At 38.4% G+C, this 288,358-nt stretch overlaps 14 protein-coding genes and 2 long non-coding RNA genes across 21 annotated transcripts; 5 read left to right on the top strand and 11 right to left on the bottom strand.

Moving 5' to 3' along the window:
• Positions 1-6,129: 6,129 nt before the first annotated feature.
• Positions 6,130-7,509, bottom strand: LOC139130444 (histone H2A-like). Its single transcript, XM_070696239.1, has 2 exons — positions 7,298-7,509; positions 6,130-6,744 (listed from the first exon to the last, which is right to left on the bottom strand). Exons 1-2 carry the CDS (start codon positions 7,410-7,412, stop codon positions 6,452-6,454), a joined length of 408 nt encoding a protein of 135 aa, XP_070552340.1. The 5' UTR covers positions 7,413-7,509; the 3' UTR covers positions 6,130-6,451.
• Positions 7,510-18,689: 11,180 nt separating this feature from the next.
• LOC139130420 (ultra-long-chain fatty acid omega-hydroxylase-like) lies at positions 18,690-35,371 on the top strand. 3 transcript variants are annotated; one of them, XM_070696221.1, is made up of 10 exons: positions 18,691-19,137; positions 23,750-23,900; positions 24,723-24,895; positions 25,463-25,599; positions 26,042-26,300; positions 26,931-27,127; positions 29,628-29,761; positions 30,051-30,198; positions 30,790-33,502; positions 34,363-35,371. In XM_070696221.1, exons 1-9 carry the CDS (start codon positions 18,931-18,933, stop codon positions 30,959-30,961), a joined length of 1,578 nt encoding a protein of 525 aa, XP_070552322.1. In that variant the 5' UTR covers positions 18,691-18,930; the 3' UTR covers positions 30,962-33,502; positions 34,363-35,371. The 3 variants fall into 3 exon arrangements, with proteins under 3 accessions (XP_070552330.1, XP_070552322.1, XP_070552315.1); XM_070696214.1 differs by having other exon boundaries at positions 30,790-34,046; XM_070696229.1 differs by lacking the exon at positions 30,790-33,502 and having other exon boundaries at positions 18,690-19,137.
• A 2,116-nt stretch (positions 35,372-37,487) lies between these two features.
• On the bottom strand, positions 37,488-51,409 carry LOC139131663 (uncharacterized). Its single transcript, XM_070697859.1, has 6 exons — positions 51,296-51,409; positions 43,596-43,694; positions 42,884-43,108; positions 42,392-42,604; positions 37,987-38,214; positions 37,488-37,761 (listed from the first exon to the last, which is right to left on the bottom strand). Exons 2-6 carry the CDS (start codon positions 43,651-43,653, stop codon positions 37,538-37,540), a joined length of 948 nt encoding a protein of 315 aa, XP_070553960.1. The 5' UTR covers positions 43,654-43,694; positions 51,296-51,409; the 3' UTR covers positions 37,488-37,537.
• Positions 51,410-68,236: 16,827 nt separating this feature from the next.
• On the top strand, positions 68,237-91,833 carry LOC139130406 (leukotriene-B4 omega-hydroxylase 3-like). Its single transcript, XM_070696208.1, has 9 exons — positions 68,237-68,537; positions 78,609-78,759; positions 79,524-79,696; positions 80,240-80,376; positions 81,085-81,343; positions 88,653-88,849; positions 90,059-90,192; positions 90,946-91,093; positions 91,381-91,833. The coding sequence occupies exons 1-9, from the start codon at positions 68,331-68,333 to the stop codon at positions 91,547-91,549; spliced, it is 1,575 nt and encodes a 524-aa protein (XP_070552309.1). The 5' UTR covers positions 68,237-68,330; the 3' UTR covers positions 91,550-91,833.
• Positions 91,834-95,446: 3,613 nt separating this feature from the next.
• On the bottom strand, positions 95,447-109,892 carry LOC139130394 (cytochrome P450 4F12-like). The gene is made up of 9 exons (XM_070696201.1): positions 109,611-109,892; positions 102,285-102,435; positions 101,578-101,750; positions 101,074-101,210; positions 99,910-100,174; positions 98,883-99,079; positions 98,454-98,587; positions 98,067-98,214; positions 95,447-96,856 (listed from the first exon to the last, which is right to left on the bottom strand). The coding sequence occupies exons 1-9, from the start codon at positions 109,797-109,799 to the stop codon at positions 96,679-96,681; spliced, it is 1,572 nt and encodes a 523-aa protein (XP_070552302.1). The 5' UTR covers positions 109,800-109,892; the 3' UTR covers positions 95,447-96,678.
• A 1,119-nt stretch (positions 109,893-111,011) lies between these two features.
• Positions 111,012-119,666, bottom strand: LOC139130386 (uncharacterized). Its single transcript, XR_011551839.1, has 4 exons — positions 119,533-119,666; positions 114,662-114,765; positions 113,594-113,746; positions 111,012-113,175 (listed from the first exon to the last, which is right to left on the bottom strand). It is a non-coding gene; the product is annotated as an uncharacterized lncRNA (long non-coding RNA).
• Positions 119,667-123,680: 4,014 nt separating this feature from the next.
• LOC139130379 (low affinity immunoglobulin epsilon Fc receptor-like) lies at positions 123,681-126,209 on the bottom strand. The gene is made up of 6 exons (XM_070696182.1): positions 126,104-126,209; positions 125,838-125,901; positions 125,570-125,602; positions 124,526-124,900; positions 124,001-124,080; positions 123,681-123,861 (listed from the first exon to the last, which is right to left on the bottom strand). The coding sequence occupies exons 4-6, from the start codon at positions 124,801-124,803 to the stop codon at positions 123,842-123,844; spliced, it is 378 nt and encodes a 125-aa protein (XP_070552283.1). The 5' UTR covers positions 124,804-124,900; positions 125,570-125,602; positions 125,838-125,901; positions 126,104-126,209; the 3' UTR covers positions 123,681-123,841.
• A 6,240-nt stretch (positions 126,210-132,449) lies between these two features.
• On the bottom strand, positions 132,450-134,747 carry LOC139131589 (uncharacterized). 2 transcript variants are annotated; one of them, XR_011552171.1, is made up of 5 exons: positions 134,680-134,708; positions 134,332-134,398; positions 134,060-134,081; positions 133,006-133,380; positions 132,450-132,558 (listed from the first exon to the last, which is right to left on the bottom strand). It is a non-coding gene; the product is annotated as an uncharacterized lncRNA (long non-coding RNA). The 2 variants fall into 2 exon arrangements; XR_011552165.1 differs by lacking the exon at positions 134,332-134,398 and having other exon boundaries at positions 134,680-134,747.
• A 9,035-nt stretch (positions 134,748-143,782) lies between these two features.
• On the bottom strand, positions 143,783-146,407 carry LOC139130357 (perlucin-like protein). The gene is made up of 6 exons (XM_070696146.1): positions 146,282-146,407; positions 145,939-146,002; positions 145,669-145,699; positions 144,615-144,990; positions 144,092-144,170; positions 143,783-143,952 (listed from the first exon to the last, which is right to left on the bottom strand). Exons 2-6 carry the CDS (start codon positions 145,993-145,995, stop codon positions 143,794-143,796), a joined length of 702 nt encoding a protein of 233 aa, XP_070552247.1. The 5' UTR covers positions 145,996-146,002; positions 146,282-146,407; the 3' UTR covers positions 143,783-143,793.
• Positions 146,408-152,147: 5,740 nt separating this feature from the next.
• Positions 152,148-154,646, bottom strand: LOC139130370 (perlucin-like protein). Its single transcript, XM_070696172.1, has 6 exons — positions 154,630-154,646; positions 154,287-154,350; positions 154,013-154,046; positions 152,969-153,344; positions 152,447-152,526; positions 152,148-152,307 (listed from the first exon to the last, which is right to left on the bottom strand). Exons 2-6 carry the CDS (start codon positions 154,341-154,343, stop codon positions 152,279-152,281), a joined length of 576 nt encoding a protein of 191 aa, XP_070552273.1. The 5' UTR covers positions 154,344-154,350; positions 154,630-154,646; the 3' UTR covers positions 152,148-152,278.
• A 6,143-nt stretch (positions 154,647-160,789) lies between these two features.
• LOC139130363 (perlucin-like protein) lies at positions 160,790-163,329 on the bottom strand. Its single transcript, XM_070696159.1, has 6 exons — positions 163,249-163,329; positions 162,908-162,971; positions 162,636-162,669; positions 161,635-162,010; positions 161,110-161,189; positions 160,790-160,970 (listed from the first exon to the last, which is right to left on the bottom strand). Exons 2-6 carry the CDS (start codon positions 162,962-162,964, stop codon positions 160,942-160,944), a joined length of 576 nt encoding a protein of 191 aa, XP_070552260.1. The 5' UTR covers positions 162,965-162,971; positions 163,249-163,329; the 3' UTR covers positions 160,790-160,941.
• Positions 163,330-166,678: 3,349 nt separating this feature from the next.
• Positions 166,679-181,852, top strand: LOC139130353 (cytochrome P450 4F1-like). Its single transcript, XM_070696132.1, has 9 exons — positions 166,679-167,045; positions 172,909-173,059; positions 174,432-174,604; positions 175,042-175,178; positions 176,386-176,644; positions 178,133-178,329; positions 179,515-179,648; positions 180,023-180,170; positions 181,014-181,852. Exons 1-9 carry the CDS (start codon positions 166,824-166,826, stop codon positions 181,177-181,179), a joined length of 1,587 nt encoding a protein of 528 aa, XP_070552233.1. The 5' UTR covers positions 166,679-166,823; the 3' UTR covers positions 181,180-181,852.
• A 1,498-nt stretch (positions 181,853-183,350) lies between these two features.
• Positions 183,351-195,443, top strand: LOC139130340 (leukotriene-B4 omega-hydroxylase 3-like). Its single transcript, XM_070696107.1, has 9 exons — positions 183,351-183,663; positions 185,409-185,559; positions 188,338-188,510; positions 189,550-189,686; positions 190,698-190,956; positions 191,706-191,902; positions 192,774-192,907; positions 193,400-193,547; positions 193,837-195,443. Exons 1-9 carry the CDS (start codon positions 183,445-183,447, stop codon positions 194,009-194,011), a joined length of 1,593 nt encoding a protein of 530 aa, XP_070552208.1. The 5' UTR covers positions 183,351-183,444; the 3' UTR covers positions 194,012-195,443.
• Positions 195,444-197,681: 2,238 nt separating this feature from the next.
• Positions 197,682-206,737, top strand: LOC139130348 (leukotriene-B4 omega-hydroxylase 3-like). The gene is made up of 9 exons (XM_070696117.1): positions 197,682-198,017; positions 198,425-198,575; positions 199,716-199,888; positions 200,777-200,913; positions 202,072-202,330; positions 202,923-203,119; positions 204,241-204,374; positions 204,945-205,092; positions 205,384-206,737. The coding sequence occupies exons 1-9, from the start codon at positions 197,799-197,801 to the stop codon at positions 205,556-205,558; spliced, it is 1,593 nt and encodes a 530-aa protein (XP_070552218.1). The 5' UTR covers positions 197,682-197,798; the 3' UTR covers positions 205,559-206,737.
• Positions 206,738-207,358: 621 nt separating this feature from the next.
• Positions 207,359-223,911, bottom strand: LOC139130332 (C-type mannose receptor 2-like). 2 transcript variants are annotated; one of them, XM_070696085.1, is made up of 13 exons: positions 223,611-223,899; positions 221,902-222,084; positions 219,451-219,750; positions 218,488-218,645; positions 217,866-218,043; positions 217,198-217,281; positions 216,473-216,624; positions 214,129-214,315; positions 213,062-213,136; positions 212,195-212,224; positions 211,159-211,243; positions 210,580-210,674; positions 207,359-208,892 (listed from the first exon to the last, which is right to left on the bottom strand). In XM_070696085.1, the coding sequence occupies exons 1-13, from the start codon at positions 223,663-223,665 to the stop codon at positions 208,693-208,695; spliced, it is 1,782 nt and encodes a 593-aa protein (XP_070552186.1). In that variant the 5' UTR covers positions 223,666-223,899; the 3' UTR covers positions 207,359-208,692. The 2 variants fall into 2 exon arrangements, with proteins under 2 accessions (XP_070552186.1, XP_070552196.1); XM_070696095.1 differs by lacking the exon at positions 221,902-222,084 and having other exon boundaries at positions 207,360-208,892; positions 223,611-223,911.
• Positions 223,912-228,058: 4,147 nt separating this feature from the next.
• LOC139130313 (cell surface hyaluronidase-like) lies at positions 228,059-288,156 on the bottom strand. Of its 2 annotated transcripts, none has more exons than XM_070696071.1 (37): positions 287,668-288,156; positions 284,663-284,835; positions 283,332-283,479; positions 282,408-282,584; positions 280,669-280,893; positions 274,306-274,410; positions 273,783-273,952; positions 272,724-272,796; positions 271,765-271,886; positions 270,768-270,970; positions 267,852-267,921; positions 266,808-266,939; positions 265,765-265,916; positions 265,180-265,251; positions 264,046-264,216; positions 261,834-262,041; positions 259,944-260,156; positions 259,402-259,480; positions 259,045-259,156; positions 257,592-257,741; positions 255,911-256,073; positions 254,712-254,735; positions 253,817-253,873; positions 252,638-252,695; positions 252,154-252,180; positions 249,937-250,335; positions 241,702-242,028; positions 241,223-241,380; positions 240,075-240,252; positions 238,424-238,507; positions 238,076-238,233; positions 237,084-237,255; positions 235,471-235,545; positions 234,437-234,466; positions 231,612-231,696; positions 230,913-231,004; positions 228,059-229,054 (listed from the first exon to the last, which is right to left on the bottom strand). In XM_070696071.1, exons 1-37 carry the CDS (start codon positions 288,017-288,019, stop codon positions 228,858-228,860), a joined length of 5,391 nt encoding a protein of 1,796 aa, XP_070552172.1. In that variant the 5' UTR covers positions 288,020-288,156; the 3' UTR covers positions 228,059-228,857. The 2 variants fall into 2 exon arrangements, with proteins under 2 accessions (XP_070552172.1, XP_070552180.1); XM_070696079.1 differs by having other exon boundaries at positions 249,994-250,335; positions 287,668-288,153.
• Between the last annotated feature and the right edge of the window lie 202 nt (positions 288,157-288,358).

Here is a 288,358-nt window from a genome sequence, read left to right as displayed (position 1 = left end):
AGTTATTTTTGACGGTACATGATGTATACCCGTACAAGTATTATGACACTATGTAAATTGATCGTATATTTAAGGCACTTATTTGAGATCACAGCTCATCAGCGTTAGGTCCACCCATAGACTGCACATACCACAAGCGTGTGGAATCGGCATGTTACAAAAATCGTAAAAGAAAATTGTTTATTTGGTTAACGGGAATGAGGTTAACCGTTCCGTGCATAGAATTTGTATAACCAGCCTGAGCTGGTAGCAATGCGTCATTTGACTAAAAATGTAACTGAGTTGGATGTCTCTAAGCGATGCAGCATCGAACTAATGTCATTTCACCTTACCATGATACAACTCAAATGTATGTATACACATGTGTATGTATATATATATATATATATATATATATATATATATATATATATATATATATATATATATATATATATATATATATATATATATCATATTACTTAGCTATGAAAGCTATAGGGCCCTGCCCGTTTATTACCCCGAGTAGCCGTGCAATACCAGAAACCCGTCGCTATTCAACAAGGTCGTAGGCCGAGACCTAGGATTGCAGCCATGTGTCTCTGGTATCACGCTGTGACGGTAATGAACAGGTGCTATAGCCTGAACAAAGAGCAGGTTATAGGTATTTTATAACACACCACAAGCTCATGTTGTTTTATGTTATTGTTTTGAATGTGCTGTGACGTATATATGCACGGCAACAATACGTTTTGAGAAGATTACGGGATGATTTTCAATAGTGACACGGATTGAGCATGTGTCGTTCTCTCTCTCTCTCTCTCTCTCTCTCTCTCTCTCTCTCTCTCTCTCTCTCTCTCTCTCTCTCTCTCTCTCTCTCTCTCTCTCTCTCTCTCTCTCGCATAACTACCTTCTCCAAATATCTCTAGGCTGTTTTCAGATATTAGGTGAAGATGATCATCTTTACATCAAGCGCAAACATTCTCCATGACAACCTTGTTGCCGGGATACTGGCAGTGAACCAAATCAATTTCACGCTTCGCGAGTCTCAGACTCTGTTGCATCTCTGCTGACGTCATCGCAGGCACTTCCTGTCGCGATAAGTGGGACTGCAATACCCTTGAAGATTGAATCCCCAGGAGAGCTATACAGTAGCGAGCGTGCCTTGAAACAAAGCAATCCATCTTGTTCGTGTCGCGATTTCTTGATAACATTGCTCACTTTCCCGGGTAACCTGCCTAATTGTTTATATAGAGTGTAAATTTCTCCAGCTTTTGTCACAAAGAAAAAAATATAAGGCGCTTTAAATAAAATTCTTTGTTTGCCGTCCACTTGCTGGTAGGTTTTCAGAGAAAATTAAGAAAATATATAAAATGCTCACGCTATTACAAATAAATATATTATTTTCCCAAAGGAAATAAAAATTGAGCTTATGTTAATACACGTGTGTTATTTTATTTGTGTTTGTTTTTTTTAACTGACTGGTTGGTAGGTTTTCCAAAAATCCAAGGACGGCAAACAAAGAATTTTGCTTAAATGGCCTAACCAACAAATCAATAAAGTTTACGGTAAACAAACACCATGTTCCGATAATAAAATCTGCAAAACCGTTATGCTCGCCCATTGTCACGTTGCAATTCACGTTGTACGCACGACTAGAAACATAACAATATCCCTGGGGTTTCCATCAACACCTACGGTTTCACCCTTTCTCTAAAACAAGCCTACAGGTCGAGATATGAATAGGAATTCAATTTCTTTTGCTCAATATTGTACGGGTGCCTTCGTATTTTGGTCTTCATGATGCCTTGCGCACAATTTCTTAGTTTCACAACCAGATCATCGAATTTGCATTGCTTTGACAGCAATACTTTAATGGATACAGGGAAAACTACACGAATTTTGTCAGATTTTTGGGCATGTTCACATCAGGGAAATCATTTTGTAGCGCCCTATGTGGATACATGTTGGTTTGCAAGTGGCTGGAAGTTGAAAGCTCGAGGGCGCAAGACATGGGAAATGCCAATAATTCTGATGGCTTTCAGGGACGGGGATGCAGCTGTATGCTGAGCAGGGAGATTCGACGAGAGTTGTTTTCCAGGAAAAGCATTTTTTCCTTTAGCTCTGTGCTGAGCACTGAGTTCGGAATTTAAACTTTTGCCATTTTAATCAGTTTTATGACTCAAGTACATTTCGCTATTGTTCTCCTTAAATATTTTAAATTCAAAATACAAGCCTTATTAACACAACGCGCAGAGTATCACGTGCGATGTTATCCTTCATTAATGCATGCATGCAAGTGAAGACAAAACTTCATTTGTCAGAAATAATCCCCGACATTGCAAGCATGTATATTATAGGGATGACTCAAACTGGACGACACATTTTTGGTAAGCCCGGCGTCGATACATTTTACGTAAGCCGACTTTATGAATTCGAACAGATATATGTTAATTGGAAACAGTGATAAAACAATAACCAGTTGATGGTAAATTAACACCTGACGTCATCATAAACACGCACCAAGTTTAAGGGTAGACATTTCTAAAAATATCTGTTGTTTTCTATTGCTTACGAGAGTGTTTGGAAGTGGAGCTGAATTAATAATATCATTTATTAAGATATGTAAATTATTGCCCGCAAAACATTTGTAGAGTTATTTCTGTATGGTTTAAAGGCACTGTTCGCGATCCTTGGGATTGCCTTTGTTCTAGTCTGTATATGGCGGTGTGATAGCCTTTTGTTTTCCATTGAAATTGTAATGTGGTGGGTAAATTTTCTGATGAGACAATCTGGTGCGAACACAGGCCTTTAAGTTTCATCTTATATTATAATGGGTTAAATCGAATATACAATAATAACTGAGCTGTGAGAGTATAAACTGGGGTGGTGGTTTTGGTATAGGAGCTAGCAGCCTCTTCTGTAAACATTGCTGTCGATATTTAACTTCTACGCCTAAGAATAAAACGGTGTTAACTTTGAAGACGGAGGGTCCCTACTCTGTTCATGTATCTCGACAACCTTTCGCATGGCAATATCCAAAATGGCAGACTCGGTGAACAGTCATACTTACATATCAACTGGAGTTGAACACGATTCATGATTGCTTGAATTTCGGATTTAAGCACCGAGTTTCAATTCAGAGACAGCATAAACAAAGTAGCGAAAAAATGTCGAAAATTAACAGTCAATGGCGAATGCGTATTTGATTTGAGTATTCAATTAGCAAAGAGGCATACAGTGCCCGTATGTTTACTAAAAGTTCTCATCTTGAATTGACATCCACTTCTGTGGCTGGCATAAGGAAAACGCCCAAATTTATGCTGAAAATGTACGATAATCGTGTTAAAATATTGGGGCAGTGTTGATTATAATCTTCGAATTTACGGCCGACAACGCTACCCGGCGTCTACCGATTCCATCCGAGGTGACAAATCCTCGTTATCGGCAAAATTTATGGATATTGATGTCATCAATAATTCCTGGTCGAATTTGAAGAGTTTCTGTCGCCATGACAGCTCTGATCCATTACCGGCCTAGAATTTAATCTCGGTGGTCCAAACGTTGCATTCTCTTTAAAGAGATATATGGTTGTGGATTGATGTCAATTTTACGGAGCTATTCGTGCGCAATAGCTGAGGTCAACTGTGTAGTGCCCTCTTTTTGGACAAAAATGACGCGCTCCTGTTTAATGGCAGATCTTTCATGTTTACGACGTGAATTTAGAGTTCGTGAAATACAGTCTCTGATTTTCCCTCGCTCGTACATTAAGTAACGCTTGAATAAAGCTCTCAGCTTGTTTCATTTTGTCGAGCAAACATCATGAACGGGCTCGACGCACAGTGAACCCATTACATGGCACCCATATGGTGTAATGGTAATTCACGACAGGGGCGCTATACCGCCTGTCAACTAACGGCGATTGCAAGCAGTAAAATGCACCAATACGATAAAAAAACACACTTTACAGGTGTAGCTCTGGACAAAATGAGGTTCGCTCAAATAAACACACCAGAAAGATCACATGCGAAGAGCATTTTGCAATGCTAGAGTTGCTAGTTTTGCGAAGAGCAATGCCATTATCGACTCAAAAACTATAACACATCAATGTATGCAAACCACTTTCATGTAGATAATAGCTACGCGATAGATTAGAAGCAATAGTATGCATGCGACAAATTACGTAACATTTGGGCATATGATATCATGGGAAGCATGATTTTGAATTTCAATTCCATAAATTGGGGCATTTACTTGTGTAATTAGCCAAGGGTAATTAGTCTAATTGGACTCTAATTTTGCATGGTTCTGCCAAAGCGATATTCTTGAATAAGAATGTGAAAAGTACGAAGTTCGTTGGAACAGTGAGAAAACGTTTGAAATTTCCCTGTGTAAGGTACCAGAAACGTCAAAGTATATTAAACACCAATAAAATGTAATTGAAAACTACAATAGTTTATGAAGACACGGCCCATGGATGGTAATATTTGATATTCCTACGGTATTTAAGAGCACACGGAAGCTTAATTACTGACGTTGTGTTCCAACAATATTAAGTAAATACTTCAGTATTTAAAAATACCCTGTACAGGGATTTTGTCAAGCTTTGAACGAGGCAGCATGCACACAAATGGCGAATTGTAGGTCATCCGTCACACACAAGTCGTATTCACAGTTGGATACGGGGATTCTGTTATTTTACTCATCTATGATGTTAACAACAAAGCTGTTGATATTTCTGTAAAGTCTTTTGTCGTTATACGTATTCTCTCAACTCCATTAGACTTAATTGACACTTTCTTTTCTAAAACAACGTAACATACGACAACCTGATGATGAATGAGAAAAACAACAACCGACGAGGGGGCTTGATTAATATATTGTATTACACGAGTCATTTCATTTCAAATTCATAGTCTCTTTCAAGTGCCTCCACGGGGTGGCGATTCCGGGTGTTTGTCTTACTAATGATATTCATCGTGATGTCCCAAGGCGGCGTCCCAAGCTTTTATCAATTGGAGAGTTGAGACTCCGATGTGAAATTCCCTCAAGAACATTACACGGAAAGCGAAAGACTGTTTCGGCCTTATCATACGGAATGCTGGCAACTTTGTCTGCGCTGAAATGGCCCGCAGCTGCAGCTCGTCTTCAGATATAGCACACGTGCCTGTGGGATTTACACACCTAATATAGACAAATTTACGTCTTTGTCAAACAAGCAAATATAAAGAAATGGATCGGCCACACAAAATTTGAAGACCTGCGGGCGGCGCTATATTTTTCAAGGAAAACTGATATAATTTGGGGCTGCCTGCAGCTGTCGAGCATTGTCGCTGTGGTTTGCTCGCTTCTTCGCGTATTTGAAGTCCCGTCACTGGGGATATTGCACTGTAATCTATCTTAGTAATTATGACGAGAATAAATGAATTTTGTATCTGCCATTTTGATGAGAAGGGGATGCTTGGGCTGCATTGACAGAAGTAGTTGTCATTCGCTCCCTCTAACGTTCGTGGATGTCGCCTTTGCGATCGATGTTATACGAATCTTGCATATTCAAAAAGATTCGGTTGCTGAAAGTTGTTAAAAGGTCCTTTAAGTCTGTCAACTTTCCGCTATCCAAATAAAGGATAAAAACCACGCATATTCCAGCTTGCCTATTTCTTTCGATTAAAGGTTTGCTGTCCTTAGAGGGTCTATGCATTCCCCGACCATTTTGAGTCTAAAATAGTAAATCGGCCTCCCTAAGTAGAGGGCGCTGTACAAGTATCGAAGCAGCCCCACACATCAATTGATAGAAAGTAGTCGTTATTTCGGTTTTCGCCTTTGGGTCGGGGGTTGGGGTCACTCAAGAAATCAAACGCTAGGAAAGAGGAAACTAAAATATACGCATTGATTTGGCCTAAAAACAACATTATTTACAAAGAACACGCTCACAGTGATTGGGTCAAACGCTGGTGGTGAAGCCAATATTGCGATTAATTCACAATATACCATCAGTCAGCGAGAATAACCTAGAGGTTGATATCAATTTACAGATTTAAAGTCTCCGTTAGGGGCCCGCTGGCATATAGACAATATCGTGAGATATTATGAGATCCAGCGGTTTCGAATTAAAAATTCATAAGTACATAATATATTGCAATGTATATATGAAATTATACTCAAAATTTTATTACGATGTCAACACGAAACGCAAGTACAAAAATATATCAGAAATTCTCAAGATGGTATACCAAGTACAAAAATATATCAAAAGTTCGCAAGCTGACATAAATATATAATATCAATGTTCAAAATTTACTTTCTAGGCGAACAAGCAATGTTTTTGGACCACATGCTAACTGTGGAGTCAATATTTAGAAGTCTTTCAAATCTAAAGTAAGTAACGCTGAATGAATTTAGAATCACATATTTCTTTGTTAAGAAGCCAGAGGGAGGGTCTTTTCAAAAGTATCAATAATCTTCAAAGCGTTCATAGCTCTTGGCTTTGCCCATCAAGTTTCCTGGTCTTGCCAGATTTCTTGGGTAGGAGCTGCGTGTGTATGTTTGGCAGCACACCGCCTTGCGAAATCGTCACACCCTGTAGAAGGTTATTCAGCTCTTCATCGTTGCGCACGGCTAGCTGGATGTGGCGAGGCATGATGCGAAACTTCTTGTTGTCGCGGGCGGCGTTTCCCGCCAATTCCAGAATCTCGGCCGTCAGGTATTCGAGGACAGCCGCGAGGTAGATGGGGGCGCCAGAGCCGACCCGCTCGGCATAGTGTCCTGTTGAAGAGTTAAAAATTCGATGACATGAAAGTGAGAAAGTTTGAACTGTGACACCATAGAAAAGCATGTTAAACCATCAAAGATGAAGAAAAAGAGTTTTCGTGTAGACACAACATCATCAGAGGCAGCTACTTTGTCTGACGTTGAAGTTGGAAGCGTTACTTAGTTACCAGCTACGAGTAAATTAAATCAGCAGTTGCATGCGACGCTATGTTCAAAATTTTCAAGATTGCAGAGAAAGTAGAGGAGCAAATTTGTATTCTCAGCTTGCCATTTGATGTGACCACACAATCTGGGACCAAGGGATTACATGCAGAGCACGGGTCAATATTGCATGCCGTTTACACATGGCACGAAAAATGTGCATATTGTGCGATTGTTTGTTGTCGCAGTGCATGCAGCGCGGAGACAAACCCAGAAACCAATATCTCAATCACAGTTTTCCTCATCGTCAACAAAACTGCCTACGCAATAGCATTTGGTCAGCTGTACCTTGCATTGCGAAGTACACAGACGTTGGACGACGCATGGCAATTTGAACTGGTCTTACCTTTTCGAAGGTATCTGTGGACACGACCTACGGGAAACTGGAGACCGGAGCGCTCGCTCCTTGATTTCGACTTCCCCGCTCCAGGTTTTCTACCAGTTTTACCACGTCCGGACATTCTTGAAAGTACTGAGCTGAGAATAAAAAGGTAAGATGAATATCCGAAGAAGTACTCGTAACAAAGATAGCACTTCACAACGCATTTTTTTATGTGCGTACGCAATTTATACCTGGTTGTCAGCTGTCCTCGAACAGCTCAGTGACGTCACTGCTGTCAACCAATCAGAACACGAGTTGGCTATTATTTTGCTGTTTGACAACCAATCGAGTGATCGCATTCCAATAATCGTTTCAACTCGCCAACTCAGTGAAAGCTATTGAAGCATGCAAGGTGCATTCCCTCAGAATGTACACTACAATGAATCGACGACATCGACAAAATGCCAGATTGTAGCTTCTGGTTCTTCGATTATGTCAGTGCGTCAACTTCAAAACATCAGAAATAGATCAAGTTTCCGGTTCGTTTTCTACAGTTTTAGGAGGTCTTCTTCCAGAGATATTTACGTCACTGACTGCAAGGCTGGCTTTGATAGCTCAGGGACTGGACACAAATTACAGGGGGGGTGGGCCGGTGTTTTTTGGGGGTGGGTCGCCATTTTTCGCGCAAGCATTTTTGAAGGGTCATAAAATTTTGTGCAAGCCTATGGGGGAGGGTCACCTTTTTTTATGCATCAAAGCTGAAATTGCATGTGCACGTATTAAAGAATATGGAATACTGAAAAAAGAAAAAATGCCTCCTGGCACTTTCATTTTCTGTCATTTCCATTTTCGGCGCGCCCTTCGGGCGCAAGTTTAAGAGTATAATAAACAATGTATTGATGATCCAAGCAGCCACATTGATTTAAGTTGTCATGATTTCTACTCCTCTATAGTACATATAAACTGTCCCCTATAATGACGCTTTCAATAACAATTTGGGAGATCACTTATTTGATATCATTCTCCCATTGACAATACATTGGGTATAGGTCGGTGTCAAATGTTCATGAAGCTGTATGTACATTTTTCATTTTTTGAGGACATTGACAGAATACAAACTATTCAGAATACTGCAAAATGTCATCAATAACAACTGGAAGCTTCAGGTCGAACAACTTTTGAATAACAATTTACGATAAGATAACCTATGGTTATTTGTAGTTTCCTCATAGCCTACGTACAAAAGTGAATCAACATTCATTGAAATTCCAAAATCAAATTTCTTGCACAACCATGGACTTGAAACCACTCTAGTCTAATCATGAACATTAAAGCCCCAGTATTTGTAACTTTTAACCTTTTTTTATGTCGAAATTACATATTATTCTCTTACATCCATCGTGAAATGTGTTCAGTAAAGAAATAAGCCAAATTTGTGCTCCTGTAGTGACATACAAACGCTAAATATTGCCCGATCGAGTTGGATTGCCGCGCGGGTTTGTTGACAATTTGTAGGCTGTGCACGTGATCGAGAACGCCGATACTGATGACATCATCGAGCCTGCAACATTCCTGGGGCCTTGCCATGCCACGCCACACGGCCCGGGTAATCGTCCATGGTCGCCGGCTGAATGACCTGCGAAGGGTTTTATTCTGTTCTTCTCCGCTCAAATACGTAGTGCTACTGTGTTTCAGAGGATACAGAACTTTGGCAGAGGAGGCTATCATTATATTCTGGTACCGTGTGCGTTATATACGGATTATTCAAACTGCAGTCGGCAGTGCACCGATGCGCACCCTGCAGTTGGTCAATTAGAACTCCGGGTACCGATGTAAAATCAAGACGACACTATATACACTTGGCTTTCTTCTTAGGCAAATAGCTATCAAAATTGAGTAACTTGAAGTAATAAATTTCAGCTGATTGTTGCTTTAGCGGCAAGGTGATTGTGAAATCGAAGCAACATAGTTTGGCAATGTATGGTACGCTGTCGAATGCAGTGAACGCGATGGCCTTTGGCAGCAAGTAAGGGAACGTCAGTATTTACGACCTGGGGGTCATTCAAAAATTGAAAGTTTATAAGGGGGTGCTCAAAATGTTTTTATTGTCTTACTATTGTTATGTAGGTCATTTCCCCCACACTCATCATGACCTGAGTTCAATTAGTCTAGAACATTCCCAAGGTCACTGCCCTTGATGACCTCACAACCTTGAATTCAATTAGTCATGTTTGGAATGTTCTGGAAAGTTGATTAGTTGTGTAAGGGAGATAATTTTAGAACAGTAATTAGCATGTCAATAAAAGTTCTAGATTGTTCTTACATGCCTTTATAAAAGGGACGTGCACAGCTTCCAGTCAGACTTTTGGGATCGTGTCTCTTGTGTGTTACTAAACTCCAGCAGTAGTCATTCTCAAGACTTTTCAAGACCTTCACTGTCAACGCTGGATTTATACTGTGGACTTTGTGCAGCTTCAAGCCTGTAAGCCAAAGGACTGTTCATTCATCCGACTGACTGTTACAACTCTGAGACTGGAGCTTTGCCGTCCCAGCTGAGATAAGTAGTCTGTACACTTTTAAAGCTTGTACTCTGTCCCTAACTTAGCAATTAGTTTTGTTTTCGTAATAAATTTTGTTTAAACGTTAACTGCTGAGTTCACCCTTTTGTTCGTTTTCTCTGCACGTAACAAATTGGGGGCTTGTCCGGGATACGAATATTTTGAGCCGTTTGACAACATTTTGCCAGCCTTTTCAAAACTACTGTATACTGTGAACTCAGCGAAATTAATCATGGCGGAATTTAAACCAGACGAATTTATGGATGACCTTGATCAGGACACATTTAATTCCCTCAGAAAAGACAACCTCATAACACTGGCCAATTTCCTTAAAGTAGAAGTCAAAAGATCTATGCGCAAGAGGGAAATACAGTACCGTATTGCCAAACATCTAGTTGATTTAGGCCAATTTGAGGAATCCACCCTGAAAGATTATGAGCCCGAGTCTACCTCTGAACTCAGAAAATTAGAATTAGAAATGCAGACAAATTTGGAGATCAAGAAACTAGAATTACAAATGAGAGAGAAAGAATTACAAATGGAAGAAAGACAGAGAGAAAAGGAGAGAGAATTGGAAGAACATCGACTACAGTTAGAAATGAGACGTTTAGAGCTTAGAAAGTCAGGAAATTCTTCCCTTCAGACAGTTTTGACATCACTAAGCATTTCAGGTTAGTTCCCCCTTTCCAAGAAAAGGATGTTGATAAATATTTCCTCCATTTTGAGAAAATTGCTCAGAGTCTGAATTGGCCTAAGGAGTCCTGGTCTATGCTTTTGCAGAGTGCTTTGGTGGGTAAAGCCAGAGAAATTTACATTCAGTTGTCAGTAGAGCAGGCTTCAGATTATGATTCTGTGAAGGAATTAATTCTCAAGGGCTATGAGTTGGTGCCTGAAGCTTACCGTCAGAAATTTAGGGATTGTGAGAAGGTGAAGGATCAAACTTATGTTGAATTTGCTCGAACAAAAGAACAACTGTTTGATCGTTGGTGTTCTTCTGAAAAGGTCAGTCAGAATTATGACAAATTACGACAGCTCGTTTTGATTGAGGAATTTAAAAGGTGCATCCGGAGTGACATCAAGACATTTATCAATGAACAAAAGGCAGATACATTGGAGGTCGCTGCACGTTTGGCCGATGATTATTCATTGACCCACAAATCTTCATTTCTCAGCAAACCATCCCAGTCCTTTTCCTACAGAAACAATGCAGGTAAATTTAACTCCTCCTTTTCATCCAAGAATTTCTCAAAGGAAAGTAGGAAATCAAATGACAACAGTTCACAAAATTTAAGTAACACTCACACATCATCAGATCCCAAGTCTCAATCTCCTTCTGACAAACAGTTCGGTACACTTTCTTGTAATTATTGTAAGAAAGCCGGCCATTTAATGTCAGATTGTTTCAAATTGAAAAGAAAACGTGAAGGTCAAAGTGGTCAAAGTGGATCTAAGCCCACCGGCTTTATTTCTTCATCAACTCAATTAGAGTCTAATAATGTGTGTAACACATTTTCTGAGGTTAAACCCCTCTTATCCCCAATTAATGAGGTCAAGGTCAATTCTTCTCAAGATAGCATTATGGGTATTTTCGAACCATTTATTCATAATGGTTTTATATCACTTTCTAGTGATTTTTCTTCCGCTACCCCTGTCAAAATTTTAAGAGATACCGGGGCTTCCCAGTCTCTTTTGTTGGCAGATACCCTGCCGTTTTCTGAAAAGTCATTTTCAGGTTCTAAAGTTCTTATTAAGGGGGTAGATTGTAATGACTACATTCCTGTTCCTCTCCATAATGTCTATTTGTCTTCGGACTTTGTTTCTGGACCTGTGGCTTTAGGTATTAGGCCTTTTTTGCCTTTTGAAGGGATTCACCTTCTTCTTGGAAACGACCTTGCTGGGGACAAGGTCATTACTAATCCACTTGTGACTGATAATCCTAGTTTAGATCAGGATCCAGAGCCAATTGAACAAGAGATACCCGATTTATTTCCTTCATGTGCCATTACTCGAGCCATGTCAAAGAAAACTTCTGAGAATCAAAATACTCTCAAAATAATGTCACAGACGTTGACTTAAATGACACCTTTCTCAGTCAGGTGTTTGACACGGATCATTCCGTTATCCCTCGTGGATTTGAAACTTCCAGTAAAACTTCTGCTGACCAAAGTCAGACATTTTCTAGATCAAATCTCATTGCAGAACAACACAAAGACCCAGATATTTTGTCTTTGTTTGACAGGGTAGATGATGAAGGTAAAACTTCAGATAGCTCTGTTTCCTACTATACAAAATCTGGTATTCTCATGCGTAAATGGAGACCTCCAGATGTTTTGGTTGATGACGATTGGGCTATAAAACATCAATTGTGGTTCCAAAGCCCTATCGTGCGAAATATTGCGCCTGGCCCATGAAACCCCTGGGCTGGTCACTTAGGAGTCAGGAAAACTTATCATAAAATTCTCAGTCACTTTTATTGGCCTAATCTCAGGCAGGATGTAGCACATTTCTGTAAAACTTGTCACACATGTCAAATGGTAGGAAAGCCAAATCAGACCATTCCAAAGGCCCCTTTACAGCCAATTCCTGCATTTCAAGAACCATTTAGTAGGATTCTAATAGACTGTGTTGGGCCCCTACCAAAAACAAGATCAGGAAATGAGTACATGCTGACAATTATGTGTACATCAACTCGGTTCCCAGAAGCCATACCACTGAGAAATATAAAGACAAAGACTATAGTGAAAGCTTTAGTCAAATTTTTCACTTTATTTGGCCTCCCTAAATGTGCCAGTCCGATCAAGGCTCCAACTTTATGTCTGGTATTTTTCAACAAGTAATGGATCAGCTAGGCATTAAACAGTATAGGTCCTCCGCCTATCATCCAGAAAGTCAGGGTGCTCTTGAGCGATTTCATCAAACTTTGAAAAACATGATTACGACCTACTGTTTTGACACAGAGAAGCAGTGGGATGAAGGAATTCATTTTCTGCTCTTTGCTGTTAGAGAGTCAATTCAGGAGTCTCTTGGTTGTAGCCCATTTGAGCTTGTATTTGGACATACAGTCCGTGGCCCACTTAAGCTCGTTAAAGAGAAATTCCTATCAGACGATGATGATTGTCTGAATATTTTGCAATATGTGTCAGATTTTCGTACAAAACTCTCTAAAGCATGTGAATTAGCCAGAGAAAATATTGAGTCATCTCAGCAGTCAATGAAAACCAAATATGATAAAAACACCTCAAAACGGAAGTTTGAACCAGGTCAAAAGGTTCTTGTTCTACTTCCGGTTCCTGGAAAACCACTCCATGCTCGTTACTTTGGGCCATATCTAATTGATAAGAAATTGAGTGATTTAAATTACATCATAATAACACCTGACAGGCGTAAACAAAAACAGCTATGTCACATAATATGCTTAAGCCATATTCGGATAGGGATAATCCTACTATAACTCAGCCTGTCAGTGCAGTCAGTTCTAGCCATTATGAAGATAGTGATACTGAAACTGACTTGAGTGAAAATACTCTAAACTCAAAGCTGGGCTCGGTCAAGCTTCAGAACTCAGAAATCCTGGAGAAGCTGGAGTCTACAAAGTTGGCACACCTCCAGCCAGAACAACAACAACAGCTGAAAGAACCAATCCATGAACATTTGTTCCAAGATATTTCAACGAGGACAAACATCATCTATCACACCGAAGATGTCTGCGACAGTAATCCAGTGGCAACATCCAGACGGACTGAATCCTGCGAAAGCGGAATATCTCCAGGAGGAAGCCAAGTATTTGCCGAACAATGACTTTATCGAACTCAATAAAAATAACCGGACTTTGCCATGCATACTTTATGCCAAATTCAGTGCCATTTCGAGTTTTCCAATACCAAATTGCAAGAGGATAGTCATGGGACAGATCATCTTGTTTGCTATTTTTAACAAATTTTGCAAATTTAGCAAATCTCAGAGAAACTACTCTACAATCGAAAAGAGTGTTTATCTTTGATATTAGCTTTACAGCATTTTGAAGTTTATGTTACTTCTTCAAATCAGCCAATAGTGGTTTATATTGATCACAACCCTCTTGTTTTTCTGCAGAAATTTAAAGGCAAAAATCAGAGATTGCTAAGATGGAGTTTAATGTTACAGGAGTTTAATCTTGACATTAGACATATCAAAGGCAGAGACAATTTAATTGCAGACTGTCTCTCTCGTATTTAGAAATTATTGTTGTTCACTTTCAAGAAATTTTATTGTTGTTCACTTTCAAGAAATTTTACTTTAGAGTAAAACAAAATTTGAGTACTTAAATCCTTTTCAAGATTACATTTGTAAAAGAAAGATTTTTCTTTGAAAAATTTTCTTTTTTTGAAGAGGGGGTGTGTTATGTAGGTCATTTCCCCCACACTCATCATGACCTGAGTTCAATTAGTCTAGAACATTCCCAAGGTCACTGCCCTTGATGACCTCACAACCTTGAATTCAATTAGTCATGTTTGGAATGTTCTGGAAAGTTGATTAGTTGTGTAAGGGAGATAATTTTAGAACAGTAATTAGCATGTCAATAAAAGTTCTAGATTGTTCTTACATGCCTTTATAAAAGGGACGTGCACAGCTTCCAGTCAGACTTTTGGGATCGTGTCTCTTGTGTGTTACTAAACTCCAGCAGTAGTCATTCTCAAGACTTTTCAAGACCTTCACTGTCAACGCTGGATTTATACTGTGGACTTTGTGCAGCTTCAAGCCTGTAAGCCAAGGACTGTTCATTCATCCGACTGACTGTTACAACTCTGAGACTGGAGCTTTGCCGTCCCAGCTGAGATAAGTAGTCTGTACACTTTTAAAGCTTGTACTCTGTCCCTAACTTAGCAATTAGTTTTGTTTTCGTAATAAATTTTGTTTAAACGTTAACTGCTGAGTTCACCCTTTTGTTCGTTTTCTCTGCACGTAACACTATGTCCTCAATGACATAATGATTAGTTGATTATATATATTTTACTCTGATACATATTAAATAAAAAGAAAATAAATACTCTAACAGTACAAATAAATATCAACTAGATGAAGCAAGGCAAAAAACTACAAGTAGGTGCTACTACTAGCAATACTTATTATGAAAGAGAAGATAGTGACGATGAGAATGATATCGTTGTTCATGTACGCAATGGCACCAGCGACATTAAAGATGAGGATCAACAGTGGTGATGATGATGTCACACAGTAGTTTTCTGCAGTCGTTACCAGGGTTGGAAGGAGAGGCTGGGTCATGGAGAAATGTTCTCGACAGATATCACTATAAGTGCACAGGATCTAGGACAAAACTGAACTGTTGTGAATTCATCCTTTACATTATCATAGAAATATATATTTTATTTTACTTGAGTTCAACAACCATTTGGACATTTAACCATACCATAATGACATGCTACCCATCCAAATTTAACAATACTATATGGTCGGAGACTGCTTATTAGGTGAGCTTTTATATCTACATATTATTAAATGGGCTCAGGTAAGCCAAACTTTCTGTTAGAGAGGGGGTTACTCAAAGTCATCATGGTTGGCTGGGGTGCGACTCAAAATTTCGGAGTTTCTAATGTAATTCCTCCGACCCCCAGATCGTAAATAATGACGGCTCCCTAAACAGCTGTGAACGCCTGAGTCAGAACGATCGGGACCAGTATACGCACTGCTGTATCTCAGCGAAAATTTAGAAAAAACAATGGAGCTACTGCTAAGAAATTTACAGACTCGTGGCTCTTGATGCATCAGTTACTGAACTTTATACTGGTAAAAAGGCATTCTGAATACAGCGGTAAATTTCCTCCAAAACGACAAAGGATAAACACGCGGGCATTCTGCAATGGACGCTGTCAATTTACCTTGCTGCAGGCCCCACACCAATCTCGGCCCGGCCCCGCTGCACTTGTACAGTCTACTACCTCCATGTAGTACAGCCTTTACAGGTCTAGTATCATGCCAAACACACAAAAAACAACGTCGCAGTGTAAATTCCGCAGGTCAGAACCGTTGATCATAAATTTTCAGAACCAGTGCTGTTTAAAAGTTTTGTATTGATCACTTCATTTAGGTTTATGTGAATGACTTTCTCATCGAGCTGCGTCCATAATTGTCCCGGGCATTGTCCATGTAAATTTAGGGCCTGCCTTAGCTCCCTCCGATCGTCTGTAGACTACAGCCTGAGCATATTGTATACAAAAATATAAACAACAGAATCAAACCAAGAGGTTAGTTTGCTGTCGGGCCGGGTGCGCAGGGGACGACTTTGCAGTGAGGCCGGGATCTCTCTTGTGTTCGAACTTCCATCGCATCGCAGCTAGCCGATACTTGTTGTACTACTGTAGTCCTTGTGAGGATTAGATACCCGTTACGTTCGATATTATTTTGAAATACTTTTAAATTTAATAAGTAAGACTTTTGTACTGCATTCAAGATATAATTTTCCTTTCTGAGCGTTTTCAATTACGGCAACGATATGCGAAGTTGATAGGCTGTGTTGCCTACAGCGTAGCCTGGCCGTACACAAAACTTCGTTTGAGTAGACGGAGCAGAATCAGTCCCGTCATTTATTTTCAACGAAATTTTCATTATACTCCATAATGGAAGAAACGACTAGTTCAATGATTACAATGGTGAAGTGTTGAATTTTTATTCATATATGTTTTTCTCTCTCAATTCATTCAGCAAACTTGATCTCCGTACCATCGGTCACAACGTGCAGTGCCTTGCATGAAGCTTACAATCGACTGCCTCCGTCGTTAGTTTAGCTGTTCAAGACGTTTGTTTGCACGGCTCATTATAGTCGGAACAATCTGTAAACCCTACATATTTATATCTTTTCGAACCTTTCGAAGAGCGTATGGTTTCTACGGACGCCACAGTAAAACTTGCGTAGATGTGGTTGAGCATGCGCGGTGGTGTGATTACGTTTCGTTTCGTGTGTCAACAAAGCTGACTTCTGGTCCGGACAAGAAGTCATTTTTCACTCCTTTTACTGTTAATCGTGAGGCGGGCTGGGCATGCAAACCATGCGATTCAGTATTAATTATGGTCTACTTTCACATACTGAGGATGTCATTTTAATCAAAAATATGAAAAAATTGTAAAGTTACAAATACTGGGGCTTTAATACTAATAATTAGATGTACATAAATGCACAGATTTACCTAGTTTTGTATTGGAAAAAAAATATTCATAGTTTCATCATAGGCTGCCATGCATAGTGAATGGACATTTCAGTGAAATTCCAAAATCAGATTTCTTGCACAACCATGGACTTGAAACCACTCTAGTCTAGTCATGAACATTAATACTAATAATTAGGTGTACATAAATGCACAGATTTACCTAGTTTTGTATGGGAAAAAAAATATTCATAGTTTCATCATAGGCTGCCATGCATAGTGAATGGACATTTCAGTGAAATTCCAAAATCAAATTTCTTGCACAACCATAGACTTGAAACCACTGTAGTCTAGTCATGAACATTAATACTTATAATTAGGTGCACATAAATGCACAGATTTACCTAGTTTTGTATTGGGAAAAAATATTCATAGTTTCATCATAGGCTGCCATGCATAGTGAATCGACATTATAAATGAAATCTAAAAATTACATTTTTTGTACATGCATGCACTTTTTACCTGCCTCTTCAAGCAAAGTACATTTACATGAATTATCACACACATATGATTTGATATTTTTTGGACAAAGCGTTATATCGGCTGCATTTTGCCTTCCTTTCGGGAGGGGACTTCAAAAGTATAGCAAGTCAGAAGGAGGTCTTGAACACATTGCGGGTTTGTTGGGGGGTATTGAGTAACAGGGGAGGGTCACTTATTTTCATGCACGGATAAGGGGGAGGGTCACTAATATTTGTGCATGAACTTTTGAAGGGTCACTATTTTTGATGCAGTGGTGTTTCGAAAAACACCGCCCCCCCCCTGTAATTTATGTCCAGTCCCTCAGTACTTGCAGGAATTGGGTTAATTTATGTGTTATGATTTTATTTTCTTTTGTTGTGTTTTTTCCGAGTCTTTTTTGTCGACTTAAAGATTTTTTATGTCTTTTATTTACTGTAATGTACAGCATGTAATTGTCTTTGATACATGTGATATGTCTCGTCCTTCATGAAAACATGGTTTCGAAACCTAAGGAGTTATCGAGATCAATAAATACAGATCAATAATAGTATGGCCACCAACTAATAATCAAGGAGCAAAGGACAAGAAATCGAAAAGCTACCATGCTCTTTCTTGAGACACTTTCAATTGGACACCTAAGTATGAAGCGTGAATTGTCAACACCAGTAAGTCACATTTATGGTCCTCTAACCACCAAAAATTTCTCAGATCATAAAATCTGCCCACGCCCTTTCCCAACTTGTACTGAAGACCTATACAATTATTGACGATTTCCCTCGCCATCTGAACGAGAAAAAAAATTGCCCCCTCTGCGACAAGAAACAGTTTGCGAACTCCATTTTAGCAGAGTTATGAAGAATAACGAGCGGAAAAGTGAAAGAATAAAAGGGTTGCCTGAACTCATGAAATGAGCAGCGACCCCTAGCGTCCGAGTCCCGTAATCAAGATTAAGATCAATCATACTTTTAAACGCGTAAAGATAATATTTTATGATTATGGTGCATTGCATTGTTTGGAATTTTTTTCTTCCTAGCCTAAAAATTATTCACTCCCTTGCCCAAGCCACACCTGAACGACGTAAAGACTTTAATAACAAGCTTTACGTCACGGAGTTCACGCTCTTCAATATAAAGGTTGCCCTGTAACTCGACGCAATCGGCAACATGCATGAAATACGAACTTGTTAAACGTGTTGAAACACGCCTCTCGTTGCAATCAGGGCAATAAAACGGCCGAATACTATATGGGGTCATATTAGAGAGACGGACACTCAGAGATTTTCACAATATGTAGTGTACATTGGAAGGGCAAATCTACAGAGGTCAAAGGTCATGATGGACTTTGCGTTATGAGGGCAATGTATCTGTTGTTGCACTACAGAAATATCGCACAGTCAGCAAGTTGAATCGGGAGTGTTTTACGCCGTATTTCGACCGAGATGTGGGAGTTCGGCAGTGCTCGACTGGCGAACGACTCCGTTTTCCCTCCGTACGTCCGGATAACCTTTGTCACAGTCTGTGTGTTGCTGGCCGTCAAGCTGTGCTTGGGCTTCGTCCGTCTGCTACAGAAAAGATGGCGGGCCGAGAGAGATCTGGCAGAATTCCCGTCGCCGAGGCGACACTGGTTTTTCGGACACATATTGACGGTAAGTACACTTGGCATCTGATATTCTGTGTCGGGAAGACAAGGCAAGCAGAAGTGATATACCGTTTCTACTTCGATGGGAAGAGTGAGAGATAGGGGTCAGCAAACTTCCGGGTGTGTTTGGTTGGCATTGCGTCACTCCATAGAACGGTGTTTGGCAATGTTATTGTCCGCAATACTGGCAATAGCCTATCAGCTAGACTTGGTTAAAGTCTGTGATTTGTGAATGTTTGAGTGGAGTGAACGCAATGATTTGGATTTTGTTTTCATGTGAAACGCGCGGCAATGGAGTGGACACGATGAGTGGGGTGAACGCTATACAGGGGAGTTTCACCCGGAATGGTAAATCCGGCAGAAACTAACTCACTGCTGCGCAGACTCAAAGGTAACGCATTCAATCGCTGGGGAAATCTGGCCTGGGCTGCCAAAGTCCGAATAGGTTTGTACGAAATTGGAGAGACACAAAAAAAAACCTATTATAAATGAGTTTATTTTTTAAAAATTCACCGACTTGAACCAAGTCTACTTATCAGCCTATGTCTACCAGAAGACCGTTGAGAAAACTCAAGGGTCTATCATCAACCCAACCTGTTCGTCGATCGTTAGCTGGTGTGTTTGTATGGAAATTATCATGTTTTCGAAACGGATTTCACCGCCCATACGTTAAAGTAGAGGAGGATCATTGAATCCATTACGGACGACGGCTCTTTACGCGTTGCAACCTGCAGATCACAAAGCCCTAACATGATAGGGCTCACAACTGTTCATCAGGTCGAATTTTGCAAGGGATGATGGATCCAATGTAGCTATCAAGTAGGCCTCTAAAGGATAAGAATGAATGTAATAACACTTTGATCTGAAATTATTTTTAAATTTTAATGGATCGGTGTTTTGTCGCTTTTGTCATTCCGTTTGAAAACCTCAATGTCCATATATACCCTCAATGTACATACATACATACATACATACATACATATATATACATATATATAATATACACAACTGAGTTGATCAGGATAATCTAAAATATTACATTTCCACTACATATATCCATGATTTTGCCCATCTTGTGTTACGGGGCAGAAATATGGGGTTTCCAGTATTATGAGGTCATTGAAAAAGTACAGAGAAAGTGGTGCAGACGTTTACTTGGTCTTCCATGTCATGCCACTAATGAAGCAGTGTTAGGAGAATATATATATATATATATATATATATATATATATATAATATATATATATATATATATATATATATATATATATATGTGTGTGTGTGTGTGTGTGTGTGTGTGTGTGTGTGTGTGTGTGTGTGTGTGTTCTTTCTGTCTGAGGATCAAGTACACATATTTATTTTGTACTTGAAGTATTGTTGCTCTGCTTTTTCGGCATCTAGCATTGTAATTGTTTTCCTATCTACATACATGTACGTCACGGTACATCATATCAACCATTCCTCTTCTCGAATTTCTCAGTTCGGATCAAATGATGAAAAATCGTTCCAATTACTGGAAGTAAGTAATGTTTATTGCGTTTCAAGGCCTCCGGCCCATATGCAAGGGAAGTATAAATATTTACATAACAAGAGAAATAAATAAACGTACAGGAACAATGCATGTGTTGTAATCAAATGAAAAATAAATTAATAAAATAAATAATAACAGTCACTCAATCATCGAGTTCCTAATCTCCATTGCTTTATGAATAAATTTACATAACTTCAATAACACAGACTCGTCTGGTGTACTCATCAGCTTTTGAAATTTGTGGTAGTTTGGGGCAGTATAAGTTTCATCGGGTAAGTATTCGGACCTCAGAATGGCATATTTAGGACATATCAACAGAAAATGATACTCATCTTCAATACTCCTCTATTACAAATTTTACAGAAACGTAAATGTGACGGAATCCCATGATGCCTTCCTTCTTCCACGCTAAAGGAAGAGATGAGCATCTGAATCGTGCAAGGGAGTGAATATATTTCCTATTACATGTACAATTCAGGTGCAAATATTTTTCTGGATCTAATAAGCTTTTAAATGTTTTGTAAGTTCGTAACTTTGGTTTGTCAATTAATTTGGATGCCCAGGTCTGTTTACATATATCAACAGCCCTTGAAATAAAAGTTGAAACAAACGCTCGTTTATCTCCAACTCTTGTGAAATCCACACATGGCCAAATCCATATGAAAATAGGATATGCTTATTGATGTGGCCCAGGTATGCCTACCCATATCGTCTAATTTATATAGCATGATATACGCATGATAAAGCAATCTATCAGGTGACATTTCCAGCAGTTTTAGCCAGTAACTTATGCAACGTTTGAGCGTAGGTATAAAAACAGGAAGACGGCCACATTCTCCTAACACTGCTTCATTAGTGGCATGACATGGAAGACCAAGTAAACGTCTGCACCACTTTCTCTGTACTTTTTCAATGACCTCATAATACTGGAAACCCCATATTTCTGCCCCGTAACACAAAATGGGCAAAATCATGGAGTCAAATATTTTGAAATGGCAGCTATATGGGATATGACCTAATTTGTGGTGTACACTGAATAAAGCACTTAACGCTTTACTTGCTTGTCCCGCAAGTGTTGAGACAGCTTTGGACCAAATATTTCTGGATGATAAAACCAAACCTAAATATTTATAGTACGACACAACTTCAATAGCTGTGTTACCAAAAAGCCATTTCTCATTACGTGCACAATGACCACCTTTCCGAAACACAACAATTTTTGTTTTGTCTAAGTTTACAGTCATTCGCCATTTGTTACAAAATTCTTTCAGTATGTTGATTAGTTGCTGTAAATTACCAATGGAATCAGCAAAGATAGCAATGTCATCTGCATATAAAAGAATAAAGAGGTCGTACATTTCTTGTGTAAGTTGAATTCCCATATCAGTATTAGAGATCATCAAATTCAATTCTTCTATGAAGAATGAGAATAACAAAGGACTTAAAATACATCCTTGTCTGACTCCATTTGGGCACTTAAAGAAACCCGAAGTATCATTTCCAGCTCTAACACAAGCCTTGATATTACTATACATTGATTGCAAGATACTGTACATTTTGCCATTTACACCCAATGATTTCAGTTTAAACAAAAGAAGAGAATGGTTCACCCTGTCAAAGCTATTGAAAAGTCGACAAACAAACAATAAATTTTCCACGTCTGGAACTAAGATATTTTTGAATCATGGCATGTAAGACAAATACATTGTCTATGGTACTGTGACCTGTTTTAAAGCCAGCCTGACAATCTGACACTACATTATTTAAATCAGACCAGTTTGAAATGCGGCGGTTTAAAATGGAGGTAAAAATCTTTCCCAAAACATTCAGGAGAGAGATACCTCTATAATTATTGGCGTCATTTCTGGAACCCTTTTTAAAAAGAGGTATTATAATGGCAGTCGTCCAATCACGTGGGAAAACCCCAGAATCTAAAATACAATTAAATAGCTCTGATAATACTGGAAGAATAATATCGGCAGAAAATTTATAAAATTCACCAGGAATTCCATCTGGTCCCGAGGCCTTCCCAAACTTTAGATTAGCAAGAACTTGAATAATTTCCTCTTCTGTGATCTTGGAGTTAAGGATTTCATCACTATCTTCATCAAAGTCAATGACATTCTCTGATGCAACACTAGATAAATTAATTGCATCCTCTACTGAAATAAGAAACTCATTATCAACATCGTCCTTGTATGATTCATTAAATAGAGAAGAAAAATAATCATACCATGATTGTATATCAATTTCACTTGATGTTACACAACTCTTATGCATCATGCATTTTAAGATTGCCCAGAAATCTTTTGGATTGTTACATGCTTCACTTAATTCACTTCTAATTTTGTTCTGATATTCTTTCTTACTGCCTTTACAACACTGTTTAAAAATTTTCTTCGCTGCAAGATATTCTCGAGCTGAATCATTTGACCCAGTTCTACGAAAAAGTTTGAGTTTTTCATACATGCACCTCTTCATTTCTTTGCAAGTGTTGCCAAACCAGGGTGATTGAGACACCTTTTTGTTGGGATTAATTTTACACCGCCCCTCCCCACCTGCTAATTTTAGAGCCGAGTTAAGGATAGAAATGGACATCTCAGTATTTGGGAGGGCGTCTTTTGCCTTATGCATTGACTCTTGGAAAGTTGAGGAGAGCAAGTTTTGTTTAAAAGTTGCAGAACTGAAATTATTTTTAAATTTTAATGGATCGGTGTTTTCTCGCTTTTGTCATTCCGTTGAAAACCTCAATGTCCATATATACCCTCAATGTACATACATACATACATATCATACATACATACATACATACATACATACATACATATATATATATATATATATATATATATATATATATATATATATATAATATATATAATATATATATGTGTGTGTGTGTGTGTGTTGTGTGTGTGTGTTCTTTCTGTCCGAGGATCAAGTACACATATTTATTTTGTACTTGAAGTAATTGTTGCTATCTACAACGCTCTGCTTTTTCGGCATCTAGCATTGTAATTGTTTTCCTATCAACATACATGTACGTCACGGTACACCATATCAACCATTTCTCTTCTCGAATTCTCAGTTCGGATCAAATGATGAAAAATCGTTCCAATTACTGGAGGGGGAATTCAACGCACCATACAGCCCAGCACGTGTATCTTGGACCGGACCTTTCAACGAAAACGTTATGCTCTTCCACCCGTCAGCCGTGCAAGCACTTCTCAAAACCACTGGTTTGTACCAAGTTTTCAGATTTACACACAGTCACCCATCTTTATGATGGTATAGCCTTAAAATGATAACTGGGTAGTTTCTTCCGGTCATCATCAGACGACCGTATGCTGATTTGTGACTGGCTGACGCAAACAGTCAGACCAGGTGAACACAAATAAACATTTTACCAGGTGTGGGTATATTCATTGCGTGCAAAAATCCACCCAAAGGTCAGTTATTTTAATTTAAGCTAGGCCATCGAAACACCACAGTCTAACATCGCATTGTCGTCTGAATTTTACAGTTTGTGAACTCGACTTTTCAACTCTCTCGGTCTAATTTTGTATGAAGGTCGACCACAAAACGTTCGTGGCCCAAATGTTCTCCCAATCACTTGCAGAATTAGTGTCGTCGATCATACTCTATCGATGTACTGCTTCCAAATTCAAGAAACAGGAGATACAAACCATCGTCCACTCTATGAAAGCGTCCGAGTCACCTTTGGCCACCTTGGCGATTCCATCCAGGAATTTATTAACCGCAAGTGCCACATCTTGTGGCCGACTCTTCATACAAAATTATACAGAGGGGAGTAACCATTGAGGGTCAAGTTCACAAACTGTAGTATTCGGACGATAAAGCGCGATGAGATCTTGTGTTTGGATGATTAATCGAATTTCACACTCTGTGAAGTTATATACCTGCATTCCTCAGCAAGACCAAGAATCGAATGCTTTCACAAATATCATGATTAAGATGGACAACATTTTCTAACGTGTCTGCTACTATTTCTGCAGTTATTTTTAATGATTGCTTTTCGGATTCAATCTCCGTTGTATCAGAACCCAAGGATGAGTTGTTCTACGGGTTTCTTCGGCCATGGCTGGGTGATGGCTTACTTCTCAGCAAGGCAAAGAAGTGGCAGCGTAACAGACGTCTACTGACGCCGGGATTTCATTTTGATATTCTGAAACCCTACGTGAAAATATTCAACGACTGTGCACTCACTTTAGTGGTAAAGAATTCACCTTTACATTAGTACTTTTTGGTGGGGTGGTCGGTGTGTTGGAAACATATGCAAAATTAATTGTAAACATCACGATTGATTTTTCCGATAAATATGCTAAAAAACAACAAACCCCCGCCAAACCCCTCCCCCCCTAAAAAACAAAACGAGAAAACGTGAAAAGTATTCAAGGTCTGCACAAGTTGCTCTAATTATAAGATACAGGGCGGCAATACACCGCGTGTGCCAACATTACAACCTACACCAACATCTAATGGCCTATCTTGATGATTTATATTCTGCAATACTGTACATAAGGTTTCCGTGCCATGCACATAGTATGTTCCTCGGAACTTTGTTTGTATTGCGCTGGTTGTTATTAAGTCTTATACAGAAGCGCAATCTTCGAACTCTTATCGATAACATAATTTTACATTTTTAACAGTCGTTCTTCCCCACTGACAACATACCACTATACTGACGCGATTTTCTGCACACATGCCAATTCCGATTTGGGTGGGGGCGAATCGGCATCACACACTTATCACATGATGTTTGTGTGATATTTTTGACCAGGATAAGTGGTCCAACTTATGCAAATCGTCAGAGTCGGGCACGGCAACTTTGGAAATGTTTGAACACATCAGCCTGATGACGTTGGACAGTCTGATGAAGTGTATCTTCAGTCAGGACAGTGGCTGCCAGACCGTGGCGTACGTAATCACATTAATCTGTTTTGAACACTGAATGATGCGACACAACTCGGCAGCACAAAGTCTGATTTGTTAGAGTCCAGAATTATTTTCAACAATATATTTGAGTCAGATATAAGTAAACTATTTTCGCATCTCGCTGTGAACTCTTCATGTTGAACAGCTGGTGCATAGTACCTTAGGGTGACATTCGTTTGAAAGATCATGATTCAGTTTACATGAAGTTCGCAGTTTATTGAGGCGATTTATCGATATACTGAATGTCCCAAAATGTGACGTCAAACAAGTAACACCCCACAGCTTGTTGCCTTTTAATGACACCGTGACGTGACATTAAGCATATTTCGCATTAAAAGTGACGAATTTCTCACTTATTTCATCATGACACTATGAACACGTACAGATATGAACATCACGAATCCTACGAATCTTGCTCTTACAGTAAACACCCGTACATACAGGCCGTGTATCAAATCGCGGACCTGGTCACCAAGAGGGGCCGCTTCCCACCATACCAAAATGACTTCATCTACTATCTGTCACCGAGCGGTTTCAGGATGCGGAAAGCTTTGAACATCGTACATGGGCATGCGTGGAAGGTGATGCGTGAAAGGAAAGAGGCGCTCGCGCAGGAAGAGAGACAAGGAAAGAACAGAGAGGGAAAATATGTAGATTTCTTGGATATTTTACTCACAGCAAGGGTAAATACAGTTTGCAAAACCTATAGTTGCTAAATGATTTTTTTTATTGTATAATCATAAATGTGTGTAGGAACATAGATACCATTTGTGAAGTTGCTATCTGAACTCTGTAGCAAGCCTTGTAAATATTTCACCGTTCAATTCTCGGTACCTCAAATACGATTTTGCCACCCACCTAAGTGAGTCATAAAAGACTCCGGCGGTCGATCATACCTAGTACCTGCAATATGGTGGATTTCTACATGTGAAACACATAAGGTTAAACAACGAAAAGTAACGTCTGAGATTACTACAGGAATTTTATGGCAGAATGCCAAGAAGATGAAAAAATGAATTGGTTTAGATAGTTTCACAAACTATCAAATTTTTGCCATGACAGTCATTACATTTGTGTTTAAAGTATTTATGAGATCTCTGTTGATCTCAAGTACTTGCTGTGGCGAGAAATCGACTTTTTACCCTCCATGCATTTCAATATCTCGTAGTTTGCCCCTTCCCCGAATAAGGTTAAGTTTCTGAACTCTTGTAGCATCAAGTGAGTGTCTTTGAAATTCCTTGTCATTCCATGCCTTAACGCATTTCCACATCCTAAACCATTCCCATTCCTTAACCTATCACCTTTGAACTTAGGATGATGACGGCAATGGACTAACAGACCAGGAGATCCGGGACGAGGTTGACACATTCATGTTTGAAGGTCACGACACGACAGCCAGCGGAATATCGTGGTGTTTGTACAACCTAGCGAAGAACCCAGAACATCAACAGAGGTGCCGAGATGAAGTCAACGAACTTTTTGCCAAGAAAGATAACGGGGAATTAGAGTGGTACAATTATAATTCTATATTTTGATGCTATTTAATTTAGAAATACCTTGACATTGACTTTTTCTTACACAGTATGTATATAGCCTGGAACGCTTGAAACGCCGATAAGAAACATCAACGTCAATGTCAAATTGTTATCCTTTGTCCAGTCCAGTCGTGCAATGTTGTTTATGTCACGCAATATTATATATACATACTGAACCGTACTCTCTGTGCCCAAGTTCAGAGGTTGCCATAAAGCCATTATGGTGATAACCGGGAGGGCACATTTTATACATTCTGTATATATATATATATATATATATATATATATATATATATATATATTTATATATAATCCCATGGTATTTTTCTCTGTTTGACGTCATCGTATACGAGTGTTTTTCGCGGAGCTGTACAACTTCGAGCCGAAGGCGAGAAGTTGTGCGGCTCCGCGAAAAACACGAGTATACGATGACGTCAAACAGAGAAAAATTCCATGGGATTATATATTTATCACATGACACATGAACAGTCTTCTTATTTTTCTTTGATGTGGATGGATCAAAATTACTGTAACAAATTGCATGATTTTTATTGCGATTTTGTGTTTTATTTACGCGGCTTACTTACATTTTATGAGTAAAGCAGCCCGTCAGCCAGGAGATGTGCAAATGATTACAGGTACAATTTCATTCATAAATCCCATTAAGCTAAAAATTGATACATGGAATGGTATCTCCACCAATCAGACATATCGTTACGGATTCGGTCACTTGCGCCTGTCAATTATTGTCTCGCGCTGGACCGATGCTAAGAAGGCAAGTCTGCCATCGGCGGACATGTCTTTCACCGCGCTAGCGACGGATAACCACAGTATTTTGAGTTATTTAGAATATTTACAATTATATTTATGAAACTAATGCAACGACACGATCGAAACAGTAGTTATCATTCTTAGAAATGCTGTGGCTTTTAAAATATCACAAGTTTACGACCTTGGCGAGTCCGAAAGTTTCAGATCGATGACACGCACAGTGTACGTTTGTAGTGGGCACTGCCGTCACCGATCTTCACCGGTGGCCACCTCATCAGTCGTCAATGTTTTCGTCTTACGGACTTTGATGTTTGCTCTAACACATGCATGTATCGCCCGTAGGTACATCCCAATTTTGTTACTTTGGCGGGAACTCTGTTCTGTTGTGAGTGTTGTCCGAGTCAACTTTCGAAATACATCGGATTCTACGGCGCTGCACTGTAAGCTTACCGGTCGACAGCTTATGTCTTCACTACAGCCTTACGCTGCAGGTTTGATTCCGATCGAGAAACAACGGAATAATTTGTGTGATGAAGGAAATTTATCGTTGTTCGTCGAATGACTTTATGCTTATGCCTTCTATGTCGCTTTCCCGAAGATCATACGGTACTCGTTTATTAAGTTGAACTTTCGTTGAGGTGTATCTTTCGGGTTTATCGCCAACCGGGATCGCCAGGTACGACGTCGCTAGGCGATCGATCGCCAGGTATGACGACGTCCACATTGAGCCTTACGACTGGTGCCGTGACGTTACTGAGCCATTAAAACGATCGACAGTATCCTCATTCGATTCTTGGGAATAGCTAAAGCTTTAGCGACTCGAAATTTCGTTGGACATGCCTTCTCTGTTTCCATATCTGGATTTATCGGAGAGCATCGATCACGAAAATCGGTCTATGTCGCGACGTGCATACGTGCATGTGCGAACGGTACCATTGCAGGAAAAAAGTTCCGGTTGATGACGTACAACAGGGGTAATACGGACTTCTTATCTGTGCTGGTGTATGTCACACAGGTGGAGATACGGGCCAGTTCATGTGATAAATATATATATATATATATATATATATATATATATATATATATATATATATATATATATATATATATATATATATATATATATGAAACTTAAGTAATATATTTCATTACTTTGTACTTGAAGAAATTTGTTTATGTATATATATATATATATATATATATATATATATATATATATGGATATATATATTTTGTGTATAGATATATATAGATATATACATATATGTGTGTCTGTGTGTGTCTGTGTGTGTCTGTGTCTGTGTATTACAGTAAACGTTTTCTCGTCGCGAAGACTGTGCAATAGTTTTGAAAATGCTGGGTTTTACAAACCAAATTTGTCAGTAGTCACATTTTTTCTTATCTTACTTCTGACCCTTTCATGACCTTTCATTCATACAGGAGATGACTCGATGCGGCGATTTCACAAATTGAGCCCCTTACATTTACTCCTGACTTTATGCGAACATGACGTTTCGATATGAAAATCCGTGTAAAATGAAATGAGAACAGTTTTCGTTTTCAAGAAATGAAATACTGTTTATGGCTGTCTTCTATCTCTACTAAAATAAAAAAGTGCTTAATAACAGGTCACATTATCCGCAGAACTCTATACAGAACATTTCCACCAGAAAGTCACTTTATCGATCTCACTCTCGCTTCCAGGGAAGACCTCGCGGGTCTCAACTACCTAACATACTGCATCAAAGAGAGTCTGCGTCTGAATCCCCCCGTGCCTTTCATAGGCAGGAAGTTGACGTCACCCCTGAATTTACCAGACGGCAGAACCATACCGGCGGGTAAGCAAGGAGTTGGGATCTGTCCGCTAATTTACATTTCGAAATGTAGTGCACACATTTACGTATGCGTGATGAGATTATTGTAATACTTTGAAAAAATTGCACGTTTGCAGAACGAGATCGAATACTTTGGCGCTTGTTTTAGTCAATTTTTTGTATGGTTAGCTTGTTGATACAATTACGCTAGTCTAATCATTTGAACACATTGCACGCTTCACATATTTTCAAACTATTTCAATGATTATAGCGAATAAGTCAACCACTCATTATCAAAATTCATATCTGACAGGATACAGGGCCGCTGTCAACATCAACAGCCTCCACCGTAATCAACTGATTTGGGACAGACCCAGCGTCTTTGATCCGGAGAGATTCACGCCAGAGAACAGTAAAGACAGGTCGCCGTATGCCTATGTGCCATTCGCTGCCGGACCGAGGTAATTAAAGTAAAAGTAGTATGCGCCTCGAAAGTGAAAGACTTATAACTTTTGCTCAAACTTTCCCTAATGAAACTTTCAACCGTTCTCTGACTAGATCAAAAATAAAAATCAGGACGCGCGGCGCTAAGTTTGGCAGTAGAGAAACACATTAACTGACATACACCGCCTTTTGAAATTCAAAATGGCTGCACCCCTGTGTTAACTCTATGGATAAAAGTAATTTTCGATTTTTGAAAAACTCAGACGATGGAATTTTTTTTCACTCCAAGAGCTTCAAAATGAGTCCCCACAACTTGAAGTGATAGATCAGCGAAGTGTTGTAAAAATGAGCGTATGAGTATCTGTCACCAACGGGCACTCCGAGTCTCCCTAAATATTAATGTATGCACTCACTGACCGTCCAATCCTACTGCTGTGTGCGCCATGCTACCAAATACCGTTCTTCTGTTCGCTAGCGCAGCCAACGATTGAATGTGGAAGGGAACAGGTCTGACAGTGAGGGCGTTGTGTTAGATGTTTATTCCTCGCATTGTCACTGTTACAGAGTGGTTGCATTTTACGCCATCCTTTACTTGTTTAACATTTCAGGAATTGCATCGGACAGAACTTTGCCATGAACGAAATCAAGGTCACACTCGCAAATCTCCTCCACAGCTTTGAGTTCAACGTCGACGAATGTCAGCCACCAAATAGAACCATGTTGCTGGTACTGAAGTCTCGCACCGGTATCCACCTCCGCGTTAAACGGTGCACTGAGTAGCATCGACAGTGTCCAGCAAGTCTCGCGTTATTCCGCGCGATTGCTATTGTTAAGGACCTTTCGGGCAATACCGTTGTGAATTCCACATTTGTAAATTCATATAGGACACGAGATTCATGAATGGTCAAATCAGACAACATAATACCGTATGCAGCACCTACACTTTTCTGCCATATACTATCTGCAATCAAAAATTCGACGACCCAACATAAAACGCGATATTTGTCTGCATATCCAAGTGAAGAATTAAATTATACGTGACCGTTAGTAACTTTAACTGTATGAAAATGTCTATGGAATGCTGTATATGGAGTAGTTAAAACGAAATTCAAATTTTTCATGAGTACATCCGGGTACTTCACGCCATTTCCGTGAATGCGATACTTTCGCTGCAACCATAAATTCCAAAACGTATTTAACCACCCATGTTGTGTTATGATGCACATGCTTTTTGCTATTTTTTCTCGGCGACTAGTTACTCCTTTTCAAGTTCGTTTACATTCAAGACACCCGCGGAAACCATCGCAGTACTCCGCTAGCAAAACGCGGTGTGTATATTGAAGATGGTGCTAATAATTTAGAATTGCATATCAATGAAGCCGAGTTTTTCTTCATTCTATCAGTCTAGCGTCTGTCTGAAGAAAAGTAGAACACCAATTGTGACAATTCAGACTCTTCCATGGACAAGTATACATTTATTGGCGAATAGCAGAGACAATATTGCCTATTTTCAGGCGCGAAATACGACGACCGCTATCGGACGCTGCTTAGCTCAATAACTTACGCACCCCGTGTCCCCTGCATGGTTACGTTTAGCAAGTTTTGTTAAATTTGATTTTGGTCATGTCAAAGATCGATATCAACGTATGCTATGAACGCACCTGAAAACAAGCATTACCTTAACTGCAAAATGATGCCAATTTTGGCATCCGCTTCATTTGGTACGTGACAGTGTAAACGAAATGTTATTATTATATGCCGTTGTTTTCTAGAAGCAAGTTAAAAGATTTGTGATCAAATAAATGTATAACGAGTTGAATATGAATCCGGTGACATTATGTGATATACAATTTTCACGTGAAATCAAAGATTTCTGTTGAATTAGCAATAAATAAAATATCAGTTTACTACAAGTGGGAGTTTAAGGTCATGCACACACAAATACAAACAGGTAGCCAAGTGCTCCAAAAGAAAGATATTATTAAAGTAGAACCTCTTGTACTGTGTGGTTTTGAAAGAGCAAGACCCAGTTTGTTGCAAATACGCGAAATTAAAATCAAATCATGTCTTGTCATTTCTCCAATGATAATGAATCAACTATTGCTGTCGTTTCTCATGCCAACACATTGACAGTCCAGGCAAGTACTCAGCCCTAGCACTAATTATAACACGCCACATGCTCATTCCGTGTCGCGATTCGCCAGAATACGTCACGTGACGAAAAAATAGATACGTCTAGTCCCCACCAAATCGACAAAAGTGACGTCAGAGGGTATTTTTTGAAAAGCTATTTCCCTAGGGAAATAGTCCTGACCAAATTTGGAAAAGTGCCCAGTCACGTGACCGTAGTGTCGTTTGCAGCTTTGCAACAATGGCGGGTGACTAGAACGTGATGTGCGTCCGGGATAGGTGACGACACATTCTCTAAAACAGATTTTCCAACATTCCAACAGCGTAGGAACTTGAATAGCTCATCGACGGAAAAGATTAAGGTGCAACTAAGGATGTCGCTAGGTATGCTTAGAATATTTTCTGAAAGAAAGTTCTACCACGTACAACTGAAAGCGCTGTGGAAACATTGCCCAGTAAACTTGTCACAATAGATTGTTGCGGTGCAAAATATCAAAACACATTAAAAACTATATAACAATACAACATGAGCATGTGGTGTGTTATAAAACACCTATAGCCTGGTCTTTATTCGGGCTATAGCGCTCGCCTATTTCCCCTCGTGGCCGTGTGTTACCAGAAACACATCGCTATACCCCTCGGCCTACGGCCTCGGGGAATAGCGATGTGTTTCTGGTAACACACGGCCCCTCGGGGTAATAGACGGTCGCTATAGCCCTCATGACCAGGCAATAGGTGTTTACTATGGTCAGTGAGAATAGTGGCCAGTTTAGACATTTAGTAATGCTCTATTATTCAAAACAGCTAGTGTAGTTTGGGTTTCGCTCTATTAGTTTTTGCCGAGTCATCATAGTTTAATCTCAAAATTTTCAAAGATAATGTTAAATAACGTTTTAACTGTATATTTGCTTGACTTATTTGTAGATGTACCAATATATTTTACTCTTTTCCTCTAACTATCGAACTTTGACTGTGATGACAGAGCAAAAACTGCGAAATGCGAATGAGCGAAACCTAAAATACATTGGCGCGTGTTTATTGTGCAATTATGATATTTATTTATTTACATACTTTTCATTAAATAAGCCGAGAAAGTTAAAAAGCTGTTTTATGTCCCCAGGGGATATCTTTGGTTGACAGAACTTAGGGGAAGATTAAAGCGCCTAACTTTGAGGGGAGCAATGTTCAAAGGTTAAAATGATAACATTTTTGCTTGCACATTTTTTGCGTTGATCTTGGTATGTATGTGAATATTGTATCCATGCTCTGAACGAACACACACATGTGATAGATTAAATGGTTGCCTATTAAATGAAATGTATGTGTACATCTAGTGGGCAATGGGAACTATTAGTGGTAGAGAGAGGGCAATGGGGAGCCTGAACTGTTGTTGGGAGCGGGGAGCAGGCAGACCACAGATACGGGAGGGCAGTAGGCATGATATTTTGCAGTGGGAGAGCATATTTCCGCACATGCCAGTGGGAGGGCAGTAACGAACAGCTCTATTTTCCCCTCCAAATTTTAGGTCAAGGTCAAAAACGTGTAAAATCAGTATATCAGCCTCCGGAACACGTTTAGTGACGGATGATTTTGTAAAATTGAAGAAATTTACCGGTTGGCGGCACCTGGGAAAGGTTGAACCATAGGCAGTATAGAAGGGGAAGATGGTTGAACACTGATCAAAGTTGCTCACTTTTTACCGTATTAAATTAAAGACCAGGCACTATTTTCTCTTGTGAGTAATTCTATAAAACACATTGACCCCTATCTGAAAAACAAACAGAATAATCCCGTATAATTACCAAAAACGGTAATTCAATCAAACAACAATCTTTGCACAGCAGCACATATCTTCGGGATGTGGATTATTATATATATATATATATATATATATATATATATATATATATATATATATATATATATATATATATATATATATATATTTATATATATATATATATATATATATATATATATATATATATATATATATATATATATATATATATATAGCTATTAGTTTCTGTTTAAATGGATTGTGTTTCTAGGTGAGAATACACAGTCTACCCAGTGGCCAGACTGAAACCGATACAGTGAAAGCCCATCAGGACATCGGAGAGAAGGGGACATAGTTCCATGATGAAATAGTCACGTGAGAAACATCCATCCACGTTGTTAGCCGTTCAGCTGTAAGTGGGGGATTGTAACATGTACTGTACCGTTTGGGAAGCGATCGAGAGGTTCGCGATAATTGGATTCAATTACGTCATAGCAATTCAACCTCAGATGGGGCATCAGCCAATCGGCGATTCTACCGCTTGCAGGGCACTGGCCCAAAGAGAGCAGATGACACGGTGTACTGTACAGAAAACCCATACCAAGATGATAACAGGAAGATTATTTCTTCTCTGACACCCCACATCTCGTGAACACAACAAGAAACTGTTGGTCAAATTCAAGTTGTCATTCAAACAAGAATATGCTCTGGATAAGTTAGCAGTGTTACAATATCGAGTGCTTGGAATAGCAAAACCATGATTTTGTACACGCATGGCAACATAGATGAATTTAGAATCTTTTAGTCAGTTGAACCATAGACCCTCGAGAGTCTATGGTTGAACATGATAGAAATTGCTCCATATCAGCTGTGTATCGTAAAATTTAAATTATTTCCTGTTTTATGGTTTTGTTTTTTATTTCATTTATGCCACCCAATATATGCTTACGGTGATTCAACATGTAATAAAGACTATAATATTCTTATAAAATTTAAACTGAAAATATCCAACCAGCATATCAAATCGCTAATTTTCTATTATATTTCCCTTTTTTCGTGCTTTCACAAATAAATGGTAGCCCAATAAGCTGGAAACCATTAATATTTACCCACTTATCTGGAGAGATCAAAGGAGACTCTGGTTGTTTGTTTATTTCTTTGTCTGTTTGTTTATGCGTGTTTGTTTATTGCTTATGTATGATTATTTATTTCCATATACAATAAAGAATCAATAAGTTTTGTATTCATGTTTGTCAATAAAGAATGGCCTTTTTGTGTTTGCTTTTGTCTGTTTGTTTATTTACTTGTCTAGTCAATAAATGATACTTTAAAAAGTTTCTAATACAAACAAGGGTTAAATAATGCACTCAAGTACTTTCAGGTCACAGCAAACAGCAGAGATGAGAAGAAACAATAGAGCGGAGAGCAAACAGTAGAGCGGAGAACATATTGTAGCCGAGAAATTGTAAACAGAACCACAGTCCTTCCACCCACCGGTCTGGAAACAGTTCCTGTTTCTTTGTTCCGAGCAGCGTTGCGGGAAGACATATCAATTACAAAAACTGCGATAATCCCTGACACCTTAAAGGTGACAAATACTTGAATATGCATGAAAAATATGCTAATTTTAACCTAATGACCAGAATGCACTGCGATATTCACTACAGCGATTGCGCAGAATAAACTTGTCGAGACCCAAACAAACCCTCCACACAGGTACATCCATAGATAAGCATGGCTTTCCTCCTTGTTGTAGTGTACATATCATGTCGACCGACGATCTCGTCAAGCTGGACAAGAAAGTTGATTAGGACTTTGTTTTAGAAGATCTCGATGCGGATCAGGATGACACTTTGGTCACTCCTCACATATCCGAAATGACGCAAACATATTGTAACACAAACTTTTCGATATTGAGGTGGGAGTCTCAAGGCTCTTTCACATTTTTGTACATAATAATTCATTTATTTTCAAAGCTGTTGCGTACCCTTTTGGCCTCCAAAACAGATTGAGCTTGCAAGGAATCCGCGCTGCTGTGCGACTGTGAGTGTGTAACACTAGCACCTCAACTACAGGGCTTTCACGGAAGTGTACTCCGAGTCTCAAAACGGGTAAACGAAGACACAAACAAAATCACTATCCCAAAAATCATTGTTTCGGAAGAAAAAAAAATCAAAATAAGAGTCTAACCAATGGTAAAATATCGTAAATTTAATGTTCAGTGAGTGAAATATGCTGAGTTGGATTAGATTCAAACAGGGAAGAGAGGGAAAAACTTCGTGACCGAAGAACCAACCTGTGCGATCAAAGTTTCAAAATGTCGTCGCGACAAACTCAACAGTATTCCGAAACTACGAAAGAATTAATTTCGAGTAATGTTAAAAAAAAGAGTCTAGAAAATAAACTTTTAGGAAGGTATACACCTCGTACTAAGCCATATTTTACGGGAAATTTTATGGGTTGATTGGCAATTTTCGTTGTTCAAAAAAACGCATGGCCGTTCTATGGTGGCCGCCATTTTGATTTTTAACAACAAATGCATCCTCGAAAACTCGGATGTTTTCTAAAACAGAACAGATTAAACGACAAAAAAATAGGATACTACCATTTTTTAAAACCTCATGGCTGATCGATCACGCCAAAGTTATTTCGATTTCTGCTTATTTCTGAATATGAAAGGGGAGAACGTTTCGTACCACAAGGTGCCTCTTCCTACAAAGCGAGGCCAAACTCGATGGGTGAAAATTCGACGGAAAAACAAGGAAAATCATAGACGAAAATCTTAAAAGAAAATACTCTTCATAAACACAGTTACTTAGTTGTATCAGAAATCCTGGCTATGGCAACAATGTTATCTGAGGAGCGAAGAAATTTACAATAAATAAAAATACTCCGCACCGCAAGATGTTGCCAAATGCTACTGATGGCGTCCCCAAGCAAGCGTTCAGAGCGGTAGAGCAACTAACACCTTTAAACAATAGCGCACGTGTTAAGTTTCCAGACCGGTGGGTGGAGGGACTGACAAAACGGAGCATTGTCACTATCGCCCACCGTACTTTTTCAATAATTTGATTTGTATTGACTGAGACGCGGTATATTAAGTATCCTGCCTATGTTTGATAATCAGCAACTACGTTGTGACAGCTTTGCGTAAAAAGATCGACCACGCCAGCATGTTTGATAACAACAGTACATTTCCTCAAATGTCTCACGTTTGCGATAAGCAAAGCATGCAGCCTTCATTTAGTCAAGAATACCATGATATATTTGAACCCTTTCACACCACAATTTTGCCCGAACTCATTCTTGTGGACCACTTTAGAGGAATCTTGGGCAAACAGGTTATTAAAGGTGATGTCAAACAAACCAACCTGGTCCGACACATGGAAATTGCTTGAAATCAACAGTCATTTATTGTGTGACTGATCCACGTTTTATTAACGCTTTCAACGAAGTTTCCCAAAAACTTCCAATTCACACAATAATATAGCCCTAGTTGTTCCCTTCTTTGTGATTGTGACAAATCTACCAGTCACAGAATCCGAGGAACAATCGCGCGCGTATTCTCCTCCACTTTTGAAAACATCTTTGGCGGTGTAGCCGAAGCAGTCCGAATAACTGTCATACGAGTTTCCATTCCCGACACTAACCTTTGTATTTTTATACTTGCCTGAAATATAAATAAAAGACATTTGATTTAATACATTTCAAACTCGGAAGGCAGTACTCATGGCCTGTCAACACATTAGTACATCCTAATTCTCTAATGTGACTTAGTATGATGTAATTTAACGAGGTGCTTAGCCGCCAGCAAGACATTGAGACATCTAAACCAAGGATAGAAGCAACGATGAGTTGAATGAATGTAATTGAATGATTAATGAATAGAACTTACAGCCGCTCGTACTGATCGACTCACTACATTCGGACTTCGGCGAGAACACAAGTCGTACACTTTCAACACGGTATTTTTGCTCTAAATCAATCTTGAAAATCGGGTTCTCAGTGAAGTCACCAGAGTCGGCACACGTGTTCGGATCACCATCGACTAGGAATTGGAAAGTATCTTCTCCTCCAGTTGGTAATCCTACGCCGCTGACGAGTCGATTGAGGGCGATGTTGTCTAAAGTGTGTTCAAAATTGATTATGAAATTACATTGGCGATATAAAACAAAGGCGGTATCCGTCATCACTGATATAAGGCAAATCAGCAGTGCGACTCTTCAGATATTACGGGTCCAGTAACGAAATTATCATCTTTAATGATATCGTCCTTGAAGGTAGTATGCGCCTCGAAAATGAAAGACTTAAACTTTTGCTCAAACTATCCTCAACCATTCTCTTTCAAAATCAAGAATAAAAATTGGGGGTCACCGTGCAAATTTGAGCACTAGAGAAATAAATTTTCTAAGATTTACCGATATTTGAAATAATTCAAAATGGCCGCCATCCTTGTGTTAACTCTATTGGGAGAAAAAAAAATTCGATTTTTGAAAAACTAAGACGGTGAAAAGTTTTGTTTTGTTTTGGTTTTTTTGCATCAAGAGCTTGAAAATGAACACCCACAGTTGGTAGATCAGAAAAGAATGGCAAAAGATTGAGAGTCTGGATAGCTGTCGTCGAGGCACATTCTACCTCAAAGAAAATGCAAACTGTGTTCCCTTCGGTAGAAAATATTCAATGATTCACATGAAATATCACCTTTCCCGATATAGTAAATGTTTAAGTCACACTATGTATGATCATTAAAGGTAGTTCGTGCCTCGAAATGAATGATTTAAACTTTTGCTCAAACTTTCCCCCGAGCAAACTTTCAACCATTCTTTTTCAAATCAAGAATGAAAATTAGGGCCACTTTACAAATTTCTGTTCAAGATAAAAAAGAAAACATTATCCAATATTTACCGATATTTGTAAATGGCCACCATCTCTGTGTTATCTTTAGGGGGGGGGGAATTAAAATTCCTGAGTGTCACAAAACTAAGCCAGTGAAAACATGTGCTAAATAAGCTTTAAAATACACCCCTCAAATGGTAGACCAAAAGAATATTGCTAAATTTTGAGAGTCAGAATACATATCGTCGAGTCCATTTCGCCTCACAGTTGCCACACGACAATTGTACGAACTGATTATACAGTAGTGTGGTCAAGTGATCATGGATTACAATTAAAGTTTTAAGTAAGGGGAGACCGTTGATAGGGAATACATGTCTTTATTGAAAATACGATAGATTGAAGAGGGAGATCAGAGCTCATTCAGGGCCAAGGATAATTTTAATGAAGCTTTTAGTGACAGTTTTTATTTTAAGCAAGGCTCGATCCTCTTACTCAGTAAAAGGGCAACGTTATGATCGGTCAAGATTCAGCGTGGGTCTGCCAAGAGAGGGTTCTATACAATATACTGGGCCAAAACAACGTCTAGCTTTGCGTCTCATCTCAACATATAATTATCGACAAAGATGTGATCACGTACAACTAGTGAGGGCAATCGACCAACAGAGAAAACATTACAGACATGGCGACGTTTCCACCTTTGCTTCTTTACTGTTGTTGTCGCTAGCAGATAGTCGCCTCGTTACGTCTGACCCACAACTATCGCGTGCAAATCTCATTTAGAAACACAACCTGATTGGCCCCTGCAAGCCAATCAGGTTGTGTTTTTAAATACGATGCTGCAATCCATGACAAGTGGGAGTTGTAAACCACCTTCTGATTGGTCTGCTGTTATGGCTTGTACGCAAAATTTGAATGCGATCTTCTATGGCCGCGGCTCAGATGTGGAGATGAAAATCAGCTATCGAGAACAGCAAAGAACAAACAACGTTAAACGTCGCCATCTATACATCTGATTAAAATCAAACTGCAGACCACGCTTCCTTAAATTTGCAAAAAGTATTGCTATGACTAGGGGATTAAAAAAGAGGGGAAGAGTTACACTCTTTCTACCAAAAATAGACCTCCCTTGTAGATTATCTAGTGGTGTATCCTTAATCTGAGGCACGTCACATCAGGCATGACAAGATTTAGGCAGATATAATCGGTACCGCTCGTCTGTGGCACTGTCTCATGTTACACCACATGACAATCTCAGAAGTAATAGTGACGCCGTCAAACAATTACGTGTGAAAGATACTGCAGAAATTAATGTCATTGTGATAATGGTCGATATTACGTCTTAAAGGACGACTGACGTGGTAAAAAACATTCGAAGGGCATAACTTTTGAAAGAATTTTTGTCCTTATTGCTTTTGCAAAGAATATTTACGTGATTAAACCCCAAGTTCGCAATGCGGGAGAGGGGCATTCGTTCTCCGCCATCTCAGCGACAAATCTTAGGAACGAAACATTCCTCTTTTGACCATCCCTCTGTATAATCAAGACGGCCCTTTGTTTTGAAATCATGTCATTGCAAACTTGCAAGGGTGAAAGTTACATTTTGGCTTACGACATACCAGAACTGCAGGACAGGTTGAACATATGTTTTCCCATAACGCGGCATTCGCAAACACCTAGAGGGATCCCCAAAAAAGGTTTTCGGATTTTTCAACTGCCCCTAACAAATTCAAAACGCATTCAAATACCCCCTTCTGACTCTCTATGCTTTTGAAATTCCCCTCAAAAAACACAAAACTGGGCTGATTTTCGAATAGACAGGTTTTTTATTGTATGTATCTGTGTGTGTATATGTGTGTGGTCTTTTCAAGGGAAGGAGGGCGCTGTTTTGACATATTTTTACTTCATCGCGTGAAGCAGAAAAACTGCAATCACATAAAAAAGCCTGGAAACGGGATGAAATCCCTCACCTGTCAGAGAAACTAAACACAATTGACATACTTGCATATTACATATTAGCTGTACGTTTTGACCAATTCCCAGAACCTTTTGCTCTGTGTATCAACTGCAGATTCTTGTTCTACGCCCCACAGCATGCTACAATACCAAATACTCCGATGTGTGTAAAGATCGAAATCATTGTTATTGAATTAATTCTAATGCGGACTTGAATTCAATTATAAACAATAACAATGCTGACTGTACACATTATGGCATCGTCGATAAGCTAAAAACTGGACTTTCTTTTCATCCTGCTTCAGGGAGAAGAACAATACACTGCTGAGTAAGTACTGTTATCAACAGATTGCATTTAGTCTTACAACTTTAAACTCAAACTTCTGGTTCCTATCCCTACTAGAGAATGCTGCAAAGTTGTGGATGCGCTATTTCATGATTTCTTAATGTTGTGATTTGAAGAAGCGGCTCACTATAATCTTTGTAGTGCTCTATAGCGACACAATTTATGTTTCTATTGACACAATAGAACAAAGAGGACGGAGCTATTCCATGAGGTCTGGTTTAATGTCTCAGCCTATGACTGTGAGAAAGTACCTGCATCTTTGTGTATGTGTTCTTAACAGTATATACACTTTAGAGAATGTGTTTTTTTTCATACAATTTATATTCAGTGACTTTTTATTTAAATGACAACCTAACAAATATTCAATATCAATCAGAGACAGTTTCGTTTCGATTCCCCCTTTCCCCTGATCTCTTCAACGTTACTCTTTATATTTTTAAATCCCCAATCAATCCCCTCTCGAGAGGAGTTTGTGAATGCGTAATGTTTGTTGTTACAGTTTTAGAGTTGTGTGGTAACAGTAAAATGATGTCATTGTCGATACACAGGGGTTTTGACTTATTGTCTCGAGTTCGGGTATCCATTTATGGTAGAACTCGCCTCGGGGACAGAAATTCGAGCTTTCAAATTTAATCAAAATTCTTCTGATCTACAACTTGTTGGGGCTCATTTTGAAGCTGTTTCGAAAGAAAAGTTTTTACCGTCTTAGCTTTCGAAAATCGAAAATTTAGTTTTTTCCCATTTAGTTAACACAGGAATGGCGGCCATTTTGAATTTTGAATATCGGGAAGTCTAAGTAATTTGTCTCTCTAGTACAAAATTTTGCAAGATGACCCCTGATTTTTATTCTTGCTTTGGTAAGAGAATGGTCGAAAGGTTCATTGAGGAAAGTTTGAGCAAAAGTTTAAGTCTTTCACTTTCGAGGCGCATACTACCTTAACTAAGATAAAAGGAGTCCGCGGTGATCTTTCTTTCAAGTGAATGGCTGCATGCCATGCCGTACAGTCTCAGTTGGAATCCAGTCGAGAATTTACCGGATATCAAAGTCAAGATCGGGGGCGCGTGCAAATCGATCAATTGATGACAAAACCTGTGAAAAAGGATGCAGAATAAGCTTTTTGGAGTAGGATATTCGAAGAGTCACAGCTTGTTGAGGTGTGCTTACCTTCACGTAGTTCTCCGAAAACTTGCAAATCACACAAATATATTGCCCGGTCTGTTCCGTGCTTTATGATTGTAACATATCTACCAACCGCAGCATCCGATGTGCATTTGCTTGTGATTTTTCCTCCCTCGTCGTACACATTGGTAGCAAAATGAACACATATCGTATCACTTTCACCGTTGCCAACGAGAATATCTGCATTTTGGTAGTTACCTTCAACGGTCAAGAAAACGTCAATGTAAACAATTTGCCGATAAAAATTCGAAGCATTTGAATTCACTGTTTGCATACAAACGACATTTTGCAAAGCTCAACATTAACCGGCACCACTTTCACTTCAAACATATAACTTTTGTGTCGGAATGTCGTGTAATTAAAACATGTAATATCTGCCATATGAGAGTAAACCCGACACGGCTGGCCAATAAATATACACCAACACGACCGGACATCCTATAACAAGCTTGAATGTAATGATAAAAATACACTTACACCCAGTCCCACTGATTGAGTTCTTGCGACATCCTGGCGGAAAGATTAGTTTTACTTTGTTAACCAGGTAATTTCGACCAAGATCAACCTGGAAGGCTGGATCTTCTACAGTTGGACCCGAATCGGCACATGTACTTTCATCCTCATCCACAAGGAAAGGATAAGTGTCCCTGCCTTGTTTTCCTAGTCCTATTCCCTTTACAGGTCGATTTAAGGCAATGTTATCTGAAACATAATGATAATAATTCTTTCACAATTACATTAAGGAGCTGAAAAATATCATCTTACGACTTGTAACCAGGTCGATAATATTGACAAGTGATTCAAAAAACGGACATTCCATTTACAAAATGTTATTTCATATCATTGTATAGTGGAAGTGTCCCACTTTGTTTCGAATTGGACTCGGAAAGGACTGATGTAAGAAAATTAACAGCGTGTACCTGTTAGCCACAGTAGCAGCAACTTTTACATGTACACACGAAGAGCTAGGTACATTTTCTTGTGCTAAATTCTTCCCAGTATGAGAACCTTTGAAAAGGGGCCCGAGAACAGTAAGTATATATGGTCGACACTTGAATGTAACATTTATGAATGCGTGCAAAGTTGTTACATAAGGATTATGTATTTCACGTTTTAGAATACAAAGCCGTAAGGATTACTATTGATCGGGTGCAATCGAAACATGAACATACAAACGATCATTACTTACCAGATGATGAAACACCCGTCAAAATGACTGACGCAAAGATTAATAGTAACTCCTTCATTTTGTCGGTTTTCGGATGTTTAGGTAAGCGTTTTACAAGCCCTAGGAAAAGAGAGAGTGAGATATGACACTGAGTTTATCAGACTGAGTCCTGATCTACGTCACAATGTTGGCGATTCTGGCCATCATGTGATCACTAGAAACAATCGCGGATAAGGCATACGTTGATCAGATGATATGTAGTGTATGTATACTATTTGGAGTGTGACATACATTGTGCCTTAGTATACAACAGTACACTGAACACTGGTGGTATTGGCTAGTCTCAAACCGGAGTCATCATTTAACGGTGTCATTTAGTATGCCGCACTCCCGCACGTATCCGTCATATTGGACAGCCACTACTGATATAAGACAAGATCATACATTTCTTGCATATTACACCTCGTAAAATGTAACTGCATCACATGTTAGGGACTGGACACAAATTACAGGGGGGGGCGGTGTTTTTTGGGGGTGGGTCGCCATTTTTCGCGCAAGCATTTTTGAAGGGTCATAAAATTTTGTGCAAGCCTATGGGGGAGGGTCACCTTTTTTCATGCATCAAAGCTGAAATTGCATGTGCACGTTATGGAATACTGAAAAAAGAAAAATACCTTCTGGCACTTTCATTTTCTGCCATTACCATTTTCGGCGCGCCCTTCGGGCGCAAATTTTAGGTATAATAAACAATGTGTGATGATCCAAGCAGCCACATTGATTTAAGTTGTCATGATTTCTACTTATTCAACACTATTGTGCATAACTGTCCCCTATAATGACTCTTTCAATAACAATTTGGGAGATTACTATTTGACATCATTCTCCATTGACAATACATTGGGTATAGGTCGGTGTCAAACGTTCATGTCGCTGTATGTACATTTTTTAATTTTTTGAGGACATTGACAGAATACAAACTGTTCAGAATAGTGCATAGTGTCATCAATAACAACTGGAAGCTTCAGGTCGAACAACTTTTGAATAACAATTTAGGATCAGATAACCTAGGAGTTATTTGTAGTTTCCTCATAGCCTACAATGTATAGTGAATCAACATTTTGGTGAAATTCCAAAATCAAATTTCTTGCACAACCATTGACTTGAAACCACTCTAGTCTAATCATGAATATTAATACTAATGATTAGGTGTACATAAATGCACAGGTTTACCAAGTTTTGTATTGGAAAAAAATTATTCATTGTTTCATCATAGACTGCCATGTATAGTGAATGGACATTTCAGTGAAATTTCAAGTGAATGGACATTTCAGTGAAATTCCAAAATCAAATTTCTTGCACACCCATTGACTTGAAACTACTCTAGTCTAATCATGAACATTAATACCAATAATCAAGTGTACATAAATGCACAGATTTTCCTATTTTTGTATTGGAAAAAAATTATTCATAGTTTCATCATAGACTGCCATGTATAGTGAATCGACATTTAAGTGATATGCCAAAATCAAATTTCTTTCACAACCATTGACTTGAAACCACTCTAGTCTAATCATGAACATTAGTACCAATAATTGAGTGTACGTAAATGCACAGATTTACCTATTTTTGTATTGGAAAAAAAATTATTCATAGGGTTTCACCATAGACTGCCATGTATAGTGAATCAACATTTCGGTGAAATTCCAAAACCAAATTTCTTGCACACACATGGACTTGTAACCACTCTAGTCTAATCACGAAATAAATATCAATAATCAAGCATACATAAATACACAGATTTGCCAAGTTTGTATTTAAAAAAATTATTCATAGTTTCTTCATAGACTACAATGTATAATGGATCCACATTTCATGCGAAATTCCAAAACAAAGTTATTGTACACAGATGCACGTGTTACCACCCTCTTCTAATCAAGCACAATTATGTCAATTATTCAGGGTCATATATACACAAATAGTGCATATTTTTAATTCTGAAAATTTTTTTTTACAGTTTTGTCATAGACTCCCATGTATAGTGGATCAACATTTTATGCGAAATTCCAAAAACAAAGTTATTGTACACAGATGCACATTTTACCACCCTCTTCTAATCAAGCACAATTATGTCAATTATTCAGGGTCCATATATGCACAAATAGTACAAATTTTTAATTCTGAAATTTTTTTGACAGTTTTGTCTTAGACTCCCATGTATAGTTTTGTCATAGACTCCCATGTATAGTGGATCAACATTTTGAGAGAAATTCCAAAATCAAATATCTTGTTCACATGTGCACTTGTAAACAACCCATGCTAATTAAGTATATCTATATTAGTTATTAAACATCTGTATATGAACAGATATAGCTAGTTTTATACTGGAAAATACGCGTTCGTAGTTTTCTTATAGTCGACTACATGTATAGTGAATCAACATTATCGATAAAATCTAAAAATTACATTTTTTGTACAGGCATGCACTTTTTACCTGCCACTTCAAGCAAAGTACATTTACATGAATTATCACACACATATGATTTGATATTTTTTGGACAACGCGTTATATCGGCCACATTTTGCCTTCCTTTCGGGAGGGCGACTTAAAAAGTATAGCAAGTCAGAAGCGGGTCTTTAACACATTGCGGTTTTTTTGGGGGGTATTGAGTAACAGGGGAGGGTCACTTATTTTCATGCACGGATAAGGGGGAGGGTCACTAATTTTTGTGCATGAACTTTTGAAGGGTCACTATTTTTTACGCAGCGGTTTTTCGAAAAACACCGGCCCACCCCCCTGTAATTTATGTCCAGTCCCTTAAATTGAAATAGTAATTTAACAGTGATCATTGAATTAAATAGTAATCTATTCCTCTATTCTACGGTAGGTTTTGGACAGTCAATCAAACAAGCTTGCGGCATAAATGTTTGAACAGCAGGTTGGGTCAGGTGCAGCCAACGGAGCTATTCATCGAAAAAGCTATTCTGGAAGCATTTTTTGAGGGCAGGGGAAATTTTAATTTTACTAGGGCAGGGGACATATTTTTAGGTGGCAGGGGAGCAAATATTAGGTTTTTTGTCGGGCAGGGCAGATATTGGATTATTGTCCTGGGGACAGGGCTTGGCGAAAAACGAGGAGAGGGGAAGCTACTTCTAAAACGGGGACAGGGGAATTTCAGCCATGGTGTTTCCGGGGATGGGGCAAGTACTTATACCTTTTAAAGGTTACCCGGACTACTAGGTTACCCAGACTACTTAGCCTATCGATTGACCCAACACCTCAATCTATGTACTGCGAGATGGAAACCAAATAGAAGGCCACTGCAGTATGTTTCTGCATGGGAATGTTAATTTTCAGGGGAATTTTTTTTCTCAGGGCAGGGGAAAATCGACAGTTTTTTTTTTCATCACAGGGTAGGGTACTAAGCTTCATGTCTGCAGGGGAAATGGAATGACAAAATTTCGAGGGGAATTTTTTCCAGGGCAGGGGAAACCGGCAAGTTTTTTTTCGCCACAGGGTAGGGGAGCTTCAAACATTCACAGTGGGGAGGGGAAACAGGCAAAAATATGTGGGAGCGGGTAAAAATGAAGTTTGAGTGCGGCAGGGTAAGTCGAAAAATTTTCAGTGGGAGGGCAAATTATGAACAGCTAATTAATTACCCTCTTGACTTAAAATTAGTCAGTTCACATTACTTGTCATGTACAATATATCTTATCATAGTAAGGACCCTTTAAAAGTGCATTGTTCATTGGCTGCACCTCAGGTTGGGTGAGTGGTACGGTCAGTGACACTCTTTTGTGGATATATTTTCGACAATAAAGGCGAAGCAGTTGAAGTAAAGTCTGACTGGAAAACGTATCGTTATGATTTCATCATTGCTGAATAACTGTCGTTAAAGAGACCTCGTATCATAACACTGACACTGCTTCATTGTTGCGAATATGAAAAAATACAGTGGCGAAGTGATGAGTACATTCTTAAATTTAACGATGCGACTCAGGTTCAAAGGTCAAGTTTTTTTATTTCAAATTTCGAACCCCTGACACGTGGCCTTTCTTTTGGCGAAAAGTGTTGGGTCACACCGTACCGGGAAATTCCTTAAATGTTACTAAAATGGTAAACTATCAGCTACACTGCGTGCCATTACCGAATTACCGACCACCATATCTTTGATAACACGCAGAGATTATGTATAGTCTTCGCGGTATAGTGCGCATGCGCTATCTTCAACGCGATTCTCAGCGTTTTCAACTCTGCCGGTATTGGTACGGCAACACGTCCAGCACACCAAAGCCGGTGCTCAGTTCAACAACGATGAAAGTATTTGACACGCTGTTTTTTCGAACATAGTAGGATACGCTGATTACATACCCGAGTCCTTAAATTAGGCTGAGCGAGATGAAACCTCACTTAGTTGCGATAATTTTAAATTTATCTCTCTGGCTGTACATGCTTGGTGTTGGTATCGTGTTCTTTTGTATTTTCAAACCGAAGTTTCATCCACATAGAGGGACTGTGTTTCATCTTTCTATCGTGCAGCCTTTCCGTGTCTGCTCAGGCACGATTACTCAAACCTTGAGCAACACCGTACCCGGCAACACGCGACATTATGTCAAGGCGGAGTTTCCCAAGCGAGTACATGAGTTTATACACACATTATGCAGATTCATAAGAGCAAGTTCCTCGATCTGCTAATTTCTTTCTTTTAAATATAACCCAAAAATTAAAAAAGCCCGAAGGGGGCTTGGGCTCCATATGACGTCAAAGTAACGTGGATTGCGAGAGTTCACAAATGATCTCTGTGGAAAGTTGTGTTGTCTGAACTTGTCTATTACCCACAGACTCCACAGCTGCTAGCTGGACCTCAACACTAAACGTAAACAAAACCGGCTCTACTTCTAGAAGTGCCGAAACTAGCAATTTCTGCTATATGAGGTTGATTTCAAGCAAGGCAAACATATACTCAGAAAATATTAGCAAGGATTTTGGTATTCATGCTTTGCGGAAGTTCATTTACTGTCTGAAAGATACGTGTTAACTGCATACGACGACGGGGATGACTGACCATGACAACGATCGGTCAGGTATGCATCAGTTGACTTCGCTTCTCTTTTCTTTTTTGCTGGTTCTAGTATACAGTGGTGAGATTAGAGGTGCGTAGAATTTCAACTTACGATGAATAAAGAATCGGTGACAGAATAAAGTCGGTCATCAAAAGTTTAATTAAAAGTGACCACGCGAAAAAATCTCCGAAATAATCATGTGTGCGCTGATATTGCGCAAGTCGAGTGCAACCTCCCGATTGCGTGACTCCACACTATGTAGAGCAGACGATACTCTGTCTCTCGGAACACGCTGTCGATGACAGACTGCACTGTTCTACGCTACGGCGTCAGTATTAGTTGGATAAAATCGGTATTCTATGTAAGACACAGAAGAACACATATAAATAAAGTTTGAAAAAATAACCCGAGTCAATCTCTCCCGTCGTAACGCACGGCGTCAAGTCTGCGGCGCAGTGTAAAAGCTAAGAAAATACATTTTTACGACTGAAATTTTATGTTGTCAAGAGTTACATGTATTCGGCTCATCTTGAGGTAGGAAAACTAGCAACTGACGTCCCATTCGCACAGATGTCGGCGCTAACATGAACTTCACAATCACTTCTCACAAAGAACATGCATAAATTGCCGATCGCGAGACAGGAAGTAGACAACTTGAGTCGAGAACAAGTGAATGCCCACGCGATCGCGCGACGACAGCAGACAGGTCTCGATCGGATAGACTATTTTACACAAGTTTCGACATCTTCATTTTGACCGTGACTTCTGGTAACCCGATTGTGACCGTTGAGACAACAGTATGCAGTTAATATGCTAGTTAAATGTTCGACAAATGGATTAAATCGCTAATTACCCCTCGGTGTTTGTTGTGTAAATACCACCCACTGCTGGCACTAAGCATTTGCCAGTTCAGTGTATAATTTCTTTCTATTTTCACACGATCTGCAATCCTAAACATATTCAAAATTCCCAAAACTGACTCTAAATATTTCAACTTAGTCCTGGTGTAAGAAAATTCGCAGAAAATAGTGCGCGAGTCGGACTTCTTGGTCACAATGTGTGACGCATAGGTCGTTTACACAAATCGTCGATTTTCTCAGTTCCGTTTTTGGCAGTGCGTACATTATTCAAATAAGTATAAGTCGGCGGCGCCTGGACAGATTAGCCTGATTTTTCACATGTGGACAGTGAATGAATATATCTGAAAGATAGTCTCAGATTTCCGATAACAGGCCTGGAAGTGAAGGTATCTTGGACAAACGTGAACAAAGGCCGATAATTTATGCAAAAATCGTCAAGTTGACACTTTGAAGGCTCATTGTGCGAAAACAAATGCGAATTTCAAAAATCCGGGACAAACTTTTTTGCCCAGTATATCCAGCCGTCGATTGCCATAGACAGATCACAAGGCCGATCAGAGATTTGTACTTACACTTTTTTGAGTAAAAAAACTAAAAAACACGTGTTTGGGGTAAAACAACCCTATGCGCACTGTTTTTGAAAAACTAACAAATTTTCTGAACTCTTTGGTGACCGAGCAGATAAAAAAGTACCACATGTCGGGTGTGTGACCACTTCTTCTATGTGAAAATGAGGGTTGCAAATTTGAAAATACGTGTCAATGAACCTGAGTCGTATCCTTAAGGACACTGTGTACAGTTCACTTATTTTTACATGAAATTTCTCGTTATTACACATTTTGCACTTCAATCTTTCCAACTTCTGTGATGATTCATCTATTTTCTCAGTTTCACTTTTTGTGGCAGGGCACAATTAGAAGCAGGTTCTATATTGTGTGATGAGAAAGTTACGGTGCAGAGAGTGAGAACGACACTGTCTCTCCTTTGATGTAATAACAACGAACTAATTTATTGCGTGAAAAAGAGCGCGAAAATCGCCTCAACTTGTCAATCAACCTGAACAACTTGCAACATTGTCTCAACATTACCGTCGTAAGCACCAGCCAGAGGGCAGGCAACAAATCGTGATCTTGCCCATGCCAGCGTGTGTTATTAATTTTATCACACCAAACAAACGCTTTTGGCTTCGGAACTTTGCGTAGAATGCAGTCAAGTGTCGAGACTCGCCACTGTGAAGAAATTGCCAAGCGGGTGTACGCGATGATGTTGCACGCGCAGACACGACGCGCGGTATTCCAGACCGAGGTAGCTGGCTATGGTGCACGCGACAGTGTAATATGAGCGCACGCGAAGGGGTAGTATCACCTAAGTCATGTTTTATCACTTTTTGTCTCTGATCACACCAGTGTGGCCCAGCCAATCACAGTATAAACTGGATAATACGTGAGGTGTAATAATGCTTGCTATTTACATAGAACCGTGACAGCCACTGTCGGCCACTGCTTGATATCTGGATTCATCATTGTCTTTGAATTTCGAAATGAATTTTAGTCTTTACGCAGAATGGCCTGCCCTCCTTGTGATCAATTGGATAGCTCCTTCGATGATCTGAAGAAGAAGCCAAGTCATCAAAGGGCATCAGATACTTTGGAAAACGACAATCTTCCTTTAACAACTATGCTACTTATCCCGTGAAGTAGCAACCATCAAACATAGACAAAATAGTCTTCACTTAATCGATTTTAGAGAAGTTCGTATGATATGAAATTGCATGCAGAACAATAAAACATGGTCGTTTACCTTATGCGATCGATTTCCACCAACTTGTGAACACTCGCAGAGCGTTCAGTCGTATTGCCAAACTCTAACGAATTCTCTGCAATATATGCGTTTAGTATGACATTGCATGAACCCTCATCTGTCACTCAGAAGAACAGCTCATTAATCATTCAGCAGCAATATGAACCAAGAGGTCAACGCTGTTGATTCTTAGAGTGTGCGAATATTTATGACCTCGGGAGGAGAGAAGAAATACAAAATTATTGTGAGTGATCATACTATATTTTATTGCAATTTTCAAAATATGAAAAGAAGTCCCTGATCTTCTATTGTACCTGAACATTGTCTCGAATGAAGTCATATTCCATGTACGGTTATCAGGGCACAATGTCAATGTTCGCAATGTTCACTAACTACGGCTATGGCATGGAAGTCCATTCTAGTGGACCTTTGTGCAACCCCTTTCAGCTCTCTAGTTTTGAAATACTTATCACTTCTGTCCATAACGCAAATACAATTTGTATAACATCATGTCAACAGTTGATTTCTAATAGCAAGCGACGAAATGCGGCCGAGGTAGTGCTTCTTGTGGTATAACTAAAGCAGTACATACCGTGTAAAAGTGACGAAACTATCACATTGTCAGTGGCATCCAAAAAGCATGACAATATTGTTTAAAATTAGCTTACCAAAAGTGCCATGTGTATCATGAACACGGTAATATATGGTTTACAGTTGCAAACATCCCTTTACCCTTGAGTTTAGGACCATTTTGGCCAACACGCTGTCAAAAGTACCCTCATAAAAAATAACTGTATATCATCGCACGACGTGACAATGTCGATGAATGATTTGATTTATAGGATGAGAGAAACTACACTGCCTTCGGTTAGGGAATGTTTTGTATTTGCGGTCAAAATAAGATTTTTCTGAGTCGTCAGTTTTCTTTACGGAAATTCGGTGGCTTTTTGCATGGTTGTCTAACCTGGAGGACACATGACATGTACACGTAAAGCTACATCAGATAGGGTTCATCGCTACCTAAACACAATAGGAAAATTATAACAAAAATCCTTCATGTCAAACAAAAAATTAATTGTAATGACCTTAAAATCTCTACTAAAAAATATGCATCAAGAGAATTAAAGATGCACTTGAACAACCAAACATTATAAAAACTTTGTATCATAATTCTGGTCTGGTTATCAGAGAAACGTCTACATTTAAATCTCTAAGAACAATAAAAGATGTTAGGAGAATTTGTACACAAATTATTCATATCCAAATGAATCTGTAAGACATCACGTTTTTCTGAAAACACGCTTTCTGAAAACACTTCTCAAACAAAAGCGTAAAAGTTACTGAATAAAGGCAAGGTTTCCAAACGAATATTTGGCAACTTGCACACACATGAGGTTAACAAATGAAAAGCCCCACTTTACTGCAGACAGTACGCTAGACTCGCGACCACATTACCGTGCCTACTGTCACCGACGTCTTTCATTGCTACCGCTCTGTTTCAAAAAGGGCAGTTCCACATTTTACGTTGCTCCAACTTCAGCAATCTTGCTTCCAGGAGACACTGTGGATCAAACCTTGCCAATCTAGATAGTTTTAATAAAAAATATCGCCATTTAAATTTGTTATCGCCCACATAGATCTCTCTAAAAGTGTACAAAATATGTTTTCAACAATTTTTAGTGTCACTAGGATCGCATGACGTATACATACAATTATAATTTGACGTATTGCTTTCCTTTGGAACAAACTTATCACTTTACTACCTGTGCTTTTAAAACTAAAATGATAGTTAAACTTTTGAAATTGGGCACCATTGTCGCCTAAACTATAACTCTTTTCACGGACATGTTGCAAAGAATTCGTTTGGCTGTTTACTGAAAGACTTGTCCCCAATCCTAACAGATGAGAATCTACCTGATACATCATGTAGGGTATGGGTGGAAGATGTTGGCACTCCCTTCAATGCCTTGGCATTCATAGACTGCTTTTACGTGCACGAGAAAAAAATTGTTTGAAGCATGAAGCAGTAACAACTCATATTTATTTGTGGACTTTTATTGCCGTATTGTTATATCTATCTGACAACAACGACGGTTAATTTAGTATTTTGAAAATAAATGCGATACATAGACATGGCTTTTTTCAGCTGGTATGGTTGCACTTTGAACACGATTGGAACTAATTTGGTGCAGTAATGTTGGTTAAATCTCCGATGGTAATTATAAGCTCATCTGTTTTTCTTCTTCTTTTTTGCAATACACTTGTTTTTGTGGGTTATATGTAATATTGCAACTTTAAGCTGTAGGACACCTAACTCTCTTGATAAAATTTGAGCAATTCAAAGACCGAGTTCTCCCAAATTAGTTCCAATCGTGTTTTTTGGGTAAAGGCATGCCAACTGTGAACTTTTAGCATATAATTCACCTAAAACTTCCACTGTAATTTTGCAAGATTTATCTTAAATCTTGCTCCTTCTTATCACCACCACAGCTACCATCCAAGTAACATTTAGCACACTGTTTCTTACTTCAGATTTAAGTTTTTCTTGAATGGCAATTATCACGATAGCATTCGCCAGCATATCTCTAGTTAGCTCGCACCATCAATATGGTCATTGAGTAGAGATTTGAATGACTTAGTAGAATATGGTGTAAATTATCTGCCATTGTCCTTACTTTCTTCCCTCCCCTATCTGTAAAACGACTTGTATAAAGTAATGAGAATTATTTTCATAGGATGACCATTTAAGCCTTGTACACAAATAGAAAATAACAATGCTTGACACGTCATGAAACCATCATGACATGTCTGGTATCCTCATATTTTCGTTTACATGTTCAGCATTCTTGACTTGTGCATTACCCACCGTGACTTCTTGTTCTTAGATTCAAAGGCAATGTACAGTTATCTGGGTAGTCAAAACCGTACTGGTATAGAATCAACTATATACTCATCTGTCAAAACTTGAATTCATCAATGCTTTCGATTATCGGCCGTGTATGGACTTAGCCTTGTGCGGGACGCATTGCACCGACCTGCATGGTAATTGAATGCGTTAAGAACGGAGAGCTTGTAAAGATAAGGTCGTATTTTGCAAATAGTCATTTACTCGCCATTGTCTGGGGAATCGGAACGATGCAGTGCCATTTCGTGCTCGTCGCTCACACAGTACAAAGTATTACCGCTCACAATAGGCGTTTTCAAATTATCATTATTGTTAACAGAAGTATCGAGAATTTAGCCTCTGGCTCTTCGCCACTGGCTATGCACAGAGAATGAAGTGAACAAATGTGAAAGAAACATTATGGGCAACATTAAACATTGCATACCATGGTTTAAAATCGATGTTTGCCAGATTCTTTCTACTGAGACATTATTGTCTCAATTAAAACAGTCTCTTACGAGCCTGTGCAAGCAGTCATCATTTCGACAAAGACAAATACGGCCTCACGTCGAGAAAAACTAAATCTCAGTTTTGTGGTATTTGTTTATTTACATTTTTAATGAGTACGATTTACTGAAAGTAACTAACACGATTGAAACTAATTTGGGATAACTGGATGGTAAAGAAGTGCCGATTTAATCTGCAAGCTTATCCACTTTTCTTTTAAAGTTACACACTTGTTTTTATAAGTAAGTTGAAATATTGCAATACGACACCTAACACTTTTGATAAATTTGAAAAATATGAAGACCCAATTATCCGAACTTAGTTCCAATCGTGTTAACTTAAAGTAATATTCTTCAGGGCTCACGGAACTTACAGTATACAAAGGCTCACAAAGCTTACAGTATGTATACGGAATAAATATCAAGTAAATTGAAGTGAACCACGGAAAAAAGCAAGTAAGAGATATCAATATATGATTCCACCAAAATGTGTATGTCTGACGCATTGACTTATTAAATATACCACCAAAATGTGTATATCTGACATTGACTTATTGAATATACCGAAATGAAAAAAAAATCATTATTGGTGGAATCTTAAAACTATTTGGAAAAGAAAACAAAGTCGCTTTCAAATTATGTTTGCTTGTGTTTTATGCCATGGGATTGGCTGGAGCTAGCTAAAGTACCAGCAGTCGTGAAACATACAATTTAAAAAACGGAAAAGCAAAGATGTGCATGCTTCAAGCCCAAAAAGAAGTATTTCGACAAAACTATGATACATAGCCGTGCCTTTGAATAGCTATGTTTGGAAAATCTAATAAATCGCGTCATACTACGAATGTATTTCGACATATAATGTGCAAGAATATTTGTACGGGTTTTGCGGCAAACTAGTCTCCTTCGAATGTTTTTGTATTTTCACTGCTGTGCATTTCCATGTAGCCTTTTACAAATTTTATAGTTCATTTCACATATATCATACAACAACAGTTGAATAAATATGCAATAAATTCAAACCAAAACTTTGTTCATAGAAACTTTCGTCGTGTTATTATCATGTGTCGTTACTTCAATTGTTTGCTTTTGAATGGGGAATATTTTTGTCAAAAGTTTTTGTTGATCGCCAGACTTCATACCATGTTGAAACACCCTTAACTTTGCATTTCAAGATGGCTATATAGGTCAAAGATATCTTTGGAAAAGTGTACCACGATGTATGAATCGAGATCGTACATCTCTATACAGTGAACATAGACAGTAGAGGGGTCTTCCTCCCCCACTGTCTATGCTGTGAAATAGCGCGTGGAATCAATGACATGCTGGAATCCTGTAAAATGATTAATCATATCTTCAAAACAAAGGCTTGACTGTACTTCGTCAATACCGATGTGCAAAACTGCGATATATGCGTAGAGTCATGAATCATCGTTGCCTTGTCGTCATGTATGGAACGCTAGCAAAACTGCTGGTCACTATTGCTATCCTCTTCTCATGGTATGACAAACATGAAGCAAGTGTTGAATTTCTTTTCTTTTCTTTTTATTTGGATTTATTTAGTGAGGGTAGCCTGGTAAACTCTAAAGAGAATTTATCTCCCCAAGGGCCCTCGAAATTACAACAAATTTAAAATACAAAACCACAAATTTAAAGCAATTTTAAAAAGTACAAATACAAACAGCCACATATAACAACTGCCGCAAGTAACAGGAACAACAAGAAAAATTTAAAATTCTGCCCAAGTTGTTTTAAATAACTGCTTTTAAAAGAGACATGTCTCTCAGAAGATTTGAATTGACATATTGGAACATTTCCGTCATATACAGTGGGGCTATACTTTCAAGGATTTAAACACTAGACATATGTTTTTGTATAAAATTCTATCAGACAAGGCATAATATGCAATGCAATGCAATACAGTCCATTGGATATACTTAGTGCCCATCATAACGCGCACATTTTATTTTTATAGAGTGCCAATATCTCAAAATAAAAATTGCCCAAAGGCGCTGTACATATCATATATAAAAATCACGTAGCAAAAGCCTTCTAAAAAATCTATCAGAAGCCCTTTAAAACTAAAGTTATCTAACATTATGCAGTGTCAAAAATGGTAGCAACAAATTAAAAACAATTTAAAATAATAATAATAAGACGAATAATGATATGGCATAAGCCTTCTTAAAAAGATGTGTCTTCAGTTTCCACTTAAAATGTCGATTGTATTTCAATCGGTAACTCATTCCATAACTGTTGGGAGCTATAAGTGAAAGGACGGTGGCCGAAAGACTTCATATTTGCTGGTGTTGCTCTGAGAAGTCACTGATTTCTAGAACGAAGATTTCGATTCATACGGTGTTAACAGGTCGGATATGTACGGAGGAGCCGATTGATTTGAAGCGGAAAGTCTGCAAAAGTATCTTGTACACGGTGCGTTGTTCTACAGGCAGCCAATGGAATCCACACAAAACCTTCGTAATGTGATCGAACTTCTTTGTCTTCGTGACTGCGAGCAGCAGTGTTCTGTATAATTTGTAATTTCGTGATACTTGTCTTTCGGACTTCATACAGCAGCCAGCCCATTACCAAAGTCAAGCTTCGAGGTTGTGAAGACATGTACAAGGCGTTCAGTGGTTGACTGACTTACGTATTTCCCGATTTTACTGATATTGCATATATGGTAATTGGCCGACTGACAGGTGAACTTGATTTGGTCATCCATGCTCAGTTGACTATCCAGCAGTGTGCTCCAGGTTTCTGTCAGAGAAGTTGTTGGTACAATTTTGAAGTCATTTATGTGCAAACTAGATGTATTGATTTTGACATATTTTGCCGTAATCCAAAAAATACTAGTTCTGTTTTTCCAGAGTTCAACTTTAGTAGATTTGATGTCACCCAGTCATGAATGTCTGTTATTACAGTTTCCATTTGAAAAATGTTATATTGCACATCTTTGGCAGGGAAGCACAAGTATATATATATATATATATATATATATATATATAATATATATATATATATATATATATATATATATATATATATATATATATATATATATATATATATATATATATATATATATGAGAAGTCGCTGGTTTCTAGATCGAAGATTTCGATTCATATAGTGTTCACAGGTCGGATATGTAGGGAGGAACCGAATGATTCCAAGCGCGTAAAGTAGACAAAGATCTATCTATCTATCTCTCTCTCTCTCTCTCTCTCTCTCTCTCTCTCTCTCTCTCTCTCTCTCTCTCTCTCTCTCTCTCTCTCTCTCTCTCTCTCTCTCTCTCTCTCTCTCTCTATATATATATATATATATATATATATATATATATATATATATATATATATATATATATATATATATATATATATATATATATATATATATATATGCACACACACACCCCACACACACACACAGATGTGCTCGTGGGAAATTACAGAGCTCGATGCGGAAAAGCAGAGCGTTATAAATAATAACACAAATTACTTCAGTACTATTATCTGTTACTTCAGTTCCATGCATCATACAATCTTCAGACTGAAATTAAAGGATTCTTAGCTGTGCACTATATATATATATATATATATATATATATATATATATATATATATATATATATATATATATATATATATATATATATATATATATATATATATATATATATATATATATATATAATATATATATATATATATATATATATATATATATATATATTATGATTTACAAATTGTAAACGGACCGATCCCAAGGCTTTGAAGTTTGCTTGCAATTGAGTATTTGCCCGTATATATATATATATATATATATATATATATATATATATATATATATATATATATATATATATATATATATATATATATATAATATTTATGTATATATATATACATATATACATATATATATACATACATATATATATATATATATATATATATATATATATATATATATATATATATATATATATATATATATATATACGGGCAAATACTCAATTGCAAGCAAACTTCAAAGCCTTGGGATCGGTCCGTTTACAATTTGTAAATCATAATATTTTTTTACATTTATATCACTCATTTGCATATCAGTTATTCTTCTAAATTTGCGTTAAGCAAAGTTTTATCTACATGCTGCTAGTGATAGAATTATTCAATGTTAGTCCATAGAATATACTTTCTGTGTATGGAATTTTCACAATTTATAGGTATATACTTGTTCATGATCATACCAGTCATGTGAGCAACTTTGTTTGAACAGACCTAAATTTTCATAGATAGGAAGTTTTTCAGTTCCTATAGCATGTCGTTTCAAAGTCTTTGCAAAGTTGTTGACAAATATTTAAATTCATTTTCCACATTTACATACCAGTCATGTGATCAACTTGACTTTAATAAACTTACATCTGCAACCCAGTTAGTCTGTATTTGCAAAATTTCATAGGTCTTGGTTAGGCGTTTTAACTTGAATGTTTTGGCATTTGTGTATGACATACATTCATAAATAGATGGACTGATGGATGGTAGATAGATAGATAGACAGATAGATAGATATATGATAGATAAATTGACACAGATATACATACATATAATATAGATAGGTACATTCACACATAGATACATACAAATACATAGATAAACAGATACACACAGATGCACACCACGGTATACATACATACATACATACATACATACATACATACATACATACATACATACATACATACGCGTACGTATGTGCGTATGTCCTAACGGGCAGACAGTGAGATAGATAGATTGACAGACTACAGACACTGGATTGCTAGTAACCATATAGGTTCTTTTTTAATATATGTGGCACATGGAAGCTAAAAAAACAGCTGTATAATTTCACAAGTATTAAAGTGTAGACAAATTATTACTGGATTAATGTTGTCCTTTTGTGGCCTACTCGATGGTTACATCCCGTCTTTCGCTTGCAACAGCCGTACGCCGTATCACGGCTTCCAATCGAACATGATGTATCTGCTATTTTCTGAAACGTATCCACATATGCGAGGAAAACTGTAACAGAAATTTCTCTCCTTTTGATTATCTGTACAATAGTTACATTTTCTTGTGAACACATGTAAACATTCGAAAGTAGCTCAACAGTTGAGATTCTAACCTAGGGGTCTACAAGTCATAATTAATACTTAACAAGTTGCTTGATTATATCGACAAGAAGGGATCATATTTCCTCAAATTTTCTGCGGTCAATGTTGACTTTCTACATCCGTTCACATTCTGTCTCAAGTTTATAAACGTCGTTTATGTCGTGCACTCGATTATTTCAGCGGTTGTTCCCGTTTATTTTAATAATGGTTTGGGATACAGTAAACCATGAGTAGTTCCTCCATTTGTTAAACCCGTCCATTAACTGAACAGACGACAGAAAGCACTCATACATGACCGATACAGACTAGACAGGTACATGTTGATTAAGTGGGCGTGCATGTTAAGGTTATGTACGCCATGGTTGTGAAAAGTCAACCCAGTACCGTTCCCTCTCCATATTATATAAATGATGAAAAAAATGCAATATCGAAAAAATCTGTTTTAACCATAGGGGATGCACAAATGTCCGTCCCCGGGGGTAGGGGTAGGGGTAACGGTGTCTTGGTCTCAGCACAATGTTCTTCTTGCTATGGTTTATTTTATTTTAATACGTTTGACTATGATATGTATTGCTAATAAAGATTTATACTACCAACCTTTGGTGTCTTTGTCTTATGTTAGCACTGGTTTTGTAACGATTTCTTTTTCTCCTTCGCCGTGTCACGTGTTTGTCCTTTGACAATCTTACGTGAAGTTTTGTTACTCTGTTGTATCTATTATCTGATGCGTTTGATTGCCTAATACGCCAAAGCAAGCAAGGGTAAATTACTAATCTGTGGACGCTGTCACCAGATTATCACCGATTAACTTGACATGGTCAACAACGAACGTACCTGCAAGGTATAACAGTTGGCAGTATTCTTTATTGGCAATACATATCATAGTCAAACATATTCAAATACAATAAACCATAGCAAGAAGAACCCTCTGCTGAGCCCAAGACACCCCTACCCCGTCCCTGCTCCTTGGGACGGACATTTTGTGCAGCCCCCTATGGTTTTACCAAAGAATATATGCTTGCTCCCTTCAATTGATAAAAAATTGTTGTAAATGAATAAGTCAGAGTTTCATGAACATAGGAACAAAATACTTTCGTTATGGAACAGGACCAATCTTGTTTGATCACAAACCACCGCAAACAGATTTTCGCGTGGCGTGGATATTTATAACCTAACTAGGGAGTCTAACCAGGAGGCACGCGGTCAACTACTCGGACATTTGCTAGATTAGAATTATCCACGCCGCTACAGTCTCTTCGTGAAAATTGGTTGATCACATGAAAAAATAAAAGTTTTCAAAACATGCACCAAAAGTATTTAAATTACAGAAATGCGCTGTGCGCGTTATGATGGGCACTAAGTATATCCAATGGACTGTATTGCATTGCATTGCATATTATGCCTTTACCTGATAGAATTTTATACAAAAACATGTGTCTAGTGTTCAAATCCTTGAAAGGTATAGCCCCACTGTCTATGACGGAAATGTTCCAATATGTCAATTCAAATCTTCTGAGAGACATGTCTCTTTTAAAAGCAGTTATTGAAAACAACTTGGGCAGAATTTTAAATTTTTCTTGTTGTTCGTGCTACTCGCGGCAGTTGTTATATGTGGCTGTTTGTATTTGTACTTTTTAAAATTGCTTTAAATTTGTGGTTTTGTATTTTAAATTTGTTGTAATTTCGAGGGCCCTTGGGGAGATAAACTCTCTTTAGAGTTTACTAGGCTACCCTCACTAAATAAATCCAAATAAAAATAAAATAAAAGAAATTCAACACTTGCTTCATGTTTGTCATACCATGAGAAGAGGATAGCAATAGTACCAGCAGTTTTGCTAGCGTTCCATACATGGACGACAAGGCAACGATGATTCATGACTCTACGCATATATCGCAGTTTTGCACATCGGTATTGACGAAGTACCAGTCAAGCCTTTGTTTTGAAGATATGATTAATCATTTTACAGGATTCCAGCATGTCATTGATTCCACGCGCTATTTCACAGCATAGACAGTGGGGGAGGAAGACCCCTCTACTGTCTATGTTCACTGTATAGAGATGTACGATCTCGATTCATACATCGTGGTACACTTTTCCAAAGATATCTTTGACCTATAAAGCCATCTTGAAATGCTAAGTTAACGGTATTTCAACATGGTATGAAGTCTGACGATCAACAAAAAACTTTTGACAAAAATATTCCCCATTCAAAAGCAAACAAATTGAAGTAATGACACATGATAATAACACGACGAAAGTTTCTATGAACAAAGTTTTGGTTTGAATTTATTGCATATTTATTCAACTGTTGTTGTATGATATATGTGAAATGAACTATAAAATTTGTAAAAGGCTACATGGAAATGCACAGCAGTGAAAAAACAAAAACATTCGAAGGAGACTAGTTTGCCGCAAAACCCGTAAAAATTCTTCTTGCACATTATATGTCGAAATACATTCGTAGTATGACGCGATTTATTAGATTTTCCAAACATAGCTATTCAAAGGCACGGTTATGTATCATAGTTTTGTGGAAATACTTTTTTGGGCTTGAAGCATGCACATCTTTGCTTTTCCGTTTTTTAAATTGTATGTTTCACGACTGCTGGTATTTTAGCTAGCTCCAGCCAATCCCATGACATAAAACACAAGCAAACATAATTTGAAAACCCCTTTATTTTCTTTTCCAAATATTTTTAAGATTCCACCAATAATGATTTTTTTTTTCATTTCGGTGTATTTAATAAGTCAATGTCAGACATATACATTTTGGTGGTATATTTAATAAGTCAATGTCAGACATACACATTTTGGTGGACTCATATATTTATATCTCTTTATTGCTTTTTTCCGTGGTTCACTTCAATTTACTTGATATTTATTCCGTATACATACTGTAAGCTTTGTGAGCCTTTGTATACTGTAAGTTCCATGAGCCCTAAAGAATATTACTTTAAGTTAACACGATTGGAACTAATTTGGGATATTTGGGTGTTCATATTTTTCAAATTTATCAAAAGTGTTAGGTGTCCTATTGCAATATTTCAACTTACTTATAAAAACAAGTGTGTAACTTTAAAAGACAAGTGGATAAGGTTGCAGATTAAATCGGCACTTCTTCACCATCCAGTTATCCCAAATTAGTTTCAATCGTGTTAGTTACTTTCAGTAAATCGGTACTCATTAAAAATGTAAATAAACAAATACCACAAAACTGAGATTTCGTTTTTCTCGACGTGAGGCTTTTATTTGTCTTTGTCGAAATGATGACTGCTTGCACAGGCTCGTAAGAGACTGTTTTAATAGGCCAAACCCGGAATTAGAATCGACCACGGTACAAACAAATCCATGTGCGCAAACGCGCTGAGACGTACGTGTATTTCCATACGCGTTAGTACACATGTGGACTTGTTTGTACCGGCATCACGTGATTATTTGGGCGTGCTGAGTCCACTCGCCCCGATCGCCATGGAGTCTGTAGAACGCATCGCGTCCTTTTTATTCCGGAGTAGAACCATTGAGACAATGTTTCAGCAGAAAGAATCTGGCAAACATCGATCTTGTGAACACATGTAAACATTCGAAAATAGCTCAACAGAATATTTCCATCGGAAGGTAATTTTATCAATCTCACTCTCGTTTCCAGGGAAGATCTCGCGAGACTTACTACATCAAAGAAAGTCTCCGTCTGAATCCACTTGTGCCTATCATAGGCAGGAAGTTGATGTCACCTCTGAATTTACCAGACGGCAGAACCATACTAGCGGGTAAACAAGGAGCTGGGATCCCTCCGCTAATGTTCATTTGAAAATGTAGAGCATGCATCTACCGTACGTATACGTGAGATATTTGTGATACTCCTAGAAAGTTTTGCACGTTTGCCGAAAGAGATGGAATACACGGACTACATAAACACTACATCTGAGTTCATAACATTTCCTCAAAGCCCTGCTCTGAAAAAGTACATAGAATAATGTACAATGAGTGTAGAGAACAATGAATAAAACGCTATTTTTTATTTGCTATACTTTAGCCGCCACATGAATGAATGATGATGATGTTTCAAGTGAATAAAAAGTACATTTGCGCATGCGTTTATCAGTTCAGTAAGGTTTGCTCAATACAATTACACAGTCTAAGCATTTTTCAAAACTATTTAAAGGCTCATAGCGAATAAGTCAACGATTCATAACCGACATTCATATCTGGCAGGCATCGTCCGCTCGCACGGGTTCGTTACTTCCTAGTTATTCGTTACCTGGTACCTGTTACCGAGGTAATTAGTTTAAGGTAGTACGCGCCTCGAAAGTGAAAGACTTTAACTCGTACTCAAACTTTCATCAATGAAACTTTCAACCATTCTCTCACTGAATCAGGGGACGCCGCGCGGATTGGCACTGGAGAAACACATTAAATGTACCTAACATTTACCGGTAATTTGAAATTCTAAATCGGCCACCATCTCTGTGGTAGCTCTATGTAGAAAAAGATAATTTTGATTTTCGAAAACCTAGGACGATGGAATTTGTTTCACTCCCAGAGCTTGAAAATGAGTCCCTGCAAGCGGTAGATTAGCAAAGAGTTGTAAAAAAATGAACGTTCGAATATCAAGGCACACCCTACCTTTAATATGTATGCACTCTCTCAGACCTTCCGATCATACTGCTGTGTGCGCCATGCTAGGAGCGCAGCCAACGATCGAATGTGGAAGGGAACAGGTCTGACAATGAGGGCATTATAGCAGATGTTTATTCCTCGCATTTTCACCTGTGACAGATTAGTTGCATCGTACAGAACTTGGCCATGAACGAGATCAAGGTCACACTCGCCAATCTCCCCCACAGCTTTGAGTTCAACGTCGACGAATGTTCTCCACCGAATAGAACCATGTTGCTGGTACTGAAATCTCGCACTGGCATTCACCTCCGCGTTGAACCGTGCAAGTGGCATCGGCATCAACGAGCAAGTCTCGCGTTATTTCGCGCGATTACTGTTGTACAGAACCTTTTGGGCAATACCGTTGTGAACTCCGTAGTCGCAAATGCATAGGACACCAGTCCCATGAATGGTCAAATCAGATTACATAATACCTTATGCAGCACCTATACTTTTCTGCCGTATACTATCTGCAACAAAAATTCGACGATCCAGCCAACATAAAACGCGATCACATTTGTCTGCATATCCAAGTGAAGTATTTATTATGCGTGACCGTTAATAACTTTAACTGTATGAAACGTCTATGGAGTAGTTAGAACCAAGCTGTTCATGAGCACATTCCGGTACTTCACGTTATATCCGTGAATCATATATTTACTGCCACCATAAATTCCAAAATGTAATTTTAACCATCCATGTCGTGTTATGTTTTTTTCGCCTGCATTCCAGACATGATCCCGAAAACCATCGCAGAGCTCCGCTAGCAAAACGCGGAGTATGTATTGACAATTGTACTAATAATTTGGAAATGCATATATCGATGAAGCCGAGTTTTTCTTCATTCTATCAGTCTAGCGTCTGTCTGAAGAAAAGTAGAACACCCATTGTGACAATTCCGACTCTTCCATGGACAAGTATACATTTATTGACGAACAGCAGAGACAATATTGCCTATTTTTAGGCGCAAAATGCGATGATCGCCTTCGGACGCTGCTTAGCTCAATTATTTATGCATTTCATAGTTTCCAACGAGCAGATAGCATTACCCACTATGGTTATATTTAGCACGTTTTGATTCATTTGATTTCGGTGAAGTCAAAACTCGATACCAACTTATACGAACGGACCTCGAAATAAGCGCTACCTTAACTACAAAATGATACCAATTTGGCATCCGCTTCTGAATCATTTTGGTACGTGTATAAACGAAATGCTATTTTTAGATGCCGTTGTTTTCTATAAGTTAAAAGATTCGTGATCAAACACGAAATCAAAGAATTGCTGTTGAATTAGCAATATCAGGTTACTATAAGTGGGAGCTAAGGTCACATGCATACACAAATACAAACAGGTAGCCAAGTACTCCAAAAGAGAGATATTATGATAGTAGTACCTCTTGTACTGTTTGGTTTGGAAAGAGCAAGACCCAGTTTGTTGCAACTATGAAAAATTAAAATCAATTTATGTCTTGACATTCCTCCAATGATTATGAATCAACTATTGCTGTTTAATGCCAACACATTAACAGTCCAGGCAAGTGCTCAGTGAGAATAGTGACCAGTTTAGACATTTAGTAATGCTCTATTATTCAAAACAGCTCGTGTAGTTTGGGTTTCGCTCATCTAGTTTTTGCTGAGTCGTTTATTCTTAAAGTTTCATTAAAGATAAATGTAAAATAAGGTTTTAACGGTATATTGCTTGACTTATTGTTAATGTACAAGTGCTGCAATATATTTGTATTCTTTTCTTTTCTCTGACAATCGAATTTTGACTGTGATGACTCAGCAAAAACTAAATGAGCGAAACCCAAAATGCGTGAGCGGGTGTTTATTGCATAATTATGATATTTATTTATTTACATACTTTTCATTAAATAAGCTCAAAAAGTTAAAGCTGTTTTATGTCCCCAGGGGGTATCTGTATGACTAGCATCGAGTTCAAGGCCCCCCGGAACATCCAGTATTTTTGGCCTCCCCTTCACCTTTTTATCAGCCCCATTGCCTTCAATTGTGTTCGTTCCCCGACTAATTTACAACGAGTCGAAGGAAGGTACAACTCTTAGATGGGTGACCAGTTGAGAGTAATTCATGTATTCATGTAGCATTCGTTCTTGTAAGGGAAGGTGGTCGGTGGAACTTAAGCGACAAATGAAATGTAAAGAGCGACCCTTCTCAAAATTTAATTTCTAAAATTTGACACCCCCCAATTCATCAATTGTAAAATTTGACCCCCCCCCCAAAAAAAAAACCAACAAAATAGTCATCAGATTTGATTCATTAACCCTTTGCACCCTTATGGCCTTGGGGTGACAAATTGGGTAACAGTTGAGAGTACTTCATGTATTCAGGGAGCATTCGCTCTTTTACGGGGAGGGGGTCGGTGGAACTTAAGTGACAAATGAAATGTAAAGAGCGACCCTTCTCAAAATTTAATATCTAAAATTTGACACCCCCAAATTCATCATTTGTAAAATTTGACATCCCCCCAAAAAAAACAAAACAAAAACAAAAAAAACAATCATCAGATTTGATTCATTAACTCTTTACACCCTCTGGCCTTGGGGTGACAAGTTGGGCCCTTCAAAAGTGTTTGCAAGAAAAATAGTGACCTTCCCCAATTTTCATTCACAAAAAACAGCGACCCTCCCCCAGATGTACAGTCCGTATCAATAATATCTTAATTGCCTTATAATGTCCAATTTGACCTTTGAACTTTTTTAGATCTGCTATTTAAAAATATCAATTGTCAAACTTTTATAAAAGCACATATTTAGCTAGTTTTGTATTGTAAAAGAAATATTCAAAGTTTCCTCAAAGACCACAAAGTATACTGAATCAACATTTTTGGTGAAATTCCAAAATCAAATTTCTTGCACACACATGAACTTGTAATCAGCCTTGTCTAATCAGGTACACTAATATTGATAATCAAGCATATATAAATACACAGAATTAATTCATAGTTTCCTCATAGACTGCAATGTACATTAGTGAATCAATGTTTCGGTGAAATTCCAAAATCAGATTTCTTGCACACACATCCACTTGTAATCGCTCTAGTCTAATCAAGTACATTAGTATCAATAATCAAGAATACATGAATACACATATTTACCTAGTTTTGTATTGGAAAAAAATTATTCATAGTTTCCTGATAGACCACCATGTATAGTGAATCAACATTTCCGTGAAATTCCAAAATCCAATTTCTTCCACAAACGTCCTCTTGTAACCACCCTAGTCTAATCATGTACATTAATATCAATAATCAAGAGTCTATAAATACACAGATTTAGCTAGTTTTGTATTTCAAAGAAATCATTCATAGTTTCCTCATAGACTACTCATAGATTATGTATGGTGAATCAAGCAACATTTCGGTGAAATTCCAAAGTCATTTTTTTCCATAACTCCATACAAACCTTCGTAAAATTCCATACTAACTTTGAACCCCCCTCAAGTCATTGGTTGTAAAATTTGACCCCCCCAAAAAAAAAATAAATAGGTTTCGTAAAAGTCAACCCTCTGATTTCCACCGATCCCCCCTTCCTGTAAAAAACGAATCCTACCTTAGGACAGTTTTTCTGTCAAGGTCGAAACGCATTTCGAGCTTTTAGAATTGGAGCAGCCAAGGGTCATGTTTTACGAATTTGAAAGGGAAGGGTCACATTTTACATGGAGCAATTGTGGGAGGTTACATAATAGTCCCTGATTTACTCTGGCCAACCCCTTTATAATAACCGGAAGCTCCCTTTATTGTTGGCTTGAGTACCACAGAAATGCTGCACAGTCAGCACGTTTGAGTCGGGAATATTTTACACCGCATATCGACGGAGATGGGGGAATTTGGCGACTCTCGACAACCGCACAAATCCGTTTTCCCTCCATACGTCAGGATAGCCTTTGTCACAGTCTGCGTGTTGCTGGCCGTCAAGCTGTGCTTGGGCTTCGTCCGTCTGCTACAGAAAAGATGGCGGACCGAGAGAGATCTGGCAGAATTCCCATCGCCAAGGCGACACTGGTTTTTCGGGCATATTTTGGCAGTAAGTGTACCTGATACTCTGTGTTGGGAATAGTGAGAGACAAGGAGTAAACACTCGCCTGGTTGTGCTGTTGGCACCGCGTCATTCAAGCGCTCTTCAATCGTTGTTTGATGTGTTTGTGTACGTCCCCATTTAGGCGAGCGGCCAATTCAAGAAAAGTGGCTTAGTTTTCGAGTTTAATGGACCCGCCGTACCCAAAGCTATGCGATACCTCATTTTAAAGCTTATTTTGTCTACTTTTCGAAAATGCCTGCTGTACTGTCAAAATCTGGCAGCGTTACCATGGAAACGGGCCTTAAACAAAGTGCATTAAATTCAACGTTTTTAACCATGTCTGCTATTCTTGATGGAATGGATTTGGTTTGAGTTACCAATTCGCTTTTGTGTGTTATATTATCATCCATACTGTAAAACAGAGTATTAATTATGAAAATGTTTGCATAATTACTATGTCACGTGACCTTAAAACTGTTAAATTTATATTAAACTCTAAATACGCGTGCGTGAGAGCGATATCGTCTTTAAATATGTTGAAACTGACCCATTCTACAGCTTGCAGTTGTAATTACATCTTTATAGTTCTATATTTAACTTCTCGACACCGCATCTCATAACTTTCTGTCACGTGACCATTCATGCACCCAAATATTTAGTGCGCGTTTGCTTTGAAGATGCGCGCGTGCTGAACAGCTGAATCACACAGCCGGCTAATTCAGGCAAACACAGTCTCCTTTATTTTGCGCGCTTTCAAGATTTGTCGCTAAAAATAAATACAATGTATCAAAGAACCTTTTGTTCTCGCTATTTTACGCGGGAAACCAGAGTATAAAAAGAGCAATTTTTCAGGTTGAGCCCAGTTGCAAGCTTGGCTTTTCAGGTGATACTTCGAGTTTCCCCTGTGCTGTACGCATCGACCCTTCTTTCTCGCGGGTATTTTACGCGGGAAACCAGAGCATAAAAGGAGCAATATTTCAGGTTGAGTCCAGTTGATAGTTGTCAGCTTGGCGTTTTCAGGTGACGCTCTGTGCGCATCGAAACTGAATGCACTCTAAAATCTCCAAAGTTCACTTGACGATTTGACATTGCTTATCATAGACAACAGTCATGGCATCCAGCAAAAGTTTAGGGGAGAGCCCCTTAAAACTTGCTCCAAAACGGCGTAGATTCTCTACTAACTTTGCACGGTGTGTGATTTGCCAGCAAAGTCAAAATGAGAGTCTCAGTTTAGCAACACCAAAGGGAATAACTAGTTTCTTCCATGCTGCTGAGGTTAGGAGAGATGATGTGTTCATCCGCTTACGAGAAAATTTCCAGACTTTAGTGAACCTCCAGATAATGCGGAGATAAGATATCATAGAAAATGTTTGAATTCGTATGTCAGCAAGAGAAATCTATCTTTTCAAAAGTGTGCCGGGGAAGGTGAGCATGACTCACATGGTTCAGGGAACTTTTCTGATAAAATTTGCACTCCAGATATGGTATCAGGCAGATGTAACAGATCAACAGTTGAAAGTACTGACTTTTCCAAATGTATAGTATGCCAAAAAGTATACCATAAAAAGGATAAAAAATTGCATAAAATAGAAACTTTTGAAAGGGGTGAAAATCTGAAAAGAGCTGCAGAAAGTCGGGGCGATTTAAAAATGCTTCATAGAATTCAGCATGAAGATTTAATCGCAAAAGATGTCGTATATCATGTTGGGTGTCTGTCGACATATATCGGTAAGAGAAACATCAAAGCATCTGTTGCATCGACGGATGCAGAGACCGATCATTACCAAACTGCCTTTGACATGTTAATCGGCGAAATTAACGAGGATCTTCTCATCAAAGGGAAGGCACTGCTACTTTCAAACCTTTTAGAAAGGTTTAAAGAGCTGTTGTCAAATGAAATGAATGCAGGCCACTACACAAGTTCCAAATTACAAAATAGACTAACGAAACATTATGGTGACGCAATTGCCATTCAGTCCCAACAGGGGCAAGGGATGTCAAATATAGTATTAGCAGCAAAATTACACTTGCGGATGCTATCAGAGCAGCGAATGAGTTAAAACGAGATTTAAAAATGAAAAATCCAAAGAAAGAAGTCATTCATTCATGGACGGAAGCCTAATAAATCCCACTTCTATTTTGTACGATGCAGCAACAATTTTGAGGGGTGAAATATCTGACATACAAAATGTAAACGAGTATCCCACTCCTGATGGTGTCAGTATACAAACTTCAATTAATCTCATACCAAAAAATCTATACCGTTTGATACTTTGGCTTATAGATAAAAAAGCATATGAGTCAGCAAACCCGGATTACAAGACATCGGGTGATGTCAATAGAAAGTGCGTCTCAATTGCTGAATGTATTTTATTTGGAAATGGAATTAATCTCACTCCTCAACATGTGGGTCTTGCAGTACAACTCCACAATGATTTTGGATCTAAAGCATTAATTGATATTTTACATGCCTATGGGTTTTCAATTAGTTATGACGAACTTCGACGTTTCATGACAAGTGCAGCTGAGCAAGAGATAAACAGGATTAAAGAAGGTGTTTACGTTCCAAGTGAAATAATCCCATTCAATCAGGTGGAAATTTAGTCCATGAAGGAGATGATAATATTGATATAAATGCAGAAACTATTGATGGAAAGAACACCTTTCACTCGATGGCCCGTGTTGTTTTTCAACAGCAATGTGTACCCCAAAATAAAGTATCTACTCCCATCAGTCGAGGCCAGTACAAATCCCTACATATGTCAGATGACATAACAAATCTTATGCAATGCGAAACATTCAGAAAACCAAACACTCGTCCTGAACCTCCACGGTATACGGACCCGGTCAAGAAAATCGCTTTATGCACAGTAAATACACCCGTTTCGGTACGTGACCTTTCCTGGCTTCTATTAAGATTTATTCCCAGAAATGTGTTACCTCTCCCCGTTGAACTTGATTTTAATGATAACCAAGTTGTGCCATTTTGGACTGGCTTTAATGCTATGATCAGTGAGAAAAAAGAAAGCTTTACAGCAGTTGCTTACGCTCCTGTAATCGATTCAAAACCTGCAGATATGGCAACTGTTTATACTACTATGATAAAGTGCAGACAAATGTGCTTACACTCGGACAAAGTGTGTCCATTCAAACTATGGATCAGCAGCTATATGCTATAGCTCAACAGGTTAAGTGGAGCAAACCAGATATTTTAAGATGCACTATGTACGTTTAGGTGGGTTCCACGCCCTCTGCAGTTTCATTGCAGCAATTGGGCGACTGTGGGGAGATGGTGGTCTTGGCGATCTTTTAGTGGACTCTGGCGTTTATGCTGGTTCAACTGTAAATCTCATGCTTGCCGGGAAACAGTTCAAGCGGGCGGTTAGAGGGTTGTCTCTTGCATATGAGGCACTAAACCAGATTTTTTTCTCTGCCTTTTTGAGTGGTGTGAGCGTGAACGGTATCTGCAAACTATCCCAAACGAAGTTTGGCAACAGTTGGCTTGTGTACAAGTAACATTGACTGAAGGTGATCAAAATGACAGTCTTACTGCAGTCAAAACACTCGATGCTTCAGTACTGAAGTATATTGTGCCACTTCTAATTAAATTTAAAGAATTTGGCGGAGTACATTCTCCAACTTTCAAATACTGGGATATGTTTCTCGATGCCGCACACATCATGCTCTTAAACATAAGAGCAGAACGAGAAGGTAATTGGGTTTTACATTTGCACACAGTGGCAGCAATGTTACCTTATTTCTTCTGTACAAATAGGACAAATTATTCGCGTTGGATGCCAGCATACATTTTAGAAATGCTTGAAATACCAAAGACTATTCAGTCAGCATTTGAAGACGGGCAATTTAGTGTTAGAGAAATTGCTGGCCGATTTAATGGTATTTGGAGTGACATGGGAACCGAAAAAACAGTTATAAGAGATTCAAAAGTGAAGGGGAATTGTGGGTTTGACACGCAAGAAATCAGCCTTGATGAGATGGTCCTTAACTCGCCATATTACGGCAAGATATTCGATAGCAATGAAATACAGGGCTGGAATGACAATTGTAGAGAACAATGAACATAGGCAGACACAACCAGCTGCTATGAAACAAGATGAAGATCACGTTCAAACGTTGGTCAATCACTTGAAGGATAACATGACAAATCCTTTTGAGATTAGTGATGATGCATGCTCAGATATTCTGATTAATATATCCACGGGTATGCATGCCTCTGAGGATGTAAAAAAATCCCTGCTCAATGCTACTGAAATGGGTAACCGCAGGATGGAGGTATTTATCAATTCTGCATTCTCTGAAAATGAAAATGGTAGTTTTTATGCTCCAATAAGTCGGTCACAACTTAAAACATTTAGTGACATGTCAAAGAAAACAAAAATCAAGCAGCAAGGGCATATAAAGAATGCGAACATCAGTTCTGAACTAGTCTTTCGCCGTGCTCTAACAATTGCGAATTGTCGGGATGATGTTACTCTGGATAATATCCTAAGTCATCCTATTGGACCAGTTCCAGTCTCTCTTTTCCACGAAGATGGTACAATGAGAAAATGTACAAAAGCGGAACTTGGTCAGAAGCTCGAAGAGACTGTTATAAGTCAAGAAACGCTTCCAACTATAGAAAATGTTCAACTATATACATTCGCGATGCAATGGCTATTATTCAAATGATTAAAGGTAATAATTTGGAAACATTTGACGACCTTGGCGCTGCCTATTTGAGGCAGTTAATCACATGTTTTGATAGGGCTATAACAGTTGTTGATGTCTTTGATAGATACGATGTTCAGGACTCAGTCAAAAGTGGGGAGAGAGCACGCAGGACTTGTGGTGTTGAGGGTGCCAGGCAGTACAATGTAATTGGTGGACGTTCAATTCCCCCTTGGAATAAGTTTCTTGCTGTTCCTGAAAATAAACAATCTCTCACCAAATTCCTGTGTGGCTACTTAGTTAACCATGCCCCATTGCAATTTAGTCTCCATCCAGAATGGAAACTTGTACTTGCTGGAGGTTTTGCAGATGGGAAAGAAACAAAATGTGTTACAGCAAATGGTGTTTTATGAAATGCACGATATGTATAGCACTCAGGAAGAAGCCGATACACGTATGCTACTACATACGGTAAATACTATTTTCGTAAACGAGACTGGTAAAATGGTAGAGCGTGTCATAATCAAATCCCCCGATACAGATGTTTTAGTTTTAGCAGTACATTACTTTCCTGAAATCCAACATCTCAAAGAACTATGGATAGAAAAAGGTGTCACCACTTCTGTTCGAAATACACATAGATTCGTACCTGTTCACGAGATTTGTCAGACTGTGCCTGTTACCTTTTCTCAAATCCTGCCTGCAGTGCACTCACTAACAGGCTGTGACTCAACATCCTCTTTTCTGGGTATCGGGAAGAAGTCTGTTATTAATGCCATGAAATCAAATGGCTTCAAAGATTTTCAAAACCTCCTTTCGCTACAAGAAAGCGATGTAGAGATTGCAGTAAAAGCGTCCCGCACCTTAATAGCTATTCTGTACGACCCAAAACAAAAAGAAAAGATGTCGCATGACAATTTAAACAAGTTGCGAGTGAAATTGGCGACAAAAAGGGAGGCTTCACTGTCAAAGTTGCCTCCGTGTGAAGCTAGCTTCAAACAGCACGTACTTAGAGCAATGTGGCAAACTAAAATTTGGACATCCGCACATGTAAGCATGCCTGATTTAGGAACACCAACTGATTATGGGTGGCAGAGAACTGACCTAAATTGTCCCCGGTTTATTTTGAAGGTCCAACGGCTTCTGAGATCATCAAAGACTTGATATGCTCATGCCACGGCAGGAACCGGTGCATAGCTGTGTGTGCATGCCACCAAAATAACCTACCTTGCACAGATTTGTGTACCTGCCAGGCTAATGTTGAAACATGTGGCAATACTTTAACACATGAATTTGAGGTCAAAGTGAAGATTAATATAAAATAAGAACCTTCATATTTCACAATGTGTGATTACTGTGCATAATTTACCATTAAAATATGTAGATTTCTGTCATAATACCTCTGAATTTATTTTTAACTACATAAATTTGTGTTTCTAATCAGCGCAATAGTTTATACTAGCTCAAGCCCATTCGGGCTTAATCGGCCCATTTTGGTTTAATTAGCATATCATTTAATTAATTTAATTTACATATTTTGCTGATTTATTTATTTTATATTTTGGTTCGGTATCTTTATATCTGAATGCAACCTATATAGTTACTTAAATGGTTGGTAAGCCGGGGTTATCACCATTGCACGCACGGCCGAAAGACAAAGCCAATGTTGAATAATATTTTCAATCCTTTTGTTTACTATTTGTGTATTCAAGTCATGCTGTTTTCAATTTTGTGCGTGCTTTTATGTTTTAGGAGATGAATTTGAATTTCAAACTGTTAAACTTGCAAATTACTGTTTTTAAATTGTAATAGTAAGGGCTAATGAATCCAGACAATGACGGTTATCGAACGCTGTTACTGTTTTGAAATACGGAAGAGTTAAAATCTTCTTATTTCGGCGGAAAATGTCGCAAACAGTCACGTGACTTGTAGCTTACTGCAGAATGGCACAGTATACATGTAGATAGACTCAAGTCAGTTATTACTTTTAACTTTTAGACGGTGTTTAGGGCGTTATATAGGTCCCTGCCCATAAATCGTAATTATTAGGTGTACTTTGTTTGAAGCCGGTTACCATGGTACGCTGCCAGATTTTGACAGTACAGCAGGCATTTTCGAAAAGTAGACAAAACAAGCTTTCAAATGAGGTATGACATAGCTTTGGGTACGGTGGGTCTATTAAACCGATTTTTCAGCTGTCCTGGCCGCTCACCTAATTCCGCTACGGGGTGAGTCCTTTGTACAGTCTCAAGGTTACGGATGCACTTCACTGTTTTCCTCGCATATTTGGATGCGTTTCAGAAAACAGCAGAATGTTTTGTTGGAAACCGTGGTCCGGCGTACGCCTATTGCGAATGGAGACGAGATATACATGTAGCAATCGAGTAGGTCACTAAATGACAATATTAATTTAGTAGTATTTTCGTCCACACTTACTTGCAAACAAACCGCTAGTTTTTAGCTTCCATTTGCCATGATATATATTACAAAGGAACCTATCGGGGTAGTACCTATCCGATGTCTATAGTCTGTCTGTCTATATGCATGTATGTATGTATGTATGTATGTATGTATGTATGTATGTATGTATGTATGTATGTATGTATGTATGTATGTATGTATGTATGTATGTATGTATGTGTATGTATGTATGTATGTCTGTCTGTATGTATGTATGTATGTATGTATGTATGTATGTATGTATGTATGTATGTCTGTCTGTCTGTCTGTCTGTCTGTATGTATGTATGTATGTATGTATGTATGTATGTATGTATGTATGTATGTATGTATGTATGTATGTATGTATGTATGTATGTATGTGTGTGTGTGTATGTATGTATGTATGTATGTATGTATGTATGTATGTATGTATGTATTATATGTATGTATGTATGTATGTATGTATGTATGTATGTATGTGTGTGTGTATGTCTGTATGTATGTATGTCTGTATGTCTGTCTGTATGTATGTATGTATGTATGTATGTATGTATGTATGTATGTATGTATGTCTGTATGTATGTATGTATGTATGTATGTATGTATGTATGTATGTATGTATGTATGTATGTATGTATGTATGTATGTATGTCGAAGAGTACAGATGTCCTCGTGGGAAATTACAGTGCTCGATGCTAAAGCAGAGCGTTATAAGTAAATAATAACACAAATTACTTCACGTACAAAGTAATGATATGTGTTACTTAAAGGTCTGGTGAAATGGTCCGTTCTTGAGACCGAATATCTTCCAGGGGGCAATACTATTACACTCGCAACAAAATTGCAACCTAAAAGTACGCGCAAGTGTTAATTTTTTTGATATTTCTATGCGCGGCTTTCATCAGGTCATTTTGCGACACCAGGTCACGCCCTCAGCGGGAGTCAAGGTTGGCCGTCTGTGACGTCACAGTTGTGTTCATTTACATCGAATAGCGGTCCCACGCCGCCTTATCTCTGCCCGGTATCCGCTAAAAAAACACTGTTCGCGCTGCCTATTCACCACGTTCGTCAATGCGAATTGAAATCCGAAGTGGCGAAAAAAAAAGATCCTTATTTGCCACAGTGGCGAAACTGATTTTTGTTCAAAAGATATGGCAAATTAAAGAAAAAAACGTGGCTGTTTGTAGTCTTTTGTTGATCTGGCTTCTCTCTCGGCGATTCACAAAACTGTATCTACTTCCGTATTGCCTCACAATCTTTCGTCGTACGTATTTGCAATCGAGCCAAGTCTCGCGAGAGATTTGACGTTATGTAGTCTAGTCCATTCGCTGATCACTGCGTCTCACGTGACTAGCTAGACGCAGCACGAAGTAAGACGCAGATACCGGCAAACCGCCATTTTGAAATGAGACAGTTTTTGGTTCTCCCGGAAGTTGTTGATTGCGCATGCCCGCACATAGTGCATCATTTTTTATCGCGTTGCTTTTTAGTCTAGTCTGGTACCTGCCAATATTTCAAAACTTGTAAGAATGTTAATTAAATCCTCGATTAAATTCTAGCCACGTTCGCTGTGATAATTTTAGCTTTACTTCAAAGTAAAATTGAACAGCCAATGACAGTGCCCCATGATTCAACCAATCAGATTTCGTAATTCGATACATGGCGGTTTCCCGTTACCTGCCTCTTTGTGCTTGTCACTGAGGCGGGGACCAGCCAATCTAGGCCACAGCATGCTTAAATGGCTCTCGCGAGAATTGAAACTTCGACGCACGCAATCGAGCCGTCGCGACAAATTTGACGTCACTTTGTCTACTGTACTGCAGGCATAGGAACGCCCCGCTCACGAGAATTGAAACTTTTGCTATAGGCCTACATAGCAGACATACGAATTTTAATCAAGGCCACAAGGTTCGATGTTGCAGTTGATTTGCATTGCGGTCTGGCGGTTCCGTGTTGTGCATTTTAATCCATGTTGCGGTCGATTTGCATTGCGGTCCGGTATTACCTATTGTTCTTCATTTTAATGGCCTCCATGCGCACAGTCCAGAGCTGCAGAGGGACTGTGCTCCATGATTTGTACCGGGTATTTATATCGCGATCTCTACGTTCCGTGTTGTTTTTCGTTTTAATGGCAGTCACAACGTTCAGTGTTGGTGTTCATGCAGTTGATTTGCATCGCGGTCCCAATTTTGTAGCGTGTAGCGAGGCAGGCTGAGGGACCGTGGCCGATCGTACGAACCAGAATAGACAAGCACATTGGTTCAAACACTCAGCATTTGACGGGAACTCGAAAAAGTTTACAGTTGAGCCGTTACGTTCTTGCCCCTGTCACAGCCACTAAAATAACAACGTCTCCCCATAGTGAAATTAAAGGAGGACACTGTCCGGATCATGTAAGCGGAAAACCTAGAAGTTACCCCCCGTGGGGAGATTACGGAGGTGTGAAATACCTTACTTCCCGTTATGAGATACGGCGTCGGGCAAACTTCGGAAAGCCGAAAAAAGTCGACTGGAGAGGCTCGGCGGACACGCCCACATCGCATTTTTCTTTTGCCATATTTCATAATCACGCGCGCTAACGAAAAAAGAAATGAATGTGACTGTTTTATAGACCATCAACTGTATTTCTGTGATTTTGCAACATGGGCATTTCACCAGACCTTTAAGTTTCGTGCATCCTGCAATCTTCAGACAGAAGAAGTGAAAGGATTCTTAGCTCTTCACTCTCATTTACACGTTCGGGACGTACCATTTTATCTGAAGGTGGTGTTAAAATTTGATAAATAATATTTGTTTTGGTGGCGACATTTTGAAACCAACTCAGAGCGTTTGTTTAACAGAGTAGATTTGTCAGATATATATATATATATATATATATATATATATATATATATATATATATATATATATATATATATATATATATCTTACGTTATCAGTCGTATTTTATTCTATTATGAATTCTTAGTATGGATCAAATGATGAAAATTCGTTCCAAATATTGGAGGGTGAATTCAACGCACCATACAGCCCAGCACGTGTATCTTGGACCGGACCTTTCATCGAAAATGTCATGCTCTTCCACCCGTCAGCCGTGCAAGCACTTCTAAAAACCACCGGTAAGTACCAATTCTTAAGAGTTTTAATACCCAATAATGGATCCAATATATGATATACGGTCAAACTTTCAATGATGAAACATTTTGTGCATTAGAAAGAATGGTTCGGTACAGTGTATTATCTTCGGTCGCCAACATGTATCTGTATACAGCCAGACCAGACAAACATAAGTAACACACCTCAGTGCGTTCTCGTAAATTCGGAATCAATAATTTTCCCAGGTGAGCATTGGAGGTCAATCAAGCGATTAAGGCATCATGCTGCATTAAAGAGAGGTGGGTACAGGTGATTAACACTGCGCATAAACTTCTCCAAATCACTTGCGCAGTAACCGTCGCGTCAATCACACCCTACATTGAACTTCCCAATTGATGCATAAGAGAAACAAACAGTAGCAAACCCTCTAAAGCGCTTCCTGCGTCCCAAAATTGTTGATTATGTACAGGCCTATTTTACCACTAGTGGCGTACCACTAGACTACAAACCGCCTCTCAAGACACAATTATGCAAAGAGGACTGTAAGGCGCGTTCAAAAACTGATTTATTCGGGCGATGACATATTGGACTGTGGAGTTTTGACAGCTTAGCATAAATCGAAATGATTGATCTTGGAGTGAAATTGTATTATCAGCTTCAAACCAAAAGGTAAGTCATATGTTTACTCGTCGCGACCATGATGAAGATCGACATTTCTAAACATATTTACTATTTCTGCAGTTACTTTTAATGATTGGTTGGGTTTTTTTATTCGATCTGGTTTCAGAACCCAAGGATGAGTTGTTCTACGGGTTTCTTCGGCCATGGCTGGGAGATGGCTTACTTCTCAGCAAGGCAAAGAAGTGGCAGCGTAACAGACGTCTACTGACGCCGGGATTTCATTTTGATATTCTGAAACCCTACGTGAAAATATTCAACGACTGTGCACTCACTTTAGTGGTAAAGAATTCACCTTAGCATTTTAATAAGGTGGTAAACGTATACAGATCTGAGTTAAAGGCATACTTTTGATAAAATCGCACTGATTTCTCCAATAAAAATTCACAAACAGATAAGGGAAGAAGAGGAAAGATATAAACGATCTGCCAATTCAAAATATATGATATTGGATGACAAACATGGAATGTCGCCCATCCGGACTAATCTGCCTATATAAAGGTCTAGGCCAAGTGCAACTTCATAGCCATGCAATACTGCAACATTATTTTCTTTCTCTGTATATACTTTTTGCGAAGTGATGTTTTCAATACATATGCTGTTGCTTAGTCTTACACAGAAGCCTTGTTTCTCTTCTAAATAAAACACAACATATAATTCTGACATATTATACTGTTCGTTCCCTCTCACAACATATGTGTCAGAATTCAGAACGGCGCAATGTCACAGCTTTCTTGCACGCATGCCAATTTCTGAGACAAAAGAAACCCCTTGACATGGCTCTCTGTTCACATGGTGTTTCTTTGGACTACATTGTTTGACCAGGAAAAGTGGTCCAACTTATGCAAATCGTCAGAGTCGTGCACGGCAACTTTGGAAATGTTTGAGCACATCAGCCTGATGACGTTGGACAGTCTGATGAAGTGTGTCTTTAGTCAGGACAGTCGGTGTCAGACCCAGGCGTATGTAATAATATTATCTTCTTTGAACTTGGTTTAATATGGTAACGAGGGGACACACGTTCACCTCACGGGCTCAACCACGATCTATCTCACCAGAACTTAATATTCGAGTCAAATGTCAAAAACTAAATCATATCTGTATTTCACTGCAATAATTCTAAATGTTGTACGGTTGGTGTATGTTTAATTTCCTTACTATTGGCGGAGAGGCATTTCAAAGATTATGTTCTGCTTTTGTACAATGTTCGAAGATGACTTCTTAAAGGCATACAGTGGTCGGAACTGCGCTCAAAGGTCGTATGGGACCCATACGACCAATGTAAACACTGTATCCAAGGTACGATGGTGGTTGATGAAAGTTAAAACATGTCTGTCATAATCTACATCGTATAATATTGTTACAGCTATGATGATGAGGTGCATCTAGATATCGTGCACGAAATACAATGTTTGTAAACAAGAAACTCGCACAGGCGCAGTTCCGATGACAGTTTCCCTTTACGATCGATGAAGGTTTTAGTTACTTTGAGATGACTTCTCGAAAATGTCGCAAAAATGTGGCGCCAAGTCAAATCGCAAAGCCTGTTGCCTTTTTATGACACCATGACGAGATTTTAAGCACATTTTGCTGAAAAAAAAATAACTGATTTCTTTATCGGGCAATGAACACGTAAAGTTATTGACACCCTATGTATTTTACTGTTTCAGTAAACACCCGTACATCCGGGCCGTGTATGAAATCGCAGACCTGATCATGAGGCGGGGCCGCTTCCCTCTTTACCACAATGACTTCATCTACTACCTGTCACCGAGCGGTTACAGAATGCGAAAAGCTTTGAACGTCGTCCATGGGCATGCGTGGAAGGTGATGCGTGAAAGGAAAGAGGCGCTGTCGCGGGAAGAGAGACAAGGAAAGAACAGCGAGAGAAAATATGTAGATTTCTTGGATATTTTACTCACAGCAAGGGTAAATACAGTTTTTGAAATCTATACTGTGCAATGATTTTTGCAATGATTTTATGCAGAGCTATCACCTGATTGGTTCGTAAACATTTGAGGGCAGGTGTACGTGCGACGATAGGTTCCTAATCTGAACTTTGAAGCAAGCCTCATGCGTTTTTCATCGTTTAATATATTAATATTTAGGGGTTATTACACGAAGTTTGGGCGATACCGCGTCGTATTCGAGTGATGTGTCCGTATTTTGACGAGTTGCGCAGCAACGAGTCAAAATACGGACACATCACGAGAATACGACGCGGTATCGCCCTAACTTCGTGTAATAACCCCTTTATCATACATGCATGCTATGGTTATGACTGTTTTCCTACAGACGCTCCGAAATTAGCGACGAAATCAACTTGAAAACGACCTTGCTTCCCCCCGGCTGTACTTATAAAAAGTTGGTTGCTAAGGAGTGATGACAACCGTATCACTTCTTGATATTATTCCGCTATTGGGCCATTCCACTGCCAAGGAGGGTTTATGGAGCACTTTTAAAGCAAACAATTTAAATATTACGATGTCGACACAGGTTTTCACAATTTGAAGAAGATTTAGTTTTAGTTTAAAATGACGGTGGATGTAAAACATAGGCGGGAGTTCATAAAATGGGTGTGTTTTCGTGTTTTAATACTTAACTCACCCCTGCGTGAAAGTTATGAGGCCGCCAAAATCGGGTCAAAATACTCGCGCGCTCAAACTCTTATCGAGTATGAACAGCTGAGAGCACAGAGCAAGCAGCTCTGCGACATCTATGAATGCACATACAGTGGATATAATACCCGTACCAGTCAGTTTATCTCGAAGAATTATACATGTTTGACGTCAAATATGCCGAATTTACCATCTCAGTAAGCGGATTAGTGAAAACATGAAGTGAGTACACTGTAAGCTGTAGTGTCGTAACTCGTTCGTGATTTTGTTGCTGTATGAATAAAAGTACATTTCAAAGGTATTTCCGTCGCCTGCTCGTATATTTTCCTTCCTGGCTTGCCTAAATAGCAACCGAAGCGAAAGTTTGACTTTGCCTAGATGGTACATTGTATCTGAAACCCGCACCGCATCGGTGCCACCAGACACGATCATGACCTGTGAACTGACATGTACAAATCGGAAATATCATGTGCACCTTCAACCTTGTCTGTCGCGAGTATTTTCAGTGCGGTTGGATTTTCGTGGCTCATTTACGACTGTAAACGATGTAATTCACCGCCCAGATACTTTAAGCTCATCAACAGGAAACTTGTCGTAAAGCGATTCTATCATGATGCTCTGTCAACCGATATCTTTACGTGTAATGATACATCCATGGTGTAATCTTCAGCAGCGTAGACGACACGAAAACACTGCACCGTGCACCGCCACGGGACCGGCCGTGAATTGACAGGTTTCGGCAAATTATACAAATGTTCAATACGTTTGTTTGTATGTTTTTGGTACAACTGTACTTGTGCCTAAGTGCAATGTACCAGGCGCCAAATGTAAAATAATTATTTTACACATTAGAAGAACATATTCATACGAAAAGGGTGTATTTGCATGCATTTTCAATAAAAAACTACTATAGCATAAGTATAAATAAATCAATAAAGACATAAGTAAATACATATATGAGTGAAAAAACATACATATATGTGAACCAATTCACACAAGACCTATGAAGACAGACATATACATACATACGTGCATACGTACGTGCATACATACATACATACATACGTACGTGCATACATACATACATACATACATACATACATACATACATACATACATACATACATACATACATACATGCATGCATACATACATACATTCATACATACATACATACATGCACTCACGCACCCACCACATACATACATACATACATACATACATACATACATACATACATACATACATACATACATACACAAGCCCATATGCACTCATGCACGCACGCACGCACATACATACATACATACATACATACATACATACATACATAGCCCATATGCACTCATGCACGCACGCACGCACATACACACAAACCCACACACTCATATACATACATACATACATACATACATACATACATACATACATACATACATACATACATACATATACATACATACATACATATATACATACATACATATACACACATACAGGATCGAAAAGTTTACATGAGGGGAACGAAGTACGCATGCGTATATCCACTCGCACACACACACACTGCTACTCGGAAAAGTTTACATGAGGGGGAACGAAATACGCATGCGTATATCTACTCGCCACACACACACACACACACACTGCTCTGAAAGTTTACATGAGGGGGAACGAAATACGCATGCGTATATCTACTCGCACACACACACACACACACACACACACACACACACACACTGATCCACGCCGCCCTGGAAGATATCCTATAATGCATTGCTGTAAGCCCAACGCCTAAACCGGAAATAGGCTCATTTGGCGTCAAGACACCAAGGCGAGCGGACCGGCCTCGCTCATCCAATCTTGCCGCATATGGCAAGCAATTGCGATAATGACGAATGCTTTATTTCCAAAAATCAGTAAATGACATGCTTTATCCATCCGTACTTCAGTGAGACACGTTCCCCAGTCAGTAAATGACAATGGGGCCGGGGTACCCCAGGCCTCCCACAAGTATCAGAGTGTTCACAGCCCCGTGGATAGCTGTGATATCGCAGCGGTACTCGTGGCGAACGCGATCGAGTCATTGGGTCATCGCCACAGGGACTGTGGCGATGACCCCAAACCAATGACCCGAGCGTGTTCGACACGCCACAAGTACCGCTGCGATATCACAGCTACCCCGTGGATGAAGCCAGCAGTTTTTCTCACAGAAACAAGTTGCATAATGTACTCAGTAAAACGTTGTCAGGTACATGTAACATGAAAACTGACTGAGGTCGAAGTGACTAAGGCACCGGGATTGATTTGACCACAAACAACGACAAGAGGGTGTGAATTACTTGGGTCGAAACGGACAGGGGTCGAGGTGACCTGCTGCCCCGGTCCTCAACTGCAGGCCTGACGGCCTGGCTATGTTTAGGAGAGAACCATTTGATTTGGGGGGGGGGATATGGAGGAAATGGGTATGGGAGCAAATTTTTTCTTCCTGTCACAGTGACAGCAATTTTTTTTTCTACTGTCAGAGCTGCATCGATTTTTTTTTTTCCAAATGGAGTAGCAATGCAAATTTTTTTTTCTTTGTCATCAAGTTTGTGATGCATTGTATATAAGGGAGCCGTCATTATTTACGGCCTGAAACTCAGAAATTTCAAGTGACACACCCCCCCCCCCCCGTCAACCATGAAGAATTTGAGTAACTCCCCTCTCTAACTCTGAAATTTTGACTGATCCCCCACTTAGAAAAGTTAAATACAAATACATGTATTTGTAAAGTTTACAAAATACAGCAACAGTAAAGCACTTTGAAATCCGGATGTACTCTGGTAGATTATCATCAGTTATCTCATGATGGTTCAAAAAAGGTGAACCCATCAAAATGAATTGCAAGTCACAATAAAATAAAGATATAAAAGCTCACACAGTATCTAACCATACAGTATATTGTTTAATTTCGATGGGTATTATGACAGGGTTTTCACTAGGATATATAGCAGAATTTGGAAGTACAGGAGGAGAACACGTGAGAGGCTTAGGGGGAAAGTGTCACAGGGGCTTTCCCCTATCTTGCATGGAAAGTTTAAGATATTGATGTGTGCAATGGTGCAGTCTGGTGCGATCTGAGAGGTGTTTTTTAATTTTTTTTTTACTAAGTGAAACTGTTAGAACACCCCAAGGGGGAGAGCACGAGAGGGGGTTTCCCCCTCTCGTATTGGAAATTTTGGGAAATTGATGTGTTTAATGGTGCAATCTGAGAGGAATTTCAGGTTATTCTGTTTGAAAATGACATTGAACACTGCAATATTTTTTTACATTTTATGCATGATCAGTGTTTGTGTCACAATATTCAACAACCAAACAATGACAATACAATTTGTGAAAAACAGTTCTGTTTGCCAGAGACTGAAGATAAATAAATATACAGGAACGGAAAATCTGTGACCTTCTTGTGTCATTTCTCCAGCTGCCAGCTTCTAATGAAAAGCATGAATATGATATGTTTAACTGTCAAAATGGTCATTGAACTGAGGTAAATAAAAACATGTTTCTGTGATAATAAAGGATGAATTCACAACAGTTCAGTTTTGTCCTAGATCCTGTGAAAATTTTGAGAAATTGATGTGCGCTACGGTGCAGTGTAGTGCAATCCGATAGGTATTTTAAATTTGTCTTTTACCAGTAAAACTGTTAGAAGACCCAAGGGGGAGAGCACGAGAGGGGGTGCCCCCCTCTGGCATTGAAAATTTTGAGAAATGGATGTGTGCAATGGTGCAATCTGAGATGTGTTTCAATTTATTTCGCCAAAAAAATTGAGTAACCCCGCCCCTTCTTCCTCTCCACATTTTGAGTAACGCCCCCTGAAGTTTTCATTTTTTTTAGTGACCCTCTCCCTTGTATTTCATTACATTTGTTGTTCCTCAATTTTTCATTGTCAACTTGTACATCTTCCTAATATATTTATATTGAGAGAATAATATATTGATTTTAACACTAGTTTATTGACTCCTGTCTTGTGTTTTAAAATTTTCACAATTTACAGAAGTCAAAAGGTCCCCTTTAGATAGTGCCTATGCCATTGAGATATTGCAACAGAAATCCTGAAATATGATTTCTTGGGTCAGAAAAGGGAAGGAAAACATTGAGTGCACTGAGGTGTAAGTAGACCTACGTAGTGCATGTTTATATCATAAGTGCTGGGAAAAACATAAGAATTGCTTGTGGTAAAAACATTTGCGCCGCCTATGGCGGCGCGCCGGCAAAGAATACATGAGAATAGGGTTTCCAAATTTTGCTAATTTCTGGTGCATTGTGACAATTTTTTTTTTCACTTCTGTCTGTTATGACATTTTTTTTTTCTCAGGTCATGGCAGGATCAATTTTTTTTTCTTCTATCTCACCTGGCGACAATTTTTTTTTCTCAAAATCCTCCATACCCCCCCCCAGAAATCAAATGGTGTTCCCCTTACATAAGGCGTCCACATTTTAGAAAATCACTAAAAGTAGGCAGAAAGAAAGCCCCCATTACGTGAAAACGCTAGGGGTCTATAGGGGTCGGATGACAGTTTGACACATTTCGTACCATTAAGAGTCCAATGATACTACATTGACCGGGTTGACCATATGACTTTCATCAAAAAACGTCCGGGGAAAAGTGAATACATTTGATGTTTGACCAAACTTTACAAAGCATCAATTTTTCGATCAAAAAATTCACGCGTAGAACTAATGAAAATTCGTAAAAAAATACCACTGCCTTGTACATCAGGCACTAAAATGTCGTAGGCGTGAAAATGAGTTTATTAGAAAATACACAGTGGCTCTTAATATTAGTTTGAAAATTCCAGTTCTCCGTACTCCGTTGCTGTCTAGTTCCAGTGGGCATACTTGGCATTCCAGACATTCATTCCCTGCTGAGTGGAGCTACGTACGATCCTGAGTAAAGTAAGCAGAGAGTTTAGAGAGCAGAGAGTTTAGCAGTAAAGCTGTTGCTTTAGTTCCAGTAAGCTGTTGCTGTAGTTTCCTGTTGAATGCTGTATTTAACCATTAAAGAATATCAGCCGAATGGCAGAGAGCTGTAATACACGACTCCCAGTGTTTTATTGGCCTGGGTTGGGCCGTTAACCCCAGCAGAACTTCGCCGGCATGGCAGGTACCATTAAGTCAGAAACCCTTACGGGGCCTCTAAGCAGTGTAGTATTACTCAGGCCGGCTACCACTTTACCACTGTGTAAAGCCCTGTACGAACCCGACTCACGACACAAAGGCAAGAAAGAGAAAAAGTGTCGCACATCTTTGTCATCGTCACTAGCCTTCGACGCCGCGAGGTACGTAGAGTCCGAGTTAGGAGTGAGCTCCCCGGTGTGGCACTTCCGGGCCTGCAGATCGTCGCGTCAGTGTGTGTATCTCAGAGAGAGTAACAATGTGTGTGTTTGTGTTTGTTGTTGTGTGTGTGTGTGTGAGTGTGTAAGTGTGTGTGTGCGAGTGGATATACGCATGCGTACTTCGTTCCCCCTCATGTAAACTTTTCAGAGCAGTGTGTGTGTGTGTGCGAGTAGATATACGCATGCGTATTTCGTTCCCCCTCATGTAAACTTTTCCGAGTAGCAGTGTGTGTGTGTGTGTGTGTGTGTGTGTGTGTGTGTGTGTGTGTGTGTGTGCGACTGGATATACGCATGCGTACTTCGTTCCCCTCATGTAAACTTTTCGATCCTGTATGTGTGTATATGTATGTATGTATGTATGTATGTATGTATGTATGTATGTATGTATGTATGTATGTATGTATGTATGTATGCACGTACGTATGCACGTACGTATGCACGTATGTATGTGCGTGCGTGAGTGCATGTATGTATGTATGTATGTATGTATGTATGTATGTATGTATGTATGTATGTATGTATGTATGTATGTATGTATGTATGTATGTATGTATGTATGTATGTATGTATGTATGTATGTATGTATGCACGTACGTATGTATGTATGTATGCACGTACGTATGCACGTATGTATGTATGTGTCTGTCTTCATGTCTTGTGTGAATTGGTTCACATATATGTATGTTTTTTCACTCATATATGTATTTACTTATGTCTGTATTGATTTATTTATACTTATGCTATAGTAGTTTATTTTTATTGATAAATGCATGCAAATACACCCTTTTCGTATGAATATGTTCTTCTAATGTGTAAAATAATTATTTTACATTTGGCGCCTGGTAGCAATGCCCATGAAGTGACTGCAAACAACATAATTTTGACCATAATCATAATGACGCTCAGCTGTTTTATATGTACATATACCAACGAAGGTCATGCATACTGCGAAGGTCACGCGTCCGCGTCGCTGTAAGTAGTTCGGTTACAGTGAAAATATAATTCGTATTTTCACTAGTTAAAATATGGGCTCATCGAGTCATATCAGTACCGTCTGAACAATAGAAGAATGGCAATACAGGCATAGCATGTATGATAAATCAATATATTATCCGGCTCACTTAATTTTTTGAACCTGTAATATTTAATGTGTGTACGTGAAACGCTATGTAATTCCAGGCCAATTTCTCTCTGCGCCCTTTACCATCCGGACATTCCTTAACCTATTACGTTTGAACATAGGATGATGACGGCAATGGACTGACAGACCAGGAGATCCGGGACGAGGTTGACACATTCATGTTTGAAGGTCACGACACGACAGCCAGCGGTATATCGTGGTGTTTGTATAACTTAGCGAAGAACCCAGAACATCAACGGAAATGCCGAGATGAAGTCAACGAACTTTTGACCAACAAAGATAACAAGGAGATAGAGTGGTACTGTTATCTTTGAATCTTATAATATAATGCCAATCAATGTACCCATGCATTTTGTTCACGTCACGTTACAATGTCCATGCATGATTTTACTCAGAGCGAAGGCCGTACACATGACTAGGGAAGTATTGGTTTTCACAAACAAATTTTGCCTTTAAGGTAGTTCGCGCCTCGAAAGTGAAAGACTTAAACTTTTGCTCAAAGTTTTCTCAAGAAATCTTTCAGCCATTTCAAAATCAAGAATAAAAATCGGGGGTCAACTCGCAAATTTTAGTACTCGAGAAACAAATAACCCAAGATTTACCGATATTTAAAATTCACAATGGTCTCCATCCCTGTGTTATCTCTATGGAGGGAAATAAAATTTTCGAATTTCGAAAAACTAAGCCGGTGAAAAGTTTTATTCCACCAAGAGCTGTAAGCTTATAGTGAACCCCAACAAGTGGTAGATCAGAAAAGAATTGTAAACGTTTGAGAGTCCGAATATCTATCCCCGTAGCGCATTCTACCTAAATCTAATTGTTCTAAGTTTACAATCATCGTCTCCACGTTTTAAAGTTTCGTTATCTTTGACTCATACTGGGAGATAATGCAGTACGATTCCATTTTGGTATACATTAAGGTAGAATGCGATTCGAGGACAGATATTTGGACTCTCAAACGTTTTCTTTTCTGATCTACCACTTGTGGGGGTTCATTTTGAAGCGCTTTGAGTAAGAAAAACTTTAATTTCACCCTCTTAGTTTATTTGAAAATCATTTTTTTTATTTTTCTGCATAGAGTTAACACGTGAATGGCGGCCGTTTTGAATTTCAAATATCGGTAAATCTTGGGTAATTTCTTTCTCTAGTACAAAAACTTAAATGGTGACCCCCTACTTTTATTCTTGATTTTGAAAGTCAATGGCTGAAAGATTCCTTGAGGAAAGATTGAGCGAAAGTTTAAGTGTTTCACTTTCAAGGTGCATACTACCTTAAATTATACGGCTGACTGTACGTGGCAAAGCATAATTAAAAGTCGATCAGGATTTGTGCTGATGTGAGTATCCGTGGAAAATGATCTGGAAACCTTTATTTTGACATTATCAAGAAAAATAATTATCACATTCACGGCCATTTAAAACTTGCAATTCAAATAATAACATGTGAGGGATACCAATGCCACTTTTACAAAACCGAGTCATTTTATCAACCAAATTCTCGCTTCCAGGGAAGATCTCGCAAGACTTAACTACTTAACATACTGCATCAAAGAAAGTCTGCGCCTGCATCCCCCTGTTCCTTACATAGGCAGGAAGTTGACGTCACCCTTGAATTTACCAGACGGCAGAACCATACCGGCGGGTAAGGAGTTGAGATCTTTTCATCAAGTTACATATGAATATATTGATAGTATGTATCTACGTATACGATAGATGATAATTATCAAACATTTCGTCGAATGACATATAAAGAACAACGAACTGCGCAATGTCTTGGACAGTTAAACGTCACATCCATGTCAACTATTTTTCCTGAGTTTGTTCGCGTAGTCGGATGACGGATTTGTCTTTTTATGGCACGATAATTATATGGTTGACTAAAAATGAATTTTTTTCTTTAGATTTTAGCCAATTTACCGGGATGTAAATACTGCTACTATCATGTTATAGAAAAACCCCCACTGTAAACAATTAAATATTGTCTTGGTGTTTTGTTAATTTCGCCAGCTAAACCATATTTCCAGGTTCAAAGCTTCTGTATTGTGTTTTCAAGCTATTTATGGTAGTATGCGACTCGAAAGTGAAAGGCTTAAACTTTTGCTCACACTTTCCTGAGTGGAACTTTCAAACATTCTCTTACCAAATCACCGTGCATAGTTTGGAACTAGCAGAACAATTACCCAACATTTTGCGATATATGAAATTCAATATGACCGCCATTCCTGTGAGAACTCTATTGGGAAAAAATCTAATTTTGGATTTTCGAAAAATCAAGACGGTGAAAGTTTTGATATATGGAAGATCAGAAAATAACTATCTGTCCCCGAGGCGCGTTTTACCTTTAAGCATTTTGCCGATAAGTCGTTGTTTCATTATCAGCATTCATATCTGACAGGATACAGAGCCAGCGTCAATATCGGCAGCCTCCACCGTAATCAACTCATTTGGGACAGACCCAGCGTCTTTGATCCGGAGAGATTCACGCCAGAGAACAGCAAAGACAGATCGCCGTATGCCTACGTGCCATTCGCTGCCGGACCGAGGTAATTTTTGATATGGAATGTTTGTAAACGATCAGTCTGGTTCCAAAACCAACTCCACCTAGGTCTAGGGAGTGCTACAACTGAAAGAAGGCTGAAATAATTCGTTAGACAGCACGGTGCAGCCAATGGAATATTGCAGGGAACAACAGCAATTGGATATTGTGGGTAACAGTTTCACATAGTTGTGGTCAAGAGTCGTTAACTTCTTGCACTTACCGTGAGAAAGAAAACCTTTCTTATTTTATAAGTCACGTTTCGTCGACCTTTACATATGTCATTGATTTCAGGAACTGCATCGGACAGAACTTTGCCATGAACGAAATCAAGGTCACACTCGCCAATCTGCTCCACAGCTTTGAGTTCAACGTTGACGAATGTCCTCCACCGAATAGAACCATGTTGCTGGTACTGAAGTCTCGCACCGGAATCCGTCTCCGCGTCAGACCGTGCAAGTAGCATCGGAATCGGCTAGCAATTTTCGCGTTACACCACGCAACTGCCGTTGTAAAGGACCCTCAGGCCGGGTCATACCGTTGTTAACTCCATATTCGTAAATTCATGAGATTAATTAACGATTGAATCTATTATTTCCGGCGACATAAAAGTCAGACAACACGGCATGTACTGCCTACGATAATGACATCATCAAATATTTGACGATACATACAAAGCTTGATGCCTGTCGGACTAATCAAAATATTGAAATAAACGTATCTCTTTAACTTAAAAAACTTTAAAAACTGCGTCGCTGTTTAACTTTGTAGTCTGAATGCTGACTCTGGACTCTTCAGAAAGAAATTGTATCATCTATTCATTGGTGTTGTACTTTTTTCCGATGAGATTTAAGGTGGTTTTGCACACGACACGCAATTGCTCAAAATCACTTTTTTGCAAAGCTTCAATCAATTTTCATTAATTTCTTGACCAAGGATCAAGTGTTGATCGGGTTCACCTCGTAGCATTACAAGCAGTCGTATGTTGCGTTACAAAGTGTAACTTTATACAAGTCACTTTATTTCCTGGCTTCTTTTCTTTAATTTTCAACATTTCAAAAACATTAAATCCACTCTGGCTTAACAAATTTAGTGATTTTTTTTTTCAAATTATAGTCTTTAAATACTACATAACAAAATGATAGTTTTTGGCAAAAAGTTCTTACATTTTGAATAACAGCCATTTCAATTTCAATTAAGTCAGTCTTTCAACCCTTACCATTCAAGAATGTGTATAAGATATGCAAAACAAAAGTGTATTTTTTCCTATATGTACTCAAGGTCCAAATGAGATATCAAATTCTATGAAGCAGAATCAAGTTTATGGCTTAAATTAATTTGTATCATTAATACCAAAATGAAGTTTTCTACCTCAAATATATCTCGCATATCCGTTGATGTGCTGGGTTCTTCGCTAGATTGTTACAGACACCATGGTGTACCCGATATCGTGCTGTGACCTTCAAACATGAATGTGTCCACCTCGTTCTGGATCTCCTGGTCTGCCAATCAATTGCCGTCATCATCCTTAGTTCAAAAGTTATAGGGGCAGGAATGCCCGGATGAGGAAATTCGTTAAAACAAATTTGCCTGGAATGGCACACAGTTTCTCGGACACTCATTGGATATTACTGTTTCAGAAATTAAATAAGCCGACATTTTCTGATATATTGAACGATGAAAAACTTATGAGGCTTGTTTGAAAGTTCAGATTAGGAACCAATCGCTGCACGCACACTTTCTCTCACACGTTTACGAACCAATCAGGTGATTATAGTTCCGCATCAGTACATATTAGGATGAACTTAAAAATCATTTCACAATATAGATGTAAAACTAGCTTCCATGATACTTTGCTCACATTTGGTTTGACGTGACAAGCCCCAGTAAGTACGTGTATATATTAAATTATAGCTTCTATGGGCCTTACCTTGTAATTTTCATGTCACTCGCATTTCAATACATTTTGATACATAGTTCAAAAATACCAATTTGAAGGCGAAGTATGTATTTGAAATAAACAGACAGATACAATACCATGCAGCCTGGTACATGAAAACAAGTGATTCAACCGTCCATACCAAAGTAAAGATGTCTTCTCGTAATGTTGCATTCCATGGAATTTAAGATAAATAATACTTGGTAATTCATCACGCAGCAATATTTAAAGCCCCAATACCTGGGAGTGTATGATAAAACGACCTGAACATATCCTCAGTTTTCCAAGAGTTTTCTTTGAATAAGACCAGGTAAAGACTGAAAAAGTGTATAACACTGTCATAAGTGTCGAAATTGGCATTTAAATTCAAACGTTTTAACATCATTTTAGATTTCTCGTCATTTTCGAAAAAGTAGTCATGTGCCACAGAAAATGAAGAATACAACAACAAAAAATGTTGGCCATCGTGTGTTGAGCATTCAAATAAAGGGCATCGTGCTCGTTTCCTTTATGATCGCGATGTGTATGTGCAGGAAATACTGCATTTTTTGTACTTTTCCGTGGGGCGCATTTTATTAGTTCAGCACCCGTTTAATATTTAACCTATCAAAACATGTAAGCATGGTTCAAATCAGCGAGCAGTGATACTCCTGTACATGCCCTTCAGTTAGCACATTTACACAAACCAACTTTGACTTGAAAATACCAGATATGAACTGAAAATGCTCACGTGTTTCATTATATATTGCAGTTGTGTGTAAATTTAAACTTTTGCTACATGTTTGCAACTTCATTTAAACCTTTATGATCAACATCATGAACAATATTCACCACAGATTAATTCTAAAGCTCATTAAGTATACAAATATGTAATTAGCTGAAATTAAAATACTTTCTTTGACTGCTGTCATTGTATCACCACTTTATATAACAAGTGTAATTGCCTTTGGTCAAGTCCTTTAAGCTCTGTATGCCAAACTGTGAAAGCTCATTAGATATGTAAATTATAAATTACCCGACATGTAAATGCGAAATGACTTTCAATATTGTTTTAACCTGGTATCATCAATGTACATGGCATGTTTCACCAACTTTGATCAAGTAAATCCTGGTAGACATCCCTAATTGGGAAAGTTCATTAACGTAAAAATGCTAAATGACTTTGAATATTGTTGTATCATAGTATCTTCCATGTACATGGCAAGTTTCGTCAACTTTGGCCTGCTCAATCAAGATATATATCCTTAATTAGGAAAGTTCATTAAATATGCAAATTAAGAATTGGCTGATGTAAAAATGTTTCACGACTTTCAATAATGTTGTATCATGGTATCTTTAATGTAGATAACAAGTTACATCAACTTGGGTCAAGTAAATTCGGATAAATATCCCGAATTAGGAAAGTTTATTCAATGTGCAAATTAGGAATTGGCTTCAGTAAAAATGCTTAATGACTTTGAATAATGTTGTAGTATCTTCAATGTACATAGCAAGTTTTGTCAACTTCGGTCGGGTCAATCAAGATATATATCCTTAATTAGAAAAATTCATTAAATACGCAAATTAGGAATTGCATGAAGTAAAAATACTTCATCTCTTTCAATAAGGTTATATCATAGTAGCTTCAATATGCAAGTTTCTGTAACTTTAGTCAAGTCAATTCAGTTCTATATCCCTAATTAGGAAAGTTCATTAAATATACAAATTAGAAATTGACCGATGTAAAAGTGCTTAGTAACTTTAAATAATTTTAAATCATAGTATCTTCAATATACAAACCAAGGTTCGTCAACTTTGGTAGAGTCAATTCAGATATATATCCCTAATTAGGAAAGTTCATTAAATATGCAAATTAGCAATTATCTTTCATGTCACCCATTTATACCTTTCGCAGCTGACATATCCTGGTGTGATCAACATTTGTAGCAAGTCTCATCAAATTGTGTGTAGTCGTTCTCAATGTATATCCGTTTTTTCTAAAATCATTAACTATGCAAATGAGCAAAAAGTATGCAAGCCACACGCACCAAAAACTAATCACTTCTTGCCATTTGCTAACTAAATCTATGTACCAGATTTGATGCTGTTCTGATAAGCCGTTTTTGAGATATTGGGCCAACAGACAGACACACACACAGACAGACACACACACAGACAGACATCGCTGCGACATATGCTCACGTGTGTGAACACGTGAGCAAAAAATCATGAAAACAATGGTTAAACTTCGCAGCTATTGAGGCTTTAAGAAAACAACATATTAAGGGCTTGGGGGTTTTTATTGTGTTTCTGACTTGCAGTTCTCGCCAAATTTACACTTTCCTTGCTCATTGGCAAACTTTTGGTTAATGATAAATTCATTCGTTTTTAATGCATGGGAATATAAAGTACAGTAGTTTCAATCAGCATACCCTCAGAAAATGGGGTAGATCGATCGGGACATTTTTTATCTTTATTTCTGTCTGACAAATCAAAAATACTAACAGAAAAAGTCAGCAAAATCTTGCGAGATTTTCTAACATACGAACTTACAGGTTAGGGTTAGACGGTGTTAATAAGCATAAGTTGGCCTACCAAAACACACAATACATCGACTTTTATTTGGTCTAACCTGTCAGGGGTTATATTCTGGCATTTGGGATCATAGGCAAAAAATATAGGAACTACATTTACAGGCTGTTTGCCAAAATACATTTATTTTAATGTAAATTATCAAGCCACATTACTTCAAGTGATCGCCGATTTTCGAATATACCAGCTTAAGTCTGGCTAAACACGTGGAAATGCAGCGAAATAAGTCTTTGGTTCTCGGAGATCCCATCCAAATTATGTCTTTGTTCCATAGACTCGACGATCAGTCCGAACATATACCAAATATAAGTAGAAATCATCGTGTAACAACATTTGAACAATTTTGGAGGGAAGCGCCGTGTCAACGACGTAAACAGCCTACTCTAACACCGTTTGAACCACGGGAACTCATGCGTCAATATGAGCAAATTTCTATTTACTAAGTCAAATAAATGCTGACGAGACGCACACGTCTTCTTTCAAAGATCAATGCGCTTGAAAGCAAAGCTTTAGCTGTGAACAACAGTTTTGGTTTCTTTGTGAAAGAAATCGATGCGAAATCTACTGATACACAGGGCGTCGATATCATTAGTGGTAAGCCCTAGCTAACCTAGCATCATTGAATTATACAGGATGTCAATACCTGGTCTTCCTGCCACATTTACCAAAAATACAGTCAGAACCCGAATCCCCGCCCTCGTAAACAATGCTGGCTGTTAGCCTCTGTTGCACTCGGAGTTTATAATTATATTTTGCTACATTTCTGGTACACGTGCTCACATTTGACCTGGTTTCGGCAATAGATTCAGTATAAGTCATTTTATTTGGGGGTGGAACTTACAGATTTAAGTTTTTGTCCTACATTGATTTTTTGACGTGGCCCCTGACCGTATACACATAGTTTCCATGACGTAGGATAAATTGCATATAGTGAGTGCAAAACCGTGCAATATAACCGAGATCAAAGTATCGAGTTTGCTTGTGTGTAATAAAGATTCATTTTGGTAATTCAAGCAATACTGCGAGAGCACATCCATCCGATCAGATGTGTTGAGTTTTATCTGACATTTGACATTGACAGTCTATTGGCTGTACGTAGCGGGTGAGACGTTCAGATGTATGCCGTTCAGTGATCTCAAAACCAATCCCATGCTTCTGTTCGGCGGAGAGCTCTCGTCAACGCTGAAGACGAAACTGTGTAGCAGACTGGCCATGGTCACCTTCATCTCGTTCATGGCGAAGTTCTGTCCTATACAGTTCCTGCGAAGAACATAATAACAACATATAGGAATAGGCAGATTGCTAGTCAACAGTAATAGATATATCTTCCTGCGATGTAAACGAACAAGCCATTATAATCATTGCCTGATCGAGCAAGTCTTAGATAATCGTATCTGTGTACGCACTCATGAGAATCACTTCCACAAGCTAATCGTGGGTAAAAAATCACACCAAAAGAGACTCGTCTCACTTAAGCATGTCAGGTCTGTCGTTCAAAATCCAAATTTTGGGTACAGAATGTCAAACTCAGGGCCTCCAAAGAGCACAGAGGGAAATTACAAATTACATCCAGCCGTATCTAAGTGTATAGTATAGTATAGTATAGTATAGTATAGTATAGTATAGTATAGTATAGTATAGTATAGTATAGTATAGTATAGTATAGTACAGTACAGTACAGTACAGTACAGTACAGTACAGTACAGTACAGTATAGTATAGTATAGTATAGTATAGTACAGTATAGTATAGTATAGTATAGAATTAATGGTATAGTATAGTATAGTATGGTATAGTATAGTATAGTATAGTATAGTATAGTATAGTATAGTATAGTATAGTATAGTATAGTATAGTATAGTATAGTATAGTATAGTATAGTATAGTATAGTATAGTATAGTATAGTATAGTACAGTACAGTACAGTACAGTACAGTATAGAATAGACAGTTATAGGGCGAACTGCACTGAGATTACTACAGTATCCAAAATACTTCCTTTGTCCTCAGTCTAAAGCCCTATTAAGCCTATAGCTGTATAATTTTTTGCGTTCACTTACCGAGAAAAAGCCACTAAATCTCAGGAGGGGTGTTTTGGATACTCTTTTTTAAGCCATATAAACTGTCCACGGAAATGATTGCATTGCAATTCCCGATTTTGGGTTTGGTCGATCAAATTCACGAGCACTTTTGCGTATATCTAAATATGCAACAGGCAAAATTCAGTTGCGAGTCGAAAAATATTTATAGTTGTTAAAAGTTGTTAAAATAAAAGTTGTGCGTTCGTCGCCAATGTTTTACACGATTCTGTTGTTAAACTTCAGTAAGACTTTTTACATACTTCTTAATTGCACTTTATTTCAAACTTTCTCATCGAAATAAATGTCAAAAATAACTTATTTTTTCAGCACGCAGATTTAACTTGCATTTGCAAGTAGGCGTCTGTAACTTATAGATAAACACAAGACATACCTCGGTCCGGCAGCGAACGGCACATAGGCATACGGTGATCTGTCTTTGCTGTTTTCGGGAGTAAATCGTGTCGGGTCGAAGACATCGGGTTTTTCCCAGACCAACTCACTGTGATGAAGGCCGAATATATTGACGGTGCATCTGGAACCTAAGAATACAGAACATAACCAGCTTCTTCGTCTCCGAAATGATGTCTACCTTGATTTCTTGGAACATTCATAATAATTGAATACATTGGGGGGAGGGGTTCATGCACAAATCGAATATGAAAATTGGCAATGTTACCCTTGGACGTCACCACATGTTCGTAGTACAGCGAGTAATACATAAATATCTTTCTGATCGGACGAGAAAATAATGGTGTAATTATGTCGTCAGACCTCTTACCTGTTGGAATGGTTCTACCGTCGGGTAAGGTCAAAGGTGACTTCAATATCCGACCAATAAAAGGTACCGGAGGGGACAATCTCAAACTTTCTTTTATACACAATGTGAGATAGCTTAGGCAAGCCAGATCATCCCTGAAAATGCGAGGAAATATTTTCAGCAGACATGTTTCTGTATATTTGAATCATCTTTCAAACAAACTGACATGTAGTCGCTCCACTTTTAAAACTGGTCAAAACGTTTTATCCTGTGCTAAACCAACACGCCAAAGGAGAAAAAAGTTGGCACGCATGGGTTAGTATCATTACGCAGAAATTAAATTCATCAAAAAAAAACGTGTAGTCTTGTCATTCCGAAGACAATAAACTTTTCGCGCTTCAAAGTAGTAAGATCACTGATCAACTTTAAAGAATAGATATAAAACTGTACCACTCTATCTCCTTGTTATCTTTCTTGGCAAAAAGTTCGTTGACTTCATCTCGGCATCTCTGTTGATGTTCAGGGTTCTTCGCTAGGTTGTACAGACACCACGATAAACCGCTGGCTGTCGTGTCGTGACCTTCAAACATGAATGTGTCAACCTCGTCCCGGATCTCCTGGTCTGTCAGTCCATTGCCGTCATCATCCTGCAAGATTACATGGCGAGAGGAAATTCGCTTGATCGAGGCCGACATAATGTATTCCTCTTTGAAGAGTTCTTGATAACATTTGTGTGTTTTGAATTCAAATGATGAAAACATTCTTCCAAACTGCAAGTCAATTTCAGGGTATTTAACGGAAAGTATCGATTTAAGTGTCAGGATCCGCGGCTGACTCGCAGCGTGTTTGCAAGGTTATATCTGATTGGTCGATTGTCACTATTCACAGCCACTTAGGGAGTCTATTTGTATTGTTTTCATTATATTGGTAAGATTCAGCCACCCAATAGGCCAAACCCGGAATTCGAATCGACCACGGTACAAACAAAGCCATGTGCGCAAACGCGCTCAGACGTACGTGTATTTCCATACGCGTTAGTACACATGTGGGCTTGTTTGTACCGGCATCACGTGATTATTTGGGCCTACTGAGAGCTGAGTCTGTAGAACGCATCGCGTCCTTTTTATTCCGGAGTAGAACCATTGATAACAGCTTCGAAATCGCTGCGAGTCGGCCCAGGATCCGTCGTGCAATTGATAAACACCTGAAAAGGTGTCGTCACGCATTCTCCTTCTATGTCAATGATGAACAGCTACGGGAAGTACGACGGAACCTCGTCATTGCACCCACATAAGCAGACAGTAGCGCACAAAATGGTAACGGCATTGTTTTGTTTTGTTTTGTTCTCGGAGTTCTATTTCTAAATTACTGCGTACGGTATGCACCCGCAGCGCGGAACAACTTTCATGGCAAAGGCCTTCTTTGTTTGGGATGTTAGTGCTATATTACCAGCGAGAAGCATTTTTTAAATAATTACCTTTGCATAAAGCAGTATGTCCAGAAAATCCATGTACTTCCTGACTGAATCTTTCCCTTTCCTCCCGTTTCTCTCTGAAGCTAGCGTAGATTTTCTCTCCTGAATCACTTTCCAGGAATAATTGTGGACGATGGTCAAGGCCTTCCTCATTTTGTATCCACTCGGCGACAAGTAGTAGATGACGTCATTGTGATAAGGTGGAAAAGCTTCTCTCTTGACCATAAGATCGGCGATTTGGTAGACAGCTTGAATGTATGGGTATTGCCTGGAGGAAATATTATACATTTCACTGTGCCACTTTCTAGAGAGGGGCGTCGCCGTCAGAACTCATACGTATGTGCCATTTTCGTGTTTACAAACAATCACAGACAAGGAGAAACAACAATGCCTTTCATGTACGATATCTAGATGTATCACGTCAACATAGCTGCAACGCTCCAAGTTTGCGATGTACATTATGACAAACGAGTTTTAACTTTCATCAGTACTTGTAAACAGTGTTTACATTGGTCGTATGGATCCCACACGACCGTTGAACCCTATAATTGGAATTCTCTCGTATTCCAGCGACCTTCCTGTCTTCGACCCGATGTTTTGTAAAAATCTCCCCTCATCGAGAAAGGGGAGTTTCACGAGTCTCTGGTGACACTATGCTGTCCCTTCACAAAACCATAATATCATACCGTTATTTTACAATCTGGTGCACAGTTTTAATCAATTAATGGTCGTGACCATTAATTCATTTTCGCAATGGTTTCTTTTATCGCGTCTAAAAGCGGGTTCGAATATATGCATGGTCACCCATTCATTCAATGTCTTTTAATATGTCAATCAAAATAAGTAGTATCTCGCATCAAACAAAATTCATGAAAAATGGCCGACTTTGTCCCTTTGAGAACTTCAACCCATATTCAAGGAGGTATATACATGCTGTACATGTAGATACAGCATCTCAAGATAAGTAAAATGCTTCATCAAAATTTAAACTTTTATGAAACGTCAGAAGAAACAAACTGTCCGAAACACGTAAAACTACTTAGTTAACCATAAACAAACAAACAAACAAACAAATAAATAAATAAATAAATACGTAAAATATATACAGTGATAAGATACTTTCGTCCCGATCATTTACTTTTATGCAAGGTTTGATATTGAACTTACTTTACAGTCTGACAGTGACTTTCTTGACTGAAGATACACTTCAACAGGCTGTCCAAGGTCATTAAGCTTATGTGTTCAAACATTTCCAGGGTGACAGTGTTTGATTTGGATGATTTGCATAACGAGGACCACTTATCCTAGGAGAGAAAAGCATTCTGACTGTGATGTGTTCAAACGTTTCAAGGCAAACGGAGTTTGATTTGGAGGGACTGTATTGAGTGGACCACTTATTCTTGGAAGAACAAGGAGATTCAAATCAGGGTCGCGATTGGAGACTTGATGGAAAGCTTTCAAAGCATCCAATACATTGTATTCAATTTAAGTCATGGACTAAAGCAAAAGGTGATGATCGGTATGAGTATTCCAAAAGACAATGGCTGATCTGACAAAAACAGCCGCTAACTCTTGAAATGTGAAGTAGCAGGATTGATGACGCCAAGTGAAATATACTGATTTGAATATCATGACGCGCACGGTAATGCCATTGCAATCTGCGAATCTTACCACCAACGTCGACACACATTGATTGAAGACATTCATGTACGGCTTCAGGATGTCGAAATGAAATCCTGGCGTCAGTAAACGTCTGTTGCGGTGCCATTTCACACCTTTACTCAAGAGAAGTCCGTCACCGAGCCATGGCCGAAGAAAACCGTAGAAAAGCTCGTCTTTCGGCTCTGAAAAATAATGACATCACGTGATTTGAGGTAGTGCGCGCCTAGAAATTGAGAGACTTAAAATTTTGGTTAGCTTTTTCTGTAACTTTAAGCGATTTCCATTCTAAATAGGAAAATACAAAAATCAGGCGTAAGCATGCAACATGTGGTACCAGGGAAAGATATTACATAATTAGTCTGAAGTTCGTTTTCAAAATGGCTGCCATCCCTGTGTTAACTCTACAGGGGAAAATAAACATTAATTTTCAAAAATCAAGCCGATGGACACTCCAATTATGCAATGAGCTTCGAAATGAGTTACAACAGTGGTAGACCAAAAAGAATTGTGAAACGTTTGGAAGTCCAAATATCTACATCTGTCCCCTAGGCGCATTCTACCTTATAGTGATGAACCACTTGTGTGTCAGAGAATAATGAAGTGCCAAGAATGATTATTCAATACAGGAAATATATCCGTCATAGGCAAATGTAGTAACTGTCTTAGAGCCGAAATGTCCCCCGGAGGGCGTCCTTTGGCTGTAACATTGAACTTGCCTGTTGTTTTCAAGAGCGCTTGGACTGACGAAGGGTGATTCAACAATAGCGTCGCCACGAACGGACCCATCCATGATGCTCTTGCCGGGCTGTAAGGGGCATTTAAGTCACCCGCTATCATTTCAAAGGCAGCGTCGTCCATTTTTCCGATCTGAAAATAACGTAAAAAGCTGGATAGAAAGAGCAGAAGTATCAAGTGATGTTTTTTGTAGGTGTCAAGATTTTTTCGGTGACGAAAAGGTCTAACGCGGCCAGTTTGTGTGGATCACGCCGAAGCAGTCCTTCACTATAGAAAACCGCTTTATTAATCAACCCTTTGAGTGCTGTAATTTTTCCCACACAAATTTTCAACATTTTATTATTATGAACTTTTCTGTAATTTTGTGATAAGTTTGGACTAAATTGAAATAAGCTTTCAATGGCCACAATTTTTGACCAACATTTGGGGGAAATCTGAAAAAAATTGTCTAGATCTGAAAAAGTTGCTGGCTGTGTTATATTCTATTACGGCAACGAAATTGACTTTGACACTCAAAGTGCCAAACTAATAAGCAACGGCTACAGTGAAGCATAACACTCGGTTTGAGAGACAGTCCGATATCCGAGTGGAGTCCAGTGGCCTGCATTGTTTCTGTCAAAGGTAGACGTGACTTTCATTCGGGAATGAGAACTTTCCCCTTGATAAAGCAGTTTTGGCGGGAAAGTTCATGAATCACGAGAAAGGCACGTGATGGACTTAACAAAATGTCTCGAACAGATTGAATCACTGATTGGTAGAAGAAACAGTGATATGATGTGACGCCTGGAATGTTGCCTTTTCGATTTTCTCACCTCTAGGTATAGAAATAGGATGAGTACATGTTCCCCTCGTTGTGTACTTCTTTGCTTCAAAGTGACAATTGCTGAAAGTTTTCATTTTTTGTTGTATAGCAGCAGCACGTCTGCTTATTCCCCGTACAAGATGTGAAATTACACTGCATATTCTCCTTGCTAACGCAACTTATTGAATATTTTTATTTTTAAAGATAAATTTACACTGACATTAACATGGAAAGTCTAATGTACCTAATAGTAAATAAGCAAAACAGCCAAATAAAAGTACAAGACATTGTATAATTGCGAGGGACTTTACTGCACACTTACACTGTATACAGGGAATTGTCGTCGACCCATTAAATCCACTACCTATCCCCTCCGTCAAAGATACAACTTGGAGCCCTCCCTACACGGTAATTCGTAGCCCAGGGTTCGCGCTTACGTTCGCCACAGTCGCAAATTGCGAATAAATGTCCGTTGTGGCAAAAAAAATTGCTACGCCTTCGCCACGCGTGGCGAAAGCTCGTGAACGGGTGCCGTGTTGGGATCATTGACCCAAGACGTTGTCTTCGAAAGTCGCGTCAGTCCGCGATCCCAGACCGACTGTTTTCCCGAAGGACCAAGAATTTCGACGTGCGGGTGTTTATGGTGATCGATCCAAAATATGTACTGGATTATTTATGTAGCCTACTATACTAACAACTAGTCGTTTTTACATTATTTTCCGCTATCCAAATCTTTTAGCATAAACGCTGCAAGCATCGTACGAAACATTTAACCATGTACATCACGTACGTGTACGTCGCGTCAGGGTGCAAGCGTGAAGGCTAATTTGAATTCACACCAGCATACACAGAGTAATATCAGACAGAGTGGCAACAGCTATTGTTTAAGGCGTGAAGCGGTTACGTAAGCAATCCATGTTTGCCTCGCCTCACGAAGCTCTTGGCTCTCTTTTCCGAAGAGTGCCGACCATGCACCCTTCGGTAATTTTCGGATTTTCACCAATTGTTAAGCGAAAGTATGTTCGACAAAGCTTGTGTTGTAGTTGTCGTGTGGTGCTGATCGGAATTGATGTGCTGGCGAAAATGCGAGTGTTTTGAGCTTCAGGAAAGTGGGTTTTACCGTTTTAAAATTCCTCTCATATTTTCATGAATATATAATGAGTGTGTTTTGAACCAAATTTGAAAGTCTTTTATCGATACTGTCTGGTTTTACTCAATGGTTTACGGTCAGTCACACCGTCTTTTACACGTGCGCCAAGAAAGGACATGTTTATGAAACTGCTGGCGTGTTATGTTTGATTGGCGTGAGGCAGTGTTTCTGGCCTGAGAGCTCACAAAGTAACTATGGTTGCTACGCGACTGGCAGTACGATGCCATCTCGTCGTATGTTTCGCATAATCTCGTGTAATTATCAACCACAAACCAAGCCTCCAAAAAGTTTAACACCTTTGAAGCTCATTTTAATATGAAAAGCCAATAGTCTACTGAGACGACCATGGAACAAAAGGCATGCAAGTGTTGCCACTCTGTCTATGATATTACTCTGTGCAGCATAGCAGCACAACGCGTATTCAAAAAAGCGTGCATCATCGTTAATCACGCGGTTCTGTCACCTTTAACCACGAAAGGGACCGTGTGTTTAACAAATCAAAATAACCCTTAGATCAGTCAAATTATCGAAATATTCAGTCATTCAAATATCTAGCCTTTGAACAAAATAATTCGTTGCTCTGTTGTACGTCGACGACCGATGATCGACGGCAGAGTTCTTGAGCATGAGACTGAAGTGATGGCGTTGGACTTTGCCCAGGGCGAAAATGAGCATGCGCGAAAAAGTTTCAAGATCCCCAGTTTGTATACCCTGGGTCCATGTTTGGGTAGTTTCGAGACACCCAACAATGCAAATGTGTTACGAATGCACGGTACGATGCGGCTTGCGGGCAGCTACGGTTGCAAACTACAAAGAGTTTATTGATTGTTCTCAGCTGGGAAGTAACTTGGTTTTAAAAAAGCTTCTAATTTACAAAAAATAAGGAAATAAGAAAACCACCATGAAAAGAACAAAGACAGACGAACCACGGTCCCAGACCATGGTCGAACAAATTACAGCAAGGTTTTTGTCTGTGCATGAAGTATAAATGTGAGACTACAGATGAGTCGGTTGATCATAGATTTGTCGTACTGTCGAACTGTTTTTTGATTTTTCACGGACTTTGCGAATTTCATTTATTAGTCGCCACGGACACCGTCCGGGGGGACTTATAGGTTTGGTCATGTCCGTGCGTGCGTGCGTGTGTGCGTCCGTCCGTCCGTTCACGCAGATATCTCAGAGATGCAAGAAGCGATTTCATTCAAACTTGGTACAAGGATTACTTCATATGTCATACAGATGCACGTTGATTTGTTTTTGGATACGATCCAATATGGCCGCCAGGCGGCCATTTTATTACGATTTTTTCATGTACAGAGCCATAACTCAGACATGTTTCAACCAATTTTATTCAAATTTGGTACAAGGACATTGACCAATGTCATAGATATGCACGTCAATTTGTTTTGTGATACGATCCAATATGGCCGCCAGGCGGCCATTTTATTACGATTTTTTCATGTACAGAGCCATAACTCAGACATGTTTCAACCAATTTTATTCAAAGTTGGTACAAGGACATTGACCAATGTCATAGATATGCACGTCAGTTTGTTTTGTGATATGATCCAATATGGCCATAACTCAGACATGTTTCAACCAATTTTATTCAAATTTAATACAAGGACATTGACCAATGTCATAGATATGCACGTCAATTTTTTTTGTGATACGATCCAATATGGCCGCCAGGCGGCCATTTTATTACGATTTTTTTCATGTACAGAGCCATAACTCAGACATGTTTCAACCAATTTTATTCAAAGTTAGTACAAGGACATTGACCAATGTCATAGATATGCACGTCAATTTGTTTTGTGATATGATCCAATATGGCCGCCAGGCGGCCATTTTATTACGATTTTTTCATGTACAGAGCCACATCTCAGACATGTTTCAACCGATTTTATTTAACGTTGGTACAAGGACATTGACCAATTTCATAGATATGCACGTCGATTTGTTTTGTGATACAATCCAATATGGCCGCTAGGCGGCCATTTTATTACAATTTTTTCATATACAGAGGCATAACTCAGGCATATCTCAACAGATTTTATTCAAAGTTGGTACAAGGACATTGACCAATGTCATAGATATGCACGTCAATTTGTTTTGTGATACGATCCAATATGGCTGCTGTGTGGCCATTTTGTTACGATTTTTTCATTTACAGAGGCATAACTCAGGCATATCTCAACCAATTTTATTCAAAGTTGGTACAAGGACATTGACCTTTGTCATACATATACGTCGATTTTTCATGTGATACGATCCAATATGGTCGCTGGGCAGCCATTTTATTACGATGTTTTCATGTACAGAGCCATAACTCAGACATATTTCCACCAGTATCATTCAAAGTTGACATTGACCTATTTCATACATATGCTCGTCAATTTGTTTCACGTCATGTAGCAGTAACATGTCAATTATTGAAGTTTCGTAAGTAGGCTGATATGTCAAGAAATATGTACTGCATCAAATTCATGAAACTTTATACAGACGTTAACTGATGTTAAGCTCACATTGCTTTAACATTGAAAAAGACATTTATCAGTGTCATTTTAATTAATTTGTAATTGCATAAGTAATGAACTTTCCTAATTAGGGTGATATAGCCACAAATTAATACAACGTCAAATGTGATGAAACGTGATACAGATGTTGATCTCATAGTGTTGTAAATACTGCATCAAACTTTATGAAATATGGTACCAGTGATAATCTGTTAAGTGTTAGAATTGTATGCAAAAATGTTTTGCAACATCCTGTTGATTAATTCCTAGTTGACTCATTTTATGAACTTTAGGATGGTGGCCTACATTGGTTTTATGTTTTCATCACCATGGAACTCATTCTTGGCCATTGAGCGCCATCTGTATCAAAGTATTTTTATCACAGACCTAATTAATGAAGAGGACTCTATCCTCTCTGAGGACATGTAATCAAAGTACCCATTATTAACAAGTGGGGACTGTGTCATCAACGATGACTTGTTTTCAAAACGTAGTCTTAAAACTAAGCAATTTTTTAATACCAATAGTTTTCTTGATACTTTAGTCAGGCAATCACTGTAATTTTGTGAAGATCACCAATAACGGTATATACAGCAGTTTTTAAATCATGTAAGAAATAAAAAAGAGGAACAATTATGGCCAATGACAATTATGACTTCGATGATTTTTTCATGACATGTTGTGCAAGTTTTGTTCCAAGAACTCTAGTAGACCTATTTGTTGTTTGTGTCATAATGAAAGTTAACAAAAGTTTGTTTGTCCCTGTCTATAAAGAGAGGGTCAATTTATTCACCAGCATTCATAAAATAAAGATCTGAAAGGAAGTTACGACCAATTTTCTTTAATACATATTTTTTTTAATTGAAGGACAGACAACTTTCACAAAGGACCTGGAGTTTTACTGTGCTCCTGGTCACTATTATCTGCAACTATAAAATTGGCAGAAAATGTGCTCAGCAGTTTATCTGTCGAGGAATTAAAGTGTATGTACAACAGCCCTGGCCCAACATTTCGATAATAAAGAACAAACGTTATTGTAAATAGGGTTTGTGCAATTTGTATGTGAAATTGATTTGTTGGGTGTGGCTAATAAAAATGCTTGTGGCTAAAAAAATTTGATCATTTTAGCCACACTAACAGACTGTGGCTACAATGAAAAAATTCCTAGCGCCAACACTGTAGACCGTACGTTAGGACTAAAGTTGTGGCCGTTTGAAATATTGGAAATATGTGATTAAAGAAGGCGCCCCACATGCTTGGGTCATAACTGGTACACACTGACCAAAACGAATATTTGAAATTATTATACACCTACTGCCGTAACCTATGGGAGTTTGACTGTCCAATAACTTTCCGTATTTTGTATAGTACGTTGAGTCCCGAATACGGGAGACGCGCGACGCGCCTGTTTGATCTTTGACCTCGCGATTATCGGATTTAAACAAACTATTTTACGGTGAGTTATCGACATAATAACAACTTCCACCAAAATGTATTCGTAGTATAAGGTTTAAAACACGCTAAACACAAAACTGAGTCTAAATGCAATTGATTTTTATTTTAAAAAACTAATTAAATTGAAAACATTCAGCGAAGTTTGCTTGTACTGCACTGAAAATTAATTGGCTTCGTGCCAACGCAAGGGACTTGTACTACGGAGGCGCGCGTTCCACTCATATCGCGCGTGCCGCATCCCTCAAAATTTACCATAGAATTAGTTTATACGGACGATTAATGGAGGGAGGTGTATAATAATAGGGTTATACACAAAATACGGCCCTGTATGGACTCGGGCTCAGTGAGTGACGTATTGGACTCGCCTCCAATACGTCACTCACTGTGCCCTCGTCCATACAGGGCCGTATTTTGTGAATAACCCTATATTATTATACACCTACTGCCGTAACCTATGGGAGTTTGACCGTCCAATAACTTTCCGTATTTTGTATAGTACGCGGAGTCCCAAATACGGGAGACGCGCGACGCGCCTGTTTAGGGTTTGTAGCAATTTTATTTCAACAATCGCGCGCGTTCCACTCATATCGCGCGTGCCGCATCCCTCAAAATTTACGATAGAATTAGTTTAAACGGACGATTAATGAAGAGAGGTGTATAATACTAGGGTTATACACAAAATACGGCCCTGTATGGACTCGGGCTCAGTGAGTGACGTATTGGACAATACGTCACTCACTGAGCCCTCGTCCATACACGACCGTATTTTGTGAATAACCCTATATTATTATACACCTACTGCCGTAACCTATGGGAATTTGACCGTCCAATAACTTCCCGTATTTTGTATAGTACGCGGAGTCCCGAATACGGGAGACGCGCGACGCGCTTTCAGGGGTTTGTAGCAATTTTATTTCAAAAATCGCGCGCGTTCCACTCATAGCGCGCGTGCCGCATCCTTCAAAATTTACCATAGAATTAGTTTATACGGACGATAATGGAGGGAAGTGTATAATAATAGGGTTATACACAAAATGCAGCCCTGTATGGACGAGGGCTCAGTGAGTGACGTATTGGACTCTCCTTCGCTCGTCAATACGTCACCCACTGAGCCCTCGTCCATACAGGGCCGTATTTATGAATAACCATATAGAACAATGCATAACGGTAAAATAATTGCAATATATTTCGGCCCAGTCCCAAGACTAATTCTATTGTAATCGTCTTGCCTGACCTTTAGGGCCTAAGCTCTTAAAATGTAGGTGAAACGAATTCACATGAAATGAAATACAATTGGCATGTTGTGCCAACCTTGGTTTATTTGGCGTTCCTTTAAAAGGGCAAACTTGTCGTTTAAATGCAAAGGAAATTTTATACTTACAAGATGCAAGTGTCCCCAAAGCCAATGGCGCCTCGGTGACGGAAACTGAGCTAAGTCCCGCTCGTTCCGCCATCTTTGTTTGAAAAGCCGAGCAAATGTCGAAACGATGAACAATAGGGTGACAGTAACCGTCGTCAGTTTTAGAAAGTGAACTGCCTGGTATTCTTGAAAATCAGTCAGTGCCGACATAGTGAAGGGAGATCATACAAGATATCGAATTTGATCACCGAGCAAACGTACACTTCGTTGCATCGCAAAGGAAATAAATAATTTTCACCAAGCTAGAGGGTTTCAACTGCCCTTTGCTCAAAGGTTAGCAAAGTAGGTCAATAACACGGTGATATAGAGATGTGCTTCTATACGCCCGGAATTTACTGCCTAAAGTGGAATAGGGGCAAATAAATGAGCCAAGCATCGTCTGCAGGACATCATATAGCATTTTGCGTCTGAAAATCGACATTTGTCTCTGTCAGTGGTCCATATCTGCACAACTGTAGGTCTACAAATATTTTATCATCAGTTCTACGGAAAATCTAGGGCAAGTCAATATAATACATCTTGACTTTTTAAAGGCCTTCGATTCCGTATCACATGATCTTCTCATCCATGAAATCAAATCTTTCGGCTTTCATGGCACTTTACTGCGGTGGATCACTGCACATTTGTCAAATAGAAAACAAAGAGTTGTTGTAGAGGGCGCAAATTCACAGTGGTGTAATGTATCGTCCCGAATACCCTAGCGTTCAATATTGAGGCCAATTTTGTTTCTATTATACATTAACAATTTACCAGACCATGTTAATTCAAACACTATGGTTGTACTTTTTGCAGATGACTCCAAATGTATCAAGTAAATCAACCGTATTTCTGACTGTCTAACACAAAGTGATATCAACAATTTATTATTATTATTTTATTATTATTGTATAAATTACTGTTCTTAAAAAGGATAATCACCTGACTGCTCAGAAGAGGAGAAAAATCACAAACAGGCAAACACAGACTATATAAAGTAAACACATGGAAAGTACACTAGAGATTGAGTGTCCATGGCTGTTGGAACAAAGTTCTTGCTTTACCATAACTACACGTTAGGCAGTGAAATCTGCTCCCTGAAGGCAATAATTCAAAAGAGGAGTACAAAGGGTGCTTTACGTCGGCAGTGATTGCTCGCGCTTTACGCAGTATTGCATTAATTTTATTATTGAGTTATGATAGAGACGGAGTGGGTCTACCAATTATCTTAGCAGCTGTTTGCCAAATATTCTACATCTTGTTGCGATTTATGGTAGAGAACAACGAGATATAATTGAGTGAGAAATGGAGCATGCGTTGCAATGCTGAAAAAATGCAAGCTCCTTATAAGATTAGTAGAAAACACAGCCCCAAAGCAGAGAAAATGAGCATAAGCACAAAATAATGTATCTTTAACAAAAAACTTATTATAATGTTTTCAATGTTAGGATGAGAGCTCCATTCTTTTTCAGATACAAGTCGATGACACTGATGAAAACACGGCTTCATCATAATTGGGGTTTTTTGTATGCAAGGTAATCTACAGTGTCAAGCGATGATTTTCAATCAGAGGAATATATACAGCGCCAAAATTCATTTTCAATGTAATGTTCTGAGGCTCTGAGCAACAACAACAAGATCGAAAAGCTCTCTGAAGGAGATGCGATTTCACGTCGTTTGCGAAGATGTTCAAGGAAGATACACAATTTACTCGTGCACTTAAAAGAACAAGTCACAGCGAGTAATACAGTGCCCAGACAATGGACTCCCAAAAAAAGTGTTGTAAGTATTCAAGAATTGCTCTGCCATTACGGTAGAAACTCAATACCACAACACGCAGTCGCGGCATTTTTGAGTTACGAATAACTACAATAATGTAGACGAGATTGGCGAATATTTTGACGTAGGCCTTCCTTCGAATAGTATATAGGAACATAACACATTCTCTCTAGGACAAAATGAAAAAAAAACCCTAAAATTTACTGCGACATACTCGAACGAACCAGACGATGTTTGCGCGCCACACGACAGGGTACTGCAGGCATCATTCGTCTAGAAGTTATGAATATGATCAATAAATATCATGTATTAAACTTTTCTATTATACAAAATATTGACCGTCAGACCCTTGAAAATCAGTTTCTACGCCCAAAGTAAAATATTTTTTTTCAGGTCATTGCTCGCACCAAGTTTAGAATTGTGAGTCATGTCTTGCATGTCCTTAGCATAATGATCCCAAACAAATAACACACACCAGGATTCATTAACAACGTGAAAATCTTGTACGTGTCGACCTACTTTGACTTCACAGCCATAAAATTCTGACAAGGAAGATCAAATTCATTATGCTCAGTGACTTTAAAGCAAAGAGGTCACGGCATATTGAAATGGAGTAAAAAGTAGGACATCAATTGAAAGCTCTTTCCAAAATCGTAGCTAAAATTAAGAGTTTACCCATTTGCTGTGACGTAACTCTCGTGCAGCACAGTTACGACCGCAGGGGACTTATGAATGGCACAGTACAGATAAAATACAATACTACTATTAACCCTTTGAGTGCTGTAATTTTTCCCATCAAAATTTTAGTGCAACATTTTACCCATTTTATTATTTTTGTGTTGTGACTCTTTTAATAATTTTGGACAAAATGGACATATTAATTGGTTCCAGTTTTTATCAAAATTTCGGTAAAAATCTGAAAATATTATCTGGGGTAAAAAAATTTATAAAGGTGACAAAAATTCACTTTGGCGCTTAAAGGGTTAAAATGTTCTTTTGTATACGAGCCTTTTTTCATTGTTCTCTTCTCTGACCCTATCTAGTTTCCTCAGTCTGTGCATTAAAGGGGAAGTACACCAAGGCTGATGTTTACTTTTTTGATTATTGCTTTGGGGTCGCTTATATCCGAAAAGACATTTTCGCCGCTTCATTAACCTAATGTGTTTTGAATCACGGGGAAAACCGCCAATCTTAGCGCTTTCATCACTTGATGTAGCAGGGACTATCTTCCAATGGGTATGGCAAAAGTATTTGAGGGAGGGGTGGTCAACGCAGAAATCCTATACGAAAAGTTTACCAAGGGAGGGCGCACTACATATTGCATATATCATTACCAGTGAACAGTCGTGACTCACATGCACGGAGCGAGGAAATACAGGGCCGAGAGGAGAGAGCAAGAATAAAAATGTTCGTACACAAAACTAGCAGCATTCTTTATTATCTTTACTGGAACTCATTCACAAGCCCCTGTGTTACGACTGGCCAATTTGGGGAAAAGTATGCACGTCTTTCCTTCCTTCCCTTCGTTTTGCTTTATTTATTTATTCAAATTTATCTGACAAATGAATGTAACCATGTGTAATGCTCAAAATATGTTCAGCGGGGTTTTTGTCTCAATGTCCTCTGAGCCGTTATAAAGGTTGTTTGTGTAAACAATCACCACGACTGTCACAGTGGTGCCGATGAGAATACCGCAAACGGACAACACAAGGGAGATCTTGGTCAGCAGGTTGGCGCAGTCGTGTTTTGCCTCTCCTCGTTTTTCGTAAGCCTGAGAGAGAGAGAGAGAGCGAGAGAGAGAGAGAGAGAGAGAGAGAGAGAGAGAGAGAGAGAGAGAGAGAGAGAGAGAGAGAGAGAGATTAAAGGTATACAGTCACCTGTAATCCAAATATGCCCATATATGGTTAAAGGTGGTTCCTTGGTATTCAAAATGCCCTTCTGAGGGCGCTGTTTTTAAAAAACGGCCACCAGCTTAAAATCTGTGATTGGTTAGATTTTCTCTTTCCATGGTAACTGTGGCAAAATTGGAACAGTTGACAGTGCACCTTTAATAGTCTCATAGTGATATGTCATAATGTAATAACTACAGTTAAATGTTATAGTTATAGAGAAGCGAAGTCCCCATAGACGAGCACCAAGAGAAGGGCGGGGGGGGGGGGGCTGTGCATAACTGCTTGTGGTGTACTTACGAATCCAGATACGACAATAGAAGCGATGCCGATAGGAAGGCAACAACAAAGTGCTGTCAAAACAGCAATTATTATCGCCCCTGTGTCCAGGTTAGTCGGAGAAGTCGAATCGGCGTCGTTGATAATCGGAGGCTCCTGTTTCCTGACATTTAACTGCGTAGAAAGAAAATATAGTTTGTCAGTTCATGGAGGTAGTATGGTCAGTTTCAACACCTCTAGTAGTATTACTCTATGTTGAAGTATTTGATGGAAGGTTCAGCGAGCTCTTCGCGGTTTTTGAAACTGTGTGAGTGATCTGTATCAAGCAAAGCACTGTCTTTGCACAATACACTTCATTGCCACAACAGAATGAGTCTTTTTCGTTTAAACTATCCGTGATCCGTTTCAGCATTCTTTACATGTCATTGTTGATGTCACATTCCTGCCAGCCAGAGTATGATTTACACCCCGTGAATGGAACCAGCGCAAAAATCAAGTAACGCAGAGGTGTTGCCGTAAAGAGGCTTGTGTTTTACGACGATGTGATGTCACGACCCGGCTGATAATCGGGAGTGCTCGTTTCTGATTCCTATACTCTTGGCAATTGCCTCAGGGTTGTCTGAACAACAACTTTTGACATACAAAACATCCAGCTGACGCTGATTGTGTCCTACAGTAAATACAGTAGTACTATGATCAGGAGCAACCGAGGGAAAGCATACGTCGTTATGCCTGCGTATGTAGCGGCCGTATAAAACACGTGGCGGAAAAACTCAGGCATGTGCATCAGACATGCGTAAAGATAAGTTGTCGCCACATGATCTTGACCTGTAAAATCAGACGAAAATGACCGCAAATATGACAGGTAGGTCAGAAATTCTTTCTTGTGATGTTTTGATTTTGCTAATTGCTAGGTGCGACTTTGATAACCTGGGTAAGATTTTGAAAATCACGATAGATAATTTGTGTCAATTAGTCAGTTGGTCAGCTTTGCCTGTCGGCCTTTCTTTTCACCACCAAGGAACGACACGCGGAGGATGAAGTTATGGCCTCTCGTTTCTTCCAATACATTCACTAGAGTAAACCTACCCTTGCATAAGATGGCTGAGAATTTCGCATCATCTGCTGCAGCGCATGCGGCGTCGGTGGAAAGTTTTGTTGTATGGAACCTCCGCACGTTTGATCACAGGCTTCTGTTAGAGAAAGTCACGGAAAATGCCAACCGTAATGAACAGATTTACATAACACAAAAAGCTGACATTTCATTTCACCGATTTCACACGTTACGAATGATTCCAAAATTGATGAGGAACAGGGAAATTCCAATGCGGATGTCGTGGAAATCGCCGTGGTCAAATAACACAAAATAATTGAACATGGCGGCGCATTTGGAAAAAAAAGACTCACATTACTTCGATTTATAATAAAGTCTTTTAGTATGTTTGTCGTTATGTCTGCCTACTATCTCCTCTGCTTTGTAAGTTTCAGTCCAATATGGCCGACTTTCGAAAGAACGACAGTTATTTTTAGACCAAAACGACAACTGTGCATATGAATGAAACGTTTCAGCCAAGTTTATTAAACCCCAGTCCGCTGAAAGATAACGCAGTCATCACATGTTTTCTCAATAAATTATACCTGTCAGTGCTGCCTTTGTATACTACGTCAACTCAAAGAGTATGGTGAAGATTTATAGGGTTGTTTGGTATTTTATGTCCCGCCTTTTGAGTGAGCCAGACTGATGCCATGTATCAAATGAAGTAAGTCATACTTAGCGCAGAATATGTAATACCGTTGATTTTTCTTATTTTCAATGATCGCTCGGCCACTCCAAATTAAAACAAAAATTAAAGTCGTCAAGCAGGGTCACATCAGCACATCAGTCTATCAGTTTCATAGTGAAGTTTTGGCGGGCAAAAAGACGATTTTCTCACATGTAAGAGAGAGAGAGAGAGAGAGAGAGAGAGAGAGAGAGAGAGAGAGAGAGAGAGAGAGAGAGAGAGAGTTTTGAAAAAATTGTAAAACGTCGATAGACATGACGCAATAAACCGCCTTACACACACCGTACCGTTTGTCGTTGTTGCACAGGCATAGGGATTAAGTAGAGTTTCAAGTAGGCAAGTAAACGATGGCTAGCTATTATCAGGTGTGACGGAATGAAATAAGTCAACAAGATACCGATGTTGTGACAGGCGGATGTGTCAACGATCGATATGAGCGTAGGAGTATGAGAGAAACAAAAAATCAGTGACTGACAGTTGCCTTTTTTTGTAAGGCGAGTGATAAAGTGTGCTGACCCAACATATACGAGCACCGGTATATTACGTGTGTTTTGCTGACACTATTGTTTCCATTTTCAAATCATACGGTTGTCTACCAGTCGTTCAAATAAGCCATGATTTCAAAAAGAGAAGACACAGTTTAATGTTGCCACAGGTTTACTGATGAATGTAACTTATTGAAGTTTTTGAAGTGATTTTGACGAGTTATTGTCCTTTATTTAAGCACTATGTATTAGCTCCTAGGAGTTTCTTCACTCACTATTTTGTGTCAATATATTTAGCCAATTTTTTCACATCATATGTTAAACCGAAAGTTTCACTTATTTCTGTTGTGATAGGGCTTCTGAAGTCCCCGCTACAATATCAATGTGTAACTACAGCGCCACCACATGCCTCTATCACCATTTTCGTCATACATAGTTGTTTCTATGGCGAGGTACAATGAACACGATTGGAACTAATTTGGGATAATTTGATGGTGTAGTAATGTCGATTTAATCTACAAATGTTGACTCATCTGCTTTCTTTTTTATATTGCACACTTGTTTTTATGAGTAATTTTCGATATAGCAACATTCTATATATATATGGCACCTGACACTTTTGAGAAATTTGCAAATATGAAAATTCAATTATCCCAAATTAGTTCCAATCGTGTTAATGTCAAAATTGAAAGTTGTCTGACTCTGTTCCGAATCTATTACGATTTTAGAATGTCATGGACACCTATCTCCAGACTTATGCTACGAAATAATTGGAATCCACATCTTGTCAAAAAGTGGACGAACGGCAAAAGCTTGAATTAATGTTGATACCATTACATTGATCCGACCTGACCTGACCTTTAAGTGCCGATCATTACTGCTTATATTCAAGCGCCTTCGTTGTGCTAAGTCAGCTTTGGCACTGTTTCCATAGAGCATCGCTGCTACTTGGATTGCCTGGATTGTCCAATTTTCATTAAAAAGCTGTCACCCCGCCCACACCCACAGTAATAAATAAACTTCGAACTGAGGGGACCTTTCAACCGAGGCACAATTTCGTGATAATTTAGAGAAGAACGGAAATTTGTGGACTAGAAAAATTCGCTCTGTGTGACTGTAAGTTAACAGATTGTCGTATCTCCACACGCACACTTTATCAAGCTTTTTCTCAAAATATTCAATTTAACGAGGAAAAATGTACTATTGCTGCGTGACGACAATCACAGACAGAAAGCAGAAAGAGTAATAGTGTATGTTAAATTGCAGCAGCCGAAGGTCAGGGAGACTGACTGCGGTAATGAAGTTCACTGAGGTCAAAAGTCAACAACGCAGTGTTACGATTATTCAGTGTGAAAAATGATAAAAAATAATGGCGTGCGAAAAGTGTTTACCCATTACCATAAAATTACCAACCAGATATAACTTTTTGCATAATTTACCAAATTTTGCACAATTTACAAGATACAACTGAAAGATTTTAAACGCGAAATTTATTTCTACGTTCCCTACAGAGGTTACTATAAAAAAATAGAAATATCGATTTCAGTTTATACAATTGACAACAGAACAGCAAAAGTGCTACAAAAATGGAAAGTAATATGAAAATAATTTCAAAACATAACTCATCAGAATAGAAGGATCCTCATACACAAAATGTTTTTGAGGTTACCATTTATATCAGCGTGAAAAGACCTGTGAATATTGGCTTTTGAATTCAGTTGAATGTCGCTTTTACGCATTCCACACACGACCACCTGGATTATACCTAAGTGCGGCCCGTAATCTCAAGAAATAAATATTCCCACCTCCTGGTACCCGGCCAGTGTTGGCGTTCTAATCTCTTACAAGACGGATCAACTGATAAAACTTCGCTTTAAGGTAGACCGCGACTTGGACTCGTAAACTTTTAAATTATTTTTAGGTCTACCGCCTTTGGGGACCTTCTTAAAGCTCTTGAAGTAACGCAGTTTTCACCGTTTTAAGTTTTCGGAAATCGAAAATTTATTTTCCTCATCGAGTCGACACAGGGATGAGGGCCATCTTGGTTAGTATCTGTCACCCTCTTCTCAAGTACCAAATTTTGCACGGTGACCCATGAGTTTTATTCTTACTCTCGACAGGGAATGGTTCAAAGTTCTCTACGGAAAGTTCGCGTGCAGAAGTTTAACCCTTTCACCACCATAGTTTGACCCAAATCCATTGTTTTCTATGGTAAAGTTGGACCCGTACACAGGGAACTGGAGGTCAAAGGGTTAAATCGTTCAATTTTGAGGTGCGTACAACCTTAAGTTTAACATAGTGTATAATATCTGTCGTTGTGGTCCACATTATACGTCACTGTATCTTGCTGAATCTCGGTCTCGCTAAAAATGGAAGACATACCACACGGCAACAAACTGCCTGACTATATTAAATAAAGCAATAAATAACGATTTTGACCAGTTCACGATAAATATGTAAGAGCGATAGCGAGTGCATATATGAAGTGAACTGGTCAAAATCGAGTGGTATATTGGTGTGATTTATTGCTATTATATCATAACACAGTATATTGAAATTCTGACGTGGAACGTCAAAAACGGGTTTTTGCCCAAGCTGAGAGCTCGCGCGTATGCCAGCCGTGGTATATCGCCAATATACCACGGTTCTTTTCGTGTGTCGACCAATCAGATCGCTGCATTCTTTGCGGCATCAATATACTGGTATGATATAATATATGATACTGCACGAAACTATGGTTTTACCCAAATCACATTCATCTTGCCATCTCTTAGTCCGAGGAATTGAAGAAAATGAAAGAATGGTTGCGTTCACCTCCTTTGCGCTTAACTATTACGGTAGCCTATAAAAAGTGTTTGGAGATTTTTCAGAAGGGAGTTTTCTACCCGAAATTTCACCGGAAGAAAAGGGAATTCTGATGTGCAACGGAAGAACAATGGCTTCACATTTTTACTTTGATGTGTGGTCCATTACAAAAATATAATTTATCACTGTCGTAGCGACCGAAAGGAAGACACGACTGCAACAGAGAAATATTAGGTGGTCGCAAAAGTTGTTAACTTTTAATATATAAAGAAGTGGGTTTTTCCTCGTCATATTTATCATCAGAGGTTAAATAAAAAATTTTGAGATTCGTCTTAAAAGATAGAATGCTCTTCATGAATTTCAATTACGTTCGCGGCATTCATTCAATTAGTTTCTGCTCTTATACTATTTTTCTCAGTGTCAGCTTTTTGTGGAGTCTTTAACGTGCTAGACTATAAGTGCCAAGTCGCATTAGACGATATTATCCCGTGATAGGTTTGGTGGAGTCTGTTAATTTCTTGGTGGAATGTCATAGCAGCCAAGGAGTTCAGCTAGAAAGGGAGTTTTTGTTCTAAACTGTCTCGAGGTTTTGCATTTTTTTACGATGTGATGTTTTGTGAGGAAGAGATTGTTAAACAAGTATCAACCACTGCCAAACGCCACCAGAGAAGTAAACGGCATTTTATGTGCAGTTTTGTCACCACGTCGAGGGCCAGTCTTTCCAAACTCAAGCTTGTAATGCTATTGATCTCAGATTCTGTGACAGTTGCAGTGTCAGCAAAAATTATTTCAACCCCTTATCTATTTGTAGATGACATATCGTCCTGTACTGTGTAACAACTTTTCTTGTGGAGGCACAGCCAAGTTATACAAATGTTGTATTACTTACCATATTTTACAGATTCCATTGTGTTACCTAGCCGTTCTGAGATCTACCCGAACTGGTCCGCCAAAGTTTTCTCTTGACCGCTTCCGCCCAAACCGTAGCTCAACAGTGTAATGAAGGCAGCAAGGACGAAGCGAGCTTCTAGCGGTCGCGTCAAGTAGGTGACGTCAGATGGCTGGAAGAAATAATTATTTTACCTCATGATTTATGACATTGGGTAATGACAAAAACACCATATCAACGTCGTAGGTGCCTCGAATTTTCGATATTTTTTTTTCTCATGAGCTAGGTCTCTGGCGTAATCTTCAAAAAAAACATCGTTAGTTAACATCGAATTTTTACGCAAGGATTTAAGAAACTGAAGTCTAATTTTACCGAAGTACATGGCCAGAAAACGTGAAACAAATAATGAGATTTATGTCACAATGATTGATAAGACCTTTTTACTTGTATTTTATTCTGCTAGGCTATGCGGATTAAAACGTCAACGTGAGCGAAGGCAAGTATGCCGGATGTTTGTCAACGTATTCTGCCAAACAAAGAAGGCATATGTCTTTAGTTTGCGTGTGTTAGTCCATTTAAGTCCAGCGTATGGCAGTTTTCGCTAGTGTCTTTCTGTGTTGGTATTTTTTGTGTCTTTGACTGAACGTTTGTTTTTCTTCATCAAAATTTGTATCCGATTACTTAATCTTCGGGGGCACAGTTTGACCTTGAAAGGTTCTGAAGAACGTGGGTTGATATGTACTCTTATTTTCGCTTATTTGCTTAGCATGACGCACAAAATGAGGAGGCGTTGGGCTTACCGGCTTGGACAGCTGTGAAATAGAATTTGATCGACATATACTCTGCAAATTCTTGAATCACGTTTGTCGAACCGTCACCACCAGACTGTGGAAGTTCAAATCGTTGAAAAAAATATAAGCTAATGGTTAATGATAGCATTAAATACCTTCATGTTTTTCTGTTGAGAGTAACAGTCACAGTTTTATTTAAACTCTTTCATTATAAAATGGTGGAAATAACGAGTCAAAAAGATGACAAATGCCTATGGATACAACGAAATTGATAACGTCATACGGTCATATGTACCACCCCATCATAACATACGTACACCACATCAAGTGCGCAAGCATATTTCATATCTTGTGTCCGCGAACGTGGTGTCTTGATGTCATGGTTTTGACATGCATATTTTCATGTGCGTGTCTTGGTCTGGTTTTGAATCAACGGCAATTAAAGTAAAGCTTTCTCTGTCGACCCTGCCATAAAGACGCCAGCGGCTTAGGACGATTGCAAAACATGACTATTTAATTCGTACATGACTTTTATTTAGTTGTTTCTTGGCCCGGTGGTAAAGCAAGTCGTATCTTGGTTGCAAGTACCAGCCGTTCACCTGTCCTCAGGAGGTACACATAGACTGTTCAATTCAGGGATTAAATAACAATTCATCTTAGCCTAACGTCGCAAATAGTAAGAGCGAAAGGTCAAAAGCCAGAACGTAAAACCACACTTGTTTGAAGTCACCGCCCAAATTACAAGTAAGCTGTCTTGGTTCTCCTGTTTAAATAACTCAGTCTATATGTTAAACGTCATCTTAAGAAAGTTGAAAATATGTTTCGTTACAGCAAGTTCATACCTGTTTGCATTTTCTCCCTCCGTAATGTCAAGTACAGAAAACTCGAATTTTCAATGACCATTCATTTTAGAGAAACTGGAGGCAGCAAAAGCAATTCATAGTGAAAATACGTATGGGAAAATTAAGACCTCATGGATGGGTAAGGAAATTCAATGATGCAAAATAAATCTAAGAAAAGATAAAGATGAACAATAAAATTTAAATGTCCGTCAAAAATTAAAAACTAAGTTACACTTTATCACTTTATAATATTCCTTAACCCTTTGAGCGCCAAAGTCAATTTTTGTCGCCTTCATAAAATATACTTTGGTCAATTTTTTTCAGATTTTTGCCAAAATTTTGATAAAAAACTAGCCAATGAAATTTGATGTCTATTTAGTCCAAAATTATCAAAAAAATTCAGAAAAATTCATAAAAATTGGTAAAATGTTGTAGTAGAGTTTTGGCGGGAAAAATTACAGCACTCAAAGGGTTCAAAAGGTATGTCTTAGCACAAGGTTTAAAATAGTCTTTCTTCGGTTTACGTTAGAGTTTAAAGGGAGTTTATTGCATAAAATCGGCGCTGCGACTGAGAAGGCATGGTAGCCGTAGTTATTTCTTGTCTTGTTTGTGTCCCGCTTCAATACTAGACACTTGCCGGAGACAATATTAAATGTTGTAAGAATGGTCTTAAATTTGATTATTTGCTTGATTTGTAGCCAATGGAAATTATATTAGACAGGAGTTATACGATCAAACTTTCTGGTAACGGTAACAAGACAAGCTGCTGCGGCATTCGGTATGGATTGTAACTTTTGCAGTTGATAGCTACTGATTCAATAAGCCAAGCGGTGGTAATACTCTAAACGCTATGTTACAAATACGTAAACTAGTTTCTCGGCTGTCGGAGTATCTATCAGCTGAGGGAACGAATTTTCCCTATTCTATGTAAGGCAAAATACGCTGATTTAAATTTACATACGTGTTTATATGACTCGTCCAATAAAGACACCCAGATTGTGTATATCTCACTGGATGGAATTATTTCTGACTCTCAAATTTTGGGACCTTTATGACATTTTTATCTTTACTGAAACTTGTTACTTAAATTATTTCTGTTTTATCACCATTCAATACCAGTGCATTTGATTTCATCCATCAGCCCACATCCTCAATAAATAATTCTATAACTTCATCGGCGTTATTACAAACTACGTAGATTCCGGAATCGTCCGTGTACAACGTGTAGTCCAATCCATGACATGATATGATATCATCGAGTGGTGCTGACATTAAATTGCAGAACTGTATGACGGATGTCGCTGTCCAATAAATGTGCATTCGACCTTCGAATCTCTTCAATGTTCTTCCATCATTTATACATCATCAGTACCATGCTGCTATTGGCTTGTATGTTGTTTGCTTCAAGTTGCATATTTCACTCCCATTTACCTGTCTTTTCCCATTCATGTTTCAAAACTATTAACGCTTTGAGCGCCAAAGTCAATTTTTATCGCCACTGTAAAATATATGCTTTGCAAAAAATTTGAAAAAAAAGTGTAGCCAGTGAAATGTTATACACATTTGGTAAAAAATTATCAAAAAAAATTCAGAAAAATTTATAAAAGTTAATAAAATGTTGCACTAAAATTTTGGCGGGAAAAAATAAGCTAAAAACTCTAGTGATCACCGACTAATTTCAAAGTAACCCACATCATTTTACCACTTTTAAACTCTGTCAGCATTAACATATAAATGTTTGATTTAGAGTTGGCCTGTACATCGCTGTATTGCTTGTAAGAGTAGCGCCCTCTACAGGTTATCATACATGATTCAATGTTTTTATGTGTGACTTTGAAGGGGACATGCTTTTCTAGGACATGTTAAATTTGCTGAAAATTCATTCTTTGACTCGCCAGTAAATTTTTGAATTTAAGTCCGTCCTCTCTCTTTAGCTAGTTTACTTCTAATTGCTTGCCTTGATGAACATGACCTTCGATGGGTATGTCAAGATCAGTTTCGATGTAAAACTACAACTACCAAACTAAGCTGGGAAGGAGATTCGAAGTCCTACACTCTCAAGTCAAAAAGTTCTACATACCACTTTTACTCAGAATGGTATCTGATTTGCTAAGCTTGAAAGGCATAAGATCTCAGGATTCCTAGAAATTAAGTCATCCGATTGTAAGTCGAGTATTAGCAGAGACTATGTACAGAAGATCTCATGGACTTTTGCGTTCTTTTTTCTGTCTCATTACTTTTACAACAAAAATGTGTAGAAACTTGTTCTGTTGAGGAGCATTTCAAAAAAGAGATTTAATAGCATCTAGAATAAAGTAGATTTCGATGACAGTTTATTACAAAGTGCCAGCAAGTTACTTTTGCATCAATTTAACTTACTATATTACCAACAGGATTGAACATGCCATAAAAAGAAGCTGCGCTGAAGAAGTACCCACTAAGACAACAGTTTACAATCTCGCGTATGTGATTTTATTCATCAACCACCAAATATGCAAACAAAGCTCACACCACATTCTCCATGCTAAAACAATGCTTTAATTTACGTAACTTATTTCTCTTTTACAGGTCAAACTAAGGATAACTAAAAAGACAGATCAGATCTCCCAAACACATAATAATCGGTCTAAGCTTTGTCCGGAGTGCAGTTCATGTTTGGAAGCGGTCCTACGGCGCTTAACTGCAACAACAGTGGGCTGCAAGAGACAAGATTGGACAATATCAGACATCAGAATTATGGGATAATTAACCAAGGAATCAAGACAGTCTACTCGATATTTATGTATCGTTGTTTTCCTAACAAGCTTTGATTTTATAAGGCAATGACTAACTTACTAGGAATCTCACAGATGAATCCCTTTGGCCGAACATTGCAGTATTCATCGTCCCATTTTCCGTTATGTCCGAATCTGTACCTAAAAGCAACAAACCAGTAACAAAATAAGTATTTTAAAACAACCATGTAAATATCCTTATAAAGAATATATTTAAAATGTCATCCTCAAGAAACCGAGATCTCTTATATGGCATTGTTGAGCAAAATGTTATATAGGCATAGACAAGCTAGGTTTAATCAACATGAATACAGACTCAAATATTAATGCGCCGCTGATTCCTTGAAAAACATTAATGAGTCTTTAGGGCTTTGATTTGATTCATGTGCAATGTGCAGTCAATTGTTGACATTCTTTGTTCTAAACTGTAGAGTCTATAAATGAAGACTTACCTGACCACATGTATTCAGATTCATTAACTTAATCAGGCATTTAAAATGCCTTTGATTTCGCGATTATATATTCTTTGACTATTCGTAAAAATCAACATACTGAATATCACGATAGCTGTTGATAGACAACTTACCAAAGCTGGACACAGTCTTGTCCCTTTTTATCTCTATTGGTGTTGTTGTTGGGTTCCCTCGGAGCCCAGTTTGTGAAACCTCTGCGACATATCGGAGTTCCATTGCTCCAAACAAATTTATCTTCTCTTTTAGCATCGCCGAGACCAATAAAGAACCCATATGATGGCTTGTTGATGCAAGGAGGGCCATCGAGACCACGATCGGATATGAAGTCCCTTACTAAAGAGTCGATCTGTGCGTCAACTAAGTAGCAAGGGTACCTCCTTGTGCAGCACATTGACCCTCAGCATACTCATAGTAGGTCACCCCATGAGAGTTGGCATCTGCAGGCATTTCACAATGCACCTCATACCTCTTACAAAAACAGAGTGATGCTGCAAAGGAATCATAGCTATCAAATATAAAAATGAAAAACAATGCATTTTGGCGCACTATAATGCGCCATATATAATTATATTACAGCAAACAAAATGAAAGATCATTATGTCTGTCCTCGATGGAATGTTTATTCCAGTCCCCTTTGGAATTAAAATAATCTGTTTTACAGTCACTTATGAGGCAATATAAGAGAGTTTTGCTCCCACCTCGTATTCTATGACCATATTACATGAAGTTGCGTAACTCGAGAAAACTGTATGTTACGCATCTGAAACTTACAAACATTTTAACAAGCAGTCAATTCCTGAAACCGAGAATGCATATTTCTGAGAAGATAAATAACCAAATGCATCTGTACAACACTGAAATTCTGTACTTTATTCTCACAGTCATGATACATTTTGCTAGGATGACCTATTAGTGTACGAATTACGTACGAATTGTCTGACAGTTAGTAAATTTCTTGCATTCAGAGCTCGAACTTGTATGTATATCTTATGTACGGAGAACAATAAAAACCAGCATAATCCAGGCAGTTACATTTTTGTGATAGTATATAGAACCATTTGATTTCAAGAAATGACGCTTAACAAACTCGCACATCTCAAACAATTATCAGTCTTGTTTCTCACTATAATGGAAAATTTTCATTCAAGCATACTTACCTACGCAATCCACTTACTCCACGGTTTTTTACCCTTGGGAGATTTGGGAGAAAAATGAGAAGTAATTTAGCTGTTTTATGAGATATTTCCTTTTGCTATAAGAATATTCGTATACCATTATCCTCCAAGGATTCCGAAATATTTTACATCGATTGTTTGATTGAACATGACCAACACGCTGCATTTCGGTAAAATTCAAAAGAATAATAGTTTGGCATATTTGAATCACATTACAATACCTCAAGTACTAAAACAATGAATATTCTACCTGTGCTCCGACAAAACAGACGCCGCAAAGTAGAATGACAATGGGTATGAGTTCCATTTTGGGCCTGAAAATTCAAACAAAATAAATCTTGAAAATGTTTTTTAAATCAATGCAAGGGACACATAATAAACGGAAAAAGATCTAGGGTCCGTAAAATATCGAAAAAACATTAAATATCGACGGTAATATTTGGATGAATGTTGGAATAATGTTTGAAATGGAACATTTGTACATAGAGAATGAGAGAAGCAAGAGTTTTTTCTTACCCGGCAAGCTTGTTCCAAACGTGATTCTTCTTGATGAATAGTATTTTAGCGGAAAAAGAACGCCTTTTATTGAGAATGTTGAATCGGGGGTATCCAGCTTCTTCCTTCCGCTTTGGTATCTGAAATGTCTTACATTCAGATAAATTATGCATAGGTTATGCCCCCCTGCTATGCTTTTGCTGACACGACATAATTTAATATGATGGAAAAAGATATGATTCAATATGGTGATAATCGGATATTCTGTCATATTAGTGGGATTCATTAAATTTTGAGAAATTTCAATTAGATATACGACGAGTGAGAACATGTGTGTTTTGGAAAGCCAGACGGATTCAGAAAGAAACATTTAGTCAGCAAAATTTTGGGTTAAGGATTAAGCAATTAAGGAGTAAGCAATGCGACACCTGGTTTTTTTATATGATCAATCTACCAGCTCTTCGGACAGCGAGAAATGTGGAGAATTTTATGCAAATTATTCAAACAAGCGTGGAAACGAATGCATTTTTGCGCTAATCCATGAAGCACTGCTTTGAAAAGTCGGCGGTGTGATCAAAAAGAGTAATCTGATTGATGACATCTGCCCGTGGAGAAAATATGATCCTGATAATAAATAGCAAGAAATCAAAATAGCTTGTGACCCTTGACCCGACGACGATAGTAGTATTGATGTTGTGGCATCAACACAATTCACACAAGTTGTTGAAAAGATTTGAATAGTTTAATAAGACGAAGAATTTTCGTGAATGTAAATTGTAAGTGAAACTTTATGAATCAGAAATAAGACAAATCCGTTGTAGTTTTGAAGATTAAATTATAGTGATATTTTCTTTGGAGTACGTACTTTAAAAAAACACAATAGATTCTGATACTGAAAAACTATAATATTCAGTCATAGAAAATTGTTACTGGCTGAAGTCATGTCTACGCAAATTTATTAATATTTTTCATCAAAAGAGCCACCAGAAAGTACTCATTCAAGCCATTATTTGAAATATATTTCATAATAAATGGCTCCATTAAGTAAAATTGCCCGTGAGTGCGAACATATTTTTAATAAAAAAATATGCAAGACATTTCACAAGACATCGGTGAGTTCAGCTACGGCTAATCATTATGCAAGAGACAAAGATGCAAATCATCACGTTCTCGAAAGGGTTCATGTTCGAACATGGTGCTTCTTTACAAACAGAAAATGGCAAAGTCATGTGCATGTGATTATACGTGACTTGAGTCGCTAATTTTATAAGCTCATCGTGCCTGACGGAAAATTTGAAGTTTGAATTTTTGGCAAAAAAAGTTTATTTTCAATTATTTTGACAAAGGTCGAACACAAGAACACTATGTTAGTCATTGAACGTGTAATGGTGAATCGGAAATAAATGAAAACACGAGAAAAAGACCTCCAAAAAGTAGTTAAGGTTATAAAAATTTGGCAGTGTTTCTGCCGTCTGTTTTGTAAACACCTTCGTCAGTTCGATATTTTTTACGGTTGTAATTCTTGAATTTTAGTGGATTGGATGTGTATACGAGTTATACTCTGAAGGGTGGTCATAGAGTTCCATCCGTTCATATGAGGAGATTTCCACAATTTCCCATATTGAGTTGCACTATCATTATATACTTATTATAATATTATAATATTAAACGAACAAACCTAGTGAAATGGTCACTCTCGAAATCGTATCCAGAGCAGAATGACAATAGTGATGATGATTTTAGAGTATTATAAATAGTTCAAGTCTGCAGAACTCGTGCTTTAGGGCAACAGGAACCAGATTCGAAATTAATTCAGAATTAATTGAGAGTATGTGTGTTTAAATGACGGGAAGATTTCTTTTTCTCGATTTCTCTTTCAGACAACAGAAATGTCGATGGTTTAAGAAGACTTTGTGATGTATCTGGAACAACCCTAACGACGATCGTTCAGATATTGAAGAGGACGACTCGAAATAATGAATGGTAGAGATACACTTATGAGGGCTGTATAATTCACAAATGTTAAAAGCAATATCATATTGTCAATGTTGGTTCTGGCAGACGAATATCATGCCTTGTTTCTGTCTGGTAGCTCTGGTCAATTTTCATTAACTGGTGGTTTTAATTGTACAAAGTAAGATTGAATCCATGACCTGAAGTTTATTGTACAGCATGTGAACCAATGACGTAAAGTTTATTGTACAGCGTGAATCGGTTCGACGATAGCGATTTGTTAGACGTTTCTAGGTGGTCCCATCCCATAATCTTCATAATTAGCCTGAAAAACAATATACATACTGCGTTTTCGTTGGCTTACTTGTTTCACTTGCAATTTCGAGTTATACCTCGCAAGTTCTTAATCATCAATCCTAGTTTAATCACCATTATCTGCTGTTATTATTACTCCACTCCGAAGTCCATCAGATGATCTGTGCCGTTTCGGCATTTACGCTGCGTTCACAATTAACAGCGCCGGGGGAGAGAGTTCAAGAAACGTGATTGAAATCCTTTTTTTTTCAGATCCCCCCGAATACCCTACAAATAGTTCGTCTCCCCCGTGTATATGTTCAATTCTTTTCAAGTCCCCCCCCCAATTATCATATAGCAACAGATTTATTTATCATGAATACAAAGTAAAAAGAACATGTTTTGGGCAGTGCCGAGAGCAGATGTTCGACACTACCAGTAAGTAACAGTTCGTAGAGCCACATTCCTCAGGCAAGTTTTTAAATGATTCATTTTTAAACGCTTCTTTGGATTTACCAGTCTAATCCAACTTGATTCAATCCAAAACTCTGCCAGGTCAATGGAACCTGCTCAAGAGCAAACAAAATGACGATCATGAACAGTATGCAAATTGTGAATTCCTGGCTACATTTTGCCAAATTGTGAAACACAAGCACAGCACAAGCACAGAAATTTGGTAAAATATAAATAATGCCATCAGTCAAACAGTATTTCATTTAAAGTACAGTTTTTGCTGTTCAAAGTTTTACTTTTGTGTTATTTTGCGATGAGAATGTGAAAATTTAGAGAAATCAAGCTTGGTGACCCCCATCTTTTAACCTAAATATGTGACTATTCTCATATGCCAGAATTGAAAAATCCTGATAACTTCCAAGCGTTCTCTTCTTCCATATCTTCATATATGTTGCTCTCTGGTCTGATCTTGTGTACAAGTGTATTTCACTGTCATGACGAGCGTTGTTTGACCCAAACTCTTCTTCAACTACATGAGAGTCAGAGCTATCACTGTCAATGTCAACATGCAGTGACGGTGTAATTGCAGTAGCAAGGCAGTAACTGTATTAAACTTTGATAATTTTGACAATATTTTTGTTCAGTTTATACAACTGATATGAGTTCTTGTACTACTCCCCACAGCATGTTGAACTGTCCAGTATATAGCTTGCCAACACATCCTGTGTATGTGTACATACGTGCATTTGTATCATTCACAAATGGCGTCGTCTGGACTCTAATGCAATTATCATCCAATACGTCTTTATATATACAGGCTTCGTCGACAAAGTGAATATTGTGTATTTCACCATACTGTAAGGAGACAGCAAGAAACTGTATTAGATACATTGCATAGAATTATCGAAAAATTATCAACAGCTGAAGCTTCTGCTCTGTTACTATGCACACTTGTTTGGTTGTTTACGAAAAATCATACATGTTTAGATTTGCCGAGATAATAGTTATGAAATGTGACAGAATGATTTTAGCTTTTGTTTATTACTACCATTAAAACAATTGGATGACATTGAAATGTTATTCATTCTTTATTGAATTACCTGCCAAACATTGGAATTGGATAAATAAAAGTAAATGCGAACCAAAAGAGTTCAAAGCACCCTTATAGCCAGTACCGTACTTTCTAGTCCTCCCTGTACTACCCCCCAAAATTTCTAAGCCCCCTGAATAACTCCAGTCCCCTCACAATTTTTTGAGAACGCAGCCTTCTATTAGCTCCCTCTTTGGTTAAGTTATTCATTACACGCGTTTGCCTTTTTATCTAGCAACATTTACTTAGTCGTAGTTGCCTTCTGTAATAATGAATTCATTTATTTCTGATATCTAATTTTGCTTTGATTTGATCCTAGATGATGCTTTGTACATATTTTTTATGTTGGGTCCACGAATAAGTTTAGTCCTGATTGACCTCACCAGAAACACTTCGAGAAAAGTCAATTTAATCTTGTTACAATTTTGTGTTCATTTTTATTATCTCCGTTCGCGTGTGGAGTGGTAAACAAAGTGACGTATTTTGAGAAGTATGACGAATGTCGCTGTCCAATAAATGTACATCGGACCTTCGAATATCTACAATGTTTTCCAGCATTTCTAAATCATCAGTACCATGCTAATATCGACTTGCATGTTGTTAGCTGTAATTTGTATATTTTATTCCCATTTACCTATCTTTTCTCATTCATGTTTCACAACTTATAACCCTTTGAGCACCAAAGTAAATTTTATTGTTTTTGTAACCTTGTCTTTTTTTAGATTTTTGCAAAGAATTTGATCAAAATGTCTACCCAGTGAATGTTATATAGATTTGGTCAAAAATTATCACAACAATTTCAGAAAATTTCAGAAACATTCATAAAAGTTAATGAAATGTTGCACTAAAATTACGGGGGGGAAAATTACAGCACTCCAAGGGTTAAAATTTATCACTTTTAAACCCTGTACGCATAAACATATAAATGTTTGATTTAGAGTAGACCCGTACGTCGCTGTATTGCTTGTAAGAGTAGCGGCCTCTACAGGATATCATATTTGATCCGATGCTTTTATGTATGACTTTGCTGGGGACAGGCTTTTCTAGGACATGTAAATGTATTGAAAAATCATTCTTTGACTAGCAGGTAAATTTGAAGTCCGTCCTTTCTTCAGCTAGTTTACTTCTAATTGCTTGCCTTGATGAACATAACCTTCGATGAGAGAGGTATGTTAAGATCAGTTTCGATGTAAAACTACCAATTTATTTTCTACTGATTGTCTGTCGCTATTTTCCCTGTTTTGATGCGATCCCCAACCTGTTAAGAGTCTTTCTTTCGGCTCAGTAACGTGCAAACTAAGAAGCAATACGAAAACAGGTATATTGAAACTAGATGAAGAGTATGAATTATCTGCTTGGAACCTCAGACAGTTGAATCAGGTATGTTTATGATGTACAGTTCTTTGAATTTTTAAGTGCGATCAAGATTATGGGAAGAAGAAAATGAAAAGAGAATAACCACATGAATGATCACAGGGCAGCTGTTCAACTTATAGAGATGGACGGTTGTTCTATGCCATTTACCGTACAAGCTGATAAATTTTATTTTTCGCAAGTGCTATGTACGATAGAAAAGATAACGAGGCCACTTTGCTTGCTTTATGCTGCGTCCTTCTTTGAAGTCCCATTGTATATCTTTCACAACATAAAGTATATTACCAAGACAACTATTGTCTTACAAATTTTGACCTAGTGTTATTGGATTAGGATTGGTATGATTGCGATTATTTCACTTTTTATCCATGTCTGATTTACTCTCTCGCAAGAACTTCCCAAATCGTACTAATAGTCGGCTATAACACGCGCGCTTGTTCGTTACGTTGGGAAGAAGATTCGCAGTCCTACACTATCAAGCACAAAACTACTACATACCACTATGACTCAGAATGATATCTGATTTGCTAAGTTGATAAGATCTCAGGATTCCGAGAAATTATGTCATCCGATTGTAAGTCGAGTATTAGCAGAGACTATGTACAGAAGCTCTCATGGACTTTTGCGTTCTTTTTCTTTCTCATTACTTTTACAACAAAAATGTGTAGATACGTGTTCTGATGAGGCACATTTCAAATAAGAGATATAATAGCATCTAGAATAAAGTAGATTTCGATGACAGTTTATCACAAAGTGCATGCCAGTAAGTTACCTTTGCTTCAATTGAACTAAGTATATTACCAACAGGATTGAACATGCCATAAAAAGAGGCTGCGCTAAAGGATTATCCACTCACACGACGCTTTATAACCTCGCGTATGTGATTTTATTATTCATCAACCACCAAATATACAAACAAAGCTCATACCACATTCTCCATGTTAAAACAGTTTTTAATTTACGTAACTTATTTCTCTAGTACATGTTAAAATAATTATAACTAAAAAGACAGTTTCGATGTCCCAAACACATAATGATCGGTCTAAGCTATGTCCATAGTGTACGTACGGCGCTTCACTACAACAACAGTGGGCTGCAAGAGACAAGATTGGACAATATCAGACATCAGAATTATGGGATTATTGACCATGGAATCAAGACAGTCTACTCGATATCTATGTATCTTCCTTTTCCTAACAAGCTTTGATTTTATCAGGCAACGACAAACTTACTAGGAATCTCACAGATGAATCCCTTTGGCCGAACATTGCAGTATTCATCGTCCCATTTTCCGTTATGTCCGAATCTGTACCTAAAAGCAACAAACCAGTAACAAAATAAGTATTTTACAACAACCGCGTAAATATCCTAATAAACAATATATTTCAAATGTCATCCTCAAGAAACCGAGATCTCTTATGACATTGTTATACAAAAAAATTTAAATAGGAATAGACAACCTAGGTGGTAATCAACATGAATAGAGACTGAAATATTAATGCGCCGCTGATTCCTTGAAAAACATTTATGAGTCTTTAGGGATTTGATTTGATTCATGTGCAACGCGGTGTAAATCGTTGACATTCTTTATTCTAAACTGTAGAGTCCACAAACATAGACTTACCTGACCACATGTAGTAAGATTCATTAATTTAATCAGGCATTTAAAATGCCTTTGATTTCGCGATTATATATTTCATTGACAATTTGTAAAATTCAACATACTGAATATCACGATAACTGTAGATATACAACTTACCAAAGCTGGACACAGTCTTGTCCCTCTTTATCTCTATTGGTGTTGTTGTTGGGTTCCCTGGGAGCCCAGTTTGTGAAACCTCTGCGACAGATCGGGGTTCCATTGCTCCAAACAAATTTATTTTCTCTTTTAGCATCGCCGAGACCAACAAAGAACCCGTATGATGGCTTGTTGATGCAAGGAGGACCATCGAGATGATTATGGAGATGAAGTCCCTTACCAAAGAGTCGATTTGTGCATCAACTAAGTTAGCAAGGGTACCTCCTTGTGCAGCACATTGACCCTCAGCATACTCATAGTAGGTCACCCCATGAGAGTTGGCATCTGCAGGCATTTCACAATGCACCTCGTACCTCTTACAAAAACAGAGTTATGCTGCAAAGGAATCATAGATATCAAATATAAAAATGAAACACAATGCATTTGGTGCACTATAATGCGCCTTATATATATATATATGACATCAAAACGAAATGAAAGATCATTACATCTGTCCTCGATGGGATGATTGTTCAAGTCCCCTTTGGAATTAAAATTGTCTGTTTTACAGTCATTTATGAGGCAATATAAGAGAGTTTCCTCCCACCTAGTATGCTATGACCACATTACAAGAAGTTGCGTAACTCGAGAAAACTGTATGTTTCGCCTCTGATAACTTACAAATCATTTTAACAAGCATTCAGTTCCTGACACTGAGAATGCATATTTCTGAGAGGATAAATAACCAAAGGCATCTGCACTACACTGAATATTTGTACTTTAATTTCACAGTCATGATACGTTTTGCCAGGATGACCTATTAATGTACGAATTACGTACGCAATTGTCTGACAGTTAGTACATTTCTTGCATTCAGAGCTTGTATGGACATTTTATATACGGAGAAAAACAAATACCTGCATATTCAAGGCAGTTCCATTTTTGTGATAGTTTATAGAACAACTGATTTCAAGAAAGAACGCTTAACATACTCGCACATCTCAAACAAGTATCCATTTTGTAAATTACAATCTTGTTTCTCACTATTATGGAAAACTTTCAGTCAAGTACTTACGTACGCAATCGTCTTTCCACCACTGATTGATTTCCCGAGGGAATTTCAGAGAAAAATGAGAAGTAGTTTAGCAGTTTTATGTGATACATTCCTCTTTCGAAAAGAGCATTCGTATACCATAATCCCCCAAGGATTCCGAAATATATTGTATATCGATCGTTTGATTGAACGTGTCCAACACGCTGCATTTCGGTACATTTAAAAAGAATAATAGTTTGGCATATTTGAATCATACTTCAATATCTCAAGTACTACAACAATGAATATTCTACCGGTTGTGCTCCGACAAAACAGACGCCAGAAAGTAGGATGACAATTGGCAGGATATCCATTTTTGGTCTGAAAATTCGAACAAAATCATGTTTTAAGATATCTTTTCAATTACTATATACGACACATCTTAAACGCCCAAAGATTTCAATAGGGTTTGTATGATATAAAAACATGAATATGGACGGTAATAGTTTCATGAATGTTGGAATAATGTGGGAAATGGAATATGTTTCAGGTTAGTAGTGAAAAGTGGTTGCCCATTGCCGCTTCACAAGGACTGTAAAGTAGAGTGGAGCACAAGGCGGTTTCTTGCATAATGGATGAGGGAGACAAGCGTTTTTTCTTACCTGGTAAGCTTGTTCCAGACGTGGTTCCTTCTTGATGAATGGCATTTTAGCGGCAAAAGAACGCATTTTGTTGAGAATGTTGAATCGGGGGTATCCATCTTCTTCCTTCCACTTTTTGTATCTAAAATGTCTTACAATTCGATAAATTTAATTGTGCACAGGATATGTCCCCCTGCAACACTTTCGCTGACACGAAATAATTTCATTTGATGGAAAAAGATATGATTCAATATGGTGATAATCGGATATTCTGTCATATTAGTGGGATTCATTAAACTTTGAGAAATTTCAATTAAAAATATACGACAAGTGAGAACATGTGTATGTTGGAAAGCCAGAAGGATCCAGAAAGAAAAATTTTGTCAGCAAAATTTTGGATTAAGGATTAAGCAATGAGACACCTGGTTCTTTTATATGATCCATCTACCAGCTCTTCGGACAGCGAGAAATGTGGAGATTTTTTTTATGCAAATTATTCAAACAAGCGTGGAAACAAATGCATTTTTGCGCTAATCCATGAAGCACTGCTTTGAAAAGTTGGCGGTGTGATCAAAAGAGTAATCTGATTGATGACATCTGCCCGTGGAGAAAATATGACCCTGGATATTAAATACCAAGAAATCAAAATAGCCTGTGACCCTTGACCCGACGACGATAGTAGTATTGATGTTGTGGCATCAACACAATTCACACAAGTTGTTGAAAAGATTTGAACAGTTTTATAAGACGAAGAATTTTCGTGAATGTAAATTGTAAGTGAAACTTTGTGAATAATAAATAAGAAAACTCCGTAGTAGTTTTGAAGATTAAATTATAATATATTTTCGTTGGAGTACATACTTTTAAAAACACAATGGATTCTGATACTGAAACACTATAATATTCAGTCATTGGAAATTATTACTGGCTGAAGTCATGTCTTTGCAAATTTATTAATATTTTTCATCAAAAGATCCACCAGAAAGTACTCATTCAAGCCATTATTTGAAATATATTTCATAATAAATGGCTTGAATAAGTTTAATTGCCCTGAGTGCGAAAATATTTTTAATAAAAAATATGCAAGACATTTCACAAGACATCCGGTGAGTTCAGCTACGGTTAATCATTATGCACGAGACAAATATACAAATCATCACGTTCTCGAAAGGGTTCATGTTCGAACATGGTGATTCTTTACAAACAGAAAATAGCAAAGTCATGTGCATGTGATTATATGTGACTTGAGTCGCTAATTTTATAAGCTCATCGTGCCTGACGGAAAAATTTGAAGTTTGAATCTTTGGCGAAAAAAGTTTATTTTCAATTATTTTGACAAAGGTCGAAACACAAGAACACTATGTTAGTCATTGAACGTGTGACGGTGAATCGGGAATAAATGAAAACACACGAAAGACCTCCAAAAAGTAGTTAAAAATTTGGCAGTGTTTCTGCCGTCTGTTTTGTGAGCACCTTCGTCAATTCTATATTATTTTACAGTTTTAGTTCTTGAATTTTAGTGGATTGGATGTGTATACGAGTTATACTCTGAAGGGTGGTCATAGAGTTCTATCCGTTCATATGAGGAGATTTCAACAATTTCCCATATTGACTTGCACTATCATTATATACTTATTATAATATTATAATTAAGCAATAACCCCCGCCGCAGGAGGGTATACACGAGATTTTGGTATAATGCGCGACATATAGCACGAGCCGAGTGCTATATGGAGCGAATTGTACCAAAATCGAGTGTATACCCGACTGCGAAGAGGGTTATTGCTATTATATTATATCAACTTGCGTGTATTTGTTGTCTTACTTGGGTATTTTCATCGCGTTAAATGCAGAAAACGGACGTCTGAGAGATCGAACGTCGGAAATTCTGCGCCCGAGACCGAGCATTTTATAAGTTGGGATTCCGTACAGGCACACAGTATCCTACGATAAATACGCATTACGTCCATATCGACATTGCATTTATTCTCATGCAACAAGAACGATACTTGTCAAAAATACCTGCTCACTCACACAGAAAATGGGTCAAGAGTTCAAATCAAAAGAAAAAGTAACAATTTTTTTCGGAAATTTACATTTAAGAACAATAGTCCTGGCTTTTTTGGCATACTAAAAATAGATTTGTCTCATTCTGTACCGCATACCGTCGCGACATTCAGTGGTGGCACAGTGAAATTACATGATTTTTGATGGATAATTTGGACGTTAATGTACCAGAAAACAAGTAGTTTTAAAATAATCCAGACTTGCGATAACTGCAACTGTGATGAACAGTTGTACAGATTCTGAGTGTGTTGCCCGATGCAGGGAGAGCTGGACGCTGACACTGCTCGTTGCATTTGATGTCAAATATCGTCGCAGTCGCCAGGAGTCATCCCATTGTTATTTTGAACTTCTTGGTCTACATCGTAGGACATCCAGGGCTCCCGCTACCCGATCGCCAATTAGCCAAATGCGAAAGAAAGTTTAAAATGGCTACAAAAATTCCAGTTTGGCGAACATAGTGGCTAATGAATTTTTCCTGCCCAGGTGCCACCTCAATAAAAAACTACAGCTAACAATAAAAAGTTGTAAGATGTTGAAACAGTTTACTCTCCTTCCTACAAAGTTGCAATGTATTGAAACAGTTTACTCTCCTTTCTACAAAGTTACAAGTTCCCTGGTACGTGGAGCAGACATTGTTGCTGTTCCGTCTGTGGTACAGAGGCTTTGTTTTGCCTCCGTGAGTCCCGTTCGTCCTTCAGTCTATCTAGAAGTTTTACCTACTTTGCTAGAATCAAAATTTGGCCTGCAACTACTCAGTTTGATAGTAAAAACCGTAATTTAAAAGGGAAATTTCACAAACGGAGCAATAATACAAAGGAAGAGGAGAAAAACTGAGGTTTTCTGAAAGGTCAAGTCTAGGTCATCTCATCATGTGATGTCATGCATGAAGACCCTTTAAGTGTACAATTATGGTTCAAAAGAGCCACCTAGGGTGGGTCAATAGGTAAAAAGTATTTTTGGTGTCTTCCACATTAAATGGCATTCAGCTTGACTGTCAGTTGTAAATTAAATTTATTAAGAGTCATTGCAAATGGATATTGTAAACAGTAATTGCAGTAAGCATATCCATTGTCAAATCATCACATTTGTGAATTGCAATTTTGCATGTAAACATTAAAGCAATTATAACAATTCATTAAAATTGTTAATTCGGTCTATTTCAAACTGCTATAACTTATACAAGAAATTATGTGATTCTGAATTATTTTAATATTTTTGCAGATTCGACCAGTTTAATGATGTAGAAGTAAACATCACCAGACATTTCTTTATGATATCAAAATATCAAGTGAAAATATATCTGTGTTAAAATGTTATCATAATCATTAAAACAATGTATACTCTCAAGCAGTGAGTAATTTAAATGAACATATATCATTGTGTCTTGTTTTACAAGAGTTGTGTTTGGCCAAAACCTTTGATCTCAAGAAAAATACTCATACTCAAAATGCTATTTAGCCTGCCTGATCACAACTGTGACATACAAGTAACACCGGGGCCAATTGTATCTACACTACCAGTGTGCTACTAAATGCTTTCTCCTGCACCATTTTTTTTATTCTTGTGGCTAAAACATTTTGGTTATGGAAGACTGCATAAATTTGCCGCATGAGAGGCTTGTAGCTTATGACAAGCTATCATACTGTGAACACTAAATGAATGCCGTAGAAATGTTCTGTACCTGTTGTAAAATACACTTCACTTTGCTACCAGATTTTTAGAATTCAATTGATACCTCATTTTATTTCTGGTGGTAAAAGTTTACCATCTGAAATGAAAAAGTATTTCTATCCTGGAAATGTCATAAAAACACAGATTATTCAATACAAACTGAACAAATGTTTCTTTAATGTAAAAACTATCAGGAACATCATACAAAACATCTCGATTTGTAAAATTAGGAACTCCTGAATGCGGAGAAAGCTGTAATTGCCACGCTTAATTGAGATCATAAAGTGGCTAAAAGTTGCTCAAAGTGGCTACAAGATTTTTGATTTGGCTAATCAGTTGGCTAATCATTTTGGTGACTTAGAGGGAGCCCTGACATCCCGATCTGTTATAGCCCAAACTTTGGTAAATAATATCTGACATACCGTTACTGTGAGGAAGTGTCAATTTATTTGTGTATGAACGAATACTATCTTCATTTTTAGAGCGGTACTAGGATATATCGCGTCTCGACTCCTGCAAAGTGCACGGTGCGCTGTCGCCCTAATATTTGTGTGCATCATACCCCAAACGTGCTGCTTCAGAGATGTCTTTCATCATCGATCCCAACTTATTGACACCAAGAGGTGAGTAACAGACCAACACTTTATCTGTGTATCAAAATTCGGTCTTCGGTCTTTGAAACAAAGTGGACTGTTTCGGTCTTTCTCGAGGGTCTATGGTTTAGATAGGTACGTTCAAATGCACCGACCGGGCAATTTTCGAAAATGCTGGTTTAGGGGCCCGTTTTAGCACTGCTATCAGTGCTAAAACAGTATTTTAGCATCGGTTGAATGAGCTCTCGTCCAATCAGAATGGCGCATGGTAGCATGATATAATATAATATAAAATAAACGAACCTAGTGAAATGGTCACTCTAGAAATCGTATCAAGAGCAGAATGACAATAGTGATGATGATTTTAGAGTAGTATACATAGTTTCAAGTCTGCAGAACTCGTACTATAGGGCAACAGGAGCCAGATTCGAAATAAATTCAGAATTAATTGAGAGTATATGTGTTTAAATGACGGGAAGACTTCTTTTTATCGATTTCTCTTTCAGACAACAGAAAACATCTGTGTAATGCCTCTACATTAAATAATATGTTTGAAATGTCGATGGTTAAGGAGAGTAGGTGATGTGTCTGGAACAATCCTAACGACGATCGTTCAGATATTGAAGAGGACGACTCGAAATAATGAATGGTAGAGATACACTTATGAGGGCTGTATAATTCACAAATGTTAAAAGCAATATCATATTGTCAATGTTGGTTCTGGCAGACGAATATCATGCCTTGTTTCTGTCTGGTAGCTCTGGTCAATTTTCATTAACTGGTGGTTTTAATTGTACAAAGTAAGATTGAATCCATGACCTGAAGTTTATTGTACAGCATGTGAACCAATGACGTAAAGTTTATTGTACAGCGTGAATCGGTTCGACGATAGCGATTTGTTAGACGTTTCTAGGTGGTCCCATCCCATAATCTTCATAATTAGCCTGAAAAACAATATACATACTGCGTTTTCGTTGGCTTACTTGTTTCACTTGCAATTTCGAGTTATACCTCGCAAGTTCTTAATCATCAATCCTAGTTTAATCACCATTATCTGCTGTTATTATTACTCCACTCCGAAGTCCATCAGATGATCTGTGCCGTTTCGGCATTTACGCTGCGTTCACAATTAACAGCGCCGGGGGAGGGAGTTGAGGAAACGTGATTGAAATCGTATTGTTTTCGAGGTCCCCCTGAATACCCTACAAATAGTTCAAGTCTCCCCCGTGTATATGTTCAATTCTTTTCAAGCCCCTCCCCCTAATTATCATATAGCAACAAATTTATTTATCATCAAAACAAAGTAAAAATGAACATGATTTGGGCAGTGCTGAGAGCAGATGTTCGACACTACCTTTAAGTAGCAGTTCGTAGAGCCACATTCCTAAGACAAATTTTTAAATTGATTTATTTTTAAACGCTTTTTTGGATTTACCAGTCTAATTCAACTTGATTTAATCCAACTTTTGCCACGTCAGTGGCACCTGCTCAAGAGCACACAAAATGACGATCATGAGACAGTATGCAAATTGTGAATTCCTGGCTACATTTTGCCAAATTGTGAAACACAAGCACAGTGACCTACCAAAAATAGTTTTTTCAAAAGTACGAGACATATATGACTTAGAAGTTGCTCAAAATTTCAATACTGGAAGTTTGAAATATTCCCTAAAATAAACGTTTTAATCTCTGAAATGTTTGCTTTAATAATGACAAAAAATTGGTAAAATATAAATAATGCCATTCAGTCAAACAGTATTTCATTTAAAGTACAGTTTTTGCTGTTCAAAGTTTTACTTTTGTGTTATTTTGCGATGAGAATGTGAAAATTTAGAGAGTCAAGCTTGGTGACCCCATCTTTTTACCTTAAAATGTGACTATTCTCATATGCCAGAATTGAAAAATCCCTGATAATTTCCAAGCGTTCTCTTCTTTCATATCTTAATATATGTTGCTCTCTGGTCTGATCTTGTGTATAAGTGTATTTCACTGTCATAACGAACGTTATTTTACCCAAACTCTTCTTCAACTACATGAGAGTCAGAGCTATCACTCTCAATGTCGATATGCAGTGACAGTGGAATTGCAGTAGCAAGGCAGTAACTGTATTAACTTTGATAATTTTGACAATATTTTTGTTCAGTTTATACAACTGATATGAGTTCTTGTACTACTCCCCACAGCATGTTGAACTGTCCAGTATACAGCTTGCCAACACATCCTGTGTATATGTACATACGTGCATTTGTATCATTCACAAATGGCGTTCAATCTGGACTCTAATTCAATTATCATCCAATACGTCTTTATATATACAGGCTTCGTCGACAAAGTGAATATTGTGTATTTCACCATACTGTAGGGAGACAGCAAGAAACTGTATTAGATATATTGCATAGAAATATTGAAGAATTATCAACAGCTGAAGCTTCTGCTCTGTTACTATGCCCACTTGTTTGGTTCTTTACGAAAAATCATACATGTTTAGATTTGCCCAGATAATAATTATGAAATGTGACAGAATGATTCTAGATTTTGTTTATTACTAACATTAAAACAATTGGATGACATTAAAATGTTATTCATTCTTTATTAAATTACCTTCCAAACATTGGAATTGGATAAATAAAAGTAAAGGGGAACAAAAGAGTTTTAAGCACACTTATAGCCAGTACCATACTTTCTAGTTCCCCCCCTACTACCCCAAAATTTTCTAATCCCCCTGAATAACTCCAGTCCCCCTCACAATTTTTTGTGAACGCAGCCTTCTATTAGCCCCTCTCTTTGGTTAAATTATTCATTATCCGCGTTTGCCTTTTTATCTAGCGACATTTACTTAATCGTAGTTGCCTTCTGTAATAATAAATTCATTTATTTCTGATTTATTGCTTTGATTTGATCCTCGATGTTGCTTTGTACATATTTTTTATGATTGGTCCACGGATAAGTCTAGTCCTGATGGTCCTCACCTTAAACACTTCGAGAAAAGTCAATTTAATATTGTTACAATTTTGTTGTTCGTTTTTGTCTCCGTTCACTGGTGGAGTGGTAAACCAAAATGACGTATTTTGAGAAGTATGACGGATTTCACCGTCCAATAATGTACAGCGGACCTTCGAATATCTTCAATGTTATCCAGCATTTATAAATCATCAGTACCATGCTAATATCGGCTTGCATGTTATTTGTTGTAATTTGTATATTTTATTCCTATTCACCTGTCTTTTCTCATTTATGTTTCACACCTTTTAACCCTTTGAGCACCAAAGTCAATTTTTATCGCCTTTTAGATTTTGCTAAGAATTTGATAAAAATGTCTACCCAGTGAAATGTTATATAGATTTGGTCAAACATTATCACAACAATTTCAGGAAATTTCAGAAAATTCATAAACGTTTATGAAATGTAGCACCAAAATTTTGGTGGGAAAAATTACAGCACTCAAAGGGTTACTGTACGCATAAACATATAAATGTTTGATTTAGAGTAGACCCGTACGTCGCTGTATTGCTTGTAAGAGTAGCGGCCTCTACAGGTTACCATATATGATCCGATGCTTTTATGTGTGACTTTGCTGGGGACAGGCTTTTCTAGGACATGTAAATGTATTAAAAAATCATTCCTTGACTAGCAGGTAAATTTTGAAGTCCTCTCTTCAGCTAGTGTTACTTCTAATTGCTTGCCTTGATGAACATAACCTTTAATGAGAGAGGTATGTTAAGATCAGTTTCGATGTAAAACTACCAATTTATTTTCTACTGATTGTCTGTCGCTATTTTCCCTGTTTTTGATGCTATCGCCAACCTGTTAAGAGTCTTTCTTTTGGCTCAGTAAACGTGCAAACTAAGATGCAATACGAAAACAGGTATATTGAAACTAGATGAAGAGTATGAATTATCTGCTAGGAACCTCAGACAGTTGAATCAGGTATGTTATGATGTACATTTCTTTCAATTTTTAAGTGCGATCAAGATGATGGGAAGAAGAAAATGTATAGATAATAACCACATGAATGATCACAGGGCAGCTGTTCAACTAATAGAGGTGAACGGTTGTTCTATGCCATATATCGTACAAGCTGATAAATTTCATTTTTCGCAAGTGCTATATGTACGATAGAAAAGATAACGAGGCCACTATGCTTGCCACAGGCAGAGAAAATCGGTCCTTCTTTAAAGTTCCATTGTATATCTTTCACAACTTAAAGTATATTACCAAGTTTCATTTTTTATCCATGTCTGATTTACCCTCTCGCAAGAACTTCCCAAACCGTACTAATGGTCGGCTTAAATACGCGCGCTTGTTCGTTACGTTGGGAAGAAGATTCGCAGTCCTACTACATACCACTATCACTCACAATGATATCTGATTTGCTAAGTCTGAATGCAATAAGATCTCAGGATTCCGAGAAATTATGTCATCCGATTGTAAGTCGAGTATTAGCAGAGACTATGTACAGAAGCTCTCATGGACTTTTGCGTTCTTTTTCTGTCTCATTACTTTTACGACAAAAATGTGTAGATACGTGTTCTGATGAGGCGCATTTCAAATAAGAGATATAATAGCATCTAGAATAAAGTAGATTTCGATGACAGTTTATCTCAAAGTACCAGTAAGTTACCTTTGCTTCAATTGAACAAAGTATATTACCAACAGGATTGAACATGCCATAAAAAGAGGCTGCGCTAAAAGATTAGCCACTCACACGACGCTTTATAACGTCGCGTATGTGATTTTATTATTCATCAACCACCAAATATACAAACAAAGCTCATACCACATTCTCCATGTTAAAAACAGTGTTTTAATTTACGTAACTTATTTCTCTAGTACAGGTTAAAATAATTATAACTAAAACGACAGTTTCGATGTCCCAAACACATAATGATCGGTCTAAGCTTTGTCCATAGTGCAGTTCATGTTTGGAAGCGCTCCTACGGCGCTTCACTGCAACAGCAGTGGGCTGCAAGAGACAAGATTGGCCAATATCAGACATCAGAATTATTGGATTATTGACCATGGAATCAAGACAGTCTAACCGATATCTATGTATCTTTGTTTTTCAAACAAGCTTCGATTTTATCAGGCAACGACAAACTTACTAGGAATCTCACAGATGAATCCCTTTGGCCGAACATTGCAGTATCATCGTCCCATTTCCCGTTATGTCCGAATCTGTACCTAAAAGCAACAAACCAGTAACAAAATAAGTATTTTAAAACAACCGTGTAAATATCCTTATAAAGAATATATTTAAAATGTCATCCTCAAGAAACCGAGATCTCTTATGACATTGTTATACAAAATGTTATATAGGCATAGACAAGCTAGGTTTACTCAACATGATTAGAGACTGAAATATTAATGCGCCGCTGATTCCTTGAAAAACATTTATGAGTCTTTAGGGCTTTGATTTGATTCATGTGCAATGTGCAGTCAATTGTTGACATTCTTTGTTCTAAACTGTAGAGTCTATAAATAAAGACTTACCTGACCACATGTAGTCAGATTCATTAACTTAATCAGGTATTTAAAATGTCTTTGATTTCGCGATTATATATTTCATTGACAATTTGTACAATGCAACATACTGAATATCACGATAACTGTAGATATACAACTTACCAAAGCTGGACACAGTCTTGTCCCTCTTTATCTCTATTGGTGTTGTTGTTGGGTTCCCTCGGAGCCCAGTTTGTGAAACCTCTGCCACAGATCGGGGTTCCATTGCTCCAAACAAATTTATTTTCTCTTTTAGCATCGCCAAGACCAATAAAGAACCCAAATGATGGCTTGTTGATGCAAGGAGGACCATCGAGACCACGATTCGATATGAAGTCCCTTACCAAAGAGTCGATTTGTGCATCAACTAAGTTAGCAAGGGTACCTCCTTGTGCAGCACATTGACCCTCAGCATACTCATAGTAGGTCACCCCATGAGAGTTGGCATCTGCAGGCATTTCACAATGCACCTCGTACCTCTTACAAAAACAGAGTGATGCTGCAAAGGAATCATATATATCAAATTTGAAATGAAGCACAATGCATTTTGGCGAACTATAATGCGCCATATATACCTATATGACAGCAAACGAAATGAAAGATCATTATGTCTGTCCTCGGTGGAATGTTTGATCCAATCCCCTTTGGTATTACAATTATCTGTTTTACAGTCACTTATGAGGCAATATAAGAGAGTTTTGCTCCCACCTCGTATGCTATGACCACATTACACGAAGTTGCGTAACTCGAGAAAACTGTATGTTACGCATCTGAAACTTACAAACATTTTAACAAGCAGTCAATTCCTGAAACCGAGAATGCATATTTCTGAGAAGATAAATAACCAAATGCATCTGCACACTGAAATTCAGTACTTTATTTTCACAGTCATGATACATTCTGCTAGGATAACCTATTAGTGTACGAATTACATACGTTATTTTCTGCCAGTTAGTAAATTTCTTGCATTCAGAGCTTGTATGGACATTTATATTACGTAGAAAAAACAAAAACCAGCATATTCAAGGCAGTGATATTTTTGTGATAGTATATAGAACCATTTGATTTCAAGAAATGACGCTTAACAAACTCGCACATCTCAAACACGTATCCATTTTGTTAATTACAGTCTTGGTTCTCACTATTATATTATGGAAATGTTCGGTCAAGTACTTACGTACGCAATCCACTTTACTCCACTGTTGTCCTTGGGAGATTTTGGAGAAAAATGAGAAGTAATTTAGCTGTTTTATGAGATATTTCCTTTTGCTATAAGAATATTCGTATACCATTATCCTCCAAGGATTCCGAAATATATTTTACATCGATTGTTTGATTGAACATGACCAACACTCTGCATTTTGTTAAAATTCAAAAGAATAATAGTTTGGCATATTTGAATCACATTACAATACCTCAATTACTAAAACAATGAATATTCTACTACCTGTGCTCCGGCAAAACAGACGCCGCAAAGTAGAATGACAATGGGTATGAGTTCCATTTTTGGTCTGAAAATTCCAACAAATTTATTCGTTAAAGTGTATTTTTTAATCAATGCAAGGGACACATAATAAACGGAAAAAGATCTAGGGTCCGTAAAATATCGAAAAAACATTAAATATCGACGGTAATATTTGGATGAATGTTGGAATAATGTTTGAAATGGAACATGCTTTAGGCAAGTAGAAATAGTGGTGTCCTTGCCGCTTCACAGGGACTGTAAAGAAGAGTGAAGGACAAGACGATTTTGTACATAGAGAATGAGAGAGACAAGAGTTTTTCCTTACCTGGTAAGCTTGTTCCAAACGTGGTTCTTCTTGATGAATAGTATTTTTAGCGGCAAAAGAACGCCTTTTATTGAGAATGTCGAATCGGGGGTATCCAGCTTCTTCCTTCCGCTTTTAGTATGTAAAATGTCTTACATTCAGATAAATTGAGCATAGGTTATGTCCCCTGCAACGCTTTTGCTGACACAACATAATTTCATATGATGGAAAAGATGTGATTCAATATGGTGATAATCGGATATTCTGTCATATTAGTGGGATTCATTAAATTTTGAGAAATTTCAAATAAATATACGACGAGAGAAAACATGTGTTTGTTGGAAAGCCAGAAGAATTCAGAAAGAAAAATTTAGTCAGCAAAATTTTGGATTAAGGATTAAGGAATTAAGGATTAAGCAATACGACACCTGGTTCTTTGATCAATCTACCAGTTCTTTGGACAGCGAGAAATGTGGATCATTTTTTATGCAAATTATTCAAACAAGCGTGGAAACAAATGCATTTTGGCGCTACTGCATGAAGCACTGCTTTGAAAAGTCGGCGGTGTGATCAAAAGAGTAATCTGATTGATGGCATCTGCCCGTGGAGAAAATATGATCCTGGATAATAAATAGCAAGAAATCAAATAGCATGTGACCCTTGACCCGACGACGATAGTAGTATTGATGTTGTGGCATCAACACAATTCACACAAGTTGTTGAAAAGATTTGAATAGTTTTATAAGACGAAGAACTTTTCGAGAATGTAAGTTGTAAGTGAATCTTTGTGAATCAGAAATAAGAAAAATCCGTTGTAGTTTTGAATATTAAATTATAGTGATATTTTCTTTGGAGTACGTACTTTAAAAAAACACAATAGATTCTGATACTGAAAAACTATAATATTCAGTCATAGAAAATTGTTACTGGCTGAAGTCATGTCTACGCAAATTTATTAATATTTTTCATCAAAAGAGCCACCAGAAAGTACTCATTCAAGCCATTATTTGAAATATATTTCATAATAAATGGCTCCATTAAGTAAAATTGCCCGTGAGAGCGAACATATTTTTAATAAAAAAATATGCAAGACATTTCACAAGACATCGGTGAGTTCAGCTACGGCTAATCATTATGCAAGAGACAATGATGCAAATCATCACGTTCTCGAAAGGGTTCATGTTCGAACATGGTGCTTCTTTACAAACAGAAAATGGCAAAGTCATGTGCATGTGATTATACGTGACTTGAGTCGCTAATTTTATAAGCTCATCGTGCCTGACGGAAAATTTGAAGTTTGAATTTTTGGCAAAAAAAGTTTATTTTCAATTATTTTGACAAAGTCCGAAACACAAGAACACTATGTTAGACATTGAACGTGTGACGGTGAATCGGGAATAAATGAAAACACACGAAATACCTCCTAAAAGTAGTTAAGGTTAAAAAAATTTTGGCAGTGTTTCTGCCGTCTGTTTTGTAAACACCTTCGTCAATTCGATATTATTTTACAGTTTTAATTCTTGAATTTTAGTGGATTTGATGTGTATACGAGTTATACTCTGAAGGGTGGTCATAGAGTTCCATCTGTTCATATGAGGAGATTTCCACAATTTCCCATATTGAGTTGCACTATCATTATATACTTATTATAATATTATAATATTAAATAAACGAACCCAGTGAAATGGTCACTCTAGAAATCGTATCCAGAGCAGAATGGCATATTGATGATGGTTTTAGAGTATTATAGATAGTTTCAAGTCTGCAGAACTCGTACTATAGGGCAACAGGAGCCAGATTCGAAATTAATTCAGAATTAATTGAGAGTATATGTGTTTAAATGACGAGAAGACTTCTTTTTCTCGATTTCTCTTTCAGACAACAGAAAACATCTGTGTAATGCCTCTACATTAAATAATATGTTTGAAATGTCGATGGTTAAGAAGAGTTTGTGATGTGTCTGGAACAACCCTAACGACGATCGTTCAGATAATGAAGAGGACGACTCGAAATAATGAATGGTAGAGATACACTTATAAGGGCTGTATGATTCACAAATGTTAAAAGCAATATCATATTTTCAATGTTGGTTCTGGCAGACGAATATCATGCCTTTTTTCTGTCTGGTAGCTCATCTCAACTTTCATTAACTAGTGGTTTTAATTGTACAAAGTAAGATTGAATTCATGACCTGAAGTTTATTGCACAGCATGTGAATCCATGACGTGAAATAAATTTTTTACTATAACCCAAACGGGATTCGAACCCCCACACACTCACGGCACCATCGCCTAGCTGCTAGGCCTCACACAAAACCAGTCGGCTACCGTGAAGTTTATTGTACAGCGTGAATCGGTACGACGATAGCGATTTGTTAGACGTTTCTAGGTGGTCCCTTCCCATAATCCTCATAATTAGCCTTAAAAACAATATACATACAGCTTTTCGTTGGCTTACTTGTTTCACTTGCAATTTCGAGTTATACCTCGCAAGTTCTTAATCATCAATCTTAATTTAATCACCATTATCTGCTGTTATTACTACTCCACTCAGAAGTCCATCAGATGATCTGTGCCGTTTCGGCATTTACGCTGCGTTCACAATTAACGGCGCCGGGGGAGGGAGTTGAGGAAACGTGATTGAAATCTTATTTTTTTCAGATCATCCTGAATACCCTACAAATAGTTCAAGTCTCCCCTGTGTATATGTTCAATTCTTTTCAAGTCCCCCCACCCCCAATTATCATAGCAACAGATTTATTTATCATGAATACAAAGTAAAAATGAACATGTTTTGGGCAGTGCTGAGAGCAGATGCTCGACACTACCTGTAAGTAGCAGTTCGTAGAGCCACATTCCTAAGGTACAGGTTTTGCTGTTCAAAGTTTTACTTTTGTGTTATTTTGCGATGAGAATGTGAAAATTTAGAAAAATCAAGCTTGGCGACCCCATCTTTTTACCTTAATATGTTACTATTATTATTTGCCAGAATTGAAAAATCCCTGATAACTTCCAAGCGTTCTCTTCTTCCATATCTTCATATATGTTGCTCTCTGGTCTGATCTTGTGTACAAGTGTATTTCACTGTCATGACGAGCGTTGTTTGACCCAAACTCTTCTTCAACTACATGAGAGTCAGAGCTATCACTGTCAATGTCAACATGCAGTGACGGTGGAATTGCAGTAGCAAGGCAGTAACTGTATTAACTTTGATAATTTTGACAATATTTTTGTTCAGTTTATACAACTGATATGAGTTCTTGTACTACTCCCCACAGCATGTTGAACTGTCCAGTATACAGCTTGCCAACACATCCTGTGTATTTGTACATACGTGCATTTGTATCATTCACAAATGGCGTTCAGTCTGGACTCTAATTCAATTATCATCCAATACGTCTTTATATATACAGGCTTCGTCGACAAAGTGAATATTGTGTATTTCACCATACTGTAGGGAGACAGCAAGAAACTGTATTAGATATATTGCATAGAAATATTGAAGAATTATCAACAGCTGAAGCTTCTGCTCTGTTACTATGCCCACTTGTTTGGTTCTTTACGAAAAATCATACATGTTTAGATTTGCCCAGATAATAGTTATGAAATGTGACAGAATGATTCTAGCTTTTGTTTATTACTAACATTAAAACAATTGGATGACATTAAAATGTTATTCATTCTTTATTGAATTACCTGCCAAACATTGGAATTGGATAAATAAAAGTAAAGGGGAACCAAAAAAGTTTCAAGCACCCTTATAGCCAGTACCATACTTTTTAGTCCCCCCTGTACTACCCCTAAAATTTTCTAATCCCCCTGAATAACTCCAGTCCCCTCACAATTTTTTTTGTGAAGGCAGCTTAGCCCCCTCTTTGGTTAAGTTAGTCATTATCCGCGTTTGCCTTTTTATCTAGCGACATTTACTTAGTCGTAGTTGCCTTCTGTAATAATGAATTCATTTATTTCTGATATCTAATTTTGCTTTGATTTGATCCTAGATGTTGCTTTGTACATATTTTTTATGATGGGTCCACGGATAAGTCTAGTCCTGATTGTCCTCACCATAAACACTTCGAGAAAAGTCAATTTAATATTGTTACAATTTTGTTGTTCGTTTTTATCTCCGTTCGCGGGTGGAGTGGTAAACAAAAATGACGTATTTTGAGAAGTATGACGGATGTCGCTGTCCAATAAATGTAAATCGGACCTTCGAATATCTTCAATGTTTTCCAGCATTTATAAATCATCAGTACCATGCTAATATCGACTTGCATGTTGTTTGCTGTAATTTGTATATTTTAGTCCCATTCACCTATCTTTTCTCATTCATGTTTCACAACTTTTGACCCTTGGAGAACCAAAGTCAATTTTTATTGCCTTTGTAACCTTGTCATGTTTTTAGATTGTTTATAAGAATTTGATAAAAATTGTCTACTCACTGAAATGTTACATAGATTTGGTCAAAATTATCATAAAAATTCAGAAAAAATTCATAAAAGTTAATGAAATGTTGCACTAAAATTTTGGTGGGAAAAATTACAGCACTCAAAGGGTTAAAATTTATCACTTTTAAACCCTGTACGCATAAACATATAAATGTTTGATTTAGAGTAGACCCGTATGTCGCTGTATTGCTTGTAAGAGTAGCGGCCTCTACAGGTTATCATATATGATCCGATGCTTTTATGTATGACTTTGCTGGGGACAAGCTTTTCTAGGACATGTAAATGTATTGAAAATTCATTTTTTTTGACTAGCAGGTAAATTTTGAAGTCCGTCCTCTCTTCAGCTAGTTTACTTCTAATTGCTTGTTTTGATGCGATCTCCAACCTGTTAAGAGTCTTTCATTTGGCTCAGTAAAACGTGCAAACTAAGAAGCAATACGAAAACAGGTATATTGAAACTAGATGAAGGGTATGAATTATCTGCTTGGAACCTCAGACAGTTGAATCAGGTATGTTTATGATGTACAGTTCTTTGAATTTTTAAGTGCGATCAAGATTATGGGAAGAAGAAAATGAAAAGAGAATAACCACATGAATGATCACAGGGCAGCTGTTCAACTAATAGAGATGTTCTGCGCCATACATCGTACAAGCTGATAAATTTTATTTTTCGCAAGTGCTATGTACGATATATAGAAAAGATCACGAGGCCACTATGCTTGCTTAAAGAGGAGACAAACTTAAAATCAACAAGAGATTCCCACAGGCAGAGAAAATCGGTCCTTCTTCAAAGTCCTATTGTATATCTTTCACAACTTAAAGTATATTACCAAGTTTGATTTTTTTGTCCATGTCTGACTTACCCTCTCGCAAGAACTTCTCAAATCGTACTAATGGTCGGCTTAAATACTCGGGCTTGTTCGTGAAGTTGGGAAAAAGATTCGCTGTCCTACACTCTCAAGCAAAAAACTTCTACATACCATTATCACCCAGAATGGTATCTGATTTGCTAAGCTTGAATGGAATAAGATCTCAGAATTCCTAGAAATTAAGTCATCCGATTGTAAGTCGAGTATTAGCAGAGACTATATGTACAGAAGATCTCATGGACTTTTGCGTTCTTTTTTCTGTCTCATTACTTTTACAATAAAAATGTGTAGAAACTTGTTCTGTTGAGGAGCATTTCAAAAAAGAGATATAATAGCATCTAGAATAAAGTAGATTTCGATGACAGTTTATCACAAAGTGCCAGCAAGTTACCTTTGCTTCAATTTAACTTAGTATATTACCAGCAGGATTAAACATGCCATAAAAAGAGGCTGCGCTGAAGAAGTACCCACTGAGACAACAGTTTACAACCTCGCGTATGTGATTTTATTCATCAACCACCAAATATACAAACAAAGCTCACACCACATTCTCCATGCTAAAACAATGCTTTAATTTACGTAACTTATTTCTCTTTTACAGGTCAAACTATAAGTATAACTAAAAAGACAGATCAGATCTCCCAAACACATAATAATCAGTCTAAGCTTTGTCCAGAGTGCAGTTCATGTTTGGAAGCGGTCCTACGGCGCTTCACTACAACAACAGTGGGCTGCAAGAGACAAGATTGGACAATATCAGACATCAGAATTATTGGATTATTGACCATGGAATCAAGACAGTCTACTCGATATCTATGTATCTTCCTTTTCCTAACAAGCTTTGATTTTATCAGGCAACGACAAACTTACTAGGAATCTCACAGATGAATCCCTTTGGCCGAACATTGCAGTATTCATCGTCCCATTTTCCGTTATGTCCGAATCTGTACCTAAAAGCAACAAACCAGTAACAAAATAAGTATTTTAAAACAACCATGTAAATATCCTTATAAAGAATATATTTAAAATGTCGTCCTCAAGAAACCGAGATCTCTTATGGCATGTAATGCAAAATGTTATATAGGCATAGACAAGCTAGGTTTACTCAACATGAATAGAGACTGAAATATTAATGCGCCGCTGATTCCTTGAAAAACATTAATGAGTCTTTAGGGCTTGATTTGATTCATGTGCAATGTGCAGTCAATTGTTGACATTCTTTGTTCTAAACTGTAGAGTCTATAAATAAAGACTTACCTGACCACATGTAGTCAGATTCATTAACTTAATCAGGTATTTAAAATGCCTTTGCTTTCGCGATTATATATTTCATTGACAATTTGTACAATGCAACATCCTGAATATCACGATAACTGTAGATAGACAACTTACCAAAGCTGGACACAGTCTTGTCCCTTTGTATCTCTATTGGTGTTGTTGTTGGGTTCCCTCGGAGCCCAGTTTGTGAAACCTTTGCGACAGATCGGGGTTCCATTGCTCCAAACAAATTTGTCTTCTCTTTTAGCATCGCCGAGACCAATAAAGAACCCATATGATGGCTTGTTGATGCAAGGAGGGCCATCGAGACCACGATTGGATATGAAGTCCCTTACTAAAGAGTCGATCTGTGCGTCAACTAAGTTAGCAAGGGTACCTCCTTGTGCAGCACATTGACCCTCAGCATACTCATAGTAGGTCACCCCATGAGAGTTGGCATCTGCAGGCATTTCACAATGCACCTCATACCTCTTACAAAAACAGAGTGATGCTGCAAAGGAATCATAGCTATCAAATATAAAAATGAAACACAATGCATTTTGGCGCACTATAATGCGCCATATATAATTATATGACAGCAAACGAAATGAAAGATCATTATGTCTGTCCTCGGTAGAATGTTTGTTCCAGTCCCCTTTGGAATTAAAATCATCTGTTTTACAGTCACTGATTAGGCAATATAAGAGAGTTTTGCTCCCACCTCTTATTCTATGACCATATTACATGAAGTTGCGTAACTCGAGCAAACTGTATGTTACGCCTCTGACAACTTACAAAACATTTTAACAAGCCGTCAGTTCATGAAACCGATAATTCATATTTCTGAGAAGATAAATAACCAAAAGCATCTGCACAACACTGAAATTCTGTACTTTATTTTCACAGTCATGATACATTTTGCTAGGATAACCTATTAGTGTACGAATTACATAGTACGCAATTGTCTGACAGTCAGTAAATTTCTTGCATTCAGAGCTTCAATGTATATTTTATATACGTAGAAAAACAAAATCCAGCATAGTAAAGGCAATTATATTTTGTGATAGTTTATAGAACCATTTGATTTCAAGAAATGACGCTCAACAAACTCGCACATCTCAAACAATTATCAGTCTTGTTTCTCACTATTATGGAAAACTTTCAGTCAAGCATACTTACCTACACAATCCACTTTACTCCACGGTTTTTTACCCTTGGGAGATTTTGGAGAAAAATGAGAAGTAATTTAGCTGTTTTATGAGATATTTCCTTTTGCTATAAAAATATTCGTATACCATTATCATCCAAGGATTCCGAAATATATTTTACATTGATTGTTTGATTGAACATGACCAACACGCTGCGTTTCGGTAAAATTCAAAAGAATAATAGTTTGGCATATTTGATTCACATTACAATACCTCAAGTACTAAAACAATGAATATTCTACTACCTGTGCTCCGACAAAACAGACGCCGCAAAGTAGAATGACAATGGGTATGAGTTCCATTTTGGGCCTGAAAATTCAAACAAAATCATTCTTTAAAATGTCTTTTAAATCAATGCAAGGGACACATAATAAACGGGAAAAGATCTAGGGTCCGTAAAATAACGAATAAACATTAATATCGACGGTAATATTTGGATGAATGTTGGAATAATGTTTGAAATGGAACATGCTTTAGGCAAGTAGAAATAATGGTTGTTCATTGCCGCTTCACAGGGACTGTAAAGAAGAGTGAAGGACAAGACGATTTCGTACATAGTGAATGAGGGAGACAAGCGTTTTTTCTTACCTGGTAAGCTTGGTCCAAACGTGGGTTTCTTCTTGGTGAATAGTATTTTTAGCGGAAAAAGAACGCCTTTTATTGAGAATGTTGAATCGGGGGTGTCCAGCTTCTTCCTTCCACTTTTGGTATCTAAAATGTCTTACATTCAGATAAATTGTGCATAAGTTATGTCCCCCTGCAACGCTTTTGCTGACACGACATAATATCATATGATGGAAAAAGATATGATTCAATATGGTGATAATCGGATATTCTGTCATATTAGTGGGATTCATAAACTTTGCGAAATTTCAATTAAATATACGACGAGTGAGAACATGTGTTTGTTGGAAAGCCAGAAGGATTCAGAAAGAAAAATTTAGTGAGCAAAATTTTCGATTAAGGATTAAGCAATTAAGGATTAAGCAATGCGACACCTGGTTTTTTTATATGATCAATCTACCAGCTCTTCGGACAGCGAGAAATGTGGAGAATTTTTTTATGCAAATTATTCAAACAAGCGTGGAAACAAATGCATTTTTGCGCTAATCCATGAAGCACTGCTTTGAAAAGTCGGCGGTGTGATCAAAAAGAGTAATCTGATTGATGACATCTGCCCGTACAGAAAATATAAAATTAAAATAGCCTGTGACCCTTGACCCGACGACGATAGTAGTATTGATGTTGTGGCATCAACACAATTCACACAAGTTGTTGAAAAGATTTGAATAGTTTTATAAGACGAAGAATTTTTCGAGAATGTAAGTTGTAAGTGAATCTTTGTGAATCAGAAATAAGAAAAATCCGTTGTAGTTTTGAATATTAAATTATAGTGATATTTTCTTTGGAGTACGTACTTTAAAAAAACACAATAGATTCTGATACTGAAAAACTATAATATTCAGTCATAGAAAATTGTTACTGGCTGAAGTTATGTTAACGCAAATTTATTAATATTTTTCATCAAAAGAGCCACAAGAAAGTACTCATTCAAGCCATTATTTGAAATATATTTCATAATAAATGGCTCAATTAGTGAAATGCCCGTGAGTGTGAACACATTTTTAATAAATAATATGCAAGACGGTTCTGAAGACATCAAGCGAGTTCAGCTACGGCTAATCATTATGCAAGAGACAATGATGCAAATCATCACGTTCTCGAAAGGGTTCATGTTCGAACATGGTGATTCTTTACAAACAGAAAATGGCAAAGTCATGTGCATGTGATTATACGTGACTTGAGTCGCTAATTTTATAAGCTCATCGTGCCTGACGGAAAATTTGAAGTTTGATTTTTTTTGAAAAAAAGTTAATTTTCGATTAATTTGACAAAGTCCGAAACACAAAAACACTATTTTAGACATTGAACGTGTGATGGTGAATCGGGAATAAATGAAAACACACGAAAGACCTCGGAAAAGTAGTTAAGGTCATAAAAATTTGGCACTGTGTTTCTGCCGTCTGTTTTGTAAACACCTTCGTCAATTCGATAATATTTTATAGGTTTAATTCTTGAACTTTAGTGGATTGGATGTGTATACCAGCTATACTCTGAAGATTGGTCATAAAGTTCCATCCGTTCATATGAGGAGATTTCCACAATTTCCTATATTGAGTTGCACTATCATTATATACTTATTATAATATTATAATATCAAATAAACGAACCCAGTGAAATGGTCACTCTAGAAATTGTACAGAGCAGAATGACAAAAGTGATGATTTTAGAGTATTATAGATAGTTTCAAGTCTGCAGAACTCGTACTATAATGCGACAGGAGCCAGATTCGAAATTAATTCAGAATTAATTGAGAGTATATGTGTTTAAATGACGGGAAGACTTCTTTTTATCGATTTCTCTTTCAGACAACAGAAAACATCTGTGTAATGCCTCTACATTAAATAATATGTTTGAAATGTCGATGGTTAAGGAGAGTAGGTGATGTGTCTGGAACAATCCTAACGACGATCGTTCAGATATTGAAGAGGACGACTCGAAATAATGAATGGTAGAGATACACTTATGAGGGCTGTATAATTCACAAATGTTAAAAGCAATATCATATTGTCAATGTTGGTTCTGGCAGACGAATATCATGCCTTGTTTCTGTCTGGTAGCTCTGGTCAATTTTCATTAACTAGTGGTTTTAATTGTACAAAGTAAGATTGAATTCATGACCTGAAGTTTATTGTACAGCGTGAACCGGTACGACGATAGCGATTTGTTAGACGTTTCCAAATGGTCCGATCCCAACATCTTCATAATTAGCCTTAAAAACAATATACATATTGCGTTTTCGTTGGCTTACTTGTTTCACTTGCAATTTTGAGTTATACCTCGCAAGTTCTTAATCATCAATCCTAATTTAATCACCATTATCTTCTGTTATTATTTATCCACTCCAAAGTCCATCAGATGTTCAGTGCCGTTTCGGCATTTACGCTGCGTTCACAAATAACGGCGCCGGGGTAGGGAGTTGAGGAAACGTGATTGAAATCTTATTTTTTTCAGATCCCTCTGAATACCCCAATAATAGTTCAAGTCTCCCCCGTGTATATGTTCAATTCTTTTCAAGTCCCCCTCCCAATTATCATATAGCAACAAATTTATTTATCATGAATACAAAGTAAAAATGAACATGTTTTGGGCAGTGTTGAGAGCATATGTTCGACACTACCTGTAAGTAGCAGTTCGAAGAGCCACATTCCTCAGGCAAGTTTTTAAATTGATTCATTTTTAAACGCTTTTTTGGATTTACCAGTCTAATCTAACTTGATTTAATCCAACTCTGTCCAGGTCAATGGCACTTGCTCAAGAGCACACAAAATGACGATCATGAGAGAGTGTGCAAATTGTGAATTCCTGGCTACATTTTGCCAAATTGTGAAACACAAGCACAGTGACCTACCAAAAATAGTTTTTTCAAAAGTACGAGACATATATGACTCAGAAGTTGCTCAAAATTTCAATACTGGAAGTTTGAAATATTCCCTAAAATAAACGTTTTAATCTCTGAAATGTTTGCTTTAATAATGACAAAAAATTGGTAAAATATAAATAATGCCATTCAGTCAAATTTAAAGTATAGGTTTTGCTGTTCAAAGTTTTACTTTTGTGTTATTTTGCGATGAGAATGTGAAAATTTAGAAAGATCAAGCTTGGCGACCCCATCTTTTTACTTTAATATGTGATTATTCTCGTATGCCAGAATTGAAAAATCCCTGATAACTTCCAAGCGTTCTCTTCTTCCATATCTTCATATATGTTGCTCTCTGGTCTGATCTTGTGTACAAGTGTATTTCACTGTCATGACGAGCGTTGTTTGACCCAAACTCTTCTTCAACTACATGAGAGTCAGAGCTATCACTGTCAATGTCAACATGCAGTGACGGTGGAATTGCAGTAGCAAGGCAGTAACTGTATTAACTTTGATAATTTTGACAATATTTTGTTCAGTTTACACAACTGATATGAGTTCTTGTTGAACTGTCTAGTATACAGCTTGCCAACACATCCTGTGTATGTGTACATACGTGTATTTGTATCATTCACAAATGGCGTTCAGTCTGGACTCTAAGTCCATTATCATCCAATACGTCTTAATATATACAGGCTTCGTCGACAAAGTGAATATTGTGTATTTCACCATACTGTAGGGAGACAGCAGGAAACTGTATTAGATATATTGCATAGAATTATTGAAAAATTATCAACAGCTGAAGCTTCTGCGCTGTTACTATGCCACTTGTTTGGTTCTTACGAAAAATCATACATGTTTAGATTTTCAGAGATAATAGTTATGAAATGTGACAGAATGATTCTAGCTTTGTTTATTACTACCATTAAAACAATTGGATGACATTGAAATGTTATTCATTCTTTATTGAATTACCTGCTTAACATTGGAATTGGATAAATAAAAGTAAAGGGGAACCAAAAAGTTTCAAGCACTCTTATAGCCAGTACCGTACTTTCTAGTCCCCCTGTACTACCCCAAAATTTTCTAATCCACCTGAATAACTCCAGTCCCCTCACAATTTTTGAGAACGCAGCCTTATATTAGCCCCTCTTTGGTTAAGTTATTCATTATCCGCGTTTGCCTTTTTATCTAGCAACATTTACTTAGTCGTAGTTGCCTTCTGTAATAATGAATTCATTTATATCTGATATCTAATTTTGCTTTGATGTGATCCTAGATGTTGCTTTGTACATATTTTTTATGTTGGGTCCACGAATAAATCTAGTCCTGATTGACCTCACCAGAAACACTTCGAGAAAAGTCAATTTAATCTTGTTACAATTTTATTGTTCGTTTTTATTATCTCCGTTCGCGGGTGGAGTGGTAAACAAAATGACGTATTTTGAGAAGTATGACGGATGTCGCTGTCCAATAAATGTACATCGGACCTTCGAATATCTTCAATGTTTTCCAGCATTTATAAATCATCAGTACCATGCTAATATCGACTTGCATGTTGTTTGCTGTAATTTGTACATTTTGTCCCATTCACCTGTCTTTTCTCATTCATGTTTCACAACTTTTAACCCTTTGAGCACCAAAGTCAATTTTTATTGCCTTTGTAAAACATATCCTTGTCAATTTTTTAGATTTTTGCTAAGAATTTGATAAAAATGTCTACTCAGTGAAATGTTATATAGATTTGGTCAAAAATTATCACAACAATTTCAGAAAATTTCAGAAAAATTCATAAAAGTTAATGAAATGTTGCACTAAAATTTTGGTGGGAAAAATTACAGCACTCAAAGGGTTAAAATTTATCACTTTTAAACCCTGTACGCATAAACATATAAATGTTTGATTTAGAGTAGACCCGTACGTCGCTGTATTGCTTGTAAGAGTAGCGGCCTCTACAGGTTATCATATATGATCCGATGCTTTTATGTATGACTTTGCTGGGGACAGGCTTTTCTAGGACATGTAAATGTATTGAAAAATCATTCTTTGACTAGCAGGTAAATTTTGAAGTCCTCTCTTCAGCTAGTTTACTTCTAATTGCTTGCCTTGATGAACATAACCTTTAATGAGAGAGGTATGTTAAGATCAGTTTCGATGTAATACTACCAATTTATTTCTACTGATTGTCCCTCGCTATTTTCCCTGTTTTTATGCTATCGCCAACCTGTTAAGAGTCTTTCTTTTGGCTCAGTAAAACGTGCAAACTAAGAAGCAATACGAAAACAGGTATATTGAAACTAGATGAAGAGTATGAATTATCTGCTAGGAACCTCAGACAGTTGAATCAGGTATGTTTATGATGTACATGTCTTTCAATTTTTAAGTGCAATCAAGATTATTGGAAGAACAAAGTGTATAGAGAATAACCACATAAATGATCACAGGGCAACTGTTCAACTAATAGAGATGAACGGTTTTTCTATGCCATATATCGTACAAGCTGATAAATTTTATTTTTCGCAAGTGCTATGTACGATAGAAAAGATCACGAGGCCACTATGCTTGCTTAAAAAGGAGATTAACTTAAAATCAACAAGAGATTCCCACAGGCAGAGAAAATTGGTCCTTTTTCAAAGTCCTATTGTATATCTTTCACAACTTGATGTATATTTACAAGTTTGATTTTTTATCCATGTCTGACTTTAATACCCTCTCGCAAAAACTTAACTCCCAAATCGTACTAATGGTCGGCTTAAATACGCGCGCCTGTTCGTTAAGTTGGGAAGAAGATTCGCAGTCCTACACTCTCAAGCAAAAAACCTCTACATACCACTATTACTCAGAATGGTATCTGATTTGGTAAGCTCGAATGGAATAAGATCTCAGAATTCCCAGAAATTGTGTCATCCGATTTTTAGTCGAGTATTAGCAGGGACTATATATAGAGGATCTCATGGAATTTTGCGGGTTTTTTCTGTCTCATTACTTTTACAACAAAAATGTGTAGGAACGTGTTCTGATGAGGCGCATTTCAAATAAGAGATTTAATAGCATCTAGAATAAAGACGTTTTCGATGACAGTTTATCACAAAGAACCAGCAAGTTACCTTTGCTTCAATTGAACTAAGTATATTACCAACAGGATTAAACATGCCATAAAAAGAGGCTGCGCTAAAGGACTATCCACTCACACGACGCTTTACAACCTCGCATATGTGATTTCATTATTCATCAACCACCTAATATACAAACAAAGCTCATACGACATTCTCCATGTTAAAACAGTGTTTTAATTTACGTAACTTATTTCTCTATTACAGGTCAAACTAAATATAATAAAAAGACAGTTTCGATGTCCCTAAACACATAATGATCGGTCTAAGCTTTGTCCAGAGTGCAGTTCATGTTTGGAAGCGGTCCTACGGCGCTTCACTGCAACAACAGTTGGCTGAAAGAGACAAGATTGGACAATATCAGACATCAGAATTATGGGATTATTGACCAAGGAATCAAGACAGTCTACTCGATATCTATGTATCTTTGTTTTCCGCACAAGCTTTGATTTTATCAGGCAACGACAAACTTACTAGGAATCTCACAGATGAATCCCTTTGGCCGAACATTGCAGTATTCATCGTCCCATTTTCCGTTATGTCCGAATCTGTACCTATAAGCAACAAACCAGTAACAAAATAAGTATTTTAAAACAACCGTGTAAATATCCTTATAAAGAATATATTTAAAATTTCATCCTCAAGAAACCGAGATCTCTTATGGCATTGTTATGCAAAATGTTATATAGGCATAGACAAGCTAGGTTTTAATCAACATGAATAGAGACTGAAATATTAATGCGCCGCTGATTCCTTGAAAAACATTAATGAGTCTTTAGGGCTTTGATTTGATTCATGTGCAATGTGCAGTCAATTGTTGACATTCTTTGTTCTAAACTGTAGAGTCTATAAATAAAGACTTACCTGACCACATGTAGTCAGATTCATTAACTTAATCAGGCATTTAAAATGCCTTTGATAACGCGATTATATATTTCATTGACAATTTGTACAATGCAACATACTGAATATCACGATAACTGTCGATAGACAACTTACCAAAGCTGGACACAGTCTTGTCCCTTTTTATCTCTATTGGTGTTGTTGTTGGGTTCCTTTGGAGCCCAGTTTGTGAAACCTCTGCGACATATCGGGGTTCCATTGCTCCAAACAAATTTATCTTCTCTTTTAGCATCGCCGAGACCAATAAAGAACCCATATGATGGCTTGTTGATGCAAGGAGGGCCATCGAGACCACGATTGGATATGAAGTCCCTTACTAAAGAGTCGATCTGTGCGTCAACTAAGTTAGCAAGGGTACCTCCTTGTGCAGCACATTGACCCTCAGCATACTCATAGTAGGTCACCCCATGAGAGTTGGCATCTGCAGGCATTTCACAATGCACCTCATACCTCTTACAAAAACAGAGTGATGCTGCAAAGGAATCATAGTTATCAAATATAAAAATGAAACACAATGCATTTTGGCGCACTATAATGCGCCATATATAATTATATTACAGCAAACGAAATGAAAGATCATTATGTCTGTCCTGATTAGGCAATATAAGATAGTTTTGCTCCCACCTCTTATTCTATGACCATATTACATGAAGTTGCGTAACTCGAGCAAACTGTATGTTACGCCCCTTATAACTTACAAAACATTTTAACAAGCCGTCAGTTCCTAAAAACCGAGAATTCATATTTCTGAGAAGATGAATAACCAAAAGCATCTGCACAACACTAAAATTCTGTACTTTATTTTCACAGTCATGATACATTTTGCTAGGATAACCTATTAGTGTACGAATTACATAGTACGCAATTGTCTGACAGTCAGTAAATTTCTTGCATTCAGAGCTTCAATGTATATTTTATACGTAGAAAAACAAAAATCAGCATATTAAATGCAGTTATATTTTTGTGATAGTTTATAGAACCATATGATTTCAAGAAATGACGCTTGTCAAACTCGCAAATCTAAAACAAGTATCCATTTTGTAAATTACAGTCTTGTTTCTCACTATTATGGAAAACTTTCAGCCAAGCATACTTACGTACGCAATCCACTTTACTCCACGGTTTTTTACCCTTGGGAGATTTTGGAGAAAAATGAGAAGTAATTCAGCTGTTTTATGAGATATTTCCTTTTGCTATAAGAATGTTCGTATACCATTATCCTCCAAGGATTCCGAAATATATTTTACATCGATTGTTTGATTGAACATGACCAGTACGCTGCATTTCGGTAAATTAAAATGAATAATAGTTTGGCTTATTGAATCACATTACAATACCTCAAGTACTAAAACAATGAATATTCTACTACCTGTGCTCCGACAAAACAGACGCCGCAAAGTAGAATGACAATGGGTATGAGTTCCATTTTGGGTCTGAAAATTCAAACAAAATCATTATAAAATGTATTTGTAATCAATGCAAGGGACACATAATAAACGCGAAAAGATCTAGGGTCCGTAAAATATCGAAAAGACATTAGTATCGATGGTAACATTTGGATGAACGTTGGAATAATGTTTGAAATGGAACATGCTTTAGGCAAGTAGAAATAATGGTTGTTCATTGCCGCTTCACAGGGACTGTAAAGAAGAATCAAACACAAAACGATTTTGTACATAGAGAATGAGGGAGATAAGCGTTTTTTCTTACCTGGTAAGCTTGTTCCAAACGTGGTTCCTTCTTGATGAATTGTATTTTAGCGGCAAAAGAAAGCTTTTTATTGAGAATGTTGAAACGGGGGTATCCAGCTTCTTCCTTTCGCTTTTGGTATGTAAAATGTCTTACATTCAGATAAATTGTGCATAGGATATGTCCCCCTGCAACACTTTTGCTGACACGAAATAATTTCATATGATGGAAAAAGATATGATTCAATATGGTGATAATCGGATATTCTGTCATATTAGTGGGATTCATTAAACTTTGAGAAATTTCAATTAAATATACGACGAGTGAGAACATATGTATGTTGGAAAGCCAGAAGGATTCAGAAAGAGAAATTTAGTCAGCAAAATTTTGGATTAAGGATTAAGCAATGTGACACCTGGTTCTATTAAAAGATCCATCTACCAGCTCTTCCGACAGCGAGAAATGTGGAGAAAATGTTGTTTTTATGCAAATTATTCAAACAAGTATGGAAACTAATGCATCTACGCATGCGCTAATCCCTGAAGCACTGCTTTTCAAGTCTGCGGTGTGAAAAAAAGAGTAATCTGATTGATGACACCTGCCAGTGGAGAAAATATGATATTAAATATGGTGATAATAAATAGCAAGAAATCAGAATAGCCTGTGACCCTTGACCCGAGGACGATAGTAGTATTGATGTTGTGGCATCAACACAATTCACACAAGTTGTTGAAATGATTTGAAACGTTTTATGTGAAGAGGAATTTTCGTGAATGTAAATAGTAAGTGAAACTTTGTGAATTAGAAATAAGGAAAATCAGTTGTAGTTTTGAAGATTAAGTTATAGTGATATTTTCGTGGGAATACGTATACATGATTTAAAGAACACAGTGGATTCTGATACTGAAACATAATAATAGTCAATCATGGAAAATTATTACTGGCTGAAGTCATATCTACGCAAATTTATTCATATTTTTTATCAAAGAGCCACCAGAAAGTACTCATTCAAGCAATTATTTGAAATATATTTCATAATAAATGGCTTGATACTCTGAAATTGTCCTTGAGTACGAAAATATTTTAATATAAAAAATATGAAAGACATTTTACAAGTCATCCGGTGAGTTCAGCTACGGCTAATCATTATGCAAGAGACAGAGATACAAAACATCACGTTCTCGAAAGGGTTCACGTTAAAACATGGTGCTTCTTTACAAACAGAAAATGGCAAAGTCATGTGCATGTGATTATACGTGATTTGAGTCGCTAATTTTATAAGCTCATCGTGCCTGACGGAAAATTTGAAGTTTGAATTTTTGGCAAAAAAAGTTTATTTTCAATTATTTTGACAAAGTGCGAAACACAAGAACACTATGTTAGACATTGAACGTGTGAAGGTGAATCGGGAATAAATGAAAACACACGAAATACCTCCAAAAAGCAGTTAAGGTTATAAAAATTTTGTTTTTCAGTGTTTCTGACGTCTGTTTTGCAAACACCTCGTCAATTCGATATCGTTTTATAGTTTTAATTCTTGAATTTTAGTGGATTGGATGTGTATACGAGTTATACTCTGAAGGGTGGTCATAGAGTTCCATCTGTTCATATGAGGAGATTTCCACAATTTCCCATATTGAGTTGCACTATCATTATATACTTATTATAATATTATAATATTAAACAAACGAACCCAGTGAAATGGTCACTCTAGAAATCGTACAGAGCAGAATGACAATAGTGATTATTTTAGAGTATTATTATAGATAGTTTCAAGTCTACAGAACTCGTGCTATAGGCAACAGGAGCAAGATTTGAAATTAATTCAGAATTTATTAAGAGTTTTTTTTGTTTAAATGATGGGGAGACTTCTTTTTTCGATTGATTTTTCATTCAGATAACAGAGACCATCTGTGTAATGCCTCTACACTAAATATATCTTTGAATATGTCTGGTTACGAAACCAAAGTATACCAAACTGACGTATTTTATTTTTGATTTCTCATTTTGCTTTGATTTGATCCTAGATATTGCTTTGTACATAATAAGTTGAGGCAGTGGATAAGGCTAGTCCTGATGGTCCTCACAAGAAACACTTCGAGAAAAGCAATGTAATCTTGTTACAATTTTGTTGTTCGTTTTTGTCTCACTTCACAGGTGGAGTGGTAAACCTAAATGATGTATTTTAAGAAGTATGACGGATGTTGCTTTCCAATAAATGTACATTTGACCTTTGAATCTCTTCGATGTTTTCCAACATTTTGGGTCTACGTTATCGAAAAAAAAATAATTTGGATGATATCCTGTGGAAGCGCATGCCTATTTATTGCATTCCTTTTCATTTCCTCGTGTTTAGCCAAGTTTTAGCGGACGTATTTGAAAATTGGCTGTCACGTGAAGTCATGTGGCAGAGTGATTTGATAATTGACGTGAAAATAAATGTATTTGACAAACACTGCATGTTGATTAGCTGTGGGTCCATAGCTGTGGTGTTTTCAGACGGGATTCCTGCCTTTTAAGGGCTGGTTTTGACTTTTACGATTTTGGTTATAATCGTAAATGTCAAGACCAGCCCGTAAAAGGCAGATTGAATCCCGTCTGAAAACACCACAGCTATGGACCCACAGCTATATGTTGATGCCATTCCTATATTTTTTGTTTTAGATCCCAAATGTCAAAAGTTAACCGTTGACGGGTTAGACCAAATCAAAGTCAATGTATTGTGCGTTTTCAGTGAGCAGCATATCGATGCAGCATACAGGAGATCGACGCAAAAAAGTTCCGACGCACCAAAATTGAATACGTAGACGCGGGTTGTCGTGACGTAGAACGACCAGAGTATAAAGTCAGAGACAATACACTTGGCTTGTGCATGTGATATATTGCGTGATATTACTACCTTAGATATTTAGATATGATATGTAAAGGGTCCCTCCTCTGACCGGTAGAATGCCGAGCGTTAGATGACCAGGTCTCTTGCCGCTCTGTAAAATATTTGTATACCATAATCGGATAGGCCGTCTTTGCTCTTAGAATCATCATAATTACACGTCTGAAATTCAATTCTCAATGTCATTTCTGATCAGACTGTTATATTGCCAACTACTGGAAGTGTTATAGAAATATCTCACACTGACAGAATGTGTCTTCATTCAAGGCCATGGATAAAAGCGTGACGCCTCCGTAGAAATCGTGCAGGGGATGTCTTTCGTCGGTCGAAAATAACTGAAGCATATCGATCGAGAATCGCCGAGCAAAAAAAGTTGGCCATAAGTAGCAGAAATAGGCATGAGCAATTTATTTATTTATTTATTATTTATTTATTTATTTATTTATTTTAAAGAGGCTTACTTTTCAATCAAACAAATCTATCCTCTTCTCCATTGTGTCAGTGCGCCTCGATAGATCATGGCACATTGCCAAAGACCGTGAAATGACCTCAGTGATTGCGGTCAAAGGTTATTAATGGCGTTTGCATGAGACCGCAAGCACAACACAGCCGCTTCGCGTGTGCGGCTTACAGAACCAATCGCAACGTTGTTCAAATTATTTTCACCATCATCTGAATGTTGTTGCTGAAACCCAGTTGCCGTTGAATGACGAAGAGCGCCATGACTTTCTGGGAGAGATCGTTGTTCTCTGAACACTCGTCCAGTTTTCAGTACGCACGACTGGTTGCCGGGACTCTATGCATACTAGTTGTATACCGTTTGCTGTCAAAGTGCGTCAACCTTTTCAGAATGAGACGTCGAATGCAGAAGGATTTGTCAATATTTCCGAGCCCGCCAAAACACTGGCTGTTCGGCCATATAAAAATGGTGAGTATACGCACGGCCGCTGTAATGAAGCCCTGAAATCTTTGGAGCGGATTGCATGCATATATTTGCATCATGTCACCGAGCCGAAGTCTTCAAACCCCGATATCCGCAGTACAGTTTTATGCATGTATGCATAAAGCATATTTTATATTTGTCGAGTCAAGTATTAACTTAAGGGACGGTTCAGAATTTACTTCCAGGGGGGCTGGAGGATTTCAGGGGGCCACCCATTTTTCCCAAGAAAAATTAGGGGGCCAGACATAAATACCACAACCTTTTAGGGGGGGGCAAGGAAAAAAACATCAATTCAATATTTGCCCAGAATTTCTGGTCTCTACAAAAGAGAACCATAGACGCTACCTGGGTGACAGATAAACTCAACATGTTTAGTTAAACTCCTTTAGCTGCCAAATTCGGTAATATTCACAGTGGTTTGTTTTATGCATCTACTGCAGTATCTTGTTCTCCTCCCTGAAGCGTCATGAAATTTCCAGTATTTAGCATGTCAACACAAACCATACAGTGAACAGTCAGGGTTGTTTTTGTTGAAAAGAGATCTCGGATCAAGTCCAGACTAGAATTCATTTGTCAACAATAACAATGGTCATTTATGTTCACACTGGTATGTTGCTAAATACAGCATTGGGTGTTCTATGAAGTGATAGAATAACAAACAAATGCTAATACACAAAGATGAACATTGAACAAATGCTGAAAATTACAGCAAATGTCTTTTTAAGGTTGGGTTTACCTTGTAGCTTGTAAAGCAGTTGAAAGTTGCGTGATAAAGAAGTGTTAAGTTATGCAAATGTATGCAAATCACCCGATTCCTTGGCTTCTTTTTGTTCCCAATTCAAAATTTCCGAAGAATTTAACTCCACTCCGGTCAAATTTTCTGAAATTTTCACATTATGTTTTTTAAATGCTATATAACAAAACGAATATCAATTGCTTTTGTTTGGCAATAAAACTCTTATATTTTTCATAAGAGGCATTTTGAATAAGAGGCATTTTAATTTTGCTGATCGTGATTTTAATCAATTATTAGAGTGTCAGTCTTTAAACCCCTACAATTTTAAAATGAGGATGGATAATACCAAATAAAATAGTTGTTTTTTTCTACATATACTCTCCTTTCAAGTGAAATATTACATTTCAGAAAATACTGTCTAGTTTTTAACTTATATTAATTTTTTATCATTAATACTAAAATTGAGGTTTTTTACCCAAAATATACACCCACTTCATCCTTTGAGTAAACTACTGCTACCATACTAAACTTTAGAGTCTCTGCTTTTTGAAAATATATGGTATGAGGGGGTTTCCTTGTCATCTTTGATGAGAAATATTGCTTTGAAAAAACTGTGTTGGTAACATGCAGCTCCACCTTAATTCAAAACAAAACCACTTGCTACTCTGCAACTTCTTAAAGTAACATGGTCACGTTGGTTCTCTGGGATTTTGTCAGTGTCAGTGTCTGTGTCACTATCATATTCAGAACCAACATCATCATCATCACTCTCAATGACTCCAATGACAGAGGTTTCCAATTCAGAGTCACTGCTATCTGACTCTGATTCATCTGTGACATAAGTTGTTACAATATCTTTCCCTGACAGTTTCTTAAATTGAATGAAGGTTGTGCATGTATATAAGCCCTTATAATTTGAACTTTTTCAGCTTTCAATTTTTTTGTTTTGGTAATTTATGTTTATCAAGGTATTTATCTAATTCTTTTACGTTTAAATTATAAAGGTTCCCACTCAAGAGCAACTTTAACCAGTCATAGTACTCCTTTCTTCTTTTCTGCTCCTTTTTTCTATGTTTCATTCTCATCAATTTTACCCTTTCTAATTTTTTAAAATGTTCTACATAACTTTTTACAGTGCTTACATCTACTATAAACTTTTTTGAAAATAAATTTATGGCCGTCTCATCTTCAAGTTGCTTTTCAGCGAATAGATTTTTAATGTTGAAAATAAAAATATTATGTATTACTGTCAAAAATATATGGTGAAATTTTTACGAAAGGGTTGATTTTCCAATAATCCTGTATGTGCATCCAGAAGATCATGTGGCACTGCACCAATGCTATGGTGTCGGATTGTTGAAATATTGTGTACACAAGAAATTTGCTGTAGTCCAAAAAGTGATCTGAGTGTGTATGAGGCTAGGAGAAATGTGGATAGGCTTACACATTGTGTATTGATGCTAATACTTTTGTGTCCCATTCATTCTGATATGTATAATCAAAGATTTCACAGTGGCGGCTGGCAGAAAAGGCAAAAAAACAAATTAACATGTATTGTTTCGTGTCATCTGACAACATGTGCATCGTGACTATTTTAAAATTAAAGTTTATTTAAAAAATTTGAAATATGAATGCTCTGTCAATTTTGAAAAATACTGCTGACAAAATGTGAACTTTGACTTACACAGGGTTATCTGAATTTTAATATGAACATTGGATTGTGAATGGAATGAGCAGAATAACATGTGAATTCATGTTTTGGATAAGGTGTTTTGTTCAAGAAATGTTCTAAAATATTCACCAGTATTGTTGCTTTCAGTGGCAGCTACTTGGTTTTATGACAACCAAATTAGAAAAAAAGAGAAAAGTAAAAACAAGTTGGCTTTCACCAATTTTAATTCCTAATGTTTAAAACTTTCACCGTGGGTCTGCAAATATTCAGCATCATCAAATGAAAATGTATGCTGAACTTGTGCATGTATATGTACATCTAACTTTCCAGAAATATCTGGATATCTGCAAATGATGTACCATTAAACTTCAAGATATATATATCACTTTGCCAATTATCTGCTCCTCTGATTTTCTGTTCACCATTTCTAACTTACATCTTTGCTTGTCTTTTTGTGCATCATATGTATCAGTGAGACATAACGAAAAAAGTATTCATATTTAGTAATTAACTTTTCTTCAGAAATTTACGACCAGATATGTTTATTACTACACTTTCCAAAATTGTGCCACTTGCAGTCCCTGCAAATCATTCTTTTTATAGTCACATAACCCTGAAATGATTTGTTATATCATCGATTAAATGTCCACTACAGTTCCTGCAACTTGTTAGACTGGATATGTCTATAGTGTGTAAGCATGCATATATATATTGAGGGGCCATGGAAGAAAAACAGGAAAGATGAGGGGGGGGGGCATAGATTTTTTCTATAATTTACTGGGGGGCGTGGAAAAAAAATCACCCGAAAATAGAACATCCCCTAATCCCCTAAGCAATCACCAAAACCAAAAGAGTTATTTTAAAACTTTCCCAAATAGTAATAACTGCAATATTATCTCGAATTGGTTCACTTTAATCGCAACAGTTTAGCTGGAATGTCACGAACTGACCACAGTACAAAATGCATTTACGAAACGGGGTTACGCTAATTTAATTAACAATCGGAGGTCCCGGGCGCTATTTGAAACAGGTGTAAATGTGTGGCGCACAGATCGCGTCAAGGAGATGCTGTTATTCTATTGGGTTCGGATTGTGTCGCTAGATTCGTAAAGTCACCACAGGTGATATCCAGTTAAAGAGAAAGCTGTTTGTTTGTAGCTCTCTCTTTTTCAGTAAGGATTCAAAAATACTGAGTAAAAACAGAGCAAGAAAACCAAGTTGTAGTTTAGGGACGTAGTGAAAGACAAGAAAGTAGTCAAAGCACTCTTCTACAAGATAACGTCGTCTGCAATACTTACCCTCTTTCAAGGTATACAGTCACCTGTAATCTAAATATGCCCATATATGGTCAAAGAGGCGTTCCTTGGTATTCAAAATACCCATATGAGGGCGCTGTTTTTAAAAAAGCGGCCACCCGCTTAAAATCTGTGATTGGTTAGATTTTTTCTTTCCATGGTAACTTGGCAAAACTGGAACTGGCGACAATATACCTTTAATACATTGTACTTCAGTCGCAAATTTCTGCCAATGGTAAGAGAACAAGCAGCGCGAAACAGGGGCTGCCATACACAGTGTTTTGTTTCGGCCCATGAAATGAATTTTTTTTCAAATTTTTCAATTCATAGCGGGAAATATCCTGAATGTATGACCCACGTAAAGTCTGTTACAATATCTATCACAGTCAACATTGTGAAAATCTTTGCACTGATAATTGTCCCCGATGACAGACCAGACTTTACGGCAAACAGAGAGGGCGGTAAAAAACGTATCTTTGACACTGTGAGTATAAACACTGTGGTGAACATATTACTAACCTGTCTTCACACTCCACTTTAAAATTATCGATTACAAGTTTGTAATTTATGTATCAAAATGTAATTTTAATTTCCATCTACATTTTAAAGGCGCCCTTCTCAATTCCTGGTTCTTGCATTAGTGAAAATATGTAGGGTGCTCTAAGACTTTGTCAATCTTTTGTTCTCCACTAATTTACGTTTTTTATCGAATAAATAAACTTATTGTTAGATAAGTCTGATCATATAAAGTGGGCCTTTTAAGATGTAAGGGACCAAAAAAATTGTGAATTCCAAACTCAATAATCTTAATCTACTGAGGTCATTAAAAATAGATGTGCCTCCGAAACTTTGGGTAGGCAGGCCGGAGAATGTTTCATTATTTTTTTTGTTGGACCATAAAATACGGTAAAATTTAGATAAATTACTCGATTATTTTGAAAATGCGAAAATATGTCTAGGGTCAGCGTGTTGTCTTGGTCAGGTTACTGTAAACATATTTACTAAGTCAGGTAGACTCCACTAAAACGACATATCGACCAAAATAACATTACATCATTATCTTCCAACCTACCCCCTTGACATGTTTGTACTTTTTTGTCCCTGCTGACCGACGCCTCATCAAGATCAAGGGTATTGTTTTGCACGGTCCCCACCCAACAGTCTCAGCTGTGCAATATTTACTGCCTTTTAGGTCGATCTTTTTGAAATTCTGTTCGTCGTCCGAGGCACTCAGTGTTATATTGTCACAACTGGCCCTTTGATTTCTGTATGGTTAAGTAAACTAGCAACGCAACATCTCTCTGTTCCATTCAGAGAGTAAAGCACGCCTGATCCGTATTGAACATTCGTTAAATTGAATTTTTATCGGGGCTCTGACGGTGTGTTCTGGTGACCTTTGGCACTAACTGTGTCTAAACTTTGAGATTTGACGCAACACTGTTAACCTATGACCTCTGAAGCACAGATGTCTTACTTTAAATTAGGCCAATAAGTAATGACGCTGTATTTTATGCAACCCCTTCGTTTATCGTATTACGGAATCAGCCCCAGGTCATGGGCTCGACAGGTTTACTCTATTTTTGCTCAGTTGTGGACCGTTGTTCACTGAACAAACACGTTTGTTCTACACGGTCCATATATCTATTGATCATGTTTGTGGCAAAAGGTCGATGATGAGCGACTTGTGGACGTTGGCCTGTAATATAACATTATATCTGATGCTCGAATTAGAAGTCCGAGAAACGGATTATAAATGTTTTATTGTTTGCATAAACAACCCAGTCTGAGTTTGACTGTAGAATGCAAGAAGATTCATTGGATAGCAATAACTCTTCCAAGTACGACGTCAATCCAGTCAATCCCTGAAATATTTGATCCAATGCTTCCCTACGTGTAAAAACACCGACCCTGCATGCTAGTCTCTCTCTCTCTCTCTCTCTCTCTCTCTCTCTCTCTCTCTCTCTCTCTCTCTCTCTCTCTCTCTCTCTCTCTCTCTCTCTCTCGTTTCCGCTAGCGTATATTTATAGAGTTTGATTATACAATATGGAAAACGACGAAGCGAGAAAAACACGGATTGCTATTTTTTTCTAAATATCGTCCTTTCCACTATAAGTCGTAGATTACCACCTTGTATTTTTTCCACAGACGAGTCAGCCAGAGTATGGATTTAGACTGGGAGAAACAGAATGGAATGGAGAGAAATACAGTCCGGCAAGGGTACTCTGGGCGGGGCCATTCAGGGCCACCGTGACCTGTATTCACCGATCGTACGTCAAAACTATCTTCAATACAGCCGGTAAGTTCTACGGGTCGATGTACCGGATAGTGGTGCCGCTTTTATCCATCGACGCAATGTTTTTTTTTTTTCAATTTTGTCCGCAGATTGAGTCATGATATTGTTTATCTGATTGCCGATATATTTTATCTACTCGATACAGTGTAGAAAATTTAAGTTGAAGTGGTACAGCCGTCAAATTATACAAACATTAAGCATTAGTGGCTATGGTCAAAAGACTCATGTTCTCGTTACCGTAGCGTTCTCATCTCCTGGAATATTCCCGCTCGTAAAAGTCTAGATGGGACAGAACTTTAGGTCAATGAATATACTCCTGACTTATAATTAGTTGCCTTTATCCTACTTGGAACGCCCTCTTTTGAGTGTTTGTGTTCGTTTTGATAGAGTCATCTTGTAAACGCTAGCATGTCCAACACCTCGTCATAAATCCATCGGTGATTTAGCACTACGCTAATGAGTGTAATTAGACTTGTCTATTTACTACTAGCAGAAGATTTTGCCACCTCCTCAGGAGCGATTCGCTTCTGAACAAATTAATCTTTTGAGGGATGAATAAAGTATTTTAAATTGCCCTTCTACCTGCTAAAATCTGAAAATATGCCCCCTTGCTCTCCAGTCGATCGTTCTCTGTCCAATGGCCCTGTGACCAAACTCAACCTGCCCTTTCCCTGTTCAGCTGTGTTACATAATTTTGTCTCCCTATCATCAAATCTCCGAAACAACAATTCAGCTCTCTGCTTGCACAGTGGGGTTTTCTTGCAAGTTACCCGCTTAGCGCTAGCAAAAGAATAAATTTCCCAGTCATCCATTGTACTAATGAGCAAAATTGGCCACCCGCTGGTGCAAGTTTATCCGCTACAAAGAAGTCGCTAAAAACACCCTAAAGTTTACACGAACGGCTTCATTTGAGTCTCCATTTTCCCAATTTCTTTGAAATCTTCGTCATTTGTTTATCTATAATTAAACTTGTGATGTCTACCCAGAAGGAATGAAACTTTCCTTTTTAGAATTGACAAAATGTTTCTTGTCAAACGTTAACGAATTCAACTCACAAAATGGGGCAAAGTTCGTATATAAATTTTATTGACCTTAGTTTAAAGAATATGTTCTACAGAAGCAAAGGGTGAGATATTTTACGTGTTTGTCAACGTCCATTGCTGGGTAACGGGAGTCTCTCTCTCTCTCTCTCTCTCTCTCTCTCTCTCTCTCTCTCTCTCTCTCTCTCTCTCTCTCTCTCTCTCTCATTGATAGCAACTGTTACGTCACTAATCTTTATCTCTAAGTGGGAAGGTCTATGAAGCCTTTCAGTGATCATAGTAGCACATTGAAAATGCGTGTTTCTCTCTGTCTCTTTGAATTTCCTTGACCTTAGAACCCAAAGACGAGATAATGTATGGGTTTCTACGTCCATGGCTGGGTGACGGACTTCTCATCAGCACGGGTAAGAAATGGCACCGCAACAGACGACTTCTGACACCGGGCTTTCATTTCGACATCTTAAAACCTTACGTCAAAGTCTTCAATGAATGTTCAAAAACTCTCGTGGTAAGTTGTACCCTTGTGTCTTTACATTAAAGCTATACTGTCACCTGTTCCAATTTTGCCACAGTTACCATGGAAAGAGAAAATCTAACCAATCACAGATTTTAAGCGGGTGGCCGCTTTTTAAAAACAGCGCCCTCAAATGAGCATTTTGAATACCAAGGAGCGCCCCTTTAACCATTTATGACCATATGTAGATTACATGTAGGTGACTCTATACCTTTAAAGTTTTATAAAGTCATGCACTAATTATCATATTATAGAGCGAGTCATAGGAACTGATTAAAATGTTAAAGTTTAAAAATCATTCACTCCTTCATAAATAAGCTTACATGAGCTGTTACTTCCGGAACAGTGTTGTCTTGCATAAATTGATGAGGGCGTCATTCTTGGGCGCACGTCGATTCTATCAAAGGCTAAGATGGGCTTTTCTCTCCTAGGATAAGTGGTCCTTGTTATGCAAATCATCCAAATCAAACACCGTTACCCTGGAAATGTTTGAACACATCAGCTTAATGACCTTGGATAGCCTGTTGAAGTGTATCTTCAGTCAAGAAAGTCACTGTCAGACTGTTAAGTAAGTATTCCGTAAGGTTTTCTCTGTCAAAACTTTGATGTGATGAAATGACGATAATGACAAGGTTGAAGATACGAGAACAAAGACAGAATATTACATTATTTACCAACAGCCTAGGGAGTTGATAAGGCTGGGTTGGCGAAAGAGTAGGGCTAATGTGCAGCATTGAATAAGCTGTTATCCAATTAGATAGCTGAATCTTACCAATGTAATTAAAACAACACAAATAGACTCCGTAAGTCGCTGTGAATAGTGACAATGGCCCAATCAGAGAAACAGCATATTCAATGCTGCATATCAGCAGAAAGAGTACGTCGAGGCCCTCCAGGAATTACCTTTCATAATTTTATCATGTATACAATTTTACCAAACAAATGACGTGACAGAAACAATAGTGTTGATGAGATAAATGGCATATTAATAGTGAAAAAGATGTTACTTTCTATCACTCAAAAAATCCGGTAGTATATAGAAACTTGAAACTTGCCACTACGGAGACATCCATCCGAAGAGGACAATTGACTTTATCATCGCAGTTGAAGGGTTTGACAAGAATTACGAATATCGTAAAGGACACAAATCTGCATTATGGAATGATTTTGTGACACTTTCAATGACAACGAACATGGATAGGCATGGAACAATGAGCATTCTCTCACCATGCTAGGTGGCGTGTCGGTAATCATTAAGGTAGAACGCGCCGCGGGGACAGAAATTCGGGCTTTCAAGTTTTATCATTTCTCTTCTGACTTACCACTTGTGGGGGCCTCAATTTAAAGCTCTTGATGAAAGAAAACCTTTCACCGTCTTGGTTTTTCGAAAACTGAAAATTCTATTTCTTACCATAGAGTTAATGCGGGGATCATGGCGGCCATTTTGAATTTCAGTTATCTGGAAATATTGGGTAATGTGTCTCTCTGGTACCAAAGTTTGCGTTGATGGTGAACCCTGATTTTCATTCTCAATTTTGAAAGAGTATTGTTGAAAGATTCCTCGAGAAAAGTTTGAGCAAAAGTTTAAGTCTTTCACTGTCGAGGCGCATACTAACTTAACTTACAGAGGCCATTTTTTTCATCAAGTACAATTCATTGGCCGATGAAGGAGACTCTAAAGGTCCTCTAGTTTACCTCCAATTTTATTTTATGAGCTACCACCCCAATCATGGCTACCTTGTACATCAGCATTGCTATAAATTATATTTCAACAGGAATCACCCATACGTCAGGGGCGTGTACAGGTTGGCCCAGCTTCTATTCAATCGAATGATATGGCCACCATACCAGAACGACTTCCTCTACAGCATCTCACCCGGTGGTTACGAATTCCGACAAGTGTTACAGACTGTACACACGCATGCGTGGAACGTCATTAATGAAAGAAAGGCGACGCTGGCGAAAATGAAAGATGAAGGGAAGGAAAATGAGAGAAAATACATCGACTTCCTGGACATATTACTTAGTGCGAAGGTAAGCCGACATCTGTCTCAGACAAACTCGTTTAATGGCAGAACGCGTCTCGAGGACAGATTCTGAAATTTTTATAATTCTTTTCTGATCTACCACTTGTGGCGGCTCATTTTAAAGCTCTTCACGTTGGAGTAAGAACATTTGTCACCATCATAGTTTCTTCGAAAATTAAAATTATATTATTCCCCATACAGTTAGCATAGAAATGGCAGCCGTTTTGAATTTAAAATGTTGGTAAATATTAGGTAATTTGTTTCTCTGGCACCAAACTTTGCACGGTAACCCCTTATTTTTATTCTTGATTTGGTAAATTAATGGATGAAAGTTTCACTCTCGAAAGTTTGAGCAAAAGGCCAAGTCTTTCACTTTGAGGCGCATACTACCTTAATGAACAAAACAGCCTGTTTGAAATCGTGTTTAGGCAAAAACAATGTACGATCCTGCGAGTCATGAAAATGCATTATTGACGATAAATCATTATAATAACAATTGGATAGTTTGAAACAACCGTTTAATATACTTCGTATAAATGCATGCCCTTGTGTGACGGTTCAAAGATTAGGTTGAAACTTCAGTGACGGGTGTATGTTTTGCAAGATTTGCATATGAAAAGACACTCCTAATACACATCGTTTAACACGGCTTTCGCATTTTTGTTTGGCAGATGACATGCATGTGAATCCATTGTGTCTTAACCTGTGTGAGCACCAATAGATTATGCCAGACCGTCGCTCACTGATAAAGTATCCCATAAGTTGAAATTCTGTAATGCTTTACCACAATAACTTTATTTTTTTATCAAAACATAGTAATAGAGAAGGCCAATAGAGTTGAGAAGAAGGGCAAAGAGCAAGACATACACGCGATAGCGTATTACTTACCACATCTAATTGCATTTTTTTTGCCGAATAATTCCACTTTTTCTCGTCGTGTGATTCCCATGTAATTTGAACGTGTCAGTTGCCTGAATATCTGTGTCTCAGATATAATGAATGCTCGATTATTTCTTGCAGAAGGTTTTTCTGTTTGTGAAAGGCGGTTTGCGGGTTTGAACCCAGATTTGAAACCAAAAGATAAGCCAACCAGAGCTTATGTGAGCAACAGGCAGCCATGGGTAACAAGTATCACAAATTTAGACCCCAGTCCAATTTAGATTTTGTTTGAATATCGTGCAACTAATCGTAACATTTGTTACAACTTATTACTTATATTCGTGGTTCGAGGTGTTCGCGGGTGAATTTGTAAATATTTATGTTTATGCGACCTTGTAATTTAAATACCCTGTATCATTTGGATTATTTGGTTTTGTTTTGGCATCATATTTGTTCTCTGTTTCTCTACATTCTCCTCTGTCCTGCTAGCTCTCCTTAAACACAATATTACCCCATCCGTTACTGACCGTACATACTCAAATTTTCATCACGTACCCATTCGTGTGCTCGAAAGGGCTACTATCACAAATCTTTCTGTATTTCACGACGATTTTAGGATGAAAATGGCGAAGGACTTACGGACCAGGAGATCAAGGATGAAGTCGACACGTTCATGTTTGAAGGTCATGACACCACAGCCAGCGGTATCTCATGGTTCTTGTACAACCTGGCCAAGAACCCTGAACATCAACAGAGATGTCGGGATGAAGTCAACGAAATCTTGGAAGATAAAGACGTCGAAGAAATCGAATGGTAATGTCACGTGATATTTTAAACAGTGAAGAAACCCCTCTCAACATAGTTATATAGATTGTGCGTCAAAACGTACTTTTAGTACTCATTATGACTGAGCTTAAAACTAGTACAATTTAGTATTCAAAATGGCCCTGAATAAATTAAAGACAGTGAATTAAGTTGAAAGAGGCACCTAGGGGCATTGGTTAGGATACCGGTCTCACTATCAAAGGTTGGTGTGTTCGAGTCCCTATGGGTCCAGAGTAACGGACTTACAACCATTTTCAGTAATAGAGCGCGAAGCCACTGCAGTGAACTGCAATAAACTGCTCACACTAGTTAGTTTCAGCTGTAGCCAGCTGGCAAAGTCGACAACATTGTATGTCCCATGCAGACAGTTTGTCTGGGGAAGTTGAAATAAAAAAGATTTGTACATGGGCCAGTGCATGGTAATGTTACATTGTATCTTAATCTTGAACACAGGGTGCCAATCGTAAACTCTCATTTACAACCCGAGCCTCAGACATAGCTAGTTTTGCCTTTGTACAAGCAGACTTTTTGGTCTTTATCAAGTAGCCTTGTTCAACACCAAAGGGGCCACGGCTACAGCTGAAACTGATTAGTGTAAGCAGTTTTATTGCAGTTCACTGCAGTGGCTTCGCGCTCTATTACTGAAAATGGTTGTAATGTTGGAGGATGGTGAGTTCAAGACTAGCACGGTGTCGTGCCCTTGAACAAGGCACTCATTGCTCCATTTGGCAGAATAGGTAATGGGTAGCTCATCATATAAATGGGCAATGCCTGTTGGATGATGGATTGAATTTTACTTTGACGATAATTCATGGCCATATATATGCATACTACTGTAACGCTAAAAAAGAGCTATTTCCAGTCAACGCGGGCGTCACTTGAAAGCCCTCCCCACGTTAAGCATGTGTTTTGTTTCTGTTAAATGAAGTATTAAAGTCATATATGTCACAAGATGCTGTGTTTCACACAACCTACCTCTTTCAAAAACATTAAAAGAAAATTAACAATTAAATATGTTCGGAAAGCAGACAGACCGACCAGAACAAAAACTAATTGAAATTAAAAACATTAAAGCGCGTTGTCGCCCCAATTTGAGAAGGAAGCAATGACCAGAAACGATCCCATGTTTGCCTCACAACCTCGAAGTCAAATGGGCTTTTCCGTTTCTTCCAGGTCAGACCTTGGTCAACTCACACATCTTACACACTGCTTGAAGGAAAGCATGAGGATAAACCCACCAGTGCCCGTCGTGTCAAGGTCACTGTCATCACCATTAACCTTTCCTGATGGGCGCACTCTGCCAAAAGGTAGAAAAAATGAGTCTATGAATGGACACTTTATCAATGATGTGAAGTAATCAAAAAGTTTAAACTACGGCAGCCAGTGCCATTGTCACCAAGCCATGTGTGTTTTCAAATTTTCTTTCCGCGTTGGATTACTAGATTAAACAAGAACAGGACTTTCGAGATGAAAAAAGTGGCCGGGAAGAGATATTTAGGATATACAGGGTGAACTCCCTATAGTGCAGACCAATCCAGGCATGTATTTTAACCTGTATTCAGGGTAAATATATGCAAATAAAGGACAATATAGAATAATACAGGAAACACAAAAACAGGCCACTGAACAATATAGAATGATTGCTGCCGTCGTCTTTTTTCTCTTATCTTCATCTTCATAGGTTACCGAGTGGCAGTGAATATCAACTCGCTTCATCACAATCCACTGGTCTGGAAAGACCCCGATGTCTTTGATCCGTCGAGGTTTACTCCCGAGAACAGCAAAGACAGATCACCGTACGCCTACGTGCCCTTCTCCGCTGGACCCAGGTGGGTGATCAAAACCATAATTTCATATGAGCATCATGATCAGATCGAAATGTGCAATACATATGTGCAGCTACCCTATGGAAGTGAAAATAGATGTTATGAGCTTGGTACTGTCCCTGTATGAATGCTTGAACAAATTTGACAGGTGTTGCACTGAACAATGGCAGTTGCGGACACACATTCATTTCTGACTTTGTGACAGAAAAAAGGAAAGATCTAGTTCTTCCATGACAAACCACACACTCCTTAGAATCGGAAGATTGGAAACGTTGTCTATTATCAGACGTCCCCTCATTGTGAACAGATCGAGAAACCCCGGTAACCTTCGATGTGTCACAGAGTTCGACACACCAGAATAAAATTTCATTCCTTGTAACTTCCATGTCTATTTCATCTGAGTGCAATAGTTCATTTCATAAACCCATTCACTTCTAAGTTCATAATATCACATAGAAAATATTTTCCTTTAGTTTGTTTTACTGTACGTTTTCATAATTTTTAGTACGTTGTGTTTATGCTTAGCTGCTGGAGACATTTCTTCATGCAGAGAAACACTAAATTGATATAGTTTAATGTTTCCCTCTCATTAGCAACGTTTTGTTTCGCGAAAATACTCATCAAAAATCCCTGTCATCAGTCGTCAATGTACTGCCATGTTATATGCGTCTTTAAGGTGCTCATGCACTTTTAGGGTGAGTCATCACAGGCACTTGCGCAAAAGTACGCTGTTCCCCCTCATTGCCAGTAAAGATGTGTGTGCGGTAAAACGAAAGGTCTGGCTCATGCTTTGTGACGTCATCGCGCATGCTCTGTGTAAACAGCTTTCCTTTGTATGTGCTTTAGGAACTGCATAGGACAGAACTTCGCCATGAACGAGATGAAGGTGACCGTGGCTACGATTCTGCGTCACTTTGAACTCCAACTTGTGGAGGAGTGTGCCCCGATGCGCAGGATGTCTTTGGTACTCAGATCTGCCAACGGACTGAAGCTGCAAATCAAACCATTATGAACAAAGACCGTCATCCTGTTAATACTGCATTGCGGGAACGGTCGTACTGTGCCTTGTTATCGACAATAAATGAATTAATGAATAATGAATGGATGAATGAATATGATGAAGCCGAGAGTTAGCTGACAGGCGCCAGAATTATTTCATTGAATGTTTATGAAAACATACAAATAATATACATCGATAGTTTTTGTAAACGACAAACAGAACCATACAATGAAGGCGGCATTCAAATGCCGTACATCATTTGTGTTATCAAAAGATCCACGTGGTTATATATCGTCTATTTGTTTGTTTAAGTATTAGTATTTTTTCCGACAATAACACAGATTATGCGTCTGTTTTCAAGTACGAAGTTTTAGGACATTATCTGGAAAAGAAACATTGCTTTCCTTGGTGATACCCTTGAATAAAGTTGAATTGTGCCAACGTTTACACTAAAGTTAGTTTTTATTTTAATATTTTCGCATTTTCGTTTAATTTAACGACTACCACTCCAGATACAGAGTTTCAAATACATTCTAAAAGTAGTTCAGTCGCTGTAAGATTTTTAGTAGCGCACAGCAATGCGTTCAAGGTCACAATATGTTGTGCGAACGGATTATACTTATTATTGTATATCATTTTTGGATGTGAAAAGTAGTTGTTGTTAAATAAAACAATTTGACTCGTACCTGTTGTTTATGTCGTTAACATGCAACGCATATAAAAATGCTTATTTGAATATGGTGCGTGAAACATCCTCTTTGGTGGCATAAGCAATGCTTCGGTCATCGTGCGTAAAGTCGCACATATGGGTTTGACATAGAAACCTTATGTATTCGTGGTGCTCAGTCACCTTGCCGATTTTGTCTTGAAATAATTGCTGTTCTTTAATCCCACCAGCTGTTTAAATTTTCAACGAAACGTATTTGCACGTGTTTTGAGCAAGTTGACATAATAAATCTGTCGTTACATTTTGGCTCAGACCACAGGCGCTTGGCACATTGCTGGGATAATAATCGTATTTAATATGTAGAATGTCTATATACGACTGATTATTCAATAAAAGAATCACCGTACGTGATATTAGTGTAGGCCTATAGGCCTACATGTTGACTGGCATTATATACGAATGGCTATGGCTGCCTGGCTGGCACGGGCCCGGCAGGAATGTCTGTGCAGCAGTGGACAACGGGCCCAAGCCGGGCCCAAGCCCTGCAGAGCTCTACAGCCGCTCGGTTAAGCTAGCCAACATGGAACATGTACAGTAATATCACGTACCGTTATTCTTTATTAAATAATCAAGTCATGTAGACATTCTACACATTGATGATTATGCTGTGCGTTCGCCGGGCCCGTACCAGCCAGGCAGCCATAGCCATTCGTATATAATGCCAGTCAACTTGTAGGCCTATAGGTCTAAACTGTTGCTCATAGTCAAATTTAGACATTTTTCCATATCTGTGTAAAAATGTGTCTGATACAACGGCTTGCCAAAATCACCTTCGTTTCACTGTGATTTATGTCATGCAGCGTTTATATTTATGCCTGAGGTACTGGAACGGCGGCCATTTTGACTCCGAATTTCAAGTGTCGGCAAATGGTAGGTGCGTCGTTTGTCTAGTACCAAAATCGCTCGGTGACCCTATTTTTATTCTAGATTTTGGGAGACAATGATTAAAACGTTTGCGTGAGGAAGTTTGGGCAACAGTGCAAGTCTTCCACTTTCGAGGTGCGGACTACCTTAGTTATACGGGCCCCAAAGGTGTGACGATTATCAAATGACTTACCAACACAATGACTTAACCTCCATAAGAATTTAGAACAACGTTGTATTAAAGTCTACTTTATCCTGTTCAAGTCATAAAACTAACGTTTACATTTCTTGATTACGGCCTAAATTTATCCTCGGAGGCTCGGCCTCGCTTTCCAGTACCTCAGGTATAATATAGGCCTAAACGCTGCACGACGCAAATCACCGTGAAACGAAGGTGATTTTGGTAAGCCGTTGTATCAGACAAATTTTTACACCGATATGGAAAAATGTCTAAATTTGATTATGAGCAACAGTTTAGACCAGCAGACTGCGCTGACTGAAATGATCGTATCGTACATTATCATTACATATGAGGACAAAGTTTACAAGAACGAGGTGACGACCTACATTGTTCAAAGGTCAACCTCGCGGAGTTTTCAATTGCAATTGCGTCGGTATGTGAATCATCCACATCGATTGGCGGTCGTTTCGCGCCAATTCTGTAGCTTCTACCCAACATTTGCACCATGTCCGCGTATTCAGTTCTACGTACGGCCATAGCGCTGCCAGAGAACGTTACAATGTCTCACTATGTGAGATTGCTATGGTGGACAGTCTGCTTGTTTGTGGCCTACCGAATCCTTGCAAAGTTCATTGAACTTATGAGGAGAAAATGGCGCATGGAGAAGGACCTTGCTGCATTTCCTTGTCCGGAGAGGCACTGGCTGCTGGGACATTTGAAAATTGTGAGTAATTTCTATTTCTATGGCGTGTACAGAAATTCGCGAATGCTTTTGTACTTTACGAACAGTAATGAACGGTAAAACACTGAAATACTTCCTCCCACTACTGTAAAACAATAACACGGGACCATTTCGACAGGATCTCACCAGGCGCTCTTATCAGGTGCCGCAACTGATAATTTTTTTTCAATTTTACAAATTTAAATCACTACAAAGCGTGTTTCGAAGGCTGATATTCTGATTTTACGTATTTTGACGACCTAAAAATTTGGAGGGGAAAGCATAGCTGTTCGTAACTGCCCTCCCTCTGGCATTATATGCGGAAAATATACCCTCCCACTGATTTATGATGCCCACTGCCCTCCAATATCTGGTCTGCCCGCTCCCCACGTGCACTCCCAACAACAGTTCAAGCTCCCAAATGCCTTTTCCCTAACACCGAAATTCCGCATTGCCCGCTGGATGTACGTATTCCCACATGTACATTTCATTTACTCGACTATTTATCTATCACCCTGACGTGCGTCGTGTAGCAATCAATTCAGATCAACGCAAAACTCTGTGAGCAAATACTTATCATTTCAACCGATGTGATATTTTGACACGTCTTTCCCCTCCTTCTACCTATTTAATCTGGAACTCACCGCCAGAAATTTTCTCACCGCCCATCATAAAAACTGAAATTTCTCTAATGTCATTTCCCGCCCTCCGTAAACTTAGACTTTTCCTCCCCGCCCGCTGATTAGTTTTTAAACTTGCTCGCCCGCTGAAAGTGTAACACCTTTTTGGCAAGCACGAACAGTTCCATTCTTGGCAGCACCTGTCTTATCTGCATTTTGTTGTGCTTAACGCTGCTACACCACTGATATCACTAGATTTTCTGCACATATGTGCTAATACCAGCAATACTTCATCTACCTCGAGAAAATACCTAAGTTCTGCCCGCTTCGAAATTGTAACCAGATGCAGCAAACTGTTCGTGCAAAAAGGTGTTAATGCGTAGTTTTTCAATGGGCAGGCAAACCTTAAGAATAATCAGTGGGCGGGGAGAAAAATTTCAGTATTTACTATGGGCAGGGAGAAAATTTATTGAAATGAGTGCCGGAACTGAAGCAAGTAAGGGCGGGGGAATGGTGTGTTTGAAAGAACCGCAGTGAAGATTAGGCGCCTGTACTCAGCTTGAACTGTTGTAGGGAGTGGGGAGCAGGCAGACCATAGACATTTGAGGGCAGTGTGAGCATTTAAATGTAGTGGGATGGCATGTTTTTCTAATATGCTGGTGGTGGGGGGTACGAACAGCCTCGCTTTTCCCTTCCAAAGTGTAAGGTCAAGATCAAAAACATCTAAAGTGAATCAGTACATGAGCTCAAGAAGTGTGTTTTGCGATGATTTTGTAAAATTGACTGAATTTACCAGTTGGCTGCACCTATTCTGACTCATTTCGACGCCCTCTATCTTCACGGGAGAACTGAGGTGAAATTTGGACGCAGTCGGGCGACACAAATCCATTGGTTGTTGACTTGCTTTTCAGCTTAATGCTTTCTTGCTTGTGTGTTTGCTTGTTTTTGGTCGCTTGGATCGTTTGACTTTGTAAAACATAATTGTTGTTTCAAATCGTGTCCGCTCTGAAATTGATCACATGTCTAGACATCATTTGCATTTCTAGGTCACGCTACTATTTTAAAATTTATTGTGGCGTGATGATAAACAAACCGTGGTTTTGTGCGATTTTTTTCACCTATTGACAGTTATCCCAATCAGAAAAGGCCTTCAAAACGATTGAAAATGACTGGAATGGAGAGAAATACAGCCCAGCTAGGGTTTCCTGGGCAGGGCCGTTCATCGCCGGGATCGTCTGCATTCACCCATCGTCTGTGAAAGCTATTCTCACAACAACTGGTAAGAGTCTTTGCGATACTTATTGATAATTATGCTATAAATCGAGATTCTCCCACAGGGGCAGGGGTCAGTCCCCTGGGGTGGGGGAGGGGGGTTCTTTGTGCAATGGTTTCGTTTATTTTATTTTATTAATTTTGACTGTGATATCTCAAATAGAGATCCTCTCCAAACCGTCTGTCCAGTTTCTTAATACGTATACAGTCACCTGTAATCTAAATATGCCCATATATGGTCAAAGGGGCGTTCCTTGGTATTCAAAATGCCCATGTGATGACGCTGTTTTTAAAAAGCGGCCACCCGCTTAAAATCTGTGATTGGTTAGATTTTCTCTTTCCATGGTAACTGTGGCAAAATTGGAACAGGTGACAGTATACCTTTAATACCTACATTACAAACCTCTCCTCCCCATACTGTGTACTCTACTTTAATTGCTCCGTTAATATTGCCAAGGTGCTAATCGACTGTCCGTATCAGCGGATTAATTAAGTCAACACTTCATACAGTAATGTAGGTAATAAAGAAAGCAGTCAGCCGGTTTGGAGTCTAATCTTTAGATCACAGTCAAAATTAATAAAATAAAACATTTTAAACAGTTGCACAAAGAATGCCGCCCCTCCCCCACCCCAGGGGATTGACTCCTGTCCCCTTTGGTTCTCCATGAAACGTTAATGGCACTTACCATCATCACACACCTCCGACAGCCATTCTCCCCTCTTCCGAAAACGATGAAACCCAAAGTAATCTAAATTATTGTGGCATAAAATGTACGGAAAGTGATTTGGCAATTTTTTTGAAAATATTGAACGTTATTAACTATTTCGATGACTATGACATTTATGAAATAATCGAAGTTTGCAAATGAAGCTCAACTTTAAAAGAGAGGGCGTCGTCCCGTCTGCGACTATGCGTGCGACTTGTTCTGTTGCTGTGCACTACACATCCGAACATCCCTTGTGCATATTGCATATTCATAACTTAAAAATGAGGACTGTCAGCTACCAAAACTGATGACCGCTTCCGAACCAGCTTCATTATAAACGAAGGGATGCCTCCGAAGTTTATTTTGTGAAGTCTTGTAGCGATTGAAAAGATGAACTATGAGCATGCATCAAATGCTGAATTTGCTTCACATTTGCTCGACATTCGTCGCCAATTTCTGGGAAGAGGCATTGTCTATCGACAAGATAGTCGCGCAGCCGTAGATTGAACGACCCCTCCCTTTGATTTATAGATGCAAGTCCCACTATGATATTTCATTTTGGTGTTCCCGGGCGTTATCGACATTCCGTTTGACAACCAGAATGACCAGAGTTAGTAGTCCGAAGGTTCAAGAGGTTGCACTGTTTGAGTTCTTCCAGCTGCAGAATAAAGAAGGCAAAATTCCAACAAAGACCATACCGTAAATTAGACTATCGAGTTCAGAAACAACAGATAGGTAGATAGCGTTTACAGTCGCTTGTCATTTTAATTTTTATTGACTCGCGACCTCCGACCCAACTAAACTGAGAGTCGGAGATGATTGAGCGCCCGCACGCGACTGAATCTTTCAGTCTTACCGAGCTTGAGCTAAAGGCGGGCAAGTTTGTCACTCATACTCTGCAGACAAAGTTTTCCTTTCGATGTAAGTCTATATTTTTATTCGATGAAACCATTACATTTTGTAAAGTCGAAAGCTTCCTGCTCTCTGTCGTTCTACAGTACTCTATTTTCTAATACTACATATGAATACAAATACTTAAAGCTGCACGATCACCGTAAATTTGCATATTCCATATATGATAAAGGGGCGGGGCTTAGCGTACTACCCCGTAACACCTGTTTCTGTCGGTCCTCCATATTTGATACGTCAAAGAACATGTACACGACCTACTAAGTACGCCATGCACAGTACAATAAATTACCCACAATGCCGTTTGATTTGTACCAACGACGTTAGTTTTCTTATAACTTTTTCGGTTCTTTATAAAAGCAATAATGTGAAGTCTCACGATGATTGATCAATTATGTTTATTAAAAGTACGTTGAAATATTGTAGTTTAAATTTCAAAGAAACCATTAGATAACCATAAAAGTCATATTCTGCAGGTACTACAAATGTCACAGTTTTGGGAAGCAAGTTTAATGACCAACTGAAGGGGTCATTCTCTGAAAAAAGTTAGCATGTAAATTTCTTTTGTCTTTTCTATTTGGAAAAAATCAATATCCCTTTGTTTCATAACGAACAGGTGCAACCAGTCTCTCTACTTTCCATCACTTTATTCTGTATGGCTGAGGACACAATCAGGGGAAAAGTTACAAAAATCCTTTCTCTTCTCTCAATGAAGCACAATTTTGTTAATCCTTTAAAATGGGAATTGATGAGAACGGTGTTTTTAAAAGTACGTTTTCAGAATTTTTACAACTAGTCCAGGAATTTGTCTACGCGTGGGAGACATGGTAGACTTCACAGGGGAATCTACGTTGGTACAAATCGTGATGTATAATGGGAAATCTCTAGTACTGTGCCATGACTGGTCGTGTGGGGCCTGTGATTGGCTATTCAAAAACAGGTGACCGAATACCTTTAATATTTTGAAAGAGTGCGTATACACACATCCTCACCAACTTTACAATGCACGGAACAGCGCACGCTCCCTCATTCGCATGCAACTGTTAAGTCATTCATCGTTAGTTTACTGTAATGACTCTACAGGGGACTTTAATAAGACGTTTTAACTGATCATCTTATTTTTTGTTGAAAATGCGTGTTTGCTATCTGCTTTTTCGAATTTCCCCCAGAACCAAAGGACGAGATATTCTATGGGTTTCTACGTCAATGGCTGGGTGACGGACTTCTCATCAGCACCGGTAAGAAATGGCACCGCAACAGACGACTTCTGACACCGGGCTTTCATTTCGACATCTTGAAACCTTACGTCAAAGTCTTCAATGAATGTTCAAGAACGCTTGTGGTAAGATTACTTGTTTAAGAATGGATTGCCTTAATTTCGAATTTTTGTCCTAAAGGTACCTTACTTTATCAGAAACGTAGGATACTTATTTTCATATCGCTGTTCGTGATCATTTTCATGAGAATTCTGACGAGCATCGCCTGAATAATCCACGTTTCTTAATATGTGTACAATTTGGCCAGACATTTTCTTAAAAATCACAGCTGCAGCGGTTCAGCACTTAGCAGAATACTAGCTGTGGAAACGCAGCTACCTGTGCAGTGGCGGGCTAGCGTGCGTCTATGCGGGTCATCAAAAGGTATCCGTGGCGGGGTTGACCTTTTGATGACCCGCATAGATGCACGCTACCCCGCCAACAGATAGCTGCGTTTCCACAGCTAGCAGAATACATGCGCCACGACGAAGTGTAATTTAATATTTATTTTTCTCAAATCGATATTTTATTGATACACTACATTGTATGTGGCATACTTCTAGGTGACATACGTGGGTACAACTTTACGTTAAGGTAGAATGTTAAAGAAAGCCATCCATACTCTGAGATTTTTACAATTCTGTGTTTTAATCTGCCACTTGTGGCGGCTTATTTTACAGCTCTTGGAGTGAGAAAAATGTTCATCGTCTTCGTTTTCCGAAAAATCGCAATTGTTATTTTCCCCATAGAATTAACACGGGGATGGCGGCCATTCTGAATTTCAAATATCAGTAAATGTTACGGCAGTCTGACCACTGGTTTGTATTCTTGATTTGATAAGAAATTGGTTGAAAGTTTCACTGAGTAAAGTCTGAGCAAAAGTTGGTGTTTCACTTTGGAGACGCGTACTACATTAACAATACCTTGGTCAAATATGAAATAGAAATTTCACCGTCAAGAACTACTATGGTCCATACTACTAAACATCTTTTCAGCGTCAATTCATCACACTGTAGAGCATTAGTTTAATCACATTAATTCAGAAACTACTCATTCGGGATAACAAATTAAAATGTGTAGCAGGTTAAATGTAACATGACATATCATCCTTCTTTGTGCCTTCAGAACAATTGGTCTGATCTATGCAAATCATCTAGATCAAACACAGCGACTCTTGAACTATTTGAACACATCAGTTTAATGACCCTAGACAGCCTGCTGAAATGTATCTTTGGTCAGGACAGCAACTGTCAAACTGACAGGTAAGCTCATTCTACAATTTCTCGCAAATCTTCGATATCAATATCTCGTTTATTCGTCACTTTTTATGAGTCCGTTGATGTTCCAACGGTCCTATAATTTTACACTTTAGTGTCAAGCCACACATTTGTAACTTCGAACATGTAAAATTTATGATGTTTCACAGTACTCTTTACAGATACGACCCCAACGAGCCCATTCAGAGTAAACGTTCAAAATGCAAAAGATCAATGTATCTCACAGGTACATGTATTACAAAGTTCTGTCGGATAGGTGATAAATTTTGCGTCAACCGTGGACGGAGGAGTTTCACCGCCCTTGACGTCACAGTGAATGTTGGCACATACGCTCACTAACTGACAGAAATACACTCTTTACACCATTGGTTTATGGGTATTCGCGTTCCGGTGGAGTTCACTGATACCCTAATTTGGCAGAGTGACTTTAAAGGTATACTGTCACCTGTTCCAATTTTGCCACAGTTACCATGGAAAGAGAGAATCTAACCAATCACCGATTTTAAGCGGGTGGCCGCTTTTTAAAAACAGCGCCCTCAAATGGGCATTTTGAATACCGAGGAACGCCCCTTTGACAATATATGGGCATATTTAGATTACAGGTGACCGTATACCTTTAAAAGCTGTTTCCATGCGTCTCTTGACCACTTTTAAAGGTGAGCTATATCAATATGATAAACCAGTCAGGCTGGCTCTCCCTGCACCTTTAACAACAAGCAATAACTTCACGTGTTAGCCACCGTCAGCGATATTGGGTCATTAATGTTCACTATAACTGGGGCGTTTTCAGGTGCCCTGTGAAATAATCACAACTACTGTGTGCTAAAACAGTCAAGAACATAAACGCTTGGCTATGGCCGGCAACTCAAGGCGAGCGTCGAAATGATATCTGTTAACAATCGTGGCCCTGCGAAGCCGATACTTCGCTGAAATGTAGTTACGACACGACAACTACCACATGGAATCCATATGCTACTTGTTGGTCTCTCCTGACAGTAACAATCCCTACATCCGGGGCGTTTATGAACTTTCGGACCTGCTGATGAAGCGGGCAAGTTTCCCGCCATACCAGAACGACCTCCTCTACAGTATCACGCCCAGTGGTTACAAATTCAGGCAGGTTTTGAAGATCGTCCACGGATTTGCATGGAAGGTGATCAATGACAGGAAAGCGGCGCTGGCACGGGAGGAGAAAGAAGGGATGAAAAACACCAGAAAATACGTCGACTTTTTAGACATACTTCTGAGTGCCAGGGTAGGTTTCTCTGAACTCTGCCTTAATTGTGCACGATATCCATCGTTTATTTTCCCGCTCTTTTTTCTGTCCAAAATGTAGTTTACACTTGCAGTTCAGTCTTGGAAACTGCGCTATTATAGAATGACGATAACTGCTGATCCTGCGAAATTGTAGATTGAATAATATTTTTCGAAATATTTTACAGGAAAGCCTTAGTAGGAATAAATTATTTTAGAAAGGTATATACTATATAATTTACGGTATTTCAAAAAGGAATCGTGATCGAATATAACTAAGGAAGAATCGAGAGTTTTAAAGAATGTTCACAGAAAGTTTTAGGAATAAAACTTTTTTAAAGAATGTATTTACTATCATTCACTGAATACCCAAAAGAAATTATCGTAATCGAATATAAGGAAGTAAGAATCGAGAATTTCAACCCGTTGAGCGCCAAAGTCAATTTTTGTCACCTTTATCATCGCAGTCAATTTTTTTTCAGATTTTTACCAAAATTTTGCTAAAAAACTGTAGCCAATGAAATGTGTGTCCATTTGCTCCAAAATTATAAACGAAATCACGGAAAGAATCATACAAATTGGTAAAATGTTGCACCTAAATTTCGGTGTGAAAATTACAGCAGACAAAAGGTTTTAACAAAGATGAACCGTTTACATTGATACCGTTTCCGGTTTATTAAACATATATTGGAAATTTCCATCCCTACGTACATCTTATCAACTTTTAATTTTGTCCTCATTGTTCGGTAGGACGAAGATGGCGAGGGACTGGCGGACCAGGAGATCAAGGATGAAGTCGACACGTTCATGTTTGAAGGTCACGACACAACAGCCAGCGGTATCTCATGGTTCTTGTACAACCTGGCCAAGAACCCTGAACATCAACAGAGATGTCGGGATGAGGTCAACGAAATTTTGGCCACGAAAGAGTCGAAAGAGATGGAATGGTAAACTATAAATAATTATTACTTGTAACAGAGACTGCGAACACATCTAGTTTCGCAACTACATGATGCGCACAACGAAACACATTTTCCAGAGAAGAGGAAATATTCGGCACCACTTATTTCTATCAACGTAGTACACGCCTCGACATTGAAAGATTCAATCTTAATCTAAATCTCAAACTTTTCTCAACTTGATGAAACCATCTCCTTTTGACATTAAGAACAAACATCAGAGGCCACCGTGCAAATTGTGGTACAAGTTTGGCAAATTAGGTAATATTTATCTACATTTAAAATGGCCGCCATCTTGGGGTAAACCAAATTCTCCATTTTGAAAGAAAGAGGTGGGGAAAACTTTATCTACCCCACCTGCCTTAAACCTTTCACCCCGTTTCCCTCTCTAGTGGACCAACTTCACTATAGAAAACAATAGGATTGGTTCAAACCATGGTGGTAAAAGGGTTAAGTGAGCCCATACTAACGGAGGACCAGAGAAGTATTGTTAAAATTTGAGACTCCGAATATTTGTTTTAATAACGTTCTCAAGTTCAAGTATACAAGTCGCAAACATTACACTTACGTTCTCTAACGTTAAATACGGTGTCTGTACAAGTCCCAGCCGGACAAGATTTCTTTCACGAAAGTTCACATTGAGAAGTGCGCAGCAAAATTTCACTTGTACGGAATGTGTCGCTTTAATTTATTTTAATTTTCCAAATTTTCCATCAATCTAAACATAATGCCTCGGTGTGTAATCAGACTAGAATAAGTACTGACGGGGTTAAATACGCTCCTCTCATTTTACGCATCATGTGAATTTTTTGACAAGAATGATGACTCAAAAAGCACGTTTGTTATACACCTCGTGTAGGGAGGACCTTGGTAAACTCACGAACTTGACCCTGTGCCTAAAGGAAAGCATGAGATTGAACACACCCGTGACTGGCGTGGCGAGGACACTACATTCACCTCTGACACTTCCTGATGGCAGAACGGTTCCGGAAGGTGAGACCTTAATATCCATTTTCGGAAGAGCACTTAGTGTGATATGTGTACCCATGTGGAATTGGCAATAAGCGAGGTAACACCTCAGCTTTAGCAAGCCAGCAGGTTTTAGCATCAGCATATGCCATCTCGATCAAACTTTTTAAAAAGACTGTCTCCTGAGAGCCTTTTTAACTAGCTTAGCAACTGAGGACACCTACATAAAGACAACCTGAGGTGTCTCTATGCCACTGTAACTTGTCTCCGTCACTTGCACAGGTTTCCGAATGAAAAGATCAAAGCATCATGTACAATATATTTAGCCACGTTGCACTGCAAAGTAGAATATTTTAGCTATAGCAAATTAATCTTGGCTTGTATCACCGTGCATTCAAGTTCAAAATATATTGCCTCCCAAGCACGTGTTGACCATTGACAATCGAGTACAACTCCGCCGCAATCCAACCGGAAAGTCTGTGTAGATCTGTATATCTTGTCTCTCCACTTACACAGGTTACCGTGTTGTAGTTTCTATCAACTCACTTCATCACAATCCACTGGTCTGGAAAGATCCCGATGTCTTTGATCCGTCGAGGTTTACCCCCGAGAACAGCAAAGACAGATCACCGTACGCTTACGTACCTTTCTCTGCCGGACCAAGGTGAGAGTCACTCGTAACCGACGGGGGCGCCCTCCACAGCTGGTGTTCAAATGATACCAACAGGTCGAGTTGCGTGTAGCGTGTTGATGTACTACAAACTACTGTACCAAAGCGACTCATTTCTGTCGACCTATACAACACGCACACCAAGTAAGGACTTAATGCTCAACATCAGCTTCTTTTGCTTGTGGTAAATATTTCGAATTCAAGGAACGCGAGCATTTCGTTTTCAAATATTGCTGGAAAGTAACTTAGAATTGTATTTTGGACTTATTGTCTTGTTCTGCAGAAACTGCATTGGTCAGAACTTTGCCATGAACGAGATGAAGATCACCGCTGCCATGGTGCTGCATCACTTTGACCTTGAATTTGTCGAAGGCTTCACTCACGATCGGAAGGTGGGGATGATACTCCGGTCAGACAACGGACTGATGATACGAATAAAGGCGCGAGACCAGAACTAACTGATGACACACCACGTTACATGCCCATGTCAGTTTAAAATGTATGCGATTTTCTTACATGTGACCCGCTTGCATCTTAAAGTAGTGTGCGCCTCGAAAGTGACAGACTTAAAGTTTTGCTCAAACTTTCTTCAAGGAATATTTCAACCATTGTCTTTCAAAATTAAGAATTGAAATCGGGGGTCACAGTGCAATTTTTTGTAATAGAGATACATATTACCCAAGATTTACGGATATTTGAAATTCAAAATGGCTGCCATTCCGTGTTAACTCTATGGAGTAAAATAAAATTGTCAATTTTCGAAAAACTAATACAGTAAAAAGTTTTCTTATACCAAGAGCTTGAAAATGAACCCCAACAAGTGGTAGATCAGAAAAGAGTTGTAATAGTTACAGAGTCCGAATATCTGGCCCCGAGGCGCATTCTACCTTAAGGACCTCCGCACCAAATGCACAATAGATAATGAAAAAAGTGTCTATTGAAAGCATTGTACACAAGAAAGAGTTAACTATTACATTTCTGTTGAAACGATTTCAAAGGGAGAAAAAAATTATTCATTTTCAATACAGACACACTAACTCTCATAGACTGCAAAAATCGCAACTATCATTTCATCCGAACCTTGCCATGATCACTTGTACAGAGTCTCACCACTTTAATGTCACGTGATAGTATATACAAGATACAATATGTCTTGTCCGATAAGCTGTGTTGTCAGTTGTCTACTTAACATGTAAATGTCCACTTTAATGTGTTATCGTTTAAGAATTTTACGCTTCTGTTTTTCATGTGATAATCTTCACAAAGTGCGCCATGTCGACTTTCAAACATCACAACTTCAGAGGTTACGCGAGAGTTTATAACTTGAGTTTGAAAACCCTGATGTCATTTTAAACCACTTTTTATTCGTAGATGACTTTGCCTTGGCATAAAACCTCGTAAGGGACAATTTATAAGAAAAAAATAATTTGTGCCCACGAGATACAGTAGTATCACATGCGCTCGACTCAGGAGGTTTCTCATGCACAGGAGAAAAAAAAATATTTTTTTCTTCCAAACATGCCCCTTGTTGGCTTTCATACCTTCGCGTATTCTGAATGAAATTGTCATTTGTTCCTGTACAGATTAGGCCTTTAAGTACTAGTTGCAGTCCAATTCAATACAGCTTTGTTAATCACTTTCCTAGCACAAACCAATTCAAGTACGACTCACGGGAAGATGTTCCAATCACATACATGCACTCTATATTAAACAGCACAATCACTATTGTAGTGTCAGTAGTAATTCGACTCGGCGGAGTGTGAGACTCTAGTTTACTCCATGCTTGTGTTTGCATACCATGTATCTCTATTTGTACGGGTAAATTGATAGCAAGACTTAAATGCCTTGAAAATAAGTTAATAAAGAGTCTAAGTTAAAATTACATGAGAAGTCTGCAAATGTACATATCATGTTTTCAAAGAGGAAACTTTAAGGTACACGATACTAGAATGCGGAATATCTAAAAAATTGTAGTCTTCGCGTGCATTCGATGTAAGCCACAGAACTGTTAATTTACTTACTGAACTCATCCACCGATGGCTTTGATTGATGTCAGATTCTAAAGATGAGTTTCAAATTGACATATGTTCTTACAGTGCAACTTGTAACATTCAGATGTGGCTATCCATGTAATCAGCTAAATTTGCATTCTCCAGCTGAGTGATGGCATTCTTGTTGTGTACTGTTGGGAGTAGACTGAAAGATACGTCGCTCGAGGAAGCTCCCTATGCTCCCCTCCTCTTAAGAGGGGCAGCGTAGAGAGCGCCCTAGATCGACTGATCTTCCAGTCTATGTGGAGAGTTGAATGTTTTCTTTAGGGGACGAACTGACGTGTACATTTCCACTTTCAATTCGAAATTTACTAAATGAAAATTTACTTTTGAAGATAATCTTAATTAATAATGAACGTATGTAACGAAAAAAATATTATTTTATGATATATTTTTGTAGTGTTGCTCTTATTGTTCCACATTGTTCTTAACATACCATGAGATAAAGACATTTGCAACGCATGTGTTTGTTCGTAATTTAATCGACCTGGAACTGTGTCTTCCATTCTCTTGTAGGGAGATGCTGTAATTAGATTCACTGTATATTGTAGTTAATTGATGGAGACGTATAAGTTAATACTCCGAACTGCGTAAAAGTAGCAGAAAGCGAACAAATGCGTTGCGTATGATAGGTTGCCATGCAGAGATACATCTTGTGCCAGTGGATCAAGCAGGCCTTTTGTCAGATCAGATCGTTTTAGGTGCCATTTCACAAATTGTTCTAACAGCGGTCAGTCCGTATTCAACGTCCCCCCCCCCCCTCCACTTGTTGGTAGCCTTATACGCAGTGCTCATCATCGACGTCGTTTGGGTTGTTTAATCCCCGTCAGCAAATTCGATACTTCAATAATACTATAACTTTATGTGGGAACCTTATGAAAGCGAAGAAAAATACCCAACCTACTCTAATTTTTACCCGCCGGCCTTAAACGTCTCGAAGCTACTCCGTAAATGCCCAAAAAACTATTAAAAACACATAAAAAGCAGCCGACATATACAAATTTATGAGAATTTTAGTGAGATCTTTAATTTAATCATTGTTGCATGCTACATGTTGAGAAACATGTCGGCCAACGACATCCTTAGCGTGCAAGCGATTTCATTCAGCAAGTGCGATCATGAGTTCATCATATTTGAGCTAAACGATGATGGGTCTGAAACACTGATGTAAAACATTTTCAAAGACCTCTGGAAGTAGGGAAGTGGCTTATACAGGAGTTATCTTCCGACTAATACGGTAGTTGATCAGAACAAATATCACGTGTTCATGTGTATTAACATGTGTGTGATCAAACTAGCATGAGGGGATTATTATTTCGTGTACTCCCTTGATGTGATCGTTTTGATTCACCATTACCTGGACTGTTTGATGAAACAACACTATCAAATCCGTATGAAGGAACTATCGACCGCTAAAATATGTTGAATAATTGCAATACTTCCGAATTAAGGAATTATTTTGTTTGTTTTTTTTGTTTGTTTGTCAGTTTCTAGTGGGCCTATTTACGTGAAAACCCGGAAAATCAACAGAAATGCAGCGATGAATTCAATGAAATCTTGGACAATAGAGATCTCTCAGAAATCGAGTGGTAATGTCACGTGACATTTTAAAGAGTTAAGAATCCCCGCTTTAACTTTTTGGACAAAGATATTACGTCAATACGTGTTTTAATAATCGTGTTGACTCTCCCAACAGACGGTTTATCCAAAGTGTATTCACGTGATGTCTGCGACCCAGTCTTTGTCTTCAAATCACTCCTGAATAGGGATAGTGAATCAAGTAGTATGGATTGTGGATTCTAAATATTTGTTTGACTGTAATTTATGACCGTTGGATTGACGAAAAAAAGTCGGGCAGATAGGTTTTTAAGTTGCTTGGTGTGCAAATCCGAAATAACCTGAAATAAAGATGCAAACACAAGCTAACCTGCATCAAATGTGGTTTGGGCAAGCCATTGTATCAGACTCGTTTTGCACGGCTATGGAAAATGTTTAAATTGGATCGCAACCAACAGGTTGTACCGTCACACTGCACAGTCTGTATTGACAGATCTGATATGAGGACAATATTTACATTGACGAGGTGACAACGCAGCTGAAAGGTCAACCTTGAATCTTCAGAGGCGATTGCGCGTGTGTTCATCTGCGCCGATACAGCCTTTGTTTCTCGTCCATTCTGTCGCTTTAATCCGGCATGTCTGCGTTGTCATTTTTCCGCCAAGCCATAGCGTTGCCCGAGAAAGTTACAGTGTCTCACTATGTGAGATTGCTGTGGTGGACGGTCTGCTTGTTTGTGGCCTACCGAATCCTGGCAAAGTTCATTGAACTTATGAGGAGGAAATGGCGGATCGAGAAGGACCTGGCCGCGTTTCCAAGTCCAGAGAGGCACTGGCTACTGGGACATTTAAAAATTGTGAGTACTGTTAATTTCTTCTATGTGTGTACATTAATCTACGAGTTCTTTTATATTTTAATTGTAAATGCATCTCGTGTACAGAAAGCAATTATAAGTTACAACATCTACCAGTTCCGCCCTCAATGAAAACATAAACATTGGACCTGTCCAGTGATAGATTTGACAGTCATCGCGCTCGCCACCGGCGTCGTGATCTGACAAATCATAAAACCCAAAGGGGAAAACATCAAAACTATGCATGATCAAACACAGCAGCTGATCGTGAATGGAGTGGTCGAGCGATGATAACTGTTTCATTTTGAAATTATCAACATATTCCATTCTATTTAACGCCTCTGAGGTACACTTTCTCGTTGCGTGGGAACTGACGCATCGTTGTTTTATGCGATTTTTCCTGTTGATAGTTATCCCAGTCAGAAGAGGCCTACAGAACGATGGAAAATGACTGGAACGGAGAGAAATACAGCCCAGCTAGGGTTTCCTGGGCAGGGCCGTTCATCGCTGGAGTCGTCTGCATTCATCCATCTTCTGTGAAAGCTATTCTCACAACAACTGGTAAGAGTCTGAATATACTATCAATCGAGTTTCTCCATGAAACGTTAATGGCACCTACCATCAACATACACCTCCGACAGCCATTCTGAAAATTGCATACTCATTTAACAGTTGTTATTTACTGAGTTGACAGAAATATTTAAAAAGGAACCTGCTTCGACCTCTGTTTTGATGTCGGCGTTATCGCAGTTCTCTTTGCCCGAAGAGAGAAAAAGATCTGTCGCGCCGGGGCGTTCTCCACGCTCCCCTCAGCGTAGAGAGCGCCCTCGAACGACGGATATTTCAGTATACTTTGCCCTATACTGTCATGTTAGTTTGAAGTCCATAGGTTCAAGAGGTAGCGCCGTATGATTGCAGAACAAATAACTGAGGCAAACGCTAGCAAAGTCCAAATGGCGAGTTCAATAACGGAGGGAGACTGAACGTTCCTCATTTATTTATTTATTTATTTATTTATTTATTTATTTATTTATTTATTTATTTATTTTATTCGTTTTTGTACTTACATAATCCTTGCTCGTTGCTCAAAAATATTCATCCTACCACAGTCCCGGTAAAAGAATAAGGCTTGTAATCATGTCATTTACAGTCAGACTGGAGGATGCTTTTTTCTACGAAACATTTTTAGATGATCGCAGCTACCTATATCTTTCGACTGACAGAATCACCAGGTGCGGATGCATTGCTACCTCCGATCGCGACCCTACAGTGTCACAATGGGGTCGAAGAAGACGGTGATGAAGCGCCCGCACACGACCGAGTCTTTCAGTTCTGTTGAGATTGAACTCAAGGCGGATAAATTTGTCATTCTTCAGAGTGGATAAAGTGTCCCATTATAATCACAATTTTTTGTAAAGGGTGAATCAATCCTGTTTAGTATGGTAGCAGGCCCTTTTTCTGCTTCGTTTTACCGACTACTCAGACTGTCTTCTGGTATTTCAGAGATCCTGGAAAAAATTACAAAACATTTTGAAAAGCGGTGAAAACGTGCACGCTGTAGAATTCTTTAACCTGTACGAACGGTGCACTTTCGCAATCTTTATCTCGCAGTGGGAAAATCTAAGAAGCTTTTCAGTGATCATAGTAGTTCATTGAAAATGCGTGTTTCTTCTCTGTCTCTTTGATTTTCCTTTACCTTAGAACCCAAAGACGAGATAATGTATGGGTTTCTACGTCCATGGCTGGGTGACGGACTTCTCATCAGCACCGGTAAGAAATGGCACCGCAACAGACGACTTTTGACACCGGGCTTTCATTTCGACATCTTGAAACCTTACGTCAAAGTCTTCAATGATTGTTCGAAAACTCTCATGGTAAGATCGGATTTTTCAAGAATTATTTCTGCAATATTAAATCTTTGGTCTGAAGGTTGCTCCATACGAATTGCAGGTTATTCATTTTATTGCTGAATGTTCATGATTTAGTCTGTAAGTTTTTTTCCGACCACGAGATGTTATATGCACACAAAAAACACAGCCCTGCAACGTCTGAGTAAACCTGACTGTATTATTAGGTATGTGGCCAAAGTGATACTTAAAGGATAAACCACACCCTGCGACAGTACACAACGAGGTTGAAGTCAAAATCGAGTGGTTTACCCGTTGCTGAAGTGGAGGTGGTTCATTGTTATTATTGAAGGTCTGGAGTGAATCATCAAAAAAACGAACAACAAACGAAAACCAAAATGGTTTTTTCCCTCTATAAAGTGAGAGCTTCCAACCGTGTTCCAACTGTACACTGTTGCGATAACGAATATAGCACACTGTTATTTTCACTTCTCGTCCAATCAGATCGCTATATTTGCACCATCAAAATACCGGTATGGTATGATTAAGAATATCAAAGCAAACCTCTAGCACTGACAGAGTATAAGTATTACACCAAAAGAAAGCATACAGGAGTGCACAGTGCGCCTAAGATTTTTGTTAAATCATCCTTTTTGACACGCTACCACGTGACGGAAGCCTGCCAGTGAGGGACTGTAACTACGACGTTCCTCCGAGCAAAGAAACAAAGACATTGTAAAACTTTGTATGTCCTAAAGACTGTCCCGGGGGCGTATTCTACCCTAAAAACTTCTCAACAAAGTCATTTTATCGCGCTTAAGGATCCTCAGCTTCAACATCAATTGAAGACCAACTCGGTCGATGTAACCATGGTAGCATTAAAACTCTTTTCATAAAAGTTTTTTGTGCCTTCAGAACAATTGGTCTGATCTATGTAAATCATCCGGATCAAACACAGCGACTCTTGAACTATTTGAACACATTAGTTTAATGACCCTGGACAGCTTGTTGAAATGTATCTTTGGTCAGGACAGCTACTGTCAAACTGACAGGTAAGCGCAGTATCGTTCCCTTTTGAAATCTTTGCTTTTTATAATCTCTCTTTATTTTTCCCTTGTTAATGTGTCCTTGCATGGTTGTTAGAATTAGTTTACAATCTGTGACGTTGGAATAAAGCTGCAAAGTAGAAAATTTAAAAAAATATCACATTATTTTTCTGAACACTTCACCTAAATAACCCCGATTAAATAGAAGCGCAAATTGTGAAATGGCTAAATGTGAGATAAGTTTATGGCAGCATTTTATCTACAGAGTGACTAACTGTGATAAATCCAATTGAATCCATAGTAGAAGAGCGGTATAAAGCAAGCTTGGAAAGGCTGGCTGCCTGACATCTATTACCGCGCGTAAAATACTCACATGTGGGTCATCGTATTTATTTGCCAGTGATTGAGCGCTTTGGACTATTTTGTGAAAATAATAATTAAGCTAACTGTGAGTAAAACACATCGAGAAAACAAGGGAATGACAATCTGGAAGTAGAGTCGTCAAACATTGTAATCAAAGCTTGGAAATCGTACTTCGCTACTGACAATGGTGATCCTTGTATATCTGTTTGATGTGGATATTTCGCTTAAAAGTAGTTGAGTCGAGGCAACTAGCACAAGATATCAAGGCGTACATGTCATTATTACATGCCTCTTATATCGAACGTCTCGCGCTCCATAGGATCCAATGGTAACTCGTCGATGACGTCGCGGGCCGCATAGTCATCACTGGACTGAAAGTGAACCGGAACTATTTTAAGCTTGACAACTTTTGGATGTGAAAATGTTGAAATTTCATGTTTTGCATAGGAAATCCGGTTTGTGGAAAATTTGCATTAAAAAAATTGATAAACTGCATAAAAGTAGTTTAAATATATCAATGCGCCATTCGTCGATGATGAAGATCGTTCCATTTTTAATGATTTTCGTCTAAGATGGAAATAAAGCATTTGGTTATTATTTGCCAATAAACGTAAATATTTTGAGTGAAAACTTTGTAAGAGAGGCATGTAATGAAATTATTATAGCCCAAACAAGGGACTATGTACCTTAAAGCTAGGCAGGAGACCGTTTGCCCTCATCACGTCAGGCAAATGGTCACCTAACCTCGGGCACATAGTCCCATTTTGGGCTACAATATACATTGTTGGTCTCTCTTGACAGGAACAATCCCTACATCCAGGGCGTTTATGAGCTTTCGAACCTGCTCGTGAAGCGGGCAACAATACCTCCATACCAGAACGACCTCCTCTACAGCATCACCCCCAGTGGTTACAAATTCCGGCAGGTTTTGAAGATCGTCCACGGATTTGCATGGAAGGTGATCAATGACAGGAAAGCGGCGCTGGCACGGGAGGAGAAAGAAGGGAAGAAAAACACCAGAAAATATGTCGACTTTTTAGACATACTTCTGAGTGCCAGGGTAGGTTTCTGTAAATTATGTCCTAATTATGCACGATAACCATCGGTTTATCTCGCACATTTCCTTTCCAAACAAAGTTAGGCAAAATACATTTTACAAAGCAGTTTTTGAGAATGTCAGCTGGTTTGATGGTGATTAAAAGGCTGGTTGTATCGTATCAATATGACGTTAAAGAAATTCTGAATCAGTAATCTAAATGACACTAGTTAATAAAATCACCAGGTCCTATGACCAAAAATATTTACCAAATATAGGGAGAGGCCATCTCAAACCAAATTAATGAGTAGTAGTACCAGCTAAATCGCATCGTACTGTCTCGTACCAATGAAAGCCAAAATCATGGAATCGTAATTTTCAGAATAATTTTCAGGAAAAGTGTAGGAATAAACTGTTTTAAAACATTTATTTATGACAATAAATGATACATCCACATCGTAATCTACAAAAAACCCAAATAAGAATCAGCTGGTTTGTCAAATAGTTTCACCGTTTCAAATGACATGAGTTCCGACCAATCTTACTTTCGAGCACAAAAATTCCATGCCAATAATGTCAACTTTCAATTTTTACCTTCATTGTGTTCGCCCGATAGGACGAACATGGCCAAGGACTTACTGACCAGGAGATCAAGGACGAAGTCGACACGTTCATGTTTGAAGGTCATGACACCACGGCCAGCGGTATCTCCTGGTTCTTGTACAACCTGGCAAGAAATCCCAAATATCAACAGCAATGCCGGGAAGAGGTCAACGAAATTTTGGCCGCGAAAGAGTTGAAAGAGATAGAATGGTAAATTACAAATTATACTTACTTGGAAACAGCAACAGAGATCGCAAGTATTTTGGATTTTCATGAGTATGGAAGTTGTGAAAGATTCCATGCGCATGACAAACACAGTTTAAAGTAAAAAGGTGGTTTTATTCCATTTAGTTCTGTTAAGGTAGTACGCCCCTCGAAATTAAAAGACTTCAGCTTTTTCTCAAACGTTCCACAATGACACTTAAACCGTTCCGTTTCGAAATAAAGAAGTCAAGTCAAAGTCAAGGGTCACCGTGCAAAATTTGGTACTGGAGCAACGAATTACCCAACATCTATCATTACATGAAAATTCAAAATGGCCGCCATCCCTGTGATAACTCTACGGGGGAAAATTAAATTTTCGATTTTAAAAAAAGTCATCCAGTGAGCCCCAACAAATTGTAGACCTAATGCATTGTAAAAGTTAAAGAGTCCGAATATCTGTTCCAAAGGGGCATTCTACCCTATCGTTCTAACAAGTTCACGCAGAGATTCAAGTTCAAACGTTACTTTTACGAACTCTAACCCACTTACGGCGTATGTACAAAGTCAAATCTGACTACAGACGTCGTTCACCAAAGTTTACATGGATAAGTATGCACCAATTCAGGCTATTCTCTTTCCTAAATTCTTCGTCTGCCTGAATATTTTGTATCGGTTTTCGATTCAAAGCACAAACAGAAGTCGCTCTGATGAGGCTCAACATACAAAACTTTCATTTCACCCATGGTTCGAAAATAATAACGAAAAAAAAATTACAACGTAATGCATTTCTATCTCAATGCAAATGTTATTTCTACAGCGCCATCTGTGGTGCAGGTCACAGGTCATCCACGGCTCTTGTCCTCTTTTTTTTCACCAGGACGCGGACGTCCTCAGGGCATCATCGCCATTTTTCTGCTCTCTCCCTGATCGGTTAGTTTATCATCGAAAGGTCACCAACTTGGTGGCCCGTTTTTTCCCAAAAGACATGAGTGCAGGGTTTTCATTTTGTTGCCTAGACGACTCATAATACTAGCAATGAGGACGGAGTTACCGCCTGGGCAAAACTTTATCGCATTTGCAAGGGATAAATAATGAATCTATCATATATTTCCTGTTCACGTTTATAGGGAAGACCTTGGTAAGCTCACGAACTTGACCCTGTGCCTGAAGGAAAGTATGAGACTGAACACACCTGTGCCTGCTGTCGCAAGGACAATAGATTCACCTTTACCCTTTCCTGATGGTAGAACCATTCCAGAAGGTGAGGCATTTGGAGGGGGCAGTAGCTTTAGTTTAACGATTTTTACACGTTTTTGTTTTTAAAGTCACAAACGCTTTCTTGTTTTAATCCCTAAAGCATGTTGAGATACACATTATTCAGCTTGTCAACTCAGCCTGTACATGCGCAGACTGCATAGTTCTTGTTAACTTGTGGCGTGGCGTGGAACTCAAATACACAGGCTAAAGGTATGTGTTTCGACATGCTTTGGGAGTAGAAAGAGAAAATGAAGTTGATAATAGATTAACAAAAATAATGAGGGGAAAATCTGTAAAGTAAACGACTTCTGGCCCTAGTTAGGGAATAATATGGTCTGAAGTACAGCCATGGAATTGAAAATAATCACAGCATCATGATCAATATGTTGAGCCACTGCAAACTAGAATATTTTAGCTGTAGCAAATTAATCTTAGCAAATCACCGTGCATTCAAGTTAAGAATGCATTGCTTCCCATGCACCCGTGGACTATATTGACAATCGAGGACAACTCCATCATAGTAAATTACCGGAAAATCTGTGTACATCTATATCTTGTCTCTCCACTTACACAGGTTACCGCGTTGTAGTTTCTATCAACGCACTTCATCACAATCCACTGGTCTGGAAAGATCCCGATGTCTTTGATCCGTCGAGGTTTACTCCCGAGAACAGCAAAGACAGATCACCGTACGCCTACGTGCCCTTCTCTGCTGGACCGAGGTTAGTCCCAGTTGTTCTTTAACTGATAGAGGGCGCCCTCAGTTGTGAATGTCTGCCATACCAACGGAACGAGTTGTGTGTTTTTGTCAACTACAGTACAAAAACCACTCATTTTTGTGGACCAATATAGTACTTCATGCATACTGAACAAGGAATTGATATTCAACATCACCTTTGTTTACTTGGTGTAAATATTCTGGGTTCTAGAAACGCAAGCACATTTTCAAATACGTGCACAGGAAAGTAACTCGAGTCAGAAATGGTTCTTTTAATTGCCACCTCTTTTTGTAGAAACTGCATTGGTCAGAACTTCGCCATGAACGAGATGAAGATCACCGCCGCCATGGTGCTGCATCACTTTGACCTTGAACTTGTCGAAAGCTTCACTCACGATCGGAAGATGGGAATGACGCTGAAATCAGAAAACGGACTGATGCTAAGAATAAAGAAACGAGGGCAAGACTAAATGAAGACACGCCACCTTTCCATTAGTGTAGACATTGTTTTTCGAAGTCACTTTCCGTCAACATACATACAATGTACCACTAAATCACCTGCTTGCATCGAAAATCTCCTAATGTACAGTACTTCATGAAAACGAGCGAGTCTCTTGAACAAACTGTTATTGATTTTCTCTGACAGAAGTGAAACCATTCCAAATTGATGCAAAATCGTCTTTTTTGTTACAGAAACACCGAACATATTTTACATACTATACCAAATATTTTCGATTCATCCAAATTTTCAGTGTTTACCTGGACCCCAGCGTCAATATCAGTGTCATATGACCTTAAAGTCGTCTATGCCACCATCTTGCCCGATGAGTCGTGTTGTCAGCTGTCTACATAATATGTACGTGCATACTTTCCGAAGCTGTTTTTCGCACACTCTCAGCTTTATAAAATTTACCCGGTCGATTTTCAAATCGTCACTTCAAAAGTTACAGCGCGAGTTCACACTTAAGGTACAATGCGCCTCAGGGACAGATATTGGGACACTCAATCTTTTACAAATCTTTTCTGGTCTACAACTTACGAGGACTAATTTTAAAGTTCTCGGAGAAAGAAAAATTTTCATCGTCTTAGTTTTTCGAAATTCGAACATCGTATCTTTCCCAATGGAATGAGCAAAGGGATTTCGGCCATTTTGAATATCAAATGTTGGTAAATGTTATCTATAGGTAATTTCTTTCTCTGGTACCAAACTTTCCATGGTGACCCCTGATTTTTTCTCGATTTTGAAAGAAAGTGATTGAAAGTTCCATTAAGGAAAGTCTGAGCAAAAGTTTAAGTATTTCACTTTCGAGGCGCGAAATACCCTAAAGTAATTAATTAGAGCCCGCGATTGTTTTGATTCAAATGTAGTTTTTTTCCGTAGATGGCTTCTCCTTCCCGTAATCGGAAGTTAAATTTCGTTTTCTTTCTGTACAGGCTAAGCCGAGACTATCCAATCATATACTTGTACGTGTACTCTATACTGAATGCACAATCACTTTCTGTATATTAATTCTGAACACGACAAATTCTGCAGAAAAGCAAAAAAACATAATCTTATGGGAGTCATACTTGATGTGTGTGATTTGTGAGTACACTAAGTACCGCCTTTTGTATCCTTTTATGACGTATTAAAATGCCTGTGACAATCAGTTTGACACACCTTTGCCTTATGTATCTACACCACAACTATTACAACCCTCATGAAAGCAGACTCCACTGATTCTCAGTTTTACACTGATGTGCCCTCAACGGTTTTACTGAGTAAGGCCCCACTGATATACGAGACATGTCAGCGAACTTGAACTCGTCGGCTGCAAAGGTCGCTGAGCAGGTCTGCACCAATCTCAAATTGTCCCCGACAGAGGGAGAGGGTCAAAGCACGTTGCCAACGAGGTGCTGTGTGCGTCTCTAGTTCAAGTTTACACCATCATTTTATAAATGTAACTGTACTTCTGTTTGTAAGAGTAAATTGATATCAGGGCTTAAATGCCTTTTCAATAAGTTGATGAAAAGTGTCAGTTTTAATTGCATGAGCAGTCTACAAATGCAAATGTCATGAGTCCCAGAGTAAAGATATACTATTATATTAGAATGTGGAAGAATCTATAATAATGCGATAATCATAAGCCGCAGAACGGTTAATTTATTTCATCAACTACACTCTTCCACCAATGACTTTATTGGTGTCAAGTTTTAAAGATGAGTTTCATATTGTTATAGGTTAGTGCAGTTTACTATCTTACCAAAATATTCACAGCACGAGACTCTTTTGTCATCACATATTTTTATTTTGCCAAATTATACGTAATTATATGCTGAGGTGATATCAAGCGCAACAAGTTGTAGCTTTCTATATTTATGATGAAGCGATTCAAACCACACGTAGTGACGGATATACATGGAGCATTTGATCATTTCAAGACTTACAGACACGAGTGATAGCGTTGGATTGTGTATATGGAGTGGAATATCAAAACCGAATGGTATACCGTTGCTACGGTGGTTTATCGCTATCATATAAATATATTTAAATTCGAGCCTGAAACGTGAAAAAAGGGACATTTTTGGAAAAAGAGATCAAGCGCATTCTCACCCTGCTATATCACGAATCTGGCACTGCTAGTTTTACGTTTCAATCAGTCATTTGCGTATTTATTATATTCTGGGACGAGCCTACTTGGTCGGTAAAAACGACGATATGCGCGTTCCAAATTGTGCGCTCTACGCCAATACGACCGAATCTTTGCATTTGTTGTACTTGTGATGGAACGACATATTCCCATCCAGTATCCAGTTGATAAGGGAAAGTCTCACCACTCAAGCAAGGCGGATCGTGTGGGATTAAAAATAAAACAAATAAAAGAGAAAATGCTGTGTTTCATTGTGTCACTTTCAATGTGAACAAAGCACGCTTTGTACTCATATTTATGCATGTATCTGGAGGAGAGCTCGCTCACAATATATGGGAGAATGCTTTTTAGCCGTCCGGAAATCGCCGTACACTTTACACAAAACAAGGCAAATATAAGGACCATAAAATATTGAACTGATATGATGGGTTGTAGCATTGGGCGAATCATGACACTGAAATTCGTGTCTGCCAGATCTGCAGACGTCAGGTGAAATACTACTCACCCCAAAATTGGCATTCTCGTATCATAAAAATCCTTGTTATGTACGGTATGTGATTTGCACGTTTTTTTGGGTTTTTTTCAGGGATACTTTGGCGTGTACGTTTTTCACTTAGAAATTTACTCGATGAGCATTTACTGTTAAAGTTAGGCCTAATTCAGGAAGAGCGGAGTAAAAATATTCATGTCGTATTTCTTGTCATCTCGTTGTTGGCAACATGCCAGGCATGAAATAAAGGCATTCACACTGTGTGTTTGTTCGTTATTTAATCGAACTTTTGCTAGTTGTTGGGCCAGGCTGTGTATTTGTTATCACAGTACCTCCATCTACTCAATGCTATAGGCGTATGCTAATAGTTCGAACCAGGAGCAGAAAGCGAGTTCACATTTACGTTGCGTATATTAAGTTTGTCATGCAGAGATGCGTCTCGATCCAATAGATCAAGCAGGCCTCTTGTCAGGTCAAGGTCAGTCTACGGTGCCATTTCACAGACTGTTCTTATGTAAGTCACTCCGCATTCAACGTCCCTCCACTTGTTTGTAGCCTTGGCGATGTATGCACAGTCCTGTGTGCCGTCGACGTCGTCCGGGTTGTTGGAGTCCCAGTCGGCAAAGTCGATGCCCGAACCGTCGTACCACGTGAATGTTCCCTCGTCCTCGACGTCAGTTAACCCTTAGGGATGCAAGAAGACTTTTCTGTAATTGTTTGTTATCATACGTTAAATATAACACAGTAGGATCAGTACAACCAAACGGACTAATTCCTAAACAGAGAATGCTCCCTTACATCGGGTCCAATACGATCGTCCGCCTCAGTGTCCGTTCACTACCTTTCTCAGACGCTACCTGACCGACTTCATTCAAACTTAACGCTAGGACACGTTATCTTTCTCACCATTACCAGCGATAAGGTCACCATGCGCCAATTTTAAAGACATTGTAGTTCACACCCGATCTCTTAAATCAGACATTTCACAACACTGATTGCATCGACATTTTGCAAAGGACGTGCTGTGCATGCACAGTTGATGACATTCTGTTATGACTCTCCAGTGTCAGGAGCCATATCTTAAACGTGCCTATTAGAGTTTGTAATCTTGTTCTTTCAGAAGAGAAAACCTTCAAGACATATTAAAAACGATTTGAACTAATTTGGGAGAATAGGATCTTTAATTGTTAAAATTTATCAAAAGTGTTAAGTGTCCTATAGCTGAAAGTAATGTGGCAATATTACAAATTACTAATAAAAACAGGCGAATTGCAAAATGAAGAGAAAAGTAGATGAGCTTAAATTTGCTGATTAAACCCAGCATTACACCAATATCCAATTATCCCGTATTAGTTCCATTTATGTTATTAGCATGTCGATCAGGTTTTTTAATAGGGTTCAGTGCCACCGGCACCGCCAGCCTGGGTTTCATTTAAAACGTGACAAATGAACAATTTTGTATTGCATAGAAGCCCATTTCAAGTTGAAACAAAAGGATAATGAGCCTCACAGTATGCATAAATATATATTCATTTGTTTAGCTTCAATTGTTTAATTTCAAATTTCATTATCAATGCTACTTTAATTTCGGACATCTAAGAACAAAGTCTTCACGTCATTTACTCTAAGTTATTCTTTCGGACTTTGTGTCACGGACAGTAATTTTCTATTTGTTTGTTTGTTAATTGTTTTGTTATGAAAAGGCCAACGGCAAGCTGAGTCGGTTGATCAGAGTTAAATATTGAAATGTTACAGGTTTTTTAAAAATATATTGAAATAAATTATGCACCGCTCTCAGATAACACAGATGGATTACATAGGAACTTCAGGAAACTCAATGTGTATCGAAAACTAAGAGCCCTGGCGTCGACATTCCTACACGAATACTATACCGATATTGACATTGAGATTTATTACATGTATATGTCTAGTCGTCAGGAAGTGGGCTAGTTTTTTGCCGAACATTGGCCCACGGTAAGAAATAAAAAAGTATCGCTGCTGTCAATTTAGGAAATTATTATAGCAAAGATTGGCCTACATTTTACAGTACATGGACCATTTATCTAAATGTCCATTAACTATTTCACCTTGTTCTCAAATGCGGAATTAGCAAAGTGGCTACGAATCATCACTAAGAATTGAACAATTTTGGCAAGTGGATTAAGTTGATGGCATTATGAAAACACCACGCTGCTTCGTGTGCCTTGGCTTAGTCCTCACGAAGTTTGTTGTTGTTTTTAAATCGTTTTTTTTTATTTATACAATATTGAAAGTGTCGCATCCGTAGTCCCTGATATTTACATGCATTTCATTTGAGAAATTGAACATTCTGTTTGATTGACAGGCGTCACTTCCGAGACTTGATACCTACCTAGCCAAATGTGGAATGACTTTGAACTTACGAACTCGCTGACGATAAAGTCAGCCTCGGCCTGGCTCTCAATCTTGAGAAAGAATTCTCCTCCTCTGTAATTAAAACGGACAGGGTTACTGCTCTCTAAAACAACAAAGTCAAAGCAACAATGATCATGTATCAATCTTAGTTATAGCTGCATTTATACATCGCACAAAATCAGTGTAAACCTTTAATATTATAACTGTCAGCGCTAACATCATCATCATCATCATCAGCATCAGCAGCAGCATCATCATCATCATCATCACTCTCATCATCACTCTCATCACCATTATTCTCATCATCATCGCTTCCCCACTCTCATTATCAGCATCATCATCAGCATCATCATCATCATCATCATCGGGCCAACTTAGTATGCTGCAGCTTAGAAGGTAATAGTTAATTGGCTGTTCAGAGATAAAATAGTGTATGCAGCAGCTTAAAAAGTTTTTAGATTATTGGCTTTATGACATTTATCTGACCGATGCAGGGCAAGCTTCCGAGACGCTGCGCGTCAGTTGCCATCACTTTCAAAAATAAATAAATACATACGTTTGGTTACAGATGCCCATGGAATCACTGTAGGTTGATCCCTTTTCGTACAAGATATAGCAGTGCCCCTCAAATTCAGACCACCCTGCCGATGTAATGGAAGTATGAGACGGGGATAGTTACACAGGTGCAGGCAGCTGGTTATTTTTTAAAGCAACGCAAAACATGTTCCTTAACCTGGTACACTGATTTTTACATATTCTTGACCTTGACTTATAATTTTGGAGGGGCACGTGAAGCTGTTCGTAGCTGCCCTCCCACCACCATGCATGTGCGAAAAATATGCCCTCTTCAACTGAAATATTATGCCCACTGCCCTCCAGTATCTACGTACTGTCCCAACCCAACAGCAGATCAAGCTCCCCACTGCCCTCCCCCACATTAGATACCGCTTAATCTACCCTAAAGTTCTTTCAATTAAATCATTACCCTCCCCCTACCTATGTTCCGGAACCCACTGCCAGGAATTTTATCCTCACCCACTATAAAAACTGAAATTTCTGCCCTTCCAACAGTAAAAATTCAATTCCTCTCCCCACCGACTGATTATTTTCAAATTTGCCCGCCCGCTGGAAAAGACGTTTACATCAACAGCTTCGTTGGCTGTACCTGAATTACAGATGGGCAGACGGCAAAAGATGAAACCAGCATACTGTATTAGTTGAACACATAGGGAAAAGAACAGTAACAGAAAAGTCGTAGATAGATGTAAATTAATATTAACATTTTCACTGGCTGCGCTATATTTGAATACACAATAACACAGATGAAGGCTAAAGCCACAACCGAAGAGAGTGAAAAAGTGGTAATAATACTCGACATGACAATACATTCAATTATTTTATCATTAAACGGACATCAAGATCCCCGGCAAATAAACTGCTGTGCCTATTTATGAAAATGGAAACGCATCTCCGCTTGAAATCAATTGTATCACCGATGATATTCATCATTCATGCTGACCGAAACTGAATGAAACCGACAAACATTGAAAACGAGACTAAATTGACACGGAAAGGAAACTAAATTAACCTACCGTGAGGACAAGCGCTACCTGGCGCGTTACCTGTACCATTAAAAGAGAAAAAAAATAATCAACCTAAGTGGTTCACTTTCTGCGTTCCGTTTTCACAAATTACGCTGAAAAAGAAACTCGTTTTCATAACAAGCTCAGTTGCAGAAGGCTTGTGTGATATCGCGGTGCGTTAGGCGACTACTTGTAGCGGCAACAAGCGAGCGCTACATGCGCACAATTTTGCCTTTGTAAGCCGAATAGAAGACTGCTCTCTGATGTACGGCCGTTTCTTGCGCAGATGGGTCCTGTTTGTTTGTTTTATTGGTTGTTCCATGTTATCGCCGAATTTTACGGCCATTAAATAATAATAGGAGAAATACATGTAATTATACGGACGTGTAATTTCAAAATTTGAATCTTCAAGAACCGAGAAACGGCATTAAAATGAAGTATTGCAATGTGTAAAAATTTCTAACGTAACAGTTCACCATACAATATGACGTCACTGCATGTAACAAACCACTCCTAATTCCTTCACCACAGATCTTTACATTTCCCGGTACCTTGACCTGGCTCGTATCCGCGTTAATATTTTCTATCTGTTCGAAAATAGGCTCATCTTCGTGTACCAGCACAAGCATTAGCCTCAAGGTCTCTCCCAATAGATTAATACAAAAAATATTGAAACGGCAGTTAAAGCCCTTGGGAAACAATATCCGTGAACTGCAATACACGTTACATGCACGTTTGTAGAACACTTCCGTCACGGTAATATTTATAACATTATACGCGAAACCCAGGAGGGCGCAAGAGCGGCTAAATTAAATTACCCATGAGATTATTCTTTCCAGATTCATACACTAGCTTTACGCATGCGCTGTAACTCACCAAGTTCGCAGATGTAGTTGTACTCCTTATTGCAGCTGACGTCATTCCAGAAGCAGTTGCTGTCGTATGACAAGACTGAAATAGCAACAAGGAATGAAAGTTATCCTTCGGTTCTTCCTTGTAATCCAATACTAATTCACCTTTCGTATGATTCTATTTGTTTAATATATAAAAGACTTCCCATCTATGAAACGTGATGAGGCGCAACCCTATGTACCAACTCGACCAAACCGGATTCCTCCATATGTCTCTGTTTGCGTGTACATCAAAGTATATGTCTACATACCTATCAGGTCAAATCTATCTATTCGCTACATTACTTTAATGCCGTTGTCTGTCGATCGATCCATCGATGCTAAACGTATGCATTGATCTGCCTCAATTTTTTGTTTCCTAAAGTGCTATAATTCCCTTTGCATGCGATAATGTCCGCTGTAAGTCAATATCGATCAACTTCAATTCAAATAATAATAATAATATAATAATATTGGGTTCTTATATAGCGCACATATCCACAAGTACATGTGCTCAAGGCGCTTTACAATTATTATTACCCCTGGTCATTGGACCTAATATGATACCACTCAACTCCCTAGGGAGCAAACTACAGCTCACATGTGCAGCCAATAAGCGCAGCAGAGCTAAACACACACATTACAACCACTGTCCTACCAGGTACCCATCACTCCTGGGTGGGGAGAAGCAATGAGGAATAAAGTGCCTTGCTCAAGGACACAACACCATGGCCATGCCGGGGCTCGAACTCACCATCCTGTGATCGTGAGTCCACTGCTCTAGCCACTGGCCCATGATGCCCAAATGAGAGCAAGTACTTTCCTGACAGTGAATCTTGTAGTTTTTTTCATTATTTTCTCCGTTTCTCTACATTGTCCCCGTTCCGGTTTCTAAGTCTATTTTGCTTTGGTCCTAAAGTCTCTGTCTGTCTGTCTGTCTGTCTGTCTGTCTGTCTGCCTGTCTGATCTGCCTCTCTCTCTCTCTCTCTCTCTCTCTCTCTCTCTCTCTCTCTCTCTCTCTGAGTAAAAAGTACAATATGATATCAAACGTACTGGTGCAATCATTGTCCGACGTTTCTTTGTCGTCATTGGGTTCCCCGTCTGCATATTTTGTGAAGGACGATTGAGTCAGCTGACTGCCGTCCGGATATTCGTACTGGCCCTCAACGGCGATGTCGTTCAGACCAAAGTACCAGCCTGTCTTTGATCCGGTTTTCAAAGCTGTCCTTGTCAGGAACGTCTTGGGAGTGAAATTGCAGCGATGATTTCATCATCTTCGTCATTATCATTATCATGGTCATCATCATCATCATCATCATTATCATTATGGTCGTCATTATCATCTCTCTCTCTCTCTCTCTCTCTCTCTCTCTCTCTCTCTCTCTCTCTCTCTCTCTCTCTCTCTCTCTGTATGAAGCAGGATTTTTACAACATCGATGACGACATCATGTAATGTGCTTAAACGCAAATTAGCAAAGATTATTTTTAAAAACAGGTGAATTTGCTGATAATATTGAATATAAATACTTAGATGACTTCTTGGCTGCTGAGAAATAACCTATATGTGCGGAATATGTTTTGGAAAAGGAAAATTACGGTGACGTGCTCATGCAGAACTTCTTATCTTTACAAACCGATGACAAGACAGACGTGAAGCTATGTTCTTTTATTTCGCTATCTTTCTAGCCCAATAGCTCGTTTTCTGTTAACGTTAGGGAGCCTTCAGTAATTACAGGGGGGGTGGGCCGGGGGAATTTCGCGAACACCTGTACCGTAAAATGTGACCCTCCCCCCTATCCTCCTGTCTAAAATGTGACCCTCCCCCTTGTCCGACATTCTAAAACTTGACCCCCCCCCCACCCACTGCGGTATTCTCCCCGGGAATAACTAAAACAGTATCAGCTAATTTACATAACAATTGGTTCAATTGTTATGTTAGGGACAAATTACAGAGGGGAGGGCTGGTGTTTTTGGAGGGACAGTCGCAATTTATCACGCGAGAATTTTTGAAGAGATATGGTATTTCATACAGTTTAGGGAGGGTCACCATATTTTGTGCAACTATAAGAAGGCAAGATGTAGCTGATTTAGTGCTTCATCCAAATATATCAAATCATAATACATGGAGTCTATCAGGCAAATTATTGACAATTTACCCCCACAAAACATGCTATATCTGTATTTTATATATGTTTGATAATGTATTTAAATGTACTTTGCTTGAATAGGGAAGTAAAATGAACATTTGTGTACAAGAAATTGATTTCTGAATTTCATCTAAAAAGTTGGTTCACTATCCATGGTGTTTATGATGAAATTATGAATAGTTTTTTTCCAGTACAAAAATAGGTAAATCTTTGCATTTGTGTACTCTTGATTATTGATATTAATTTTCTTGATTAGACTAGAGTGGTTACAAGTCTATGGTTGTGTAAGAAATTTGATTTTGGAATTTCACCAAATGTCATTCAATACACTATGCATTGGGGTCTATGATGAAACTATGAATAATTTTTTTTCAGTACAAAATTAGATAAATCTGTGCATTTATATATGCTTGATTATTCACATTATTGTTCTTGATTAGACTAGAGTGGTTACAAGTCCATGGTTGTGCAAGAAATTTGATTTTGGAATCTTACCAAATGTCGATTCACTATGCATTGGGGACTATGATGAAACTATGAATAATGTTTTTTCAGTACAAAATTAGATAAATCTGTGCATTTATGTATGCTTGATTATTCACATTATTGTTCTTGATAAGACTAGAGTGGTTACAAGTTCATGGTTGTGCAAGAAATTTGATTTTGGAATTTCACCAAAATGTCGATTCACTATGCATTGGGGTCTATGATGAAACTATGAATAATTTTTTTTCAGTACAAAATTAGATAAATGTGTGCATTTACATAATATGTATGCTTGATTATTAAGATTATTGTTCTTGATTAGACTAGAGTGGTTACAAGTCTATGGTTGTGTAAGAAATTTGATTTTGGAATCTTACCAAACTGTCAATTCACTATGCATGGCGGTCTATAAGTGTGTGCGTATTTGTTGGTGATTTCCTATTCAGGAAATATCACACGGACAATCAAAGTTTTGGCCATAATATCAGCTTCTGTCAAAAGCGACCCTCCCCCAAGATAGGTTTTAAAAAGGGACCCTCCCCCTTGAACTGTTTTCTAAAAAGTGACCCTCCCCCCAATTCCCCCGGCCCCCCCACCCCCCCCGTAATTACTGAAGGCTCCCTATGTGTATTTGACTACACACACTGCATTTCTGTGGAATAACCACAGATTCACTGCAGTTTTATGTGGACACGTATAATGGTAGAAATTCACATTATATAGAAGCTATCTTTGATCGATTCATAATCATCATCAGATCATACCTGAGTGACAGAGTCTCTTATGCTTGCTAGTGTGCCACCACGCAATGAACAGTCAAACATGGCCTCGCTCCACCTGGCGGGTTTCTCTACCAGCGTGAAGCAATGGGCATCGATGCTGACTCCGTCGAAATTCCTACCACACGGTATGTCACCTGGTGGCCAAGTTGGGACAAAGAGGTGTCGTGAAGGGGTAAAAAATGCACAATTTGTGCTCGGGTGCGGTGTATGCCACGCTGCAATGAGCAGTCAAGCAGAGCCTCAGTTGCTAAACCCAGAACAGGGAGGCATTTGGCAAAATCTTTACTTGCGCATGCGCCTCGTATTTTCTTGTATGTATTAGCATACCAGTGAGGGAGTTATTGAGATTCTGTTATTTCATTGGTTAGTTAGGAAGGTTTCTGGCGAACCGGCGATTCTTTTTGGAATCGAATTTTTGACTTGTAAAATGAATTCGCTAGATTGTAGCTCGGTAAGACTCTAAGTAGGGATGCACGACCGATTAGACCAACAGATATATCGGATTGGTTATTTAGACATTTGGTTACTCAGAGCCACTCATAGAACAAACTGCGGCTTGGCCCTTTAGCTTCTGCTGATGTGCAGCGTCAGACGGGAAAGATTATCAGAAACGAAAACTGATTGCACTCAGCATCTTCATGTGCAGTGTTGTCAGCTGGCACCGAAATTTTGACTTGCTAGAAATGCAATATGAATGGTATACCCACCGTCAACCTTGACTTGGCAGATGTATCCTTTTGAATTCGTGCACGACACGTCATTCCACTTATATCCATAAGATAACTTTAATTCTAAAATCGATCAGAATGAAAAAGGGGAATTCCACCGCCATTTGTTAAAACCGCACTTAGGAACACACTTCGAATTTGCTTCAGTGCATTTTGCGCATCGAAAATAACGAAATGTTTCAAACCATCGCACAATGTATATACGTGACGAGAGTATCGTCCTCTGTATGGCTTTTTGCTTTTAAAATTTGGGTTTTTCATTCTCTCCTTATGTAAACCATTCATCATGATCGGTTTAACCTTAAATGAGATTAAAACCCTTTGAACACTGTAATTTTTCCCGCCAAAATATCACGGCATCATTTCAACAAGTTTTATGAATTTTTCTGTAATTTTTCCCGTGATTTTGGAGCAAATGGACATAAATTTTCATGTACTACAGTTTTACACCGAAATTTTGGGAAAAATCTGAAAAAACTGACTTAATCTGAAAGAAATTGTTGGCGTTATATTCTATAAAAGGCAACAAAAATCGACTTCGGCACTCAATTGGTTTATATATCCACATGAGAAAATGGCAGAAGAACTCTGAGACAGAAGATACCACAAAAACGGCAGAGGCGTCGTACAGACAACTTTAGACTCACCAACACAGTCGGACTTGCCGGTCGTATCGTCTGGCTGGCCCTTCTGAAAATTATTCCAGCTCCCGAGTGGCGTTTCAGCCTCATCGGTGAACGTGTACGTCCCTTCTTTTCCCATGTCGTGCAGTCCTATCCAGTAGTCAGCATGCCCGAAGAAACGGGTGTTGTATTCAAGCAGATTCTTCGGTAAAGGACACAAAGGCGATATTGATTGATTGATTGATTGATTGATTGATTGATTGATTGATTGATTGATTGATTGATTGATTTACTTATTTTTCGTGCATTCATGCATTTTATGCACCCCTCATCACTCCCTCTTCCACCAAATCCATCCATTCATACAAACTACCACAAATGTCGTAACATCGATTCATGCATCGACGTAAAAACATCAATCTGATGAAAGAACATGCGAGAATTAGGCTTTCGCTAATCTAAGCAGAAAGATAGAAGAAGGAGGACATACAGACAGACATTCAAGGAGAAACATATAGACGAGAGCGCCATATTAATACATGTGTATGCGGCATAAGGGACAGATTAGCAGACGCCCCGGGCGTATGCAACAGTGCGTTAGACAAGACAGGACGAACAGACCGAAAGATCTTCACAGAGAACATACCTGCAATTCCCTGTCGATGTCCGTTACGAGATTCCCGCCTGCAATAACACATTGTTGTTGAGCTTCGACCCAATCCACGGGACTTGTTCTGAATATATAACACATGTTGCCGACCTGCACGCCTTCACCGTTTCCACAAGTGTGGGCTTTGGGAGGACCTTGGAGATGAGTAACGAAATGATGACGTCATGATTATGGCAATTGGAAGTATATAGATGCAGCAATTAAAAATGTATAAAGGCAGCAATTACACAAACACACTAACCACACACCGGCGTGTACGCGGCCATTCACATACCCACTGTCAATTCATAAAGTGTTTACCATTATACAGATACACTTATCGAATATATGTGCATAGGTCTGAACATGTATACACAGCACAACATGCACGTAAACGATACCCACCCATGCATCCACTCACCCATCCACCCACCTACCTACCTTCCTGCCTACCTACCTACCTACCTACCTACCTACCTACCTACCTACCTACCTACCTACCTACATACATACATACATACATACATACATACATACATACATACATACATACATACATACATACATACATACATACATACATACATACATACATACATACATACATACATACATACATACATACATACATACATACATACCCTACCTACCTGCCACCTACCAACGGCAACCCATCCGGACATACATACAGACAGGTAAACAGATCGTCCGACATACAGACAGAGAGACAGAGACAAGTGAACAAACATGACAGACAGACAGACAAACAATAAGTCATAAGACAGTGCGACTGATAGACAGACAGACAGACAGACAGACAGACAGACAGGTCGTCCGTTACAAAACTATTTGGAAAACTTGTCTATCACATATACTCCTAGACTCTGTAATGGCAGCTAAAAGGATTTATAGAATTAGCAACAAATGTCCATAATATAATTTTCATATTGCGTTACTCACTTTTGCCTGTGGCAAATATGGAATTCCTCAGAGATCCTCCACACAGCGGTCCACTGTTTCCCATGCAAAGCGCGTCGCACTCCGCCCCGTCCACCATTCCGTACCGTCCGAACGTATTGCCACAAAAGCACATCTTACCGTTCTGCAAAGCCGCATAGAGGAAGTCACCTGTCAGGCAACTGTAGATGCAATCCTCACGGGTCATTTCGCTGGAAACCAAGTCGGTCTGTTCATAAGGGAGATCTCGACTGTATTTGTCGATGAAACAACCTTGGTAAACCTCGTCCCCTTTACTTTGCTCTGAGGAATGAAACAATCAAGAGGAAAAAGCGCCGATGACTACAACAAGTTCCATATGTTAAAAACAATTGCTCACTCATAGTATGTATGTCTGTATGTATGTATGTCTGTATGTCTGTCTGTCTGTCTGTATGTATGTATGTATGTATGTATGTATGTATGTATGTATGTATGTATGTATGTATGTATGTATGTATGTATGTATGTATGTATGTATGTATGTATGTATGTATGTATGTATGTATGTATGTATGTGTATGTAGGTATGTAGGTAGGTAGGTAGGTAAGTAGGTATGTTCGTTCGTGTGCATAGATGCATGCATACATACATAGCTACTACGACAACATTAGGTCATATTTTTTATGTTCAACACACTTATAATACTTTTAATGCAGATACATTGGTAAACAAAGTTGGTAAGTTTCAAATTCAGTAACCTGAGAAATCCTTCTATCGTCAGTCGTAGTTGCCTGCCTGAGATCCACATTCCGTTACTTTCACTGATTCGGATTTGAATATGTCCGGCCTCACGTTTTAAATATTAAAGAGGCACTCCCACTTGGCAACATTTTTAAAACACATTTTTTTAATGCCAACGGTCGATATTTGACGTGGCGACTCCGCGCGGATCGCGAGATATCGATAAAAACATGTCATTTCCCGAGCGTATTTTTCAAATCCCGAAGTTTTACGATCGTTTGTGGTTATGACCCGAAATCCCCCGAAAGTGAGTTGTTGTGCTGATTGACGATATTCTAAGGAGTCCAAAAACGTTCGAATGACGCAATTAATTTACCTCCTACTGAGATGACTTTATATACATCATTATCAATGCCTTTACCTCTGGTAATTCTTTTTTAAAACTTCTCCTTAGTTTTTGTCGTTTTCATTATTCTCAATCAGTTGTATTAAATTTTTAAACAATACCACATAGATATCAGTTTTTACGTGTAAAATATTAGTTGCCTCTGATGACTACATTTTGTCGTCTGCCACACAGTTACGCGTGGTTCGATACATAGTGGCCGCCGCGTGTGGTATGCGCGCATACCATGCGGCGGCCACTATGCATACTACGTATCAACCGCACCTATCTGTGCTAGTCACCTATGCGAATTCTGGTGGAATCAGCAAACTTTGTTTTTCGTTTTTTTGCCGAGTCAGTAGGACTCGGCTTTCTCCCATGGGACATGACCGCTCACCGACGCGAGTGGTACTGCTGAGGCGTACAGCAGCGTCAGCGTAGACTCGTACTCCATAGCTTAGTTGACAATGGCCCCAGTGCCGAACGTTCTTTGTTCGGAAGCTGAATTCAGGTGGGCCACCGGAATTCAAACTTTAACTTTTTTGAGGGCATGTTTTTATCGATATCTCGCGATCCGCGCGGAGTCGCCACGTCAAATATCGACCGTTGGAATTAAAAAAACGTGTTTTAAAAATGTTACCAAGTGGGAGTGCCTCTTTAAGACGTGTTCAAAATCATAACTTAACATTACTTTCGTATGACTCTTTTGGTTCAACACATATTCCACGGTAAAATATACACTGTCAACGAAAATTAGCTTTGAATTATATTACCTTTCTATTAAAGGCCCAATGTCAAATTTTCATTTTCATATTAAGGTAGTATGCGCCTCGGGGACAGATATTCGGACTCTCAAACTTTTACACCGTTTTTGGCCTACCACTTGTGGGGGTTCAATTTGTAAATGAACTTTTCACCGGCTTAGTTCTGTGAAAATTTAGACTTTATTTTCCCCATTGAGATGACGCTGGCATGATGGCGGCCATTTTAAAATGTCGGTAAATATTTGGTAATTTTTATTCTAGAACCAAAATTTGCATGGTGACCCATGATTGTTACTGTTCTTAATTTTGAAAGAGGATTGTTGAAAGTTTGTTGAGGAAAGTTTGAGTTTAAGTTAATCATTTTCGAGGCGCGTACTACCCTAAAGGAAAATATTCAATTCAATTTCTCAAAATTATATGATGTATACATTAATCAAACTGCGCCAGGCCAGTTTTTTTAATTAAATAACCAGTTCCCGCAACGGGAAGACATTTAGAAGACAAATTAAGGGAAATGGTTGTCTTTCAAAGAAAAAGACTAAAACTGGACGAGAAGGGCACGTATATGTGAATTGCCATACCGAAATAACATGGTTGACTGTTACACTGGGTCAATTCTACACCATCGCCGACGCAGTATCCAACGTCTGCTGGCGGACTGATACAAGAACGTACACGCTTGGCGGTACCACCACCACACTCGGCAGAGCACTCAGTCCAATCATTCCACTCACCCCATCCATCCACATCCGCATCCGCCGCATCTATAAAAACACAAAAGTCAGATCCCGGTTTTAACATATCGTGACATCAGATTTGTGTGGACTTTCCCATTTGTGTGAGTTTTAGACTATTTTTTCTGCTATAAAGGTAGTATGCGCCTCGAAAGTGAAAGACTTAAACTTTTGCTCTAACTTTCCTCAAAGAATCTTTCAATCATTCTCTTTCAAAATCAACAATAAAAATAGCGGGTCACCGTGCTAATTTTGATACTAGAGAAACAAATTACCCAAGATTTACCGATATTAGAAATCAAGATGGCCGCCATCCCTGTGTTCACTCTATGGAGAAAAATATAAATTTTCGAATTTCGAAAAACTAAGCCGGTGAAAAGTTTTCTTTCACCAAGAGCTTTAAAATGAACCCCCACATGTGGGATATCAGAAGAGAATTGTAAAAGTTTGAGAGTCCGAATGTCTGTCCCCGAGGTGCGTTCCACCTTAAAGGTAAAATTGCCAAATACACTCTTTATGCTGAATTCTAATCGCGAAGACTGCCCATATCGAAAGATGTTGGTCATTCATATACTTTTGGAAGCTGAAGACAGTATGTCTAAAAATGGAACAACTATCCAATCGATCTCGACTTAAACATTGTCATAAACTGTAACGGCATGCACACAATAGGACATCGGCCGCCACTTTATTAAATTTTGAGGAATGAACATCTACTGTCAAGCCACTTTCGTGGTGATTTTCAATAAATTCTGGTTCTGAATTGTTTCGCCTAACCCTTTGAGCGCCAAAGTCATTTTTGTCAGCTTGAGAAACTATAGTCCAGTCAATTTTTTTTCAGATTTTTGTCAAAATTTTGATAACAAACTGTAGCCAATGAAATGTGATGTCTATTTAGTCCAAAATTATCAAAAAATTACAGAAAAATTCATAAAAATTCGTAAAAATGTTGCACTAAAATTTTGGTGCAACAATTATAGCACTCAAAGGGTTAATCACCCGAAAAAAGCGCTCCTGATTTTAGTCTCTACAGTGAACGAGAAGAACGAAGAGCCTCGTTATCAAGCGACTGGCACTGAAAAGAATATACGTCAGCAAGCGCAGACGAACGTACACAAATAATCTGTCTAGTTGTGAGAGCAGCATTTCATTTTTCTCAGATGATTGTTTCATGTACATCGCATTGTTAGCAACGAATAACATGACAGACGATAGTGAATAAAATAGTAATAAAAAAGACGATAGTGAATAAAATTATATATATAATATATAAAATTAAATAATAATATTTCAAGATAGTGATTAACATCCATGTTTTCAGCGAAAAAGTGCCCCTTGCTCTGATTTTTTTTAACAGTAAAAACTACTTTCTAAATGTGCTGGAAGTTGATGTCTTCTCAAACTGGCCTCATTGCGTAAGGAGATATTGATATTTCGTTTTCTTTTTTCCGAGAAAGCACATTCGATAGCTCACGGTCATCTCAACATGTTATCCCTGACTTTTGTAGCGTCAAGTGCAAGGGCTAGACATATATCCAGAAGCACGGTAGACTTACCTGTGAGGGTGATCATCGACAGAACCACGCAGAATATTGCGAAACGATACTCCATTGCCTATCGTGGATGATGTTCGCCTGTTGACGGCAGCTACGAAAATGGTGATGTTGTCAAATGACTCCGCTTCAAATTTAAAGTATTTCTTCTGATTTAAATATCCGAAAGTGGACTTTTTTTTTTTTCGATGTCAGCAAATTTTTCGTCGCTCTAATAAGACTTCCGTAAAATACCACCCGCCAGAATGAAAGGGCCCGCTGCTGACGCACATGTGTTAAAAGGATCAGCAAATAGTGCGAATGCGGGGAGCGTTTTCTCTCTAGCTACTCTTGTTTCCAACGCCGTTCCATTGTTCCCACAACACGAATAAAAATTTCAAAACAACGAACCACTTTTATCTCGGCTGTGAGTACACGGTATGTAATCCATGAAGAGGCAATTAAGTCCTGAAAATATGTTAAAAGAACAAATGAAAGAAACTAGTGGGGACCCACTTTTAAGATGCCATTAATACTAGATGTAAAGTGCTGTTTAATTTAGAAAGAGTTTGAAATACAAAATGCAAATTAGTGTTGGCCCTTTGCCTGAAAGTCTGCGGTTTTATTTTCCCTTTGCACTTTTTTTCTGCCGCTCGTAAAATCGAAATGTTTAATTCCTTTTAAGGAGGGAAAAAAAGAGGTGGCCATGTTCGATATTTTCACTGACTTGATACTAACAAACCATCGTCATCAGAATCTCACACAGTGTCCTTTTCTATCAGCACAGACACACGAGGCCTTCAACTGAAGTGTCCTTTATTGGATGTTTCCAGTACGTTCGCTTTTGCAGTTCTCAATTTTTATATTAATCTTAATCTTAATCTTTATTTCTTATATTGCGCATCACATTAAAAATAGTCTCTGTGCACTTTACACTAATAATTAAAAAATACAAGGATAAAACAAAATTATTTTAAAACTCTCAGTAAAAAAAGAAAAAAGCAACATTTTTTATAAAAACATAAAAACTACGAAAATTAAGAATAAACAGACGTGAAAAGGCGAGTTTTCAGTTTACTTTTAAACGCATCCGTTGTTTGAACCGCTCGAATATGTAATGGCAGAGAATTCCATAGGCGAGGTGCACAAATTGAGAAAGCCCTATCACAGTAATACACTGTATTTCCAATTGGCTGATATAAATTTACAACAATAATGGAATGCGAGCGAAGTGTGCGCCGAGTGTCACGGACTGTGAGCAATTTACCTAAAATACTTTGAAGCAAGACCATTAAGAATCTCAAAAGTGATGGAAAGAATTTTGAATTCTATCCTTTGTTTTAACTGGAAGCCAATGTAATCTATAGTGACAAGGTGTGATATGATCGGTGTTGCTTGTTCTAGTAACTAAACGAGCTGCAGAATTCTGAATTGTTTGAAGCTTTTGAACTTCATAAGCAGGCAGATCAATGGCAAACTGTTAGAATAATCTAAACGAGACGTGATGAAAGCGTGAACAAATTTCTCGGTAGTTCTCTGATCTAAGATGTTATGAATTTTCTCTATCTTCCACAACGCTTGAGAGGGTGACCTACAGTTATTAACGACATGGGCCAACATACTACCGACTGTATCCATGGTAACACCAAGATGACGAACTGTGTTACAAGGCTGTATGGTGACATCATCGATCCGTACATCACAGCGAGATACCGGGCCGACGCCTTTGAATTTAGATGAGAAATGTACAATATCTGTCTTCCCGTCATTGAGAACTAGCATATTTTCTCTCATCCACCCTCAGATATCTTCAACACAAGACTCGATAGCATCAATAGGAACCCGATCGCCCTCACAAGTTATGAGATTGCTAGTCATCTGCATGCATCATACAATTAAGCCCATACTCGGTCACCATGTCCTCTAATGGTGCAATGTATAAACTAAACTTAATTGGTCCAAGGACCGAACCCTGGGGGGCACCCCATTCTAGGAACTGTGCCTCCGACACAATTGACTCAACACAGACCGATTGCGTACGACCCCGCAAATACGATTTGAACCAATCCCATACAGTTCCTGAAATACGAAACCTGTAACGCAATCTTTGAAGCAAAATGTTATGGTCAATTGTGTCGAATGTAGCAGATATAGATCCAGTAAAATCAGTATGGCATCGCTGCGTCTGTCAAGAAAACGCAGTATATCACTTTACACTCTAAGGAGAGCAGTTTCTGTACTGTACCCTGCTCGGTATGCTTGTTGATGTTCAGCGAACAGATTATGGCGACATTATCAGACATTTTTACACAAGCCCATCTGCTCCCGCCGTCTCTTTGTCTCTGTCTCTGTATTTGTTTCTCCTAATCTCTCTCTCTCTCTCTCTCTCTCTCTCTCTCTCTCTTGGAATGTTTTAGATTATTACTTACATATGTAATAATCAGGAGTAATTGTTTATTAGTCCCCACGGACACTGTCCGGGGGATTTATAGGTTTGGTCATGTCCGTCCGTCCGTTCACGCAGATATCTCAGAGATGCCTGGAGCGATTTCATTCAAACCTGGTACAAGGACTACTCCTTATGTCATACATATGCACGTCAATGTTTTTGTGATCTGATCTAACATGGCCGTGTGACGGACATTTTATTAAAAAAGTGGGGACTATGCCATTGTCAATGACGTTTTGAAAAAAGAGTATTTCTAAAGCGACTGCACTAAATTTGATGAAACTTTGTAAACATGTTTGTTGCACAGAGCTCTGATAGCACACAGTTAGTATTGTATCAATTAATTGCTAATTTGCTTTTTTGATGATTAGGATGATAAGTCTAGAAATACTGCAGCAAATTTCGTGAAACGTGGTTCAGATCTTTAGTATACACAGTGTCATATTAGTGTGCAAAGACACTTAGCAGTGTCATGGGAATTAATTGCTAATTCGCGTATTTAATGAACTTTCCTAATTAGTGGGCTGCATCAAATTTGATGAAGCACGGTACAGATGTTGATTTCTCAATACTGTAACATTGAATGAAGACATTAAGCAGTATCATGTCAATTAATTGCTTATTTGCATATTTGATGAACTTTCATAATTAGTGTGATATGTCTAGAAATGCTGCATCAAATTTGATGAAACGTGGCACAGCTATTGATCTTTCGGTGGTGTAATGATGTGCATAGATATGTAGCAGTATCATGTGAATTAACTGCCAATTTGAATATTTAATGAATTCTCGTAATTAGGCTGATATGTCAAGAAATGGTTCATCAAATTTCATGAAACTTGGTACAGATGTTGAGCTCACATTGCCTTAACATTACATGAAGACAATTATCAGTGTTATTCAACTTAATTGTTAATTTACATATTTAATGAACTTTCCTAATTAGGTGGCTATGTCCACTAATACTGCATCAAATTTGATGAAACTTGGTACAGATGTTGATCTTTAAGTACTGTAATACTGTGCAAAGACATTAAGTAGTATCATGTCAATTGATTGCTAATTTGCATATTTGATGAACTTTTATAATTAGTGTGATATGTCTAGGAATGGTGTATCAAATGTGACGAAACGTGGTACAGATGTTGATCTTCCAATAGTATTATAGCATGCAAAGATGTCATGTCAGTTAACTGCTGATTTCCATATTTAATGAATTTTCGTAATTTGGCTGATATGGCGAGAAACGATTCATCAAATTTCATGCAACTTGGTACAGATGTTGAGCTAACATTGCTTTAACATTGAATAAAGACACTTAGCGGTGTCATGTTAATTTAATTTACATATTTAATGAACTTTCCTAATTAGAGTGATTTATCAAGAAATAAGTCATTAAATTTGATTAAACTTTGTTCAGATATTGATCTAAAAGTGCTGTAATACAATTCATTGATACTTAGTGGTAACGCTTATGAAATGTGGCACACGTGATAATCTGTTAGTGTTATAATAGAATGCAAAAATATTTGGCAACATCCTGTCGATTAATTAGTAATTGACTTATTCTATGACCTTTTGTAATTAGGGTGGCAGCCCACATTGGTTTTACGTTTTCATCATCATGCAACTCATCTTTAATCACAGACCCAATTAATGAACCGGACTCTATCCTCTCCAAGGACTTGTAATCAAAGTACCCATTAACAAGTGGGGACTGTGTCATCAACGATGACTTTTTATAGTTATACTACATCTTCTTGTATATATACTATAGAAACAGTCCCCTGTAAGGACTGTGATATCGAGCATTATATCGTATGTAAGTATGTATGTATGTATGTATGTATGTATGTATGTATGTATGTATGTATGTATGTATGTATGAGTGCGTTTGAATATATATTAGTATACGCAGCGATGGCGAGAAATGCACGGACATTGCGACTTTCGGTCAAAACTTCCCCCAAATTATTGAAAATCTTGTATTTTCTGATCAATGTCACACTCCAGACAAGCTAGATAATTTGCAATACCATCACCACAATGCCTTTATTTCTTATTGCAATGGAATTTCTCGTGTTACAAAAAAGTGATGCGGTGTGGTCCAACTAAGATGTACACACAATGATGAAATCGGACGAGAGTGAAATAAATTGATGCGACTGCAGTAAAAGAATTAAAACTATCAGCGGTAAGAATGAATATCTTACTCAACACTGTACATGTGACGACAAGACATAAGTAGAGGGGTGTGTCCTGGTCTGAAATAAGAGAACTGGTGTAAACCGGTCATCTACCCTAGATCGAAACCGGTTCAAACTGGTCAGCTATCCAAGACTGGGACATATCCCCCACTACCATGTCTAAGTAAAGTTTAAAGCATGCTGTTTCTTTTTGGTGCAGATATACAAGTGTATCCAATGGCAACGTTATCACTACGTTATCTATTTAAATGTAATACATTCCATTCAGCGGGAGAAAAGACAACTGCAAAGTCAATATCATTACCGATAAATGTTGTTGGCGAAACTTATCATCAAACAATAAATCTGAAATTAAGTACACTGACAGCACAGCTTTGTTTATGCCATTCCTTCAGTCTTTTACTGGACCATGCGCGCAGTTTCACGAAAATGACGACAGTGGAGAGGTTGGTTTCACAACGTGGCGCTGAGGGCGCTGTAGTGCACATATATTTGAAAGATGAAGTTGATACGAAGACCTGCAAGTAGTTAAACGGTCGTTTATATCGGTGTCAAAGCGGTACCCACAGAGAAAGGCTGGGCACTTGCCGCCATGCGAGTATTCTGAGTGCAACATCACAGGCAAACTTGACAGACGAATCGACTGAGACTTTCACAGTTGACTGCCTTCCACAAACCGCTGCTCTTCACTAACATAACACAGTTATTGCCTTCGCCGGAATTGGGTTCCTTCGAAGCCCAGTTCATGAGGGAACCCTCTGTTGCATCCGTTTGCCACACGAACTTTCCTTCTTCGGCTTTGTCATCAAGCCCTGGAAAAAAAAACATGTTGATACAGTGAATATGTAAGACTTTATAAAATAACGAGCAGGATTAAATACTGTCACGCTGAACAACAAAATTACAGTCCCTTAATACCGTAAAACATGGAAAATGTAATCATTTATACTCTAATGAGGGACAAGACCTTACCCGGCGATACCACTATATAAAAGGGAGGGTGTCGTCAGGACTTGGATCAAAGGTTGCAAGGGACCCCTACGACTGATGTAAACACCGCCGTGTCCAGGGTACGTTGGCGATTGATGAAAGTTAAAACATGTTTGTTAACAAAGAACATCGTAAAATTGAAATATGTTGCAGCTATGTTGACGTGATGCTCCTAGATATCATGTATGAAATACATTGTTTGAAAACACGAAAGTCGCACACGCGCAGTTCCGATGACACCCTCCATTTGAGCATGCCATTTGATCAAAGAAAATTTCCCGGATGTATGGCATGGTATGGTATGGTATGGTATGGTATGGTATGGTATGGTATGGTATGGTATGGTATGGTATGGTATTATGTGATGTGATGTGATGTGATGTGATGTGACTTTCCCAGGGGGTTTAATCACAAGACTTGATCAAGATCACTAGCGACTCATACCCAACTCATTCATGGCACTCAAAGAAGCAGGCCTCCAAAACGATTATGCCGTATTTCCTGACATGGCATGCAGATAGTAGGGATTTGTCTGGACTTGGTTCAAGTCTGTTATTTGTGAATTTGTGAGTGTGGGGGGGGGGGGGGAACGGGTGAGCGCAATGATTTGTGTTCTGGTATGAGTGGGATAAACGCGATGAGAGTGAGTGGGCTGTACACCCAAATCCGGCAGAAACAAACTCACTAACCGCGCAGGCTCATAGGTAACGCATTCTGTAGCTAGGAAACCGTGTCCTTGGCTGCCAGTTTTCAAAAAGGTCTTGAAGAAATTGAAGAGACACAGGAAAGAATGCTGCAAATGATTTTATTTTTTTTTAAATCACAGACGTGAACCAAGTCAAGGGTTTGTCATATTTGTTACAGCAAACGCGACTGGCCGTGTACCACAATTTAACGTTTAATAATAATTTTTTTTCGAAAAAATCAAAGAATAAAGGGGCTATTCCATTAGCTTAGTACTATACAATTAATCATGATCTAGTAAAAAAAGTGTATTGTGACCTGAAATAGTTCAACGTTACATGTCGCAGTGTTACAGACAGAACGCGCCCTTGCGACAATGTCCCCCAAATCGAACCAGTTGTCCCGCATTCTCGCAAAGCAATACTGAGGGCGCACTCACAAGTCGACTGTATTGGGTGTAGTCTGCAAGTATACCCGATACTGGCGAAGACCTATGTTTTAGATGATTATTTTGAGTAGATTTTTGTACTTTTGGGGCTGTAATTACGCGTAATTAAACACTTGTAATTCCAGTGACCCCTCTGATTGGTGGCTGCTTCAATTACTTGCCTGAAATTCAAAGTCCCCGTTCGCTTGAATTTCGTTTTGTAAAATTAATTTGTTAAAACATAATAAAAATTTGATTGACAACTGACGCATGTTTTCCTTAAAATGTGCAAAGTGTCCCTGAAAATAAACGGGGGGGGGGGGGCAGAGTACCCGCTGATTAAAAATTCCTGGCTGCAACACTGAATGTTGGACACAGAGTACTCATTCACCTTTATTATGCTTCTTTGCCTGTGACTGTGGCGTTCGCGTTGCTAGGATACCGCCATTGCTAGACAGGTGACTCAACCCTACACGCATAAAGACAGTCAAGGCATACAGAAAGATATCGGGCACCAAATTTGAAAACGAATCTAAAGCTGTGCTGAGAGACATCGCATTTACACTCACCTATCCACAAGTTCGTATTTTGATCCACAGCGAATTCGTAGAGGAAATTTTGTGCTGCGTTTGTCGAAGCGGTGGCAAGTGTTGCGCCCTCCCTGAAATATTATGAACAGAAAATGAGTGTAAGGAAGGACACAGTACTAGTGTTAACAAATTATTTGATAAACTATGGTCTGACAGTCTAGAACAGGGACATCAACAAAGTGCATAGGAAACTGTTGATCGATTTGAACGAGGCAATGTTGCACGGACCCCAATCTGGTCAAGGTCTAGATCAAAATAAGATGTAGCATACAGTACATGTAGATGTATTTTATGAATATTTGACTTTGAATGCCAAGTATTTAGCATATCTGCACAACCTATATGAGTATAATCTCCATTGTTATTGTTGAAAATTGTATTCAAGTCCGGACTAGAATTCTTTGTAAACATTAAACAATGATTACTACACACATGCAAGCTGTGTTGACAAAAAGAATACTTGAAATTTCAGCATGACAAAGGGATTAGGGTCAGACACGGTAGTTGATATACGGAAGCAGAATACTGAAAAACTTGCCACAAGTTACAGCTTATGTCCCTTTAATGTGGCCACTGTTTACCGATCAATAGTTCGTCGGTTATCGATAAGATGCTCAAGATGGACGTCAAAGTGGCAATGAGGTAATAGCGCGAACAAATGTACGATGCTGTACTCACATAATAGCACAGAATTCGCTAGCTTCGGCGTAGGTGGATGGAGTAGACACATATAAATAACAGCGGCCATTGTATTCTGTCCAACCTGCAAAGAATTAAAGCCGACAATCTTGACAACTGTGATAAGAATGTCGCGATTTCATTTCACACATTTCACTTTGGAAAGCATGGACAGGAAGAATGGCGGAAAGACAAACAGACAAGATGCAGAGAGAGAGACCGAAACAGAGAATACATGGACAAACAGGTTAGTAGACAGATATATTGACAGATGGATAGATAGACATGTTCGTATGTATTGAGAGAGAGGGGGAGAGGGAGGGAGGGAGGGAGGGGGAGGGAGGGAAACAAAATGACACAATAGTACAGATTTAGGTGAATTACCGTGAGGTACGAGAAATTCATACTAAAGTTAAAAGTAATGCAATTTACATTAACTTTTGCAAATTGCATTCTTTAATTTAGTATCATTTTAAAAATGAAGTAGAAAGCGGGGATCACCGTATCCGTTTCCATGGAAATTGGTTCTGAATAGGACTCCGTAGGATATGGAAAAATGCCAATTTAAAAATATGGATATTTCGATCAATTCCATTTCGTGGTTTAAAATGACTGCTTTTTCAGATATTTCACTGCCGCCTACATTGTAAAAAGATGATATGATATCTAGATGTCAGGACGAAGGGGAAGTAGAGATTTGGCATTGTTACCACCCCATACTTTCTACGAATGTCAAATTCTTGACCACTCAAAAATTGAAACATAACTGTACGCTTACTATGTAGAAAAATTGAAAAAAGGGTTTCACCGGTCTAATTTTCAAAATATATCCTGATTCAATCACACAGCGTGACTGGAAATCATGCCCAGGAGTGCTTAACTGCCTGTATTAACCAAAATAAGTAACCTAGGGAGTCAGGTCAGTGAATGGGACAAAGGTCAACGAGACCCCTTCAAATAGATACTGAACTGAAATGTCCACACAAAACTATGGTAAGGCCATGTCAATTGATGCTGAATACCACCGAATGGGACGCTCCTCTAAATTAAATTTACTGTTAGTCTAAGGGATTTTACTTGCGCGTACGCACAGGGCATGTTGGAATTTGGCGCACTTTAAGGTAGTATGCGCCTCGAAAGTGAAGGACTTACACTTTTGCTCAAACTTCCCGCGAGCAATCTTTCGATCATTCTTTTCATAATCGAGAATAAAATTGGGACTTAACGTGTAATTTGGTACTAGAGAAATAAATTACTCAAGATCTTCTGATATTTGAAATTCAAAATGGCCGCCATCACTGTGTTAACTCTATGGAGAAAAATTAAATTTTCGATTTTCGAAAAACTAAGACGGCGAATATATTTTTTGAACCAAGAGATTTAAAATGAGTTCCAACAAGTGGTATATCATACAATAATCGGAAAAGTTTGAGAGTCCTACTATCTGTCCCCGAGGTGCAATCTACCTTAAGACAGAGAGTGATAGAATGATTAATATTGACAGGATAATGACAAGACATCGCTGGTGGAAGAGAACATGGACTGTGAGAACAAACATGGACTTAGAGACTAAGAGAGACAGACAAGGAGATCATTTTAATATCTTTTGACATCCATATCATACTGGTTGAAACCTTTAATCAAAAAGCACCATGTGGGTTCAATTGTTTGATAATGTTGCAAATGATTCGTATCGGAAAAAAATCTCTAGACTCTGAGTAGGAAATACTGCAACATTGGAGACTTGAAAATTGCTATTTAAACACTGAGTAATGTAGAATGCCCATCAATGACAGCTATGAAGTCTCGAAGTTTTACAATTCTTTTCTGACCTACCTATTCTGAGTAGACACACTTCAAGTTGAAGCCCGTGGAACAAATATAATAATTACCGTCTTACGTGAATATCCAAAATTCATATATTTGCCCATAGAGTTAAGACTGCGATGCCAGCCATCTTGAATTTTAAACATCAGTAAATTCTGTCTGTTTGTAATTTGTCTCTCTTGTATCAAATGGCAAAGTGACGCCTTAATTTTAGTCTTAATTTTTTTAAGAGAATGGTTGAAAGTCCGTAAATTTTCGATCTGATTAATATTCAATCACACAACGTACGGCACCCGGCCAAAACCGCTCGGCTAAATCCTAATCCTTAAAAAAGAATGGTTATAGTGAGAGTCTTTCCCTTTCGATGCAAATACTGACTTAAGCTTGCAGTAGATTTGTCACGGAAATATGTAAGCATTAAATAAATTGAAATTGTTGTAGCACATCAATTATACTACTTAAACAAATATAGAGACTCAATAACTAAAATGCCACGTGGCGCTTAATAACAAGTTTGTTCAGTTACTGTGTTACAAAGTTGGTGTAAAACACTTGCTTTTTCTTGACCCGAGGCAAGCAATCAGATAACAAAAGGGGTGAAAATGGTAAAATGCAGGCTTCACTTTTACAAACAATAAGCTTATCTAACAAAAAATTCCTTTGTGTCCAAATGTCGAAATTACTTTTACTGAAACTTTATGAAGTTGACCTTACCCGTCAATTTTCTCTCCACGGACACTAACTTGCACTATTTTTAAGCATACCGTTTATGTTTCGAAATTCCCTTTGGTCACTTCCCCTCTGCCATGCATAGCGAACTGTGAACGTACGTCACTTTTTTCTGTCTCCATCCTCTCTCTCTCTCTCTCTCTCTCTCTCTCTCTCTCTCTCTCTCTCTCTCTCTCTCTCTCTCTCTCTCTCTCTCTCTCATTTTGTATGTTTCCGTACATTAAAATTGTATTTGCCTGTGCAGCGTTGCAAGAAATTTGTTCACTTACCGACTGAACATGGACTTCCAACGTATTTTCCTGCATTATAAACACAATGTAAAAACATTATGAACTCATTTGAGAAACGACGTACTTTATTGATTCTCCATTCGAACTAAGATTTGTTTAAGACTAATTATGCCTAGATATCGCTACGGTAATTATAACACGGTTGGAACTAATTTTGGATAATTGGATTTTCATATTTTTTCGAATTTCTCAAAAGTGTCAGGTGCCGTATAGCATGAATGTTGCAATATTGCAAATTACTCACAAAACAAGTGTGTAAAGTAAAAAGAAAAGCAGATGAGATTACATTTGTAGATTAAATTGACATTACTTCGCCATCCAATTATCCCAAATTAGTTTCAATCGTGTTTTATACACTTATTTATCTCTTTATTCGTTTGTGTGGGGTTTTTTTTCGGTTTCGACAATCAATTTCCCCCTCATGTACAATTCTCAATACCTTAGATATGATTTTGCATAAAATCTAAGACGCGCGGTCGATCATACTAAAAATATCGCGTATTCCTACAGGCATTACAGAAGCCATACCAGAAATGCCTAAAAGGAAGAAAATAACGACTTTAGCAAATTTCATCAAAATCCCTGAACATTCTGCCGTTAAAACAGTGAATTTTGCGTTGAAAGAGTTCATTAGATCACTATCTAAAATTCGGGATTTTCTAAGAAGTCGCATGTATAGCAATGCGGATTTCAATATCATGTAGCCCAATTAACACAAAATCTATTCAAGGTAGAGAGAATTCAAGTTGATTTCGGATTCAGAATCCCTGAAAGAAGACCACGCAGCGATTGCTGGATTCATATTCATGCATTCATACTGACACTATTCGAAATAGTTCTTTTAATGTACAAACAACCAGTCACGTACATTTATGTGCTTCAGCATAATTTTTTTTTTCGAAATTCTACCAATTTTATGTAACGTAGAGTGACTGCGTTGAAGAAGAAAAAAATAGCGGTCTACAAACAATGAACTCAACACGATTGACGTCATAAAATAAAAGTTTACTTACTCAGTTCGCAGACGACACCTCCTTGTGAGTTACAGCTAACGTCCTCCCAAAGGTAATTTTTCTTGAACACCAACACTGTAAAGGACGGACACGTGTCAATAATTATCAACAAATGACTCAGTAAGTTGTGAAAAAACGAAAATCTCAGGAAAAATTACAGACATTGAGGATTACCTATCTGACGACTTAAAAGGCCAGTAATGCTAACTTTTTATGATTTTTTCATATTTTTTATCTGTTATATCAATTGCAACTTCTTATTCTACTCCCTACAGAATGTTGAAACACCCACTATTCAGCTTGTCAACTTGGCGTCTGTATGTTTACACTTGAATTCTAGTCCGGACCACAATTCATTTGTCAACAATAACAATGCCGTTTACGCACGTACGGGCCTAGCTGAATTGCTGACCACACTTTATATTATCATGCTTTGTTGAGTGGAATAAGGAATTATGGTTCACATTCAAGATACTCATCAAAGGTTAGCATATTACTGGCCCTTTTAATGTCTTTACGGCTGAGATCTTTCAAACAAGGGAAAATGTTGACATATTTTCATTTTCAATATATTCGAACAAGAAAATTTACGTGTCATGTCATACAAGTAAGATTTGATGATTGTTCATATAATGATCTGCCTCATAAATTTATTAATTTACAAATGCTGTCTTAAAGACGCACACATTTTTACCTTAGTTTTTTTTTACACAAATCACAATTAACGCCCTTCATCGATTTTTCTAATTTACACACTCCTTGGCGATCAGCTAGACAGAAAAGAACATTTCGTGAACCTGGTGGCAGAGGTAAATTTACCAGCAATGCACTTTTCAGTCCCATTCCTATGCGTTCTCTCTCTCTCTCTCTCTCTCTCTCTCTCTCTCTCTCTCTCTCTCTCTCTCTCTCTCTCTCTCTCTCTCTCTCTCTCTCTCTCTCTCTCTCTCTCTCTCTCTCTCTCTCGGATTGCAGGGCAATTACGATAAAAGTTATATGTATGTATGTCTATGTATATGTGGAAATTGCAGTTACTCAATGCAAAAGCAGAGCGTTTAGATTAATTATACGCCAATATTTAGAGAGCATTGTCTGCTCTATTTCCAGCACGTTAGGCCTAAGGTAGTATGCGCCTCGGAAGTGAAAGACTAAACTTTTGGTCAAAATTTCATTATTTAATCTTTCAACCACTCTCTTTCCAAATCAAGAACAAATATCGGGGGTCGTAGTGCAAATTTTTGCACTACAGAAACAAAACCCCCGGAATTTCCGACATTTAAAATTAAAAATGGGTGCCATCCCTGGCTTAACTCTATGGAGAAAAATAAAATTTTCGAATTTCTAAAAACTAAGCTGATGAAAAGTTTTATTACGTCAAGAGCTTTAAAATGAACTCCCACAAGTGGTATATCAGGAAAGAATTGTAAAAGTTTGAGAGTCCGAATATCTGTCCCCAAGGCGCGTTCTACCTTAAATTGTCAGATTATGAGTATCTGGTACCTATAGCAACGTCATATGTTTAGCTCTCCGAGTCCAGTAAGCTCATCAAGCCAATACCCGTCAGCCACCACTAATCAGAAACTCGCCTATTCGCCATTCAGAGAGGGTATACTTACTCGAGCAATCTTCGTCCTCGGCGTTGGTGGGCTCGTCGTGGCAGTAGGCTTCATAGGAGCCGCCGGGTGTGCCATCCATGAACGTGTAGTTGCCCTCTGCTTCGATGTCGTTGAGGCCAAAGTACCAATTTGAGTCAGCACCGGTCAAGGCAACGTACTTAGAAATGAATGCCTGCAATATGTGGAGGAGACAGGCAAAAATCTTAACTATCAGCCCAACTGCAATATCTGTCTCGTTGTGGATGAAATCGGAGCTAAGCAGTGAGAGAATATAGCCCTATATTGTTATAACTATTCTGGCTCAATATTGTCAATATTCACATATTCGTTGCTTTTTTTCCCCTCTCTTTGCAAAGAGAGGGGTTAGATTTTCATTTCATGGGAGGAATAGGCAGAGTTAACCCTTTCTCATATGAACTGCATTCCTCCCCCCCCCCCCCTGTCTCCATATAATCACTTCAATTTTTCTGCAATGAATGTCGGGTTTACGAGGATAATAGTGGCTCGCCGCGTTTCCCAATCACATTGCGTCACAGTACCAACGCTTTAACTCTATACGACCATTATTAAACGTGACGAGTCTGTCAATTTAGACATCACTAAGTCGCTTATGGATGAGGAAAGTCCCGTTTTGTTGTGACAAACGGTCTTCTGTGCACAGCAATGGCTGGAAACGGAAATCAAGACTATTTTGGCTATTCTACATTTACATCAATTGCTGCTTCTTGTCTCATGACAAGTTTTTCGTCAGTTTTAATATTAAAATTGGGTAGAAATTACTGTTTGAAAAGTCTTTTCCGAATGTCAATAATATATTTTTCCTCTTATTGATGGTATAGCTGTTATGCCATTCAAGTTGGCAATCACTTCTATCGCCCAGCAAAGGTGAGGGCACACGTACAGGGCAACTGCCTTCTTTCTTAAGTCAACCGCAACACATGCAAATTCTCACGCCGGTACGCGCGAACACACTGCGAATCATGATTTCTCACCTGTGTCTTGCTATCAGCAATGGTGGCCGGTATACCCCCTCTGATGTTACACTGTTTCACGGCGTCCTCCCATCTGCCAACGTCATCAAGTCGCAGATAACAGTTGGCGTAGAAGCTGATACCTTCGCCGCGATTACCGCAAGCGCTATCGTAAATATCTGGATAGGATCACACAGCAAAGAAAAACCCCGTTATTTCATAATCTCGTATGTTCTCTTCCGAAGGAATTTATTAAAGCAGCTTCATCGGTAAACCCAGATGTAAGAGAATCTGCCAATGCTATAGCACTTTGTGACGTCATGATGAATGCACATTTCACCAAAGTAACGCATGGTTGTGCCAACTTACATTCCACATTTATTTCGCATATGTACTTGTTCGGAGAGCCGCAGTTTGCGTCCACCCACTGATACCCAGCGTCGCTTTTCATCTCTGCCGAATACACATTTGATCAGGTCGCAAGAGAAAGAATCGAGAACAAAGAATTAGATGCGAAGTACTATGTATTGACACACACAAAGACACACAGAGACACTGTGTGTATCTGTGTGAGTTACTTCAAGTACAAAGTAAGTGAAGTAATTATATCTGCTGCTTAAGTTTTAAGCATCCGGCAATCTTCGGACTAATATTTCGTTAAGGTAGTATGCCCCTTCGAAAGTGAAAGACTTAAACTTTTGCTCAAACTTTCTCAAACGAAACCTTCAACCATTCTCTTACCAAATCAACAATAAAAATCGGGGGTCACCGTGCAAAGTTCGGAACTAGCGAAACAAATTGCCCAACATTTTGCAATTTTTGAAATTCAAAATGGCCGCCATCCCTGTGTTAACTCTATGGGAGAAAATTAAATGTTGGATTTTCGAAAAACTAAGACGGTGAAAGTTTTTCTTTCTTCAAGAGCTTTAAAATGAGTGCCCACAAGTGGTAGATCAGAAAAGAATTGTAGAAATTTAAGAGTCCATTGTCTGTCCCCGAGGCGCATTCTACATTAAGTGCGTTTAACAGCGTAGATTTGTCAAATCTACGCTGTTAAACCTACGTTCTTACTTTGTTTCAAAATGTCGCCATCAAAACAAATATCATTCATCGAATTTCTACACCACTTAAAATTATAGGAACAATGATATGTCCAAACCATATAAATATGAGAAAAATATAATCATTCATAAGGAAAAATTAGTCTGAAAATTCCAGTCGGTATTACTGACAATCTGTCCGTCTGTCTGTTTATCTATCTCTTTGCCTTTTTGTCTATCTGCCTATCTGCCAATCCCTCTCCCCGGTTATCTATTTCTATATATCATCATGTTTTACAGGTTCATCATACGATTTTGAGAGCGGCTGTCAGAATGCGGCATTGCAAATTTGTTAGTTTGTGCTTTTTTTGTTTTCTTTTCTCTATTTGTGTTACTATTTGCCCGTTCAAAAATTCAAAAATATTTCATTTTTTCGTATTGGAAATACTTTTACGGAGATAGTCCAGTCAATTTTTAGAAAAAGAAGCAAGGCTTATAAACAAGGTTGTTCAGACCTCAAAGTGGTCCCTGACCTGAAAGTGGTACCCATCCTAAATGTCTGGTAAGATCCCCATGACGCTTTCAATGAGTCCTCTAGGTCAGTGGAAAAAATGACGCGCAGTTCAGGTTTTGCAAGATAAAGTGCATGGGGAATTAAAAACATGACAAAAGTGGACGTATTTGTCAAAAACGACTCGAACAACAGATCAGTACTGAGGACGTTACAGAGTTCTACAACTTTATATCAAGATACGAATAAAAATTTAATTATACTGCAAGGAAATCAAGGTCAACTGAAAACTTGGGAACCACTTTGAGGTCAGGGACCACTTTGAGGTCTTTACAAACGTAGGGGCTTTTTCTCTGCACATATTTTAGCCCTGCCTGGACTACCTCTCTAAAGGGCAATGATTGATCGCTTATCTCTATCCCCGTTGTCTCTTCATACAGATAGCTGTTACAAATTTATAGTCACATACTGACGCAGTCGTCTGTTTCAGCATTTCCCAGAGGGTAACCTTCTTGAAAATTGTCCCAACTTCCCAATTCTGTTGCAGTTAAGTCCGCGAAGCGAAACTCTCCTTCGTACTCGATGTCGTTCAACCCGATCCAGTAATCATCGTGACCAAACGTCATAGTGAAGTATTCCAGGAAAGCCTAGCGGAAGCGGAAGTGGACACCGTGTTACTCCATCATCAATGATATCGAATGTCTGTCAGTCATTCTGTCCAATCCGTGCTCATTAATAAACTTAAAACGATTACGTTAAATACCGTCATGCAAAGTTGTACTGTTAATGAAAACATAACGATTAGACACATTTCAACTTCGGTGACCCAGACACTCTGCTGGGGGCGCTGTCCCCAGCAGAGTGTCTCGGTCACCGAGATTGGTCCGCACTTCGAAAACAATTACGCATGCCCAAACTGAAGCATATTTTCGCGTTTAGAGCGCAGGTTTATGGCAGTGCATGATCACCAATCAGCAGAGAGCATATAACCACAAAATAAATTTGATTACGAGAATTCTTAACTTAGTTGTATGTATTTTTTGTAGTTTTTAGTATTCTTTCTATATTTTATTGTTTGCTCTAGCGCATATAGCTTCGCACTGCCAACGAAATAGTCTAGTAATGTTACCATTGGGGATACAGGAACTAGTATTATCATAATCATCTAAATTGGTGAAAGTCAGTACGTTTCTAGCCATAATCCCACCTACTCTCAGAGAAAGCAAAACCCAGGATGTTTGAAAGGTCTATAAAAACGCTTACAGCACATGAAAAGCAACTTCAAACTCCATCAGAATACAGCAACTTTCATTTCCGTCGCTAAAAAATGGAAACGTCAACTTCATTAATGTTGCACATGCATTTATCTTCGTTTGATTTTAAGATTATACGGAAGAAATTGGCATTACTTTTTTCCCAAGCTGTCAAAAATCAATCAGATCTTTTCTCACTCTTTTGACTATGTGTAAATTTTTGTCAGAATCAACAATAATTCTACAACTTTTTTGCCGATGTCAAAACTACAACGACTTGAAGTCTGAGTTCACATATCCTCACTTTTCAATCTTACGGGCTTAAAGCTTGTTCGGGATAATCTCTCAGACTACACTGAATTACCTGTTGATTATCGTCCAGAATCGTAACGAGATTGCCTCGATTCAGGACGCAGTCCTGCGCAGCTTCGTACCACCTCAGTGGGGACGACATGTACACGAAACATTTGTTCTCAAGCTTGACCCCAGTGTTGTCCAAACATGGCGTTGCTTGAGGTAACTCTGAATATTAAGTAAAAACGGATCAGGGAGTCTGTTACAGCACCGAGAGGCACACTAGTATCAACAACAACAACAACAACAACAACAACAACAACAACAACAACAACATCATCATAATCATCATCATCGTCGTCGTCGTCGTCTCTAGCAATAGCGGTCATGAAATTCAAACTCTAAATTACAACAATACAGAACAAGAATCCGCGCCCTGTCAAAACAAAAAATAATTCTAGGCTCGTGAAATCTGCCAGCTTCCGTCTCTTGCAAACTAGTGTTTTACATTACGAATTTGTAAGCATGAAGTATGAAAGTCGGGCTTACCCAATCCAGTGTAGTAAACGTCGTTCCTATTGGTTCCCCCGCAAGTCATCGACTTGTCGCCAGTGCAGGGCTTGTCGCACTCGCTGCTCGGGGCTTCACCGTACCGCCCGAAGTAGTGCCCACACGAGCAGAACTTGCCATTCTGCACGGCCGAGTAGAAGAATCCATAGTGGACGCAGTGGCCCACGCAGAAATCGGGCCGCATGCCAAACCTGTCTTCCAGCTTTAACATGGGCAAGTCACGCCTACCCGAGTCAACAAAGCAACCTAGATGGGAATAGTTCATGTGCGACGCGACCATGACTTCATCAACGGGTAGAGAGGTTGCTTTAATGAAGACGCAGATGAAAACAAACAACATTGATCAATAGTTATTATATACACCTTATATCTTCCCAATTTACTTTGAGTCTGAGAAGAATTACATAAATATTTACCTTTAAGGTAGAAAGCGCCTCGGAGACAGAAGTTAGGACTCTCAGTTATTACAATTCCGTTTTGGTCTACTACAAGTGAGGGCTCATTTTAAAATTTTGGCGTAAGAAAATTTCACCGTCTTAGTTTTTTTTTCTAAAATCGAAAATTTAATTGTTCTCCATAGAGTTAACACAGGCATGGCGGCGATTTTGAATTTCTTATACCAATAAATGCCATGTAATTTGTTTCTCTAGTACCAAACTTTTCAAGGTGACCCCTGATTTTCATTCTTGCTTTAGTAAGAGCGTGGTTAAAAGTTTCATTGAGGTAAAAAAAAAATGGAAGTTTTTCATTTTCGAGGCGCGAACTACCTTAATTCATTTAAGAAAGTACATAAATATCCATCTTTATTTCAACATATGAACAAAAGGAAACAAGTCACTGACGTGATGTTTTTTGCAAATGCACTAAAACTAAGTGAATCCGTGCTAGTTACGGAGCAGAAAAATTCTAAAGTGGTTCTGGTTTAAAATAGCGCTATTTCACAATTAAGACTGCGTGCATTTTGCATCGGGAGAAGTATACGAGTGCTCTCAACTTAAGTAGCACAGTAAGTGAGGCTACCCACAATTCTCCATGATCTGTACACACGGAGATCACTCACTGAACTGAAACAAATTTCTTCTGTATACTAAACAACTCGGTCCATATTTCAAAATTATAGCAACATAATTCTGATAATCATAATTTTCTGATTTCTCACTGTGAATAATGAGAAGATCAACCCCTTTCCGCGGAGGAGATAACAATTTTGTAATTTTGTAATTTTGTCGACCTAGATTTTTGACAGCTATACACAATATTTCCAAGGAAACTAAGGGAATAAGTTGCATCTGTGTTGGCAAAAAGAAAGGGTATTGATTTTTTTAATGTTCGTAACAAAGGAAATTTCCATGTCTAACAGGTGGCATGATGAGACCATCTTAATTGCTGATAACTTTATCTTGACAAGTGTGCAATTTTTAGCACCTCCAAACATCGACTTCTCATTCAATGTACTCTTGAATTTAAACATAATTAATAATTTTGGAACATAGTTTTAACAAATAATCCTGAACTTTGTTACGTGCAGAGAAAACGAACAAAAGGGTGAACTCAGCAGTTAACGTTTAAACAAAATTTATTACGAAAATAAAACTAATTGCTAAGTCAGGGATAGAGTACAGCTTTAAAAGTGTACAGACTACTTATCTCAGCTGGGACGGCAAAGCTCCAGTCTCAGAGTTGTAACAGTCAGTTGGATGAATGAACAGTCCTTTGGCTTGCAGGCTTGAAGCTGCACAAAGTCCACAGTATAAATCCAGCGTTGGCAGTGAAGGTCTTGAAAAGTCTTGAGAATGACTACTGCTGGAGTTTAGTAACACACAAGAGACACGATCCCAAAAGTCTGACTGGAAGCTGTGCACGTCCCTTTTATAAAGGCATATAAGAACAATCTAGAACTTTTATTGACATGCTAATTACTGTTCTAAAATTATCTCCCTTACACAACTAATCAACTTTCCAGAACATTCCAAACATGACTAATTGAATTCAAGGTTGTGAGGTCATCGAGGGCAGTGACCTTGAGAATGTTCTAGACTAATTGAACTCAGGTCATGATGAGTGTGGGGGAAATGACCTACATAACACACCCCCTCTTCAAAAAAAAGAAAATTTTTCAAAGAAAAATCTTTCTTTTACAAATGTAATCTTGAAAGGATTTAAGTACTCAAATTTTGTTTTACTCTAAAGTAAAATTTCTTGAAAGTGAACAACAATAAACTCTAAATACGAGAGAGACAGTCTGCAATTAAATTGTCTCTGCCTTTGATATGTCTAATGTCAAGATTAAACTCCTGTAACATTAAACTCCATCTTAGCAATCTCTGATTTTTGCCTTTAAATTTCTGCAGAAAAACAAGAGGGTTGTGATCAATATAAACCACTATTGGCTGATTTGAAGAAGTAACATAAACTTCAAAATGCTGTAAAGCTAATATCAAAGATAAACACTCTTTTTCAATTGTAGAGTAGTTTCTCTGAGATTTGTTAAATTTGCGTGAAAAATAGCAAACAGGATGTCCCATGACTATCTTCTTGCAATTTGTTGTTGGAAAACTTGAAATGGCACTGAATTTGGCATAAAGTATGCACGGCAAAGTCCGGTTATTTTTACTGAGTTCGATAAAGTCATTGTTCGGCAAATACTTGGCTTCCTCCTGGAGATATTCCGCTTTCGCAGGATTCAGTCCGTCTGGATGTTGTTCCACTGGATTACTGTCGCAGACATCTTCGTTGTGGTAGATGATGGTTGTCCTCGTTGGAACATCTTGAAACAGGTGTTTATATTCATGGAGCAGTTCTTTCACCTGTTGTTGTTGTTCTGGCTGGAGGTGTGCCAACTTTGTAGACTCCAGCTTCTCCAGGATTTCTGAGTTCTGAAGCTTGACCGAGCCCAGCTTTGAGTTTAGAGTATTTTCACTCAAGTCAGTTTCAGTATCACTATCTTCATAATGGTTTGAACTGACTGCACTGACAGGCTGAGTTATATTAGGATTATCCCTATCCAAATATGGCTTAAGCATATTTATGTGACATAGCTGTTTTTGTTTTCGCCTGTCAGGTGTTATTATGATGTAATTTAAATCACTCAATTTCTTATCAATTAGGTATGGCCCAAAGTAACGAGCATGGAGTGGTTTGCCAGGAATTGGAAGTAGAACAAGAACTTTTTGACCTGGTTTAAACTTCCGTTTGAGGTGTTTTTATCGTATTTGGTTTTCATTGACTGCTGAGATGACTCAAGATTTTCTCTGGCTAATTCACATGCTTTAGAGAGTTTTGTACGAAAATCTGACACATATTGCAAAATATTCAGACAATCATCATCGTCTGATAGGAATTTCTCTTTAACGAGCTTAAGTGGGCCACGGACTGTATGTCCAAATACAAGCTCAAATGGGCTAAAACCAAGAGACTCCTGAATTGACTCTCTAACAGCAAAGAGCAGAAAATGAATTCCTTCATCCCACTGCTTCTCTGTGTCAAAACAGTAGGTCCTAATCATGTTTTTCAAAGTTTGATGAAATCGCTCAAGAGCACCCTGACTTTCTGGATGATAGGCGGATGACCTATACTGTTTAATGCCTAGCTGATCCATTACTTGTTGAAAAATTCCAGACATAAAGTTGGAGCCTTGATCGGACTGGACACATTTAGGGAGGCCAAATAAAGTGAAGAATTTGACTAAAGCTTTCACTATAGTCTTTGTCTTTATATTTCTCAGTGGTATGGCTTCTGGGAACCGAGTTGATGTACACATTATTGTCAGCATGTACTCATTTCCTGATCTTGTTTTTGGTAAGGGCCCAACACAGTCTATTAGAATCCTACTAAATGGTTCTTGAAATGCAGGAATTGGCTGTAAAGGGGCCTTTGGAATGGTCTGATTCGGCTTTCCTACCATCTGACATGTGTGACAAGTTTTACAGAAATGTGTTACATCCTGCCTGAGATTAGGCCAATAAAAGTGACTGAGAATTTGTGATAAGTTTTCCTTACTCCCAAATGACCAGCCCAGGGCGTTTCATGGGCCAGGCGCAATATTTCAGCACGATAGGGCTTTGGAACCACAATTTGATGTTTTATAGCCCAGTCGTCATCAACCAAGACATCTGGAGGTCTCCATTTACGCATGAGAATACCAGATTTTGTATAATAGGAAACAGAGCTATCTGAAGTTTTATCTTCATCATCTACCCTGTCAAACAAAGACAAAATATCTGGGTCTTTGTGTTGTTTTGCAATGAGATTTGATCTAGAAAATGTCTGACTTTGGTCAGCAGAAGTTTTACTGGAAGTTTCAAATCCACGAGGGATAACGGAATGCTCCGTGTCAAACACCTGACTGAGAAAGGTGTCATTTAAGTCAACGTCTGTGACATTATTTTGAGAGTATTTTGATTCTCAGAAGTTTTCTTTGACATGGCTCGAGTAATGGCACATGAAGGAAATAAATCGGGTATCTCTTGTTCAATTGCTCTGGATTTTGATCTAAACTAGGATTATCAGTCACAAGTGGATTAGTAATGACCTTGTCCCCAGCAAGGTCGTTTCCAAGAAGAAGGTGAATCCCTTCAAAAGGCAAAAAAGGCCTAATACCTAAAGTCACAGGTCCAGAAACAAAGTCCGAAGACAAATAGACATTATGGAGAGGAACAGGAATGTAGTCATTACAATCTACCCCCTTAATAAGAACTTTAGAACCTGAAAATGACTTTTCAGAAAACGGCAGGGTATCTGCCAACAAAAGAGACTGGGAAGCCCCGGTATCTCTTAAAATTTTGACAGGGGTAGCGGAAGAGAAATCACTAGAAAGTGATATAAAACCATCATGAATAAATGGTTCGAAAATACCCATAATGCTATCTTGAGAAGAATTGACCTTGACCTCATTAATTGGGGATGAGAGGGGTTTAACCTCAGAAAATGTGTTGCACACATTATTAGACTCTAATTGAGTTGATGAAGAAATAAAGCCGGTGGGCTTAGATCCACTTTGACCACTTTGACCTTCACGTTTTCTTTTCAATTTGAAACACTCTGACATTAAATGGCCGTCTTTCTTACAATAATTACAAGAAAGTGTACCAAACTGTTTGTCAGAAGGAGATTGAGACTTGGGATCTGATGATGTGGGAGTGTTACTTGAATTTTGTGAACTGTTGTCATTTGATTTCCTACTCTCCTTTGAAAAATTCTGGATGAAAAGGAGGAGTTAAATTTACCTGCATTGTTTCTGTATGAAAAGGACTGGGATGGTTTGCTGAGAAATGAAGATTTGTGGGTCAATGAATAATCATCGGCCAAACGTGCAGCAACCTCTAATGTATCTGCCTTTTGTTCATTGATAAACGTCTTGATGTCACTCCGGATGCACCTTTTAAATTCCTCAATCAAAACAAGTTGTCGTAATTTGTCATAATTCTGACTGACCTTTTCCGAAGAACACCAACGATCAAACAGTTGTTCTTTTGTTCGAGCAAATTCAACGTAAGTTTGATCTTTCACCTTCTCACAATCCCTAAATTTCTGACGGTAAGCTTCAGGCACCAACTCATAACCCTTGAGAATTAATTCCTTCACAGAATCATAATCTGAAGCCTGCTCTACTGACAACTGAATGTAAATTTCTCTGGCTTTACCCACCAAAGCACTCTGCAAAAGCATAGACCAGGACTCCTTAGGCCAATCCAGACTCTGAGCAATTTTCTCAAAATGGAGAAAATATTTATCAACATCCTTTTCTTGGAAAGGGGGAACTAACCTGAAATGCTTAGTGATGTCAAAATTGTCTGAAGGGAAGAATTTTCCTGACTTTCCAAGCTCTAAACGTCTCATTTCTAACTGCAGTCGGTGTTCAGCTAATTCTCTTTCCTTTTCTTTTCCTCTCTTTCTTTCTCCCTTGTCTTTCTTCCATTTGCAATTCTTTTTCTTTCATTTCCAATTCCCTCTCTTTCTGTCTTTCTTCCATTTCTAATCTTTCCTGCCTTTCTTTTTCTTTCTGTCTTTCTTCCATTTGCAATTCTTTTTCTTTCATTTGTAATTGCATTTGTATTTTTCTTTTTCTATGCCAATTTTTTAAGCTCCAAATCTGCCTGAATTTCTAATTCTAATTTTTTGAGTTCGAAGGAAGACTCAGGCTCATAATCTTTTAAGGCAGACTCTTCAAAATGGCCAGAATTAACTAAATGTTTTGCAATGTGGTACTGTATTTCCCGCTTGCGCATAGATCTTTTGACATCTACTTTAAGGAAATTGGCCAGTGCAATGAGGTTGTCCTTTTTGAGGGAATCAAATGCGTCCTGATCAAGGTCATCCATAAATTCGTCTGGCTTGAATTCCGCCATGATTGAATTTCGCTGAGTTCACAGTATACAGTAGTTTTGAAAAGGCAGGCAAAATGTTGTCAAACGGCTCAAAATATTCGTCTCCCGGACGAGCCCCCAATTTTGTTACGTGCAGAGAAAACGAACAAAAGGGTGAACTCAGCAGTTAACGTTTAAACAAAATTTATTACGAAAATAAAATTAATTGCTAAGTCAGGATAGAGTACAAGCTTTAAAAGTGTACAGACTACTTATCTCAGCTGGGACGGCAAAGCTCCAGTCTCAGAGTTGTAACAGTCAGTTGGATGAATGAACAGTCCTTTGGCTTGCAGGCTTGAAGCTGCACAAAGTCCACAGATAAATCCAGCGTTGGCAGTGAAGGTCTTGAAAAGTCTTGAGAATGACTACTGCTGGAGTTTAGTAACACACAAGAGACACGATCCCAAAAGTCTGACTGGAAGCTGTGCACGTCCCTTTTATAAAGGCATATAAGAACAATCTAGAACTTTTATTGACATGCTAATTACTGTTCTAAAATTATCTCCCTTACACAACTAATCAACTTTCCAGAACATTCCAAACATGACTAATTGAATTCAAGGTTGTGAGGTCATCGAGGGCAGTGACCTTGAGAATGTTCTAGACTAATTGAACTCAGGTCATGATGAGTGTGGGGGAAATGACCTACATAACAACTTAAATTGTAAGTCAAAATTGTTAAGAAACTGATAAAATTGAAAAAGCCTTTAGCAAAAAATGTCTGAGTGAACAAATCAAGGGGAATTGTGGGTAGCCTCACTTACTGTGTGTAGTTGCATACATTTCAGTCGTGGGTGTAGACCTCGATTGTGAATTGAAATGTGCTCGGGAATAACAAGCTGTGAATAGATGAATACGTCACTGCGCGGTGCGTGCTTAACGAACGACCAAATTTGCCTACAACTAAAATGTGCTTGTGTTTTCTACTGGAGGCAAATTACCACCAAAAGTGACAATCTTTGTCGCATAGTATATAATAGCCCAAACGTGGGACTATGAGCCCGAGGGCAGGTGACCATTTGCCCGACGTAAGTAGGGCAAATGGTCTCCTGCTCCGAGGGTACATAGTCCCATGTTTGGGCTCTAATGTTTTTATTACATGCCTCTCTTACAAACTTTTCACACAAAATATTTAGATTTATTGGCAAATGATAATTCGATGCTTTATTTCCATCTTAGACGAAAATCCGTTGACAATGGAACGATTTTCATCATCGAATGGCGCAATGATATATTTAAACTACTGTTATGTGGTTTATCAATTTTTTTCCTGCAAAATTTTCCAAAACCGGATTTCTGTGCATAACATGAAATTTCGACATTTTTACAAGTTGAAAATAGTTCCGGTTAACTTTCAGTCCAATGATGACTATGCGGCCCGCGACGTCATCGACGAGTTACCTTTGAATCCTATGGAGCGTGCGACGTTCGGTATACGAGGCATGTAATAAAAGTGAATATGTTTCGGTTTTGAATAGCAGCGAATAGAGGTGATTAAATACTGCGAGGTGATGGGTGAGAGCTTTATCTCAAGAGGTGAAAGGTGAGAGCGAAGTAAGTGACCAGAGAATGTAAAGTCTCGTGAAATGCGAGATTTTGATGAGTGTACTCGTGTTCTACAGTGGTGATTTTCGACCTGGAAAGTTTCTTTTCAGCGTAATGCACACAGGAGGAAATCTTACATGAAGGCCTGAAAGCACTTGAAAAATCAAGAAACTCCTTCAGAAAACTGTGAAGTCATCCGTGATTTACTTTCAATTTTATTTCAATGAAATGAAAGGTAGGTTTTAATGACAAGGTGTGAAACATACTCTCCCCCGTGTACACTTCTCTGACTTCTTCCCCTCACCTGATTCCTCTGGCCCACCCCTGCTGGCAATAAGTGAAAGCTCCCTAACTTCCTTACTTGGGCAGGGTTCCACGTTACACGGCTCGATTTCCTCGCCTGCCCCCTCGCAGGGGGCGCCCCCGTAGACAGCTGGAGGGTTGTCGCACAAGCGTGTGCGATTCCGCACGCCACCACCGCACTCGGCGGAGCAGTCGGACCATGGGAGCCACTCGCCCCAGTTGCCATCTACGGGACATCCCACAACACCCAGACACTGTTCTACTTCTGTGTCACTGCCAGCGCAAAGCAAACCGCCATTCTTGGGAGGAGGGTTGTCGCACACCCTGGTTCGCTGACGGGAGCCATCACAGGTGTTGGAACATTCTGACCAAGGTGTCCATGCACCCCAGTTGCCATCGACTGAAAACAGGTCGTTGTGAACAGTTCATTCAGAAGGGAGTTAAGAATAATTACTTTGATTCTCACGCTACGCATAAATTATTTAATGTGATTCTACCACCGAATGCTTTGTGCTATCTGTGATAGCCACCACCCCAAATGATTAACGAATAGAAGTGTATCACTTTTTTGCGAAACTCGTACAACAAGATGCCGGCCGAACAAAGTTTCCGAAATTATAGGGAGATTTAAGCATTTTAAATTTAGAAATTATAGAATTTTGCCATGGTTTTAGAAAGACAACCTCAACAAGTTTATGGCGTGTTTTAATTATCTAGGAAACAGACATTATTTCTTTTACCATAAGATTTCATTCCTGAAGAGACGAAGTTACTATATTTCACTCTAGCTACGTACAATCACAAACGTGGCGGTAGTTCACCTACTTATTGATTTGACAATTTGAAAGTATATAGATGTCATCTTGGGCAAGTCAGTTGCCTAATGTCAAAAAGTAAAGCGTTATGAACAATGACAAAACTGCTTCCAGTAAAAAGTAATAATATCTGTTACTTAAATTTCATGCGTCTTGCATCCCTAATACAGATTTGTCTGTAGACTTCAAAAGGCATGAAACTTATGGGTGATCGAGCCACTGAATTTTTTACCAACAATTTTCCTTATTTTTCTCTAACAGTAAGACTTATATGTGAGGATGAGATTACGACAAAAAATCAATATGTCACCAGATTAATTTGGCAGCTAGAAGGATTTGAAATACACCCACTTTATCCCATTCGAATGACAGAAATTATGAATCTCCCGTAAGCGTTGCCCAACCCGATATATTTACTTTCAGTTCCTTTCTTGAAATGCTGCACTTGTTTTATTTACATGTGAACCACATTGAATAATAAATGAAAGTTTCAGCTATTTTCAGCAGAAAATGCGCATGAGACTTTAAATTATCACTTCTCAGGTCTTCCTAAACAACAATTAAAGCTGTTGGCAAACTTAAAAGTAATGACCACACCTTATCCATACTTTGTAGAATTATTTAGATTTCCAATCCAACAATTTTGTTTATTTTCACATAAAGTATTGCTCAGATATTGCACAGTATATTCATCAAATAAAAAATATGGGGTCACCAGTCTATATATAATGCTACATCGCTTAACATCACTCCATTCCCATACGTGAAATAGGAAAAATCACAATTTGATGAGAAACATGTCCTTTTCAAATTATTTTGTTGGGATTTTGTAAATACTTTGTAAATGTATCAATATTCAACTCGAAGATAATATAATGATTATTCAATCATCACTAACAACGTCCGCTTTCGTGCCAAAAGCTCTGACAATAAGTTGTATGAAGATAGGTTTCTATCAAAACCACGGTGTAATTTTTACAGTGAGAACAGTTCTGTACACAGTGGACGCGCGCGTCGTAGAGTGCGTGTTCTATCGTTTGCAGCTATGATCACGTAGCAAGTGACTCGATCACCCCTAAGTTTATGAAAAATGATAATATATTGTATTTATAATAACAACATACATTATACAATAACAATAATAACTGTATATACATACATACATACATACATACATACATACATACATACATACATACATACATACATACATACATACATACATGCATATATATATATATATATATATATATACATATATATATATATATATATATATATATATATATATATATTATATATATATATATATATATATATATATATATATATATATATATTATCAGCTCTAGGGGACACGACAAAGGAACAGTAAAGGAATTATCGATCGATGGCATACTCACGAATGTAGTTTTGATCTGCCGATCCCTCTGTAATATATAAAATTGAAATAGTGATACTTTGAATCAAGTTAACAGTCCTTATATTGTTTATTTCATTTCCATCCAGCTGAAAACAAAGCTGAGTAGATCTTTAACGCCAGGCACAAACGTTCAGTGTTCAAGGCAACCCATGCAACAAATGAAAAGTTTGGAGTTGCTGGTCGTTTTAATTTTGATATGAAAGTCTTTAAGTCTCCCCGGACCGTCACTTACTAAAACTTAAAAGGCTTGCAACAGAACAAGATTTACTGTCGATTCAAACTTTTGATCTCAGCACACTAGTTTTTGACACCGAAAGTAATATTTTGAGACCAAAAGTTTAATCGCCGGTAACCAGCTTCCAACAACAGATGAACTTCCATGCATAAAAAAGAACAGCTCTGTTTGAACGTAGACCAGGAACTAAGACCAGGGTCTAATATTTCTAAATGCTATTGTTTCTCACCTCCAACAATTTTTATAAATCTGTTGCTGAATGGGCGGGAAGATCCTGCTCCGAAAACCTAGAAAACAGGAAAATGGTTGTAAGAAATTGTAACGGTCTTGCTGGACTCGGATGGGAGGCAATGTACAGGGTCAAGCCACACAAGCAGGGCTAAAGATGGTGTATTATCTCAAATAGTCGATAATAATACGCCCCATTTTTATCAGCGTAATATCACATAAGGCTCAGTCCTTGGTGCCGCGCCAGGAGTTAAGATTAGAAATACTTTGCACGTTTCATATTTATTATTTACGAGCATTCAAAAAAACATGGCAACGCCCATGATCTAAACCGGTTACACTTCCTGCGCAGGCGGCATCAGTTGCAATTGAAAAATGACCCGAGGGCAGTGCTGCTCTCAGTGCAGCTCAGAGGGGAGTAAAAATTGCACAACATTCAATGACATCACTGCACTATGCAATGGTGTTTATGGATAGGAACTGTATGTCTGCCGTACATTTCCTATCCTATCTACCAATCTGCGCTGAGGGCAGTAATATATCTGATCTGCCCTCAGCGCAGACATACATTTCCTATCCATACCAATCTGCCCGGAGGTCAGCAATATATTTGAGCTGCAGTCAGGGCAGACACACAGTTCCTATCCTTACATCATGGCATGATGCATAGTGCAGTGACGTCATCGGAAGTTGTGCACATGTTTACTCCGCTTTGAGCTGCCCTGAGGGCAGCCTTGCCCTCAGGTCATTTTTCAGTTGCAACTTCTGCCGCCTGCCACTTTCGACAACTCGCATGGTATATTACGAATCTGCGCATGTGAAGTCAGTAGGCCGCTGGCGCGACAATTAAAAAAGAATGTGCCTCGAGGACAGATATTCGAGCTCTCAGTTGAAAATACTTTTTGTGGTCTACCAAATGTTGGGGTTCATTTTAAAGCTCTTGGTGTAAGAACAACTTCCACCGTCTTGTTTTTTTTTTTCGAATATTAAAAAAAAAAACTATTATTCTCCGTAGAGTTAGCACAAGAAGCTACAGCAGTGAAACATTTTCTTACTCCAAGAGCCTTAAAATGAGCCCCCTCAAGTGTTAGATTTGTGAAAAGTTGTCAAAATTTGAGAATCCAAATATCTATCCCCGAGGCGCGTTCTACAATGTTGGAAGAAAAATGAACATACTCACTGTTGATGACGCATCCTGTACCTCGCTTTCATTGCCCGCTTTTCCGAGAGCGCCCATCTGAGGTAGGAAATACCGTGTTAAGATGAAATCCGAAATAATCCTAACAATGTGACGTCATTGGATACTCTCTGCACAAGTTCCGTGTTGTGGTGTGTCACTAGACTCTCCACAGTCGCTGTGCCTTGTTTTGTGCGCGCCCACGGTGGGCCTGCATTCGAAGGCTACGCTGTGCAGCTGTGAGCACGCGCTGCCAGACACAGCGACTGTCGGTTCTTGCAAGTATATGAATATTCATAAGGGTAGTGACGTCAAAAGAAAAACCTATCCAACTGGGCTTAGTGAATATTATACTAGTAGCTGGTAGACATATATATGCGGTATGTTTTTATTTGTCATTTTACATTTTATTTGGCTATGGTACTTGTCATTTGTTTATGATTGACGGATGCGTAGAGTTCTGTAAAGTACCCGGATCAGGCAGAAATCCGACCGGTCGCTTGCAAGAACGTCCAGACCATGGGATTCGCGTCGCGTCTTTGAAGGACGCGCGCGTGTTCCAACTGTTTGACAGGGAAGAACGCGAATCGCAGGGTCTCTGCCAGACTAGTGTGTCACCTGTAGTTTGCATGTTTGTGGTATGACCGTGACCGCCCAGATACGTATCACAAGATCAATAAAGCAATTTGAAAATGGAGAAAAACTTAAGCTGTCCCTTCTCTTTAAAATGCGTCTTGTGTCTTTTTACGCTTATCGGACAGAAGCGCTTTCCTGACTGGCGACGTCACTTTCGCTATATTCTAACTTAATGCCACACCAAAAAGTACACCCAATTTCGTGAAATATACACAGGGTAAGGTTCACTTCTCCATCTAACTGATAGCTACTGTTTACTTACCAGATCCCTTTTCGAGCTTGGAGTCTTCATATTATTCAGTAGTTGAGAAGAAAGAGATGAATATTATGAGACCGAAGATGGTAACAAACATTTTTAAAACGGGATATATATGCTATCATGTTTGTCGCCATCACGTTTTCAAAACCTATTTGATGATGGCGCTACTGAGGTAATAGTAACAAAGATTTGACCTACCTACCTACCTCCATCCATCCATCCATCCATCCCTCCATCCATCCATCTATCCATCCATCAATCCATACCTCTATCCATCCGTCCATCCATCCATCCATACCTCTATCCATCCGTCCATCCATCCATCCATCCCTCCATCCATCCATCCATCCATACCTCTATCCATCCGTCCATCCATCCATCCATACCTCTAGCCATCCGTCCATCCATCCATCCATCCCTCCATCCATCCATCCATCCATCCATCCATCCATCCATCCATCCATCCATACCTCTATCCATCCGTCCATCCATCCATCCATACCTCTAGCCATCCGTCCATCCATCCATCCCTCCCTCCATCCATCCATTAATCCATCCATCCATCCATCCATCCATCCATCCATCCATCCATACATACATACACACACACACACACACACATACATACACACATACATACATACATACATACATACATACATACATACATACATACATACATACATACATACATACATACATACATACATACATACATACATACATACATACATACATACATACATACATACATACATACATACATACATACATACATACATACATACATGCATGCATGCATGCATGCATGCATGCATGCATGCATGCATGCATGCATGCATGCATGCATGCATGCATGCATGCATGCATGCATGCATGCATGCATACATACATACATACATACATACATACATACATACATACATACATACATACATACATACATACATACATACATACATACATACATACATACATACATACATACATACATACATTCATACATACATACATACATACATACATACATACATACATACATACATACATACATACATACATACATACGATACACCACAATCAATTACCTAGGCATGCATACGCAAGCAGTTAAAATATACATCCACCAAATAGATCAAAAGCTACAAATAACACCACTTTTACTGATAAGAGATATGCTGTCGAATGGGGTAGTGACTCACCTCTGGTTCTTTTATGTAGGGTCCGTAGGCGGTGTCGTAACAGTCAGGAACGCCACCACTACCGCCCGAGTGCCCAATTCGTATCGCTGGGCACTGCGATGGAGTGCAGGCAAAGAGCTCTCCGCTTGGGTCAAATTGACTCACCACCTTGAAGATGAGTAATCTGTCGGTTGGAGTAAGATTTTGTACAAAAATACGTCCCATATATAATATTGAACTTTATTGAGTTCACGATATTGGCAATAAAAAATTAGCTATAACGCAGATCGCGCCTCGGGGACAGATATTCGGACTCTCAAACTTTTACAACTCTTTTCTGATCTACCACTTGTGGGGTTCATTTTAAAGCTCTTGGAGAAAGAAAAACTTTCATCGGCTTAGTTTTTTGAAAATCGAAAATTTTATTTTTCCTCCATAGAGTTAACACAGGGATGGCAGCCATTTTGAATGTCACATATCGGTAAATCTTAGGTTATTTGTTTTTCTCGGTGTCCCTGATTTTTATTCTCGATTTTGAAAGAGAACGGTTGAAAGATTCCTTAAGGCAAGTTTTAACAAAAGTTCAAATATTTCACTTTCGAGGCGCATACTACCTTAAATACTAGCATGTTATTGTCATAATGAATTGGTGTTGTAAAAGAATCGCCTACACAAATTCATGTACATTGTATATTATGTACGGCTGTTAATTTGCTACGTTTCACGTTATGGATTTTGTCCAGCATGAACATGAGAGTCTATATTACGTTATAGCAGTGAAGTGACCCCTCTGAACAAGGAGCAATACCGTTTGACTTCCATGCTGTAGAACAGCGAACCGCCATTTCTCAGTACATTAGGATGACATTTAAGGTAGTATGCACCTCGAGAGGGAAATGCTTAAACTTTTGCTCAAACTTTCCACACGGAATATTCCAATCACTCTCTTTCAAAATAAATAATAATAATAGGGTGAGGGGGTTCATCATGCAAATTTTGATACTAGAGAAATAAATGACCCAACATTTACCGATGTTTTAAATTCAAGATGGCCACCGTTCCTGTGACAGTGTGTTAATTTTATGAGCAAAAATAACATTTTCAATTTTCGAAATACTAAGAAAGTGTAAGTTTTCTTACTCAAAGTGCTTTAAATTGAACCCCAAAAAGTGGTAGGCTAGTGAAGAGGCACGTTCCATCTTTATGCCAACTACATTTTCTGACGTTAATATTCGTTTCTGGCGAGTTTTGATATGCCATTCAATACTAAAATTTCGTTCTACAAACATGCACGCCGCATCTGATAGCCGGAGAAATTCTGGTAACCCCTTTGAATGAGCACGTCCTTTCGATAAAGGAAATCAGTAGATATGCTTGCATCGTTTACTTCTCATGATGTTAAACACCACAAGGCATTTCGAGGGCGGGTATTTCTTTTTGATGGGAGAAATTGGCAATTAAGTACATCGCATGAGAGAATACTTGACTAACAAGCTCCAAGTTTATGATTAAAGATGGTACAATATACACGAGGATACACTTTTCTAGGAACGTATTTTCTTGCAATTGATGTCTTTTCAGAGAACATTTTTCCTTGCAATGGATGCCTTAAGCCTATCAAATAGATGTCCTTCCCTGGAATCTGTGTAGTTTGATTCATGGAATAGCGCGATACAAGACAAGCCAAAATGGCGAATCTTACCCTGTTGCAGAGTCCCAAAAGTACGTCGTCCCTATCTCATCAGCGTCGACTTCTTCCAGACTAGTCACCTCTGTGCGGGTATTAATGTCCATGAAAGTGAAACTCTCTGTGTCTTTTGGGAAACAAATACCTAATCTGACAAAATCACCACTGTAAGAGAACAGATAACACTCAAGAAGTGATTACAATTGTACGCTGCATGAGACTGCCATGTCATGGAGATGATAGGTTGACAATGGCCACAGGTGGCGCTTTCCAATAAACGGCGTACAAGTACAAACACAAAGGAAAACAAACGTTCATGATATAGAAATCATTCTGCTGATGTGCAGCGTTGAATAAGCTCTTTCTCTGATTGGTTCATTGTCACTATTCACAGCGGCTTAGGGAGTCTATTTGTATTGTTTTAATCATATTGGTAAGATTCAGCTACCCAATTGGATAACAGCTTATTCAATGCTGCACATTAGCCCAAATCATTCATAAACCCCTCTCCTTTGGTTTTTTAATCTTTTTTAGAGATTGGGGATTTAGCCGAGCAGTTTTGCCTGTGGCTTCCCCGCTAGGCGACTGGATACCGTACGTTGTTAGTTCGAACCCGTTTGAAACCACCGTATTTAATTATTTATCTTGGCAGTCTCGGGATATGATAATACAAAGCTCCTAGCATGAAAACGCAGTGCCTGTCAATGAAATGATTGTTCCAAGACTGAATTTATGAATCAAGATTTAATTTTGTGCATAATTATGCAGCGTCATCACTTGAACCTGGATGGATGTACGAAATTGAGTTTCCCCGATGCGTATTACCATTGTCTGCTGCTTTCAAAAGCTACAAAACTCCCTCTAAACATATTCTGTTGCAACTGTGAGCATGGTCATAACATTGCAACTACTCTGAGTTTGTCTGTTTGTTTTTTGTACATGGACAATCCAGGTCAAATATGATTAAAAACATTCCTATGAAAATACATTTAATATCATATTAATATTTATTTTCGGCAAGACTCCCGTAAAGCTGTAGCACGCTATTTATCATTTTTAGGTGGTACAGCCCTCAGGGGTACATTTAGCGCACCAAATCCAAAACTCTTCGGTGAAAGAGTCAAACGTATCAAAGATCAAACCATACCTCACCAAAAGTCACGGTGTTCGTGGGTGGCTCTAAGATAGTGTGTCCTCGATTCTGCTGTGAGCCAACTCATCGCTTGACATCAATCTAAAGGGAGGGGGGTTGTCGGAACTCTGCTGATAGGTTGCCAGGAATGTAAACACTGTATCTAGGGTACGTTGGGGATTGATGAAAGTTTAAACATGTTTGTAAATATCGTAAAATTTAAATGTTGCAGCTATGTTGATGCATGAAATACATTGTTTGTAAACAAGAAAATTGCACATGCGCAGGTCCGACGACCCCCCTGTCTTTAAGAAAATTGAATTATACAGTACGTACGCATGCCCGTATAAGAATTGAAAACTAAGCGAGATGTATTGAGGCGGTTTGACGTTGAAATGCATCGTGTATGATTTGTCGTTCATCAGGAGATACTGGTTCCAAGCCACTTCTGAAAAAAAAAACATAGTTTACTTGGCATTACTCACTCCGCAGTGGCCAAATTGATCAATCAGCGATTACGTTCACGTTCAGCGAGAATGTATCGACCAATCAACGTCAACATGCTAATTCATGCAGATTACACCGACAAATCGGTTACGGCCAGTACATTTTCGAGATGACTTTTGCCAATTAGCAAATGCAGGCAAATTCAACGAGAAGATGTAGACTATCAGCGGTCTGCAAAATTCTTACCATTTAGTGAAAACTTGTGTTCATATGCATCGTCCCGGACCATGTAGATGGCGTTATTCCTGTTAATCTCTACGCTCAACTTGAAGAAAAATGATGAAATAGTGTTTATCATTTTAGAACCAAGTTTAGCTGTCATTACATTGTTATCATCGTCGTCGTCTCCGCGCCGCCGTACACAAGTCCGACGGCCGTTCCATAGCCACTATTAGTATCATCGTCGGCCGTGCGTAGAGAAAGTCATTTTTATGTGTAAGCAATGAATTAGGAACAAAAAATCTGACACAGCTAGTGTAGTATGGCGGGCCAAAGGACGAGAAACAAAATTGGTCTTATTTCCACTTTGTCTCCCGAGTATGTCGTCAATTGATCAATTTTGCCGCCAATTATTCATTTATTTATACATCAATCTATCCATCGACCAATCCGTGATGCTTCGGTCAGCATAACGCTTCGAAGTCGATCTCATTTCTAGTCCAGAACACCCAAATCGACAATCGCTGTGCGTCGCAAACTTAAAGCGCCATTAACGCTGCAAACCATACCTTGGAATAGTGGTAGGGACAGACGCTCATCCCCCAGGACTCGTGAAAGTAGCACAGCGGCGACGTGAGAAACGGGTCGTTCTTCACCACGGTGGTGTCAGCGTAACCGGTGGTACATCCGTCGATGTCGTAGAACGAGGAGAGTTGGTCGCCGCCGAAGTTAGTATAACCGTTGAGGTTCTCGTTTGGACTATACACACGATTGCCTTCGACCTGGACATAGCGAAAAATGATGTAAGCCATTCGATGATATCCAGACTTTATTATATTTTTTTCGACGCAGTAGTGAAATATTGTCGTTGCCATCATATTCCGAAACAGACGTGGAACAAGCAATTCTGCATCCTGACTTTATATGCAATTATGATATTTGCAACGCAAGTTCCACCGTTTGTGACCACTTTCAAGTCACTTTGGAATTTTTTTTGTGATTAATTCATACTTTCTAGCCAATGAACCTTCCGATAAAGCATGTATTTGATAACGGATGCGGCCTTCTAATTGTCACAGAAGAGATCGTGGACAAATAGCCCTATAACGAGCACGGCTTTTTTTTAAATTTATTCAGTGTTTACATTTGTCCTGAACTTTCCTTTGTGCGTTAAATTTACGAATTCGATAGTTTGTATATATTTCTATGACTTTTGTAGAACTCTACATGTACGTTAAAAAAAAGATGGTGGTCGACCAGGAAAACGTTCCCCTTTTGGGTTATCTTTTAGTCCTAGTTATGAAATACATTGCCACACATTCCTGTTAGGGAGCGTTCAGTTTTTACGGCCTGGGGGGGGGGGGCGGCAAAATCTTGTCGCCGGTGTTCAAAAAAATATAGACCCCCCCTGCATTTTTTGTGAAAAAAAGATGACCCCCCCCCTCTGAAAAATAACCAAAACCCATATGTCAAATTTACCTGCATGGTTTGGATTTGAACTCCGGTACGCGGCGCACTTTATTTGTGTAGCAGAGATGCCAGTGCACAAACTTCTCAGCCACATCCATGCAAACGTCTGTTAATTAGGACGACTGTAAGGCAATTTTTAACTTCATTTCCATAGACGACTCATGTCCATGGACATTGTATAAAGTAAACTTTATTGGAGTGGTTCGCCAAAGGCAGCCCTCCGGTTAAGAGGGTCATGGGCCATTACGTAAAGTCAACTTTATTCTAGTGGGCCACCAAAGGTGGCCCGCCGGTAAAGAGGGTCGATCATGGCTATTGCATAAAGTAGACTTTACTGGACAGGGCCGCTGAAGGCGCGCGGCCATTACAATTATTCAGTGCGTGATCCCAGGGGTCCCTCAAAAATGTTTCTAATACAAGCCGCGGCTTCAATTGGGAATTTTACGGTAAGATTGCCGTGGGGTATTACATAAAGTCAATTTATTGTAGTGGGCCGCTGCAGGCGGCCCGCCGGTAAAGAGGGTCAATCATGGCCATTGCATGAAGTAAACCTAATTGGAGTGGGCCGCCAAAGGCATCTGCCCATTAAGAGGGTCATGGGTAATACATAAAGTATATTTATTGTAGTGGGCCGCCGAAGGCGGCCCGCCGGTAAAGAGGGTCGATCATGGCCATGGCATAAAGTGAACTTTATTGTAGGTATTATGTTTTTGAAAATGTGGTGACCCCCCCTTTCCTACCAGTGAAAAAGCGATGACCCCCCCTTTGCGGATTCCAAAATTACGATGACCCCCCCCCCCTGGATTTTGCCGGGCCCCCCCCCGGTCGTAAAAACTGAACGGTCCCTTAGCCGCATCCAAACATAACCAAATGTGTCTTGTCATACCTACTCAGACTCCAACCACGGCTCAAGAAGTATGGAAACGGAAATAACGTGAGAAATGATCACTTATTCTGCGTGAGGATAATTAAATAGTACCATCACATACCTTGTCAGTGAAAGCGAAAAGCAGACCAGTAACCATGGTAACATCTTTTGGAGCGTTCATATTTTGGCGGGCGAAACCGATCGCCCCGGCTGGCAGAAGACCGCTCGTGGAACCAATCGTCCAGCTTTCACTTTTGTAACCCACGAAGAGCGCGTGGTTTATCATATTCGGTCCATCTCTGATTTCGAATCCGTAGAAGTGAGTGTTTCTATGTGGAGAGATATATAGATAGATTATACACATGCTACATAGAAATCTCGACAGCAGACTTCATTTGTACAAGCCTATAATGAACACACACAGCGCCAAGTCAATTAACTCATAAAGTGTAATGTGTGTAAGCTTGCAATCGTCGGATGACAGTGCATCATACATGAGTTTTGAAGCTAATTGAGGTGGGGGAGGGGTGGCATTTGCACGCTGTACCACCATGCGAAACATTAGCCACGCTTTTCAATTCAAGTGTCATCACTGATGGCTGAATTAGAAAGTACAGCTGCCATTCGGCTTCGGGGAAAATGCAAAACAAATGCACAAACTAATATATCACGTTTGTAGAAAAATCGGAGCCTTGGCATGACGTATTTCATGTTATCAAATGTCAAATGTAAGCGTACTTATAAGGAGTTATGATGATCAAAATTTATCTTTTGGAGAACGAAAACCTAGTACGGGTACCTTATGATCTTTCCCTTTAGCATAAATTGTCACTAGTAAGTACCGAATCTTACATACTTGGAAAAACAACTAGAAAAGTTGGAAGTTGGAAGCGGCTTCGGGTTACAAGCCTTAAAATGCCATACGTAACACCTTAAATTATAATGTGCCGCATTTTAGGTATTTATATAAATTTTTAACACATGAGTAAAAGTGCCCTTAGTTTTAAACACAATTGAAACTGATTTGGGATAATTGGATGGTGAAGTGATGTCGGTTTAATCTGTAAATGTAAGCTCACCTATTTTCCTTTTAATTATTCACTTGTTTTTATGAGTAATTTATAATATCATAACATTCAGCTACAGGGCACCTAACACTTTTGAGAAAAATATGAAAAAATATGAAGATCTAATTATCCCAAATTAGTTCCAATCGTGTTTTTATTCGAATCACTGCTAATATTTATCTTTTTATTTGATTTTTCACTTATTAAGATTTATCCAAAGTAAACGGCAAAAACGGGTCTCATAGGATTTTTGGTACCGGAACGTGTGCTAATCATTTATACAGAGTCAGCCACCCACAACACGATACATAACGAGCAAAAGGAAAAGCAGAAGCAAAATATTTAGCAATTGAAAGTAAATATACAACAATGAAAAAAGAAAACTCAAGTTTAATTTAAGTCTACTACAAAAGCAGTGGGCTGTCCGACGGGTGTACATATGTTGAGGATCAAATGACCCCAGATATAAAATTTGTCCGAATATCTTTTTTTGCCCAATTAAATGTGAGTGTCGAATTGTTGTTTCGTAATGCCCTTGGAAAATTATTCAATAAATTGGCAATGCGATTAAAAGGAGGTGACGGTAAGAAAGAGTATTAAAGCGCTTTAATTGTAATGTAGTTGAATCAGCACTGAGACGGATGTGAATGGTATAACATGAAAACTCAACAAGCTTGTGTATGTTCATAGCATATAATCCAGTAATACATTTATGAAAGAACATAAGCGTAGTATGACAAGGAACATGATTGGAACTAATTTGGGATAATTAGATCCTCATATTTTTCAAATTTCTCAAAAGTGTTAGGTGCCCTGTAGCTGAATGTAAAAATATTACAAATTACCCATAAAAACAAGTGTATAATTTAAAAGGAAAACAGAAGACACTTCACCATCCAATTATCCCAAATTTGTTCCAATCGTGTTAAGGGAAAAAGATGGACAGAAATTGATCTCTATAATCAACACCAGTAGGATAATGAAGCATGTATCTAGTCGCTTCATTCCGTATTCATTCTAATTTGAACAGATTTTGTTTAGAATGTGCCGTTAATAAAAAACTCATACTCCAGGTGGCTATGAATGAGCGAACAATAAAAAGCTCTAATATTTTAATAGTTTATTTATTTATTATTTATTTATTTATTTATTTATTTATTTATTTATAATTCATGCTCTTATTTCTTTACTTTCCATTTATTTATTTCATTGTTCATGTTAGTTTATTTATGTAAATGTTGACAAAAATCGAGCAAATCAACTTACGGGTTACCACACGAAGGCAAAGAGCGGTCAAAAGTCACCGTGTCTTGTCCTCTACCGTAGGTGCACGGTGCCCCAGCGTTCTGAGATTTGCCAACAAACAAACAGTCAGACGATTGCCGTAGACCCGTATCGCTGGAGACCAGTGAAAGGCCCACCGGAGAGTCGCCAAAGCTGGAGGACATAAACGACAAACAATACATTGTAACAAATCCATTTCACACACCGAGGATGTGTTTTAAACACCGAGGGATGCAAGATCTGGTGAATATGGTAAATGTCTTTAAAGTTTGCCATCAGATTATTAGGATAATGTGGATAAATTCTCAAGTGCCGCCCACCTTGCCATCGCATTATGATTTATAATCGGAGAGTCATCGTCAAAGTGAAGTGCCACTGAGTAAGAGAAAGACAGAGAGACAGACGGACATACTGATTTTCTTTTGTGACTGAAAATATACAATTTCTGCCTTTTCATTGTAATGTTGTAAATTTTGTTAGAGATACCACTTTCTAGTTTTACAGGAACGGAAAAAAATGAAGAGTAATGGGGAGTAATTGTTTAGTTGATGTGCATGTGTGTGAGAGAGAGAGAGGGAGATAGAGAGAGAGAGAGTGAGAGAGACAGACAGACAGAGACAGAGATAGACAGACAGACAGAGACAGACAGGCAGAGAGAAAAACATTCAGGAACATGGAAACATCGAGACAGGGAGACGGACAGGGAGACAGACAGAGACACACAGAGGGTATACACCGTTAATCAAGCAAGAACCTCGCTTTCTCAGATAATATTAACACCGTTACGTATGTTATCTAGGGAGACAGACAGAGACACACAGAGGGTATACACCGTTAATCAAGCAAGAACCTCGCTTTCTCAGATAATATAAACACCGTTACGTATGTTATCTAGGGAGACGGACAGAGACACACAGAGGGTATACACCGTTAATCAAGCAAGAACCTCGCTTTCTCAGATAATATTAACACCGTTACGTATGTTATCAGCCTCTGATTGACGAATTTGGAATTCTTTCTCATCGATTCAATCCAGTTTAGGCGTTTCTCTTCTTCATGAGTCATTCAGATAAATAGCAAATAATTAAAAATTAATCAACGAAAATATATACTTACGAGGAAAACGTAAACGTAATGTCTCCTCCCCGGACAAAAGCGTTCGTTTTTGAATTTTTGTATGCTGTAAATCTACAATGGAAAATGGCATCGATATTGTTCTTCAGGTGTTATCTATGAATTATCTGAACGTCTCTGGGAAACGTTTAGCGGCTTCTTGCGAAGTTTGCAAGAAAAGTATAAACAACTACAAAAAATAGATTATTTTTGATAACCTTCCCGCACGGGGAAGACCTGATTGAAAATTGTGTCCCGCAAGTGGTCCTTATTTTGTGACATCTGTAAATCAAAAGTTTGCAAATTCATGAAAGCCCATATCTGTTCTGTCTATAAAACGTATAGTTTAATATTAATACCAAACCATCCTGTAGAAAACGATAAAGCCTTTATATGTCCGAGCACCGTTTTTTTTTTATCCGGACAAGAATTCATTTGTAAAAATATGACACTGCATATTGCACACAATTCAGCGTCCTCGGTGAATTGATACCTCGAGGTTTTTTTTCATTTTTAGTTCGAAGAAGAAAATGTATTTTTCTGGAACCAACACAAAGGAAATATTATCTTATCCCCTTAAACGTTTACTTTCTGAACTGTGAGGTCGCCCTGCCGGACGTCGGGTCGTCAGGATCTTTCCAAGGCTCGTATCTGTTATTTTGCATGAAGGCCAGATAGGCCTCGGGTCTGTCTTCGGTCGATTCACTCGTTTTAATCCTGTTATCCATTTTGAAGCCAATCTGCGTAAAATTTAAGACAAAATAATGCATGCATAAATCGCAGTTCATAAGGAGTGAAGAGTTTATTCGACGGCGAATTATTTTGTCCCCAATGACCTTTGACCTAAGACCAAAGAAATATGGCTGAAATTTTTTAACTGACGACACATTAACGTTTGCTGGAGAAAACTTAAAAACAGATAAAATTCTCGCTTCTTTAAGTAGCTTTTGTCTCATGCTAAGGTGTCAAACTGCTTGACATTGAAATGCATTGTGGGTAAAAAAAAGTTGACTTCTCACCACGGCAAGAATTGAGATAGTGATCTGATAATTTCTTTTAACGCAAATGTAAACTTTTTAGGCGTTTCTGGTATGAAATTCCTATATAATCTAGAATTGAACTTTGACTTCTGTAATCTTATTTGTTTCACCTGTAGGAATCCACCGTATTGAAAATATGGTCAACCGCCTGAGACTTTTATGACTGACGTAGGTAGCTAAGCCAATACGAAGCTGGGCGAAAAAGTTTAAGTCTTTCACTTTCGAAGTAGTACAACTTGCGGGTTGTGTTATTGATTGGAAAACAAAGCGTCAGCAATTCAATGTGTTTACATAACAAATAAACAGATCGGCCTTTTAACACCAATATCCCAAAGATAATGACACATTAAAAATACGCATTTGTGATCTTTCAGAGGGGGGATCATTAATTTTAATATCAACTAGTGACACATTTAAGTATTATAAAAACAGACTATTTCGATACATACATACATACATACATACATACATACATACATACATACATACATACATACATACATACATACATACATACATACATACATACATACGTGTCTATACATGTATGTACGCACTTGAATACATTAAGTGTTGTTGTAAATTTCTCACCTGAGCAGAGTGAGCGACATTATTTGTGAACTCTGTGACGACTGTGTGTAGTGACGCTTTGATTGGCACGGGGAATCTGTTCTTGGATTCACCCACGGCTTCCTCGAAAAGTGGATACCAAAATCCAGCGTTCTGTCGCAGATTAAAAAAAAAACGCGACAAGCAGAATTAATAAAAGCTCATGGTTGCTCTTACAACCATGGAGTAGCCAAGAAGACGTTTTCCAGAAAGTTTGACTTGAAAGGCATATTACATGTGAATAATATATATGTTTCATGTCTTGCCCAAAATAGAAAAAATTAGCAAGAAAAGTGAAAGTTCTTCATGACTGCCTTTCCTTATAATTTGAACATTTCATCTTCCCACCGTTAGTTTTCGCTCTACAAACTGCATCAGGCAACGAGTAAATGGAAATTCTCCAATGGCTTCCATCCTCCAGTCTGCGCAAAGTGGACTCCAAGTTATTTCTCAATGGCTAAATCTTACCACTACCTTCTAAAAACCATATGATGTACCGCCTCCCCGTAGTCATACTCCTGAATAAGCCCCACCTTCGTGCCCACCAGCACAGTAAAAGAATTAACACTTACCCGCAAGTAGACGGTAACGTTCTGCCCCCCCCCCCCTAGCTTTTCTCGAGGAGAGAATGATCAGCCCATCTCAACAGAAATCAATCTCGAGCATCGCTTGTAGCTTTGTTCGCTAAGTCTGACATCATATTGACTACATTTTCCCCCTATTTTTTCCTTCCAGTTGCTCAGTTAAACAAGTTAAGCCTTTGCAATCATGATACTTTATGTGATTGTAAGATCTATACATTTGTTCCCTTTCTCCAACATGACATCTCTCTCTCTCTCTCTCTCTCTCTCTCTCTCTCTCTCTCTCTCTCTCTCTCTCTCTCTCTCTCTCTCTCTCTCTCTCTCTCTCTCATATTTCATGCATTTGTTCGTAAAAGGTCCACTTTGTCATACTATACTTTTTGTGCCTGTCTTGACTGCTCCTTCTCCATCACGACAAAAACCGAACGTGTCGTTTCATACTTACCACAGATCCTGCAGCCACATTGTTTCGAACCGCATTATTAGGATGTGCAATCCAGAAAGCCGACGCGCCCCTGTCATTTCGAAAAGAGAAAGTCAAAGAAAGAAATTAAAGTCAAACGGTTAGAGGGGAGGCCATAAATCGTTCTATAACACACAACATGCTCATTCCGTGTAGCGATTCGCCAGAATACGTCACGTTACGAGAAAATAGATACGTCTAGTCCCCATTGAATCGAGAAAAGTGACGTCAGAGAGTATTTTTTGAAAAGCTATTTCCCTAGGGAAATAGTTCAGACCAAATTTGGAAAGGTGCCCAGTCAGGTGACCGTAGTCTCGTCTGCAACTTTGCAACTATGACAGGTGACTAGAACTTGATGGTGGTGATGTGCTTCCGGGATGAGCGACGAGCCTCTCTCTAAAACAAACAAATATTCCAACATTTTCAAACATTACAACAGCGTAGGACTTGAACAGCTCATCGTCGAAAAAGATTCAAGTGCAACCAAGGATTGTTGCTAGGTATGCTTAGGTTATTTTTTGAAAGAAACTGGTACCACGTACAACTGTAAGCGCTGTGGAAATATCGCCAAGTAAACTTGTCACAATGGATTGTTACGTTGCAAAATATTAAAACACATTAAAAACTATAACATAATACAACATGAGCGTGTGGTGTGTTATAAAACACCTATAACCTGGTCTTTATTCGGGCTATAGCGCCCTGTTCATCACCCCTCGTGGCTGTGTGTTACCAGAAACACATCGCTATACCCCTCGGCCTACGGCCTCTGGGCATAGCAATGTGTTTCTGGTAACACACTGCCCCTGGGGGTAATAGGCGGGCGCTATAGCCCTCATGACCAGGTAATAGGTGTTTAATATTGCCCGATCTTCATGTGTTATTATTTATATTTGTACTGTGCGCATCGAACGACAGGTTGAAATGACGCGCGAACTCAGAATAGGGTGCGGTTACAAGTGCATATGCTTACAAGAAATTTGATTTTGGAATTTCACCGAAAATGTTGATTCACTATACATTGGAGTCTATAAGAAAACTATGAATATTTTTACAATACTAAACTTTATAAATCTGTGCTTTAATAAGTGTTTTACAATAGATACCAATATACTTGATTCAAATAGGGTGTTTGAAAGTTCAGATACGGACAACAAATATTACATTGGAATTTCACCAAAAATTATTATTTCACTTCTAATGGTAGTATTCTTGTAGAGTAGTAAATAATTTGCCTGACGAAAACTTGCTATATCTGTATATGTGTAAAGACCACAATCTATGTTATTGATGACAAATGAATTCAATTTTAAACAATAACAATGCTGTCTGTACACATATAGCTGTATTGGACTTTCATCGAGCTTCAGGGAGTAGAACAAGAAACTGTAGTTGCTATACAAAACAAAATCACCCAAAAATAAATGTTATAGCCTGAATTGATAACCCAACTCATAATTCATATCAATCAGGGATAGTTTTGTTTGAAGTCCCCTCTTTAAATCCCAAATCATTTAAGGTGCCCAAGCATATCTTTTCAAGCCCCCCTCCTCGTCAGTTCTCCAGCCCCTCCCCCAGAGGTGTCCATTATGATATGGAGGAATTGTCGCGCTTGGTGGACAAAAAAAACACTCTAACTATCGTACGTAAAGGTTCATACAGCTAGCTGCTGTTGACGCCATATTGAAGAAACATCATCCGCTTCGTTTTTTAATTAAAAGATAACAATATCAATAGATAATTTAATTTGCATACATAATAGATACACATCTAATTGCAGCGACATCTACAGGGTACTGCGTTTTACATGCTTGTTGTTGATATCTATATGGACAACACAACCACTAATTGTGTCAAAATCACGTGAAGAGCTTTAAATTATTATGTGAATTCTTTTTATCTCCAATTTACATCTTTTGTGTCATTGATCCTACGCCAACATGGTATTGTTGGAAACACTAATGAGTTTATTAGTGAAAATATAATGATATCAATAGATAATGTAATTTGCATGCGTACTAGACGGACATTCAATTGTAGCGGCATCTACAGAGTACTGCGTTTTACAGATTTGTTTTGGTATCTATGGACGACAGCATCACTGATTGTGCCATGATAATTAAAGCTTTCATAATCATGTACAGAGCTTTTATGTTATTTGTGATTGTATGGACTCTCTTCTATCTTCAATTCACATTTTTTGTGTTCCAACTTACGGCCAGATAGTGTTTTTCCAAATACTTATGGTGTATCGCTTAACAAGCTGATCAATAATTCTATAATATCGCTTTCTGTCTGCCTGTCTCTTTGTCTCTCTCTGTGTCAATCTATGCACACACACAAACAAACACACATATATATTATATACAATGTACACAGACATATATATGTGTAAATGTTGTATATATATATATATATATATATATATATATATATATATATATATATATATATATATATATATATATATATATATATATATATATCGAAGCATACAGATGTCCTCGTGGGGAATTACAGTGCTCGATACTAAAGCAGAGCGTTATAAATAAAACCACAAATTACTTCAAGTTATGACATCTGTCTGAAGATTGCAGGATACACGAAAATTAAGTAACGGATATCATTAATTTGTACTTGAAGTAACTATATATATATATATATATATATATATATATATATATATATATATATATATATATATATATATATATATATATATACTTGCTTGTACCTTTTCAGCGGGTATAATTCTCTATGCAGGATTGCAGAAATATTGATATGTAACTTATTTTAATTCTGTGATATGACTTTCGTCGGTTGAATGAGTCCTCGTGCTATGGGGAGAGCCCTATGCCATCAGGCTATCAAATAAAACAAAAAAGGATCTCCACTTACTCTGACTCGCCGCAGCCGGGAGTGTCTCCTCTGGCGTTCTTACGGAAGATACTGCGGTGCCAGTCGCAAGATCTTTCCGTTGGGAGTAGGGTGCTGTAGTGGATGTTGATACCTATGTTCCCATCTAGGACGTTGTCAGTTTCAATGCCATCGCTAAGGTAGTAGCAGTGACCCATGACGTCATATCCGACATTGTCCTCCACCTTAGCAGAAAGTCATTAGAAACGCGAGAAAAATACTCAGAATGACCATTTAGCTTATCAACTGATTTTTTTGAATGCACAACTTCGTTCAGTCACAGCGAGATCTCGCGTGACCTATATTCTTAGCTTTTGTCGTGACAGCCAAGCGAAGGAAATTCAAGTTCAGAGTGTGTCAGTGGTATTTGTGTAAGGTGGGAAAGAGAGACTTTTGCGCAGTTCTCAACATTATTGGTCATGAACTTTCTCTTCAGTGTCACTGTTGAAAAGCAGTGTTTTGTTATCATCACAGCCACGCGAGATTTCATAAATCCCGTGTGGCGAATGAAATTGTTTGTAGCTTGCAGAGACATGGACAAGTAAGAGAATGACGGTTTAATGTCAGTTGAATTCAAGTGTTCTTTTGAACGATGACGGTACAAAAAGCCAGCTATCGTCATATGGCAGTGAGCACTACTCTTATGGCAAGATGAAAAAGTTGTGTACACAGCAATCTAGGAGAAACTGCTCCAAAGCTTCCTTTTTTCGACATCAAAACAGCATCTGGCCTCTGAACTTATACTAGTATATTAGTGCATATATACGCACAAAAGTTACAATGTTTAAACCAATTTAGTCATTCAAAATCTGGTTGCGTGCTTGTTGGACAATCTTCGTTTAATTCATAGCGAGAATACACATACCGAATGCTCCTTTCTCCAGAACGTTCGGCGGAAAGGCATAAGGTTAGATTTTTCCGAGCAGCAGCTGAGTTTGCGCACAACAGAAAGCTTTGCATGCGTGGTGCGTTTACCTACCAAAAGCCCGAACGTCCCCCGGATATTGACGCAGCGTGAATAAGAATGATGAATGCTGTTTTTGGTGAAGTAAGCTTTGCACCCGACGTCACCAAGCATGCCAAAATGAATTGGGTTACGACCTACAGAGACAGAGAAAACGAATAATGGACATAAGATATATGAGTGCTGATTAGTGCTTCTTTTGCAGCAAGAAAATCAAGAAGATGGTTTGTACCCAATTAAAAACGATCAATTTGACGTCTTTCTGTGAACAATTCAATTGTGTTGCCGTTTGCTATAGATAAATACTGATACTGTAACATCGATGGCCTGACTGATAAATTGACTGGTTTATTCATTCATTCGTTCATTCTTCGTTCATTCTTCAGTCTGCCAGCCAGTCTGTCAGTCAGCCATTTCTGTGCTTTATTTTCATCCATCAACTTTTCCAAATACTGACCGACTGACCGACTCACTCGTTCGCTCGCGCATTCACCCACGCAATCACTCACTCACTCCATCCATCCATCCATCCATCCATCCATCCATCCACCCACCATCCACCAGTTCATCCATCCATCCATCCAGCCATCAAGCCATCTATCCATCCACTCATTCATTCATTCATTCTTTCATTCATTCATTCATTCATTCATTCTTAAACATTTTACTCTACACTGTGAATTGTTCTTTTAAAGTGTGTTCCGCAAAACCTGTATCAGGGAGATGTGTTCAGAAGTGATCAAATCACTTGAAAACAGTGGGAACTTTCTCACACATTAAATCTTAAGAATTCAAATGCAGGGAAGACCTTGGTATCATGGTAGAAACTACATGATCGACGCAATGGAGTGAAAAGAAGCTGTGATTTTTTTACAAAGGCGTTTACGTTTCACGCGTTATAATGCCTTGGGAGGGAAATTACATACTTGTCGACATATATACATAGCAAACTAAAAAAGACGTTTCCTTCTCACCTTCTGTCGCCTGCTGACCCATATCTGTAAATTCAACGCCTTCGATATGCGCTTTGCCGTATGATGATGAGATCTGGGGGAAAACACGATACAAATATCAATGATCAAATCCTAGTTTTCCTTGCATGACGCCAAGACATGTTTGCGCGGACTTCGAGCGATGTCATTATTTTCGGAACGAAGCGAATGTCGGCGACACTGGGACAGCTGACGCTTGCCATTGTCTACTATTGTACAAACCTATAGATGTTACGTGTGACTCTTTTTCATTGCCGTCACATCAAAAAACCCTTCTCTTGTTGCAGTGATCGCCCTACAAAGGGTAGTACGTTAGTATTCTGGCTCTGCTGTCCGAATGGACACACAGACTTTCGTCGCTTTCCTCGAGAGTGCTAACTCCTTGCAATTTGCGTATAAAGTGTCCATCTAAAATTTATAATCGAGCTTATGTGCATAAACTCGATAGAGAATTCCACGGAACAAAGCTGTCAGACCAGGCCACCGAAAATAACTCATCAAAACACACGTTTACTGTGTTACGTAGGTCATTCTTCCACTCCCATGACCTGAGTTTAATTAGTCCAGAACATTCTGTAGGTCATGTGTTCAAGGTCATTCTCCTCAATGACCTTGAGTTTAATTAATCATATTCAGAACTTTCTAGAAAGTCATGTTTACTACTAGTGAAGATATTTTTAGAACGGTAATTAGCATATCAACTTGATTGTTCTTAAATTCTCTAGAATAATTCATTTATGAATATGGGAGGGTAACTATTTTAAGGCAGGCTGTTTTGGACCTTCACTCTTACGCTGTACTTGTTTTGTGAATGATGCAAGCCTCGTCCGTCAAGCCTGCAAGTCTCCCTCATCAGTCTGTCTTACTCAACTCTGGAGCTTTGTTCCGTCCCAGCTGAGATAATTAGCCTGTGCTCTATCACTTAATTTAGTGATTGGTTCTAATAAATTTATTTGTATCACTGACTTCATCGCAAAACTTGACTTCAAAGCGTTATAAATCAAGACCTTAGCGTCTATTACATGTTTATCAAGATCTCACCTTCACGTGTCCACCGAAAGTGTCTTCTTCAAAGAATTCACATTTGTTTTCACCGTAACACCTATTTTCCATCTGACCACTGATCACAATGTTCCTCGACAGTAGAGCGACCTCGCCTCTTTCGTCAACCCCGTCAGCCATTTCACCAAAGTGGGTGTGTAAAAAGTGATCTGTTGACAAAAAATTCAAAATATGAAAACTCTCTCTCTCTCTCTCTCTCTCTCTCTCTCTCTCTCTCTCTCTCTCTCTCTCTCTCTCTCTCTCTCTCTCTAGAACGATATCGATAAGACTTCGTTGTTTCGATGTGTAGCAGAAAGTACCGAGTACTGTACAATTTGTATCATAAAAAATACTCAGTCCAGTCCAGTCCACGGAACACGCCCTGAAATTTAGTAAGTGGTGATGTTTTCCATGTCATTCGCTGTGTCTGGACCAAATCATACAACTCCGTCCATGTGTGCAGGGACGCGGGGAACGTGTGCGGGAAAGTGTGAGTGTTTATGGGGTTAAGAAATAGGCTTACGGTCGACACGAATTTCATTGGGCTCGCAATCGAAGCATGGGTAAACATATCTTTCTTCCACTTGGTCCATGTCGTAGTCAGTTGACGTAAAGACAACAGTGTCACCTGCCAACAAAGACATAAATTCATCACAACGACTGAAAGGCGCTTAGCGCTTATAGCTATGTTGATGTACAAAACTTGCAATCTTTAAATAGAGTCAAGAAAACTTCGCCTAAAATCTTCTGCAAGACTTTCTCTCTCTCTCTCTCTCTCTCTCTCTCTCTCTCTCTCTCTCTCTCTCTCTCTCTCTCTCTCTCGCCCTCATGCGGTGAACACGGCCTTGAGAGAGCTCCGATTTTGGATTTGTTTTCCTGGCACTGTGAGTACTTTTCTCGTTCAATCTCGATTCATCGAGACTGTTTTGTGCCTTTTTTGGTGTGTGTCACGTTTTTGATCGTGTATTGACTTGCTTTGCGGCGATTCTTTTAGATTCTGTCTTGCAGTAGGTCTGGTTGGTTAGCCATATCAATATGGCTGCCGCCACGCCAACTCATGATTCGGAAAGCGATGTTGATTGGAAACTTTCTAAGCTTTCCATGAAGAATAGCCTTAAGTTTGATAACTTGGACGGAGTTACCTTGGATGATTTTGTTGAAAGTGTAGCGAAAATTGTGAATCCCGAGGACATTTTGGCTGCCTCACGAATGAATAAAGCTGTTGTGGTTTTCTTGAAAACGGTTTCGCAGGTCACACAGGTATGCACTTCAGGTGTACATGTCAATGACCTGTTTGTACAACCCACACCGATGATCCAACCAGCTACTAGAGTTATTATTTCAAACGTACCACCATACATTCAAAATGCCTTTCTTTGCGAGCAACTGCTTAGATATGGCAAAGTTCTCAACAACACTTTTCGTCACATCTCCTTAGGCTGTCGAAACCCCGATCTCAAACATGTGAAATTCTTTTAGGAGACAAGTCTATATAGTTCTAAAACCAACGTTCAAAGACTGCAATGGGGTATTGCGCCTTCTTTATGAAGGAAAATTTTATCCCGTTTACATATCGACAGAACCACTCAAATGTTTTCAATGTGGAAGTCCTGGACATATACGAAAGAACTGTCATGGCAAAAATGATATATCGAACAGTAAAAACTCGAGTAATTCTGAACAGAACCCTACCGAATAACATAAAGAGCGTATTATTGTTGATCGTAACGATACAAATTCGCCAAATTCGCTGACGGAATCAGAAGCGCAGGATCCATCTGCTCAAAGAAGAGACGAAATGATCGACAAAGCAACAACAGAGGCCACTTTGAATCGTCAGCATACCACAGGTGAACAGGAAAACACCACAACACTTGTTCTTACAAGTAATATTAACAACACAGCTAATAATGAAAACATTGTTAATGAAACAGCCGAGGAAACAATTGATGCAATTGCAACCCTCGACACAGACGTCCCCATGACGTCACAAAACAACACCCAATCAGAACAACCAATAGAGCCAATAAAAAGAACGATCGATAGTGTTGATGAAGACAGTGACGAAGACGAAAAGTCACATAGCCAGAGCAAGTTTCAGGCGATTTCTGATACCGAAGATGAACCTTTAGACTCGCCACTCAAGTACAGACAAATTGCTACGAAATTCTCAGACACAACTAACATTGCTTGTAATGAAGCAGCCAGTATAAATGAAACAGCTTCCACTGGCGAAGAAATTAATGACAGTATCGAATGCAACGCTAACATCATTCCAAACTCTGGCCGCTTTTCAATATTAACTACAACTAGCAGTGATGACTCAGATAGCGACTCAGATGAAAGCAGACATAATCTTACTCTAGAATCTGAAATACAAACAGACGAACTGTCACAATGCAACACACTGCCATCACAAAAGAAACTTGCTCTTTTTCTAGATAACATAAAAAAAAATCACGTTGAGAGATGCCGCGAATTTTGTCCCGATTTCAATAACCTTCTCAAAGCTCTGTCACTTGCTATAAAAGCACCAACCACTGATAAACCTCTGAAGCAGAGAATACGTAAATTAATGAAGAAATTAAAGAGTGACTTGAAAAAGAGAGGAAACGCATCACCACTGTAATGAAGCGTTCTTCTTTCTTTTTTCATATAGCCAACATGATGCACACAATTCTCCCCCTACTTATCGTGACTTGTCTCTCAATTCTTTCTAGCAACACCCGTGGTTGCCGAGATGCACTGAAGCGGTATACTATACTTGAAACGCTTAAAACACAGCTTAAATGTGATTGCTTCTTTCTTCAAGAAACGCATACCACCATACGTGATGAACCTCTTTGGAAAGTTGTATGGCGGGGCCAGATTGAATTCTCGCATCTTGATACTCATTCAAGCGGTGTTGCAATTCTTTTTCACCCGAACTCACGGACTGATATCCTTCAGAAGGAAGACATCATTCCAGGACGTCTTCTCCACGTTCACGCTAAACTTAATAACACCAACTATCATTTCATTAATGTCTACGCGCCAAATGACGGTCAAGCACGTATTGATACATTTCAAACATTACAACACCTTATTGCTCGCTTAGACTCCTCACCCGATCCCATAATCCTTGGTGGCGACTTTAACTGTACTTTAGACGCAAATACTGACAGACGCAGTCATATCGAACCACACGCGCTTTCTTCTAGCGTACTCGGTAAAACTGTAAAAAAGTTCAAACTGATCGACGCTTGGCGTCAACTTCATCCCATTGATTTAAACTATACATGGCATGGCAATAATAACGCACATGCATGACTTGATAGATTCTACATTAGTTAACACATTACAAACAGACATCAATCAGCAATGATTGTGCCTGTTTCGTATTCTGACCATAATATTATTCAAATGTGTATTAGCCAGAAAGAAATAAAACATAAAAGTGCTCACTGGGCACTAAACACTTCACTGCTCCATGACAAAAATTACAGAAAGATTATTATTGATTACTGGTATGAGTGGACCACTAAAAAGAAGGATTTTCCTTCCATTCAAGAGTGGTCGGATGCAGGTAAACGTCAGATAAAATTGCTCTCCCAACAGTACAGTATAGGGCGTCGACGAGCTCAAGCAAGAGCTAAGGAAAAATTGATGAAAGATCTCTCGAATCTAGAAAACCAAGTGTCAGCAGATCATATCAGTCATGCAGATTACGAAAATAAGAAAACTGAGCAAATGAGCTTCTCAAAACTGAATCAAGAGGAGCCTGGGTCCGGTCGAGGTTTCAATATATTAACGAAAGCGACAAATCAACAGTTACTTTTTGACCTTGAGCGTCGCAAGAGTGCGCGAAAAATGATAACACATCTCAATTGAATAACAGTGATGAAGAAACATTGAAGATCCAGCTGCAATACGCAAGATAGCTAGAGATTTCTATAAAACACTTTACACTCCAGAACAAATCAGCAAGGATCAGACGGATAAACTATTAAGTGACTTGCCACAACTTAAAAATGACACTAAAGAAGCTCTCGAAACATCGATCACATTGATGAACTTTCAAGAGCTGTTAGAAAACTTGGAAATAACAAAGCCCCAGGTATAGACGGCATTCCGGCCGAATTTTATAAATGCTTCTGGAGTGTTATTGGAAAAGATTACCACGAAGTCGTTTTCCATTCAGTACAGACCGGTCAACTCCCTCTTTCTTGTCGTAGAGCAACAATCACTTTGTTACCGAAAAATGGCGATAATGGTCTACTAAAAAACTGGAGGCCAGTCTCAATCTTGTGTGCAGATTATAAAATCCTGACAAAAGCACTCTCTTTGAGATTGAAGTATGCCCTAAATGAAATTATCCACTTCGATCAAACCTACTGCATTCCAGGAAGAACCATTTTTGATAATATACACCTCATCCGTGACACTCTGTCGTATGCAAATGAGAAACAGTTACCCCTCGCTGTGCTTTCAATTGACCAAGAAAAGGCCTTTGATCGTGTTCATCACGACTATCTGTTCAGTACTCTGACAGCCTTTGGATTTGGTAATAACTTTCTTAACTACATCAAACTTATCTATAATAACGCCGAAAGCATTTTAAAAGTCAATCATGATCTGACCACACCTTTTGTCTTTGGCCGTGGCATCCGTCAAGGATGCGCTTTGTCCGGGCAATTGTACACAATATGCATTGAACCTTTTCTACAAAAATTACGGTCTGGCGATGCTTTGAATGGTTTTCCACTGCCTTGCTCGGATTCTAGAAAACACTATCTTTCTGCATATGCTGATGATCTCAATATCTTTGTCACACGTAATACTGACTTTGAAGGTATTCGATACTGGCTTAATATTTATCAGGGTGCATCCAATGCAAAGATTAATTTTCTTAAGTCAAAAGGCCTGTGGGTAGGCAAGTGGCAGAATAGGAAAGACTCTCCTCTGGGACTTGCTTACAACAACAAAGGTTTGAAAATTCTGGGAGTTCACCTTGGCAATGACGTTACCTTTATGGAAAAAAACTGGGATGGTTTGTTAGATTCAGTTGCGAGTACTCTTAAAAAATGGAAACCATATGCTACTGTAATTTCATATCGTGGTAGAACCCTCATTATCAACCAGTTAGCTACTTCCAAACTCTGGCACAAGCTACAGTGTCTATCACCACCACGTACACTTATTCAAAGTATTCAAGTGCTGCTTGTCAATTTCTTCTGGCAAGGGAAACACTGGCTCCCTCACGATATTTTGTATTTACCAGTGAACGAGGGTGGTCAAGCTCTTGTGCACATTCAGAGTAAGATTGACAACTTTAGAATGATGCATATACGTAAAATACTTTATGAAAATTCTGATCACCCTATTCATAACTACGCAAAGTATAATATCGGCAAATTTGGTTATAATAAATATGGCGTCACGTTCTAGCTCTAAAAGTCCCACTCCTTCCACACACTAATAATAACAACAGAACTCAGCCATTTTATGAAGATTTGATACGTACTTGGAAGTCACTTGATGTTAAACGTTCATTACCCCAACCTTCTGTGTCTGATATTATGTGTGAACCTATTTTCCATAACCTCTTAATACTTCATCCAGTTCGACAGTCTCCGCTGTTTCTAAGACATTATATCGAAGGCGGAGTTATAACGATAGGAGATCTTATTAACCGCACTGAAAAGCGTAAAAAGAGTACACGAGAAATTCAGACAAATGTTTCAGTTTACTCCACAAGAATTCTTGACCGTGCGATTCAACTAGTATGGGATGCAATACCTAACAATTGGCAATCACGTCTTGATCAATTCTTTCAGGGGATAACTGTACAGGCAGTGACCCACCCAATTCACTTCAATTTAATATTACATTACCTCACAGTGGTATTCAGAATATTGAACCGATTTACTTCAGTAAACTGTGTAAAAAAGAGCTTTACTATTTGCTTATTAAAAAGATTCATGTCAATCATGATCCAGCAAGATTACCCACTCCATGGCACGACTTGTTGTCGGTTTCCGATGATGTTAAACCAAACTTTCAGACTATTTATTGGGAACCTGTCAGTAGACGAGACAGTGACCTTCAATGGAGAGCAATCCATGGCTGCTTAGCAACCGGACGCTTCCTATTTCTCAGCAATAAAAGGGATGACAACAAATGTCTACATTGCGATGAAATTGAAACACTCTTTCACATGATTATTGAATGCAGAGAACTACAGGAGCTACATCGTTATCTCGCACAGTTGATACAACAAATCATCGAGAAAGACTCTGTTCCACTCCTTTGGTATATCCTCGGTATACCAAAAGGACCCAAGATATTGCGACACGCTAACCAACTATGCAACTATCTCATGATTACTGCGAAGGTAGCAACAGTCTATTGCCGGTTAAACGAGAATCCAGACCCACTGAAAATGTTCAAACAACGTGTAAGATGCAGAATAAGTGTGGACTATAACTACTACAAAATGAATGGAAACTTACAAACTTTTAAAGATATCTGGGCCATCAATGATATCATATGTGAGATTGATAACAACAATGAATTGATCTTTAATATGTAAAGTGTTAAGTCAGCGGAGACGAGTTGTTGTATGATTACATTTCTACTTTTATGACTCTGGAGACTACTGACTCAGAGTTTCTTTACTTTTCACTTCATTTGACTTCATTTTGATATTCCGTGTATATAGAGCTTGTGCAATGTAATATTATAGTGATATGTAATTTTAATAAGCAATGTTGAATATTAAAGACATTGTGAAAAACTCAAAACACACACACTCTCTCTCTCTCTCTCTCTCTCTCTCTCTCTCTCTCTCTCTCTCTCTCTCTCTCTCTCTCTCTCTGGTAAGAATCTGAAAATAAATACCGATTACCTGCGTTCCAGCTGGTAAGGTCATCGATAGCACTGATCTTGGGGCAGGCCGCTTCTTTCGTCATGACGTAGAAATCGATACTATCTTGGTTGCCCCCGGTAGTGTCTATCACAGTTCGTACCTGGTACGTCAGACCGTTGACGTTGCGACCAATGAAGCCCGCTGTTCTCTGTCGCTTAGACCCGTCATTAACGTCACGTGTCTCTAACGTGTACTGATTCTGACCTGCGTTGAAAAGAGATGAAAACAGGGTCCGTTTCCTGGCATCATCGTGCATCATGGATCTTTGTTTGACTGACTGTCTATTTTAAGGTAGAATACGCCTTGAAGATGATCTGCGAACTCTCAAACTTTCACACTTTTAACAACAACAACAACAACAACAACAACAACAACAACAACAACAGAACGACTAATATAGACATAAACAACATACAAACAACGACAATGACCCAAATTATTGTTTCTCCTGTGATTACGGGTGTCTTGCAGAGCAATCAAGAAAAAGCAGAACCAAATCAAATTTGTCATGTTATTAACACATATTCCGCCATGTGTACATTTTCCCAGTGCACACATGTTGTATAATTTTTCACTAGGAAATGCGCACACTTTTTATCAACGTAATGATCTTGCCGAAAATTGAGTCGACGGAAAATTGTCAAACGAGGATGATTACTCGAAAAGAAACCATATTTAAGTAATGATATAACAGAGTGTAAACTTTGACTTTGACTGGTCTTTGGACTTAGGTAGAACACGCCTCGGGGACAGATATTTGGACTCTCAAACTTTACAATTCTTTTCTGATATACCACGTGGGGATTCACTTTAAAGCTCTTGGTGTAAGAAAACTAAAATCGAAAATTTTTCTCCATAGAGTAAACCCAAGGATGGCGGCCATTTTGAATTTTAAATCTCGGTAAATCTTGAGTTATTTGTTTCTGTAGTACCAAAATTTGCATGATGACCCCCGATTTTTATACTTGATTTTGTAAGAGAATGACTGAAAGTGTCATTAAGGAAAGTTTGAGCAAAAGTTTAAGCCTTTCACTTTCGAGGCGCATACTACCTTAAATAGGATCTTTACACTTCCTTTAATCACATTTATAACTCCATGCCCAATCTGGTTTCAAGTAAAGGGGAGAATACAATAAAGTTAAATGTAGGCAAAATGCTTGAGATACGATAACATATAGACACATGTACAGATCCGATTCTGTACATTTGTCAAATGCGTTAGGTGTACTCCTATGTTTGCTAATAAAATGCATAAGTACAGAGTACACTTTGTGTATGTATACTCTTGTTCTGCATAGATATACGTGACCTATATCAACGTATTGATACATTCCGTATGCAAAGATAAGCGTTTCGTATACCACTGATGTGTTGTTCTATATACGTCCATATTATTACGTAAATATAGCTAAATGTGTATCAAACATATTGCCAAGTTGAATTAAAGTATGTGAATAAACATCAGTTATAAAAGTCAGGCATTCTTTGTCACTTGTCATTCAAATCTAGAAAGTCTACGAGCATACCCTATTCAAGCAAACGATTTCCTGCATGGCCGTAGCCTGACCATATTGCCAAGGTTCAGGACCTTGCTTCCATAGGATTTGTGTTATTTAAATATTTTTGCATACTCACAGTGCGGGCAAAGTCCGAGCCGGGGCGAACCCCCCCCCCCCCCCATCTCGCAGGCTACGGCCCTGCACTTTTTGTACACCTACCTTTGACGGCGAGGAGAGCATAAGCATCAAAAGTACGGGTTTTCCGGAGTTTTGATGCTCCTCTTGGTATAGATGCAATGTCCTCTGTTGCGGCGAAGATTGGCCCGTAATCGGCTCCAGGAACCCTGGCGAACTCCCTGCGAATGGCGATGGCGACGACGTAGCCCTCCGGGATAGCTGTTAATGAGGTTGTGGAGATTTGGGTATTTCAATCGTAGGATCACAATATGATTGCGAGTCCGATATCGATTTCGGTCGACAATGGTGAAAAGGCAAGACAACTGAGATTTTAACTTTCTACAAGGCTTACTTGCCAGTCCGATAGTTTGATTGTAAACTGTAAAGAGAGACACTTGTAGTCTAACTTGTCTGAGTTTTTTCCAGAAACACGATTGGAACTAATTTGAGATAATTGGATGGTGAAGTAATGCCCGTTTAATCTGCAACTGTAATCTCATCTGCTTTTCCTTTTACATTATACACTTGTTTTTATGAGTAATTTGTAATACTGCAACATTCATCCACTATAGGTGACCTAGACTTTTTGAGAAATTTGAAAAATATGGAAATCCAATCATCCCAAATTAGTTCAAATCGTGTTCAGAGTGGAAATTCAAATGTTTATGATTTCATGGCGGTGTCGTTAGCTTTGTCACTATTGTCATCCGCCCAATAGAAAAAAAATATGTGTACATCTAAAGCTTCAAAATGGAAATACGTGCCCAGTCTGTTAAAACGATGTCCCTAACATGGCAAATAAGAAGAGTTCTATTATGTTGCGATGGAAATGTTGAACGTAAATTTAGGATATCAATTTTTATTGTAATTTTTAGTTCGGAGAATCTGACATTTCAAAATAACACTCCTCAAAAGTATAACTTTCTTGCGGAGAGAAACAAAAAACATTAAAAAGAACCTACTTACCTTCGAGAAAGTTGACAAACTTTGTTTTTTCACGTTCAATGCTTTGTTGTTCGGAGGTCTTAAATATGCCAAATGCAAACAGCGTGCCGTTCGGATACCATGAAGTAACGTACAAGCCTTTTGTCCTAGTAGCTCCATATTCGGTCGACTGAAACCGACGAAAATACATCCTTGTAAATGTTGAATTTAAACTTATTTTCCATTTCATAGTCTTAAGGCCGGATTACCCGCCGTGACTGTATAATTTTCATGGAGTCATGATCATCTGAACGGGGGGGGGGGGGGGGGGGGGTTGTCTTTCAAATCGATCGGCACACGCTAGTCAAAGTTCATTCAAACCAATGCGAAACTTACACTTTTTCTGTAGCGAAAAACAAAACAAAATGGCTGCATATTTGCGATATGAGATACACATTTACATGTACATATCTGAGTGGTGTGCCATTCTGCAATATTTATTCGAAATTCGCCCTCAATAAAAGAGAAACATTGGCCATTCCATTGACCAACTTGTCGGTCAAAGTTAAGGCCACGAATCTGAGTAACGGATGTTATTCCAAAACTGGCCGTCTGTTGGCCATGTATGATCGAATCACGTAACAAATTGACGTACTGTACTCAGATGTTCTTTGATTCACTGCATTTCTTAGACTTGGTTTAAATCGGTGAATTTTCCAAAAACAATTAGAATCATTTGCAACAGTTTCTCTTGTGTCTCTTCTACTTCATACAAACCTTTCTGAAATTTGGCAGCCAAGGTCAGGTTTTCCTAGCGATCGAACGCGTTACCTTTGAGTCTGCGCAGTAGTGAGTTAGTTTCTGCCGGGTGAAACTCCACTGTATCGCGTTCACCCCACTTGGACGTTTCATATGAAAACAGAACACAACTCATCGCATTCACCTCACTAAGCACGTTCACAAATCACAGAATTGAACCAAGTCTATGCGTTGCTATACTACTCGCGCTTTCATGAACTTGACCAAGAAATATCTGAGTGAAAGATGAACTTGCAGAGGCGATAATTCCCTGACGGGACTTCATCCGCTGGCTAGAAGGTTGGTGAAGATATTTACTGATTACAAATATAAGTAGCTGATTAACCCTTTGAGCGCCAAAGTCAATTTTTGTAGCCTATATCAAAATATACATCAGGAAATTTTTCTTAATTTTTGCTAAAATTTTGATTTAAATCTGAAGCCAATAAAATGTGATGTTCATTTGGTCCGAAATTGTCAAAACAATTACAGAAAAATTCATAAAATTGGTAAAATATTGCACACTTTAATTTTGGCGGGAAAAATTACAGCGCTCAAAGGGTTAATTTACTTACTCTGTGATCGTACAACATTCCGGTGTCAAGGGTCATTTTATGAGCGGTCCGATTCAGTTTGGTCCAGGATAGTTTGTCTTTCCCATGGAGATTTAGGCTTCCTCCGTGACCGACACCAATGAATTTGCGTCCAAACTCACAATCTTCAGGCACTCCGGGGTCATCAGATTTTCCTAACGCGAGAGAACGCTGACACTGTCAGAGGGTCTGTTCGGCGTGTGCGTGTCTTTGCGTACTCGGGCATACACACACACAAACACACACACTTGTACATGCAAAGCAATGTGTGGATACCGCAATCCGACCAGCAATCTATCCATCCATTTCTCCTGGTCTATCTCACCTTCCCAAATGTACCGAATCAACATGTAAGAAGGTAGATCATAACTTATGTCTGATTTTATTTGGGAATTTACTGATAGTGGCTATTTTAAGGAAGTATTCAAATAGCTGCACAATTTTTGCCACCGTTTTTATTATGCAAGTCTATTTTTTATCATTTATCCTTAATTATGTCCCATCACAAAGTATTCATCGTCCTTAACCACACAACTTTCAATATCGTTGTTGAGTGAGCGCTGCACCCAGCACATCGTATTTTGTTCAAAACCACTCATTTCGCAACTAATCATTCAATTTTAATTAATTTGTGAACCAAAGATTAAAATATTGGTTGGGTTCACCTTTTAGCTTGTCAAGCAGTCGTAAGTTGCTTGAAAAATAAGTGTTAAAATTTATGCAAATGTATGCAAATCACCCGATTTCCTGGCTTTTCTTTTCTCCAAATTTCAAAATTTCCAAAGAATTGAACTCCGCTTTGACTAGATCAAATTTTCTAAAATTTTCACAATATATCTTACATAATAAAAACGACTAATTTTGTTAGGCAATATAGTTCTTACATTTTGAATAAGAGAGATTTAATTTAGCTAAATCATGTTTTAACCACTTTTGAGCGTCAGTCTTTCAACCCATCCATTTTAGAATGAGGACAGATAATGCAAAATAAAAAAGTGGTTTTTTAAATATATTCTTGTTTCAAGTGAATCATTACATTTTAGGAAATAGAATAAAGTTTTGGACTTAAATTAATTTTTTTATCATTAATACTAAAATTGAGGTTTTTTTACCACAAATATACACTCCTCAATCCTTCGAGTTAACTGTTTCTACCATAGTAAACTTGAGATTCTCTGCTCTCTGAATATATATAGTATGAGGGGGTTTTCTTGCCATCTTAGATGAGAAATATTCCTTTGACAAAATCTGTGAGGGCAACATTCAGCCCCACCTTAAAGAGTGAATTCTACTCCGGACTGAAATTTATATGTCGGAAATAACAGAGGGCGCTACACGCACACAGGCTGCATACACTCGGGGAAAACTCAGTACTCCATCATTGTAACAAAAATTGATGTACTTTGCAAACGGCATAAAAATAAAAAAGACATTAAATTTTACTGCTGGAGGGGCTTTAGAATACGATATTTTAATACTTTTCATCCCTTTTAGCAACTGGTGATTGGATTCCTTTAATTTTAAAAAGATGTGATAATAACTCATAACTTACTTCTGGTCGTTGTACAATGTAACGCAGTATACACTGTACTGTTAACAAGACGACAGTGATCGGAAAATTTTACACGTAATTCGAAGTACTTTTGTGTAAATGAGCAGTAATTATGTCATTAAAAACGATAAAATTAACGTTAATTTATTTCAAGTATACACTCATTAATTGTAATTGGAAAAAACTCGGGGGGTCGCCGCCATGCCAGTACGAACAATACTTTTCAATCTAGAGAAAATAACTTAATTGTCGTGTAATTGTCTGTCGACACGTCACTAGTTACACACTTTCACAACACCGTATTCACTGTTTGAAAATGCAAGAGCATAATATCAAACTTGTTGCTTGGATCAAACTAAACTGTTGGTCCGAAGTGCAGTCTTCCTGTAACACACACTGCACGAATTCAATATATTCCATGATGATTCGTAAAATGTCGTAGCACACAACAACAAAGTGAATGCGCTTTATCCCGTTTATATAATTTTGCATTCATCTGAGAAGGAATGGCGTCGAGAATAATAACTGGCTAGACAAAATTTACAAAAGAAAGCGTATTGATTGCTTTGGTAAGATTAACATCTCCTTTTATCACAGCCTCCTTCTAACAGTTTTTGTGTCCGCGCGAAATTTCAAACCCATGAGAAGATGGACAGAGTTAATGGTGGTTAACATTAAGGTAGAATGCGCCTCGGAGACAGATATTCGGACTCTCAAACTTTTAAAATTCTTTTCTGATATACCACTTGTAAGGGAGGGGGCTCATTTTGAAGCTCCCTGTCACAGACAGTGTCTCTGTGTAAAAAGATCGTCACCGTCTTAGTTTTTCGAAAATCGAAAATGTTATATTTCTCATAGAGTTAACACAGGTATGGCGGGCATTTTAAATTTCAAATATTGGTAAATCTTGGTTAATTTGTTTCTCCAGTATCAAAATTTGCAGGGTGACCCCCGATATTTATTCTTGATTTTGAAAGAGAATGATTGAAAGATACCTTGAGGAAAGTTTGGGAAAAGTTTAAATTTTCACTTTCGAGCCGCATACTACCGTAAGGTAGTATGCACTTCGAAAATGAAGGACTAGAACTTTTGCTCTAACTTTCCGTAAGGAAACTTGAAATAATTATGAAACTTTCTAAATCAATATTGAGATGTGGGAAGGGGGTTATGGTGCAAAATTTGGTACCAGGGAAACAATTGCTCAATATTTATCGCCTCATGATATTCAAAATGGCTGCAATTCCTGTACAAACAAACCGTTTAATAAGTTTGTAGCTCCATGAGCTTCAGAGTGTGCCCGACAAGCAGTAGACCAAAATGCATTGTGAAATTGTTAGAATCCAAATATCTGTTGCCTAGGCACTTTCTGCCTGAGGAAAGGGCGAGTTGTTTTCTCTCCTAATGATCAAGGAAAGTTTTATTTTTTCAGACATACCTGTCAATGTTATCCTCGCTTTGTGTTCAAACTTACACGTCGGACTTCCAATGGTTAGTTCGCCTTCAATTTTGATGTTTCCGGTGGTGAGTTCATAATCTCCTTCATCGCTCCAAACAAGCCTGCCTTCATGTGTGATCACCAACGACAACAGTGGTGGCGGGGTTGTGTCCAGAAGAATCGGCTGGTCAATGAGCACGCTCTTGCCTGCCACGGGAATCCGAAAAGCAGCTCCCCACGTTGTTTCGTTACTCCATGGGAGTAATTCAGGGTCGAGATGTGGGCATGTCGCCTTCCCGCGTGAGTACAGAATAGACATCAAAAAGGCGACGGCGGAAAATCGGACAATCATTTTACCCGCCAAAACTTTGTGCGAACGATTCTTTACTTGGTGAGATGAAGCGGACACTGATTTTATGCCACTTGCGCGCGAAATTTATACTCGTCCTTTTGCTTTGTTATATAAATAATTGAAATAATTACACAAGGTAAGTCATACTATTCCCTTGCTTAATTATATTGTTAGTCATTATATTCACAAGGAGATTTCATATTTTTGTAATTTGGTAATATTAGGCCCGAGGATACGGTTTTTAATCAAAATTTAGAAATTGTTGTCTTTTAGGCACATTTTAGAATAATTTCAAAGTAAGTTCATTAACTGCCGCTCCAGAGTCTGGTGGATATCATG

Source organism: Ptychodera flava, chromosome 1 (genome assembly GCF_041260155.1).
Source record: "Ptychodera flava strain L36383 chromosome 1, AS_Pfla_20210202, whole genome shotgun sequence".
Taxonomy (NCBI): Eukaryota; Metazoa; Hemichordata; class Enteropneusta; family Ptychoderidae; genus Ptychodera; species Ptychodera flava.
This window is presented reverse-complemented; position numbering and strand designations above follow the sequence as displayed.

What these genes read in the sequence shown, in the direction of transcription:
- LOC139130444 (XM_070696239.1), bottom strand. Translation starts at nt 7,412, where the DNA reads ATGTCCGGACGTGGTAAAACTGGTAGAAAACCTGGAGCGGGGAAGTCG. An exon ending in CCACAGATACCTTCGAAAAG is followed by an intron (nt 6,745 to 7,297) that starts GTAAGACCAGTT and finishes ACTCTTCAACAG; the next exon opens with GACACTATGCCGAGCGGGTC.
- LOC139130420 (XM_070696221.1), top strand. Translation starts at nt 18,931, where the DNA reads ATGTGGGAGTTCGGCAGTGCTCGACTGGCGAACGACTCCGTTTTCCCT. An exon ending in ATATTTTACTCACAGCAAGG is followed by an intron (nt 26,301 to 26,930) that starts GTAAATACAGTT and finishes CTTTGAACTTAG; the next exon opens with GATGATGACGGCAATGGACT. An exon ending in CCATTCGCTGCCGGACCGAG is followed by an intron (nt 30,199 to 30,789) that starts GTAATTAAAGTA and finishes TTAACATTTCAG; the next exon opens with GAATTGCATCGGACAGAACT.
- LOC139131663 (XM_070697859.1), bottom strand. Translation starts at nt 43,653, where the DNA reads ATGAAGGAGTTACTATTAATCTTTGCGTCAGTCATTTTGACGGGTGTT. An exon ending in GACGGGTGTTTCATCATCTG is followed by an intron (nt 43,109 to 43,595) that starts GTAAGTAATGAT and finishes ATTATGTTTCAG; the next exon opens with ATAACATTGCCTTAAATCGA. An exon ending in TTTCGGAGAACTACGTGAAG is followed by an intron (nt 38,215 to 42,391) that starts GTAAGCACACCT and finishes AACACACTTTAG; the next exon opens with ACAACATCGCCCTCAATCGA.
- LOC139130406 (XM_070696208.1), top strand. Translation starts at nt 68,331, where the DNA reads ATGGGGGAATTTGGCGACTCTCGACAACCGCACAAATCCGTTTTCCCT. An exon ending in AGTCGGTGTCAGACCCAGGC is followed by an intron (nt 80,377 to 81,084) that starts GTATGTAATAAT and finishes TTACTGTTTCAG; the next exon opens with TAAACACCCGTACATCCGGG. An exon ending in ATATTTTACTCACAGCAAGG is followed by an intron (nt 81,344 to 88,652) that starts GTAAATACAGTT and finishes GTTTGAACATAG; the next exon opens with GATGATGACGGCAATGGACT.
- LOC139130394 (XM_070696201.1), bottom strand. Translation starts at nt 109,799, where the DNA reads ATGTCGGCACTGACTGATTTTCAAGAATACCAGGCAGTTCACTTTCTA. An exon ending in AATGTGTGTCGACGTTGGTG is followed by an intron (nt 101,211 to 101,577) that starts GTAAGATTCGCA and finishes TTTCTCTCCTAG; the next exon opens with GATAAGTGGTCCTCGTTATG. An exon ending in ACATACTGCTTTATGCAAAG is followed by an intron (nt 99,080 to 99,909) that starts GTAATTATTTAA and finishes GTAATCTTGCAG; the next exon opens with GATGATGACGGCAATGGACT.
- LOC139130379 (XM_070696182.1), bottom strand. Translation starts at nt 124,803, where the DNA reads ATGTGCTGCACAAGGAGGTACCCTTGCTACTTAGTTGACGCACAGATC. An exon ending in CAAGACTGTGTCCAGCTTTG is followed by an intron (nt 124,081 to 124,525) that starts GTAAGTTGTCTA and finishes TGTTGCTTTTAG; the next exon opens with GTACAGATTCGGACATAACG. An exon ending in ATTCATCTGTGAGATTCCTA is followed by an intron (nt 123,862 to 124,000) that starts GTAAGTTAGTCA and finishes TGTCTCTTGCAG; the next exon opens with CCCACTGTTGTTGCAGTTAA.
- LOC139130357 (XM_070696146.1), bottom strand. Translation starts at nt 145,995, where the DNA reads ATGGAACTCATACCCATTGTCATTCTACTTTGCGGCGTCTGTTTTGCC. An exon ending in TCTGTTTTGCCGGAGCACAG is followed by an intron (nt 145,700 to 145,938) that starts GTAGTAGAATAT and finishes AAAATCTCCCAA; the next exon opens with GGACAACAGTGGAGTAAAGT. An exon ending in GAGTAAAGTGGATTGCGTAC is followed by an intron (nt 144,991 to 145,668) that starts GTAAGTACTTGA and finishes ATTCCTTTGCAG; the next exon opens with CATCACTCTGTTTTTGTAAG.
- LOC139130370 (XM_070696172.1), bottom strand. Translation starts at nt 154,343, where the DNA reads ATGGAACTCATACCCATTGTCATTCTACTTTGCGGCGTCTGTTTTGTC. An exon ending in GAGTAAAGTGGATTGTGTAG is followed by an intron (nt 153,345 to 154,012) that starts GTAAGTATGCTT and finishes ATTCCTTTGCAG; the next exon opens with CATCACTCTGTTTTTGTAAG. An exon ending in ATTCATCTGTGAGATTCCTA is followed by an intron (nt 152,308 to 152,446) that starts GTAAGTTTGTCG and finishes TGTCTCTTGCAG; the next exon opens with CCCACTGTTGTTGTAGTGAA.
- LOC139130363 (XM_070696159.1), bottom strand. Translation starts at nt 162,964, where the DNA reads ATGGAACTCATACCCATTGTCATTCTACTTTGCGGCGTCTGTTTTGTC. An exon ending in TCTGTTTTGTCGGAGCACAG is followed by an intron (nt 162,670 to 162,907) that starts GTAGTAGAATAT and finishes AAATCTCCCAAG; the next exon opens with GGTAAAAAACCGTGGAGTAA. An exon ending in ATTCATCTGTGAGATTCCTA is followed by an intron (nt 160,971 to 161,109) that starts GTAAGTTTGTCG and finishes TGTCTCTTTCAG; the next exon opens with CCAACTGTTGTTGCAGTGAA.
- LOC139130353 (XM_070696132.1), top strand. Translation starts at nt 166,824, where the DNA reads ATGACGAAGAGCGCCATGACTTTCTGGGAGAGATCGTTGTTCTCTGAA. An exon ending in AGTCACTGTCAGACTGTTAA is followed by an intron (nt 175,179 to 176,385) that starts GTAAGTATTCCG and finishes ATATTTCAACAG; the next exon opens with GAATCACCCATACGTCAGGG. An exon ending in CCCTTCTCCGCTGGACCCAG is followed by an intron (nt 180,171 to 181,013) that starts GTGGGTGATCAA and finishes TATGTGCTTTAG; the next exon opens with GAACTGCATAGGACAGAACT.
- LOC139130340 (XM_070696107.1), top strand. Translation starts at nt 183,445, where the DNA reads ATGTCCGCGTATTCAGTTCTACGTACGGCCATAGCGCTGCCAGAGAAC. An exon ending in AATGTTCAAGAACGCTTGTG is followed by an intron (nt 188,511 to 189,549) that starts GTAAGATTACTT and finishes TTGTGCCTTCAG; the next exon opens with AACAATTGGTCTGATCTATG. An exon ending in CCTTTCTCTGCCGGACCAAG is followed by an intron (nt 193,548 to 193,836) that starts GTGAGAGTCACT and finishes CTTGTTCTGCAG; the next exon opens with AAACTGCATTGGTCAGAACT.
- LOC139130348 (XM_070696117.1), top strand. Translation starts at nt 197,799, where the DNA reads ATGTCTGCGTTGTCATTTTTCCGCCAAGCCATAGCGTTGCCCGAGAAA. An exon ending in AGCTATTCTCACAACAACTG is followed by an intron (nt 198,576 to 199,715) that starts GTAAGAGTCTGA and finishes CCTTTACCTTAG; the next exon opens with AACCCAAAGACGAGATAATG. An exon ending in ACATACTTCTGAGTGCCAGG is followed by an intron (nt 202,331 to 202,922) that starts GTAGGTTTCTGT and finishes TTCGCCCGATAG; the next exon opens with GACGAACATGGCCAAGGACT.
- LOC139130332 (XM_070696085.1), bottom strand. Translation starts at nt 223,665, where the DNA reads ATGGAGTATCGTTTCGCAATATTCTGCGTGGTTCTGTCGATGATCACC. An exon ending in GTCGATGATCACCCTCACAG is followed by an intron (nt 222,085 to 223,610) that starts GTAAGTCTACCG and finishes GTGTTTTTATAG; the next exon opens with ATGCGGCGGATGCGGATGTG. An exon ending in GTCGGACAATGATTGCACCA is followed by an intron (nt 213,137 to 214,128) that starts GTACGTTTGATA and finishes TTGCTATTTCAG; the next exon opens with TCTTGTCATACGACAGCAAC.
- LOC139130313 (XM_070696071.1), bottom strand. Translation starts at nt 288,019, where the DNA reads ATGATTGTCCGATTTTCCGCCGTCGCCTTTTTGATGTCTATTCTGTAC. An exon ending in CCCGGCTGCGGCGAGTCAGA is followed by an intron (nt 267,922 to 270,767) that starts GTAAGTGGAGAT and finishes TCGAAATGACAG; the next exon opens with GGGCGCGTCGGCTTTCTGGA. An exon ending in CAAGCTCGAAAAGGGATCTG is followed by an intron (nt 253,874 to 254,711) that starts GTAAGTAAACAG and finishes TTCCTACCTCAG; the next exon opens with ATGGGCGCTCTCGGAAAAGC.